The following is a 221156-nucleotide window of genomic DNA, read 5'->3' as shown; positions in this document are numbered from 1 at the left end:
TTTTGGTAGGACTAAGAGGTCCTCCGTTTAAAAAGAATTAGTTAGAAACGAGTTACAGTCATTGCCTCTGGGGAATGAGGCTTGACTGGAGGGGGACAGGGAAGCATCATATCAGATCTTCCGGACTTTGCTTTCTGCCTTCTGAATTTTGTGCTTTCTGTTTATACCAGCGGTTCTTTAAAATAGTCACATAAGTAGTTACTGATGAAGTGACTCTGTATCCGGGACTTGCAGGGTGGGGGGATGAAGTGGGACCGGCCATGTATGGAGAATTATTGGGTGGGTGATGACTACTTGGGGAGTTCCTTATACTGTTCTCTTTACAGTATGTTTGAAATGTCCCATAATGAAAATTTTAAATAATAAACATTTCAACCTGTTGAAAAGCACACTAATGTCATAAACTGGAAGATTTTGCATTATTTCACCTTTTCCTTGAAAATTTTGTTACTGTAATAAAAACAAAGAAAATTCCTTGTAATGAATCAGTTAAATTATTCCATGAGGAATTAGAGTGAGAAACCAGGGATGAGACTGGAGTCACAAGCCAGCCCCCACTGTAGATGAAATTTTGCATCCCCCCCAAATGTATATGTTGAAATCCTAACCCCTGACTTGATGGTGCTGGAGGGGGGGGGGTTGGGGAGGTGATTAGGTCATGAGGGTGGGGCCCTCATGAAGGGGGTTAGTGCCCTTGTAAAATAGGCCCCAGAGAGCTCCCCCACCCTGACCACCACGTGGGGGACACAGCGAGAAGACAGACATCTGTGAGCCAGGAGGCACCAAATCTGAAGTCACCTGGATCTTGGACTTCCAGCCTCCAGAACCATGAGAAATGAATGTCTGTCGTTTATAGCCGCCTGCTCCGTGTACTTTGTTGCAGCAGCCCCTAATGCCTGCTGAGTGGAAGAGCAGGTTAGACGATCACTTTGGGACATGAGCTACCCTCCTGCAACCTGGTCTGTGCCAAGGTAGACACTGTGTCAGTCTGAGCACATCCTCAGACACCAGGACCCCTGTGTTACTGACTGAGCAAAGCACCTTCATTTGGGAGCACTTTTCCTGTCTCCTTTAGGGAAACGTGGAAGAGGTCGGGCCACTGACCACACAAGGACAGTAAAGAGGGGTCAGACAAGCACCATGAAGGGCGTTCTCCTCTCTGAATTGAGAAAATGGCTTTTTGTTTTGTTTTGTTTTGTTTTGTTTTGTTTTTGCTGTACGCGGGCCTCTCACCGCTGCAGCCTCTCCCGCTGCGGAGCACAGGCTCCAGACGCGCAGGCCCAGCGGCCATGGCCCACGGGCCCAGCTGCCCCGCGGCACGCGGGATCCTCCCGGACCGGGGCACGAACCCGCGCCCCCCGCATCGGCAGGCGGACCCCCAACCACTGCGCCACCAGGGAAGCCCCGAGAAAATGGCTTTTATAACCACACACCTGAGCAAAATCTTCTGTTTTCTGATTATCTGACAGTGAGTGAAGGAGTGAACATATCAACAAGGGTTTCTGGCATTGGGGGAACCACTGGAAAACCTGGGCTTCGATACCACTTGGAGCAGTTTCCTACTGCTGTTGTTAAAAATTACACCACAAACTCAGGGCTTGAAACAGCATAAATTTGTTCTTTTCCAGTTCTGAAGGTCAGAAGTTCAAAATCCATGTCAATGGGCCAAGGTCAAAGTACCAGCAGGGGAGGTTCCTTCTGGAGGCTGAGAATCCCTTTTCTCACCTTTTTCAGCTTCCAGGGGCCGCCTGTGTCCCTGGGGGCTCACAGCCCCTTCCTCACCTTCAATGTGCCTCACTCCAGCCTCACAAGCTCAGATGGCTTATTTGAAAACAGTGGGTTTGACTCTAATATTGGCTTTCCTTTGGAAGACCATGTCCTTCAGGATTTGATACGTTTGAGAAAGAAGGAAATCCACATCCTGGGACTCCTCGTCCTTCTCTTTTCCCTCTCTTCTCCAGAAGCTTCAGCATCCCTTTGCTTCTCCCTGAAGCAGTGATCTTCAACCAGGGGAATGAGAGTTTCTGGAATGAGATCTGTCAGATTTATTTAGGAGAGAAATATGTAAAAATGCAGATCAGGCTGTGACATTATAAATCACAAATGGACACAAGCCTAGGCCAATGGGGGCCACTCCCTACAGTGCACGATTGCCTGGGTGCATTTACTGTTTGCTGGTTATTTTTAATCTAACATGACTGATACCAATGTATTGTGGATGACAGAGAATTGAGCAGGGATGAGCTCCTTCCATCCAGGTGGGTGGTCAAGGCTGAGTTTGCCTATCCACACTCAGGTGCTTCTGTGGCCCACACACAGTTGCGTGGTTTGGAATGCCAAGGCATCCTTTGAATTCAATGAGTCTGAATTCAGTGCTTTGGGAAAATTTTACTCCCTCAAAAGGACTCCACATGTCTCCAGGCAGGACCTGTACTTTTTGTGTGTCAAATAAAAGACACGCACAGAACAGTGATTCTGGTTATCATGGTACCAAAATATGGGAGGGTGGGGGGCAAATTGTTATGATCCAACACCACTCTCCAACCATGGCAATGTTCTTGGGTCAAGCATCCTTTCAAATAGCGTATTTCTGGGTCAAAAAAAAGAAGTTCCATTCAACAGCTGGAAAATTACTGAAAACTTGGACATTGGCACATGGCAAACAAAAAAAAAGAGAGAGAGAATGAAAAACTGTTTGAAGTAAGAGGACAAAACAAATTTTGACCAGCTTCCTTGTTTAACAGCATGAGCCACCTCAGAATTTATGAGGTCCCCAAAACTAGGTTTGCATAATGAACAATCAGATCATCTGTAAAGCAGCAAACACGTGGAAATCATGTTCAGAGCAAAACCACATCTGCATAACAAATGCTGGAATATTGCTCTAAACAAAGGCTGGTCCCTGGCACTTGATGAAAACCCAAGAATGCAGAACAGTGTGGGTGCTTAAAGCAAATGGGGTCAATGGCAAGATTGTGAACAACCCCAAGTAAGCAAGTCTTCCTTTTTAAATGCTTCTACCCCTAAATATGTTGTGCACATGTTACATTCTTAGCCCAGGGAACTTGGCCATCCATATGACAAACCCATGGACCACTGTGAGAAGCGTGAAGCCAAGGCTGTACGGTTGATACATCTTTTTTTTTTTTGCGGTACGCGGGCCTCTCACTGTTGTGGCCTCTCCCGTTGCGGAGCACAGGCTCTGGACGTGCAGGCCCAGCGGCCATGGCTCACGGGCCCAGTCGCTCCGCTGCATGCGGGATCCTCCCGGACCGGGGCACGAACCCATGTCCTCTGCATCGGCAGGCGGACTCTCAACCCCTGCGCCACCAGGGAAGCCCCTGATACATCTTTAAAATGGCACATCGTGTCAGGTCTCTTTACTCTTAAATCTCTCCATGTAAGTGGCATATAATCAGATAGTCCTTTTTTTTTTAACATCTGAACATCTGATACAATTCATGACAATATTAAACTGACTACATTTGTAAATCACTGATTCAGGCTCATTATTTTTCTTTTACTAAATTTATTTTATTCACCGAGTGGGTTGTGGGCCCTCGCCACTGACCCTGAGTGGCTGGGCCACCTAGACCGAATTTGCCTAGAGCGTGGGCTGTCGGGTTCCTGCTTCCCCACCACGGTGCTCCAGTCTCCTCAGAGCTTCTTGCATTTTTGAGAAGAAACAGCTCCTGGATCAGATGTCTTCAGGGTGAGTAACCTTGTGAAAATGCACCTGTGCCTAAATTGTCTAATAACCTTGTCAGGCTTGTGGTTAGAGTCCCACCCTGGAGAGATAATATAATAGGTCACAGCCGCTGAGGTACTCAGAGGATCTGGTTAGAGTCCCGAATCCTGAGTCAGGGCCCTGGGGTTTTGGGTTTCTGTGTTTGTCTATGTTTGCCTATTTGTCTGGCTGTTTTATTGCTAGGATTGGCCAATAGGGGTTGGCTCTTGAATGACTTTAGCAAAACTTTATTAAACCTGATATTAATGAGTCCCCTGACTCAGGAGATAAAAGACATTGCTCCTGTCTAGAAACCTTGCCTTATGGAGGTGTCGGGTTTTCACCTGTGCCTAATATGATTGTCTGGTGGTATTGATACAGGTGTGTATTATTAATGGAACCAGACCTGATTACCTTGTTGGGGTGAGAAGGTAAAGGAGAAATGGGAGCTAGGAGAAATCGTCTTATTTCTGAATGGGTGGTCAGCATGGATTAAAAAGCACAGCTGTGTGTCTTTAGTGACTTAATGAAAGGCAGAGATGAAAGAGAAACAAAACAGGTGGGGCAATGTTATTAGATATTTAAGGAAGGTTGAGATTGTAAAGGCAGTAACAAGCCAAACAAGGATTTTATATAATTACTTTCAGTTTAAATAAAAAATCCAGTAGTCAAACTTGGCCTACATTTAGCCAAGTGTAAAACAAACAAAAAAATCTTCCAAGCACAAAAAAAACTTGTTAAGAAAAATTTTAGAGGGGTTGTTGAAAATAGCTTCTAAATGGTAAAGAGGTCTAGAGGGTGGCCTGAGAAGGCTGAAGTATTTTGAAGTTGGAGACAATGTTTCTAATGCAGGTAATGTCTAAGAATCATGTGTGTATGGAACTCTATCAGCAAATTCTGTGCTTTGCTCTGTTTGTACCTGTTCTTTCTGGTAACAATACGGTTCTTTTTGCTATGTGCTTTTATTCTATAAATTTTAACATACTATGTTCTTGTTCTGTATGACTTCCTACTGTAGATGGTATACAGGCATTATGAAAAAGAAAATTATTTTCTTTTGTAATATTGCCTGGCCCCAATATCAGCTGGAGTCAGGGGGGAAAAATGGCCCAATAATGTGTCTTTGAATTATAATGCTATTTTACAATTATACTTGTTTTGCAGAAGAGAGGAGAAGTCAGGTGAAATCAGCTTTATCCCCATTTCTTGCAAGGGAAGAGCCTTTATACAACTGGACACATTTTGGGTTTTCCTCACTGAAAAATTTTTTTTTAATTTTATTAAAGTATAGTTGATTTACAATGTTGTTAATTTCTGCTGTACAGCAAAATGACAGGTATATATATATATTCTTTTTCATGTTCTTTTCCATTATGGTTTATCACAGGACACTGAATATAGTTCCATGTGCTGTACAGTAGGACCTTGTTTCTTATCTTCACTGACAATTTTAACACTCTTTTGTATGAGTCAAACTCATACAAAATTGAGGGAGTTAAAATTGAACTGCTTAAGTGTGTATATATATACGTATGTTAAAAAGGAAAGTTTGCTGGGAGGAACAAACATTGGCAATGGTACTAAGGGCCAAGGGCTCTATGGAGACCTTGGGCTGAGTGTATTCTACCTGGAAATTGCCCAGATGTCTAGATTGTCTGTGATCTCTGCTGGGGAGGTAAAATATTTTGGTCATCTACCAGGAAGATTATACCCATACATGCTCAGAAAGGAAGTGAGGGCTTGAGTATTTCACCCTGTGTCTTCCTGAGTTCCTCTCTCAAGTTCAACTTTGGGTCTAAGAGAGCCCCTCACTTTCTTCAGGGTGATACCGTCACCTCTCCCACCCTCCTTACCGTCCAAGGTGGTGAGTGACCTGGAGCCTGGACTCCCCAAGGCTCCTCTGCAACAGGCAAGCCTGCACTCAGCGCACGGGGGAACTATTAGGAGGCTGTGACCGCATCGGCTGCAGTCCTGGAGCTGCCGGACAGACGGACCTCTAGGCCACAGCTCTGGACACTCTCCTCTAAGGTAAAGCTTTCCACTGTCCCCTCGGTGAGCCTCTCGTCCGAGCTGCTCATCGTTGGGACGACCGTTCCCCAGTCTCTTGTCCCGGGAATTCTCACAGCCAAGCTGTGGATAGACACCACCACATTTGCCTGCTTCTTTCCAGAAACCAAAGTAGGAGACGGAATTGGTTCCTAAATCCTAAGGTTCTTGTTTTCCCTCTGCTTTTGTGGGGAGTGAGGGAAGGCCATTTTCCAGAGATTTGCAATCCACAGACTGTTTGAAACTGGGGTGTCGAGGAAGCCTTGACCTAGGGGCTGCTTGCTTGCTCTCTCTCTCTCTAAATGGCCATCCTCAGAGGGGCTCACTCAGCCCTCAGAACCAGCGCTGGGGGTAGAGGGGTGGAGGGGCAGGCCCGGGTGTGCCCAGGTGCTCCCCACAAGGAGCAAAGCGTGCTCTGAGCCGCAGATGGGCAAACCTGGTGCTTCCCTCCGTCTCCCATGAACACAAGCGTTTCCCAGGTGCAGCCAATGCTGCAGCATCACGCAGACCTGGAGTTTCTGATGAGACTCTGGTCAACGTCGGGCCCAATCCACAGAGGCCGGGCAGAGGCAGCAGGTGTTCGTTAAAGGCGGTTGTTCCATGCTCTTCTGTTGTTTTGCTGCCCAGAAGTAAATTGTCTCGAGCACCACAATGGAGGAGCCCGGTGGACCTTCAGAGGATGGACTCCCCGGTGGAGACCAGGGGGCTATCCTACCATCGATGGTCAACTCCCCTCGGATCAAGGGTAGCAGGTACAAGTCCTGGGCTTCTGACATTTGACCTCAACTGGTTTTTCTAGGTTATTTTGTACATTTTTCATCAGCGGTGGAGGGAAGACCCTCAGAAAGAACCTGTCTTGCCTGAGCCAGAGCCTAATGACCTCGACTTACTACATCTGGCTCCTCCTCCCGCGCCTCCTGCGGCCCCCGCCCCACCGTGAGAAGGGAGATCCCCGCCCGCGGTGTCCAGGTTTCCACCAAAAGTCCTCCGGGGGTCTCAGGTCCTGTCCCAGCCCTGCACCTTCCTTACCAGACAGTCAAGGGGATCGGTCTCCCCTCCCTGAACCCACGAGGGTATTCAATTCGCCCCAGGGGTCCTCTGCTTCAGGCAGGGCCATATCCGTGGAGACAAGTTCCTGCAGGTCCAGAGGATCAAGGTCAACCAGGGGGTTTGTATGTGTGCACCCTCCCCCCTTCCTACCTCTGATCTATATGATTGGGGAAGACGTATTTAAAGCACAGCTTTCTGTATATGCCTCAATGCCCTAGTTCCTTCTGGGAGTAGAATCTCCTTCTGGGAGATCCCTTCTGGGATCTGCTAACAAAATTAAATGATTTCCTCACCAGAAAAAATAGACATTAAAGTATTCTCAGATCAGGCTTCCGCCCTTCAAGCTGCACTATTACACCGGGGAAACAAGCCTCACCCAGGAGCCCCTGAAGAAATTCTACAAAAGGTAAGAGCAGATGTTTGGGCTGGTAGGAGGCCGGGAAGAGCCTGGATGTCTAACCCAACAGTAGTAAAACTCCATCCAGGTGCCCAGGCTCCAAATTTAAAGCAACACCCTTTAAAGAGGGACGCAAAAGAAGGAATAAAGCCTCTGATAAGCACCTTTCTTAAATGCCAATTAATCGGACCTTGTCAATCCCATGTAACACTCCCATCCTGCCGGTACAAGAACCTGGGACCAGAGATGACTGGTTTATACAGGTTTTAAGGGCCGTTAATCAAATGTGTAGAGGATACACATGTGGTGGTAGCAAATCCTTATACCCTGCTTACAACTTTATCTGGAGACGTTCATCTGGACTTTTGCTGGACTTAACAGATGCCTTTTACTACAGACCCCTAAGTCCCGAGTTCCTGTAACTATTTGCCTTTGAATGGGACGATCCAGAGACTAATATAAAAGAACAAAATTGTTGAATGGGACTCCCACAAGGATGGAAGCAGGCCTCCACCATCTTCAGGGAAGCCTTAGCCCAGGACTTAAGGGATCTCCAATTATATGAGGGAGTCTTATTCTAATATGTGGATGATATACTCATTGCTAGTAAAACTAAGGCAGCTTCAGACCAAAATACAATCCTTACTTTAAACTTTCTGGCAGACCAGAGATGGAAAGTCTCCAAGGGACAAGCACAAATGTCTCCACCAACTGTAAAATATCTAGGATTTGAGTTATCAAGAGGACAAAGAGACTTATTGCCAGACTGAAGGGAAGCATGGGCTAGGGTGGCTGTACCCACCACCAGAAGGCAACCAGGAGGATGCTGGGAATGGCTGGGTTTTGTCATACTTGGATTCCTAACTTTGGACTCATGGCCAAATCCCTATATGAAGCTCTTAAAGGAAATGACAGTGAGTCATTAAGCTGGGCTGAGGAAAGCTCTAAGGCATTCCCTACCATACAAATAATTGAAGTCTGTTCTAACAGAGCTGACCTGACTGATCAGATTAGAAAATTCAGATGTGGAAATGGTTACAGACGGAGCAGCTTCATGGACGGGGCTCTGCAATAGTAGCTCATCAGGAAGGCCTAGGAGCAGAACCCCCTCCAGGTACATCTGCCCAGAAGGCTGAGCTCAGAGCCCTCCACAGAGCCCTGCATCTTGGAGCAAAGAAAAAGGTTTTTATACTGATTCTAAGTTTGCATTCTCTGTCTTGTATGCACATGGGGCCAGATGGAAAGAGAAGTCTACTAACATCAGGAAGAAAAGAAACTAAACACACAGCGGAGATACTGGCCTTACTAGACCCTGTTACAATGCGGGAAGAATAACCACAGGACGTTGCCTGGGCCACCAAAAGACTGATCAGCCAAATTATTTCCTTTACTATGTAACTATCAGGCCGCAAAACAGGTGGCCGGAACCAAAAACCCAGATCCTCAGGCCCTAGCACTCATCTCAGGTGTGGACCTCTCCCTGTTTAAGGCTTAGCATTCAGAAATGGATCTAGAGAGAGCAGACGCAGGGGGATTTCATGCTGACTCTAACTTCCTGAGATTTAGATGGTGATCAGTACCGAACAACCACAGAGGCTGGATTTATAGTGAAGAGGGACTAGTGCTTATGCCCAAGCACTTCAGGGAAAGAATTACTAGGGGTCTACATCAAGGAACCCATCATGGGAGGGATGCAACATCTCATGAGCTGTGCAAGTTTATTATTGCTCCACAAATGCAAAGGACCATCCAAAAGGTAACACAAAATTGCCTGATCTGCACCAGAAACAATCCTAAAACTGGGCCACCCCCGATGATAAAAGAGGTGCAGAGAGACAGAACCAGGAGACGATTGGTAAATAGACTTCACTGTTATGCCAGGAGCTGGGGGACATTGTAGATATTTGCTGGTGTTTGTGATACCTTCACAGGATGGGGTGAAGCTTCTCCACGCAGGACAGAGAAGCCTTCCTAGGGAACAAAGGCCTTACTCAAAGAATTGACCCCTTGTATGGGTTGCCTCTTTCAATTCAAAGTGACAGCAGAGGAGCTTTCAAAGCCAAGGTGACTTAAGGCGTGTCTAGGGCCCTCGGAAATCAGTGGAAGCTCATGCTTCCTGGATACCTCAGTTTACGGGAAAGACTGCAGCAATGAATCATACCTTGAAAAAGACAGTCACCAAAGTGGACCAAGAAACCAACATAACTTGGGATACAGGCTGACCAGGTGCTCTGCTGAGGGTCAGATTAGCCCCTTAAAAGCAAGCTCCGATTGAGCCCTTGTTTGATGTTCTATGGGAAACCCTTCCTGAAGACCAAGTATCATTGCAGTCTTGAAAATGCTCAAATGGTGACAGAATTAGATTTGATAAAATGTGTAGTCTCTCAGTGGTACCTAAAACTTAAAAGATTTTCCTCAAACTTGGAAAAATCAATGCCAGAGGATCAACGGGGCACACTCTCGAGGACAGGCTGAACCTCTGTTTCATTTTTGTAATTACACAAGTGAAACACGAATTCATGTTCGTTGTTAAAAAAAAAAAGCAACAATATGGAAACACATGGAGTGAAAAGTGAAAGCCCTTCACACGCTCTTACGCCCTCCCACTCCCTTCCTCACATCCCGAGTCTCTCAGAGTATTTGTACATTTGACAGACAGGACCCCCAGTACCCCCTCCACTCCTAGGAAAACTGGTCCTGCCTTCCCCCTCCTCACTCACCAAGATCACAAAACCCAAAAGAATTTGATTCTGGAGCACTTCCTAGAGTGGAGAAGGAGGTGCGATTTTACAAAGGAAAGGGGTCCGGTAGACCCTCAGGAAGAGAAGGGGGACCTCAGCCCTGCTGAGCTGTGGAGGGGCAGTCCAGAGAAGGCGGGCAATGGGGGTGCGGTTGTAGTGGAGGGGCCGGAAGATGGAAACTTTGGGGCAGGTGAGGAGCATCTGAGGGGTGTCCCCTTAGACAAAGTTGGGGGCACCTACGGCCCTCCCAGGGAACGGCCCCCTCATTGGGATCAGCCTTTTCAAATTCAGGGGAATTTGTGCCTAACTTCCTCCTGTGATCGTGTCCATCCTACACCCCCATGGGTGGTGGGCTGGGGAGATCCCCAGGGGCCCCCCTCACTGGGCCTGCAGGCGGCTCCATGGCAGCCCCAGGGCAGCCCTGGGGGCTCAGGGAGGACCTCACAGAGCGGAGGGCAGACTGGGGCCTGGGCTCCCCTGGACGGAGGGAGGGAGGAAGCCACCCTCCACGAAGTCCTCTATGGATTTGGTTAAAAACCAAAGTGCATCTGAGTAAATTTGAAAGATCTGTTGGCTTTATTCAATGATTCCTGAATCTAGCAGATACAAAGGAGTTCCGAGGAGCTGTAAAAAATGAGAGACTTTTCAAGGCAGAAGGGAGCAGGACAAGGAAGTTATTCATGGTGGGAAAGTGGGTTGATTACTTTCCCTTAGGGGACAGATGACAGGGGTCTACACCTACCTACCTAAGCCATTCCTGATTTTTTAAAAATAAATTTATTTTTATTTTTATTTTTTATTTTATATTGGAGTATAGTTGATTTACAATGTTGTGTTAGTTTCAGGTGTACAGCAAAGTGAATCAGTTATACATATACATATATCCACTCTTTTTCAGATTCTTTTCCCATATAGGTCATTTTTTCTTTTAACATCTTAATTGGAGCACAGTTGCCCTACAATGGTGTGTTAGTCTCTGCTCCACAACAAAGTGAATCAGCCATACATATACATATGCTCCCATATCTCTTCCCTCTTGCGTCTCCCTCCCACCCTCCCTATCCCACCCCTCTAGGTGGTCACAAAGCAGCGAGCTCATCTCCCTGTGCTATGTGGCTGCTTCCCACTAGCTATCTATTTATTTATTTATTTTTGGCTGTGTTGGGTCTTTGTTGCTGCGCGCAGGCTTTCTCTAGTTGCAGCGAGCGGTGGCTACTGTTCGTTGCAATGCACTGGCTTCTCGTTGTGGTGGCTTCTGGTTGCGGAGCACGGGCTCTAGGTGTGCGGGCTTCAGTAGTTGTGGCTCACGGGCTCTAGAGCGCAGGCTAAGTAGTTGTGACGCACGGGCTTAGTTGCTCCATGGCATGTGGGATCTTCCCGGACCAGGGCTCGAACCCTTGTCCACCGCATTGGCAGGCGGATTCTTAACCACTGCGCCACCAGGGAAGTCCCCCGATTGATTTTTTTTTTTTTTTTTTTGCGGTACGCGGGCCTCTCACTGTTGTGGCCTCTCCCGTTGTGGAGCACAGGCTCCGGACGCACAGGCTCAGCGGCCATGGCTCAGGGAACTAGCCGCTCTGCGGCATGTGGGATCTTCCCGGACCGGGGCACGAACCCGGGTCCCCTGCATTGGCGGGCGGACTCCCAACCACTGCGCCACCAGGGAAGCCCCCCTGATTTTTTTTATATCATCATTTTTATTCACTTTTTCTTTTTGAAAATAAGAGTAAACATGCAATGTATAGTGTCTATTTATATATTAAGATTCCATTCCTGGGAGAGTCAATCCTTTAATTAAGTGTGTCTTGGTTTGGTGACATGGGGCTTAGCATAAGTGACTCCATTTGGGGCCTGTTGTTTTTATCAGCTGACATGTGTGTGTGTGTGTGTGTGAGAGAGATTCCATTTATTTTTTTTAAACCATGCATATACACACACATCTTTTTTAAAAAACAAATGGACTCATATTGAATTTACTTCTCTGTGGCTTGCTTTTTGCACTGAATACATTACAGTGTTCCATGTCAGCATATGTAGAGCCATCTCACTCTTTTTAACAAACATACTTTATTTTTTTTATAAATTAATTTAATTTATTTATTTATGGCTGAGTTGGGTCTTCATTGCTGCGTGTGGGCTTTCTCTAGTTGCAGTGAGTGGAGGTTACTCTTCGTTGCATTGCGTGGGCTTCTCATTGTGGTGGATTCTCTTGTTGCGGAGCATGGGCTCTAGGCACACGGGCTTCAGTAGTTGTGGCACGTAAGCTCAGTAGTTGTGGCTCATGGGTTCTAGAGCGCAGTCTCCATAGTCGTGGCTCACGGGCTTAGTTGCTCCACAGCATGTGGGATCTTCCCGGACCAGGGATCAAACCCATGTCCACTGCATTGGCAGGCGGATTCTCAACCACTGCGCCAACAAACATACTTTTAAAATTAGAAGGTGGCTGTCTGTGCTCTTTCTGTTGCTGCTGCTGCTGATTTAGATGATGGTGATGATCTAAATGGTGATGATTTAGAATTAGGAGGCAGGTGATGAAAATGATCTGCAGAGAGACTGGTAGGGCCTCCTACCTGGACTGGATGTGTGGTGACCTGTCCAGAAGGAGCATTGCTATTAACTAGGCTGTGTCCTGGGGGTGGACGGGGTCCCCTAATATCACTTGGCCTCAGCTTCTACATCTCTGCAAAGGAGGTGGGGAAAGTTGTGGAAAATCCCCAAATTCATCCTTTTGAAACTACTTCCATTTTGTTTTAGGTTTCCACAGCACAAACCTGTCAAACCTTCGACGACGTTTTAATGATGTTAAATGGCCTTCCCTTCCCTTTTATTCCTTATTCTCTTTTCTGAAAGAATCAAAGCCAGACTTAAAATGTTTAGAATGTCAGTTTTACCCAGTTCAACGCTTTTACAAGTGTTGCCAAGAAAGAAATTCCCAGATGCAAACATGTCAAAATGATCTTTGTGAAAGGGGGAACAAAAGCATATTTCAAATGTTGGTGATCAGCAATATTCTTGAAATATAATTATAGCCTTTGAAATCACGTGTCTTAAAATTAATTGTCCCAAGATCACGGTTGGCCTTTTCTATCACAGAACTTTCAAACAACCTCAAATGTAATGCTAACTGGTGGTTTGTTTTTCATAAGAACGGCACAGAATCTCCTTCCTAATTAGCTGGTGTAAGTTACTAAAATGGACAACACGACGAATGTGGGTGGGGTCAGGCAGGGCCGGAGCGGATGTGCATCTGAGGTCCCGCCTCTGGCTTGGAGCTTCTCCAGGGCAGCTCTGCCCGCTCCCCCCATCCGCCCATCCCCCCACCCCCGCACCTCAGCTTTCATTGCTCTAACAACTGCTGAGACACCAGGGGAGACCCACGAGCAGGAAATGCAGACTCGAGGTCTGAATCTTCCTCAAGTTAGTGCAGAGGGGATTTCTCCAAGTGTAGTTCTCTTGACAAAAAATACCGACGTCATTTTTAAATTGTAAAATTGTATTTCCAGATTCTCACCCACGTGGGGGTAACAAAGGACCCACGTGACTGGCTCAGCCCATGGAGTCTGAGATGGAGGAACTGACTGGGGGAAGAGGGAGACCTGAAAATTCTAGAGCACCTCCCACTCCTGGCTGAGTCCTGGATGACGTCACAGCAGCGACTTAAACCAGATTCATTGCCGCAGGGCAGTGCTTCCCAACTGAGGGTTGCAGGGGTTCAGTCTGTTAGAAGATAGTTGCGGTGAGCGGGGGCTACTCTTCATTGCGGTGCTTGAGCTTCTCATTGCGGTGGCTTCTCTTGTTGCGGAGCACAGGCTCTAGGCGCGCGGGCTTCAGTAGTTGTGGTGCGCAGGCTCAGTAGTTGTGGCTCGCGGGCTCTAGAGCACAGGCTCAGTAGTTGTGGCGCACAGGCTTAGTTGCTCCATGGCATGTGGGATCTTCCCGGACCAAGGCTTGAATCCGTGTCACCTGCATTGGCAGGCAGATTCTTAATCACTGCGCCACCAGGGAAGTCCCGATATTTGACCTTCTGATTTACTTAGTATGATAATCTCTAGGTCCATTCATGTAGCTGCAAATGGCATTATTTCATTCTTTTTTATGGCTGAGTAGTATTCCACTGTATATATATACCACATCTTCTTTATCCATTCATCTGTTGATGGACATTTAGGTTGTTTCCATGTCTTGGCTATTGTAAATAGTGCTGCTGTGAAATAGGGGTGCATGTATCTTTTTGAATTATAGTTTTGTCTAGATGTATGCCCAGGAGTGGGATTGGTAGATCATATGGCAACTCTATTTTTAGTTTTTTAAGGAACCTCCATACTGTTTTCCATAGTGGCTGCACCAATTTACATTCCCACCAATGGTGTAGGAGGGTTCCCTTTTCTCCACATCCTCTCCAGCATTTATTGTTTTTAGGTTTTTTGATGATGGCGTGAGGTGATACCTCATTGTGGTTTTGATTTGCATTGCTCTAATGATTAGTGATGTTGAGCATCTTTTCATGTGTTTGTTGGCAACCTGTATATCTTCTTTGGAGAAATGTCTGTTTAGGTCTTCTGCCCATTTTTGGTTTGGGTTGCTTGTTTCTTTAATATTGAGGCTCAGTAGTTGTGGCACATGGGCTTAGTTGCTCTGCAGCATGTGGGATCTTCCTGGAGCAGGGCTCAAACCTGTGTACCCTGCACTGGCAGGTGGATTCTTAACCACTGTGCCACCAGGAAAGTCCCTCTATTTTCTTTTTTTTTAAACTCATTGATTTCTATTCTGATCTTTACTATTTCCTTACTTCTACTTAATTTAGGTTTGATTCACTCCTCTTCTGCTACCTTCTTGAGCAAGCTTTGTGGGAATGTAAGTTGGAAGCTTAGATTATTGTCTTCCTTCTAGTGTAAGTTTTTAAAATACTAATTTTCTTCTAAGCACGGCTTTAGCTGTCTCCCTTAAATCTGACATTTTTCTTTTCATTCAGTTTTAGATATTTTCTAATTTTCCCTGTGATTTTTTCTTTGGCCCATCGGTTATTTAAAAATGTGTTGGGCTTCCCTGGTGGCGCAGTGGTTGGGAGTCCGCCTGCCGATGCGGGGGACGCAGGTTCGTGCCCCGGTCCGGGAGGATCCCGCGTGCCGCGGAGCGGCTGGGCCCGTGAGCCATGGCCGCTGAGCCTGTGCGTCCGGAGCCTGCGCTCCGCAGGGGGAGAGGCCACAACAGTGAGAGGCCCGCATAACGCAAAAAAAAAAAAAAAAAAAAAAAGTGTTAATTTCCAAATATTTGGGGATTTCTCAGATTTCTTTCTGTCATTGATGTCTAATTTAATTCCATTGTAGAAGGAGACATTTTGTATGTTCTCAATCCTTTTAAAATTTTTAGACACTTGTTTTGTCGCCTACCACATGATCTATTCTGGACAATGTTTCATTTGTGCTTGAAAAGAATGTGTATTCTGATGTTGTTGGATGGTTTTCTATAGTTGTCAAATATTTCAAGTTGGTTGCTAGTGTAATTCAGGTTTCCTATACCCTTGTTGACTTTGTCTTGTTCTATCAATTGCTAAGAGGAATTTTAAATCTCCAACTGCAACTGAATTGTCATTTTCTCCTTCTATTCTCATGATTTGTTTTACGTGTGTTAGAAATTCTTTCTTTTAAAAGGCTATATAATATTGCATTGTATGTATATAGCACGTTTTATTTACCCAATCATCCATCAATGGATACTTGGGTTGCTTCCACCGTTAGGCTATTGCAAATAATGCTGCTATAAACGTGGATGTACAAATATCTCTTTGAGTCTCTGATTTCAGTTGAGTATATACTCAGAAGGGGAATTGCTGGAGCAAATGGTAATTCTGTGTTTAATATTTTGAGGAACCACCATGCTGTCTTCCATAGCAGATGCACTATTATAATATTCCCTTCAGCTGTCAAAGCCATGGTGTTTGACCTCCCACCACAAATCGAGTCCACCCCCTCCAGCAGCAAAGCTACTAGTTTTCTTGGCTAGCCTCACCTACACTAGTTAAAACTACACTAGTAAAACTATAGTTCTGGGGCAACAGGGCAGGAAAGAAGCAGCCTCAGGCAAGAAGTTCACAGACATCTACAGTTCCTACTAGAATTTTTAGCAGTTTTCAAGAATAGATGTTTCTCAAATTGTGTTTGATTTCCAATGCCGTGAAACAATCGGTTGTGTTTGACAATTTTGTCCAATTTTATTTATACTTGCTTTGTGTGCAGAGGAATTGTTGACTGTGTCATATAACCAGAGCTGAAAGTCTTTTTCACAGTTTCTCTTTAAGTAGGAACCTATATTAGTCAGCACCTTTCAACATTTAGTAAAAGAAATCCAACTGAGTTACTTATGACTTTTAGAATTTTGAGACACAGAAAACCCCCCAGTACAAACTTGTTTAAACAATACAGGAAATTTATGGCTCACAATTCTAAACAGTCTATAGGATCGTCTACAGGACAGGTCAGAAAGGTGAGGTTTGACAGTGCAGCTCTAATGATGCAACAAACGTAAGGTTCTTCTTCTTAGTGCACATTTGACAGTACTAACTTCATCTTCAGCCTCTTTTGGTGCCTTTCTCCTAAACCCTGTCCCTTCAGGCTTTCTTCCTGTAGGAGCAAAACAGTTGCCACCTTTCCAGACCTCATAAATTTACACCATACCAGAAAAGCAAGGATGCTGCAGTTTACTAGAAGCCCCAACCCAAGTCTCAGTGGGTCTCACTGGTTCTGATTGGGTTACAGGACCATCCCGGAAAGGCTCAGCCACCAGAGGAAAGGATTATGCTGCATGGCTTAAATGGGAGGAATGAATCTCAGGAGACAACCAACAAATTTGTGTTAGGCAACACAAATTAGTCCTAAATAATAAATAATTGCATTGGTTCACCCAGCTAGGTTCACATCCTCAAAGCACTTTAAAAGAGCTATACAAACCATGGCCTCTGAGGCTGAAGCCAGTCTTCATGCTGCCAACTCCCGGATTCTCTCCCCCTCCTTTCCCCAACCCCACACTCCCGTTTTGGCCTCATTCATTGCTGCTGCAGAAAGCCCTCTTTACGTTGTGAATAACATGGCCATCAGCAGTTACCACAGTAAGACGCTATCTTCTCTCCCTTTTCTGTGTCCATGTAGCAATTTCCAGCAAGGGCTCAATAGTGCCCGACATGGGTCAGTGCCCATCCCTTGGCCCAATCATTGTTGCCAGAGGCAGAGTATTGTACCTGGCAAGGTAACATGCCCATCCCAGTGGTGAGAGGACACCGTTCTGTTTGTTGCCAGAGGGGCAATAAGAAAGCTTTTCAAAAAGTCAAAAAACAATGGCTACCACACACAGACCATCTTGGTATCTAATTGTGGGCTCTTCTTGAATGTTAGGCGGAGGGGGCTGAACTTGACTAAGAAATGCAGGGTACAAGGGAGAGACCTATTGTCAGACTGGACGCAGGCTGCTTTGGGAGGAACAGGGCAGGATGGAGTAGAGGTCAGTCTAAACATGAAGTTGTAAAGAGAGTATCGCACGCAGGAATGGAAGTGATTGGGAAGGCCCATCCATCCCCAATCTTATCATCCTCCTAATAAAACTGCCAAACTTTATAAGACAAGAACACGTAAAAAGATCCCTGATTTCCAGCCATGAATTAGCAGGAAAATTCTTGAAGCCTTTGCGAAGGGTTTCCGGAGGAAATGCGGTCATTTCCATCTTACTCTAGATCCAGTTCTGTCTGCAAGCTAACCGTGCAGAGGGCGGCTCTGATTCAGGACCTCCTCGGTACATGGTGGGGGCCCCGCTGCGCCGCAAGGACCGAGGGAGGTCCTCGTCGACACCCATTTTAGGAATGCTGAGGCCAGTCCTGATACGGAGTTCTAGACAAATTTCTCCTCGGAAGCCCACGGCACTTCCTGCATCCGAACCCCCAGCAAAAGTCCCCACCCCAAGCCAGACTCCCCTCCCAGCCCGGGCCGGGGAGAGCCCCACCCAGCGGCGGCTGGGCCGGCCTCCGGGCCGGTTTAACTGGTTAGGGCTGAAGCCCGCGGTGCAGAAGGTCTGCGCCTCCGTAGCTGGGGAACAGGCTGCCCGGAGCGTGGGCAAGACAGCGTCTGCCCTTCTCCGGACCTCGGCCGGCTCTGCCCGCAACCGTCCTCACGGAGTTCGCGCGGGTAAGCGCGCGTCCTCCCGCCCCCGACCACCAGGAACTGCGCAGGCGCTGGCGGAGCTCTGGCGCGGCGCGTTCTCCCGCGCGCTCCCGGGTCTCCCCAGTTGGCCCCTCGGCCGGGCAGGCGCCATGCTTCCTGGGTGTTGTAGTGCGGCTCCCGGCGGAGGGCCGCCTGCGGACTGGGCGCTGGGTTTCCGAGGACTACCCATCCCAGCGTGCCCCGCGCGGGGGCACAGGGCGTCGGCCCTGGACGTCCCCGGCCGTCAGCGCCGAGAGGAGGACCCGGGAAGCAGGGTGCAGCGGGAGGAGGGAGTGCGCGTGCGCTCTGATCCGGCTCGCCCGGTTCTGTCCCAATCATTGTAAACAGGCGGAGGCTGGGGCGGGGTGGGAATGGGGCGCCCGAGGCCGGCCGGGGGCGCAGCGCAGGAGGCGGTGGCGGCGGCAGGCGGTCGCACGGCGGCGGCGCAGGTCAGTGGCGGGCGGCGGGGAGGGCGGGGGTCGTGGCGGGGCCCCGCTGTCCGAAGCCGTCCGCGCGCCTTCCCGTGGCGTCTGTCAGGCGGCTACGGGGCCGGGCTCTCGCGGGGCGGCTGGGCGGGGGCGTGGCTGGCGGGGGCGGCTGGTTCTGGTGGCTTGTCCGCGGCTCCGGCCCGCCCTGCCGGTTTCTCCCGCTCGCTGACCGGGGCTCTTGGGTCTGGGCGGTGAGGGTGGGGAGCCGGGCCCTCCTCGGGGCCCGGGCCTCGGACGGGGGAGAGGGACTCGGTCTTTTACATAATCGCGGCCGGGATGCTGACGGGTCTCCGGTGCGCGCCCGGTGAGGAGGGAGGGCTCGTGGAAGAGGTGGGGCTCCTGGGTGCTGCGAGGGCACCGGCAGAGCCGAGTTGGGAATTCTTTTCACAACTCCTTGTCAAGCGGGCTGGCGCCCAAAGGCTCTTATGGAGGTCAGCTGGGTGCGTGTGTGTGTTTGTTTATCGTTGTGGGAGTGAAACAGGTTTCGCCAGATATCCCACATCTCAGCCTTACTTGAAGTCCTTATGCTGCTTCAGGTTTGGGGATTCATGACTCCAGAGCCTCCGTCTTGAGCAAGCAGAGCATCTTTCCTCTAAGGCCTGATCGAATGCTTGAAAATAATTAAAATGTTAACTCGAGGGGTTTTGAACGTGCAGGTGCAAGTACCGTCGTTTGGACGCTGAGTTAACACACCGACGAGCCTCATTAGGAGAGCTTTCACTAAACGATCTGTTGGGTGGAGCGGGCTTGTCCCCGCGCTGCAGCACTTTGGGTGGCAGGCAGTCCATCATGCTGGGCGGTAGTTCACAGAATATTCAAGTAGCGATGATAAGGAAACAGGCCCACCTGTGGTTTGCTGGCCACGGAGGCAGCGCTTCTAAATGAATAAGTGGGCCTGGGAATGAGAAAGGGAACTTCACTTTCTGCCTTCCGAATTATCTTGGTGACTTGATAATTCCTTTCTGAGTATCTTCCTGAGAATGAGTAATTGCTGTAAACTGTATTGGCAAGTAGTGGAGGTAGGAAGGAAGTTAGGAGAAGGGTTTCCACTTTTCAAAGTGACCCGTAGATGTAAGCGAGGTGGGCTCGTTTAACAGTGACCGTTGGGAAATAATTCTTTAAACAGAGTATCTTGAAGCTATGCGACATAATTTACTGCCTCTTTAAAATAGTTTTCTCATTTTAGATCTTCCAGGGACCATTTCTCCCCTACTTTAGAAAAAACAGAAGTGGTATCAGAAAGTGCATATTAACTTTAATTTGTACAGGTGTTTGCTTGGCAAGGAGAGGTTGGGCCCAGAATGTAACCCAAAAGTATGTTCTTTCTTTTTTGAACGAAAATCTCTGATAGGAACTTAGGTTAGTAAATGTAGAGGGAATAAGGGAAAATGCAGGTCATTTAGTGTAATTTCTGTGCAGCAGGTACTGTGGAGACTTACAGATGGATGAGGCAGTGCCCCTGCCTTCAGGGTGGTAGGACTTTCTCACTTGAACTTCCACAAGGACAATATGTTTTTAAGGTTGCTCTGAGCGGAGGAAGGACGGGGAGTGCAGTGGGTGTACAAAGGAGGCAGTGGTCTGTGTCTTGAAGGAAGAGGAGGAGAGATTGAGCAAGGGACAGTGGTCAGGAAAAGCATATGGGAGAGGATGAGAGCAGTGAGTATACAGGCTTAGAAAGGATGGGCATTTAGGCGGGAGGAGCAGTGTGAGAAAAGTGCGGGAGTCCGAACAGAGTGAGTTGTAGGATCTGCAGGTATGGCTGACGAGGGCCGAGGGTGGTGGCAAGACGTGAAACTGGGGACGTAGGCAGAGACCAAATTAGGAGTAGTCTTGTAGACAGGTGATGTAAGTCAGCCTAACCTCGAAGCAGACAAGAGTCACTGAGTCAGGATGAAGAAGAGGTCTAAGCCTCTCAACTCACTGTAACTCCTTGCTGTGTGTCAAGCATTGTATTAGGTGCCTTATACTTTATGTCCTTGAACCCGAAGAAGGTTTAGGCATGACTGAGGCAGAAATCTTAGGAAAGGAAAGGAAGGCCAAGGGAAAGTTGGACAGGAGGAGCGAGAGCATCGCAAGAACGGGAAGTGGTTCTCTGCAGCTGTAGCATTGGGCTTACAGGGTAAGTAGCATACGATGAGGGTGCACAGATCAGTCCTCAAGTACTTCGTGCCGTTCTGAGGATTCTCGAGGGCTTTTCCTATAGATAATAAGAGAGCTTATGGATTTTAACCAGGAAAGAGTCATGATAAGGTTTTCATTTTAGAAAGATCATTCTGGTATTGTAGAGTATAGATTTCAGAAGGGATGGAGGGACAACAATTAGGATGCAGGAAGACTGGTGAGGAGTTTTTGTAATAATTGAGGTGACAGGTAAGGGCCGAAACTAAGGTAGGATCAGTGGAGATGCAGAGGAATAAGTTAACAGCACAAATATTTAGGAGGCAGAATTAATAGGGTTCAGTGACACTTGGATTTGGGGAGTGAGAGAGAAATAGTAGGATAAGATGACTTGGATTTTAACTTAGGTGATTGAATAGACAACAAACGGTAAAGTATGCTGAGACAGGGAATTCAGGAAGAGGAGCAAATCTGGGGAGGAACAGTATTTTAGCTTTTGGACACACTGGGTAGGAGTTACCTGTAAAACATCCAGGTGGAAGTGCTTGTGTGTGGGTTTGGAGCACAAGAGAAAGGTCTTGATAGGAGGGTCATCAGGCTATGTTATAGGTGGTTCCTGAAGCCTTTGATTTAGGTAACCCGGCATAGGAAGAGTTTACTGATGGAGCATGGTCCTGGAAATAGGCCATGGAGAGCAATAGCATTTGAAGCCAGAGAGAAGAACTGGAAAGGGAAATTCCTATGTGTTGAGAAATGCTGAGAAATCATGAGGAGATGTTGTAGAAGCCCAAATGGGATCATTTCAAAAGGAAGCTATACTTCACAACTGCCTCTCCAGAAAAAATAAGAATAAAGGAAGCTATATTTCAAATGCTTTGAGAACTCGAGTGAAACATGGATTTTTAGGAGTCTGTTGAATTTGCCAACTAAATGAGAGCAGTTTCTTAGCATCCTACTTAATGCTACCATTTGGGGAGGGAGCTAAGTTTGAGTTGAGTTAATGGGAGGTCAGGGAGTGGAGAAGACAAATGTAGGTTATTTCAAGAATAAACAAATCTTAGCTGTGAAGGGAAGAATAGAAAGAAGTGTTAGCAGAGGGTAATAAAGGGTTAAGAAGGGAGTTTTAACTTGGCAGAGACTTGAACCTGCTCTTCTTATGACAGCTTTATTGAGATATTCATATAACATAAAATTGATCCTTTTAAAGTGCACAACAATTCAGTGGTTTTTCGTGTATTCAGAGTTGTGCAACCACCTCTACGAGCAGTTTTAGAACCTTTTCATTACCCCTCTTCTTCATTGTCAGCCATTCACCATTCCCCCTGCTTCCACTCACTAGCAACCACTAATCTACTTTCTGTTTCTGTGGTTTTGCCTATTCTGGATATTTCATGTACATGGAATCATATATGTAACCATTTGTGACCGTCTTTCTTTACTCAGCATCATGTTTTCAAGGTCCGTCTATATTGTAGCAGGTGTCAGTACTCCATTCCTTTTTATTGCTGAGTAATATTCCACTGTCTGGTCATACCACATTTTGTTTATCTATTCATCAATTGATGAACATTTAAGTTGTTATTTACTTTGTGGCTATTATGAATAGTCCTAGTGTGAATGTGCAAGTTTTCGTGTAGAAATATGTTTTCATTGTTCCTGGGTATATACCTAGGAGTAGAATTGCCGGATCACGTGGTGACTTTTATGTTGAACAGTATGAGGAACTGCCAAACTGTTTCCCAAAGCAGCTGCACCATTTCACTGTCCAGTGTAAGGACTCTGATTTCTCCATATCCTCACCAACACTTGTTATTTTCTCGTTTTTAAAATTTTAGCTATACTGGTAGGTGTGAATTGGTATCTCATTGTGGGTTTGATCTGAGTTTCCCTGGTGGCTGATGATGTTGAATATCTTTTCATGTGCTCATTGGCCATTTGTATATCTTCTTTGGAGAAATAGTTATTCAAGTCCTTTGCCTGTTTTAACATTGGGTTGTTCATCTTCTTGTTGTTGAGTTGTAAATGTTCCTTTACATATTCTGGATGCTGGACCCTTATCAGTATATATGATATGCAAATATTTTCTTCCATTCTCTGGATAGTTTTACTTTCTTGTTAATGCCCAAGGCAAAGGTTTTCAATTTTGATGAAGTACAATTTATTTTTTCTTTTGTTACTCATGATTTTGGTATCATATCTAAGAATCCATTGCCAAATCCAAGGGCTTGAAGATTTACACTGTGCTTTCTTCTAGGAGTTTTATTCTTATATTTAGTTCTTAGTTCTAAAACCTTAGTTTAGGTTTTAGTTCTTATATTTAGATGTTGATTCATCTTGAGTGAATTTTTGTATATGGTCTGAGATTGGATCCATATTTTGTGGGAGGAAATCTAATTATCCCGTTCCCTTCTGTTGAAGTGACCATTCTTTCCTCATTGAATAGTCTTGACACCCTTGTTGAAAATCAATGGACCGAGGATGTTTGGGTTTATTTCTAGACTCTTCAAATTGACTGTAGGTCTATATGTTTATCCTAATGCCAGGTTGCTTTGGTTATGCTAGTTTTGTAGTACCTTTTGAAATCAGGAAGTGTGAGTCTTCTAACTTTGTTCTCCTTCATTATTTTTTTGTGGCTATTCAGGGCCTGTTGCAATTCCATATTAAACTGAGGATCAGATTTCCATTTCTGCAAAAAAGGCTGTTGAAGTTTTGCTGTGAAGCTATAGATCACTGAGTTACAGCAATACATTGTTGTCTTAATGATACTGAATCTTTCAGTCCATTAAAAAGGGGTTTATTTAGGTCTACTTTAATTTCTCTCAGCAGTGTTTTGTAGTTAGCAGTGTATGCGTCTTTCACCTCCTTGGTTACATTTATTCCTGTTTTATTCTTTTGGCAGCTAATGTCCAGTCATTAGCTGACCAGTAAGCTAACAGAACAGAGGCTTCAGCTAATGATTGGACAGAGATTTCCTTAAACATTTAGTACCAAAAACATCTCCCAATATTTTCAGAGGGGTGCTGTGCATCTCTTGGGGGTGTACCTTCAGGTACTCAACCACTTTACAACTCTGTCTTAGCTTTCATTTCCTGTTTGTACAGAGGTCAAGGTTATCCAGAGGTGAGGGTGGAGGGCTTTCTCTGGTAGGATAAACTCAGTGAGATCCACCGGAGACACATCTTAATCAACTAGTTTAAGGACAAAGACAAGGAGAGAACCTTTAAAGTAGCAAGAGAGAAGTGGCTCATCACATACAGGGGATTCTCAATATCATTATTCAGCTGACCTCTCATGAGAAACGGTAGAAGCCAGAAGGCAGTGGGATGACATAGTCAAAGTATTGAAAGAAAAAAACTGCTAACCAAGAATTCTTCGTCTGGCAAAACTTCTGAGCATGTACATAGCCCTGCGCGCACACGTTTCTCCTAGATTTCCAGGAATTTGTTGAAGCTGTTCAAGGTCATTGTTCCCCAAAACACCTCTCAAGGTTTTGGTCGAAGTGTTTGCCCCAGCTGTTACCTGATGCTTCAGGTGGTAGCAGCTAAAACCTCTGCCAGCCCCCTAGTGGCCTTACCCTGGAGGGGTTCTGAGTTAGCAGCATTTAGGTGAGATAAAGCAAGCCTTTTCAGCAGGTAGGTCTTCCAGGGAGCCTGGAATAATAATTTCAGTTTGTTTGCAAATGAGGTTTGTTCTGCTGAACCTGTGCTGGGAATGTGGGCTGTTATTTTCAAGGGTGCCACTGATCTGGGAAGCCCAGGATAGGACTAGAAAAAGTTAAATACCACAACGTTCTATGTTCTTAAGCAAGATTCAGCTGTTTTTCTTGAATAAGTGCTCCCTGGATTGCTGCAAGCTTTTGCTTAGTTTCCAGTGTTGTGAAAAAGTTGATTCTGACCGAGTTTTGCTGCGTTTATGGAGGGGTGAACTTTTGGAGTTCCTTAAGCTGTCGTTTTACATCACTCCATCTGTTTATTTAGTACTCCATTTATTTTTAGGCTGCCTCTGTCACTATAGTTCAAGTGAATTTTTTGTAGACAGCATATTGTTGGGTTAGTATTTTCTCTTTCTCTGTTCTTTGCTTTTTTTCTAAGGAATTTGAGGTGCCTGTAGAGATGTAACATAATAAACATAAACAGTGCTTTGCTTACTTTTGTGTATTTGGGGGCTAAAGTTTTTTTTAATTTTTATTTATTTATTTATTTATTTTTGGCTGTGTTGGGTCTTCGTTTCTGTGCTAGGGCTTTCTTTAGTTGCGGCGAGCGGGGGCCACTCTTCATCGCGGTGCCCGGGCCTCTCACTGTCGCAGCCTCTCTTGTTGCGGAGCACAGGCTCAGTAGTTGTGGCTCACGGGCCCAGCTGCTCTGCGGCATGTGGGATCCTCCCAGACCAGGGCTCGAACCCGTGTCCCCTGCATTGGCAGGCAGACTCTCAACCACTGCGCCACCAGGGAAGGGGGGCTAAGGTTTTAACAGTGAATTGCTAGGTCAGAATATTAATTTTTGGTAGGTGTTGCTAAATTGTCCTTCTAAATGTAACAGTTTACACTTTAACCAGTAGCGTGTGAACGTGTCTCTTTCTTCACACCCTCCCATTTTTGGGTATCAGACTTGTCCATCTTTAGAAAATTGGTGGGTGAAAAAGAACATCTTTTAAATTCCCTGTTTTTTCATTTAAAAAGTATTTGTGTGCTTCATGTTCAAATCCTCAACCATTTTTCTTTTTTAAAAATTAATTTTGAAAAGTATTTGTCATGTCTAGTGCCAGTATTTTTTCCCTAAGTTTTTTCTTGGCTTCTTACATTTGTTTATGGTGTTTTTTTTAAATGTGCTTATGATTTTGTGAAGGTCTTTTAAAATGGGAGTCAAGGAAGGAAAAAGCAGTAAAACTCTTCCTTTTTCACACTTTTATGGGGGGGAGGATATAGTTTATAAAATCTCAAGTTTTGTCTAAATATTTTTGTAGTGTTTTGTATAGTTAATAGCAGAGTTAAATATTGATTAATAATTATTATTGCTACTTACTGAGTACCAGGAATACCATTTTGTTTAGTCTTGGCAGTGCCGTGCCAGGTAGATGTCAGTATTTACAGATAGGGAAGCCCAGCCTATGAAGGGTGATGGTACTTAGTCAAGCCTTCGACTGTGCTGTATTACTTCCTGTTTACCGTATTCTTTCTCCATCAGGGTATCTCCCAGTTTCTTTACTGAGGAATGGGGGCCTGGGTGAGATGGAAATAATATGATTGTGTTTTCCTCAGCCATTAAAGATACCACTGAAGAGACCACACCTTAATATTTTCTTGTATATTCTTCCAGAGATGTTTTATACACATACAGGCAAAGAATGTGTAAACATGTATAATTCTGTTCTAAACAGTCATGATGTAAATTGTGGAATAAGGCATTTATTTGTTGAGTGCTTACTGTGTACCAAGCACTAGGCCTGTTTCTTTACATTTGATCAGTTTGAATGAAGCCCTTCAAACTGATCACCTTGAAACGTTGTACAGATATTTAAATATGAAGCTTTTGCCTAAAAGGTAACTAAAAACAAAAATGCTAGTACTCATTTGGAATTGCTTCAGAGCTGGTACCTTGATGTAATGAAGCATGACCCTTCATTCTCAATTGAAGGTTAAATTAATTCAAAAGCACTACAAATTGAAAGCCAGATATTGTGACAGGTTGAGAATAAAAGTGCATGCCATTGCCATTGTTTAAAAATGAGGTGTGTTTTTCAGTTATAAAAACAGTGTTTTTATGTGATTGGGACTTTCTCCTTAATCTTTTTATGAATAAGCTCTTTCGCCAACCTGCCAGTGATAGGTGCCTTTAGATAAATATATTTGGATAAGTAACTACTATTGAGAAAAAGGAGGGAGGGGGAGATGAGGGAAGAAAGCTCCCCTCTCCCCCACTGGGAAGAAAGCTTTTTAAAGGAAAACTCATAAATTGAAGCTGTAATTTTAAGATGTTAGTAATTTTCAGTTGTTCCTTCCAAAGTAGAAATAGCGAATCAAGAACTTTGACTTTCTAGGGAGTTCCCTGGTGGCCTAGTGGTTAGGATTCCAGGCTCTCACTGCCATGGCCCGGGTTCAGTCCCTGGTGGGGGAACTGAGATCTCGCAAGCCGCATGGCACGGCCAAAAAAAAAAAAGAACTTTGACTTTCTGCAGAAAATTATGGGAGAAGAAAGTGTGAATATAAAAATGAGGAAAAAGCTCACTGGAGTCCATTTTGTTATCCCCCTAGAATGGTAACAAGCAATTAAAAAGCAGCAGATACCATGCTACATTTTTCAACTAAGTTTAGCATTTTAAGAAAACGAGCATATTATGACATCAGATTTTGCTTCCTCAGGTTACTTTTTTTTTTTTAAATTCAGACTTTATTTTTTTAGAGCAGTTTTGGGTTCACAGCAAAATTGAGAGGAAGGTACAGAGATTTCCCATACGCCCCCAGCCCCACACATGCACAGCCTCTCCCATTATCAGCATCCCCCACCAGATGGGACGTTTGTTACAAGTGAGGACCTGACATTGACATGCATTGCCACCCGAAGGCCATAGTTTACATTACAGTTCACTCTTGATGTTGTACACTCTGTGGGTTTGGACAAATTTATAACAACATGTATCCATCACTATGGTATCATACAGTATTTTCACTGCCCTAAAAATCTTCTGTGCTCTGCCTGTTCATCCTTCTCTCCCCCTCCTCCCCCAACCCTTAGCAACCATTGATGTTTTTGTTTTCTCCATAGTTTTGCTTTTTCCAGAATGTCATGCAATTGGAATCATCCGTTATGGAGCCTTTTCAGACTGGCTTCTTTCACTTAGTGATAGGCATTTAAATTTCCTCCATGTCTTTTCATGGCTCGAGAGCTCATTTCTTTTTACTGCGGAATAATATTCCATTGTTTGGATTCTAGCACAGTTTTATTTATCCATTTACCTACCAAAGGACATCTCGGTTGCTTCCAAGTTTTGGCAATTATGAATAAACGTACTTCTATAAATGTTAGCTGCTGTCAACATCCATGTGCAGGTTTTTGTAAGGACATAAGTTCTCAACTCCTTGGGCAAATACCAAAATCACCAAGGACATGATTGCTGAATTGTGTGGAAGGAGTATATTTAGTTTTGTAGGAAACTGCCAAACTGTCTTCCAAAGTGACTGCACCGTTCTGCCTTCCCACCAGCACTGATAAGAGTTCCTGTTGTGCCACATCCTCGCCAGCACTTGGTGTTGTCAGTGTTTTGAATTTTGGCCATTATAATAGATGTATAGTGGTGTCTTATTTCTTTCTTAAGGTCATTTTTAAAAAAATTTGAGGTATAATTGACATGTAACATTATATTAGTTTCAGGTGTGCAACATAATTATCTGATATTTGTATATATTGTGAAATGATCACCACAATAAGCCTAGTTAACATCTGTCACCACAGTTACAAAAAATTTTTTTTAAAAATAAATTTTTAAAAATCTAGATTTATTTCAGTCACGTTCATTTTTGTTTTAATTTGTAATTCCCCAATGATACATGATATGGAGCATCTTTTCATATGCTTATTTGTCATTTGTATATCTTTTTTTGGTGAAGTGTCTTCAATTGGCTTGTTTTCTTATTGTTGAGTTTTAAGAGTTCTTTGTGCATTTTGGATAATAGTCCTATATCAGGTATATCTTTTACAAATATTTTCTCCCAGTCTGTGGCTTGTCTTCTCATTTTTGGTCTTAAGTCTCTTAATTTTTAAGTTCATCCCCCCACTCTTCCTCCTTCCCCTCTCTTTTTCTTTGGTATTAACTAAAGAAACTAAATTGCATATCCCCAGATTTTGAGGCTTAATCAGATTAAGTTTTCATTAGTTTATTTTTGCGAGGCTGGTGTGATTTTCTCTCTTTTTTGTCTGTGTTATTAGCAGTCATTGATCGTTGCCAGTATCTATTTTTAAATTGCTTATTAAGTGGTGACAGTCTTTTATTTCTTTATTAGATGGAAGATTTTGATAAAAAGAAACTTCACTGAACAACACTTTGTATAGCAGATTCAGGATAAATGCTTCCCCACCCCTTCTATTTACCAGTTATTCCAAATAATTACATGGTTCTCTAGCATCCTCCAAAGTGACCAATGAATTTTATTTTATTTATTAAAAAAAATTTTTTTTTGTGGTACGTGGGCCTCTCACTGTTGTGGCCTCTCCCGTTGCGGACGGAGCACAGGCTCCAGACGCGCAGGCTCAGCGTCCATGGCTCACGGGCCCAGCCGCTCTGCGGCATGTGGGATCTTCCTGGACCGGGGCATGAACCCATGTCCCCTGCATCGGCAGTAGGACTCTCAACCACTGTGCCACCAGGGAAGCCCAAATTTTGTTTTTGAGTATCATTATGAACTCGTGGATTTAAACATACTTGATACTTTAGTTCATGGCAGTTATTAATTTTATTGGCGCTCATATAGTGTCCTATCTTTGGCCAGTGGGAGCTTCTTCTAGTTGACTTCTGAGTCCTTTTGTCTTGATTCCAAGCATCTTTCATAACGTCTTTCTTTTGTGACACGATATTTCAGCCTCATCTTATACATATCTTGCTCTTAGACCTGGTGTCAGCCTAATGGAAATGCTTAATAGTATGCTCAATGATGTTGTTAGGCCCACACAACTAAATTCGTACTTATGGCTTGGCAATTTAGTAACCATTTGAAAAATAGTACACATAAGCTGAAAGAGAAAATAAATTATTTCACTCTTAAATAACTAAAATTAGTGGTCTGTGTGTGCCTATTGGACACCACACAGCTTATAATACTTTGCAATCATATTGAACAGCACCACCCTTACTTCTTGTCCCATGTTGATTTTTTAAAAATAAATAAATAAATTTATTTATTTATTTTTGGCCGCATTGGGTCTTCGTTGCTGCGCGTGGGCCTTCTCTAGTTGTGGCGAGCGGGGGCTACTCTTCGTTGTGGTGCGTGGGCTTCTCATTGTGGTGGCTTCTCGTTGCAGAGCACAGGCTCTAGGCGTGTGGGCTTCAGTAATTGTGGCACACGGGCTCAGTAATTGTGGCACACGGGCTCAGTAGTTGTGGCTCGTGGGCTCTAGAGTGCAGGCTCAGTAGTTGTGATGCACGGGCTTAGTTGCTTCGCGGCATGTGGGATCTTCCCAGACCAGGGCTCGAACCCGTGGATTCTTAACCGCTGCGCCACCAGGGAAGTCCCCCATTTTTCTTTTTTTTCTTTAAATCATAGCTACCCCAGAAAACCCAGCTTCACAGAGGTATGCTGTTGAAAGGAATGTGCACAGTCTCATGTTGAAACTGAACTTCTTTTAGTTGGTAGTTTGTACAGCGTCTGGCAGATGTTGAATACCGCTCTGTTTCCCTTAAGCTCCCCGTGGCTGGGATGAGTTTGCTTACAGTGCTCTGGGTGCCTCTGCGCACTGTCTGGGAACCATGGACTAGATACTTTTACCCAGTTTCTGTTGTAACCAATGGTGTGCATTTCAAAAATTATTAAATAACGTTTGTTGGTCTCCCCCGGCCCCAAGTTAACTTCTAATTTACCATTTACTTGAGAATAGATTTTGTGATTATGAAATGTGGCAGGAAAGACACCACTCTCCCCCCCAGCCAAAGGATATATCATTACTTTAAAAATGTGCTGTTTTACTGATAAATACCAAATGATATTTATTTTTTTAATAAGAAAACTTTTTTTTTGTCCTCTGAATTAGAGTGACTGCTGATGGTAGCACCTTTGATTTTGTGTAAAGGCAATGTGGACTTTTCTCCCCATACTTAATACACATACATACTCTTTGATTTGGACAGCTGTATGTAGAGCTGGATTGTGTCCTCTGCAGCCTTTCATCCCAGGCAGAAGGTGGGATTATTTCTGGCTGCTAGATCCTGTATGTTTTGGCTGCTCATTTTCCAGCACCTGGCATTCTGATCCTCAGAGTTTGAACGTTCACTTAAATAATGGGCATAATCTGTGCCCTTTAGATTTCTGTTTCATCTGGACATTGATTTTTACATTTTGCATTATATCAGTATCCTAAAATAACTTGTGAATTTTTCTGTTTTCTTATCAGTCATGTAAAAGTTATTGTCAGCCTTAAAAAGACATTCATACGTTCGTATTCATTATGATGAACTTCGGAATTTCACATCTTTTAAACTGATTTTACACACATATCTTATCTCAGGCATATTGTTTTAATCAGTGACACTGAGAATGTTGAGTGGAAAACATTAAATCACGATGTCATTCAGTGAATTTCTGTGAGTGGCATGTGAGATGCTAATTGAAAGTTTATTTGTTTGGATAAGCCCCTGGGGGTAGGGGAGAAACTAAAATAAAGATTAAGTTTGATGATCTATAAGGAGAGTACGGAAAAGAAACAGTAACCCAAGAGTAAAATCTCTACTGAAGTATAGACCTAAGCAAATGCTGGAAGATTTGAAAGGACTAATTATGTAACAGCCTAATGGGCTGACAGTTGGTCTGTGGGAGTGTGCATGAGAAATTACTCAGTCCTGTAACTGTGTATACTGGTCTGCATCACGGGGCACACACCATAAACCTTGCACATATTTGCATGGTGAGGATTTCACTGTGGATGATAGGAAACCCTCTAAACCTTATCTGCCTCGTCTGAAGGATTATTTGTCTCACCTCAGTTTATAGACTTAACATTTGTTTTCTTGGATAGTAATATTCATGTTTTAAGAAAAATCCCTTGATGGGGATTTCTCTTTATATACCTGTTCCCTACAGCATATAAAACTTCCTCTAAATGAGAAGAGTAGCTTACTGGGCCTCAGCGGCTTGTAAAACAGTGTGGTTTACGCGTAACACCTGCCGTCTTTCTGGCAGTCTGGGATTTCGGTACCTGCCCGGCGGAGAACACCGATGTGACCGGGCTCCACAGGGACCTCGGGCTGTGAGTGAGGAGCTGCCCAGCACATGGTGCTTCACACATGTCCCTGTGACTCCACTGCCCGGGGACCTCCAGGAGCATGTGCCTGGTTCCTTGTGCCTTTTCCTTTGTTTTTTTGCTTTGTGTCCTTTCTCTGTAATGAATCGCAGCCGTGAGCATGACTGTTTGCTGACTTATGTGAGTCCATCTAGCGAATCGCCGACCTTGCGGGTGGTCTTGGGGACCCCAGCCCAGTTTAAAGACTTGCACTGTTCCCCGCCTCGCTCCTGCACCCCTCTCGGTCTTAGTTTTTTCCTTTCAGCTATTTTTTTTTTTTGGTGTTTATTTCCTTTATCTAAATAATATCCTTAAGCTGCTGTTTTTGAAGATAGCAGTTTTGGACGTCTTGTGTTAACCTATGTGTTAGGGTAGATGAGGATTTGGGTGTCTCAGACCTTCGCCGGGCCCCCTGCCCCCAGCCCTCCGGCATCATCCTGCCCTGCATGGTGTTTGATTCTGTCAGCACCCATCGTTTTCATGGTGATGATCACACAAATACTGTGTGACCCTGAGCCAGGCAGTGGACTACAATTTCGTTTCCTCATCTACCTTTCCCTTTTTCTTAGAGTTAATGGTTATCTCTTATTTTTATTTGCTTTTTACTCTGTTCTCATGACAGATATATTCCAAAAGCTCCAGCGGTTCTTTACCAGGTCTTACTCTTCTTTTCCGCAGTCAGATGTCTGTGACTCCCTTTGTCCTTGGAGCCCTTCTTCCCCTGGGTCACAGGGACTGTGTCACTACCTGGTCACAGGCCTGCTTTTCATGGGGTTCCTTGCCGCCCATCAGGGTCTCATTTCAGGGCATCAGGATTCTTGAACAAGTGTACGGGGGGAGTACAGTCCTTGCCACTGTGTGTCTGGAACATCTTTATTCTACCTGTGCACTTGAATGGTCCTTGGAACTAGCTGTCTTGTCAGAGGTTTGAAGATATTCCTTTATTGTCTTTAAGTTTCCAGTGTTCCCGTTGACAAGTTGATCGTGATCCTTTGTATGTAAGTTGCTTGCCCTCTTCCCTGCCTGGCAGGAGTCTTTCAGGATGATCCTTCTGTCCTCTGTACCCCGAAACCTCATGATGTGCTTTGGCGTGGGTCTCTTCATGTATGGTGTGGGGTGGTCCCTTGTGATCTGGACACTCTTGTCCTTTAATTCTGAGAAAATTTGAAGAATAAGAATGTACTGGGCGTGCAAATACTGCTTATAAAGTTGGACATTCCCAGATGGTAGGTTAATGCTGGTTAGTGTTCAGTATGTGAGGTACTAATGAATCAGTGTTTGGACTCCCTTGTAGAGATTTGGGTTAGAGACTTAGAGACTTAATTTACAGATTATTTTTAAAAACCGTAAAAATGAGGAAAAGCTGCTTCCAGTGACTTACAGCCTGGTATTTAATAAAGAAAGTTTATAAATACTGGATTTGCTTAACGTGTGAACTAGTTAAGCAAGCTATGGGTTTTCTGGACGAGGCCTTTTTCTGTGTTGAATTATCAAGTTTAATAAATCATTGGAGTTATTCTCAAAAGCTCATTTCAGGAGACTTTAATTTAGCAGTCTGTCTTTCCTACTTATATTGTTTTGTCCCTTTGCATGGGTGAATGATTATTATTATGTGTGCTGATTAAGAGTGGTACATAAGCAGAAAAGACTATTTTAAGAACAATGCATATCCTAGTTCTTTGGAGGAGTGGATGTTTTTAAGCGATTATTAAGTTTGAGTCTAGTTTTATGAAACCTTTTTTTTTTTGGCTTTACCTCAGTTATAACTGTCATAACTGTTCTCTTTATGTGAAAAATTGCATTTCAATGTTATAATTTTGGGGGGTTCTAAAGTAAAATTCTAGATGTATGGTTTTTGCTATATACTTTTAATAGTTTTTGTTAGATATTGCAGAAGTAACTTTTTATACCTTCAGTTTTCTCTGGAGAGAGATTTCGCACAGGTACCAGCCACAGGCTTTCAGTTGGGAAAGACTGAAAGTAGACATTCCTGTTGTAGTGATTTTGGGTGTGGGGGGAGGTGGGATGCTGAAGGTAAAGGTGGGAGTAGCAACGTTTGAGGAGAGTTCATATTTTTTAATGGCTCATGATCATCTCTATATAGCTTCCATGGCTTCCCCCCCCGCCATCTGAGGGATTTTATTGATTTTATTAATTTATTTTCAGTGATATGCACAGTTTAATGTTTTTTTGTGACGGCTTGGGTGGATCTAGAGGGCATTATGCTAAGTGAAATAAGTCAGACAGAGAAAGACAGATACCATATGATCTCACTTGTATGTGGAATCTAAAAAACAAGACAAGCAAAACAAAATGAAAATAGACTCATAGATACAGAGAACAAATAGGTGGTTGCCAGAAGGGAGGGAGGTGGAGGGTTGAAATAGGTGAAAGGGATTAAGAGGTACAAACCCTGTTATTAAAAAAAAAAAAAAAAAAAAAGCTCCAGGGATGTAACATGCAGCATAAGGAATATGGTCAATAGTATTGAAATGACTTTAGGCCTATCAAGAGACAGAACGTAGCCATCAAACCAGAAAGTTCTCTCGTGCTCCTTTGTGCTCAGTCCCTGCCTCTCCCCCACATCCCCACAACCACACGCCTCGATTCTTTGGACAGAGGTGAGTTTGCCCGTTCCAGAACTTCCTATAAATAGTCTCACCTTATGTAATCTAGTGTGTCTGGTGTGCTGTCTTTTGAAGTTCATATGTTCTGTTGTATGTATGAGTGGTTTGTTCGTTTTAAAAAACGCTAATATCCCATTGTGTGAACATATTACAGTTTGTTTATCCAGTGTTACTGGAAATGCAGGTGTTTCTAGTTTTTATCTGGTATGAATAAAGTTACTCGGATCATGTCTGTGCATGAACATATGTTTCCATTTCTCTTGGGTAAATGCTTAGGAGTGGAATTGCTGGGTCATATGGTAAAGGTTCAACTGTAAAAGATGCTGCCAAATATTGATGCTTTTCCAAAGTGGTTAAATGGTACATTCCCACCAGCAATATATTTAACTTTCCAGTGCCCCACATCCTCACCAATGTTAGGAATTGTAGTTCTGTTTGAATCTTAGCCCTTCTAGATGGTGTCTGTTGATAGCTCATTGTGGTTTTAATTTCCATTTCTTTGATGTTCAGTGATGTGGAGCTTTTTTGTGGGCTTATTGACCAGTCATATATTTTCCTTTGTAAATTGTTTGCTCAACTCTTTTGCCCATTTTTGTTTTGGATTGTCTGTTTATTGTTGAATTGTAGAAGTTCTTTATATATTCTGGGTGTAAGTCTTTTGTGAGGCGCATACACACAGACACACACACATAGACACAGTAAATTGTTCTCCACGTCTTTACCTTGACTGTTCATTTTCTTCATAGTGTCTTTTGTTGAGCAGAAGTGTTTGCTTCTGTTAAAAAGTCTACTTTGTCAATTTTTAATTTTATAGTTAATGCTTTCTGGTCCTGTCTGGGATATTCTTCTCCCAAGTTCTCAAAAATATGTTTTATTTTAGAAGTTTTACAGTTTTTAGCAGTTAAGTCTCGTGTCTGTGATTTATCATGAATTACACTTTGTGGGTGATGTGATGGAGGAGCTGACCACCTCTCTTCCCACATGGTTATCCATGCCACTTGTTGAAGACTTGCCTTTCCCCCTGAATTCCTGTGGAACCTTTGTTGACAACCAGTTGACTGTGTACATGTGAGTCCCTGTGAATTTTCTGTTTTGTTCTTCTAACCTGTCTGTCTGTCCTTGCTCCAGTACCATTGCTGTCCTGATTACTTTTCTGTGGTGTTTGGCTGGAGTAGACCACTGTTATCTGAAAGTTTTCTGTCTGGCAGAGCTGTCCCTTTCTGGTGGTTCGGCTGGAGAGGGCAGGCTTCTGTTGTTGTTTTTATCTGAGCCCGCCCGTCTGTCTGGCTTCTTTTGCTGTAAGTCTGCGGTGTAGAGACAAAAAGAAAACTCAGGGACCAGTGTTGGTCCTCGGATCCTGAGGTCCCTAGCCTGTCTGCCTTCTTGCTCTACCTGTCAGTCTGTTGTCTTCTCTTAGCTGTGTTCACCAGGAGGAATAGGGATATGTATTCTTTCTTAAATGTTTACAAGTTTACATCATTTCCCCTTTTGCCCTAGGAGTAGGAATTTCTAATTTTTTAATTTGTTTTATCTTATTTCCTTTGGCTATTTATGCTGAAATTTACTGTGGACCATTCGAGGCCTCCCTCTCCTGCCCTCTTATTCAGCGAGGTTCAGGCTTGCTGTGGCTCTCCAGTGCTCAGAACTGTCCCAGCGCCAGCGTGTTCTTTCCTCTGAAACCGCCCTCTACTGGGGCCTCACTCCTTCCTGTGTGCCGATAGCCGCTCCCCTTCCTTTCCTCCCAACTGTGGCTGAGTCAGGTCAACAGCTGTTTCTCTGGAGTAGTTTTTGCAAGATAATCTGTTCAGTGCGTCTTGAACAAAACTCTCTTCTTTGTCAGTTCAGTGTGGAGACTGAACTGTAAGTCACCAGCTGCTGCAGCAGCACAGAGCGGGGAATGGTCCGAACCCGCCCGGCATTCTGTTGCTCGCGGTCCTGCCCTCATTCCTCTTAGCCCCAGTGTTGTCACTTCCTGGCCTTGGACTTGGTGATGACCCACGCATGGTGCCTGAGCCCCTCAGCTTGGCTCCAGTTGGCTCTCAGTTCAGAGCCACCTTGTCTTTCAGTGTCTTTTCTGTTGCTTTTTCGTGAAACTGCTCCCATCAGACTTGTCTTCTTGCCATTCTCGTAACAAGCCCCACGTTTCTGCTTGTGTCTGTAATGCCCTGCTCCTCCTGGCATAAGTGTGCCCTCTTGTGTGTGTGTGTAGAGGGCAGGTTACTGGAAAGAATGTGTGTTTCGAGTCAAGCAGATCCCAGTTTTATCTCTTGCTGTGTGGCATAGGGTAAGTTACTTCACTTCTCTGAGCCTTAGTTCTGCAGTTTGTAAACATGGAAAAACACTTTTCTCGCAGGACATATAAGGTTAGTTAATGTATATGAAAGTTCCTGAAGCCACAGGAACTCAAATAAAATGTGGGTTTCCTTTCTTTGTTTCTGTAATTAAAAGTTGAGGCTAAGGTGGCTTCCCTGGTGGCGCAGTGGTTGAGAGTCCACCTGCCGATGCAGGGGACATGGGTTCGTGCCCCGGTCCAGGAAGATCCCACATGCCGCGGAGCGGCTGGGCCCGTGAGCCATGGCCACTGAGCCTGCGCGTCCGGAGCCTGTGCTCCGCAACGGGAGAGGCCGCAACAGTGAGAGGCCCGCGTACCGCAAAAAAAAAAAAAAAAAAGTTGAGGCTAAGGGCTGGTTCATTTCTTCTCATCTTTGTGTCGTTAGCCGACACAGCCTGTTGAGAACATAGAAGAGACTAATTAGATTGTTAAGTAAACAAACATATGACTACTTCCTGTGCAGCCTGTGCTGTGTGTGAAATGCTAGGACTCGCGAATTACTGGGCAAGACGGCCCTGTGCGCACAGGTCATTAAAGCCCAGCAAGGCCTGTGCAGCGCTGGAGGTGTGCTCCGCGGATTCTGCGTGCACAGGAAGGGGGCATGGCTTAGACTGGGCAGGGTGGGCATGAGGGGGGATTCCTGGAGAAAGCGTGGCTGGTACTTGATCCTTTTTTTTTTTTTTTTTTTGCGGTACGCGGGCCTCTCACTGCTGTGGCCTCTCCCGTTGTGGAGCACAGGCTCCGCGGCCATGGCTCACGGGCCCAGCCGCTCCGCGGCACGTGGGATCCTCCCGGACCGGGGCACGAACCCGCGCCCCCTGCATCGGCAGGCGGACTCTCAACCACTGCGCCACCAGGAAAGCCCCTTGATCTTTTTTTTAAAACAGTTTTTTTTAGGTATAATTTACATACCATAAGATTCACCCACTTAAAATGTCAATTTACGGTTTGTAACCATCACCACAGTCAAATCTAGACCGTTTTCATCACTCCAGAAAGATTCCTTTTGCCCATCTGCAGTCTTAATGTTAAAAGACGAGTATGAATTGGCCCTGCAAAGATCCTGGAAGGAGGGCTGGGTTCCAGGGCGTGAGGAAGACAGCATGCAGGGAGGTGTACGACACGGGTCCATGGGGACAGGATGCCCGTCAGTGGTCTGTCTGTGTCGAGCTATGCTCCTTCCCCGCACCTGTGCTTTGGCTTCCCGGGTCTTTGGACCTCAGTTTCCTCACCTGTGATGTGTAACTGATAGGCTGGTGGGATCTTGGCTCTCTTTAAACTCTCAAACCTGGGATGGTCAAAACCATCTCTTCAATTAAGGGAAAAATAGAATGTACTTGTGAAAAATAGTAGCGAAAGTCAGGGCCCATGAAGAAAACCTAAAAAATTACAGTGATGCTTACAGCTCCTTTGATGGAATTTCTCCTGTTTAATGTTTTTCCTGATTAGACAAGCAGTAATGTATACTGGGTAGAAAACTTATGAAATGCAGAAAAGTAAAAAGATCACTTATAATCTTATAATTCACAGATAATTATTTTTAAAGTTCCCTTGTTCTTACAGTTTTTTGCATGTTTATTTAAAAATTGAGGGCTTCCCTGGTGGCGCAGTGGTTGAGAGTCCGCCTGCCGATGCAGGGGACACGGGTTCGTGCCCCCGTCCGGGAAGATCCCATATGCCATGGAGTGGCTGGGCCCGTGAGCCATGGCCGCTAAGCCTGTGCGTCCGGAGCCTGTGCTCTGCAGCAGGAGAGGCCACAACAGTGAGAGGCCCGCGTACCGCAAAAAAAAAAAAAAATTGATATTGTGCTATAAATAAAATTGCCTTCCCCACACTATTAAATATTGTCAAAAACACAGTTTTTTTTTTTTTTTTTTTTTTTTTTTTTTTTTTTTTGCGGTACACGGGCCTCTCACTGTTGTGGCCTCTCCCGCTGCAGAGCACAGGCTCCGGACGCACAGGCTCAGCGGCCATGGCCCACGAGCCCAGCCGCTCCATGGCACGTGGGATCCTCCCGGACCGGGGCACGAACCCGGGTCCCCTGCATCGGCAGGCGGACTCTCAACCACTGCGCCACCAGGGAAGCCCAAAAAAACACAGTTTTTATGAGACTAAAAAAAGTGGCCTGTTCGTTTAAAAAAAAAAACCAGTAATAGTAATACAAGTAATAGATGGGCATGGTAAGGCTCAAAATATGTAGAAAGGATAAAATAAAAAATAAATCTTTCTCTCCCTTCCCTTTCACAACTTCCAAGAGTTAACAGTTGTTAACTATTTCAGAAATTGCATGTGTGTGAGTTTATATTCCATTATTTGGATCAATCATAATTTAACTGATCTTCCATTGATAGCCGTTTAGATTATGTTGTTTTTGCTGTCACAGTGCTAAAATGCGTATTTTCATGTACACATCTTTGAATTCTTGTAAAAGTATATCTGAAGGATAAGTTCCTAAAAAGAGGAATTCTTGGATCAAAGAGAGCACATTTAAAATTTTGATAGGGACTTCCCTGGTGGCTCAGTGGTTAAGAATCCGCCTGCCAATTCAGGGGACACGGGTTCGAGCCCTGGTCCGGGAAGATCCCACATGCTGCAGAGCAACTAAGCCTGTGCGCCCCAACGCTCTAGAGCCCACGAGCCACAATGACTGAGCCCACGCACCTAGAGCCCATGCTCTGCAACAAGAAGCCTCCGCAATGAGAAACCTACACACCACAACGAAGAGTAGCCCCCACTCGCCACAACTAGAGAAAGCCTGCACACAGCAACAAAGACCCAACACAGCCAAAAATAAATTAATTAATTAAAAAATAAAATTTTGATAGATATTGCCAAATTGCTTTTCAAAAAAGACTGTGCTAGTTTGTGCTTCAGCTGTCAGTGGATATTCTCCCAAATGTTTGATCACATCCTTACCAACACTTGGTATTAATCACCTTTTTTGTTCTTTGCCAGTCTGATGTTAGAAAAATGGTAACTTATTGTTTTGTTTTTAAAACTGTTATTGTACTTGAACATTACTTTCATGTGGATATTAGTCATTTTTCTATGAACTGCTTTACATTCTTTGTGTAGGTGTCTTGATTTGTTGAGATTTTCATTGATTTGTGAGAACTCTTTGCTTTTTAGAGAAATTAGCTCATAATTTACACATTTTTTTCACATCTGTTTGTCTTTTGACTTTGTTTATGGTCAGAAATAGCAGTCTTATCACTTGTGTTTGTGGATTTTTAAAATTGCAAAATCACCTTAAAAGTGAGTGCAAAGAGAAACAAGTGATTCTAATAGTTTTTCAAATTAATATCATGAAGACATTAAAGAGGAATAAGAACTAATCCAAGTAACTTTTAAACACAGCACTGTGTACCATCTGTCTAATGAAGAAAGAAATGCAAACAAATCTTGGACTTTTCTTATATTTGTCCTTTGGATTTTTTTATTATTTCTTTTTTAAAATTCTTTATTGAAGTATAGTTGATTTACAATTTTGTGTTAATTTCTGCTGTAGAGCCAAGTGACTCAGTTATACATATATATACACATTCTTTTTCATATGCTTTTCCATTATGGTTTATCACAGGATATTGAATACAGTTCCCTGTGCTATACAGTAGGACCTTGTTGTTTATCCGCATTTGTCCTTTGTAGTGTCCATTCTAGCGAAACTATTGTGTGTGTATTTTAGGACTGAGCAAATGAGGGTTCCATTGTTTCTTTCAACATAATTCCAGTCCAAGATAAAATAGCTGTTATCAACATGAATTGTCCAGTGCAGTACGGAACTATGGCTAATGATCTGTATATATCACTTTAATTGTTTTGTAAATTTTGATACTGAGCTATTCATGTGTAGTTATATTAACAGTCTTCTTAATTTATTATTCATGGTTGTTTGGCCATAACTTAAAAAAAATTAGGATTTTATGTTGGATAGCAATCCAAAATGAAGCCCATTACAATGGTGGGTTCTTTTTGAGAGGAAACTCTGTGTCCTACTTTAAGAACCCACTTTCATTTGGTTCATTTTTTTCACACTTGAAGATCCAGTGCTTTCAACCAACTCTTTGAGAAGCGAAATGTGTGGTGCACAAATGTAACTTGAGATGACAAAATGAACAATTATTTTTAAAGGAGGGTTGTGAAGAAAAATATTTTTGATTTGTAAATGCAAGATTAGTTGCTGTGTTGTGTGTGTGTCTGGCGCCCTTGTGTCTTGGTGGTCGTTGGGTGACTGATGTGCTCTCTCCCTCTGCAGGGGTGATGGGCAGGTAACAGACGCCCTCCTCACTGTCGTCAGGGAGGCAGCATGACCGAGTGCTTCCTGCCCCCCACCAGCAGCCCTGGTGAGCACCGCAGGGTGGAGCATGGCAGTGGGCTCACCCGCACCCCCAGCTCTGAGGAGATCAGCCCCACTAAGTTTCCTGGATTGTACCGCACGGGTGAGCCCTCGCCTCCCCATGACAGCCTCCACGAGCCTCCCGATATAGTGTCTGATGATGAGAAGGACCATGGGAAGAAAAAAGGAAAATTTAAGAAAAAGGAAAAAAGGAGTAAGTGCCATTTTCTCTGTGCTGTAGCTAAAGTTTAGATAAATTTCTACTCTAATCATGTGTACCTGCTATCTTGTAGAAATATATCCAAAGACTCTTGTTTTATATTTTCTTTATTTTTCTGCATCTCAGTTTTTGTATTTTAGGGTGTTATTCTCACAAATAAAAATACTGAATTTCCAGAAATGGTGAAGTTTTCTGGTGGAGGTTTCTTAAATTTTAAATAAAAGTAAATATTGAAAATTTGTCCTTATACAGTCTTACTCTCTTGGCGAGGTTGTGTAGGCCAGTTGGGGTACATGGTGAAAAAAGTATGTATTCGTTTTCTTAAGCAAATGCCACCATGCATTCCGTTTATGATTCCTGTTCTGTAAGGATGAATCGTTTAGACATAGCTTTTTAGCATGTTAAAAGCAAATCAGGTGAGTTATTTTAAGTAAGTGTGATTTTAGTTTCGCCGTATTTTTAAGTTAATTTGTATTTGAAGCATAACATTTGGATAGAATGCACAAATTGTGTACAACTTGATGAATCACAAACGGATACACCTGTGCTAATTACTTATTGTACAAGGCTTTGGAAATAGAGCCTTATCAGCATCCTAGAAATTGCCTGTTGCCCCTTCAGAGGGAATGCCCAGCACATCTGGACACTGCCTGATTTTGGACTTTTGTACATGGAAGTAGGTTTCCTTTTGTGGGTAGTTTCTTTTGCCCAGTGTTATGTTTGTTAGATTCATCCGTGTTATTCCATATGGCAGTAATTTGTTCATTTTTATTGCTGGATTTTGCACTAATATACTAGAATTTATTTTTCCATTCTACTGTTATTGGTCATTTGGGTTGTCTTCAGTGTGTGTTATGAATCGTGCTTCTGTGAACGTCATTGTTCAAGTTTATGCATTTCTGTTGTGTATGTGCCTGGGAGTGGAATTGCTCACAGGCCGTGCTCATTTCAGTATCTGTAGATCCTGCAAAACAATTTCCAGAGTGGCTGTACCAGTTGACACTCCCACCAGTGGTGTCTGAGAACTCCAGTTGCTTTCTGTCATGGTATTATGCCCTTAAGACTTTTGCCATTTTGGTTGGTGTGGGGTTTGTGGTATCGGTACTTTAATTAGAGGGAAATGTATGCAATACCTTTCATTTTTGTTATAAAATAGCTTGTGAGGTAGTTGGCTAAAGAAAAGGAGAGTTTTAGATGTTAAAAAAAAAAAAAAAAGGACAGTGAAACCAAACAAGGATAACTCTAATATTGATACTAAGCAGTTATCAGTGTGAAACCAGGGCTTCTGACGCAGGGAAGTGGCCACCATCCCAAGATTAGGGAGTTTCCTGGTTCTGTTCTCCCCATATGAGGCTTCAGTCCCAGCTGCCATCTGCAGAAAGAACTTAACAGCTGGACACAGGAGAGCAAAGTGTGATGGGGATGACGGGAGCGTCTGAACAGTAGTGCATTTCGTGTCATGACTGGAGATTGCTTCACATTATAGGAACCAAATACGAAGAAACCTAAGCTAAGTAGAGTGTAAGTTAGAGGGCCTTATTCAGCTGATGAAAGAATGCTGTGCATTATATAGGGATTCTCTCCATTAGCCCTCTGTGTAGATAATACATAAATTAAGATAATAAATGATTATTTATAATAATTTGGTTTGCAGAAATTCCAATTGCATGTGTGTATAAAATAAAACCAGTTGCAAGGGTAACTGGCTCTCTGCTCGTCGCCCTCTTGTGGTCAGGAGACGTCACGGCAACGCCTCATTTTAGCTGGGAAGCTGTTGAACGAATTGCTGAGAGTACCAAGAGGGCTTGGCCATGGCATGAAAAGCTAGGTAGCTAGGGCCAGGTGGCACTTCTTTGTCCTGTTTTCAGACATTGAAAATGGACAGTTTGACATTCAGCAGACATCTGACTCATGCTCCCTGCATTTCTTTGGCAGCTGAAGGCTATGCCGCCTTTCAGGAAGATAGCTCTGGAGATGAAGCCGAAAGTCCTTCCAAAATGAAGAGGTCCAAGGGGATCCATGTTTTCAAGAAGCCCAGCTTCTCTAAAAAGAAAGAGAAGGATTTTAAAATAAAAGAGAAACCCAAAGAGGAAAAACACAAAGAAGAAAAACACAAAGAGGAAAAACATAAAGAGAAAAAGTCAAAAGACTTGACAGCAGCTGACGTGGTTAAACAGTGGAAGGAAAAGAAGAAAAAGAAGAAGCCAATTCAGGAGCCAGAGCTGCCTCAGATAGATGTCCCGAATCTCAGACCCATCTTTGGGATTCCTCTGGCTGATGCAGTGGAGAGGACCATGATGTACGATGGTGTTCGGCTGCCGGCCGTCTTCCGGGAGTGTGTGGATTATGTGGAGAAGCATGGCATGAAGTGTGAAGGCATCTACAGAGTGTCAGGTATGGGGCTTGTGCCACATGTACTGGTTTATAAAGATTAGCTTCACTTCCACTTTTCAAAGGAAGGGAACAATACTCACTTGTGAGGAAAATTGTGACACAGGTCCTAAACCTCATCCATTTCCTTGATCCTTCCAGTTGAACAAAGACCCCCATGCTCTGTGTGTGTGTGGGGGGGGCGGGGGTGCCCCTCACCTGGGTGCCTCCGTGAGGCTGGGCATTGGAGGGTGGTCAGCAGGGAGGAAGGACATCTGGGTTTAGGATGCTTCTTGGCCACAAGACACAGTTACTGACAGTCGTTTAAGTATTTCCTGAGTTCAGCTGAGGGATGCACTATGTTCTTGCTAAATGTTTAGGTCCCAGATGTGGATACCTCTGTGTCCAGGTGCGGCTCTTAGGTGCATTAGTGAAGTTGAGGTTCCATTTCTCTATGTTCCGTGTGTATGAAAACTTACATTTCATACTGGCAGGAAAGTAATTCATATTGGGTGTCTAAAATCAAGGAAAATGCATGCTGTCTAAAGTAGAAGACTCTGTTTCCTACAGAGCAGGGTGGCTTCGTGTTGGTGTGGGATGCAAGTCCTGACCTGTGTGGCATCCGTGCTGTTGTCATCATGTTCCCGTGGTTCAGTGTCTTGGTCCTGGACCTTGAGGCTATAACATTCACTGTTGCTCATGCATATTTCATGATGAGTTAAATCATACACATTTAGAATAAAGAGACTAGATTTAGTTTTTCCATTTAATTGGTTCATGCACATTTCTAGAAGGTGGATTTGATATTTAAGCTTTGTTAAGAAAGGGCCAACATGTTTGATCATTGGGGAGACCTTTACATAATCCCACAGATAACATGTTATCATTTAAGAGTGTTTTGGCTAAAATGCTACTATTTTATAGAAAATAAGATAAATGAATTAGGCACTGAATTTGAATTTATAAGTCCTTAGTTACATAAAAATAAACATATTTAAATGAATTTGAAACTTGCCTTTTAAGAAAAATTTATGATGGATTTTTAAAGATCTACACAGTACTAACATAGCTGCTTCTCTCACGTGATTTTGATAGGTGTGAAGAAATTTTGTTTTACGTGAAAGTTTCTCTGAAGAGTTCCTACAGCTTTGTTCAAAGGATTCTTTTGTCTTTGACCTTTTTTTTTTTTTTTTTTTTTTTGGCGGTATGTGGGCCTCTCACTGTTGTGGCCTCTCCTGTTGTGGAGCACAGGCTCCGGACGCGCAGGCTCAGCAGCCATGGCTCATGGGCCCAGCCGCTCTGCAGCATGTGGGATCTTCCTGGACCGGGGCACGAACGCGTGTCCCCTGCATCGGCAGGCGGACTCTCAACCACTGCGCCACCAGGGAAGCCCAATCTTTGACCTATTTTTGATGTTTGCATTCTTTTGGAGTCAGAGGTGTGGGACTCCTTCTCTGAATTCACGTGTCACAGTGTTCAAACTGAGCTGCTCCCCTGGTTGTTGGCTCCTTAGAGGCCAAGCTGCTGCTTTGATCAATTTTGTATTTATTTTTGAAGCTCTGGCAAAATGCTGCATTCAGCACTCTGGACTACAGAGTTTATGGCTGTGACTTTTCTTTTTGAATGCTAACAGTATTGTTTTCTGGTGGAGAACTCTGATTCTCACTTATCCATATATAAGTTCCAGTTTTAAAGCTAATCTGTGATTTTGCGTATGCTCTTTCTGTACCTGGAAATTTGTGCACTTTTCACTTGTGCAATTTTCTGGGCAGGCACTGTTGGGGGAAATTTACAAATCTATAAAATGTATGTGAGAGAGAGAGGAGGTCTTCGTCAAGAATTTCAATTAAAATTACCACACACCATGTTTTACTCATAAAAGTAAAAAAAAAAAAGGAATTATTTTCTAACTTTTCCACCTCAAAATAAAGATTACACAAAAATAAGATTCATATTATTATCTCCTATTTGGAGTTGTTGACTTCATTTTGTCAGTGCTAGATTAAGTTACTGATTTATTGTGATGGCATTAAAAGGTTTTCACATAAGGAATGTCAGAGCCCAGATGTAAGCACTATTGATTGTAAAATGCTGCTCAGACTAGGTGACACTCGAGTGTTTGTGTTCACCATTACAATCTGTCTGCCTTAGTTTGTGGCTTGTTTCCAATAATTGGCCTCAAGTTTTTTTTAAATTGAAGTATAGTTGATGTACAAAATTACGTAAGTTTCAGGGATACAGCATAGTGATTCAGTATTTTTAAAGGTTATACTCCATTTATAGTTGTAAAATATTGGCTATATTCCCTGTGCTGTACAATATATTCTTGTAGCTTATTTATTTTATACATGGTAGTTTGTACCTCTTAATCCCCTACCCCTCACTTGCCCCTCACCCCTCCCCTTTCCCCTCTGGTAATCACTAGTTTGTCCTCTGTATCTGTGAGTCTGTTTCTTTTTTGTTATATTCAAAATATAGTTTGTTTTATTTGTTTAGATTCTACACATGAAGTATTTTGTCTTTCTCTGACTTATTTCACATAGCGTAACACCCTCTAGGTCCATCCATGCTGTTGCAAATGGCAGGATTTCATTCTTTTTTATAGCTGAATAGTATTCTGTTGTGTTGGCCTAAAGTTTTAAGTATTGAAAACAACAGAAAGCTACCTTGTGTTCTCATGAGCCATCAGCGTCACTGAATTATGTCACTTAAATGCACATTGGACTAAAAATCTAAAATACTTAGTGTCTGAAAAACATTTGTGTGTGTTTCTGTCCAGTAAGAAAAGCAAAACAATTCAATTTTAGTAACCCAAAATTTCACTTTTCTTTTATTCTAACCCTGTTTCAGATTAAGAAAACATGTAAAGAACTTAAACTTAGAAATTAGATGGGTATTATGTAATGAATAATTATCAAAGAGTTTGTTTAGATAGTGAACTCACCTTTTGCATTTATGATACAATTTTCACTTACAAAAGAGTAGTCACCCACAACTTTTTGTAACGTGCTTGTATGTACTGAGTTGTATTTTATGTTGTCAGTCTTGTGACTAGTTAGGAAAAGCAGTTGGCCGCTCATGTAGAACAAGGCATATGCTTGGATTGTAGTTTAATTTTTGCCTGAATTTTTACCTACCTATCTTTAAATAAAAAACAGTTTTTTTCCCTGAATCGATTGGCATATTTGCTTGATGTTTCTGTGGTTACTCTGACTTTTGTTTTGAGTATTGAGTTTGTCCATTATCATTTAGCTTTTGGTTAAATTCATCCTCTAAGTGTAGTCTTTTATCTGCTTTAATGGAGGAATTGTATGAACCGTGTGCAGATTAACGCTTCATGTGGTCAGGATGGCCCTTCTCTGATCTCCCCCAGGGGTAGGCACACTGGGGAAAAAAGCTGTGTGTTTGATTTTTTTTTTTTTTCTCTTTTGAATTCGAATATTCTAAGGAATTAAATCCAAGGTGGATGAGCTGAAAGCAGCCTATGACGGAGAGGAGTCTCCAAACTTGGAAGAGTATGAGCCTAACACTGTAGCCAGTTTGCTGAAGCAATACCTGCGGGACCTGCCCGAGAACCTGCTGACCAAGGAGCTGCTGCCCCGCTTTGAAGAGGCTTGTGGGCGGAGCTCGGAGGGCGAGAAGGTGCAGGAGTTCCAGCACCTGCTGGAGGAGCTGCCCGAGTGTAACCGTCTGCTGGTCTCCTGGCTGATCGTGCACATGGACCACGTTATCGCCAAGGAGCTGGAAACAAAAATGAACATCCAGAACATTTCTATAGTGCTCAGCCCGACTGTCCAGGTACACGGCCAGCCCTGGGGATGCAGGGAGGGTTTCCTGTTGCTGAGTCACATACCAAGCAGTGAACCAGGAACGGTGGGTAAGGGGTTAGCCTGAATGTTGGCCTTTTTCTTTCACAGTGTGGACAGTGTTGGCATGTAAGGTAATGAGCATGTTGGCCTTTTAGCTGTGGCTGTGAAATTTGAATATTGTCCAGCCTTTGGTGTGGTTTGTGAGCAGTTCCTGATGACAGTGACCTGTCCTTAGTGGAAGAGGAACCCGAGGTTCCTGCAGTTACAGTTCATCTGCAGTGTTTCAAGGATTTCAGTTACTTCATCAAATAGCATTACTGCTTAGTCATATCACACACACATACAGACTCAGGCTCAAGGGGGCCTAACGTTATTCATTTGGTCAGGGGTTTGACCTGAGGACTTCATGAAGAGGTGTAGATACAGTATTTTACAGAATCTTAATCTGAGGAGGCATTTCAGAGAGGTGGGTGGTGTGTTATTGGTGTCTCTTTACAACATATATTCCTGGCCTTCGTTTTCTGCTGCTCACTTGGTGCTTGCGTAGAGCATGTGTTTTCCTTTAATTGGAGTTACTGATATTTCACTCAGGCCAAAAACAAAGGGCAAAACATGAGATGGGGTTATAGTTTTTATTTTAAGCCTTTTTGGCCAATATACCAGGTTATTATCGGTCACTGTTATAACACACCGTTACATATAAGAGTGTACTTTCTTTCACTGAAGATTCCTTCATTGCTTGTTGATTATATTTTGGAAGCAAAATGTTTCTCAAATTTCATATTAGTCAAGTTTTCAGAATTTGGTAAATATTACATTGTTACTTAATATAACAGTAGTAGGGGTGTAGGTATCACAGAAGATTCAGGTGTGTTATCAGAATAAGTGTTAGGTAGGAAATAATTTCTTTTATTAGCTTTTTAGCCAGCCTAACTTCCTGGTCTCTTAGCATTGGAGCATCTATTTAAACACGGGCTCTGGAGTCTGCCCAGAAGCATTCGTCTCTGGAGCCCCCGCTACCACACTCAGCCCAGCTCTGCAGCTGCAGGCTCCTTTGTTCCTTAGTAGATCCAGTTGCATGTGTTAAAATATATCACAGTAACTTGAAAATAAAGAACATAAGATTAAAAAAATCAGTTAATGTTATGGTGCTAAAACAGAACAGATTGATGATCATTGGCCTCTGCATCCATTTCTTGGCTTTTTCCCCGCAGTTCCTCATAGTGCTGAGTCCATACTTTCTCATTCTCTTCTTTAAATTGGCCACTAATTAGCAAAACGTGTCTAGTCCCTACTGAGGATGCACTTAGGCAACAGACACAAATGAAATGAAATGATAATTTTAATATTTTTCTTGCAAATCTTTTCTTTTTTTTTTTTTTTTTAGATTAGCAATCGTGTCCTATATGTGTTTTTCACACACGTGCAAGAGCTTTTCGGAAATGTGACACTGAAGCAAGTGACGAAACCTCTGCGATGGTCTAACATGGCCACGATGCCCACACTGCCTGAGACCCAGGAGAGCATCAAGGAGGAGATAAGAAGACAGGTGCGTGCAGCCCCCCTCCCGGCCCCCAGAGCCAGCCCTCGCTCTGACCCTGTGGGAGACTGCAGTGCTGAGGACGATGGCCTCCTGTTCCTTGAACACTTCCTGTGTGTCTGGAGCTGTGTCAGGCACACTCTTCATGGCACACTGAAGCCAGAACTTCCCATCTGGCACTGTGTCCTGCCAGTTGGCGGCAGAACATCGTAGTGGACAGAGCACAGGTTTGGGAGTCAGAAGACCTGGCTTAAACTCTTGCTCCGCTCCTAATTAGGCACGTTGCTTCACCTCCTGAAGCCTCGGGGGTTGCATGTAAAACTGAGTCCTCTCTAGGTTTGATTGAAGATAACCTTAAATTAAATAATGTGTTAAAGACGTTCACCATGGTGCCAGGTATGTTGTAAGCAGTCCAAAAATGTTAGCTTATCTGGACAAGGCTGCTTTATTGGCCTTATTGTACAGATAAGAATAATGAAATTTGGAGAAGTTAAATAACTTATGCTGTGTCACCTGATGACTAAGCTGAAGAGCCAGGATTTGACCCCAAATCCTTTGTTTTCCCACTGTGCTACTGAAACAGTGCCATTTGGTTGTGTGTGTTTGGCAAGCTCAATAAGAAATTCAAGGCTAAGACGTTTACTTACATTTGATAATTATTACATCTTTTGTTTGCATACAAGTTATCAAATCCCTGCTTGCCTTTCTTCCCTTTTGTCTGCTCTGAGCTCCCGTTTCTTAGTAGTTGATGTGTTGGAGGAAGGGATGTGAATGGACTACTGGGAAACATTGTAAATTGATGGATTAGAGCCCAATGCTCAGGCAGAAAAAATAAAGATGATTTTTCAGTCATAGCCTTGAAAAAACAATTCGTGCATTATGTCATTTTTTTAATGATAATTGAAAAGTAGTTGATTCTGCATTTTTAGAAATTGCATGTGGTTTTATTTTAAGATGACAAGACATGGAATCCTTTACAGTGTGTGGTGTGTTACTTTCTAGGAGTTTCTTTTGAACTGTTTACATCGAGATCTTCAGGGTGGGATAAAGGATTTATCTAAAGAGGAAAGATTATGGGAAGTACAAAGAATTTTGACAGCCCTCAAAAGAAAACTGAGAGAAGCTAAAAGACAAGTGAGTAAATTTATTATTTTGGCACATCATGTTTATAATGAAATGTAAAAAGAGTGCACTGGAATCTTTTATATAGCATTTTAAGTTATTTTTTTAAAGTACGACCCAATTTATATTGGGTTGGCTGAAAAGTTCGGGTTTTTGTTTGGAAAAAAAAAAGCTGAACGACCTTTTTTTTTTTTTTTTTTTTTTGCTGTACGTGGGCCTCTCACTGTTGTGGCCCCTCCCGTTGCGGAGCACAGGCTCCGGACGTGCAGGCTCAGCGGCCATGGCTCACGGGCCGAGGCGCTCCGCGGCATGTGGGATCTTCCCGGACCGGGGCACGAACCCGTGTCCCCTGCATCGGCAGGCAGACTCTCAACCACTGTGCCACCAGGGAAGCCCTGAACGACCTTTTTGGCCAACCCAGTGTAAATACCTTTTGAGGGAAAGTTCCCTTATGGGAGATTTGTTCACATGTTCCTACTTCTGGATTATTGATCCTTCAGCTTGGTATCAGGGAAATGCTTCATTTAATTTAGAAAGTTGAGTTTTTTAATTAAACAGACTGTTTGGCTAAAAGATGTTTTGTCATTTCCTGCTTGGTTGTACCTGTGAACAGGTTTCCAGGCGTGAGAAGCAGTCAGATGGTGATATGTTTCAAAGACTGCAGGGGAGTTTGAGGGCTTTGAGTCAGCTCTTTAGAAACACATGGAGGTACCGAAGATCAGGAGGGGCTTTCTTTACCTGGTAACAGGCAGGGTGGCGTGTGTCTCATGATGAGCTTGGGGTTCGTGAGCCAGACTGTTGGTCTCTCTCTAGTTTAGTGTGTGTTGCTTGGCGCTGGGACTCTGAGTTTCCCAGCCACGCCAAGGCTGAGGTCCTAAATCTCTGGACCCTCTTACAACCCATGGGCAGATTCAATGCCAGGGTCCAAAGAGCACTTCCAAGGAACATGAGTTAGCATTTGTCGGAGTGGGACAGCATGGTCCATGGTGGGTCGCAGTTGTGGTTTTGCTAAAAGACAAGACAACCCATGTTGCTTCGAGGGCAGCAGTTTGCACTTATGTGGGGATAGCTTTGTCAGGAAGGAAGCTGTGATGGAGTTTCTACACCTGCACTCTAGGACTAGCAGACGCCCTCTGCGTATTTTTCTTCCTTTTTCCCCACTTGCCAGATTATCTATCTTTTGCTTCCAGTGCCTGTTTTTAATTAATTAATTATTCCCTTCATGATTCGGCCTGGAATCAGGTTTTAGTGACAGACCAACCAGTCCTCCTCTGGTCACTGTCCACCATGTGGCATTGCCCATCAGCCTTTAATGAAGGGTCTCTGACCCAGGACAGGCTCACGTGGGCTCGGCTTCCTTTCTCTTGTTCCTGCATCTCTCTTGGATAAAGGAATTGTGACATAGCAAACCAGAGCCAATATAGAAAGGGATGGATTACCTCTACTTTGCCAGTTTCTTGATGCTATCTTTTTTTTTTTTTTTTTTGCGGTACGCGGGCCTCTCAGTGTTGTGGCCTCTCCTGTTGCGGAGCACGGGCTCCGGACGCGCAGGCTCAGCGGCCATGGCTCACGGGCCCAGCCGCTCGCCGGCATGTGGGATCTTCCCGGACTGGGCCACGAACCCACGTCCCCTGCATCGGCAGGCGGACTCTCAACCACTGCGCCACCAGGGAAGCCCGATGCTATCTTTTCATGTCTGCTTGTTAATTCACAAAGTGCTCCAAAGGTTCCATCAAGTTGATTTAAACTTTGAGGAATAAATGACTTTTAAGGATAGAAGAATATAACTCATTATATTAACAGACTAAAAATAAGAAACCACAAGATCGTGTCAGTAGATGCAGAGAAAGCATTTGGCAGAATTTGACACTTAACTTGTGACAGAAACTCGCAGTCACTGCCTTTCAGCCCGATAAAGGGCACTTACAGAAAAAATCTCTGATTTACGTTGTACTTAATGGTGAAAGTCTGAATGCTTTCCTCTAAGATTGGGTATACAAGCAAGGATTTCTGCTTTTACCACTTCTATTCAACATTGTACTGGAGGTCGTTCTAGCCAGTGCACTAAAACAAGAAAAAAAGGCATACAGATTGGAGAGAAATCAGTCTTTATACGTAGATGATGTTATTGTCTCTATATAAAATCCTAAGGAATCTGTACAAAATCGAATAAGTGACTTTAGCGACACTGTAGCATACAGGATCAGATGTACAAGTCTACTGTATTTCTGTATATTCGCAATGAACTATTGGATAGTGAACCTAAAAAAAAGACATAAATTAAAAATATATTTATATCTCAATATTGTTAAGATGTTAGGTTTTTCCAAATTGATCTGTGGATTCAATTCCATTCAAAATCTAAACAGGTGATTTTGGTAGAAATTAACAAGCTCTTCTAAAATCTGTGTGGAAATACAAATGACCTAGAATAGCCTAAACAGTTTTGAAAAAGGACAACATTGGAGGGCTCACACTACCTGATACTAAGACTTACTGTAAAGCTATAGTAATCAAGACAGTCGATATTGGATAAGGATAGATATATAGAAAAGAAAGTCCAGAAATAGACCAACACATGTGTGGGCAGTTAATTTTCAACAAAGATGCGAAGACAATTGACTAGGGAAGGATTTTCTTTTCAACAAATGGTGCTGGAACAATTGGATATTTATATGCAAAAAAAAAAAAAAAAAAAGAACCTGACTTTTTCCCTCTTTCCACACAACATATACAAAAATTAGCTCCAAATGAATCATACACTAAGACCTAAAAAAACTTCCAGAAGTAAACAGAGGAGAAGATCTTACTGACTTTGGCTGAGGCAGTGATTTTTTTTTAAATTTTATTGCAGTATGGTTGATTTACAGTGTTGTGTTAATTTCTGCTGTACAGCAAAGTACCTCAGTTATATGTATATATATTCTTTATATATATATATATATTTTTTATATATATTCTTTTTCATATTCTTTTCCATATGGTTTTTCACAGGATATTGAATATAGTTCCCTGTGCTATACAGTAGGACCCTGTTGTTTATCCATCCTATATATATACTAGTTTGCATCGGCTAATCCCAAACTCCTAATCCATCATCCCTCTCCTACCCCTCTCCCCCTTGACAACCACATGTCTGTGAGTCTGTTTCAGTTTCGTAGATAAGTTTATTTGAGTCATGTTTTAGATTCCACATATAAGTGATACATATGGTATTTGTCTTTCTCTTTCTGACTTACTTCACTTAGTATGATAATCTCTAGGTCTATCCACGTAGCTGCAAATGGCTTTTTTTTATGGCTGAGTAATATTCCTTTATATATATACCACATCATCTTTATCCATCTGTCAGTGGACATTTAGGTAGTTTCCATGTCTTGGCTATTGTGAATAGTGCTGCTGTGAACATAGGGGTGTATGTATCTTTTCAAATTATAGTTCTGTCTGGATATATGCCCAGGAATGGGATTGCTGGATCATATGGCAACTCTATTTTTCAGTGTTTAGAGGAACCTGCACCAATTTACATTCCCACCAACAGTGTAGGAGGGTTCCCTTCTCTCCACACCTTCTCCAACATTTATTATTTGTAGGCTTTTTAATGATGGCCATTCTGACCAGTGTGAGGTGGTACCTCATTGTAGTTTTAATTTGCATTTCTCTAATAATTAGCGATGATGATTTCATCTTTTCATGTGCCTGTTGGCCATCTGTATTTCTTCCTTGGAGAAATGTCTATTTAGGTCTTCTGCCCTTTTTTTTTTTTTTTTTTTTTTTTTTGGTGGTACGCGGGCCTCTCACTGTTGTGGCCTCTCCCGTTGCGGAGCACAGGCTCCGGACGCGCAGGGTCAGCGGCCATGGCTCACGGGCCCAGCCACTCAGCGGCATGTGGGATCTTCCCGGACCGGGGCACAAACCCGTGTCCCCTGCATCGGCAGGCGGACTCTCAACCACTGCACCACCAGGGAAGCCCTTCTGCCCATTTTTGATTGGGTTTTTTGTTTTTTTTGTTACTGAGTTGTATGAGCTGTTTGAATGATTTCTTAAATAGGACACAAGGTCCTTGAACTATGAAAGAAAAATTTGGTAAATTACATTTCATCAAAACATGCTCTTCAAAAGATATTAAGAAGATGAATATGCAAGCCAGAGACTTTGACAAAATAGTTGCAAAAAACACACACTTGATAAAGGACTTGAACTAGTATGTATAAAAAACTCTTAAACCAATTTTTTTTAAACTTTATTTTTTTAGAACGGTTTTAGGTTCATAGCAGAATTGAGGGAAAGGTACAGAGAGTTCCCATATACCCCTTCCCCCCTCATGCTTAGCCTCCCTCATTATCAGCATCTCCTGCCAGAGTGGTACATTTGTTACAATAACAATTCAATTTTAAAAAGGCAAAAATTTGAACAGGCACTTTACTGAAGATTATATATGGATGGTAAATGAGCACATGTGAAAATGCTGAACATCATTAGTCATTAAGGAAATACAACTTAAAATCACGAGATACTACTACACACCAACCAGAATGACTAAAATTAAAAATACCAAGTGCTGACAAGAATGTGGAGCAGGTGGAACTCTCCTGTATTGCTCTTGGTTCAATCATTTTGGAAAACAGTTGGCATTTTCTTTTAAAGTTAAGCATGAGGTTACCATCTGACCCAGCAATCCCACTCCTAGGTATTTACCTAACAGAAGAAGGCACAGACCCACACAAAGCAAATGCACAGTGTTCATAACAGGTCTTGTTAAAATTGCTCAAAACTAGAAAGGACCGAAATGTCCATCAGCTGGTGGGTGAATGGATGAACAAATTGGAGTACATTCACATCATGGCATATTACTCGGTAAACTACTGATACAAACGACAAAATAGATGAATCAAAATTAGCAATGTGCCAGATAAAAAAGACTACTTACTGATTAATTCAGTTTATATGAAACATAAGAAAAGACAAAACCAGAGCAGTGGAAAGCAGGTTAGTGGTTGCCAGGGGCAGCAGATGGTGCAAGAGCCCAAGGGCACTTCGTGGTGATGGAGATGTTCAGTGTCGTGATTGTGATGGTGGTTACTTGACTGTATGTATACAGTTGTCAAAACCACTTGAACTGTATGCTTAAAATCAACCCCCTCCAAAAAAAAAAGTATTACAGAAGGTAATTTATGTGGGAGGGTTCCAGAAATGCTGAGCACATTAAAATTGAACATTTTTCTTCCAGTGCAGCCACAGACTGAGATCCACACATTATTTCCAAAGCCCAGTTAGCAGATGCCCATATGTCCAGATGGTTCAGCTGGCTGTGTCACTCTTATTTTTTCAGTTCTAGGAGGTGAGAAGGAAACTTCTGGACTGGTGATGGTGTGAATTTGTTGAATGTGTTAACAGTAGGCTGACCAGTGCTTTTCATTTCTCTCACTTGACAGGAGTGTGAAACCAAGATTGCACAAGAGATAGCCAGTCTTTCAAAGGAGGATGTTTCCAAAGAAGAAATGAATGAAAATGAAGAAGTCATAAATATTCTTCTTGCCCAGGTAAGCTAAACTCTTTTTCTCTATTTTGTAAGATTCTTTTTTAAAAAATAAAAATTGTATATATTTAAGGTGTACAACATGATTTGATACACCTCTACATAGTGAAATGATTACTGCAATCAAGCTAATTAACATTATCCTCTCACACAGTTACCTTTCTTTTGTGATGAGAGCACCTGAAGTCTACTCTCGTAGTATATTTCCAGTATTCAGTACAGTATCATTAACTCTCATCATCATCATTAGATCTCTAGACTTAGTCATTCAACATTAAGTGCAACTTGGTATTTTTTGACCAATACCTCCCTATTTTCCCCACCCTCCAGCCCTTGGTAACCACTGTTCGACACTCTGCTTCTGTGAACTCAACTTTTTCTTAGATTCCACAAATGAGTGAGATCATACAGTATTTGTCTTTTTCTGTCTGGCCTAGTTCACTTAGCCTAATGTCCTCCAGGTTGATCTATGCTGTATTAAATGGCAGGATTGCCTTATGTCTGATTAATATTCATGGTGTGTGTATTTATATGTATGTGTTTACATTTTATTTTTTAAATATTTATTTGTGTTTTTGGCTGTGTCGGGTCTTAGTTTTGGCACGTGGGATCTTTCATTGCGGCGCTTGGGCTGTTCGCTTCGTTGCAGTGCGTGCACGGGCTTCTCTCTAGTTATGGCGCATGGGCTTAGTTGCCCTGTGGCATGTGGGATCTTAGTTCCCCAACCAGGGATCAAACCGGCATCCCCAACATTGCGAGACGGATTCTTAACCACTGGACCACCAGGGAAGTCCCTATATGTTTTTTATATATATATATATGTGTGTGTGTGTGTGTGTGTGTGTGTGTGTGTGTGTGTGTGTGTGTGTGTGTGTGTGTGTGTGTGTGTGTGTGTGTGTGTGTGTGTGTGTGTGTGTGTGTGTGTGTGTGTGTGTGTGTGTGTGTGTGTGTGTGTGTGTGTGTGTGTACATGTGTATTATAAATATATATATATCACATCCTTATTCATTGATCCATTGACCATTTGGTGGTTTTCATATTTTGACTATTGTGAATAATGCTGCAGTGAACATGGGGGTGCAGATATTTCTTCATTATCCTGTTTTCATTTACTTTGGGTATATATCCAGAAGTGGGATTGCTAGATCATGTGATAGTTCTATTTTGTATTTTTTGAGGAACCTCCATACTGTTTTCCATAGTGGCTGCATCAGTTTACCTTCCTACTAAAACAGAACAAGGGTTTCCTTGCTCCACATCCTCGCCAGCATTTGTTATCTTTTGTTTTTTGATAAAAGCCATTCTGACAGGTGGAAGGTGTTATCTCATTGTGGTTTTGATTTGCTTTTCCCTGATGATCAGTGACACTGGGCATCTTTTCATATATCTGGCCATTTGTATGTCTTCTTTTGAGAAATGTTTATTTAGGTCCTTTGCCCATTTTTTAATTGGGTTGTTTGTTTTCTTACTGTTGAGTTGTTTGAGTTCTTTATATGTACGTTAACTCCTTATCAGATGTAGGGTTTGCAAATATTTTCTCTCATTCCATAGGTTGTCTCTTCACTCCTTTGTTTCCTTTGCTATGTGGAAGCTTTCTAGTTTGATGCAGTCCCATTTGTCTATTGTATATTTGTGCTTTTGGGGTCATATCTAAAAAATTATTGCTCAGACTCAATGCCAAGAAACTTTCTCCCTGTTTTCTTCTAATAGTTTTATGGTTTCAGGTCTTATATTTAAGTTTTTACTCCATTTTGAGGTGATTACTGTGTATGGAGTGAGATAAGGTAAGGGTTCATTTTCACTCTTTTGCATGTGGAAAACCGGTTTCTCAACACCATTTATTAAAGAGCCTGTCCTTTCTCCATTGTGTAGGAGCATCCTTGTCAAAGATCAGTTGACCACAACTGTGTGGATTTATTTCTGGACTCGGTTCTGCCCCATTGGTGTATATGTCTGTTTTTTATGCCAGTACCACACTGTTTTGATTGTAGGATGATGCCTCTAACTTTGTTCATCTCGTTTAAGATTGCTTTGGCTAAAAAAAAGGGGGAGAGAGAGATTGCTTTGGCTATTTATTACAGTCTTTTGTGGTTCTGTGTGAATTATAGGATTGTTTTTTCTATTTCTGTGAGAAACTCCATTGGAATTTTGATAGAGATTCCAATGAATCTGTAGCTCACTTTGGTAGCATGGAAATTTTAACATTATTTCCTCCAATCCATGAACATGGGATATCTAAATTTATTGCCTTTTTTTAATGCTATTGTAAATGGAATTGTTTTCTTAATTTCTTTTTCAGATGGTTGTTAGCATATAGAAAAGCAACTGATTTTTGTATGTTGATTTTGTATTCTGCAACTTTATTAAATTTATTAGTTCTGACACTTATTTGGTGGAATCTTTAGGGTTTTCTGTGTATAAGATCATGTCATCTGCAAACAGTCAATTTTAATTCTTTACAGTTTAGATACCTTTTATGTCTTGTTTAATTACTCTGGCTAGGACTTCAGTACTATATTGAACAGAATGGGCATCTTGTCTTTTTTCTGATCTTAGAAGAAATGCTTTCAGCCTTTCACTGGGGTATAATGTTATTTGTGGGCCTGTCATATGAGCATATCATGTCACTGTGTATGTTCCTTCTATACTCACTTTGTTGAGAGTTTTTATTATGAAAGGATGTTGAATCTTGTCAAATGCTTTTTTGAATCTTCTGTGATAATACAATTTTTATCCCTCATTTTGTTAATGTGGTGTATCACATTATTGGTTTGTGTTATGTTGAACCATCCTTGTATCCCAGAGATAAATCCCACCTGACCATGGTGTATGATCTTTTTAATGTATTGTTGAATTTGGTTTGTTAGCATGTTTTTTGAGGACTTTTGCATGTGTGTGCATCAGGGATAGTGGCCTCATTCTTTTCTTGTGGTGTCTGTAATCTGGCTGTGGCACGAGGGTGATGTTGGCCTCGTAAAATGTGTTTGGGAGTGTTCCTGCCTCTTCAATTTTCCAGAAGAGCTTGAGAAGGATTGGTGTTAATTCTTAAATGTTCGTTAGAATTCACCCATGAAGCTATCTGGTTCTGCTCTTTTCTTGGTTGTGAGGTTTTTGACTACTGGGTCAATCTTTTTACTCGTTATTGGTCTGTTCAGATTTTCTATTTCTTCATGATTCAGTCTTGGTGGGTTTTAATGCCTCTAAGAACTTACCCAGGAAGAAATGGCAAACAGAGGGAATCAAAACAACAACAAAAACTTACCCATTTTTTCTAGGTTATCTAGTTTGTTGGCATCATAGTAGTATCTTATTCTTTGTATTTCTGTGGTATCAGTTGTAATGTTTCCTCTTTCATTTATAATTTTATTTAAGTCCCCTCTAAATCTAGGTAAAGGTTTGTCAATTTTGTTTATCTTCTAAAAAACCAATTCTTCATTTCATTGACCTTTGGTATTGCTTTTCTCGTCTCCATTTATTTTTGCTCTGATTTTAGTATTTTCTTCTTTTTGCTAATTTTAGGTTTAGTTTGTTCTTTCTCTAGTTCCTTGAGGTATATACACTGTTTGAAATCTTTTTTCTTAGTGTAGGCATTTGGCACTATAAACTTCCCTCTCCAAACTGCTCTTTCTGCGTCCCTTAAGTTTTGGTATGTTGTGCTTCCATTTGCATTTGCCTCAAGATAATATTTGATTTCTTCTTTGACCCATTGGTTGTTCAGGAGTGTGTTGCCAGACTGCTGATGGTCATTTTATATTATAATTTGAGAAGCTCAACTACAGAGGTATGAATCTTTTAACCAAACTTATAAGAAGATTTAGAGGTTTTAGAGGGGTTTACTTGTTGTATTTGGCCCTACCTTTATGTGGTGTTTGCGTAAATGTTCAGCTGGAGGAAGAAACCAGCTTTTGTACTGGGTGATTGCTTCTTACTGGAAACTGTTCTAGATGTTTTATTTCATCTCATTTCACTCACACACAGGTCTTGAGTTATAGGTATTTCTCCTAATTTACAAATTAGTGTAGTTGTTCCATATTAATGAGATTGGACTTCAGTATTTTAAAATTTGTTCTTCCTGATGTCACAAAGTTTGAGATCCTTGAAATGTAACAGATTTTAGCTGATAGTTGTTGCTAATAACACCTTTTAGATATTTTATTCCTTGCAGGTGAAAGTTTAATTGCTGGAGATGAATTGTTTGATTATTCATTAATCGATTTGGCAAACAGCTCTTGAGTATCTACTGTATTCCAGGCGTTTGGAAACACCTGGGGAATATGTATATCACATCTCCGAGAGAGACTCTTTATGCACATGGGAGGCTTTGGGTAGCTGACTTTGGAACTTGACCCTAGCATCTTTCACGTTTGATCACAGGTTCTTATCCTCTCACTACCTGTTAGTTTGGAAAAAAATGCTGTAGACCTTTGCTGCCTCCAGCTCATTTCTGTAGCTTTCCATCTCTGTTACCTCCTAAGTTTTGTCTGCTTTGGTTCTTTTCAGTAGGTTGAAAGGGCTAGCTAGATCTTGGGCAGATAGGGATTTATCCCCTTAGGTGAGCTAATCAGTTTTAGAAATGCATATTCTGTTAAAGGAGAATATTTACTGTTTTTTAAATATTCTCTCTGGGGACATGGGTTGTGGAGGATGGTGGCTTGTGGTGAGGAAAAAAGATTTCTTCTGTGAACATCTTTCCATCACTACATCTACTTTCAGGTGATGCTGATACCAGCTGCTCATCTCCTGGGTCCTTCTTTCCTAGTGACACTGTCAAAGCCCACCATGGCCCTAAAATAGATTCTCTCGGTGGGTAGGTGTTCAGAAAGGACTGGGAAGCAAAAACACACGGAGTCACTTGAACTTTGCTTTGTGCCCAGTGTGCTGGCGGCATGCAGAGCCTTTGCAAAAGAAGGATTCCTAAGTGGCGTTTTATGTCTGGAGAAAAATCTAGTCATTGCTCCCAAACAACTTAGTCTACCTTTTCTCAAAGAAGCCTTTTCTTGACATTAGGGAAATGGGGTATTTTTTGGGTGTGCAGTACAACAAGCTTTCCCATAACTTGTGTGTTTGTTAGTGTATGGGGCGAAACAATTCAGGGTGACAGGATACCCCAAAAGAGTGAAATTTCCTAGACTCAGACTCTTCAAGGTGTTCACCAGTGGTCATTATTTAGGAGAATGAGATCCTGACTGAACAGGAGGAGCTCCTGGCCATGGAGCAGTTCCTGCGCCGACAGATCGCCTCAGAGAAAGAAGAGATGGAACGCCTCCGAGCGGAGATCGCCGAGATCCAGAGGTGAGGGAGAGCCGTGGGCTGGTTTCCAGGGATGCCGACTGCCGCATGAGCACAGGTGGCCAGCGCTCAGCCTTCCGTGCGGAGGCGTCAGAGTGACCCTTCAGTTTCTTCTTTATTAAGTCTTAAGGACGGTGCGGTATCGAGTGCAGCCACGGAAAGCTGGTCAGTCTAGAGGCAGACGACGGGCCTGTCTCTGCTGGCCGGTAACGCACTTCCCACCCTGTCCCCGCCCCTGCGCAGCCGCCAGCAGCACGGCCGCAGCGAGACCGAGGAGTACTCATCGGAGAGTGAGAGTGAGAGCGAGGACGAGGACGAGCTGCAGCTCATCCTGCAGGACCTGCAGCGGCAGAACGAGGAGCTGGAGGTGGGCGCAGGGGACCCGAGGCTGCACTGAGGTTGCGGCAAGCGCGGGGCTCCCGGCAGATGTGTTCTGCTTGTCCTCAGTGACCGACGGGCAGGCCGAGGAGGGGGGACTTCGGGGCGTGTCCCCCCCGGGAGCGCGCAGGGCGTACACGGCGCGGGGAGCCGGCAGCACGCTGACCAGAGTCTCCCTTCTCGCCCTCCCCTCCTCACAGAGGAGCCCGAGGGCCGTGGGCGGCTTCCCCTCCCTCAGGCAGGTGCCGGGACAGACCAGCAATTCCACACCGGATCCCAGCTCGGGAGTCCTCTCCCCAGAGCCGCGGGCCGAGGCCAGGGGGCTGTGGGAGATGGGCCAGCTGGCAGCACCTTGTCCTGCTCAGCATTTTACAGAGCATACGAACATGCTGAGTAGGAAAACGGTCCTCCAGAACTTCAGCGCTTGGGCTGTAGGTCAGGCTGCTGCAATGAAGGGAACAGCCCCCAGTCTGAACAAGGGCGGCTGCCCCCCGGGTCGGCACAGGGCCGCTCGGAGTGGGCAGGAAAGGAAGGGATGGGCCCCGGGAAGGGCGCCGAGCAAGCGGGGCTGAGCAGCCGCCCCTGCAGGAGGAGGGAGGTCTGCGGGGTGGGGGCGTCACCTGGACTTCGCTGACTGAGGGCGGGTAGCTCCGGTGTGGCGCCAGGTTGCTGTGGTCAGCGGGAGTTGTCGTCCTGCAGCCTTCTTGCTGACATGAGCACTGTTGTCCCTGTCCCTCAAGATCAAGAACAACCACCTGAACCAGGCAATTCATGAGGAGCGTGAGGCCATCATCGAGCTGCGGGTGCAGCTCCGCCTGCTCCAGCTGCAGCGCGCCCGGCCTGAGCCCCAGGCCGAGCCCGAGCCCGTCGCCAGGGAGCTGCCCCCGGGTGGCAAGGAACAGCCCCGGCCTTCACCCGGCAGGGACAGGAAGGAAACGTCCATCTGAGCGCCACCTGCCTGCCCGGAGCAGCGGCCTGGAGCCCCATCAGCACTGCCTCCACTGTCCCCACTGTAAAGACGCCTCCTCCACGTGGGCGGTGCTCAGCGCAGGTGACAGGAGGACAGAGCAGCACGCGGTGCGGGCTTGTTGGGCACAGATGAGTTTCCAGCTAGTGTCAGCTTCTTTGAAGATTAATTTCCTTTGTTAACTTAAAATAACTTTTAACCCTTGAGTGGCTTCTTTTTAAACCAAAAATCGTCTTTCTTTCCTTTTTATTACGGCAGAATCAGGATTTTTCTCTCGTTCAAGGGGGAACCAAACAAGGCAGCCCCACTCCTGCCCGTGCCGTGTCCCCTTCCAGGGTCTCTGCTGCCCGCCATTCTCGCCTGTGCCTTCATGCCTCCGCGGTGCAGATTCTGTCCTGGGAGCCGCCTCACATTTCCCGACTGGCCTGAGTGGCTCTCACGGGGGTGACCTTCCCTGCCCCACACCCCGGGCCCAAGTCACTACAGCGGCCTGTGCAGCCACAGACACAGCTGCCCCGGAGCCTGCCTGCCGGCCAGGGTCACCACAGCCGCCCGGCTCCTGCCGCCTGGGGTCAGCAGATGCTTGTCGCTGGGTCGTGGGAGTGGCTGCCCAGACCTGGGTCATCCACACAGAGGATTTGTTTCTCCAACCTGCCACTAGAACGTAACGTTGTGGGTTGCTTGCTTGGGCTAGAATGTAAGCATCTCTTTGCCTGAATAAGCCATATGGATGGGTAGCTATGCTCTTACACATGATTTCAGATGTCAGTGTCCACAGGGGCTGGGTGAACTGCTGCTGGGTGCCCAGTTGACCAGGCTGAGCGATAGATGGCTTTCCTCTGGGGTCAGCCGCAGTCCTGACCCCACCACGTCTCTGGTAACCCGAGGTGTCTAGGAGGCCGGCTCGTAGGCACGTGGTCCAGTCCCGCTGTGTCCGAGTCAGTGGCTTCACGAGGTTGTCGGCTCTCACGGCTGTGAAGACAAACCCCACACACTCAAGGTGATGGAAACACCCCCTGCCCCCGAGGGCTCTGTCCTCTCCTGGTTAGTATTTATTTTCAGCACCTGTTTAATGCGGTTTTTTATTCTCTACCTATTGCACTGTTGTGACTTGTTGGCCATTATTTGATTTTTGTACGAAAAAAGCTTTGTTATAGAAATCAGCATACTATTTTTTTAAATCCGGAGAGAAGATATTACGGTGACTGAAAATACGGTCAGGTGTCAAATATAAGTGTATAAAAAGCCTTCTTGCCGTCCTGTCGGTCATGTTACATTCATTTTATATTTGCTGGCAATATTGAAGGGATTCTTTTATGTTTAAACTCTAATTTCTATCACAGTGTCATGAATTTTTAAAATTAGTATTTCATCACAGTTGTCTCAGTGTTAACTAATTTTTGCCAGGACCATTATTGATCAAGCAAATAAATTCAACAGCCATTTGAGGAAAAAAAAATTCCATTTTTCATACCTGTTCTTTCTTTGAAATAACTCAGTGGCCTGTAGCTGGCAAGGAGTTGGTTTGATATTCATTCAAGGTCCAGTAGCGCACAGAACCTTGTGTGTCAACTCACATTGCATCCCTCACCTCGGCAGAGTCAACGCCCACTTGCTGGTCAGCAGGCTTTGCTGCCATCCTCCTCCTCTTCCACACTGGCTTGTGCTGAGCTGGCCTGGATCTGCAGCTGCTTCTGTGAGCAATGCCCTGGTTCCGGTGGGAGGTGAGCTCTGTCCTTCCAGCCGATGCACAGCTCAGCTGGCCTGATTTGGCAGAAAGGTTGGTCATGGCCAGGTCACTTTCCTGTAGGGGATGGCAGAGGTCAGGCAGATCACTGTCCTGGTGCTGATCACGCGACTCCCGGTTGACAGTTTCAGGTTCCAGTTCTGGGGAAGCAAAAACTATGATTTAGTCTCAGTTTGGTGACATGGGGGCTTCGTTTAGGGCAGGGGTCCCCAACCCCGGGCCATAGACCTAGGAACTGGGACGCACAGCAGGAGATGAGCAGCAGGCAAGCAAAGCTTCATCTGTATTTACAGCCACTCCCCATCACTCTCGCATTACCGCCTGAGCTGCACCTCCTGTCAGATCAGCGGTGGCATTAGATTCTCAAAGGAGTGTGAACCCTACTGTGAACTGCACGTGTGAGGGATCTAGGGTGCGGCTCCTTATGAGAATCTAATGCCTGATGATCTGAGGTGGAGCTGAGGCAGTGATGCTAGTGCTGGGGAGCGGCTGCAAATACAGATTATCATTAGCAGAGAGGTTTGACTGCACAGAGAGCATAATAAATCAATTGCTTGCAGACTCATATCAAAACCCTATCAGTGAGTGGCAAGTGAAAACAAGCTCAGGGCTCCCACTGATTCTGCATTATGGTGAGTTGTATGATTATTTCATTATATTTTACAATGTAATAATAGAAATGTAATGCTTTAAAATCATCCCAAAACTGCTGCCCCACACCCCCATGGAAAAATTGTCTTCCATGAAACCGGTCCCTGGTGCCACAAACATTGGGGGCCGTTGGTTTAGGGGACTCCATTTTGGGCCCACTATTTTGTCTTTTAACAATTCTCCCCTTTTAATCAGACTCTCAGCCTGAGAATTGTGATCAAGATTTCAGGCATTGGCCCTACTCCCAGCTACTGCTCTGGAGCTCTCACAGCTTTTGCTTTGTCCATGTGGGTTCACATTCTTTAAGCTGGTTGTTCTTTTTGTTCCTTTTCTGACGTTCCAGTCTTAGGGAGATCATTTGCTCGGTGGTTAGTGGCTGCAAACATGTATTGAACACTTTTGAGAGAATCCAGTGCACCAGGGTGGCTACTATGATTATTCCAAGCAGTATCATCCCATGTCTGGGGTCCCCAAGACCCTAAGCAATCAAAGTCAAGTAAGTCAAAGAAAGAGCCTATTGAAGGAATCATTTTCTTCAGCCATGTGGCTTGTTCAGTGATCTTATGGAGCTGAATTTCCACTTCCCCAGAAGTGTCAATCCAGGTGCAGCAGGTGGTGTTGGCCACAGCACAGATAACCTCATTGCTCAGCTAAAAGGTAACCACGAGCTATCCTATTATCAAGAACAACTTTGGCCAGAGAGTCTGGGGATATTTTGCTGGGCAGCTCTTGCTTTAGCAGCAGATTCTGCAGTATCCTTGAGAGTTAAGGAGAGGTCCCTGATCATAGCCTCACTTGCACTTTCTCCTAGCCAGGAGAGTGGAGATTTGCTGAGGGAAGTGAATTTTGAATCATGAATGCCTTCTGGTAATTTTGGCTTGAGTCTGTGGCTCAGGAGTGGAAAGGTGACAGCCAGGGAGGCCAGTAAAATTTCAGGATCCGCGGGCTGCACAGGTGGTTTTGTTCTGGTTACCCTTGTCTCGTGTCCCTTCTTTGGCCTGGATGCAATATTCCCTGGGTTTGGGGTTGCTAACCAGAGATGGGGAAGTGGACCCAGGGTCCTGATATGATAGAGAGAAGGCTGAGTTTGTTCCAGAGAAACTGTCACTTTGGGAATCAGGGCGAAGTTTGTGATGGACAGAACTACCTGATCATCAGCCTCTTGGCAAGTCCAGCAGTTACTTGGAGGTCCGATCACCCAGCTTGGCGATGGCCTGAGACAATGGCATTCTCTTTCCAGGCCAGAGCAAGGCAAAAGGTGAACAGAAGAATCAGAAAGGCCTTCATGGGGTAGGAGTTAGGAAAAGGATGGTCAGGGAGGGAAGGAGGAATGGAAAGAAATGTGGAAAGAAAGGTTCTCAAACCTCTTGATCTGACATCTTGGGAGGAAGCATCCTACCTTGATGTCAGCTGCTCCTCTTCCTGGTCGGTTTGATTTGAGGTCTCCAGCGTTTGCACGGGGCCAGATGTCAGGTGGAGTCTTTTTCAGCTGTGAAATACCCGAGGTTCAACACCCTGTAATTTGGCAGCGGTGTCAGTGGTCAAGAGTCCTCAATAGGGTCCTTTCTGTGAGTCTCACTTCTGCAAAAGCATCTGAGTAAAACAGTAACTGTCTGTAAATGACAAAAGACTTAAAAATGTAATCTAACATCTATGTTTCACAAGGTGAGAGGCAAATCCTTTGAGATTTTCCAGGAGCCCTCTGGGAAACCTCCAAGTTTACTATGAGGTCAAAAAGACTCTTATTTAGTAATCTGATTTTAAGAGAATGTCAAAGGATCAAACATTTGATTAAACAGGATCACAAATCATTATGATATAATAATGCACCAAAGTGACAGTACCAGATATTAAATGCAAATAGAGAAGGTAAACAAAAGTTAGTGCTCCTTATGTTGAGAAGACTGGGTTTTGTTAAGTAAGAAAAGACCTGATAAAGACAACATGAAGCAGAGTCAGTTATTTTGGTAACGTACAAAATTTTTGCTGTCCAGGCAGATTAATTAAAAGGTAAAACAAACAAACAAAAACTAGTTCTTTAAAGAGCAGACCAATAATCGAAGAGAACTTTGTCTTTTTAACAGAGAGAAAAATCAAATTCTAATTTTGCACCTGTGTATTTTGATGATAAAACTTATTTTTTAAAAAACATAGCCAAATCCTGCAGCCTGTGGGAAAAAAACCACACTCACAGAAAGATAGACAAGATGAAAAGGCAGAGGGCTATGTACCAGATGAAGGAACAAGATAAAACCGCAGAAAAACAACTAAATGAAGTGGAGATAGGCTACCTTCCAGAAAAAGAATTCAGAATAATGATAGTGAAGATGATCCAGGACCTCGGAAAAAGAATAGAGGCAAAGATCGAGAAGATGCAAGAAATATTTAACAAAGATCTAGAAGAATTAAAGAACAAACAGAGATGAACACCACAATAACTGAAATGAAAACTACACTAGAAGGAATCAATAGCAGAATAACTGAGGCAGAAGAATGGGTAAGTGACCTGGAAGACAGAATGGTGGAATTCACTGCTGTGGAACAGAATAAAGAAAAAGGAATGAAAAGAAATGAAGACAGCCTAAGAGACCTCTGGGACAACATTAAATGCAACAACATTCGCATTCTAGGGGTCCCAGAAGGAGAAGAGAGAGAGAAAGGACCAGAGAAAATATTTGAAGAGATTATAGTCAAAAACTACCTAACATGGGAAAGGAAATAGCCACCCAAGCCCAGGAAGCGCAGTGAGCCCCATACAGGATAAACGCAAGGAGAAACACACCAAGACACATAGTAATCAAATTGGCAAAAATTAAAAATTATTGAAAGCAGCAAGGGAAAAATGAAAAATAACATACAAGGGAACTCCTATAAGGTTAACAGCTGATTTCTCAGCAGAAACTCTACAAGCCAGAAGGGAGTGGCATGATATACTTAAAGTGATGAAAGGGAAGAACCTACAACCAAACCAAGATTACTCTACCCAGCAAGGATCTCATTCAGATTCAATGGAGAAATCAAAAGCTTTCCATACAAGCAAAAGCTAAGAGAATTCAGCACCACCAAACCAGCTCTACAACAAATGCTAAAGGAACTTCTCTAAGTGGGAAACACAAGAGTAGAAAAGGACCTACAAAAACAACCCCCAAACAATTAAGAAAATGGTCATAGGAACATATGTATCAATAATTACCTTAAACGTGAATGGATTGAATGCTCCAACCAAAAGGCACAGGCTTGCTGAATGGATACAAACACAAGACCCATATATATGCTGTCTACAAGAGACCCACTTCAGACCTAGGGACACATAAGAATGAAAGTGAGGGGATGGAAAAAGATATTCCATGCAAATGGAAATCAAAAGAAAGCTGGAGTAGCAATACTCAGATAAAATAGACTTTAAAATAAAGAATGGTATAAGAGACAAGGAAGGACACTACATAATGATCAGGAGATCAATCCAAGAAGATATAACAATTATATATGTACCCAACATAGGAGCACCTCAATACATAAGGCAACTGCTAACAGCTGTAAAAGAGGAGATCGATAGTAACACAATAGGGACTTTTAACACCTCACTTAACACCAATGCACAGATCATCCAAAATGAAAATAAATAAGGAAACAGAAGCTTTAAATGACACAACAGACCAGATAGATTTAATTGATATTTATAGGACACTCCATCCAAAAACAGCAGATTACACTTTCTTCTCAAGTGTGCATGGAACATTCTCCAGGATAGATCACATCTTGGGTCACAAATCAAGCCTCAGTAAATTTAAGAAAATTGAAATCATATCAAGCATCTTTTCTGACCACAACATTATGAGAATAGAAATGAATTATGGGAAAAAAACATAAAAAACACAAACACATGGAGGCCAAACAATACTTTACTAAATAACCAAGAGATCACTGAAGAAACCAAAGAGGAAATCAAAAAATACCTAGAGACAAATGACAATGAAAACACGACGATCCAAAACCTATGGGATGCAGCAAAGTTAGCAGAGACCAGAGCAGAAATAAATGAAACAATGCAGAAACAATGAAGCAGAAATAAAGAAGACCAGAGCAGAAATAAATGAAATAGAAACAAAGAAAACAACAGCAAAGATCAATAAAACTAAAAGCTGGTTCTTTAAGAAGATAAACAAAATTGATAAACCATTAGCCAGACTCATCAAGAAAAAGAGGAAGAGGACTCAAATCAATAAAATTACAAATGAAAAAGAAGTTACAACAGACACCGCAGAAATACAAAGCATCCTAAGAGACTACTACAAGCAACGCTATGCCAGTAAAATGGACAACCTGGAAGAAATGGACAAATTCTTAGAAAGGTATAACCTTTCCAGACTGAACCAGGAAGAAATAGAAAATATGAACAGACCAATCACAAGTAATGAAATTGAAACTGTGATTAAAAATCTTACAACAAACAAAAGCCTAGGACAAGATGGCTTCACAGGTGAATTCTATCAAACATTTAGAGAAGAGCTAACACCCATCCTTCTCAAACTCTTTCAAAAAATTGCAGAGGAAGGAACACTCCCAAACTCATTCTATGAGGCCACCATCACCCTGATACCAAAACCAGACAAAGATACTACAAAAAAAGAAAATTACAGAATATCACTGATGAATATAGATGCAAAAATCCTCAACAAAATACTAGCAAACAGAATCCAACAACACATTAAAAGGATCATACACCGTGATCAAGTGGGATTTATCCCAGGAATGCAAGGATTCTTCAATATACACAAATCAATCAATGTGATACACCATATTAACAAATTGAAGAATAAAAACCATATGATCATCTCAATAGATGCATAAAAAGCTTTTGACAAAATTCAACACCCATTTATGATAAAAACTCTCCAGAAAGTGGGCATAGAGGGAACATACCTCAACACAATAAAGGCCATATATGACAAACCCACAGCAAACATCATTTTCAATGGTGAAAAACTGAAAGCATTTCCTCTTAAGATCAGGAACAAGACAAGCATGTCCACTCTCACCACTATTATTTCAACATAGTTTTGGAAGTCCTAGCCACGGCAATCAGAGAAGAAAAAGAAATAAAAGGAATACAAATTGGAAAAGAAGAAGTAAAACTGTCACTGTTTGCAGATGACATGATACTATACATAGAAAATCCTAAAAATGCCACCAGAAAACTACTAGAGCTAATCAATGAATTTGGTAAAGTAGCAGGATACAAAATTAATGCACAGAAATATCTTGCATTCCTATACACTAATGATGAAAAATCTGAAAGACAAATTAAGGAAACACTCCCATTTACCATTGCAACAAAAAGAATAAAATACCTAGGAAAAAACCTACCTAGGGAGACAAAAGAACTGTATGCAGAAAACTATAAGACACTGATGAAAGAAATTAAAGATGATACCAACAGATGGAGAGATAAACCATGTTCTTGGATTGGAAGAATCAATATTGTGAAAATATACTACCCAAAGCAATCTACAGATTCAATGCAATCCCTATCAAATTACCAATGGCATTCTTTACAGAACTAGAAAAAAACATCTTAGACTTTGTATGGAGACACAAAAGACCCCGAATAGCCAAAGCAGTCTTGAAGGAAAGAAACAGAGCTGGAGGAATCAGACTCCCTGACATCAGACTATACTACAAAGCTACAGTAATCAAGACAATATGGTACTGGCACAGAAACAGAAACATAGATCAATGGAATAAGATAGAAAGCCCAGAGATAAACCCACGCACCTATGGTCAACTAATCTATGACAAAGGAGGCAAAAGATATAAAATGGAGAAATGACAGTCTCTTCAGTAAGTGGTGCTGGGAAAACTGGACAGCTACCTGTAAAAGAATGAAATTAGAACACTCCCTAACACCATACACAAAAACTCAAAATGGATTAGAGACCTAAATGTAAGACCAGACACTATAAAACTCTTAGAGGAAAACAGGAAGAACACTCTTTGACATAAATCACAGCAAGATCCTTTTTGGCCCACCTCCTAGAGTAATGGAAATAAAACCAAAAATAAACAAATGGGACCTAATGAAACTTAAAACCTTTTGCACAGCAAAGGAAACCATAAAAGATAACCCTCAGAATGGGCGAAAATATTTGCAAGTGAATCAACGGACAAAGGATTAATCTCCAAAATATATAAACAGCTCATGCAGCTCAATATTAAAGAAACAGACAACCCAATCCAAAAATGGGCAGAAGACCTAAACAGACATTTCTCCAAAGAAGACATACAGATGGCCAAGAGGCACATGAAAAACTGCTCAACATCACTAATTATTAGAGAAATGCAAATCAAAACTACAATGAGGTATCACCTCACACTAGTTAGAATGGGCATCATCAGAAAATCTACAAACAACAAGTGCTGGAGAGGGTGTGGAGAAAAGGGAACCCTCTTGCACTGTTGGTGGGAATGTAAATTGATACAGCCACTATGGAGAACAGTATGGAGGTTCCTTAAAAAACTAAAACTAGAATTACCATATGATGCAGCAATCCCACTACTGGGCATATACCCAGAAAAAAACATAATTCAAAAAGACACATGCACCCCAATGTTCACTGCAGCACTATTTACAACAGCCAGGTTATGGAAGCAACCTAAATGCCCATTGACAGACAAATGGATAAAGAAGTTGTGGTATGTATATACAATGGAATATTACTCATCCATAAAAAGGTACGAAATTGAGTCATTTGTTGAGACGTGGATGGATCTAAAGACTGTCATACAGAGTGAAGTCAGTCAGAAAGAGAGAAACAAATATCGTATATTAACGCATGTATGTGGAACCTAGAAAAATGGTACAGATGAGCCGGTTTGCAGGGCAGAAATAGAGACACAGATGTAGAGAACAAATGTACGGACACCAAGGGGGGAAAACCACGGTGGGGTGGGGATGGTGGTGTGCTGAATTGGGCGATTGGGATTGACATGTATACACTGATGTGTATAAAATGGATGACTAATTAGAACCTGCAGTATAAAAAAACAAAACAACTAATGCTAAACTTTCTTTGGGTTATTTGTATAGAAATATGTTAATATAAATGTTTCAGACATTACATGAAGTTTCTAAAAATCTTTTATGTTCTGGTATAATGTTGTAAGTCTTAACTCTAGTTATTACTTTAAAATGTATATCTCAGAAATAACTAAATGTTCTTGTCAATTGCATTATGAACTTTCATCAAATCTTTAACCATGGCCATTTTTTAAGTCTTTTGTCATTTACAGACAGTTCTGGGTGTACTCTGATGCTTTTGCAAAAATGTTTCTATAAAAGGGTTTCATCTTCAAGGAATTCATCGAAAAGACTCTGAAAAATACAGGTTTCTGGTAACTGACTATACTGCTGAACTGAATGAATACGCATTTTCAGAACTCTAATGGAAAACTGATGAATTCATAAAAGTGCTAACAAAAGATTAAGATAAAAAAAATTACATGGGACTGAGTGAACTGATGAGGATGATTATAATTTTTGTGGCTTTTTGTTTGAATAAAAAAAAATCAAAAAAAGCCCCCAGAAAACAAAAAGACATTAAGAAAAAATACAAAAAAAACACATAGCCAGCTTGATGACATCTAAAATTCCTTTCCCAAGATGCCTTTTCCACGAACATTCTACAGCTTTCTGCTCTCCATTCAGGCTTTGTCCTAGGATTTTTACCTTTCTCATTCTGAAGCCATCATTTTACTTGCCTTACTATTTTTCATACAGTTTCTTTTCACCCATATTATTTGAGTAGTTTTAATGACTTATAGTGATTAGAATTCTTAACCCTTAGAATCCTTAATTCCTAGTGAACACTAAGAAGTAAGTAGTTGTGGACTGTTACATTATCATTCTGTTGATTGGCAAGTTTATAAATACATTTTCTAATTTCTAGAAGCACATATCCTCATTAAATTTCCCAACGTGGCACAAAACTTGTTTGCTAATAGACCCAAATATCTTTAGTTCCTCTATAAAAAGGAAGCCAAAAGTAGATCAACATTTGTTCAGTAATTAATATTTCAGTATTTTATCTTATTTGGAAATGACCTAGATATTCAATGAATATCCATCATTTATACTGAGAAGTTAACTTTAAGGTTTCAAGTTACAAAAAAGATTTTGGAAACTATTTTTAAGTGGATATACCATAAAGTGTAATTATTGAAAAGTTTATAAATTTTTATGTTACATCTATTTAATTCACTTGTTCTTAACATTAATGTTTAGTCATGAAAATTTCATGAGACATTAAACAGCTAATCATCTTAAGTTATCTTTCTTGCTGACAAATTCTGTAACAGAGATAACATAAGCTTATTTGATTTTTTTATAAACCTAGGTAGAGTAAAAGTATTAATATTATAGTTTATGCTGATAACTCTAAAGACATGCCTGTTTTAATTAAACCAACAAACTTAAACTAGCCTTTATTTACTGAAGATTATCCTACATCAGGTGAACCTGAAAAACATTTGGGTTAGTTTCCATATTTCTGGGACTATACATGATTTACATAACACTTGTTTGTCTTTAAGCCAATTAAATAGAACTCTTTACAAATTAACTTTGGTAATACCATTTGGAGGTAGAAAAAACTGACACATATACACACAGACATAAACATACAGATAGACACAGGCAGATGTCTTGTAGTGTTTGTTTTTAAATTTTAGCCTTGATTAAAGACATAAAAGACATGACACCGTAAAACTCCTGGAAGAGAATATAGGCAAACATTCTCCGACTTAAATTGTACCAATGTTTTCTTAAGTCATTCTCCCAAGGGAATAGAAATAAAAACAAAAATTAACAAATGGGACCTAATCAAACTTACAAGCTTTTGCACAGCAAAGGAAACCATAAACAAAATGAAAAGACAACCTACAGAATGGGAGAAAATATTTGCAAATGATGCAACCAACAAAGGCTTAATTTCCTAAATATACAAACAGCTCATATAATTCAGCAACAAGAAAAAACAACCCTATCCAAAAGTGGGCAAAAGACCTAAATAGACATTTCTCCAAAGAGATAAAGATGGCCAATAGGAACATGAAAAGATATTCAACTTTGCTAATTATCAGAGAAATGCAAATCAAAACTACAATGAGGTACCACCTTACACCAGTAAAATAGCCATCATTAAAAAAACGTCTACAAATAACAAATGCTGGAGAAGGTGTGGAGAAAAGGGAACCCTCCTGCACTGTTGGTGGGAATGTAAATTGGTGCAGCCACTATGGAAAACAGTATGCAGGTTCCTCAGAAAACTAAAAATAGAATTGCCATTTGCCATATGATCCAGCAATCCCACTCCTGGCATATATTTGGACAAAACTGTAATTCAGAAAGATACATGCACCCCTATGTTCACAGCAGCACTGTTCACAATAGCCAAAACATGGAAACAACCTAAGTGTCCACTGACAGATGAATGGATAAAGAAGATGTGGTATGTATATGTATATACATGTGTGTATACACACACACACACATACACACACACACACACACAAATGGAATATTACTCAGTCATAAAAAGGAATGACACAATGCCATTTGCAGCAACATGGATGCAACTAGAGATTATACTAAGCGAAGTAAGTCAGAAAGAGAAAGACAAATATCTTGTGATATCACTTACATGTGGAATCTAAAATATGACACAAATGAACCTATCTATGAAACAGAATCACAGACATAGAGAACAGACTAGCTGTTGCCAAGGGGGAGGGGGTTGGGAGAGGGATGGAGTGGGAGGTAGGATGGATAAAGAACCAGGTCCTACTGTACAGCACAGGGAACTATATTGAATATCCTGTGATAAACCATAATGGAAAAGAATATTTAAAAAAAGAACACATATATGTGTAACTGAATCACTTGGCTGTACAGCAGTATTTAACATAAAATTGTAAATCAGCTATATTTCAATTAAATAAAATTTTAGCCACAAGACAGGTATAATAATGCAAAACTCACTAGTTTATAAAAGAACAGTTGGATCCAAATTGCGTTTCTGGCAGATGGAATAAGTTACTGGCTCAGATGGCTTCAACTTTTCACTAATATCTGGTGACAGTTTTAAAGGTTTTTCATAGCCCCCGTTTTCAGTAGCCTCTCTCCTTTTTCCCTGATGAGAATTGCATAGAGAAGGCCGGGGAGAGTACTTATACCAAAAAAGGCACAGAGGAAGAATGTTCCACCAAGAAGGACTTTTGCTCCCTAAATCCTACAAGCCTTTTGAGATGAACAGGGGAGGTTCGAGGATTGATAAAAAGCACAGATGAGCTTTGGATTGTTTCTAGAGCCGCATTACTGTTCTTGTAAAGACTCGGTTCGTAAGACAAGTACAGTTGTTCTTAAGTCTTCAAGGAATTGGGTGGGAACCTGAATGGTACCAAGGGGCTGCCCACCTAGCCAACTACATTTGCTTCTTCATATCAGGGAGAAGGTCAACTAAGATGGAAATCAAAAGATTCCTAAGTTCTAGATTTAGAGCTGTGTGTCTTTGCAGAAGGACTTACTAAAACATTCCAAAGGCTTCAGAATGTTTTTCTTTCCCTCTGGGTATATAGTTTCATTCCAGCTTTGGACAGAAGGCCTAAAAGAAGTTCCTGTCAGGCTCCGAATATCAGCTTCCAATTTGGCCAACTTCTGACCATAGAGCTACTTTAAAAAAAAAAAAAAAATCCTTTCAAATATCTTGTCAGGTTTCAGCCAGGACAAACTCTGAATATTATCGGCAGTAGTGAACAACCCCATGAATGCAAGTGGCATCCCCAATGAGGGTGCAAAAGATACCCAAGATGCAGAGCCACCCGTAAAGAAAGCAAGCTTTAGACAATCCCGAGAGCTGGCGACAGTCTGTAGGACCCTGGCCGCAAACAGGGTGCAGCCCATACTTCTGCCTGGCCATATTTTGGGGGCCTCCAACCTGACGGTAACTAAGCCAAGTTCTCAGGACACAACAAGAAGGCAATAGCTGTCCCTGGGAGAGAAAGGATCAGCAACCACTGGGTACCTGAAAGCACAGTCACGTGTCATCATCAATACTTAACTCTAACAAGTATTTTTTGCCTGCTAGTCTGAATTTGGAAAGTGAGTGACAACATGACATTTTTACCTTTCTCTCAACCAGGCACAGCAGTGGAGACCTGGCAGAGCTGACTTTGGTAGAATTCTCACCCTTCACCGGCTTCTCCAGTTTTCCCAGGATCCCGTCTGCAGGCGCTGGGGTGAGCTGGGTGTCCCAGGGGGTGTCTTCCCAGTCACCAGACACTGCAGAGGAGGAGAGAGAAATTTCCCTCACCCTTTACAGTGAGTGCCTGGCTGAGGCCCCTTTTTCTCTAGGACACCTCAGAAATGGATAAACTTACTTAGATTAAAAGTTCTCCTCTGTAGCCACTGTAATTCAAGATTATCTTTGGTAAGGCTAACCTGCTTGTTCAGTCTTAAACTTTTATTCACCCGAGGCCTCATGGACCCAGCACAGCTGAAGTCAGACCCAGTTCAACTGCAGACACAATCTGGTTTACAAGTCAGATCCAGTTGAACCCAGACTCAGTCCAGTTTCTAAATTCCACCTAGTCTGACTCCAGCCAATTTCCAAACCCAGTCCAGAAAAAGAAATGTTCAAAGAAGGTCTGAAAGCTCATGACGCAAAAGCTGTAGAACTAGGATTTGAGAAGGGCCTCATGACCTCCAGAGGCGCCCTGAGAAGGCAGCAAGCCCCAAGGGCCCAGCGGGTGCCTACACCTGGTTGCTCCTTGCTCCTGGGGCTATCAGGGTTCTCCTTCAGATCCCACTTCTGACACGAGAACTGTTAAAAGATAAACTGAGGCATATTAAAAAATGTAACAGTTTATTTGAGCAAAAATTGAATCAGGCAGCATCCAATCTGGCAGATAAAAGGAGTTCCAAGAAGCTGTACAAAGAAAGGCAAAAGGGAGCAGGAACAAGGAAGTTATCTTAGGCAAAAAAGTGGGTTAGTTATTGCAAAGTTACAGAACTCAGGCATTGTGGGTTCAGTTCCAGACCATCGCAATAAAGCGAATATCGCAATAAAACAAGTAACACAAATTTTTTGGTTTCCTAGTGCTTATAAAAGTTATGTTTCCATTATACTGTAGTCCATTAAGTGTGTGATAGCGTTTTGTGTACAACAATATACATACCTTAATTAAAAAATAATTGCTGTTTGGAAAATGGCACCACTGATAGACTTGCTTGACTCAAGGTTGCCACAAACCTTCAATTTGTTTATTAAAAAAAAAAAAAAAAAGCAGTCTCTGCAAAGCACAATAAAATGAGGTGTGCCTGTATTTGCCTTTAGGAGATGTCAGGGGTCTATCAGTCAGATGACCCAACTAGTGCAGAGCAGGCGATTTCCAACTGACTGGTTTAAGATTCCATTTCTAGGAGAGCTGAGATGGTAATTAATTAAGTAGTCTAGGTGTGGTAACGTGGGGCTCCATTTGGGGCCAGAGTCTAGACTGAGGCTTAAAGCCCCTGGGGGTGGCTGCCTGCACCATCACCGCACAGCCCCGAGACTGAGAGGGAATGCAGCGGTGCCTGCAGGACCCCTGGGCCCAAACTTCCGATGGGGTCAAAACAGATGAATTTGGGGGGCGGGGGGAGAAACAGGCATGATGCTCATCTGAACCGAGGGTCCCAGGTCCATCTAAAGGCAAGAAGCTGCTGCACATCCCAGTTACAACTGGAGAAAGGAAGAGCTGCTCTTGGGGTTGGGGGGAGGGGTGTCTGTAGCCTTCTGAAGGAGGTCCCACCCCAAATTCTTGTGTTTCTCACATGGGGATAAAAAAATATATCATTTACTGCTAATAAGGTTGTCTCAATGCCATCTGATGTTGGCCTTCAAACTGGGCGCAGTAGTACAGAAGGAATGGTGAGTTCTCTGGATGAAGCGTTAGCTTCGCCATCAGGTGGGGCTGCCCACGGCACACGCTACCTCAGGGCCACCGTCCTGGGGACAGAGTCTCCTGAGGAGAGGTGTTGCTCCCGGGCTTCAGTCTGCTGACTTAGGTTGGCCTTACTGGGAAGTTACCATGTAAAAGTAGACACCCTGTTACAGCTGAATTTCAGATCAACAGTGACTAATATTTGAGTATAAGGTTGTCTAATACTTAATTGGGTGTCCTGTTTTTGTTTTTTTTTCCTGAGCCCTTTTGCCTAAAGCAGTAACCTCAATAACATACTCTTTTCCTGGCTTTTCTCTCCTTTTCTGTATGTTTATTTTCAGTCTGGCCACCCTACCTTAGCATCTCAACTAACAACCGGGCTGATGACACGTAGTACAAAAGGTCAAAGTGGCCCCAAGTGCTGTACAGGTCAGAGCTATTGTTCCTTGAGAGAGATGGGAGGTGACCCAATGTAGTAAACGTAGGACAAAGTGCACGACCCACAGACAGTACACGTAGGCGACGTGGGGTGGACCTGGGGGAGGATGGATTAGACCTGACCACGTTTGGCTCTTGGCCTTGACTGTCAAATCGTGGGGACACTCGCTAAGCAAATGCACACAGGCTGCTGCTGGTACCTGTGGGCTGAACTTGCGCACCAAGGGAAGCAGCTCTATGAGATGTCGAGCCAAACGGAGCAGGGGGGCCGCCACCTGATCCTGCCACCCTGTGCCTGCCAGGCCTCTCGGCCGCGGGGCCCCTGCAGGAGAGCAGCCCTAGGAACCCTGGGCTCTGGGCTCGCCTGCCACTCAGCACCGTGCTGCCAGCACAGCTGCTGTGGTCGTGACCTCCTGTCTCCGTGTGGGCACGGACTCTGAACGCATCAAAGCACTGACTTGCAACTGAGAAAATAGAGTACAAATACTGAATGCCAGACAACAACCTTTTTGATTCTGTGCTGTTGGAATTAATGTATCAAATTTATGGAGAGTGTTAATCTGGAAAAGGTAAGATCCCACACCCACAGGGTCTTCCAGGGCCTTGTCATCAACAATGTCCCCCTGCTCCTGTTAGGAGCACAGGCCTCAGGCCCCACCCCGGACCTGCTGGGTCATTACGTGCATTTTAACGGGATCCAGGGTGACTGAACGTACAGCAACATTGCAGCGGCCCTGTCCTAAATCACCAGCACTTTACTAGAGAGACTTAAAAACCAAAACACACCAAAACCCCAGAAAAATCTCAGAATAGAGGACCATCCAAGACAGGTGCACACAAACACATACACACTCCACTGTTCCTGTTCTTGTTCTGCCTGAGGCCCTGGGAACGTCCTCCGGGCCCGGCCCCGCCTGCAGTGAGACGGTCCCAGTGTCCCTGTGAGAGGTCCCCCGCCTCATCCTGCTCTTCCTCCCCTGGGTGTCTTCCTGGGGAACAGTCCCTACAACGTCCTTTGCTGCAGCATCTTTTTTTTTTTTTAAATTTTATTTATTTATTTATTTATTTATGGCTGTGTTGGGTCGTCATTTCTATGCGAGGGCTTTCTCTAGTTGTGGCAAGTGGGGGGCCACTCTTCATTGCAGTGCGCGGGGCCTCTCACTATCACGGCCTCTCTTGTTGCAGAGCACAGGCTCCAGACGCGCAGGCTCAGTAATTGTGGCTCACGGGCCTAGTTGCTCCGCGGCATGTGGGATCTTCCCAGACCAGGGCTCGAACCCGTGTCCCCTGCATCGGCAGGCAGATTCTCAACCGCTGCGCCACCAGGGAAGCCCTGCTGCAGCATCTTTGACAGTGGAGGCCCGCCTGCTCTTGGCTGGGACACCTCTCTGAGTCAGCGTGGCGACATCCACGGGGCTGCAGGCCACCCAGCTCAGAGGCCTCCAGGAGCTGCTCACAGCTTCCTCATGGAACATCTAACGACACTGCCCAGTAGATGTTCGCATCCAATTAATAACCACCATCAGCTCATGAACACTACACACAGCTGATTAGGGTACAGACTAAAAACTCTGCATCAAATCTTGCCAAATTTAAATCAGCCAAATATACCCTCCGTAAAACTTGTCAGACATCAAACTGTAACAGTGCTATAAAACGTCCTGGGGACTAAAATCTGATCACTTGTTAAGTTTCTAGGAAAAGAATTTTTAAGGAAAATAACTTCTGTTAGATGAGACTAAAACTAGTCCATTAGTTCCCTATGAAAATGGTCCAGGAATTAACTTGGGTCAGTGGGGTTCATAGCAGAAAAGGAGTTCAACAAAAATGAATCACAGTTGGTATTTTGTGTTTACAAATAGTCAAGATGTTCTCAAGGTCAAACCTCCACCAGGGCAAAACACTCATATTCAAGGGGTCACAAAACACCCAGTTTGGGAGTTTCTGGTGGAGGATTTGAGAGTCCAGCTTCTGGTGGGGAGGAGACACATGAGCCCAGGGCTGTGCCCCAGGCAGGTCACCCGGGAGCAGCCCTCCGCGGGGCCCCGTTGTCCCTCTCCACGCACCCTGCTCTTGATGCGTTTATAAAGGCTAACGCGGGAAACCTCGAGGTCCTGCTTACTCACGTCTATTCCCAGGCTCACCTTCTGTAACTGGTTTCAGTCAGAGGATCGTCACCTTCCAAGAGGCATGGGCTCGGCTCTGAGCTGCTGGGAGCCTCCACCTTTTCCTCCCTGTCGCTCACTGCTTCCAACTCCTGGAATCCTGCACAGAAAACGTTACCGCACAAGGAAAGCAGCACGGGTGTCCGGGGCCCGGGGCGCAGCGCTTTTCCTGTCGGGGGTCAATTTAACACCGGCTGCTCCCGCCTCCTGGGAGCATCCCCGACACACCGGGCCCACCCTCTGGGCCCTGGCACCCACCCCTGGGACATAGTGCTACCAGGAGGAGGCCCACCTGGCGCCGGGCAGGGGTGCAAGGGTCCCCCACGGGCTGAGTTGCCAGGCTGGCTCTGTGACAGCTCCGAGGGCCTCAGCCCTTGCCAATTCGGGGTTCTAGAGGGTTCTAGACAAACTGCACGGGTCTGGCATCAGAAGTATCTCCAGGGCTTAAGGACAAAGCTCATAGGCAAAAAGGTGACCCCCAAGCCCCTAAGAGTCAAAGAGGAGGGCTGGTGGCCTCGCGGTGGCAGATTCAGGGAGGGACACTCACGTACTCGCAAGAGCTCACAGGCGCTTCCTCCTGGGCAGGGATGCAGGGACCGGGGACCAGGCCCGGCCAGAGGAGGCAGGCGAGGAAGGGGCTGCAGGAGGCGGTGGAAGAGAAGCACCGGCCACGGCCAAGGACATCGGCTGAGCAGGAAGCTCCAATTCCGGGGAAAAAAATGTTTCCTCTTCACCCTGGTCACTCAAAAGTCCCACATCATCACAGAATTTCTCGTGAGATTAGCTACCCAATATCAATTACCTATGAGGACATATCATTATTCATTTTTCTACTGTGAAATTAAAAGATTTGGTTACTAACTGGTTTGCAGGCTGTTTTTGCCTCTGGGGGGATCTGGAAGAACCGTGGAGTCGTCAGTGTCCCGCTGCCTCCAGGGGCCGGTTTCCTTCCATCCTCTGGGCTCGGTGGCCATGACTCCATCCACACCTGCCGGAGGACCCGGGGCCACGCGGGGGGGCTGCACTGTCGCCACTAAAGTAAGAGCTGAAATCAGGAGCTGACGGTCCAGCCTCGTCTTCTTTGAGCGCCGTCAGTGATGGTTCAAACCGGGGCGGCCTCAGCCACTAAACAATGCTGGTGTCCTTCCCTGTCCACTGCTGTGGAGGGAACCTGGAATCACGGCTCTTCGGGATCCGAGGGTGTGAGGACGCGGCTCGGTGACATGGGCCTGCGCGAGGCCACACAGGAAGAGCTGGCCTAAATTCAAGTTCTTTACCCCAAAATGGACTATTATCATTACCACTGTTTTAAAAGACTGCAGTTATTAGTGTAGAATTCTTATTAATTTACAGAACTAAAGTTTGGGGGAGGGGCAAAGTATATTATTATAGCTTAATAGCAGAGAACGTGCACCTCAAAAATTAGGCTAAATGACATCAAAAGAGATTTCATTCTCCTTCAACCTCTGCTCTGAGGCTGATTGACAGACGTCTTCCCCAGCCGCCACCCACCTACCACCTTCCACTCCACGGCCCCACCCTTATTACCTGTGCCCCACCTTACCTGTGTTTACTGATTCATTTGTCTCAGTGGAATCTGGTCACACATTATTCCCAGTGCACAAATATCCAGGTTATAAAGCAAGAGTAAAAGACCAAAGGCTCATCTGTAATGACATATACAGGAAGCACCCTGTGTATCCCCAAATCTACCTGCCAAGGTTTAAGGCCCTACTCGGCTTAACTACAAACTTGGGGAGTCCCCACTAGCTGAGGAGACAAAACCAAAAATCACAGAAGCACCGCGGCCGCTCAGAGGCCAAGGGTCTTCCAACCTGGGCTCAAAAAAGCAACGAGCATCTCTCCACAGCCCTTCATAAAAGCACGTTCACGCAGCATCTCACCTGATGCAGACATGCGTGGGCAGGCAGGCTCCACCACCGCCCCTTGCACAGGCAGACCTGGGCTCTGAGGCCTCTCCTGGGAGTGAAGACCCCTGGGTGAGCCCCAGGTGCACGCTTGCCCTCGGTGGGGGGCTGCCCAGGAGGCCCCGCTGCCAGCCAAGAGCAGAACTGGCCCGGGGGTGTGCGTAGATTTCAAAGAAATTACTGAACTAGTTAAAAGACATATTTTAATCTAGTTTTCCCATTTTATACTAAAATCATTAATACAGGTCACAAATTGCAATTATTCGCAGATATCTAGAAAACAGTCAAAAGTGTATCTATCTCTCTGTATAGATCTTAGTAATAAATTTTATTTGAACAAGAGAACTTGTGCACAAGAGTTGAACAGCATGATTACAGACTGCGGCCCTCCCCAGGGGAGGCACAGGTATGTACAGTATGTGAGACAAAGTTGCACCTCAGAGCTGATCATGATCAAGTCAAAAACACCTGACATACAGTTTACGTGCTAATAAATTTCCTTCGGGTCATGACCAGCATGAAAAAAAATCAGGACATAGATACTCAGCAAAGGCTCTGTAAATGTGCACAGCAATATGCTGCATTTAAGAGTTAAAATCAGACTCTACTTAGTGTTAGCATCAAGCCCTTAGGAGAAATCCAAAAAATATCTCCTTTCCCGTTCACACACGTCAAAAACTATTCACACTTGGGGCTGGACTGGGCAGCTGGCCTCAGACCCCACCAGGGCCTTGCCCGTGTGGACACAGCGAGGGTTAATACTGGAGGTCTCTTCCCCATCCCGGCTCGCGGCCGCCTTCTGGCTGCACTTCCACCTCTCAGTCATTAAATTAAACCAGCAGAAAGCAACGCAGGCCTCTGGGAGTCCCATCCCTTCCACAAGAAGAATGCTAGGCCAATTCAAGTTTCGTTCAGTCAGGAAGACAGAAGGATTTAAGGCTTCGGTGACGATTATAATCCTCTGAGAAATTATTTTCCCTTCAAGTCAAGATAATAGTGTTTACTGTACTATCCCTTGACTCTGAAAATCCCTGGTATCGGTGTAGGCAACTTGCACCTGCAATCAAGTCTGCAAGGGAGGAAGGTCCCCCACAGCTGTCCCAGGCCATGTGTGGTCACGAGCCAAACCTCGGCTCCCCGGAAGTGGGGAGACCCCGGTCCACGCCGTCTAGTAGGTGGAGGAGGCCGTGCTCATGGCATCTTCAGAGATCTTGGTGTTGGCTGGGTGGATGCTTGCGAAGTACTTGACGTCACTGTCACGGTCCATCTGAAGAGCCATAATGGTCTGCTCCACGGCCTCCTGGTGACAGCTGGCAGAGGTTAGGAAATACTCTGGAAACGGGAAGAGCAAATCACAAATGAAATTAGCTTTGTTGGATTATAAACAGTAATCCAAATTGACTTGTGTTTTATGAAAAAAATCCCCAAATGTAGGAGAATTAGGAGATTTATCTTTTTTTTTTTTTTTTTTGGCTGTGTTGGGTCTTTGTTGCTGTTGGCTTTCTCTAGTTGCAGTGAGCGGGGGCTACTCTTCATTGCGGTGCGCGGGCTTCTCACTGCGGTGGCTTCTCTTGCTGCAGAGCACGGGCTCTAGGTGCGTGGGCTTCAGTAATTGTGGCACGTGGGCTCAGTAGTTGTGGCTCGTGGGGTCTAGAGCACAGGCTCAGTAGCTGTGGTGTGCGGGCTTAGTTGCTCTGCAGCATGTGGGATCTTCCCGGCCCAGGGCTTGAACCCGTGTCCCCTGCACTGGCAGGCGGATTCTTAACCACTGTGCCACCAGGGAAGCCCCTATCTTGTTTTAATAACAGACTAAATCTCATGATATTTAATGGCAGCAATGTTAGTAAATATGTTAAAACTTGTACTTGTTACAGCTATTAATTAGCTCAGTAAAAGGAAAAACATTTCCAAATACAAACCACACACACAAAACCAGAGTCCTCTCTGTCTGTTCAACATGATAAATTCCAAAGGAGAAAAAAGAAGCAACGTTAATTTGCCCCTATTCTTTGAAGTCTATTACCAACTTCTTTCTGTGCTTTGTTCATGAATTCACGCATTCAAATGATATTTATTAGGCATTTCTGGGGGATTACAATAAGTAAAACAACCTGAATCTTAAGGTGCTCATAATTTGCAGCAAAGCAAACACTAAGGGGCACGTCTTCCGCCTAATGAATGAAACGCAGGAGGAAACTCAAACACGCCTCCCGCCCCAATGGCAGCGACAGATGTTCACGTGGGGCGAACCAAAGGCAGTATTCGTCACACAGTCCTCACTGAATTTCCAACTTTTCAAACTACTAAGTTTTAAATTATAAAGAAAAATTCACCTAGAACAGAACAGTGAAAATCCAACACCGCTCTCCTCGCCCCTTAATCGGCTTTGTGTCCTTTCTCGACAGGAACCACCACTAAGTCGCAGTACATTCTCGGACCAGACTATTCCTACGACCCCAACCCTTCCGCTCGGGCGCCCACCTGTCCCGTGTCCCCACCACCTACCCTTCTCCTCGTGGGTCGCCCGCCTACCTTTTTCTAGCAGAGTTTGTCGCAGGGTCTTCGCGAGGAGCACGCGGACATTCGGAACCCTATCGTTTGCCAAGGTGAGCAGGTGTGGCATCAGATGCACAGCGAACTGGTCCATGGGCAGGCATTCATCTTCAATGACGGTCTGGGGACAGAAAGACCTGCTTCAATCTGCCGGCTCAGTCGAACAGGCTGTAAGTAATACCAGCTCGCAAAACCTTTTAGAAACAACTTAAGTGCCTCAGGTTTCAGTTACAGCTTTTTAAAACAATATTCCAGGCACTCAGGAGCTCAAAACAAAGTGATACAGTTAAGTCCCCACAGAGACGCACAGCTGTGACCTGCCCCACGGAGGCCTGGCATCACAGTCATGTTCACAGCCACAGACTCGCAAACTCCGTGGACCAGGACGACGGCCAGGGCAGCACTGCTTTCGGGAGCTCGGGGGACGGAGCGGGGAAGGGTGAGCCAGATGGCGAAGCTCTGCTCTCAAGGATGAGAGCGAGGGTGTGGAGGGGGGCAAGGGGCCCAAGGAGACAGGCAGCCGGTGCGGCCGCACTCACCTGGCAGACAAAGACGAAGGCCTGCCGCCCGGACCACCGGGGACAGCGGCCGAAGCTCTCCACCAGCTCACGGATGAGGTCCACCCCAAAAGTGGGCGGCGCGGCCCGGTGCAGCTTCCGCACCATCTCGCCAACCTAGGGGGGCACGCACTGGTGAGCCACACCTCTGCCCGGTGTTCTCACCAAACATGTGCTGGGCTAGGGCTGTAAGAACTTGAACACGTACCAACTTGTAGGAAATCCAACGAACAGAAGAAACTTTATCTGCGCACAGATTCAGGGCAATGGGGCGTAGATAGTCATAAATGTCTCTGGGGCTGTATAACTCTAGAAGTAAAATCAGCTGTCTACAAAGTGAATTATAAAAATAAAAATACAATTACGATTCAACAATAAACACGACAAATGAAAATAGGTTGCTCGTGTGAAGCATGAGTCACCAGGGTCGTGTCTGTGAGAGGAACACATGCAGAGACCAGCGATTGGCCTGGACGCTGCGTGTCTGGATCTACATCTAAACAACACCCACGTTCAGGACACAAACACTGCGGAACTGTATCCACGGCGACGGACACAGAGCAAAGCGCGTCCCGGCTGGCTCCATGGGGCCACGGGACACGGTCCCGCAGTGACTGCTGAGGACCTGCTGGGAAACTCCTGTCCACACAGCAGCCGTCTAGTGAGAAGGTGCCAGAAGCCTCAGGCAGCCTGCTGTGTACCAGTCAGGCTCCGGGAAGCTTCTCAGGGAGGCTCTGGTACCAGGGGTGGGGGACACGGGGAGGCCCCTCCTGCGCCTACTCCCACCAAGTCACCGAGAACCGGGGACCAGGGCGTCCCCCAGCAGCCTGAGTGGAGGACGCAGCGACACCCTCCCAGGAGGACCGCAGACATGCTGAGACTCCCACCTCCCGGGCTGTGTGTCTGCGGCGAGTTACGTGTGCCATCGGCAGGAGGCGGACAACACAGACAAACAGCAATGAGCCGCCCCGCCCGAGGGCACACGGATCCCCAGGGAGGCGCCCCGCAGACCCCCCTCCCAGCCTGGGGCGCACGGGGAGGCCTCGCTCTCAAGGAGCAAAAGCCTTCTGCGGCCGGTGGAGGGGCAGCAAAGCCTGTCCGCGCCCCTGCCCGGGCAAGGCCAGGCTGCAGCCGGAGACAGGGGACGGGAAAAGCCCGTTCCCGGCGTGGGGCCGCAGAGCCTCGGAGCCAAGCGCAAGTCTCGTCCTGCTGGGGAGGCGTGGGAAGCACTGCCCTGACCGAGCACGAGCACAGGGCAGAGACACGAGCCCCGGGGCGGGTGGGGGCTCTGGGGAGCCCAGCACACAGACATCCCCAAGACCGAGGCAGAACCAAGGGGCAGAGAGCCTCCCCTCGCCCAGCACCCGGCGCCCTCCACCACGTGGCAACCGGGGCACAGGGAAGGAGAGGTACGTGCGCGGGGGTTGGGGAGAGAAGAGTGACAGAGGAGTAAAGGGATGCCGGAACGCAGGGGTGGAGGGGCGGAGGGATACAGGCACGGAGGGATACAGGCGCGGAGGGATACAGGGGCGGAGGGGCAAGGGGATGAAGGGAAGAAGGGATGAAGGGATACAGGGATACAGGGATACAGGGGCAGAGGGTTCGCAGAGCACGGGACGAGGAGGCCCCCAGCCCCAGCTTCCACCATCAGCAAAAGGCAGCAGCAGCCCACGGCTGGACGAAATGAAGTGCAGAGGGCACAGAAGGTCATACGGAGACACCACCAACCAACCCAGCACCTGCTGCCTGGACGGCTCAGCCGTCCACAACAGCTGCAGAGGAGGCCAGGCAAGACAGAACTCAGGGCAGTTATCCTGTCATGCACTGAAAGAAACTGAGCCCCAAACTCCATACCCAGCAAAGATATCTTTTGAAAATGCAGGTGAGGTCCAGAATCCAGAATATTTAATAAAGAACTCTTACAATTCAGCAACCCAATTTAAGACAAGCAGCCCGATTAAAAAATATGCAATGGACTTGAATAGACATTTCTCCAGAGAATATATACAGATGGCCAACAGCACACGAAATGGTGCTAAACATCACTAAACATTAAAGAAATGCACATCAAGACCAAAGTGAGATGCTACTTTACACCCACCGTACTACTGGCTACAATTAGAAAGAAAAAAAAAAAAAGGAAAACAGCAAGTGCCAGGGAGGATGTGGGGAAATGGGAACCCTCATCCACTGCTGGTGGGAATGTAAAACGCTGCAGCCGTTGTGGACACAGTCATGCAGTTCCTCAACAAGTTAAACACAGAATTACTGGATGACCCAGCAAATCCACGTCAAAAAACTTGTATCAGTACATCAATGTTCACAGCAGCACCACTCACATCAGCCAGAAGGCAGAAACAACCCAGATGAATGGGTTAAAAGGTGGTATGTTCACATCAGAGTATTATTCACTCATCACAAGTAACGAAGTTCTGACACAGCTGCCACATGGATGGACCCCGACAACACTGCGCTGAGTGAGGGAGCCGTGCACAGAGGCTGGGGGTTATGCGGCGCATCTGGAGCAAACGCTCAGAAACGCAAACACGCACGGAGACAGCGGACTGATGGCTGCAGGGCCGCTGCTTATGGGCATGGGGTGTCCTTCTGGGAGGACGCAATGTTCTACAACTATACGGGGGGACACTGCACCAGCAGCAAAAGTGGTTATGTGTATTTTACCACAATTAAAAAAAAGTGAAGGTGACATGGTCTTATAAAAAAAAGCTGAGAAAATTCACTGCCAGCAAGACCTGTGTTACAGGCAGTGTTAAAGGAACAGGATACCAGGCAGAAACTTGGACCCACACAAAGTGATGAAGAAATCCAGGAAAGGTAAAGACGAAGCAACACACACACCCCGAAACACAGTCTGATGAAGTATGAGAACTTACTCAGCCAGTTCAGCTCGAAAGCGCCAATTTCTACTATTGTCTGTCACCAAAAACTCCTGAAGTTGATAAAGATATTCTCTTCTTTTGTCAATATGAAGAAGCTGAAGAAACAAATAAAAATATTCACTAGGACATTGGCAGAGACATTATTTCCTTTACCAGACTGCTTAAAAAAAATGACTCTAAATCACATGGTTAGTTCTTCTGAAGGAGAATAGATGTAGTAGGTACATTTGTTTTAAAAATTGGTATTAAGTCCATTTTCCCTGATAATCCCATTTATCTTCAAGAGTCATTTTCCCCTTTTGAAATATTTGCTTCTTGAGCTAGTAAGTGGCCTCTACTGTCCCTTGTCCCCGGGCAAAGCTTTACTAGAACACTCCTGTGACATCCTTGTTGTCACAGATCCTTTGAAGACAGGGATTATGCTCCTACTCATAGTGTGAGCCCAGTGGACAGCACTATGATGGCATACAGTAGGTGCTCAATAAATATTTGAGTGAAAAAAATAAATTTATCCCAATAACCATTCTATAAATATTTATACAAGGGGGAAAACCCTAAAAGTTGATATAAACAGAAGCAAGTAAATTTAACTTACATCAAACAGATAAGAGTCACAATGAAAAAGTCTAAGTTTAAACTCAGTATTCTGACCATATATCTTCATGGAACATGTTCTAATGACAGAAAGTGCTGAAGGAAATCTTGACCATTACTTGGTTAATTTGATGTTGGAACAGTTCTAAAACACAGAATTGAGCAAATGACTAAATAATTTAACGTTTTCAAAAACTGTTTTTACCACAATAGAAAAGAAAAAAAATGTGAAGGAGAGGAAATGGTACTGGATTGGAAGATGCAATATGAACTAAATAATTTTTTTAAACACCCAAACCAAAAAACCCCCTCCTAGCTCCTGTCCCCTGAAAAAGCCTAAAAGAAATGACGTCCGGGAGCAATGAGCACATCTAATGCCTGGATCTTGGCTTCTAAATCCCAACTCTCCACCAGCAAAGACCAGGGCTCCTCGGGGAGATCCTGACTCCCGGCTGGAGAGAAAGGAGAAGGTAGGCCTGAAAGTAAGATGTGCCTGGAAGTGAGGGGGCCGATCAAAAGGACAGAGGAGGTGGCTGTAAGGGGCTCTTATTTGCCAGATTTGATGGTCAAAACAAATGACAGGAGGAGCTTCAAGATGGCGAAAGAGTAAGATGCGGAGATCACCTTCCTCCCCACAAATACATCAGAAATACATCTACATGTGGAACAACTCCTACAGAACACCTACTGCACGCTGGCAGAAGACCTCAGACCTCCCAAAAGGCAAGAAACTCCCCACGTACCTGGGTAGGGCAAAAGAAAAAAAGAAAAAACAAAGACAAAGAATAGGGACGGGACCTGCACCAGTGGGAGGGAGCTGTGAAGGAGGAAAGGTTTCCACATACTAGGAAGCCCCTTCGCAGGCGGAGACTGGGGGTGGCAGGGGGAAGGTTCAGAACCACGGAGGAGAGCGCAGCAACAAGGGTGCGGAGGGCAAAGCGGAGAGATTTCCGCACAGAGGATCAGTGCCGGCCAGCACTCACCTGCCCGAGAGGCTTGTCTGCTCACCCACCGGGACGAGTGGGGGCTGGGAGCTGAGGCTCGGGCTTTGGAGGTCAGATCCCAGGGAGAGGACTGGGGTTGGCTGTGTGAACACAGCCTGAAGGGGGCTAGTCCGCCACAGCTAGCTGGGAGGGAGTCCGGGAAAAAGTCTGGAGCTGCCGAAGAGACAAGAGACTTTTTCTCGCCTCTTTGTTTCCTGGTGTGCGAGGAGAGGGCATTAAGAGCGCCACTTAAAGGAGCTCCAGAGACGGGCGTGAGCCGCGGCTGTCAGCGCGGACCCCAGAGACGGGCATGAGGCGCTAAGGCTGCTGCTGCCGCCACCAAGAAGCCTGTGTGCAAGCACAGGTCACTATCCACACCTCCCCTCCTGGGAGCCTGTGCAGCCCGCCGCTGCCAGGGTCCCAGGACCCAAGGACAACTTCCCCAGGAGAACGCACGGTGCCCCTCAGGCTGGTGCAATGTCACGCTGGCTTCTGTCGCCACCACAGGCTCGCCCTGCATTCCATACCCCTCCCTCCCCCTGGACTGAGTGAGCCAGAACCCCCAAATCAGCTGCTCATTTAACCCCGTCCTGTCTGAGCGAAGAACAGATGCCCTCAGGCAACCTACACACAGAGGCAGGTCCAAATCCAAAGCTGAACCCTGGGAGCTGTGCGAACAATGAGAAAGGGAAATCTCTCCCAGCAGCCTCAGGAGCAGTGGATTAAATCTCCGCAATCAACTTGATGTACCCTGCATCTGTGGAATACCTGAATAGACAACGAATCATCCCAAATTGAGGAGGTGGACTTTGGGAGCAACGATATATATATATATATTTTTCCCTTTTTCTCTTTTTGTGAGTGTGTATGTATATGCTTCTATGTGTAATTTTGTCTGTATAGCTTTGCTTTTACCATTTGTCCTAGGGTTCTGTCTGTCCGTTTTTTTTTATTACTTAAAAAAATTTTTTTTCTTATTTTTTATAACTTTATTTTATTTTATTTTATTTTATCTTCTTCTTTCTTTCTTTCTTTTCCCCCTTTTATTCTGAGCCGTGTGAAGGACAGGTTCTTAGTGCTCCAGCCAGGCGTCAGGGCTGTGCCTCTGAGGTGGGAGAGCCAAGTTCAGGACACTGGTCCACAAGAGAACTCCCAGCTCCACGTAATATCAAATGGTGAAAATCTCCCAGAGATCTCCATCTCAATGCCAAGACCCAGCTCCACTCAATGACCAGCAAGCTACGGTGCTGGACACCCTATGCCAAACAACTAGCAAGACAGGAACACAACCCCATCCATTAGCACAGAGGCTGCCTAAAATCATAACAAGGCCACAGATACCCCAAAACACACCACCAGATGTGGACCTCCTGCCCACCAGAAAGACAAGATCCAGCCTCATCCATCAGAACACAGGCACTAGTCCCCCTCCACCAGGAAGCCTACACAACCCACTGACCCAACCTTAGCCACTGCAGACAGACACCAAAAACAACAGAAACTACGAACCTGCAGCCTGCAAAAAGGAGACCCCAAGCACAGTAAGTTAAGCAAAATGAGAAGACACAGAAACACACAGCAGATGAAGGAACAAGATAAAAACCCACCAGACCTAACAAATGAAGAGGAAATAGGCAGTCTACCTGAAAAAGAATTCAGAATAATGATAGTAAAGATGATCCAAAATCTTGGAAATAGAATGGAGAAAATACAAGAAACATTTAACAAGGACCTAGAAGAACTAAAGAGCAAACAAACAGAGATGAACAACACAGTAAATGAAATTAAAAATACTGTCGAAGGGATCAATAGCAGAATAACTGAGGCAGAAGAACAGATAAGTGACCTGGAAGATAAAATAGTGGAAATAGCTATTGCAGAGCAGAATAAAGAAAAAAGAATGAAAAGAATTGAGGACAGCATCAGAGACCTCTGGGACAACATTAAACGCATCAACATTCGAATTTTAGGGGTCCCAGAAGAAGAAGAGAAAAAGAAAGAGACTGAGAAAATATTTGAGAAGATTATAGTTGAAAACTTCCCTAATATAGGAAAGGAAATAGTTAATCAAGTCCAGGAAGCACAGAGAGTCCCATACAGGATAAATCCAAGGAGAAACACGCCAAGACACATATTAATCAAACTATCAAAAATTAAATACAAAGAACAAATATTAAAAGCAGCAAGGGAAAAACAACAAGTAACACATAAGGGAATCCCCATAAGGTTAACAGCTGATCTTTCAGCAGAAACTCTGCAAGCCAGAAGGGAGTGGCAAGACATATTTAAAGAGATGAAAGAGAGAAAAACCTACAACCAAGATTACTCTACCCAGCAAGGATCTCATTCAGATTTGACGGAGAAATTATAAGCTTTACAGACAAGCAAAAGCTAAGAGAATTCAGCACCACCAAACCAGCTCTACAACAAATGCTAAAGGAACTTCTCTAGGCAGGAAACACAAGTGAAGGAAAAGACCTACAATAATAAACCCAAAACAATTAAGAAAATGGTAATAGGAACATACATATAGATAACTACCTTAAATGTAAATGGATTAAATGCTCCAACCAAAAGACACAAGCTCACTGAATGGATACAAAAACAAGACCCATATATATGCTGTCTACAAGAGACCCACTTCAGACCCAGGGACACATGCAGACTGAAAGTGAGGGGATGGAAAAAGATATTCCATGCAAATGGAAATCAAAAGAAAGCTGGAGTAGCAATCCTCATATCAAGCAAAATAGACTTTAAAACAAAGACTATTACAAGAGACAAAGAAGGACACTACATAATGATCAAGGGATCAATCCAAGAAGAAGATACAACAATTGTAAATATTTATGCACCCAACATCGGAGCACCTAATACATAAGGCAAATATTAACAGCCATAAAAGGGGAAATTGACAGTAACACAATCATAGTAGGGGACTTTAACACCCCACTTTCACCAATGGACAGATCATCCAAAATGAAAACACATAAGGAAACAGAAGCTTTAAATGATACATTAAACAAGATGGACTTAATTGATATTTATAAGACATTCCATCCAAAAACAACAGAATACACATTCTTCTCAAGTGCTCATGGAACATTCTCCAGGATAGATCGTATCTTGGGTCACAAATCAAGCCTTGGTAAACTTAAGAAAACTGAAATCGTATCAAGTATCTTTTCCAACCACAATGCTATGAGACTAGATATCAATTACAGGAAAAAATCGGTAAGAAATACAAACACATGGAGGCTAAACAACACACTACTTAATAACCAAGAGATCACTGAAGAAATCTAAAAGGAAATCAAAAAATACCTAGAAACAAATGACAATGAAAACACAACTACCCAAAACCTATGGGATGCAGCAAAAGCAGTTCTAAGAGGGAAGTTTATAGCTATACAAGCCTACCTTAAGAAACAAGAAACATCTCAAATAAACAACCTAACCTTACACCTAAAGCAGTTAGAAAAAGAAGAACAAAAAACCCCCAAAGTTAGCAGAAGGAAAGAAATCATAAAGATCAGATCAGAAATAAATGAAAAAGAAATGAAGGAAAGGATGGCAAAGATCAATAAAAGTAAAAGCTGGTTCTTTGAGAAGATAAACAAAATTGATAAACCATTAGCCAGACTCATCAAGAAAAAAAGGGAGAAGACTCAAATCAATAGAATTAGAAATGAAAAAGGAGAAGTAACAACTGACACTGCAGAAATACAAAAGATCATGAGAGATTACTACAAGCAACTCTATGCCAATAAAATGGACAACCATGAAGAAATGGACAAATTCTTAGAAATGCACAACCTTCCGAGACTGAACCAGGAAGGAATAGAAAATATGAACAGACCAATCACAAGCACTGAAATTGAAACTGTGATTAAAAATCTTCCAATAAACAAAAGCCCAGGACCAGATGGCTTCACAGGTGAATTTTATTAAACATTTAGAGAAGAGCTAACACCTATCCTTCTCAAACTCTTCCACAATATAGCAGATGGAGGAACACTCCCAAACTCATTCTATGAGGCCACCATCACCCTGATACCAAAACCAGACAAAGATGTCACAAAGAAAGAAAACTACAGGCCAATATCACTGATCAACATAGACGCAAAAATCCTCAACAAAATACTAGCAAACAGAATCCAACAGCACATTAAAAGGATCATACACTATGATCAAGTGGGGTTTATCCCAGGAATGCAAGGATTCTTCAATATACGCAAATCAATCAACGTGATACACCATATTAACAAATTGAAGGAGAAAAACCATATGATCATCTCAATAGATGCAGAGAAAGCTTTCGACAAAATTCAACACCCATTTATGATAAAAACCCTCCAGAAAGTAGGCATAGAGGGAACTTTCCTCAACATAATAAAGGCCATATATGACCAACCCACAGCCAACATCATTTTCAATGGTGAAAAACTGAAACCATTTCCACTAAGATCAGGAACAAGACAAGGTTGCCCACTCTCACCACTATCATTCAACATAGTTGTGGAAGTTTTAGCCACAGCAACCAGAGAAGAAAAAGAAATAAAAGGAATACAAATCAGAAAAGAGGAAGTAAAGCTGTCACTGTTTGCAGATGACATAATACTATACATAGAGAATCCTAAAGATGCTACCAGAAAACTACTAGAGCTAATCAAAGAATTTGGTAAAGTAGTAGGATACAAAATTAATGCACAGAAGTGTCTTGCATTCCTATACACTAATGATGAAAATCTGAAAGTGTAACTAAGAAAACACTCCCAGTTACCACTGCAACCAAAAGAATAAAATATCTAGGAATAAACCTACCTAAGGAGACAGAAGACCTGTATGAAGAAAACTATAAGACACTGATGAAAGAAATTTAAAATGATACAAATAGATGGAGAGATATACCATGTTCTTGGACTGGAAGAATCAACATTGTGAAAATGACTCCACTACCCAAAGCAATCTACAGATTCAATGCAATCCCTATCAAACTACCACTGGCATTTTTCACAGAACTAGAACAAAAAATTTCACAATTTGTATGGAAACACAAAAGACCCCGAATAGCCAAAGCAATCTTGAGAAAGAAAAACAGAGCTCGAGGAATCAGGCTCCCTGACTTCAGACTATACTACAAAGCTACAGTAATCAAGACAGTATGGTACTGGCACAAAAACAGAAATATAGATCAATGGAACAGGATAGAAAGCCCAGAGATAAACCCACGCACATATGGTCACCTTGTCTTTGATAAAGGAGGCAAGAATATACAGTGGAGAAAAAGACAGCCTCTTCAATAAGTGCTGCTGGGAAAACTGAACAGCTACACATAAAAGAATGAAATTAGAACACTCCCTAACACCATACACAAAAATAAACTCAAAATGGATTAAAGACCTAAATGTAAGGCCAGACACCATCAAACTCTTAGAGGAAAACATAGGCAGAACACTCTATGACATAAATCACAGCAAGATCCTTTTTGACCCACCTCCTAGAGAAATGGAAATAAAAACAAAAATAAACAAATGGGACCTAATGAAACTTAAAAGCTTTTGCACAGCAAAGGAAAACATAAACAAGGCAAAAAGACAACCCTCAGAATGGGAGAAAATATTTGCAAATGAAGCAACTGACAAAGGAATAATCTCCAAAACATACAAGCAACTCATGCAGCTCAATATCAAAAAAACAAACAACCCAATCCAAAAATGGGCAGAAGACCTAAATAGACATTTTTCCAAAGAAGATATACAGATTGCCAACAAACACATGAAAGAATGCTCAACATCATTAATCATTAGAGAAATGCAAATCAAAAGTACAATGAGATATCATCTCACACCGGTCAGAATGGCCACTATCAAAAAATCTACAAACAATAAATGCTGGAGAGGGTGGGGAGAAAAGGGAATCCTCTTGCACTGTTGGTGGGAATGTAAAGTGATACAGCCACTATAGAGAACAGTATGGAGGTTCCTTCAAAAACTAAAAATAGAACTACCATACGACCCAGCAATCCCACTACTGGGCATACACCCTGAGAAAACCATAATTCAAGAAGAGTCATGTACCAAAATGTTCTTTGCAGCTCTTTTTACAATAGCCAGGACCTGGAAGCAACCTAAGTGTCCATCAACAGATGAATGGATAAAGAAGATGTGGCACATATATACAATGGACTATTACTCAGCCATAAAAAGGAACGAAACTGAATTATTTGTAATGAGGTGGATGGACCTAGAGACTGTCATACAGAGTGAAGTAAGTCAGAAAGAGAAAGACAAATACTGTATGCTGACACATGTATATGGAATCTAAAAAAAAAAAAAAAGAAAGAAAAAATAATGATCAGAAGAACCCAGGGGCAAGATGGGAATAAAGATGCAGACCTCCTAGAGAATGGACTTGAGGATACAGGGAGGGGGCAGGGTAAGCTGTGACAAAGTGAGAGAGTGGCATGGACGTATATACACTATCAAACGTAAAACAGATAGTTAGTGGGAAGCAGCCACATAGCACAGGGAGATCAGCTCCGTGCTTTGTGACCACCTAGAGGGGTGGGATAGGGAGGGTGGGAGGGAGGGAGATGCAAGAGGGAAGAGATATGGGGACATATGTATATGTATAAACTGATTCACTCTGTTATAAAGCAGAAATTAACACACCATTGTAAAGCAATTATACTCCAATAAAGATGTTAAAAAACAAAGAAACAAAAAAACCCGACAGAAATCGATTATATTACACGGAATAAAAAAGTAATTCTAGAGTCCACAGATACTAAAAAAAACTTCCAAAAAGGCAGAGGAAGAGAAGGGAAAGGTTATCTTTACAGGAGATACTAACTAGTAAACACAGAAGGAATTACAAAGAACAGAAAATTAGTATTTTACAACTCACACAGTAACAAGTGATTCAGGCAAGAACCAGGTACAGATGCAGAAATGCAAAAGCACTGTGTGAAGGACTCAGGGAGAGAGCTGTTCAGAGTTCGAAAGAATCGCCCACTGAGGAGTCAATAACCTCGATGGAAAAGTAAGCTGACCCACGGCCAAGGGACCGGACTCAGCATCACCAGGGACCCAAGAGCCAACATCGTGTTACCCCTGACGCAACCCATTCAGAAAAACACCCAGGGACCTAGGTAGAGAGGTAATACTCCTGGCAGACAACACCTGTTTAACCTGAATCTAACTGTGTGACAGCGCTCAGGCAATTTCAAATTGGGGGGCATTCTCCAAAACCACTGGCTTGGCCCCTTCAAAAAGGTCCATGACATTACAGGTGAAAAGTCAGGGAAACTGTCCTAGATTTAAGAGGACTACAGAGACGTGATATTTAAATTCTGTGTGCAATTCCCCACTGGATTCTGAGTTGAGGGGACATTATTGGGACAATTAGAGCAATTTCAATTATGATACTTCTGCACCTCAAACTTTACGACTACAATAGTTCTCCCGGATAAAACAATTTGTAAAGTCAGCGCTGCTCCTGTCAGAGACCAGAGATCCACATCAGAGGTGTGAGGACACACCACAGAAGGCTTAATGTCCATGTAATTTCCTACATGTTAGTTCAGTAATTATGAGAAAAAAGGTACAAATGTTTTTAACCATGATCTAATGTCATTTAAAAATGAAATTTAGCATAATTTTTAAATTAAACACTGAAGTGACACTAGCAAAATTGATCAGAAGGGGACTATTTTTTAACCACATGGTACCATCAAACTCATGGCTACATTTGTTACATAGAACATACAGAAACCTATCTTGATGGCAGCATAAAGTCCAAACTTTAACTCTACAGTAGAATTTTAGTGTGTTTTTATACAAAAGAACTTAAAAATTACCTTCAGAAAATCATGCAAGTGTTTAAGGACACCTATCCTGACTTCATCGAGGTCTTTTAAAAACCCATTAAAAATTGGAACCAGATCTGCAGCTGTCAACTGATCTCCAAGGATGACTGCAAGTTCATGGATGGAGAAGGCTAAGGTCCTTCGAACTTTCCACTGCAGAAATAAAGACAACTGCGTGAGTAAGCTGATCACAAAGTCTTGGTACTTTAACTTTTGCACAATGCATGAAGGTTAATTTATTATATCTGAATGTTATTAATCTCAAGTTAAATCAGAATAAAATAGTAATAATAGATACCAAGTTTTAAATGCCTACTTTCTATCAAAAACTGGCAGAAAAATGCAAAATCCCTGCACAGTATATATTACCTCCCTTTCACTTAGGAAGGAAAAAAATGCTTGGAGATCACTGGTGGTGAAGCCAGTGTAGCTCTTGGAGCACTGGATGCCCAAGTTCCTGGCGTCCCACACAGATCGAAGGCTGGCTGGTGTGCCTCTCCCTGCACTGTGCCCCTCCCGACTCTGCACAGACTACCCTGGATTAAAAACAACCACAAAACTCGTTTTAAAGAACTGGCAATTAAAGAGACACAAGATTGGGCTTCCCTGGTGGCACAGTGGTTGAGAGTCCGCCTGCCAATGCAGGGGACACAGGCTCGTGCCCCGGTCCGGGAAGATCCCACATGCCGCGGAGCGGCTGGGCCTGTGAGCCATGGCCGCTGAGCCTGCGCGTCCGGAGCCTGTGCTCCGCAACGGGAGAGGCCACAGCAGTGAAAGGCCCGCATACTGCAAAAAAAAAAAAAAAAAAAAGAGACAAGATTGGGAAAATCTCTTGCAGGCAGCCCTGGAAAAGAACACCGGAACAGAAATGCGCTCCATTTACAGGAAACTTTATATGTCAAAAACATCTTTTTCTTCATGTGGCCTTAATTTTAAAAATTTTACTTTGTTATTTAGTTTAAAGCTTTACCTGCTGAGAAGCTGTTTAGAACAAAGGCTTTATCCCCGCCCCCAAACACAAGAACCTGTTCTTGAGATAAAATGCTGTACCCATGTTCAATGTATCAAATGGAAGAAGGCAGGATGTTCGGATAAGCCCTGCCCATCCAGAGCCGCCCCCATCACCAGCAGCTCCGAGAGTCCACAGAATAAAGGTGGAAAGCCGCTCATAGAGAGGGTGAAACACTCACTGGTCATTGGCCATGTGTCCCACGCCCAGTTCCACCCCTGAGGGCTGAGCAGGGATCAGCTTCTCCAGAGGTCGGAGGAGGGACTTAAACTATGTTCCCAAAGGGATTCTCGACTTCCAACTTGCCGAGTCAACTGAGACACCGAGGGATAACCATTCACAACTCAGTATAAATTAGTCTCAGTAGATGCCTTCGAATAACTGAGAGATGAAGGTCGCTGAAGGAAAAGGGACTTGGGTGTATGGAAGCCAGACCCAAGGACGGGGGGATGAAGTCGGCAAAGCCTGGGAAAATAGCCACAAAAAGCCACAAATGACCAAGGGTCAATGTTTCCCATTTCTTGTTTCTCAAACGGGTGGTGGTGGTGAGCACACGTGTGCACAAACGGGCACGCACATACCCATCAACTTTTTCCCACCCACACTGCGCTGCCTGCCGGGCCCAGACCTTGGCAGCGCTAACACGACTGCAGTTCTGCTAAGGTTGAAAAATATCAGGGAGGAAGCATGTATAACACTGTTTCTGGGGTAAAATGAAACCCTATATTCTCAAGAACTCATCTGCATGTAAACTTTAGACAACAGCACCTTTGCGTTAGGAACCTCAGCAGGTCAAACGGGAAGTTAATTCTAGCACTTCAGACAAAAAAGAGGAGAGGCTGCTCAGGTGGAGGGAGGAGCCTGGACCCACGGGGGAGTGCTCTGGTGTCACGGGCAAGCTCTCTGCACGTGAGGCAACGTGCACAGGGCCCCCGCACCTGCATGTCGGAGGCCAGCGTCTCGTAGGTCTCGCGCAGGCAGTGCCAGTTCTGCCGGCCGAGCGTCAGTGCCACGCCCGGCAGGCTGTATGCGCAGTGCTTGGCGATCTCCGTGTCCACTGTCTGCGCCCGGGAGGGGTCGGTCATGGAGAGATACTGATCCAGCAGGGCCTGGGGCACAACGTCCTAACCAAGAGAGAGTGCAGACTTTGTAAATTAGGCATACTTGCACCTCATATAGTAGTGAAAAACCAATCTCCAAGTTTCAGGTTTCCAATAACTGAAAAGAGATAAGAAAACACGCTAAGGGAGATACATGTATAAATGAATAAAAGCAGCTTCAAGAAGGAAAACAACAAACAAGATCTTAAAACAGAAAACAGCTTGGAGGATGATGAGAGCTGCTTACTAAATTTAAGAGATACATTAAAAATAAGATCAGCACCTTTCAGTGTTGGCAGAGATTACAGAGTCTGGGGTAACCTACTGAATGAGGCTAACCTAGTGGATGAGGCTAACCTAGCAGGTGAGGCTAAGCAGGCCCTCTTCTGCACTGTCACCAACAAGGATCTTAAAACGACAACAACAACCGCCTTTGGATGGAAATTTAGCCGTTATCCATAGAAACTTAAAGTGTACATACCTCTAACCACTTGTATAAATGCGAGGACAAGAAGAACATATCTACGATCTTGCTTATGTATGTGAAATATAGCTTTGGAAGGAGCTACAAAATAAAGATAAAACTGGCTGCTTTGGGGGAAAAGCAAAGTGGGTGCTGGAGGAGAAAAGCTGAGAAGGAAGCTGAATTCTGAACTTTGTAAACGTATTATCTATTTTTAAAAAATAAATTAAAATGGAAATTCATTAAAGGAATGAGACAATCTGTATGCACTGGCTTGAAAAAGCATGTTTTAAAACACTATGAATACCAACTCCATTTTTAATAAATAGAACAAACAAAAACAAAGGACTCACCCCCCTTTGACCTAGGCAATCTACTTATAATAATGCACAGACAGTCCCAGGAGCAAAGCACAGACATGATCACGATGAATGTGGCTTTACTTGTAATATCACAGCACACCTACATCTGGACGCCCGTCCCAGCCCTGCTCACGCGGGGCCGCGTGGGTGCTGTGCTGGGGCGGGGAAGGGGGAGAGTCTGTGCTCCTGTGCAAAGAGCTCCAAGACACGACTCTTTAAAAAAGAAAAGAAAAAAGAAAGACAGGCATCACCACATTCCAACGACCCCACATGTAAAGCCTCCGATTCGAGTCACCCTGCCAGCCGACAGCACATACTCCCACGTTCTCCTCTCTGAAGTCAAGCTCTACCTTACAATCCTTGGCAACTCAGGCATGAAGACCCAGGCGTGACGGCCTGGCTCTATCTGTCTTTGAAAGACAAAGGTGCACGCCGACGCGCTGGCGCGTCCGCCTAGGTGCGCTGAGGAAATACAAGAGGACCCATGGTCGTGGTCACCCTGGAGGGGAAGGGGTCACGGGTGTGAGAAGAGGAAGATTTCTGCTTGTATTTTACTCGACCGCTTGAATTTTCTTATCAGAAGTATGATATATCAGCCCTCATTTTCAAAACATTATCAGAAGGGCCAAATTTGGTGAGAAACGGGTTTAAAAGTGGGCTTAACAACACCCACACAAAGTAAAGAGTTTTGGGTCACCTACCTGCACTTTAGCTCTCCTTTCCTCATCGGGGCTAAAACCACCACTGGTGCCCGAGTCTGAATCATCATGAATGTAGCGAAGGGTGGACTCCATATTCTGTCGGGAGAGAACGGCCACTTAAAGAACTGTCCTGTCTGCAAGTTCCCTTCATTTAAACTATCTTACTAAGTTACTCACCTTTCAAGGCCACCAAAAGATAAGAATATGTACAAATTCTTCATGCTCTTAAACATTTATAAACAGACCTAAGACCTCATAAGAATTCCCCTGCCTTAAATCAAGCTTTCAGAATAGGTTGCTAAATGTATGAAAATAAATTCCAGAACAAATGTAATTAAAAAGTAAATTTAGAAGTAATTTTGAAAAGGTCCCAATATCTAAAATTAGCTATCAATAAAACAGTATTTAGAGGGGGCTTCAGGCAACTGTTGTATGGTATGTCATACAGTTTTTCTTCTACTATTTCTATTCCTGGCTATTTCTAATTTCACAAATATATTGGGCTGGCCCAAAAGTTCATTCGGGGTTGTCATGCGATGTTACAGGAAAACCCGAACCAACTTTCTGGCTGACCCAATACTTTTTTAACAGCTCCTGCCAACCCCAAAATGAAAACAAAACACCTTCTAAAACTCAGATAAAGTACTGAAATCTCCGATGATACTAAGTGGTCAGGGTTGCATTCTGAAGCCCTGGTTTTATGCAAGATTTCTAACTATACCGGGTGTCATCTAACAGAAAACAAGCCAGGAATCCACTGGGGCCCTGGGACCCCCGTGCCCCCATGCGTATGAGGCCCCCCTCCCTGAGCTCAGCGTCCAGGCCGCTCTGACCTGAGACCACCTGCCTCTGGCCACCAGCATGTGTTCCTTCTCCCGCCGACACACACAAGGGATGAGAACTACTGACACCACGTGGTGCTGGCTTGGTTGGGGGTTGGGGGGCTTGGGAAGGATGGTGCAGGACACAGGCAGGCGGGCTGGTCACAGTACCCACCCGCACACTCCAGGGTCCAGATAATCCCGCAACACGGCCTCAAGTCCCGATCTTCCGCTCAGAATACTGTGCTGCTCGCTGCAGTGAAATGGTCCCATCAGAAACAAAGCACCCCTCCAAAAAGAAAAGGGAAGAGTTAATTACTCTTGATAAAGGGCTTTGTCTCCAGTAAGATTATTTCACTGCAGTGAGCCACACCCACACTGAAGCTGCGGAGTGGTCATGTAGACAGTCTCGGGGCTGACTATTAACTCCAAGCTCTGGACATGACACTCATGTCACAGAGACAGGACGTGGTGACGATGACTTTTACTTTATGCAGAAGGGAGACGGAGAAAACCAGCGACAGACAGGACGTGGTAACTGGGTCGTGACGAGCACCATGGCCGCCCCACGAACGGTGCCGGGGCCACCCGGCTCACTGTGCACACCCTGTGGAGCCCTCACCTCGACGGCCTCGCTCGTCAAAGGCCCGGTGGTGCCGTGGTCAAGTCTGCAGCCAGGGAGCTCATCCTGCGGGGCCCTCCGGGCGGCCTCGCTGGCCTCGTCGCAGGCGTCCAGGCTGGAGGCGCGCAGGGCGGCGGCCAGCACGTCCACCTGTGCTGTGGGCGGAACGACAGGGCTGTGAGCGCGGGGCCGCGGGTGCCCGGGCTCTCCCTGCGCAGGGTTATGGGATCAATGAGACGCAGTGCTTTTGGGACACTGCCATCGAAAAGCTGGAAAAAACCTCTACTGTGGTCAATCATTAGTTCTCTGAGGGAAAAAGTAGAAAACTAATATGCTTTCATGAGATTAAACATGTTTACCCGCTACTGTACATTACTCTGCGTTAGTATGAAAAGAGAGGTGCTATCTAGTCAATTTCAGGGTCAGTGAACTATGTTTTGGGGACACATGAGCGGGACTGGCGAGGCTTACTTACTAAGCTATCTTAGCAGGAGAGCAGTCACACAGACCCTGCCAACATAAAACAATGGGAATTACAAAGATTTCTGTGGCAGTTACATTTAAACATCTCATATCTCATTCCTGTTTATTCTACTTTTCTCTAATTCTTTTTGAAAGTGAAATTAGTGACTTGTCCCAAACACAGGGATCCCAAACAAGCACTGTCTCACTCGCAGGAAACCAAAATGACAGATAACCAAGCAGCAGCCCTGAAGTCTGGCAAATGGCACTGTCTACGTTTTGAGTTACATCTTCTTTATAAAAGTCATTCAAAGTGAAGATAAAGCATTCTTCCTTCCCCCCAAAATAAATGAAGAATTTAGCAAAAAGAAATTGTTTAGCATTACTTCAAGTAACAATCCACCTGGATGCTCAAAATATAGGAATTTATAAAGTTTACCTGCAAATTTATTTAGTACAAAGATTAGAAAGTGTGCTCCCACTCTACTTAAAGATTATTAAAAAGCAATCAGTATTTTATTAAGATAACCTATTACTATGCTATAGCATTTATAAAATTCTAGTTAAGTATACAAGGTACCCAGCAAGACAGACACAAGAAACATACAGGATGATGACCTAACTGAATAGATTAAACTGAAGGTGTCTAATCATGAAAGTTACTCACAGAAAGCATCCTCATTCTTTTGGGAATTCCAGCTGCAATTTGTACTAATCCTTTACTCACTTCAGCTCCCCTTTTAGAATCCTCCAAATTTCCACAATGAAATCACAATAGAACTAAAGGAGGCCGATGGCCCGGAACATGCTTTCTGCCCCCGTAGATGCAGGCGGGGGGTGTGAGGGTGGGCTCCCTCATGCATCACGACCTGTTCCTGGGAAGCCTTTCACAGAACACGTCTCACACAGGCCACCAACCTGAGTAAACGACAGCCTCCTCCTTGTCTATGTTACTCTGTACCTTTAGGTTTGTATGTTCACAAAAGTTTCAGTGCGTCACACTGAGGTTACCTCCTTCAAAAGACTGGTACAAAGGTCACGAGGACGACCTCATGTCCACTCACGGAGAGCCCGTGGCCCCGGAGAACCCAGGCTTGCCTGAGACTCAGCGGATGGCTCACCACGACCAGCGGAAGGAAACTGAAGCACAGGCCTTCACCACGTCTGCGTTTTCCTCACGATGCGGGCGGAAACCCCAGGATCAGAGCCCACGCGGTCCCTGGTGACTCGCGCTCAGAATCGGGGACAGCCTGGAACCTGGAATTTCCTGCCCCCGCCTGAAGCGCTGGTCTGGCTGAGCTCACCCTTTCCATCTCTCTTGCACACCGTCCTGGAGGTTAGTCACAAGTTCCTAACAATTTCTTGCTTACAATCAACGAACAATATGATTTTTCAGACCACAACTGTCCAGTGGACCCAGTTATTCCACTGGCCCTAACGAAACTGGAGAGAGCTCTGCACTTGCTGGCCTGGCCAGCTTCCCCTCTGCAGTCTGTGAACTGGCCACGGCCAATCAAACCGGCACCGGTCACTATTCAGCCGTGGCTCAATCCTGAATCAGCCTGGTGATGCCACACACCAGGGAGTTTGGAAAAGGGGCTCTCTTACACCTTCTTCCCATCTTACTACCTCCCTTTCTGTCCTTCCACGTAGGGTCTACTTCTGTTCCACAGCTGAGAAAGGGCCTTCTTTTTCTGACAGGAACATCTCATTCCAGTTCCTGGAAACACTTAAGTTTTTTGATTAGAGACCCACAAAGAAAAAAAAATTAATCTATCAATGCTTCAAAGAAGGTAAGAGTTAAATTGCTAAGACTGTGAAGCAAAGGCTGCCTTAGAGGAAAAAAATCCCAACTCTTGCTCTTGTGTCCCATGACATTCCCACCAAACAGCATGGAAAAGAACAAGGGACCCAGTGGCTCGTGAAAGCAGAAACTCGACTCTGAGGGTCCACCTCACCCTGACGTTCCCCTGCCCCCAGTCAAGAATACACACATGCAACATAACTAGTTGAGTCCCTGGCCAGAACTTAGTTTCCAATTTGGGGTTAATTCTGCCTTTCAAAAAGGTAGACATTCTCTGACAGACTGTCCACAACCGCAGACTAGAAAAGAAAAAGCACCCACAGTTAAGGTACACCCTTCAAAAACCCAAAACACCTTCTAATAGTATGAAAAGTCAGAAATAGTTACTACAATTAACACGGGTTTAATATGCCCTCATATGCTCGGGAATTCTGCAGCCGAAGCCCTCCCGCCCCCAACCCTGCCCACCAATGTTTTGCTGCAGAACATCTGACACAGGCAGTTTACACACTAAGTGTCTCACCCTCTGTGCTCTCTGAGGCTGGGATTTCTGTCTGGTCTGCTGCTGGTATATATTCACTGCCTGGAAGAGTAGCTGGCACATAATAGGTGCTCGGTAAGTGATGCTGGATGAATCAGTCAATCGATGAATATGTTACCAAAGTATCAACATTGTGGACAGAAAGAACAACATGACAAATTTAAATTGTAACAGGTGTAAGAGCTGAATTAGAAAGAGAACTGATCAAATCATAATATAGTATTACTACTAAAATCTCAATTGCAGCCTGTAAAGTTTAAGTCAAACAGTGTTAGTCACCTTCTGAAACACAAAGTCATATCCTGAAGCTCGTATGTGTCCATGTAGGGCTTTTAAAAAAGCAAACTACGCATATTACTTTTAGCTTATTTGTTTTAAAAAAAAGCATTTAAAGTAGCTTATTCAATATTTCCATCAATATTTAGTAGGTGTCTACTACGTGTCAAAGAACTGACTAGCAGGTGTGTACAGGGAGAGCTCCCAGAACAGGCCAAAGGCCAGTTAGGAATCTTTCTTCCATAAAGGTAAGGAGCATACAAAAAAAACAAAACTTGAGGGGCTTCCCTGGTGGCGCAGTGGTTGAGAGTCCACCTGCCGATGCAGGGGACACGGGTTCGTGCCCCGGTCCGGGAGGATCCCACATGCCGTGGAGCGGCTGGGTCCGTGAGCCATGGCTGCTGGGCCTGCACATCCGGAGCCTGTGCTCCGCAGCGGGAGAGGCCACAACAGTGAGAGGCCCACGTACAGCAAAAAACAAAAACAAAACAAAAAAACAAAAAAACAAAACTTAAGAGTTACTGAAGTTTGATCAACTGAATCAAACTTCAGTTGACAAATGATAAAATTTATTTCAACAAAAAGCAGAAACCTGTAAAGACAACATTTATCAAGGGCTGACCACCCCAAGATGTGCACATCTGAGGTGTAATTCTGTCTCCATCCTCCTCATCTGGGGTGGAAGGGAGAGGGCAAAGGCAAGAGATTCTGATGAAGATTCTAATTTGTCAAACAAAACCAAACCTCAGTATCTGCTACATCACCAGGTTGTCATAAAATGCAGAATTCTGGGCTCAAGGGGGTAGAAATCAAGGGCAGGAGCCACAATGAGGAACTAGCGAGAGCAGTAAAGCTGTGAGGTTTTCAGAGAAACTAATCCACCGCGAGGGATAGAAAATAGGACATTCTACGGAAAACACTCATAAGGAGGAGGAATGAACTACTGGTCCACGAATGGCGAGGATAAACTGCACACACAGACTCAAGAGAGGCTCACGGCGCCCGATACTATTCACAGCATTCTGGAAAAGGTGACTGTCTGCCAGTCAAATTAAAATAACTTTCAACCATCAAGGATACGAATTTGGCTTTAATCAAACAAATCATTTAGTTTTTCTCCAAGCATAAAATTACCACAGGAAATCTTTAAAATCATGATACGTTAAAGCCAAATAAAGATAACTGCTAATATCACCTCCACGGATGAAATTTCCAAGTTTAAACACAACAAGGTTTTGCGTGTTTTAGAAGGACACTGAAGGTTTCGCTTTGTCTGCTTTAAAAATAGGTATTTTGCTAACATTGAGCAAACTGACAGTTTAGAAATTTTAGCTTCTAGAATGAACAAGGAAAAAAAAATCCACAAAGTGATAAAGGATCTGAAGCCTTGCAGTTTGGGGATTTTTCAAAATTGTTTTTTGTTTTACAGTAACATTTCAGATTTCACTGGTTAGCGTGCTCAGTAGGAGCTCTGATGTCACTGGCATCAGGTTCCTGCCCCCAGACCGTAAACCACCCCCTGGCCCCGGCAGGCAGAGTGGGGTGGCCTGGGACCTCATTCCCACACTCCTATTCCACTGAGCGAGAGCAACTTGTTATTTTTACACACAACAACCTTCAAGGCTGCCGTTCGCAATGGCAGAATCTAGGTGACACAAGTGTAACCCAATGGAACAAGGTCCCAACTGAGAAACAAAGACACAAGCAAGACCCTCGCAAACGCCCACAGCTCTTAAAACACCACGTTCCATAGGAAGATACGTATCTTTGTCCACTGCTAACAGACTACAGTCTTTCCGTAAAACACAGCACTGCATCTGCTGTTTATAAAAGGTTTATGAGATCCAGAGCAGAAGAGTTAAGGCAGGACTCAAGGGTTAAAATTGTAAAAACAGTGAGTGAGTGTGAACAAGTCAGAGAGCGATTTTTGAACCAACACATCTGTACATGCTACACTTAGGAACACAGTGACGGGCTCATCTGAAATTTATTTCCTAAAATTCAGACTAATCACATTTATCCAGACAAGAATACATGATGACAATGGTCAAAATAGATTTTTAAAAGGCAATTTTTCTGGGGAAAAAGTCAGGAAATAACATTTTTTATCAGAATAAAGAACTGACCCCCATACCTTTCACGTCGGGATCGTCAATGTGTGGCTCCAGGTTTTCTATCATCTCTTCCAGTTCCTTTCTGGTGGCCATGGTGATGTTTGCAGAAGCCGGGGCGGTGGCTTCAGGCATTCCCTCCAGCCCCTCCGGGCTGAGTTTGTTCCCAGAGCCCTGCTCCAGCTCCACATCTAGATCTATTTCGGGAAGAGGAGTCCTCCAGAAGTGGAAGGAGTTGTACAACTCCTGATCTAGGGGAGCTGAGTCCTGTGCACTGGCGCCCACCTCCAACCGACAGGCAGACCTGCAGGTGCCGGGCTTTTTATCATCCTCATGACTAGCTGCCTCCTGATTAGGCTCTGAGGACAAAGGACAAGGTAATGAGCTGTCCCCTGGAGGCTTCCTAGGGCTTTCAGCACCGATGTCCGGGTCTGGCGCACCTTCCAGTTTGACACTGGAATTACAAACAGTGGGGTCTGTAGGAACATCCTCTGGCCTGATCTGTGCATCCTCTGGGACTTCTTCATCTCTGGTCCTTTTATTGTTTTATTTGGGAAAAAGAAAGTGAAAGTATAAAAATAATTACTGAAAGAAAAACAATGAAAGATACTACATGAAGCATTTAGACAAGTATTAAAAATTACAAAGTATCCATACAAATTCAGTAGTTTATTTATATTACTGATAATGCTTCCTTTTCCATCAGTTGTTCTGTGCTCAATGATGTAAACATCTGTTAAGTCTAGATATTAAAGTATTACGTAATAGTTGGAGGAGATAACATTTAAGAACCCCGGGATTCTATAATACCATGCTAATTTCAATAATAAAAAAAACTAAAAAGAAATAGTAGGAAGATAAATTCTCACAATGCATTTTAAGCTAAATACACCATAAAAATTAACTGATATTTAGGATATGGTATTGCCACTGTGCTCCAATGACCTATCGAAAAGCTGAGAATTAAAACCTCCTTGCTTACACAGAAAAGAAAAAAAAAAACCCTCTACACAGCATTAGAAAAGATCCTTATTTACTATCCCGCAAACTACATTAAAGTCCCCTTCAGTGTAAAGAAAGTTATTTTTATTCCTTCCACACTTTCAGGTCTACTCCCCGAAGTTTCCCCCCCTGCAGCAGTGACTTAATTGACAGAGAGGTGGTACAAGCCCCGGGGCCACAGCCCACGGTCACCGCCATCCACCACCTACTCAGAGGCTCTACGGCCCCTCAGAGTTTATCTGACTCAATTACCCTTAACAAACACCTGCTGAGTACCTACTAGGAGCCAGGGAGCGACACTGGTGGTGAGGGTTCCTATGTGAATGAGAGGCAGCTGCTGCTCCTGAGATTAGCATCAGAGGTAAACACTTCCCTCAGAGTGGTAAGGAGGGAGCAAGCACGCAGAGCCCGGAGGCAGAGGCGCCAGCTTTCCAGGGAGTGACAGGAGCCGTGGGTGGAGCAACCAACACATGCGGCTAAGGGAAAACCCGCACTCAGGCAGCATATGCAAAGGCAGGGGTGACAGGAGAGGTGCCACACCTTCAGGAAACGGCGATGAGTTTACGATGGCTCAGAGAGGGAACCGATGGAAAAGTGAAAAGTCGGCGGAGCCACCGAGCCCCACACTAAACACCTCCGGAACGTACCCTAGGTACAGGAGACAAGGCAGGGGTGAAGAGAGTTACATTTTGAGATGCGTTCTTTCAGAAAGGCCACCCGGAAGCAGGACAGGAAGCGGGCTGGAGGTGCGCCCGGCAGCAGGGACTGCAGCAGAGCAGGTGAAGAGAGGCAGGGATGCCCTTCTGAATAGGGTGGTGTGTCGGGGCTACAGAAGACGGAAACACACTCAAATGACGCCGACGCCAACGCCAACACGACTGCTCACTTCCCGCTCGCGGGGCATGAGAAGCAAAGGGAGGAACCTGTGAAGATTTCCAGATTTCTGGCCCGAGCGACTGAACAGGTGCTGGTGGCACCGACTGCAAGTGAAAAACACCAGGGCAGTTTGAGGAGGGGGTTTCAGTCTGGGTGGGCTGAGTCGGGATCTACATGGAATTCCACGTGGTGACGTCCCCGGGAAACTGGTCAGAGCCCAGACAGAATGGAGGGCACCTCAGAAGGACTGGCCTGCATATGTGTCATGACAGTCGTGCAGAGTGACAGAGAGCACGGCATTTCTCCTGTACAAGAGGATGCTTCAGACGAGCATTCTTCAGGCTCAGAGAAAAAGGTCAGAAGAGATGAAGAACTGAAAACACAGGAGACTGATGGAATCCCTGATAAAGCAATGTCTTTCTGAGAAGGAAGGCTAGGGGCTCGAGAACACAGGTGGAGAGATTAAATGGGTGAGAGACAGCTCTTCTAAGAAACATGAAAGGGAAGTGAGGATGGATATGTAGGTAAATTTGTCAGGTGAGGGTGGGGTGCTCCCTTGAAACATGGGCCCTTAAATATACACAATGAAAGACATTAAACAGGAGGCTCACCCGGCCTGTGCCCTGGAAGGTGACGTTACCACCGATGTGATATCCCAGTTACAGAGCCACCATATGTGCTCTCAGGAGATCACCAACTTCCCTGATTGCACTTTATCTCATAGTAATGTTCACACTGTTTTCAGAAATGAATTTTTTAAAAAACACGTGATTATTTTAAAAAATATTTTTTTAGACACAGATAAAAATATTTAATACTTCATCTGAAAACATACCACACAGTGATAGCATTTAAAATTCTGGTGTTTCTCCACCATGCTTATAATCATAAAATACATAACATGCACACATAAACTGCGAGAACTCGAGTCTCACCCAGCACTGGTGCTGCAGATTCCACGTTTACTCCTTATTCATAAAATGAGGGACTGGTCTCGATGTCTGTAGCATCCTTTCCCTCTCCAAAACAGTCCCGAAGCAAGTGCTCTTATGCAAAATAAGTGTCTTCTATATGTGTATGACTTACATGATATTTTCCAATCATGCCTTTATTAAAGATATTTTTTCTTTTGTTTTAAAACACGAGTGGGATAATGGGTAAAATTTGAATAAAATCTCTAGATGACAGTATTGTATCTGTGTTAATTTCTTAATTTTGGTAATTAGAGTTTGGTTATGTATTAGTATCTGTGTTTTGAGGAGTGAAATATTTAAGAAAGGTAAAAAGAATATCATGTCTAAAACTTATCTCAAAGAATTCAGAAAAAAATAATAATAAAGCAAGTATGGTTAAATGTTAACATTTGGAGAATCTGGAAGAAGTGTTTATGGGATTCTTTGGCTATTTTTACAGTTTTTCTGATATCATGCAAACTGAATTTTTAAAATTATAGTAGGGACTTCCCTGGTGGCGCAGTGGTTAAGAATCTGCCTGCCAGTTCAGGGGACACGGGTTCAAGCCCTGGTCCGGGAAGATGCCATATGCCGTGGAGCAATTAAGCCCGTGCGCCACAACTGCTGAGCCTGCACTCTCGAGCCCGCGAGCCACAACTACTGAAGCCCACGTGCCTAGAGCCCGCACTCCGCATCAAAAGAAGCCACCGCAATGGGAAGCCCACGCACCATAACGAAGAGTAGCCCCTGCTCGTTGCAACTAGAGAAAGCCCACGCGCAGCAATGAAGACCCAACGCAGCCAAAAATAAATAAATAAATAAATATTTTAAAATTAAAAAAATAATAATAAAAATTATAGTAACAGGACATTGTTTGGTGGTGGTGGGGAGCAAATGGCTGAAACTTAAGACTCCACTTGTTATCTGATGAATTTAAGAAACTTCCACTTAAAATTCGCAAAAAGAACCCAATTAAAAGGCCATTTAGTATGGAAAACTATTCCAAGGGCCTGAAGTTCCTGGATCACTATCTCATCTTAGCATTAAAATTAAATTTTAATATTCTCAGCAGGAAAAACAAAGAGAGTCACTGGCCAAGTCATTCTATTTGCCTTATGAAAAATTACTAGTTTGTCCCAAGTTCCAACTCCTTGTACGGTTTTAAAGAGACAAAAACATTTTCCCTCATATGAAATTCTGGGAAGTATTAAATTCTGTACAAATAAACCGTCTGCTTCAAAACAAACCGTCAAAAATATAAATTCTCTAAATACGTTTTTTCCTGGAGCTGGGTAACAGTCAGTGCACAATCAAGCTGCTAAATGCCAGAATTCTGACATTCCTAACGGTCAGTCTGGAAAACGCTATCATACAAGCAAACGCTATACTGAGGAGAACGGAGGAGACTGAGGGCTCACATGAGGAGTGGAGTAGCCCGGCTCCTCGCAGGTGTAGGGAACAAGTGCGGCAGGGCGTCAGCCAGAAACGCATCTCCAAGAGAACCTATGCCTCCTCGGTGCCTAAGCTGAGAGTTAGTATCTTCAGAGACCTAGTGACTCAAGACTGTGGCCTAGGAAAGTGCCCTGGGAACATCTGGTCCCAGAACACTGCATCCTGAGATGAGAGCAGACACAGCCTCCATGTGCTGTGACTTCATAATGGAGTCTCAACATCAGTGAAATACTTCCAGATTTGTACCAGTAACAATTTTACTTACACATAGTTAGCTTTAAGCTAAACTGACAAAAACTAGCAAGAGCAGTGCAGTTACTTAAGGCTTTTGAGATAAAATCTATTATTTTCTAACAATAACTCATTCGACATTTATCATGTGCCGAGCGTGTGCCAGGCCTGGTGAAGGTGTCAGAATACACAAAGATAAAAACCAGGCTGCTACGCGGGGGGACCTGCAGTCCCCTGGATGTGTGCAAAATACACAACCAAGAGATACGACTAAAATTAGTGCTCATGTGCCAGTGCTATGAACAGCCAGGATGCAAAAGCTCTGAATTTCCTCCAAGATTCTTGGAGGTAGTTTGTCCAGACATTCTCTCTGTTAAATGAGGTGTGGATGAAACAGGATGGTGTCCCAGACAGAAAGAGGGAGAACCCAAAGAAGGCAGTGTATTCGGAGAGCAGTGTAATAGCTGGTTTAACTAAACCAGAAAAGAGGCTGCTCATTTCACGTAACTTAAAAGTGAAAATCTGAATGCTTAACTCTGCTTCTGGAAGCACAGCTTTTTTTTTTTTTTTTTGCGGTACGCAGGCCTCTCACTGTTGTGGCCTCTCCCGTTGCGGAGCACAGGCTCCGGATGCGCAGGCTCAGCGGCCATGGCTCACGGGCCCAGCCGCTCTGCGGCATGTGGGATCCTCCCGGACCAGGGCACGAACCCGTGCCCCCTGCATCGGCAGGCGGACTCTCAACCACTGCGCCACCAGGGAAGCCCATGGAAGCACAGCTTTTATTAACACCTTCAAAGAAGTATGAACACCCTGATCCAGGGTGAGTGAGAGATAAACCTGGTATTTTATAAAGCCAGAGGTTTATAATCAATAAATGCTTCAAAGAGTATTAAGTGATATTAAATGTTTCCAGGATCAGATGAAACACTACAAAAGAAATAAATGGTAGCGGAAATATATTGCCAAAAACTTTGTGAGATGTTCGTTTGAGAAATCTGAATTCTAGGAAACTGAGAGGACCTCGAGAATGGGAACCAAGTCCTGGTTCATCTGTCTACCGTCGCTGGTTCATAGTAGGTGCTCAATTAATTTTTGCATAATCAACCAATTAGTCAACCTTAAATAACAAAACTAGATTTAAGACAGCTCAAAACAAAAGCCAGTGCAGTATTTAAGAGAGGGCAAATTAGTTAATGGCTCTGAGATTAATAATACCTAGGACTACACAACAGCTTTTACAGTATTCAACAGAACTCCTTTCTCAGCCAGGAACTGTCTCCTCCCTCCCTTACATCATTAACACAATTCAATGAAGTCTAATAATATACTGAAAATCCAATGCTACAAATAGTGTTGACTTGACACTAAGACAGACCTCACTACAATGGAAGAGGAGTTAAGGTTTGTAGCTAAAAGATAACTAACCGCCTTTAAATAGCTCTTCCAATAATGTCCTATACCAGCAGTTAGCAAAACTACCGGCCATGGTAGCCACACCAACTGTCTTTGTCAATAAAGTTTTACTGGAACACAGCTGAGCCCATGCATCATGGACCGTCTACGGCTGCTCCCACAAAGCAGGAGTTCTGACGGAGATCGAATATATTTACTGCGTGGTCTTTTACAGGAAGTTTGCTGACCCCGTCCTAATAATTCTCTGTAAATTTGTATTTTCACTTCCTAGACTCTCTCCAGATACAAAAATAAATAAAAGCTATGCGACAGTCTTCATACAATTAGTACCATTAGTGAAAGGGTGGCTGACTTTAAAACTGAAGAGCAGGTAACACCCCTCCCCCTCCACTTCATCACTCTGTCACATTCCCTACAGCAGCTATTTTCAAAAGAACTGACCTGGGCTTCCCTGGTGGCGCAGTGGTTGAGAGTCTGCCTACAAATGCAGGGGACACGGGTTCGTGCCCCGGTCCGGGAAGATCCCACATGCCGCGGAGCGGCTGGGCCCGTGAGCCATGGCCGCTGAGCCTGCGCGTCCGGAGCCTGTGCTCCGCAACGGGAGAGGCCACAACAGTGAGAGGCCTGTGTACCGCAAAAAAAAAAAAAAAAAAAAAAAAAAAAAGAACTGACAGACTTTTCTTGCCAGGAAGACAGGTTTAGAGTGATTTTTCTTCCTTTACAAAAAACAGTACCTCAGGTTTGTTTGGCTATTCAGCAGGACAATAGGAGAACGGGCAAAAAGGTAAAACAAGGCAGCACAGAAGAAAGAAGTGCCAAATCAAAACACCAAGAAAGCAAATATCACAGTATCAAGACCCACAGAAGAAAATGTCCATTAGCATCATGACAAGGGAGGACAAAGCACTCTGGTAACTCAGGCATTACAGGCAGGGCTGTTTCAGAAACAGGCACTTAACTGAGCTCAAGTGCACACCTGTCAAAGTCTGTGCATTATTTCCCATGCACTAACTTAGGTCTGAACCGTTTTCCCCCCTAAGGATATACTAAAATAAATTTTAAAAACTAAAACTCAATTAAATTTTTAATGCAAAAAAAATTAAAAATAAAAATCAGAGATGTCCTCTTTAAGCTTTATTGGAAAATCTGGTTGCCTTATTAAATGCTCTTAAAAGTTGATATTCTAGTTAGTAAGTGCACTAATTTGGTGCTAATCATTAAAATACTTTCTCCCTCAATTGAGAGATTACAATCATTATTCCGTAGACAGAGAATCCAAGATCCACAATAAAATTAACTGACTAAAAAGGAAAATAATAGTAAGAAACTGACTACATAGTAACACATATTCCTAAATTAGGTTTTACTCCTTATAAAACCAAACCCTTTAAATTGTATAACCATTACTTTGTATATTCTAAATGTTAACAGATGGTTTACTAGGTAAATTATTTATTAAATAAACTTACACAAAAATTAGTATCAAATCTATCACTACAGCTTTCTATATGCCCAGCACCAAGCTAACTGTGTTACGTGTACCTTCATCTTCTCATTTAAATATGTAATTAACCAAAGAGATGTTTAACAAATGTATTTAAAATAAAACTTTATTAAAATATTTACCAATTTTTGTAATCAAGAGAAATAGTAAACTCTCCAAAAAGAACATTATAAAAATAGTGAAAATGAAAAAAATGCTCACAAGCAGTAAAACTGGAAAGCAAAGTTTTAAAAAATCATACCTATTTTTGTCTTCTACTGATGTATCTTCTGAGCTTTTGTTTTCTTCTTTAAAATACTGGCCTGAGCTAGATGGATTAGCAAAAGTAGATATGAAAGGTCCCAGAGACTGAAAAGCTGCTTGCCGAACCTAAGAAGAATAAAAGGACAGAATAAAACACCAATCCTTCTTCAGCGAGGATTTACAGTTCCCCATCAATTATTTTCTCCTTTTTACTTAAAATTTTTTTATCTTGGCTTGAATATTTAAACCATGAGAATGTGAATATGAGACCCTATAAAACATTTGCATGGAACAGAAATTTCATCCAGTTTAAAAAAAAAAAAGTTAATATAGTAGTCTACTGTCTGCTCCTAAAAGTATTAGCAATAACATACCTTAAATGATAAATTATGTCTTAAATTATGAAATCAAAATCACATCTTCTGTAAAATGCATCCTTTTACAAAAATGATAATTAAACAAAACCTTACCCAACGTGAAGGATCACTGATCAAATTAATAAATAGTGCTGATAACTTAGTCCGTCGAATTTCTTGACATGTTGCACAAGAAACCGCCATGAAGCACTCAGCACAGGCCTTGCGGACTCCCCACACGTTATCGGAACAAAGCTGGAAAAACCTGGGCAGCTGTGCGAAGAGGATGGTGTTTCGTTAGGCAGACACACAGCAGGCTTCAGGGGTTACTTTTATTTCATTTTCTGCTTTCACAGCATTTAAAACATTAGATCTTCTTAATGAAATTTAGAAGACCCATTTAATATTAACACTTAGCAGTTTTAAATAAATCACACCTAATTCATTCCACTACTGACTATGGAAAATCAAAAATGCTCCCAACATGTACAGCTTAAATATTATCCAAGAGCTTGTACTTAAAGTTAATTATTCTGCATAACGGATGGTTTCAGAAACTCTTCAAGTACATTAACTTGTACATTAAGCATTTTTTATCCCAGGAACTAACCATTTAAAAATCACCTGCTGTAAATTTAATTTGTCACTAAAATACTTGAGGGTTGCAATAAAATTAAAGATTCATTTGAATAAATAAGAATTGATTTTATAGAAATGGGAGTTAAAAAGGGATCAATGGTTCTTAACACATCTGCATTTTTAACAAACCAGCCTTAATAAAACACAATTCAAGTGCCCAGATTACAGAAATTTAAACTCTTAAAGTCATATTATCTTTCTGGTTTACATCCATGGAATTGTATTAGGTTGGTCCAAAAGTTGATTCAGGTTTTTCTGTAATATTACAGAAAACCCGAACGAACTTTTGGGCCAAGCCAATATTAATACACTTTGGGGGTAACTACGTATTTCAAACTTCACGTGCTACTTTGTAATGCACTGCTTTCTCCTTAGTTGGTTTTTTTTTTTTTTTTGCCGCACTGCTCAGCATGCAGAACTTCCCTGACCAAGGATCAAACCTGCGCCCCTGGCACTGGAAGCATGGAGTCTTAACCAGCGGACCACCGGGCAAGTCCAGTCTCCTTAGTTAATTTCTGCAATACTTACCAACATTTCCTCAGTAGCTTGCTGGCCAACTACGCTGCAAATATCTCCAAAATTGGCAGCACAGACCTGACAACAAAAGCATCACTGACATTTCAAAATATTACAGTGTTCTTTAAAAATAATCTTTTAAATTTCACAGATCAATATGGTAACCACTAGAACCACGTATTCTTAAACAACAACAACAAAAATACCTTTCGAACATGAAACATTCTGCAATCACAGCACATCTCACAAAACCTAGGGAGGATAAGACGCTCTGTGATGTCCTTCCCAACCATGGGAGCCATTTTGCACATTATCTAAAATAAATAAGAACAAACCACACTGAATATATCTTCAAACTAAGACTCTTCCAGTTTGCTAATTTATTAAAAGTATATAATTTAAGGAAGTATAAAATGATATGACATCATTATACTGCATACATCACAAAAAATTCATCTTATTTATCCAAGTTGAAGACAGAAAAACAGATGTTAACTACTACCATTAAAATCAACCGATAATTATTAAAGGTACAATAAACCCTGAGAAAATCCTAAAAATTGCATTTTTACCTAAAGTTTCAATCTTATTCATCATTTTGCCTAATAAATTTAAAATTTAAAAAAAACCCTACATTTTCCCGATAAGAGAATAAATGGTGAGTTTTCAGAAGATTATCCACAAGAAGGATCTGGATTTAGTGTATCTGCATTGCTAAGAAAGGACTATACAGAGGCAGTCCTCATCTTGCAAAGTACCGTTTTCTCTGAAACTCACACATGTGGGGACCACGTCCTTACTCTGCAAAGCCTGGGTTCCAAGGGAGACAAGGACACAAATCTGATATGCGTCACACATGATTCAGATAACAGTTTTGGGCAAAGTGGGGATGAACCTTTTGAAAACCAGCCCAACGCATTTAAATATCTGCCCCCATGCAGTTAGAATATAAAGAAATCTGACTGTCGTCGTTTATCTGTTACATCTACTCCTGGCTCATGCAAATATGACAAGAAGCAAAGGCATCTGGTTGGAAAGAAAAGAAAACTCTATTCATAAATGCATGACTGTCTACAGACCAAATCCCAAGGAATCTACAAAGAAGCCATTGGAACAAATAAGTGAGTTTAGGAAGTTTGCAGGACATATGACAGAATAAAAAAAACAAATGTACTTCTATAAATTAGCAACGAACAACTGAAAATGTTTAAAAACAGTATCATTCACAACAGTTTTTAAAAAACATGAAATCTAACAAAACACACACATGCTGTGTCTTCTGAAAACAACCAAACATTGATGAAATGAAGAAAAGACCTACATAAACGGAGATCTGCCCACACACTGTTAGGCTGGCACCATCCCTATCAGAGCCCTGGCCTCCTCAGAGTGGCAGGTGACACTGACATCCCCCAATCCCCAAAGCAGTGTTGTTTCTTGACTCCAGACTGTTTCTAGGCATCTCCAAGCCCAAGTTAACGATCCAGAGATACACAGTATCACTGATCTAGCATAATTAAATTTCTTAGAATGAATTATTCCCAAAACAAACAACTGGGAAGGGAGGGAATGCCAAACATAGCAAAGTTAACACAAACCAATTGTGAGAGAATCACAGGTTTCACACTAGCGCTGGATATAGCCTTTTATTATAATTATAATGTTTTACTATTCTTAAAACCCGTCAAAAATTATAATAAAGCAAGTTAAACTCTGCTCAATATAAACCAACATTTATGCCAAAACTGATTTCCTTTTTATTGAGAAGCTTGTGAAATTAAAAAAAAAAAAAAATCAAGTTTTGGAACTTGACAGAGGTAGTGCTTTGTACATTATGAATGTACTAAATGCTACTTAATTGTAAACTTTAAAATGGTTAATTTTATATTATGTGAAGTTCACTTCAATAAAAATGGTATTACTGAAAAATATCTAAATTTATTAACTGATACCTGAGTATTTAAAAATAAAATAATGGAATTTCCAACGGAAAGGAACTAGAGAGAAAATCTAATTCATCCTATGAATGATCCAGAAGCACTATAAAATTATTTTTAGTGTAACTTTTTTCATATCAACAAAAATGCAATTATATTAGGTTTAAATAGCAAACTCTCACTATCCAAATAGATTTGAATAAATTTTCAGATGGATTTATCACTTTTCTATTTTATTATAAGAATTCTTACTTTCTGAACTGAGGAACCATAGATGTGAATTATAACAGATATTACTATATGAAATTCATACCCTATTTATGATGGCTCTCAAATAATCAAAATATTTGCTAACCATGTCCAAAACACCAGAGAACTCACTATAATACTTGACTTTATTATGTGCATAATGACTTAATCTGTGTATTTTTCTAATAATCATAATTTATATCATATATTCCTTCCTGCAAAGACCATACTGTCAAGTACGGTAGGCAAGCAGCATCCCTCTTTTTCCTACTGTGCTTACACGGTGCCTAGAAAAGTGCTCGACAGCAATTCAAGGAGCTCAAATGTTTCTTCATTCAATACAGGATTTTTAAAATTCAACTGGTTATTTTTGCCATCTTATTTTTCCATTTTGATAATGAATTTACAGTTAATTTATTATTTTCTTGCTGTGTATCTTGCTTTCTCAGAGCCCAGTTATAGAGCCATTGAATTCCCAAGTGCTTCTGCACAGCATGGGGCCCCCAGAAAAGACACCTTTTCCCTTGGAAGCCTATGTCCCTTTCTAGCCCAGCATTACATTTCAAATGTAATGATTTGTGGCTACTCTGAGACCCAGTATGTGTCAAACCTACAACATGTAATACAGTGTCATATTTAACAAGCGCCTCCTATCAGTCAAGCCAGTGACTAATTCTTGCTGAGCGCTACTTACAGCCACAGCTTCTGTCTTCACGTCGTCATTGCTGTCGGGGGCGGTCAGCTCTACAAGGACGGGGCACACTTTGGTCTCTACATCAAACCGCTCAATTAACTCCTGCTCCAGCAGGGCCAGCAAGGCCGCCTGACTCGTTTTCCTGACCTAGGAAAAAACAGACACGTAAACCAAGTACACACACAGTGTAACAAAACTTAACACCTGAATTTCACAAATCTGAGGACTCCTCACCCAACTAGAAGGGGTTCACAACTGGCAAAACCTTGCCAATAAAAACCTGTGGTTATTCTGCAAAGACAGAACTTGGTAGGTTGTGCTGTAACAGATGAAGTGGAACAGAAAAGCCATTCCTGGAAAAGAGGTCTCCAAGCGCCAACCCTTTTGAGGGCCGCCTGGGAGGGCAGCAGGTGAGCAGCAGCCACTAGGCGCTGTCTGTTGCTGTGACCTCCCAGACTCTTCACAGCCTCATTTTGAAAAACAAAACAACAAAGTCAAAGAGGAAGGAACATCCCAATGAGACCACCCAGTAGGCTGCCAGGAGTGCCCCAGACTACACCCATTTCTGTAAGAACGTGGGCAGGGCCCTCCTACCTGGTTATTCTGATCTGCGAGATATCTAACCACAATGGGTAGCAAGTACTTGGAAAAAGCGTACGGGATCGCAGGCCGGTTTTCCTGACAAAACAAGGCGATGTGAGGCACCTGCTCCATCAGCTCTGCTCTCACAGTTGGTTCTATGGAAATAACAGAAAGGTGAGCTGAAGCATCCTCCCCAGAACCAGATCCTTGCCGGGCGGGGGAGTCCTCAGGAAAGCTCAGGACTCTTCCCCTCGCATCACATCATGAGTGCTTAGAAAATGCTCTGCAGCCTGCGATCCTTTTCACAGCCATGGCGAGGTCGACCCCATCCCAGCCTCTGTCCTCAGAGCCTGCAATACTTCCTGTGAGGACTGGATCTGTTCACCTGAACTCACATCGACTATAACACAGCATCATCTTCAAACTCTGCTAGTTCAGAACCTCCAGGACAAGCTGTAAGGACTGGGTCCTAATCTAATTGCAGCCAGCCAGTGGAGGGTTTACAGTTAGACTTAACTAAGATGATAAAGGGTCAGTGAATGCTAAAGGAAACCAACAGATTTTAAAAAACTAAAAAATCTGAAAAGACCCAAGTGTACTTTAAATGTGACAGATATGGCATTTCAAAAAGATCAACTGTTCCACAGGTAATGGTAGGAAAGTCAGCAGGTTATGTGAGAAAAAAAGATAAGATTCCTATACTGCTCTCTATACATAAATTCTAGGTGAATCAAAGTTCCAAATGTTGGGCTTCCCTGGTGGCGCAGTGGTTGAGAGTTCACCTGCCGATGCAGGGGACATGGGTTCGTGTCCCGGTCCGGGAAGATCCCACATGCCGCGGAATGGCTGGGCCCGTAAGCCGTGTCCACTGAGCCTGCGCGTCTGAAGCCTGTGCTCCGCAATGGGAAAGGCCACAACAGTGAGAGGCCCGCGTACCGCAAAAAAAAAAAAAAAGATCCAAATGTTGTTTTCTTTTTTAAAGATCAAAAGCACTAAAAGACAGGACTTCCCTGGTGGCGCAGTGGTTAAGAATCCGCCTGCTAATGCAGGGGACACGGGTTCGAGCCCTGGTCTGGGAAGATCCCGCGTGTCGCAGAGCAACTAAGCCCGTGTGCCACAACTACTGAGCCTGCTTGCCACAACTACTGAAGCCCACGTGCCTAGAGCCCGTGCTCCACAACAAGGGAAGCCACCACAATGAGAAGTCCGAGCATCGCAACGAAGAGTAGCCCCTGCTCGCCACAACTAGAGAAAGTCTGTGCGCAGCAATGAAGACCTAACTCAGCCAAAAATAAAAAAAATTTTTTTTAAATGGCAAAGGATATGATTACTTAGTTCATTTAAAAAAAATGCTCATCTTAAAAAAAAAAAAAGCACTAAAAGACAACATTTAAAAAAATGTTTAGGGGGCTTCCCTGGTGGTGCAGTGGTTGAGAGTCCGCCTGCCGATGCAGGGGACACGGGTTCACGCCCCGGTCCGGGAAGATCCCACATGCCGCGGAGCGGCTGGGCCAGTGAGCCATGGCTGCTGGGCCTGCGCGTCCAGAGCCTGTGCTCCGCAACAGGAGAGGCCACAACAGTGAGAGGCCCGCGTACTGAAAAAAAAAAAAAAAAAAAAAAAAAAAAAAAAATGTTTAGGGAATTCCCTGACAGTCTACTGGTTAGGGCTCCATGCTTCCACTGCAGGGGGGCATGGGTTCGATCCCTGGTTGGGGAACTAAGATCCTGCAAGCTGTAGGGTGTGGCCAAAAAAAAAGTTGAATCTTGAGGTGGGAAGCCCTTTCACGGCAAACAAAACCCCAAAATTAATTAAGACCAGCTACTTTCACTTTATAAAGGCTTCATTATAGACAACAGATGTAGCTAACAGGAGTTCTGTATTTTGAACCATGTACAAAAGATATACTCAAACAAAAGTAAACTTAAAAATGAAAAAAAAAAGGAGTTTGGGGTGGAGGAGAGGTAATATTAAAAATATTAAAGACTGCAACTTTCCCATATCTGATGGAGAGACAAGAATCCTCAAATTCATGGAAGCTCCCATCACAGTGGCTCTGACACTCCTCCGGCCCTTCCATTCCTCCCAAACTACTCCTAACAGTCAGAGGAATCTCCCAACCAGCCTTCCGTCACCCATCTTTTCCTCAAGTCAACCCACACTGCTGTGTTTCTGTTCTAAGTCACAAACAAAGGAAACTCTCTGGCTTGGCACAGTATAAATCTTTACAATCTGGCCCTCAACCACCTTATTTAAGTCTCATTCTTCTAAACTGTAGGCCCAGTAAACTCACTGGTGGCCAAACGGGCCACTGTCCTGAGCTCCCCAAACCTCTACACCTGTCCTTTCCTCTCCCGAGCCCCCTCCTCCCCTCCCTCCCCATCAAACCCAACTCAAATGCCACCAACTGTCCAAAGCGGGCCCCAACCCTCCTGGTATAATTTACTGTTAGTATGTCGGTTGCATTCGTTAAACTGTTAACTTGATGACAGGGAGTCTTACTCATCTCAGTAAGGCTCCAGCATTTAATCTAGAACCTGGCATAGAGTATGCACTGTTTTCACGTTTACTGAATGAATTCAAAGTGTAAAGGTCAAGAGAGATATTTATCAGGAACTCAACAACTTGAGATATATTTTAAAGCACATATAGAATATAATATATGTAAAGAACAGCACTGTAGTTGGTAAACAGGTGAAAGAAAATAAACACAAATTCCACCTTAAAGAATATCTACACCTCTACTATGAAAGGAATGAACACAATGGAATGCAATAGTGCCAAAATTTTAAGTTAAATTGTTTATCTCTGCTAAATCTAAAAATAAATTATAAGTAAAAATCATAATTGATGAGACCCTCCTAAAACCATTCTGGAATAAGCATATACATGAGCAATTATGTACACAGAACATCATAAAGAGATAGAATATTAGGAAGCTTACTAATGTTTTTTTCTATAAGAAAAAAAAATATTTAAGGCTTACATAAATAGTAAACATATTCCCATGAGTTGCTTACCAAAAGATGAGCTCATCTGAAAATTAAAGGATGAGAATTGTTGCCATGTCAAAAGTTTGATAAATTGAAAAATAATACATTTTAATAAAGAGGTCATGGATTTAAGAAAAATTTTTTTATTTGATTTTTGAATCGTTTCTAAAATCAAATATAAAAATATGCTCAAAACAATATTGGGTTAAAATGGTAAATTTTATGTATGTTTTACCACCATAAAAAATATTTTTTAAAAACGTAATAAACCGTATTCAAAGCCTCAAAACAAGTTTACCTCTTTCTTAAGCAGACTCTCCTCCTCTTTTCACTTTAGAGACAAACAGCCTTAGTTTTACAAGGGGTGATAAACATTTTTTATAAGTAAGAATGCATTTTATATTTGCCAAAAAATTTACAGCCCACTCCATCCTTTTAATTTATTCAAAATTATTTTTCAAAAGAATTTATTAATCCTAAAATAGTATTAATGTACATGATGCAAAACAATGTTCTTAGTTTTTTCTTACGAGAAATTTTCAAAGTTAAACTAAATGGGCCTACTATAAAATGTTTGGATCTTAGTAACAGGTTTTTATTTTCTTGTTACTGATGGGTTTGATAATTTACTTAGGAGATATTTCAAAGAAATCTCACATTACACTAAGTTTTTCATTAGTTTTTAGAAACATAATTTAGTAAAAGAAACCTTTCTCTGCATAAATATATACCTGAATCATCAGCTAATCTGCTAATTCTTTCCAAAACAGCAATACAATCTCTCTCATCATCGCAGACTTCCCTCAGTGTGTCCAGCAGACTCCGGGCCACCATTTGTCTACACAGAAAAAGAAAATTATATGATGTTCAGTGGCATTAATAGTTAGTATTCAGAACTTTAAAAGGCAGAATCCATATAGTTTAAAAGAACATTTTTCTTAATACATTTTATAACATATTAAGTCCCTAATTTCCTAAGTGACAAATGCCAGTATGGATTTTATTTTAACAAGATGAGATTGAGTATTTACCAAAATATGTTTCACCTTTACCTGATCTGACAAATTTCTAAGGTCACTGAAAATTTGTTTCAACTAGCTACCTTCAATTATCATAAATATGGGAAAGTACAATCATTCTTCATTATGTAAAACGTTATCTTTACACATTTTACTCAATGAGTTTTATACATCTATACTCAATTTTATTAGCAAAGACTTTGAGATTTCCCCGAGAAGTCTGATACAGGTGGTCTGGGGGCCCTAGGTGGACAAACAGTGCATCAGGGAGAGTTTGAGCTCTGGTCACTGCCGTGTCCCTCGCCCCTTGGCCACCAGTCACCTGGCCCACAGCAGGCACACACCACCACCTGCTGGAGGAGGAACTGACGCCTCAGCAGCCACTTAATGACCATTAAAATTATGCCTAATAGCAAAAAAGCAGTTTGTTTGTTTGTTTGTTTTGTTTTTGCCAAAAAGCCAAGGAGTGCTGCCTGCTCACAGGATGGAGGAGTAAACGACTGTAAAGGTGGCCACGGCTGTGACCAGCAGTGAAGCTGGGTGACTCAGGCCACGCGGTAATGACATCTACTTTCAACTGGATACGCCTGTTTACTGAAATCCCTGCAATAAAAGCCACACTTGTGCTTCCACCTTAATGGAAAGCATACGCACATACCTGTTAAATACGTTCTCACTCGCAGCATACTTGTCCAGTCTCCCCAGGGGCGTCAACATGTCATCTTGTGAGACAAAGTCCAGGGCTGAAGGTACAACAATCACATCAGACTCTGAGCTGCAGTCATCCACACCAACTATCAGAGACATCAGAAATACTCCTTGTAACACTGTCGCACTAAAAGGTACCCCTGCCTCTCCGAAGCAGCACAAGGAAAACTGCTCTGTATTGCTTGTGGAGTGGCACAAAAAGGCACAAGAGAATCTCAGAATCGGTTCAGAAGCCACGAATGACTGACGGAGGCTTCTTCTCCTTTTCTACAGATACGTTCTAACTGCCCCTAGAAGCACAGGGGTGAGGAGAAACTCAGTCTGGGGTGATCAAGGAACAGAGTGATCAGAAAAGAGTGATCACACAGACCTGAGAATTTACACATTCAACCAGAACACCAACAACTTGTAAATAAATGAACTGTCAAACACTGACAGTTAATTCTGCAAGGCAGTCAGAGAACAACTCACGTTATATAAAGAACAAAGACAAGACAGCAGCCATCTCATCAGAAAGAATGCCATGAGAAGCCAGAGGCAGAGGAGCAACATCTTTAAAGGACTGAAAGAAAAAAAAAAGTCAACCTACACCTCTATACCCAGTAAACAGAAATTGTTCAAATACCTTTGAAATTCATGTCTTTCAAACACAAAGGTGAAATAAAGACTTTTTCTGACATACAAAAGCTGACAACCATCACCAGCAGCAGACCTACACTACAAGAAATACTAAGAAAATTATACCAGATGGAAATCTGGATCTTTACAAAGGAATGAAGACTAGCAGAAATGGTGAACAGGTGGGCAAACACAAAAGCCTCTTCTTATAGAAAAACATCTCTTTAAAAGATAATTAACTGTTTAAGGCAAAAGTATGTACTGTAAAATAAATAAAAAATGTATTGTGGGGTTTATAACATGTGTAGAAGTAAAATATATGATTACAATAGCACAAAGGCAGAATACCAGGGGGGAATATTGTCCTAAAGTTCTTTTTTTTTTTTTTTTTTTTTTTTTTTTTTTTTTTTTTTTCTTTTTGTGGTATGCGGGCCTCTCACTGTTGTGGCCTCTCCCGTTGCGGAGCACAGGCTCCGGATGCGCAGGCCCAGCGGCCATGGCTCACGGGCCCAGCCGCTCCGCGGCATATGGGATCCTCCCAGACCGGGGCACGAACCCGTATCCCCTGCATCGGCAGGCGGACTCTCAACCACTGCGCCACCAGGGAGGCCCTAAAGTTCTTTTATACATATTACGTGAAAGTAGACAGTAATAAGTCAAAGGCGCATACTAATTATAAACTCTACAGCAACTATTAAACACCAAAAAAACCCCACCCAAAACATATAGCTAGTAAGCCAATAAAGGCCATAAAATGGAATCATAAAAAATACTGAACCCAAAAGAAGGCAGAAAAAGAGAATAAAAGGAAAAAGGAAAAGATGGGACAAACAGATGGGAAATAGCAAGATGAGAGAGGAAAACCAAACCATATCAATAATCACATTAAGTGCAAATGCTCTAAGTAGCCCCACTTAAAGGCAGAGATTGTCAAACTGGATTAAAAATAACACCTAACATGAAAATAATTCCTTACATAGTACAGAAAAGTTTTAACAGGTTATTCTGATCTACAATTCATAGCAAAGTACCTTATATATTATGAATCAGAGTCATAAAAACCACCCAGACACTCTCATTTGACCTATTTCCTCCTCTAAGACTGTTGAGCTGGCATGACCTCAAAGGCACCTTTATGCAAGCTCTAGAGTTCTGTGACTATGACCAAACTGTTCCATCAGTCACATGCTTGTTCATCTTGAAGACAAACATTAATAGTACTGATTCAGGTCCATAAAAAGTCAGGGGCTTTTGGGAAGAGTCCTAGAGCAGTGACAGTCTAACACTGCTGTGTTTAGGACAAGCTTGGAGCACTTACCCTAAAATTCAGACCCCAGATCTCATATTCAGATCCTGATTGTGCAGGTCTGGAGTGAGGCCCAGGAGCAATCATTTATAATAAATACCCCCAACTAGCTCAAATGCAGATTGCTGAACAACTGTATTCAAGAAACATATGCTGAGAGGGTAACAAATCATATTTTGCTTCCACTTACGTTACCACTCTACCCATTATGGTTGACAATTATTTCTGTACAAAAGGGAGTATTCCACTCCAGCAGAGGCACTGGGGACAAAGGTGCATTTCTATTTCCCAGAACTGCAGCCTCCTGCCAATAACTGTGGAACTGTTTTGTCCTGAATCTTCCTCTCCAAATTCAGGATTTCCTCATCAACTCTTGATTGGACTGGGACCTTCCTGGTGGCGCAGTGGCTAAGAATCCACCAGCAATGCAGGGGACACAGGTTTGAGCCCTGGTCCGGGAAGATCCCACATGCCGCGGAGCAGCTAAGCCTGCGTGCCACAACTACTGAGCCTGCGAGCCACAACTACTGAAGCCCACATGCCTAGAGCCCGTGTTCCACAACAAGAGAAGCCACCTCAATGAGCAGCCCTTGCACCGCAACAGAGAGTAGACCCCGCTCGCCACAACTAGAGAAAGCCCGCGTGCAGCAGTGAAGACCCAACGCAGCCAAAAATAAATTAATTAATTTAAAAAAAGTCTTGATTGGACTAAATGGCTCTGCATTTCATATCTATGGAGGCTGCAAGGATGTGATTACCATGGCTACAGACTGCATACCTAAGTCTTACCCAGCCACCCTACAAATGCCTGCCACAGGTTACAAGGAGAAACAAAAAAATAATCCATCAAAACTATCACCACTAAGAAAGAAAAATCCTACAGCATAAATGATGGTACAGTCAATAACATCCTCAGATAAAAAAGACAAAACAGAGGGAGTAAACACAGCTATACTGCTACAAGAATCATATAGTTTATGCAAAGTAGTACATTAACTTTAAATAGATTATGGTAAATTAAAGATGTAAATTACAACCCTTAGGAGTACTCTCTAAAACATGCAAGAAAGGATGGCTAGAAAGCCAACCGAGAGTTAAAATGGAATGCTAAAAAATACTGAGTTAACCCCAAAGAAAGTCACAAAAGGAGCAACAGAAAAAAAAAAGACAAATAGAAATAAGCAACCAGATCAATAATTACATTACTTATAAATGGACTAAACATTTAAGTCAAAAGGTAGAGAATCCCAAACTAATAACAAGGCAACAACTACAGTTGTTACTCAACTATAGTCTGTCTACCAGAAACACATTTTTAAAGTCAAAATTTCAACCCATGCGTTGGAAGAAAAGGATTACAAAAAGGAGAGAGATAAAACATGAAACAGTAAGCATAAGAAAGCCAGAGTGGCTATTTTATTACCAGACAAAATAGACGAAGACAAGGAGCATTACAGAAGATGAAGAGAGACCTTTCATCACCCGACCTGTGCCCCAGTGCCCCTCCTTTCTGGGTCACTAAGTTGATTCTGGATTCTTGGACGTTACAGCAGCAAGAGCCCCTTACAGTGTTCACAGCCTTAAAAATCCAATTTCCTACACTGAAGAAGTGAAGAAATCATGTCAGCTTTTAGTGTTATTTGAAATTTCAAAATGACTTAAAAGCAATGAAAACAATGATCACTTGAAATGTTTTTTCAAATTATATCTATGCTCCCCAAATTCCAGTGCTCCCTCTTCCCCTGTAAATTTACTGTCTTCCGTAGCTGAAGGGGGACCAGGATGGAAAGGAAAAAGGAAGATGACCTAAAAGGTCAACATGAGACAGAATCCCTACACTTACGTAGGAAACCCTCATTTTTCAAAACTTAATATTCAGTTATAAAAGCTTCCCTGAAGAAGCTAAATGACAAAAGTGTCAATGAACTCTTGTGTTTTTTAGTGAATTCTAACAGAATTCCTAACTGGAATAGAAACCTGGGATACGAACTGAAGTCTTATACTGAAGGGTTAGCCCATCTGGCCTCAAATCAGACTCAATAGATCCTTCCAGTTCCAAATCAGGACAAGAATCAAATGTGTTACAATGCAAATTAAAGAGAACATCCAGAAAAACAGGACAAGAGAAAGAAATGATAAAACAAGGACATTTATCTTTGTTACTTGTAAAACTGAATCCCCCCCTTCGCATGAAGGTAAGAGACCATGCAGCACGAGAGAGAGAGTCACCCCTGCATTTCAGGAAGGGCTCCATCCACTTTCCACTCCCCACACCAGCACCAGCACCAGCTCCAGCTCCAGCAGAAACCCAGAGCTATAGAAACCAACATCCCATTCTATTAAATTTAAGGAAAACAGTGTCTAAAATGTAAAAATTTAGAAGTTGGACCCATTTGAAATTTTAAAGATGATTATCACTACACAATTACATCGACAGTGACGTGAAAAGGGCAGAGGCTTTTTAAAGTTAAGACAGATCTGGGTCCAAATCTCATGTTCTGCTCCTTGTGAACTATGCATGTGGACTTAATGCAAGTAATTAATTAATTTGGCTCCATTTCCTCACATGTAAAATACTTATTTGTTGTCAAGACTTTAAGACACACAGACAAAGATAACATCTATAACGCACCTAATACGGTGTCAGGCTAGTACGTCCATGTTCCCTCGAACCCGCAATTCATTTGTTTCTGATACAGAGAATCTCATCGTGGTTTCCCTGTGTTTTAAAATGTTTTCATTCATTTCATTCAACAAGTAGGACGGCACATCTACTGTTTACTTTAAGTGCCAGGCACTCAACAGGGAACACAGATATAAAAACTAGACAGAAATTGTATGCATGTATCTATGTACACACATGTGTATATATGTGTGTGCACAGACACAGACAAAAATATGCTACCAAGAAAGATGCACGGTGTAAGAGTACATACACACAACGTGTGCTGTCCACTGTTACACTTCTAGGTCTGCCCTGGTGAGCAAGAGAAGGCTTCAAAGCCCAGCCAATTCTGGGAAGATACACTGAGGTTTGCCAAGCAGGACAGAGGGCGGAACAGGGCGTCCTAAGCCAAGAAGCCCAAAGACAGGGAGTCGAGGAAAACCAAGTCATGTCTAGAAAATGAGTAGTTGTTCAGGACACGTGGGGCACAGGGTTCACACAGAGGTGAGGCAGGAGGAGGAGGGGACAGTGACCAACCAAAATCAACTTAGCCTTCTAGTTTTTAACAGAGTAACATTATTACATTTTGCAAACTCCTCCTACCTGGCTGGAGAAATCGCACTGCCGCCCCGTAACTGGGACTGGCGCTTGAGATTTTCTAAGCAACAACGGAGTTAAGTTCAACCATTATCTCCTTTGAGTGAAAATTCCGGGCAGCGGAGATACTTATTCAACTATGTTATAATAAAATGTGATTTAAATGATCAATTACTAATTAAAACCATCTTTTTTCTTTTTTAATTAAGAAAGAAGCAAAGATCGTGGTGTCTCTCCCAAGCCGAGCCGCCTGCAGGTCAGCGCATGGCATTCCGAGAGCACCACCGCCAGCCTCGCTTCGCTCCCCTAACCATCGTGGAAGCCCTCGGCGCCCCCAGGAGCAGAACTTCTCACGGGAGGGAGCCAATTCTAGCTCTGCCTGCATCAGCACCATGAGCCGCTGTCCTACTCCCCATCAACAAGGCTCAGATATGCTCCACACTCATGCTAATTTCATGCTCACTCAACAAGACTTCTGAGCCTGCTCTTCTTAAAGCTTACACTTCTCTCAGACGTCCCAAACCTCTATTCCAAGTCCCCAGAACTACCTTCAAAAAATCACCTTCCATTCCATACATGCATTTGATGCCAAGTCAGGAAAAAGAACGTGCCAGCAACCATGAGCACAGGAGCACAGGAAGAGCGGCGTGAGGGGTCACCTGTCCACATACCTGCCTGAGGGCAGCGGGAGGCGGCGCACAGGTGCTCAGCTGCTCTCACGCGCGCCTCAGAACAGCACCTCACCGCCCTGTCTAAACAGAGATTCTCCCACCACGGCCATAAACACCAACCCCCTCACCGAGGACTCAACCACAGAAACGACGTTCCGACACGGAGGGAAAGGAAAGGCTGGCTGCTGGCCCTGCACACGTGGCCGGGACCACACTTTAGGGGCAACACAAGGTAAGTAAGGGCCATTCTGACCACCTGGGCTTTTCCCGAAACACTGAATCCAGAACTTAAGCCTGCTAGTCTCTAAAATGACTTTTCATCAGACTTCTTAAAGCTGTAGCTCACCTCTTCATCAAGACAAAAGCAATCTGTCCTATTTCTTTCACTCTTGTGACTCTTCTCAAAGATTGGCAATAATCTGCCAAAACTAGGGACGAGGCTGACTCCCCTACCCAACACCTCATCTTAAATTCTCTTTTCTTGGATTCTCTTGGAATATTTTCTACCTTTCTAGACTATTCTTGCTTCTCTCTAACCCTTTTGTGTAGGTAGTTTCTTTCCCCCCACTTTGTCCTCCTATACACATTGTACACACACACACACACACCCCTCCTCCCCTCAATAAGCCACAGCTTCCACTACCATTCACAGTGCAGAGGACCCCAAAGTTCTCCTGCTCTGACCCCCACGGCCAGGTTTGCAGGTACTTCAGAGTCTGCACCTCCATGTCACGTGTGTTCTGAAAACCAAACTGTCCAAACCAACCTGATAAAAAATCAGCTCTTCCTCATGACTTTCTGATTACCACCATTTTCCCCAGTAACCTGCAGTTCTCAAACTTGAGGCCTTCAGTTACTCTGTAAGGCACTTTTCTTGCTGCCACACCTGATCAGTCGCTAAGAACTAGAAATTCTACTTCTATGAAGTACTCTGTATTCCCACACCTCTCAGTTTCCAATACCCTAATTCAGAGGCTCTGACATCGTCTGCTTAGAGCAAACTGGGGTATTTGAACCCCATAAGGTACATGAAGCTTTCCTGAGGAATAAATCAAGCAGATAACTCCAAGGGCTATACCAGACCCCAACCTGCAGGAGTACTCCCTCACAAAAATGTGCCTGGGCTGTGGATCGAAGGCTTTCCCTTCACAACCTCCCACCTCCTGTGACCTCAAGGCTGCAGTGTTGCACTGCCCCCATGCAGAAAAGCCTCCACTGCAAAGCAAAGGGACCCTCTGCAACACTGATGAAGTGTTAAGAGTTCAACTCTCTAAAGGCTGTAATATATACTTTTACAAGTCAGGTATTCATTCTTCAACCCTTTGCTTTCAAAAAAATCGAAAGACCGATAGCTCATTAAAAATAATTTTCAAATTTTTGACAGGTTGGAGGAAGTTCAAGGAAATTAGTGGCATCGCTAGTAAAACCCTTTCCATCCACTTATCTATGTCAACAAAATTTCTCTGGGCTTATAGCTCTTAAAATAAAAAGTAGAAATTGATGCTAAATATTGTCTTATTCTAGCAATAAATTATATTCACCCATGAATACATGTTACTTTTTAAAAGCTCCATCCATTTTATTAAAGACACCTATTTAATAAAATTTTGTTTACCAAGTGTTTATCATAATTTGCAATACATTCTGGTTGATCAACTGAGTATTAATAAAGAAAACAAAGTTTTAAAGTTTTTTTATGGCCACAGGAAATTAAAAATTTCAATTTCTCCTTATATCTTTGGTGCAAAGAAACGTGATAGGGTGATCAATAAAACTTGCAAGCATAAAAATATATTAAGGTAAAATTTTGTGCAGGAAATAGAAAGATCAAGAAGAAAAAAGAACAATGTAAAATTCCCAATTTTAAGTTTATTCTTGAATTTTTGAAAAATGGATGATAGTGTGAAGTGCTACATTTAGATTCCATTTTTAAAAGTGATTATGACAGTTTCATTTTGAAAATACCTTTAAACTTGAAAATGTCTGAGAGAAAATTTCCGAGATTATTTTAGAAGGTATCCAGTCATTAAGTTGGAAGACCACTGCTCTCGACTCTCACAACGGTCAGTCCACTTACTCCAGTCTCCTCATCCTCACCCGGTTTGCAAATCAGAACCCCTTCCGCCTTCCGAAAGCCCTTCCTCCCTCCCCTCCCCCACCCGTCTGGATGAAGGTACCACCGCTCTCCCACCGTAATCCAAGGGCCCCCCTGATCTGCCCCCACAAACCCCGTACACAGCCTAGGCTGTGGGCCGTTTTCTGCAGGTGCCTCACACTTTTCCATCTGCTCCATGTCTGCCCTCTTTACCCTCATCTCAGCTTAAACTCACCTTCTTATAAATACCACCCAGGAAGTTATTTCCTACTCTTTCTGATGACGAGCTCTTCCTCCTGTGAACTCCCCACAGTCTTGGGGGCCTGCGCTTTACTCCACCAGCAATCGCAGTGTTTTATTTTTTCTTCTTTATTTTTCCTTTTGTTCCCCCCATCCCCGCAACCGAAACACAGGTAAAGTCCCAGAAGACAAAGCCTGTCTTGCTAATCTTTTTATTACCTAAACAAACAAACAAAACCAAAAAATGGGGTCTAATGCTTCTCCAGAAGAATGCCTATTCATTAACATTTGTTAGTGAGAAGGTAGTCCACAGAGACACCTGCGGAGACAAGGGTCTTTTAATAGCACTTTATCCTCCCCTAAGACACTCACAAGACCATTAGCATGTTAGCACCTTTGAGAAGTACTACATCCAAGAGAACTGATTAATTTGCACAACTTAACTTTCACCAAGCTTGATGAAAACATCCTTCTATTCCCCACACAGCCTCTAGGAATATCCACTAAAACAGAAAAAAGCTGATGGTCTGTCCTCCTTCAATCTTTCCCTTGATAATGCTAAGGCCACAAATAAACTTGCCGAATTTTTGTTTGTTTCCCAAGTCCTTTACATCTTAAAAAATGAAAGATAACGAGACACACCATACAGATTTAATCATTTATAAGAGTTACCTTAACATTTGGGGCTTTAAATATTTTAACAAATAAACCAACAAACAGGAAAGGCAAGCTCTTCTGAAAAGCAGAAAGCCAGCAAAGAAATGTAACTGATTCAGGTAAGAATCATCTACACACACTAATACTAACGGGTGAATGTTTGTCTGGGAATGGGATATCCCCCAGCGTCAAGTCACTTCTCTTATCAAATTTTGATACAGGAAAAAAAAAAAAGAGAATCTTTAAGTGGAGAAATCTGGTAGACATCACACCTTAACCAAGCTGTTAAAATCAAATTACCACCACCAATGATGGAGAACTGACATCAGGTGCCTTTTGAGATGAAGCACTGAGAAAATCATGGAATTACTTACATAGCATCTCTGCACACACACAAAGAGGGAGGGAGGGAGAAAGGAGCATAACCTGAATTAAATCACGAGGAAACAGATAAAACCAAGTTGACTCTTCAAAACTACCAACATCATGAAAGATAAAGGCTGAGAAATTGTTCCAAACTAAAGAGACATGACAACTAAATGCAATGGCAGGAGCCTGGATTGGCAAGATAGCTGCTATAAAGGACATTATTGGACAATCGCTGAAATCTGAGAATGAACTACATATTACATAGCTGATTTGCATCAATGCTACACTTTCTGAATTTGAGTGCCGATTATGAGAGCCTGGCCTCGCTCTTAGGAGATACAGGCTAATGGTCAGGTCTACAACTTCTTAAAAAGGTGCAACAAAGAAATTAAGATTAAGAATAACCTATACATTACACTGTGTGTCTGTAATTATAATCGTATAGAGAAACAAAGAGCAAACTGCCAAAATGTTAACAATGTTGAATGGAGGTGATGTTTGGGGAATTAACTATAACACCTGTGCAACCTTTGTGTAAGTCGTAAAGTTCTCAAAGTAACAAGTTTAATTTGAAAACAAATCATTTCATTATTTTACCGCAAATTACAATACGTTTATGGCCTTATTCAGCTTGGCCAGAAAATCACGCACGATTCATCTCAGCAACTATATACTGAAGGCCTACTGTGTGCTGGGCTGTCTGCTATGGGTAAAGAATAAAAATGTTCCAGATATATATCCTCAAGCAACAGGTATGTCAAGTTTCAATGTGTGACAATATGCTTATCAGAAATCCTTTCTTCAAAAATAAATATTAAAAGTTCACTAAATTCTTAGAAGTGATTTTTACTAGTAAATAAGTATAAATTTGTCCTAGAGCATATTTAATTTCACAACTGAATTTAAGCAGTAATAATGTGCTAAAGTTTACTCTATGAATATTTCAAAAAACATTTCCCTAAAGTATATATGCACATAAAAGAGGAAGGGGCGTGTTTATCTACTTTCAACTTAGGTACCAAGATCACATTTTCTATACAGCATCTACTGGTCAGAGATGCAGAATATCAGAGCATTTACAGGTGTGGACTCCCATACATTACAGATGTGGTGTTTGTTTCTCCAGTGTGCAAACATTTTCCTTGCAGTCCTATTAACCCAATTGCTTTGGTTAGTAATCCTTTTTTCTGTACGTAATCCAAACATAAAACTTGAGCTAATCCAGGTCCAAATAATCACCAGTCCCCATAAATGAGGTACTGAATTTATCTAAAGTCTTGAGGTTTTATTTCTACCAAAAACTAACTTGATAGACTTAAATGTGAAAATAATTTCTATCAAATCTGACTTTGAATACAACTTCAAAGCAGTATATAAATTTAAATACAAATTCAGCAATAAGATTTTGGACTGACCACTTCAGTAATTAGGTAGTGCCAGGATCAGACATATCAGATCACGCCGGTGTTCTTGCCCACTTTTGCTCCAATGACTGGCTCCCTTATACACGAGTGTTTTAAAACACAAAGAAAAAGGGTATATTGTGCTTCCAACATTCCCATGGCAGGCACTACCTGGACAAAAGTGATTTACCCACCAAATAACTGGAACATACTATGACCTTCACATCGCCCAGAACCTCTAGGAGGTTAGATAACCTAAATAAGGGACAAATTAAGGGAGGTCAAAACTGAAAGGCAGGAAGAGTACAGTAATAAAGAGTAATAAAGTAATAAAGACCATGTCAGCCAGGTCCAGATGTAACCCAACACATGCAAGGTTGGTGACTGAGCAAATTACTTAACTGTTCAGGTAAGCCTCATCAGGTGCCACTTCTGTAAATTTGTGGGGCTACACACCTCACCGGGGAATAGTGTCAGCAAGATGATAGCACAACACCCAACACACAGTATGACAACACGTGGTAATTTTTTTTTTTTTTTTTTTTTGCGGTACGCAGGCCTCTCACTGCTGTGGCCTCTCCCGTTGTGGAGCACAGGCTCCGGATGCGCAGGCTCAGCGGCCACGGCTCACGGGCCCAGCCGCTCCACGGTATGTGGGACCCTCCCGGACCGGGGCACGAACCCGCATCCACTGCATCGGCAGGCGGACTCTCAACCACTGCGCCACCGGGGAAGCCCAACACGTGGTAATTTTAAAAATGAACAAAATCCAGAAATTTCTCCCACTTCCCTTCTGCAGCAAGTTAAAGAACTATGTGAGAGGATATCTGAGGAAAGAACTTCAAAACCTACACGGTCTGAATAGTATTTTACCCTCTGCCACCAAGCCATCTGTGTGTGCAAGACCTTGGGTCCAAACTTCTTCATGCTTAAAATGAGAAGGATGAATATATAGTCTGTCCTCTAGCTCTTGATTTCTGTAATTCTGGAATCACTGGCTCACGACAGGCATAGATAGCACAATTCAAATTTTTAAGTTTATGTGATTCTCTGGATGATACAGCAAACCAATTTAAAATATAAAATTCAACTTTTGTTTACCAATATTCTTTTGTTACCATTAAGGCTGACCCGAAATGGTGAAACGTGCTTATTAGCATGATAAAAAACAAGCAAGATGTTGCTTCTTTTAATCCGGTGATCAATATTAAGATGAAAGTGAATTTAGTGATTATACAGGTGGGCTTCGTTACAGTAGAACCAGCAAGGAAAATGTCTCAAGAATTTAATCATTTAAACTTTCATAAACTACCATACCTCACCATAATCTCAGATGTTCTTCTGTTCGCGGATTGCAACATCACATTGCAGGTATATGCCCTGTGAGATATTCAGAGTTAAAATAAATGACACTGGGATGTCTTTAAAGTACTCTAGCTGCCTCCTCCCAACCCCCACCCACAAAAGTTCAGATGTTAGAGGAGAGTAAGTAAAAGATGGGTATATGATGGCTCATTTGCTTTTGTGTATTTCTGAAATTTCCCATTTAAAAAGTGAACAATATTTACCTTAAAAAATCAATGTAGTGCATAATATTAAAAGACTAAAAAAGAAAAAATCATGAATGCAGAAAAGCATTTGATAAAATCCAACATTCATTCCTAATTTCAAAAAAGGTTTCAGGGGCTTCCCTGGTTGCGCAGTGGTTGAGACTCCGCCTGCCGACGCAGGGGACACGGGTTCGTGCCCCGGTCCGGGAAGATCCCACATGCCGCGGAGCAGCTGGGCCCGTGACCCTTGGCCGCTGAGCCTGCGCATCCGGAGCCTGCGCTCTGCAACGGGAGAGGCCACAACAGTGAGAGGCCCGCGTACCGGAATGAATGAATGAATGAATAAATAAATAAATAAATAAATAAATAAAGGTCTCAGGAAACTCAGGGGACTTTTCTCAACCTGATAAAGGGCATCTGTGAAAAAATAATAAATTGAACAGCAAAATTCAAACTTCCACGCTTCAAAATACACTGTTAGGACAATGAAAAGAAAGTCAAGGAATGGAAAATAATATTTGCAAATTCCATATATGAGAAAGGACCTGAATCCGGAATATACAAAGAACTCTCAGAACATAGTAAGAAAACAACCCAATAAAAAAAGATTTGCACACTTCACCAAAAAAGATAAACAGATGCTAAATGAGCACATAAAAAGATGAGCATTATCAGACTTTAAGGAAATGCAAATTCAAACTGCAAAGAAAAACACACTTAAGAGACTAAAGTGCCCGGCAAGGATGTGGGGCACCTTAGACTCCCACACACGCTGGTCGGGGCGGGAAGCCGTACAGCCACTTTGGAAAACAGGCTGGCAGGTTATCTACCCGAGAGAAGGGAATGTTACATCCACACAGAGACTTGCACCTGAGAGAGCTGTAACAGCCAAGAAATGAAAACCTAGAAACATCTTAAAGACAGAACACCTGAGAGAAGTGAAGTAAACTTGCTCAAGATGATACAGTGAATAAATGGCCAGAGCCTGAACCTGGCTCTAAGTTTATGAAGCCCAGCACTCTTCCCCCTTTACTAAACTATACCGGGACATATTCCAGAAGCACAGCACGATCAATGCTCGAATACTAACCAACTGATACCAATTAGGCCAGAAAAGGAGTCTGCTCCTAGGTCTGTGGAGAAAGGGAGCCAAGAAGACTGACTTGTAAGGAGAGAGTTGGGGACGGGCGTGGGGAGGTAGCCCTCGGGAGACCTGCAAGCTGGGAGACTGCGCAAAAGTCCCCTCCTACAAGTCCTAGGGAGCACTGGCCTCCTCACCACCTTCACCAAAGTTGCAGAGGTGTGTCACCCGCTCTTCTTCCCAAAACATTAAATCATGTTTATTTTCAGATCCAAGTTAAAAGCAAAACAACACCCCAATTCAAGTGCAGAAACTGCCCACCCTCTCATGTAGCTGATGGCAAAAATTCCTTGTCATCAAGACAGAAAAATGCAAAATTCCAAAACATGAGGCAAACACAGGAGTGAAGTAACAGTAGTTTAATAAACAAAATCTTCGTTTTGATGAGACGAGGAAATGAGGCCAAAGGACCCGAAATAATAAACCAGTGATCAACACGTGGCAGACTAAGAACTCCACCCAGCAAGGGCTTGTTCTCTCTCACAGGTAGAAGAACAAATAAAAACCTATGCATTTAGGTGTCGGGTCCCCCACGCCCCGGTCCTGCAGCTACAAGCCCAAGCGGCTGACATGCACGGTTACAGAGAACAAAGAGTACTCTCCCATTGTTTCTTTTTTTAGAAATTCTGTATGGGGAATTATGACCCAAGGCATCATTAACTGATTCTATATGCATGTGGGTACCACTAAAACCATTTTTAAGCACCTTTTCTAAGACACCAACCATATTATCTCTAAACAAAGACTTCTCCTGTCCAGTCTTGCTGGCAGCAATCAAAACATGCTACAAGTCTCATGACTTACTCTCCCAAATCCCTATTTAACAACACTTCTAAATATTATGATTTTCAAGGGCACCTTCCTCAGGTTTTCGACTGACTCCCTGGCCACCACAGCACACAGCCCCAACCTTTCACGCCTCGCTTCCCCAGGTGGCGAGACTCTAAGAAGCTTATCAAACCCAGTTTTCAGAAACAGTCGAGGGCCCAAAGACTCTGGATGGAGTTTAGTCCAGGTAGTTACACCCAATTAGTTCTGGATCCATCATTAATTCACTGTTTCAAACCTGAAAAACAGTATCACGTAAAAGGACTCCAAAACTTTATAACAGGAAAAATTCTGTGCTGTGTCATATTCCAGAACACAGCTCCAAAAGCCCTTCCACAGCATGCTAGTCACAGCTGAGAGAGGTTAACATAAAGACTTACACCTGAGCCTCATTTGAATCCCCTCCCTCTAGGTTAAATTAAACCTCAGGTAGCATGCTAGATTCATCTTCAAGGGTATTTATTCTAAGCACAGGTTCAAACAAATCGCCTACGCAAGCTGGGGCTGCTCGATGGTGTAAACTGGGCAATCTAAGAAAAAACAGTGTTTAAAATACAATATTTAGAATCAGGAGGCCTGGCTTAAAATTCTGGTTGGTACTTAAGAATTTTGTCCACTGAGAGAATGATTTAGCCCCTCTGCGTATCAGCTGACTTATTTATTAGTATCGGCACACCAGAGCCTACACGCCCCACGGCTACTGGGAAGAACCACCCGCATACAAAAGCTACTGCAAACCACTAAGTGTTACGTCATCTTTTTTTTAAAAATAATCTTCTTCAACATATTACTCTGACAGAAATTTAAATTTTAATCAAACTCCTTCTGTGAAATTATTTTTACAAACGTTAACTCACCAAATCCTACTCTATCTTAAGTCCCATCTCACCTATCCTAGAAGTCTAGCAACTTCAATGTACATCAAAATTGCATCTGTGAAGAACTGACAGCTGAAATTTAAAACTCTTTCTCTGAAAGTCTATCCATAATTCTGCACTGACTCCCATCATTCCAGGCACAGGAAGGGTTCACCCAACTCGGAAGTTGCTCTGCTTTCACTCTGAAATTCAAAGTGTGTTTCACCCGACAGTATTGGAAGTACCACTTTTAACCAAAAACAAACTTAGTTTTTCAATGCATTACTCTCCTAAACTTAATTTTAATAGTACCTTACGATGATATTTACTTATCTTTATGACCTTTTGAGATGTACATACAAGGCGCCATTTTTCACACATTAGGATTCTGTTTCTTTTTCTCCAAGGGTTACCAGTCAAGTCCATCTCTGACCAACCCTTTTCCAGTTCTACCCACTTTTCTACTGATTCTACACAGAGACTTGGGGGCTTAAAACGAAACAAATCAAATGAACGACCTGAGAGCCTCATCTCAGGGTCTGGCAATGCCCCCCCTTTCAAGATCTGGACCCCACCTAGGGCCTCCCCCCCGGCGCCCCAGCTTCTCATCACTTGTAGAATAGTATTTACTCTCTCTTCCGTCTTAGTCTAGGTTCTGCGTTTAGAAAGGCGACCAAGAATATAGAGCTGGAGCAAAGAACAGTGTCTTCCCCTCTCAAAGGCCGACTCAGCCCTGGCCTGGCTGAAGGGGCAGGTCTGGAGGCGGCCTCCACCAGCGCTGCCCGAGACAGAAGACCGGGCTCAGGAGACACAGCCCAGTTGTGCGGGCAGCCCAAGCCCCTCTCTAACGTCTCTGGTCCTCTCCCTTCTCCAGGATGTGCCGAGCCTCTCCATTCCCTGCCCGTCCATCTCGCCCTGGACCAAGGTCCCACCGCTAGGTTCCCCTCACCCTTCCTCCCTTCAAAACAGATGCCGAGTGGTCCTTCAGCTGGCCATATGTTCCAAGATCCCTTGTTCCTGAATATTCTGGGTAAAAGTTATCACCTGTAGAAACTATAGCAACTAAGAAAACAAGCAATTATTCTAACAATGACTTCAACCAAATTATAAATATGCAAATAAACTGTGCCTTCAAAGGTCGAACATTTTATCCTAAATTAAAACACACTGTAAATCAACTATACTTCAATTTAAAAAAAACCACACTGGGAATGAACTGGACCTTAAAAAAAAGTTAATTGCAAGCATTAGCAGCAACTGTAAATATGTAAATTCCGTGGTGTAATGGTCGACATCAGTGTTCCCTTCCTTGCACTTTCCTTCCAGCTTCCCGCACTCTTTACTCATAATAACAACACAAAATACTCACTATTTCCCAGCTACTATTCTAAGTGCTTTACATGCATTAATTTATGTAAGGCTCTAAACAACTCTATAAGGCAGGTAATATTAATTACAGCTGTTTACAAATGACAACACTTAGACACAGAAAAGTTCAACTGAGCTGCAGGAGTCCATCCAAAGTGACAACGCCAAGAACGGAACAAAGCAGTTCAGCTCCCAAGTCTTGTCTATTAACAAGTGTGCTAGGATGTTTCTGACACCTTCATTGTCACACTTACATTAAAACTGCCTGTAAACCACTAGAGGGCATGGATTGTGACCATCCTTCACACTGCCCTATCCTCAGTACCAAGAAGAAGTCTGGAGGGTCCTGAGAAATCACTGCTGAGTTCTGCACAGGTAGGCTGCCCCTTCTAGACTGTGCCCCTTAAGGGCGAAGGGCAAAAGTACAGCTCATCCTTTAAGCTTTAAGTGTGCACGGCGCCTAAGTGACAATAAATGAATGACGGTCCCCGACACCTGCTGAAGAAAAGCGTCTTCTATCTGCAAAGCCTTGAACCTAAATACAAGCCTGAGAGGCCCCCGTCTGGAGACAGTCACCTCTCCAAACCTCTCCCATCCTAACTGCAGAAAATCGAGAGCTGCCTTAACTAACATTTCAAACTTACTCGTAGGCAGCCCAGAGTCCTACGGTACAACGTTAAGGAAATGTAAACGCTGTCCTTCACTACGTGAGCACTGCTGCCTTGAGATAGTTATACTGAAAAAACATAAACCCAGACTTCGCAAAAGATAAGTTTACATATGGTTAATTCACCTTCGAAATACTTCTTTTTAGAGACTCCTAAAGAGTAAATTCCCCTCACTTCACTCAAAACACCCAGTAATTTAAAAAGTAAGCTTAATGTGGGCACGAGAAACCACATTAGACATGCTATAAGGATTAACTCCAAGGCATTTACAAGAGCAATTTCAAAGCGCAGCCACCTCGGAATTCCCGACTTGGATGATATTAGGGTCAGTGAGTCTCAGCACCGGGCGGGCTCTCCCCTAAGCCCCCCCACACGTCCCGCCCGGGTCACCACTTCAACTCGAAGACAATTTCCAAATTATCTTCCGACCTCGGAAGAGCGCATAAGAGAGGGACACTTCCTTTCTGACACTCCTCCGGGAACAATGTCAAACTTTCTGCTTTTCTTGAAGCAAAAGACCAAGCCCTGAAAACTTCACTGTCGCCGAGAAAGCCGAGATGTGAAGATGCAGGAAGGCCCAGCTGAGTCGCCAACATTTGCGCCGAAGAAAGACGGTCGGTGAAGCCGGCCCATCCCGCCCAGGCCGCCCCTTCCGCCTCCGCGGCCACGGACCCCGGACCCCGGGACGCCGCGGCGCTGGGGCGGCCTCGGGCAGGCTCCGTGCGGCGGGCGGCGCCCCGACCCGCCCGCGGCCCCCGTCCCCGCCGAGGCGCCGGGAATCAACGGGGGCGCTCCCGCTTCCGCCGCCGGGGCTCCGCCCGAACGGCCGCCGGCCGCCCCCGAGCCCGCGCCGAGGCCTTGGGCGCCCGCCGCCCTTCCTCCCGCCCGGCCCGGGCCCGGCCGCTCACTCACATCCGTCCGCGTCCTCCGGCAGGTCCTCCTGCAGCAGCGACAGGTCTGCGCCGAGGGAGACAAGAAAGGCCGTGAGCCCGCCGCCCGCCTCCCGCCGCCCCGCGCCCCCGCCTGCCGCCCGCCGCCCGCCGCGGGGCCCGTACCCGCCATCTTGCGGCGCCCCCTCCTCCGCCGTCGCCCGGGGACCCGGGGCTCCAGGGGCGGTGCGCGCGGCGGCCAGTGGACGCGCGCGGGGGGCGGCGCCGCGGGGACGCGCAGGGCGGGCCGAGGGCGGCGGGCCGGGGGTGGCTCCGGACGCCGGGCGGACCCGGCCCGCCCCGCCCGCCTGCGCGCCGCTCCGCCTCCCGCCTCTCTCGCTCCGCCCGCCGGCGCGCTCTCGGCTCAGCCCGGCCCGGTGGTTCGCGGAGTGTGATGGCGCGGCTGCTGCCGTCGCCGGAGCCCCGCGCCGTGTGCCGGGCGGGGCCTCCCACGCGCTTTGTTGGGTCACCGGCGTCGCCCGCCGGGCCGCGCGCACCGGGGGCCGCGGGGCCACCTCCGGGCGGGAAGCACCGCCTCCGCGCCGGCCGCCGGGCGCCGCGAACAAAGCCGCGTGGACGGCCGGGCTTCCCCGCTGGTCCCCCGCGTCCCGGACCCGGGCTCAGGTCCGCTCCGCCGCCCGCGCGGTAGGCGTGCGACCCGGTTGTAGGAGGACGGGCGACCCTCGCCCCCGGGATTGTCGGGATTAATGAAGAACGGCCGGAACCGAGCACCGTGTACTGGGCATCCCGCAGGTGCTGGGGGAACGGCGCCTAGCATTAGCTTTTTGTCTTTAATAATTTTGGTAGCCCTTGAGGTGCTCAGCTGAAATGTGTAGCACAGACTCTATTATTCCACACGTGTTAAGTGATGAACGCAAGCTCCCAGTGCAGAGTGGGGGCCCAACCCAGGATTTCTGACCCACTTCCCACTGTCCTGTGTCCAGGAGTGCAGCCCACCTTCCCGTCTCCCCAAAGCCTCCAAGATGGTGATGCCCTCAAGGGAGACAACACAGGGACTTGTGTAAGTGATGCCACGTTGGGCTCTGGGGGAGGAGACAAAATTCTGAATAGTCTGCACGGTGGTCTTAATCAAGGACAATATATTACATCAGAGCCTCTGAAATCCATAATTCTGGGTAATAAAATGGGTCACACGTAGCTATTCCAAAAACTTCCCTCTCAGATGTTACAGGATGGAACGCATATTGCATAGTATGTATTAGGTTTCTGAGAGTAATAAAAATTGGAATAGCATCTCTAACTCTAGGTGTGTGTCTAATTTTCTCAAACATAGAATAATTAAAACTAAAAGCCAAACGGGCACAATCCAGTTTCACACCCTTATGTGAATTCAGCTGATACTAACTCTCAAAATGACAAGGAGTTATAAATTCACAAACTATCAATTGACTCAATCCGTGAGAATTTTGCCTTGCTGACACCTACCATTTTAGCAATTCTGGGTAGGAGGACAGAGCATTTGGCTCTTTACACTAACTGGTGATCTCCCTACAGCAACACAAAATCGACAGAGTGCCAACTAGGCTTCAGCCCCTGGACACACAAAGGTGAAGAGAATGATCTGGACCATCTACCCAGTAAAGTCAGACTTAACAATTCTCAGTGATGGTGATAAAACAGAGGTTATGCACCAAATGCTAGCCTGGGATACAGATCAACTAACTCTGCCTTGGGTAGTGAGGCTGCACAGTGAGTTTTATCTCACGTTCTCTGGGAAGGCAGCCAAGGAGGAGGGGCTGGATAGTTTTGTCCATATTGTTCAGGAGCTGTGCATTTGGTTATCGTCTTACCTGCATCCCATGTTACAGCAGGTCCCTTGAGGCAGCTCGGTTTTTAGACATTTCAGTGAGGATGTTCTTATTCATGGTTTGGCACAAGCATGTTTTTTACATTTGATGTTTTCTCCCACTCTCTAGTCCTTTCTCAAACATACAATAAATTTTTTTTTACACCAGTATTCACTCTATAAAAGGCACTGTTTCCTCCTCATAGAAGATGGTATTTAAAGAACAGCCATTATTATTCTATGCCCTTACCCCAACTGTACTTACAGTGTCACGCCTGTGGATGCTGGAAACTGTGTGTCTAGTGGTCAGAGCACAACCCAGAGTCTGCTCTGCCCCTGAAATCTGCAAAATAGAGGGAATGTCACAAGTCACTGTTTTAAAAAGTATTATCCAACTATGGCTATTAAGGCCTGGATTTTTCAGAATAAGTCCTCTTCCAAATGATAGTGAAAACTTTCATGAGTAGCCAAGGAGCCTTGGACATTGATAAATTTGACTCTTGAAACACAAACATAATAAGTATCATGGGGAAAAAAATGCTAATAAACAAAAAACCCACCTGACATTGCTTGCTGCTGTGTCATTTATTAATTTTTGTATTGGTAATTGAACTGTTTACTTTTTCTTCAGGATGATCCTAAAGCTGAAAGTATATAAAAGGCAGATCTTTTAGTTATTGTTTTGAATAATAAAAAATGAATGAATCTGTAAATGGAGACATACAATAAAAATGTTTTTTAAAGAAATTTTTAACCTTTATTTTCATTCATCTCTGGGTTTTTTTTTTTTTAAGCCAGGTTGATGTCCCCCACAAACTGCCACTCCCCAGTAAAAAGAATAGTTTCCTTTTTTTAAAAAATTTTTATTAATTGCCAATCTCTTACCCAAAGCCTCCTATACATGTTTTGGTAAATTGAATAAAGGTAAATATTTGAAATTTTTATCTTTCCTTTCTGTGCTTCTTTTAAGCCCCCTTTAAAACTCCATGTCAAGATGACATTCCAAATTGTGAAATCTTAACTTTTCCTAGAGCTTTCATAGTTTGGCTTTCTTTTTCAAAGACATTGGATCTCTTTATTCACATTGGCTAAAGATACATTTTCTCACACCACCTTAGGAAAATAAAGACTAGAGGGAGAAAATAGCTACAGAACTGAACCCTGTCCAGAGTTCTCTCTACTCAGGCTCTCCTTTCTCCATTTACAGGAGTTGAAGGCTGCCCATAGATGCAACAGAACTTCAACTCTGTCCATGGTCAGCCAGACCACCAGTTTCTTAGCATAGGCTTGTTCTGAGCAAAACAGTGCAACCTAGAACCACCACTGTAAACAGAGTATAAAGGAAAGTAAACCCTCTGTTTCTTATCCACCATGTTAAGGACTCCAGTGCTTTTCACAGCGCTCCAGATTAGTAGAACCAAAAGGATTCTGCATTGAGGAATCTTGCGGTTATTCCAGCTGAGGTACAGCACCCATCCAATTTGTTCCACGCATTTTAATTTTATTAGGAAAACTAAGATGTGAAAATAGTGAGCATTACTGAATTAAAATGGCAGCGTTGGTTTCCTTTATGCCTTTCTCTCCAAATGCACAAAGTATCAGTGGCAACCATGTTCAAAGCAAGGTGGAAGAGCCTGCCCCGATGTCTGGCAGAGTACGTGCTTGAGGAAACATTTATTATTCTGAATCTGAATGGATGAGTCAAGTTGAACCAGGAAAAAACCATAAGTAAACCACATAGTCAAACCCAGATAAGCTCAGTGATTAAACTATGCCTTGATTCTAAAGTCTTTTCATACTACCTCTGCCCTCTGGTTCTATGATTCAGAACAAAAGTTTCCACTCCAATTTCACTTCTGTGTAACTAACTCCTTGTAACAAAATTCCTTCTGTTCCTGGTCCTTGATTCCTTCATTTGGTTTAAAATATACATATATATATATATATTTATTTATTTATAAAATATACACATATATGGGTACCATGACACAACACAATTCATACAAAAGGTAACTACTCCATTTTTTAACTTTTTATTTTGAAATAATTAGATTCACAGGAAATTGCAAAGAATGTACTGGGAGGTCCCGTGTACCCTTCAGCTGGCTTCCCCCAATAGTAATATTGTACATTTTGCAATATTTTTGAGATGTATGTACTAGGCATTGTTAGGTGCTTTCGTTTACTTTCAGATTTAACGCAAACAGCTCTGTGAAGTAGGTATTGATATTTACGTTTTTCAAATAAAGGAAACCAAAGCTCAAAGAGGTTAAAATTTTGACAAAAGTCAGATGGCAAATGGGGGAGTTGGAATTCAAACGCTGGAATCCTGATTCTGAATGATGCTAATAGGATTTGTATATCATTATGTTCATGACTTTTCCATCAAAATTGCCTCTCAGCCAATTTCTCTGGAGTCAGGAAAGCCTCTGTCCTTTCACATGTATGGTCTTGGTATCATTTTTTTTTTTTTTTACTTCCATTAACACATCAGGCCCGTCTTTCTTTTATTATTTAATTTTTATTTTCTTTATTTTTTTTGGCTGCATCGGGTCTTAGTTGCAGTACACGGGCTCTTAGTTGCGGCATGCAGGATCTTTCTTTGCAGTGTGGGCTCTTCGTTGTGTGCAGGCTTCTCTCTAGTTGCGGCGTGCAGGTTTTCTCTTTAGTTGTGGCACGTGGGCTCCAGGGCGTGTGGGCTCTGCAGTTTGTGGCACGTGGGCTCTCTCACTGAGCCCATTAGCAGTCACCCACCACTACCACCCCCATACACCACTAGCCCCTGGCAACCACTAATCTGTTTCCTGTCTGTACCGATTTGCCTGTTCTGGACCTTCTATATAAACTGATACAGCGTGTGGACTGGCTTCTTTCACTTAGCATCATGGTTTCAAATTTCACCTATATTGTAGCATGGATCAGTATGTCATCCCTTTTTATTGATAAATAATACTTCATTGTATAGACATACACCATGTTATTTATCCACTTATCAGTTGATGGATATTTGGGTTGTTTCTACTTTTCAGTTATTATGAATAATGCAACTATAAACATTCACATGCAAGTTTTTATGCAAATGTATGCTTTCAATTCTCTTGGGTATATACCTAGAGTGGAATTGCTGGATCATATGGTAACTTTAATATTTTGAGGAACTGCCAACTATTGTCCAAAGCAGCCACACCATTTCATATTCCCAACAGTAATGCATGAGAGACCCAGTTTTTCCATATCCCCTACATCAAATGTGGCTCTTCCAAAGTAAAGCTGTCTTTATTCACAAATGATGTGATTGTATATGTTGAAAATACAAGAATCTGCAAATAAACTTAAAATTAAGAAGTAAATTTAGCAAAGTCACTGCACACAAGGTCAATTCTATAATTATAAGTCAGCACCCAATAGTTATACACAAAAATTTAAAATTTGATGCCGTTTGCAATAGCATTTTAAAAAGCCAAATCCTGGGCTTCCCTGGTGGCGCAGTGGTTGAGGATCTGCCTGCCAATGCAGGGGACACGGGTTCGAGCCCTGGTCTGGGAAGATCCCACATGCCGCAGAGCAACTAGGCCCGTGAGCCACAACTACTGAGCCTGCGCGTCTGGAGCCTGTGCTCCGCAACAAGAGAGGCCGCGATAATGAGAGGCCCGTGCACCACGATGAAGAGTGGCCCCCGCTTGCCGCAACTAGAGAAAGCCCTCGCACAGAAACGAAGACCCAACACAGGCAAAAATAAATTAAAAAAAAAAAAAAAGTCAAATTCTAAATGGGGGGAGGGATAAAATTAGGAGTTTGGGATTAACACAGACACACTATTATAAATAAAATAGATAATCAACAAGGACCTACTGTGTAGCACAGGGAACTATATTCAAAATCTTATAATAATCTAAAATGGAAAAGAATCTGAAAAAGAATATATGTATAACTGAATCACTTTTCTGTACACCTGAAACTAATACAACATTGTAAATCAACAATACTTCAATTTTACAAAAGTCAAATTCTACAAACAAATCTAGTGAAAGATATGCAGGACCATTATATAGAAAACTAGAGAAATTATTGAGATAAATTAATCTATTAAATTCTTAAAATATATATATAAGGCTACAGCAAGGACACAGATAGAAAATTCAATTTTGTAAAGATGTGAATTGTCTTCCAAATTGGTTCATAGATTCAATTCATTCCCAATCAAAATCTGAGCAATTTCTTGTTGTGTGGATAGTGACAATCTGATTCTAAATGTCTATGTGGAAATGCAAAGGGCCAAGGCAAAAATGCAAAGGGCCAAGGCAAAAAATAAAAAAATAAAAATACAAAGGGCCATTCTAAAAAAAAAAATTAGAAATGCTATTACTAATTTTGAAGAACAACAATATGGGAAGAACTTCCTCTATTGGATATCCAGACTTACATCAAAACTACAATACTTAAGAGAGTGTGGTATTGGAGTGAACGTAAACAAACAGACTGATAAAACAAAATGAAGAGTCCAGAAGCAGACCCACACACATGTGGATGCCTGATTTATGATAACAGTGGCAACATAGAGTAGCAAGAGACAGACAAAAGCAGTGCAGCAGACCTGGGAGCTGGGTCAACTGGGGTGTCAGATGAGGAAAAAAAATGAAACTCGATGCTTACCTCACTCCATATACAAAAATCAATTCCAGAGGAGACACAAATATGATATGTAAAGCAATAAAGCTTCAAAAGAGAGGAAAGGTGGCGGGGAGGGATAAATTAGGAGGTTGGGATTAACATATACACGTATATATAAAATAGATAATTAACAAGGACAAACTGTATAGCACAGGGAACTCTACTCAATATTCTGTAATAACCTAAATGGGAAAAGAATCTGAAAAAGAATAGATATGTGTATATGTATAACTGAATCACTTTGCTGTACACCTGAAACTAACACAACATTGTAAATCAACTATACTCCAATTTTAAAAAAAAAGCTTCAAAAGATAACACAGGAGAATATCTTCCTGGCCTTGGGATAGGGAATGATTTCAAACACAATAACACTGACCATGCAGGAAAAAGATAAACTGGACCATATTAGAAGTTCTGTTACCCAAAGACACTATTAAGAGAGCACAAGCTATCAAGTGGCAGATCACTGCAACACACATAACTGAAAAGAGTGTATCTTCAGAATAGTCAAAAAACTACAGGTCATTAAGAAAAGGACAGACAATCTAATAGGAACCCAGGCAATACATGCAAACAGGCAGCTCGTAAAAGAGTATATCCACATGGCAAGTAAACACATGAAAAGGTGCTCAATCTCACTTCTCATCAGGGAAATGTAAGTTAAAACAATGATGAGATACCATAAAACACCCATCAGAATAAAAAATAACTTAAAAGGTAATATCAAATACTGTTGAGGATGTGGAGTCTTATTTTCCTATTGACGCTGTAACAAATTACTAAAAATTTAGTGGCTTCAGGCAACTCAAATTTATTATCTCAGAGTTCAGTGGGTCAGAAGCCTGACACAGTTTCACTGGGCTTATTGAAGTGTCAGAACTGCACTACTTTCTGGAGGGTCTGGAGGAGAATCCATTTCTTTGCCTTTTTGGTTCTAGAGACCCTCATGGTCCTGGGCTCTTGGCCTCCTTTCATTTTCAAGGCCGGCAAAATTGCATCTCTGGGTCCACCCTTCCACAGTCACATTTGCCTCTGACCCGCTTCCTTTCTGTTCCACATTTAAGAACCTGTGATGACACGGGCCCACCTGTGTCATCCAGCATAATCTCTCTCCATCAAGATCCGTAACTTAATCACAGCTGCAAAGTCCTTTTGCCACATAAGGTAACATATTCACAGGTTCCAGGAATAAGGACATGGACATGATTTTGGGCAGGGAGAGGGGTGTGGGCATTATTCTTCCTTCCACATACAGCAACACGACTTTTATACAATGCTCTTGGGAATGGAAATTGGTACAACCACTTTAGAAAATATTTGGCAATATTTACTAAAGTCAAACACATGCAGAACCTATGATCCATCAATTCCATTCCAAGGGACATGTACGTACCAGCGCTATTTGTAACAAGCCCACAAACTAGAAAAAATCCAAGTGTCCATCATTAGAATGGGTAAATAAAACTGTGCTATATTCGTGTTATGGAATGCCACATAGCAACAGAGATGAATGAACCACGGCCACACGCTATAAAATGAATGCCTCTCACAGACGTACTGCTAAATGAAAGAAGCCAGATGCTGCAGAATACATTCTGTGCGATCCCACCTATTCAAAATTTTTAAATGGGCAAAACTAACCTTTGGTGTTAGACGTCAGTTTAAAGGCTGCCTTTGGGGGCACGGCTAATGACTGGAAGAGGGCCTGAGCAGCACTTGAGAGGGTATTGGGAATATTCCATTTCTTAGCCTGAGTGGAGGCTGCCTATGAGTGAACACTCTGATAATTTTTCATGCTATGTCTTATGATTTGGGTCATTTTTTTCTGTATGCATGTTTTACTTTGACTTTTAAAAGCTTACTAAGCACGCAAATAATGTGAGTGCACTGAACACTACAGAACTGTACACTTTAAAATGGTTAAAATGGTAAATTTAATACTGTATGTCTTCCCCACACACACAATTTTTAAAAATGTATTTAAAAAAAAGAATTTGCCTCTTCCTGAAAAATTTGGGTGACAAAATCTAACCCAGCACCAGCACCAGCACCTAAGAACTTTAAACACTCTGAATTTTTCTCCATATCATCTTTAGGGAGAAATAAATGAAAAGGAGTAGGAGGAGAAGGAGCGGGAGGGACAGGAAGGGAGGAAGAGGGGAAGGAAGAGGGAGGAGGAAGAGGGGGAGGAGATGGGGGAGGAAGAGGGGGAGGAGATGGGGAGGGGTGGGGAGGAGAGGGGGAGGGGTGGGAGGAGATGGGGGGGGGGAGATGGGGGAGGGGCGGGGAGGGAGATGGGGGAGGGGCGGGGAGGAGATGGGGGAGGGCGGGGAGGGATGGGGGAGGGGCGGGGAGGAGAAGGGGGAGGGCGGGAGGAGGAAAAGCAGGAAGGAGAGAGGAGGAAAAGGGGAGGAGCGAGGGACGGGAAACCAGAAGAGGAAAAGGAAGTGTTTACCTGACTTAATTTGATTATTTAGTACTACTTTTGTTTTTGAAGCAGGGCTCCCCAGGCAGGTTAGAGGCACTGCGCGCACCCTTGGTTTCTTCCCTCCCCTCCGGGTCCTCAGCCGCCCGCTTCGGATGCTCAGGCCCTCCCTGCCCCCCAAGCCCCTCGGGTTAGAGTCCCCGAGCCAGAAACTGGAGAGAGAAGGAAGTGCTCCCGCCTCCATCCAAAGGCAGGGGCTCCGCGTCCTGGGTCCGTGGATGAGGCGCGGTCGCCACACCCCCTTCCGATGTGACTTCCAGGTCTGCTAAGTGTAAATTGTAAAATACAAGTGCGTTTCCCGCGGTCTGTTGTGAGGGTCGAAGGAGTGAATACCTGTAAAGCGTCTTCACTTTACAATGCAGACCGCGGCTGCACGTGGTGAGATGCACAGAGAACCCTCAGGTCACCGTCCGCGCGCCGCGCACCTGCGCATCCACGTCGCCGCTGTACGGGGCAGCGTGGGTACCTCCAGGTGAGCTCTGATGGCTCCCTATCTTTAGCTGTCACTGCGCCTCAGCAAAGGGAAAGGACGCCCACCCCCAACTTAACGCTTCTCCGGATGGACTGGGCGCCCCGTGCTCACGCAGCTTTCACGTCCATCCTTCTGCCGGTTTAGAAATAAATAACGCGTATTTTAGGGAAGTAATGGCATTTGACTCCAGCCTTCGTGCTTTTAACTTCTGCGGAATTTCAACCAGGCAGTGGGGGTGGGGGAGCCCCCGCCGCTCCTACGTCATTTCCGGCATCCCCGAGACTGCGCAGCTCAGTGACCACGTGTGCGCCCAGGCCCCCAGCGCATCCAATCAATGTGACAATGTCAATAATAGGAATAACCGTGATTTGTTATTATCTGAAGATGCCCTTTCAAATATAATTAAGCAGTCTAAATATAACTTGGAGGAAAATCTCCTTATGTGCTTCCTGTTTTGAAATTCTGTCAATTAAAGAGCTACATAAATTTATAATTGCCAGAGTGAATGCTGCAATATAAATGAATAGTGTGAAAGCTATTATTTTATAAAGAGTGTTTTAGATAGTTAATTTGAGAAAGAACATTATGTACTTTTGGAGCCAATAAATTTATATAAAAGTTTAATTACTAACATAAGGTAATAGTGATTATATCATGATTTCCTAGCTTTTCAGAGTTTTGTTGTACTCATGATCCTATCATTAAACAAAATAATCTGTAAGAACTGCTTTTGATTTTTAAGTTTTTAAAAACCCCCCTTTAAGTCAAGAATCTTTTCCCCCAAAATCCTATTTGAAAGCTCTACACATCTCATGAGAGTGACATTAAAATCATAATGTTAACTCTGCCATCTCAGTTTTACAAGGAGAAAAAATCCAAAACAACATACAATAAACCCATAATGAACTATCTTTAATCCAAATAGATACACTAAAGGGTATAAACAGTAGGGAAAAAATATTAGAGAACTAGGTATTTTTTTCCTTTTAATAAACTTAAAAATAGATGCCACAAGAATACTTCCAAGAAAACAATTTCTTATAGATTTGAGGCCACAGAAACTACAAATTAAAATAAAAAGCTTATCAAATTCTTTGTTATGGTCTGCCAGCCATTTTTTTGGTAGTTGAAGTTAAGGTATTTTTGAGATTTTCCTGGGTAGTCAGTTCCTTCAAGCAAATAAGTTACGGAAAACCATTTTCCCGAATTACATTCTGTTATGCACAAAGATTAGTGTTGTCATTCAATGTGCTGGTGACAACTGAGTCTCATAAATGTGTAGCAGAGTGACTACAAAAGTAGTATAGATGACAACATTGACAAATTTTATTTCTATAATATAATGTCAAACTTTAAAATATTAGCTACTAAAATATTGAAGGGTAAAATTATCCTAATTCAAGTTTTTTATAACATGCCATTTATTTTTGTACTTCAGAAGCTTAATGTGTGATGGTGATATTGAGCTTCTGCCTCAGCTTTGAGTGAAGTTGGAGTTCTCCCAGCTTTGGTTGAGTGCTGTTTTTAAGATTTGGTCATTTGGCCTTTGGTCATGATATGTATTCAGGGCACTGTTCAAATGTACATAATGAATAAACATGGTGTGTATATGCATATTGACGTGCATGTCACATGATTATCTACAGTTTCTATTTTTCAACACCTCCCAAATCAATGTGGGTTGATAAGACATTAGCCTGTGATTATAAGATGAAAATATTTGGTATATATATTAAAAAGCTACAAGAAGTGAGTTTCCTTGAATGACAGTAAAACTTATTTTATATATTTAGTGGGCAACAGACTTCAATAGACATAGAAGACATACGCACATGAAAAGATGTTCAATATCACTAACTATTAGGGGAATGCAAATCAAAACCACAATGAGATACCACTTCTCACTCACTAGGATGACTATTATTAGAAAGGAAGGAAGGAAGGAAGTAGCAAGCATTGGCAAGGATATAGAGAAGCTGGGACACTCACCAGCATTGCTGGTGAGAATGTATGATGGTGCAGCTGCTGTGGAAAACAACATGGCAGTTTCTCAAAAAAATTGAGCACAGAATCACCATATAATCCAGCAATTCCACTTCTGAGCATATACCCCAAAGAACTGAAAGCACATACTCACAGATATTTGCACACCCATATTCATAGTGGCACTATGCACAAGAGCCAAAAGATAGAAGCAACCCGGGTGTCCGGGGATGGAGGAGTAGATAAAGTGTGGTCTGTATGTAGAGTGGACTATTATTCAGCCTTAAAAAGGAAGGAAATTATGACACATGCCACAACATGGGTAGACCCTGAAGACATTCTGCTAAGTGAAATAAGCCAGTCACAAAGAAGAAATACTGTATGATTCCACATATATGAGGTGCCTAGAACAGTCAAATTCATAGATAGGGTTTCAGTTTGGGGAAGATGAAAAAGTTCTGGAGATGGATGGTGCTGGTGGTTGCCCAACAATATGAAGGTACTTAATGCCACTGAACCATATACTTAAGTGATAAATCTTATGCATATTTTATCAATAAAAAATTTTATGTATTAAAAATGTATATGCAGTATATACATTTATTTGACTACCCTGGGCAGAGTGAGAATCGGGGGATCCTGAAGAGGTAACGGGGAAAGAACACAGATGCAGGAGCTCTGGCTTTGAGATAAAGCATTTTCCTAGCACACCAGAAGGATAGGATGCAGTGGAAAGAGATGTTTCTCTAAAGATCTCAATGCCCCCGCTGGCCCAGCACCAGCCAGTGGACCAGGGCCCAGGGCTGGCATCCAAGCTGAGACAGATACACTACTTTAGGTGATCATAGACCGGGAGGACTTGGGGCGGGGGTGCACACTGGGGTCTTCAAAGGGGTCCCAAGGTTAAAAACTGGGCCACATGCAAATACCAAGGCCAAATGGGCCTTGACTGGATCAAGGGGAGAGGAACTGGATGGGAAATGGTAGATGAAGTGGTGAGAAGCCCGACCACCTCTGCTTAGTGGTAGACAGAGCTGCTGTGAGTGGATCCACCTGGGAGAGCACATAGGCCCCTAACTGAGGTTAGCGGCTTAGCCAGTGATGATGCCTTTAGGGCGCGGTGTGCTGGGCGGGAGGCTCTATGGACCCCAGCACAGGAAGCAGAGCCTGGGAAGGGCCCAGCCTCCCACACTCTGCTCGAGGCTTCTCTGCCTCCTGGCCTCCCTGCCTCCATCTGCCCAGCTTGAACTTGGAGTTTTCCTCCCTGAATTACCACTAGACAGAGGACCCTTTGGTTGGTGTCCACAGCTTTCAAGTCACCTCTCAAGGATACTGTATCTCGGGTCTGTGCAGGCCTCTGGACTCAGGCCCTGAAACCCCACAAACCAATCCAGACCAGCCTGCCCAGGACCCCACGCCTCCTTTGAGGGCAGAGTTTAGCATCACTCTTTTTTGTCAAATAGCATCAGTGCTCACTGGAGATGTGGAAGGATAAATAAACCTTTACCTTTATCTCAATTTATTCTGAGAAGTTCTGGCTGGGCAAAAAAAATACCTGGTCAGAGGTCCTAGGTGAAGCGTGCTCCCCAGGCAGCCCCAGCGGCAGCGCTGGGGGGACTCCTCCTCTGTGGATGCAGTCACCTAGTAGCGGGTATGTCATCCTCCGGTGTGAGAAGTATGGGGGTGGGGGAGATGGTGGAGGCGGGAGGGGGGCTCAGCGGTCGCCTCCACTTTCTGCAGGTGGCAGGTTTATGAGCAAAATGCATCAAAGATGCAGTGACTTAAACAACTACGGCCCATTGGTTGCACCCAGGATCTTGCCTCTAGCTCCCCACCCCCTGTGACCAAGCCCCAGGTCAGCTCACCACGGCCTCTGGAGACCAGCGACCTGCCAACCCGGTCACCTTGGCCTGCAGCTTCCTCCTGAGATTCTGCTGAAACTCAACACAGCTGTACATCAAAAAGCAGCAAGGCAAGCCCTGTGGTTGCTCCCACTTTATGGACAAGGAGACTGAAGCTGAGGGACCACATGTACCTAGTCTTGGAGGCCAGAATTGGCGACACCTGAGGAGAGCACTGCCTGGTTGCGTAGGGGGACCGTGGCATCTTCCTACCTCTCCCAACAAACAAGACCCTGAAAATACCAACCTTCCAGGTTCCCCCCAGATTGCAAGCTCAGATGTCCACTGAGAGATGTAACTGCATCAAAAAAGTTCTGCAGGGACTTCACTGATGGTGCAGTGGTTAAGAATCCGCCTGCCAATGCAGGGGACACGGGTTTGAGCCCTGGTCCAGGAGGATCCCACATGCCACGGAGCAACTAAGCCTGTGCGCCACAACTACTGAGCCTGCGCTCTAGAGCCCATGAGCCACAACTACTGAGCCTGTGTGCCACACCTACTGAGGCCGCACACCACAACTACTGAAGCCTGTGCACCTAGAGCCTGTGCTCCGCAACAAGAGAAGCCACCGCAATGAGAAGCCAGCGCACCACAACGAACAGTAGCCCCCGCTCACTGCAACTAGAGAAAGCCCGTGCACAGCAATGAAGACCCAACACAGCCAAAAATAAATAAATAATAAATAAATTTATTAAAAGAAAAAGAATCCGCCTGACATTGCAAGGGACACAAGTTTCGATCCCTGGTCCAGGGAGATCCCACATGCCGTGGAGCAACTGAGCCTGTGGGCCACAACTACTGAGCCCATGCACCACAACTACTGAAGCCCGCGTGCCTAGAGCCCGTGCTCCACAACAAGAGAAGCCACTGCAATGAGAAGCCTGTGCACCGCAACTAAGAGTAGCCCCCGCTCGCCACAACTAGGGAAAGCCTGCGTGCAGCAACAAAGACCCAATGCAGCCAAAAATAAATAAATAAATAAAAGAAAAGAAAACGTTCTGCAGTTTTTTGGGGTCACGGTCACCTGACATTTCTGTCAGGGGAGGGGGTGGGACTGAGGACTCCAGGCCAGACTCAGATGAGCAAGCAGGACAAGAAAATAAGGCCCTCAAGGCCACTGTGAAAGACACGGAGCACCACGTGTCAATTTTATCAGATGTCCAGTGTGGTGAGAGGACACCAGAAACGACATGGACCCGGTGTCCAATCATACATCCCCACTCACTCTGTCACCCGTGAGCTTCACTTAGCTCAGCTGTAAAATGGGAACAGGACTGTCACTAGGGTGGCTGGGACGATTAGATGACCTGATTTAGGGAAAGAGTTACCTGCACCTGACACACAGGAAGTGTGTAATAAATGTTAGTTTCCATATTCATTTGCTTCTGTTCTCACCGTCTGCCTGGTAATGGTGTCACAGTCTGCCCAGGACACAGGGAGTTGCAGCCTGGTAAGACAGCTGTTGGTCACCATTTCACCTCCTCATTAGCTACTATAGGTCACTACCTACAAAGGACATTTAATTAATAGGATTGCCTGGGACTTCCCTGGAGGTCCAATGGTTAACACTTCACCTTCCAATGCAGGGGGTGCAGGTTTGATCCCTGGTCAGGGAGCTAAGATCCCACATGCCTTGCGCCAAAAAACCAAAACATAAAACAGGAGCAATACTGTAACAAATTCAATAAAGACTTTAAAAATGGCCCACATCAAAAAAAAAAAATCTTAAAAAAAAAAAGGATTGCCAGAGTCCAGAACTGCTGAGTGCCTGATAAAATCATCCTTTCTTTTTTCATTTTACAGTCTATGAAGCCCCTGTGTAAGTTATTACAGACCCTCTGTTGTTAATTGAAACAGCCTTGTGAGATCCAAGGGCAGGTGTTAGCTCCCATTCACCAATGAGGATGGGCCCGACCCTTTGACCCCATAGAGACCTCGCTTAGGAGGTGTGGGTGTCAGCGGTAGAGTCAGGGCTGAAACCTGGTCCTGGGTTTCAGAAACTCAACCCTTCTATCTCAGAAGTTTTAAAGTAGGTGCAAACATTTGAGAGTAGGTCTGTAGGCAACATGGAAGAAAAAAGGAACCTCAATTTTGAATTTTTAATAACTGTCATCATTTCTAACTTAGTTTCAATCTTTGCTTAGTGTACATGGACCCATTTTTTAGTGTGATTGTTTTTCACTTTATTTTACATAAACATTTCCACATGAGCTGATTTAAAGATTTAGTGGAATTCGCTGAGGGCCTAGTTCTTTGTCTGATTATAGGTTCACCTCTAGGGAATCCCAGTTTAGCAGGACGAACAGATTCCTTATAAACATATTTTGGTTAATCCATGACCACTGACCCCTGGTCACAGTCTATTGTGAAAAGTCTATTGAAACTGTACAACTGGAGTTTGTTTGCAGGTCTGGCCATGCAGTGAAAGAGCTCCTGGGCTGTGTTTCCATGTCCGGCCCCATGTCTGCTGGCCATGCTGCCACGTCTGTCTCAGACCTGAGGACCAGCACAAGGACGTGTGAGCGATTTCTGTAGCGTATTTATTCAAATTGTTTTGTTGACTAAAGATGATTATTTAAGGACATAAGGTATTTCAACAAGTATCATATTGAGTAGATTATGTAATTGACATGCTTAAGTTTACCAGGAATTCGCTCTCAGGTTAGGGAGCCTAGCTGCCTGCCGAATACCTTGCATGGTTCTTACATCAGTGGTCCTCACACTGTAGCTTCTAAGAATCCCCGGGAGGGCTTTTCAAAGCAGATTGCTGGGCACCACCCCAGAGTCTCTGATTCAGTGGGTCTGGGGTGGGGCCCGAGAATGTGCATTTCTGACATCTGCCAATGCTGCTGGCCACACTTTGAGGACCAATGACACACAGAAAGCTTGTGATGAAAGCATGGACTCATCTCGCAAACCTGCACTGAAAGCAATTGCTTCTTTGCAAATTTGCAGACTTCTTCTTCTGAACACATACTACTTTCAATGAAAAAGTTTAAAAAATAGAAGGGGTGGCAACTTGAGATTTTCAAAATTTCATGTCATAAGAATGTATGATTGTTTCCATACGAGATTCCTTTGCATTGAAAGAAAAGGGAGCAAGAAACCAAGAGACCCGTGTCCTAAATCCCTTCAGACCCAGCTCAGCAGCCCCTGGATGAGAAAAGCCTGGGAGAGGCTGCAGGATTGGATTAGGGCCAAGCAACCAAGCTCTTCATCCCTAACTAGCAGCAGTGTTTACAGCTTTACGTTAAGAATACAAAGTATAAACAACAAGGACCTACTGTATAGCACAGGGAACTATATTCAATATCCTATGATGAACCGTAATGGAAAAGAATATGAAAAAGAATATATATGTGTATAACTGAATCACTTCGCTGTACAGTAGAAACTAACACAACATTGTAAATCAACCACACTTCAATAAAATATTAAAAAAAGAATGCAAAGTAGATGAAAAAGACAACAATTGAAAGACACTGCATTACACTTCTAAAAAGCATCTGTACCTTTGGGAATGTCGAAATGACATCTAGGATACGGCCTCTCTGATCTTCCTTGCGGGGGAGAAATCTCTGTTTTCACAAAATTAAAGAACAACAATATTGCTCTTTTTGGTAAGGTTCACCTGAGAGACACACAGTATCTGAACCGAATCCATTAATCATGGGGCGTGCTCTCAAGTCAAGGGAGGAGAACATTCCCTGGAAGGTCCCCAAGGTTGCTGGTCTTGCCTTGGATTAAAACCTTTCTTTGGAGTCCTACAAATCAAGGAAGGGGGCTGAGCTATCTGCTGTTTAAATACCACAAGCAACCTACTCTGGCCACATATAATCAACTCAGAACACACAAAATGTGGGGTTGAAGGAACAGCGGGGGCCCTAACCCTCTCTGACACCTGTCAGCTGTGTGACTTTAATTCACTTATTTGTTAATTGAGAAAACATGTAATTATTATGGGCTCGTATCTGCCAGGAACATAGTTTACAAAAGGGACTTAAAATTTTTCTTTTGTAAAATAAGGATCACTCTCACCTGCCTCCCTGCTGTTGGGGACCACGTGCTGGGAACCTCCAGGGTCTCTGGACCCAAGGGTCTTCTCTCTCTCTGTCCCCTGATTACGAGCCACCCCACAACTGTGACCTCCCTGTGACGCTCTGAACTTTAGGTGTTTGGGGAGCCCGATGATACAATGTAGTGAAAGTGCCTGGGAACTGCTTCCTCAGGTTCCAGACACCAAACTCACGAAGCTCCTTTAAAGAACTTCCTGTGTGAAACACCCCCGTAGCACGCTAGGCAGGGTATCCTGTCACCTGTGGTGGATCCGTGCATGATTACAAATAAAGCCCTCCCTGCAGTCCCCACAAAGCCTCTAACCAACTACCTTACACTTAGTGGGAGCTCAACTGTTTACTGACTGAAACCCAGCACCCTCAGATCTAATGCTTTTAAGCAGTTGTTGTCCAAAGGAATTTGCAACTGTTTTTTAAGAAGGTACTTATTAATTTTCACTCCCGGGGCCTATCCTCCCCAATATTTGAAACAAACAAAATGCCTCTTGAATTAAGCATGGAATGCACATTTTCCATCTCATGCTGACTCCATCTTTAGAAGTGAAATGACAATTTATTTCCACAGAAAAGAAAATATTGGTGGAGGTACAATTAAGGAGAAAGATGTGAAAGGTGAAGTCCTTAAATTCCAGGCATCATATCTTTTTAGTAAATTCTTTTGTAAATAGCGGTCAACTCAGCTAATTGGAGAACAGTTATCATAAAGCCAGACCACAGGTGTAATCCCTACCTGGGGTTCCAGTACACGGATCTGCAGCCACAGACGCTCCTGTGCCTCGGGCAGCTGTCAGAGCCTGCAGCTGTGCAGACCTCTGTGAATGTCTGGAAAAAGTCTGTCTTTGGCTGGCAGACTAATAGCACTTACTTTGTATTCTCATAAGTGGAGCCTCGTTCCTTTATTATAATACAAAGAGATTATGACACCAGTGGTCTTCAGTCAGTAGGTGACCCAGCAAGAGGCAGCGAGCCCTTCTGACGTGAATCTGCGTAAGCACCAGACCTGCCCCAGTCACCCAGCGTCTTCCTTAACGTATTTCCTCGTTTCTCAACTTCCCCAACAAAAAAGTCACTGACAGAGCTAAGTGGATAATTAGTGGGGGTAAAATTTTTCTGCCGAGAAATCAGGGTGAGAGTAGAGTGAGAAGATGTTTAACCTGAATATAATCACGTTTTAACATCTAACTTCCAGATGATCGAAATACAGGGGATAGAGGAGCAAGTTACACAGCCTCTGGAGAAAACAGAATTCTAGAAAGTGGGAGATTAACTGGGTCAGCAATTCACATCAACGAGTGAATGTCAAGATTAAAAGCAGAGAGTACTGTTCTAGATTAAAGGAAAAAAAATGTTTAAACAACCAAATGTAAGCGTAACCTCAGTTGAAGTTTGGTTTGAGTAAACCAGCTGTCAAAGACAATTTGATGCAATTGTGAAAATCTGAGCATAGGCTGAGTATTAGTTGGTCAGAGGGGAATTACTGCTAATTAGGTTTCAAGTGATACTGCTGCTACAGTTAAGTAAGAAAAACTCTTTATTTTTTAAGAATTACATTCTAGGTATTTGAAGATGAAATAACATGTCTACAAAAAAACTTTCCAGCAAAAGAAAAGAAAAAGATAAAGGAAACGTATTGAATGTTAATTGTTAAATCTAGGTAATGGGTAGATAACACTATATTCTTCTCTGTACTCTTCTGATGTTTAAAATTTTTTCAAAATAAAAGGTTAAAAATATACTAGATTTCATATTATGTTTAGTTTCCTGGCTTTCTCATGTGTTAGCTGTATGAGCCTGCACAAGTTATTTAAATTCTCTGAGCCCCTGATTCCTCATTTGTAAATTGGTGATAATGACAAATTCAAAGTTGCATGAAGGTTTAATCATATGTATGTGAACATGCTTCATAAATGGGCAAAGCTCACAAGTTTTGCTCCTTCTTTTTGTACACTCGGCTTTTTAAAAGTCTTGAAATAAACTCTGGATTGCAAAGAGGTTCAGCAGCTCTCAAAGTGATGCAGGTGTTTGTATTAATTAGCGTTCTCCAGAGAGAGAGAACTAGTAGGATGTAGCTATATATTATCCATCAGTCAATCGATCTATCTATCCATCCATCTATCTATATCTATCCATCCATTTATCTATCTATCTATCTATCTATCTATCTATACCAAGAGAGACCAAGAGAGAAACAGAGAGAGACAGAGAAAGAGATATATTTTATGGAACTGGCTGCTATGGAGGCCAGCAGGTCCAGATCTGCTGAGCTGGCAGGCTGGAGGCCCAGGGAGGAGATGGTGCTGCAGTTGGAAGGCAGGCACTGGCAGGATCTCCTCCTCTCCGTAGGACCTCAGTCTTTGTTCTGAAAAGGTCTTCAACTGATTGGATGAGACCCAGCCACAATTTGGAGGGTCATCTACCCAACTCCATCTATTGATTTAAATGTTAATCTCATCTTAAAAATACCTTCACAGCAACATCTACAATAATGTTTGACCAAATATCTGGGTACTGTGGCCTAAACAGGTTGACACATAAAATTAACCATTACCGTGTTTAATAAATAATTGACTAATGAGATAGCTAGTGTTTTGCTCTGTACAATTCTGTGCAGTTGCCCAAAATTGGTCTGCTGTTGGTGCCATTCTGAGTCACTCGATGTCATAGCTTTCCAACTGGCAAGAAATATTTAGGGGTTAAAAAAATACACCTAAATTTAATTGGCGCCTTTCCTACAACTTCTTATCCAAAATTTACCCTCAAACAGAATATAGTAAATTCCTTGTTTTCCATGATGTGAATGACCTATGAGAACAAGGGTCCTTCTGTCCCTGCACTGTTGTAACCGTGGTAACTGTAGCCTTGGTAACAAGGGCGGCAGAGGAAGGGCTTGCAGCAGAGAGTAATGAACGAATCCATGATGAGGGGACGGAGCAGGTATCACAAGTGCAGTTAGTAAAGCGTGATCAGGATATCACATGGATATATTCTATGATAAAATGTGGCTGCAGTCCACATGCATAGAAGAAATTCCATTTCAGTTTAATCTGAAACATTTTACTTCTTGCCCAGACATTTGGAGACCAGGGTTATTGAAGTAGCAATTGTTAAGTAAAATATGAAGATCATGTCCAAATATCATCTTCATGGAATGTTTCATATGGATGGAATGACATACCAAACATTGACATAATTTGTCTCTAAGTGAGACTTCTCAGGGGAGCCAGCCCCAGGGCTTTCTAGTGGGCAACTGTACAGGGTGCGGGACTGCCTTTCCCAAAATATCTCCCTGTCATCTCAGGGAATAAAATTCCTGAAGGGACACAATTTGGGGTATATTCCTTAAATCTTGAGAGGATTTTAACTCTCTAGCATTCTCAATCCAAACGCAAATACATCACAATGATAATATGTGAAACCTGTCGTTTTAATACTTCAGCGGGGATCAACTCAATCTATCAATTGACTCACCAGTTAGTAGATGTCTCACTTTTTTTTTTTAATGAAGACTTTTCCCAGTTTTGACAATTCAGAAATATCCATAATCAATTCTGCCCTTGTAACTGTAGAGGAATCCAATTCTGTGAAAGCCAGAGAGTTTGTGTTTCGTGTTTCTCTCTTTTTCCCCCTTATACATTCAGTTAGATGTACATTAGAAATTGTCTGTTTCCACGGAGGGGTAGGGCAGTGTCCAGGGCTCCCGCTCAGGGAGGGGTCAGGGCTGTGGAATGCCGTTGGATGACTTTCCGCTGACGTGTCCTTGGTAGTTGCTAGGGTATCGCCCATATGTTTTTACATTTATATAAAAATGACCTAAGGGATGAAGAATTAGCATCAGCACTTCAGGGATTTGGAATCTTTTTCAGAAACCTATTAGATTTCTCTTTCTTCAGTCCTTCCAAAGTCAAAAACCATGCACTGTACAGAAAATAGGACCAAGAAACATTTATATAAATTCACAGTTGTACTGTAGGATCCTCATAGAATGTTATCATATGAGGAGATATTACACTGGGAAATGTAATTTTAAAAATAAATAAGCCCCAAACCTGTAGGAAAGTTTAATGTTTCCCAATTGTATGTTAAGGTCTATTATGAATATATCCACCTCATAATACCCATCATATAAGTTATAATCTCAAGCTGATACACAACAACTTGCATTTTGACGAGAAAAACTCCTGTTTGGTTCCCTTTCCTGAACAAAATTTTACCGTATTAAACTAGTTGTAAAATCACTCAAGATACAAATGGTTTAACAGTGATAAAGTCATATTCTCTGAGAAAAGAGTTTTCATGCCCTAATTCTATTTTTTTGGTCACAGAGACATTGGGAATTGATAGAAAGAGTGCCTTATCTTTGCTACAACCAGAAGCAGTACAATATCACATTCTCTGGGGCAGCTCCTGAGTGCACAGCTCCTAGAATTATGATGAAAATTAAATGGAACAATGTATTTAAGTTCTCAGCCAAATGCCTGGCATATTTCACTCTCCAAGTCTTAGTTTCTCTTGCTTATCCTAAGGGATTTGAAATTTGTATTTAGAATATTTGAAAACTAAAGTGATTATATAGATGGGGATTTTTATGAATCAGGCAAAATTCTGCTATTACAGGTCAAGATGTTTCCTGTGTTTGTATTTTACATTAAATCAAATCTATTAAAACGTTTTTAATGAAGGGACTGACATCCTTTCCCTTCTTCTAAGAAGGCCAACCTCTTCCAAGAAAGTACAACCTTGTCGTGTTAAGACCACGTACATAGTGCTGCCCTTTTGTCAAGATAAAGGACACATTGTATGCTACAAGTTCAAAGGTGCATCTATAAAACAAATGTGCCTATAGTTAGTATGACAAACATCATTTGCTAGGCAGAAATACAACCATTTTGTCCTCTAAGCTGATACCCAGTTGTTTTGGGAAATGATGCATTTTAGATGTTTAATAAATCATTCACAGAATCAGGTATCCATTGTAATTCAACAAGTCAACAGGCTTTTCTTTAAAAATTTAAGACAATTTTAAAGTAGAACAGACCTCCCTATTATATACTGATACTTACACAAAGCCACAGGTATTGGAGGAAATCTCTTGCCCTTTGCAGTTTTCTTCTCACACGTCCTTTTATACTAAATGTTTGGTGTGGCTCCTGTTCTGATGGATGTATAATCTCTTAAAAACCTATTCTGTGTTTCCTAACAATTCATTTCACAAAATACTGGCCGACATGGTGTTGCCTCTTGTTACAAAGACACCGAGCTATCAGCTGCTCCCCTGCCTTCACAAACAACCGTTGTTCCCCACTGACCAGCCCCCAATCCCTGCTTCCAGAATTCAGGCCCAACAATGTCAGAACTGTACTTGCTAGTAGTCATCCAGGTAATTTCAAGATGCCCATCTTTTAGAATGTGCAAAAAATGGAAGGTCTCAATATAAGATTCTCTCAAATAACAGATAAAAAAGTTAGGCAAGATATCACCGTCTCCATTTCTGTAAAATAAAACCCAGGCACAATCACACATGATAGACTGGCACCAACGCCAAGCCATTCATATCAAACAGAGAGAATATTGACTCTAATCCCTTTAGAATGGGTGCTACTATTCAGAGTTCACAGTTGTCTTTCCTGATTTGTCCTCTATTAGATTTTTCCTTTGACCTTATGAATCTTCGTCTGGTTTAAAGCCTGCTTGTTAATGGTTCTCTGCATAATTGTATCTGTTTTTTTGCTGAAGGCTGCAAAAGTCCACTGGGTTTGGGCACCAAGGACAAGTGAGTTGCTGGGTATCTCTTGTGCCTTGTTTACTCTTTCCGGCTAGGAGAACATAAATGCTTGGCACCACGTGTGCTCGGGGGAAATCCAGGCAGTACCGAAGGCCATGGGGCCGCCATGTGTTGCTGTCCCGTGAAATGTCAAAGTGTAGGGCAAATAATAGGAATGAGCCACACGGTTGCCCCCCCCCCACCCCGCACATCTTATCAGAAAGTCCAATGTAAGTTGACTCAGCATCAGCAGTGAGCAGAAAGTGGGCTGCAGAAGCTGAGGGGGCTGCTGGAAATGAGGGGGACGTCACTGTAGCCGTTCGGTTCCCTCCTGGCTCCTACAAATGGTGACTTGCATGAATGCAAAGGAGGAAGTGAAGCTGGGGCTGTCCACCACTTCTCGATACCCTGGAGCCAAAGATCCTTCCAGGCTAGACTCAATAAAGAAACACACAAGGCTGAATGTCGTAGGAGGTACAATCCCATTTTGGACTATGGACACGGAGGGGCAGGAATATCATTTACTGAGTGTCTGCTGTAACTCAGACCCAATGCCCATGTGGTACTCATAATAATACTGTGAGGAAATACCACCTTCAAGGACAGAAAATTGATGAGAAAGTTGAACCATAGAGAGATTAAGTAGCTTGCCAAATTTTGCAGAGTTAGCAAGAGTCAGAAGTGAGTCTCACCCAAATCTGATTATGGAGCCTTCAGCAGCTTTAATCACGAGGAGCATGACTGCAGTAATGGAAAAGGCATAGACTTGAAACACACAGAGTTTAGGTGGAGCTCCAATTCCCTTACCCATCACCTCTCCTGCATCCCCATCTCCTTTTTCCCTCTCTAGCATTTACAGTGCTGAAACATGATCTTGAGCTGTCTGCTCACTTCATCTGGGCCCGACTTTACCTGTCTATGAACAGGTGACAAGACAGCAGCACTGACCCAAGTGTAGGCCTGTCGGGACGGGGCCCACACACAGCCGTGCTTCGCTATGGACGAGCTGTGTGCTTTCGCTTTCTCTGTGCACTGACTCAGTGTTTGCTGTTCTGATTTGACTTTACAGAGACACTCACATGGGTCGCACTAATTGTTGTTCCGGCAATACTGCTTAATACAGTGTGAACTGGGTAGTTGTGTATCTAGCTTTTATCTTGTTCTTAACAATGTATGGAATGTCTCTCTTCTTCAACAAGTGCCATTTCGTTTCAGACCACTTTAAAGCAAGAGAATGTTCTGGCAATGGCTTATAGACAAAGTGAGTTAGCCCCGTGGTCGTGAGCCCTGTGGTGCCTTATCTTGGCTTTATAACTATCCCTGAACACACCTGTCCTGGTTCAAACTGTAGTAGGAGGGGCCTCAGGCCAGAACTCCCTGTGTTGTCTGTTTGTTAACAAGGCATGGCAAGGAGATTAATTCCGCCAACCAGTCCTGTGCTGATAAAAACTCAGGGGACCTACTCCCTCCAAGAAGTACAAATGGTACAAAAGTACCAATTCCCTATAAGAAAAGTTTCCGATCTAAGGTAAGGACGTTGACCAACATAAGTGCTGTTTTGTTTTTTAATTTTTTTGTTATTGGATTTTATTTAATTTTTTCACTTTTGATTTTGTTTTGAAAGTTAAAGAAGTTACTCTTTTAATACTATTCAGCCATAACAAAGAACAAAATAACGTCATTTGTAGCAACATGGATGCAACTAGGGGTTATCATACTAAGTGAAGTTAGTTAGAAACAGAAAGACAAATATCATATGATATCACTTATATGTTGAATCTAAAATATGATACAAATGAATTTATCTATGAAACAGAAACAGACTCACAAACATAGAGAACAGACTTGTGGTTGCCGGGGTGGGGGGGTTGGAGGGATGGCCTGGCAGTTTGGGATGAGCAGACGCAAACTATTATATATACAATGGATAAACAACAAGGTCCTACTGTATAGCACAGGGAACTGTATTCAGAGTCCTATGATAAACCATAATGGAAAAGAATATAAAAAAAAGAATGTGTATATATGTATAACTGAATCACTTTGTTGTACAGCAGAAATCAACACATGGTAAGTCAACTATATTTCAATTAAAAAATTCACTAGAACCACTTACAGAAAAAAAGAAAAAAATAAATAAAAGAAGTTACTCTTTTATTCTCAGTAGTTCAAGGGGTCCCAGGGCAACCTTGCTCCTGGTAGTGAGGATGTTTAATAGACTGGGGACTGCTGGTTATGCCAGTCACTCTTAAACCTCTGGCAGCTCATTTTTCCTCACAGCGATGGGATGACCACTACATTAAGACCTATTATTTTTTGTTTGTTTGTTTGTTTGTTTTCGGTACGCGGGCCTCTCACTGTTGTGGCCTCTCCCGTTGCGGAGCACAGGCTCCGGACGCGCAGGCTCAGCGGCCATGGCTCACGGGCCCAGCCGCTCCGCGGCATGTGGGATCTTCCCGGACCGGGGCACGAACCCGTGTCCCCTGCATCGGCAGGCGGACTCTCAACCACTGTGCCACCAGGGAAGCCCAATACCTATTATTTTTAATAGTCGTGTGATCTCACACGCTCTAGGTACCTCTGCCTGAAGCATAATCATTCAGCCAAACAATATTCACTAAACCCTTACTCTGCACAAGCCCCAGTGTTTATCACCATGGAGGATGCAAGAAACAGGGTCGTGATTCCTTCTTAATGACACTTAACTTCTTTTGGGGGGAGGGATTGAACAAAACAGGAGGTGTCATAGGGCATATGTCATATAATTAACTCCTAGGGGGAAAAATGTAAACTTGTGATTTAGAAGTTCAGAAGAGAGATGGACCCATGACAAATTTCATTCACTGGATCACAAATTCATTCAGTCACTCAACCAGTGAGGACTTATGGACTCGTGCTTAGTGCTGAGGGAATTTCAAGACGAATAAGGAAAGGTCCTTCCCACTGGACTTGCAGTAAAGTAGACAAGCTAAGTCATGTACACAAATAACTATAATTCAAACAAGGAGGTAATAAGTGCCGCAAGAGACATAGAGATAAATGTGCTGGAATTTCTGATCACAAAGGGACAACAGCTTGGAGCCAATCCAAGAAGGCTCATAAAGCAGGTATTCAGATGGAGCCCTGCAGCAGGGGCAGGGCCTGCACATGTGGAGATGGTTAAAATCACTCCCGCCAATGGCACCCGGACAATGTCTTCTTAAGTTGGACATTGGCATTTAGAACATATTTTGCATGGAAACAATACTCTTATCTGGTCTTTGGTCTCCCCAGCCTGTCCACAAAAGCTCATTTAACCCACAATGTATGTGAGGAATATAAATATATTCTTTCAACTACACATAGATATTACATCAGGGTTCCTGTGGGAAAATTCCAGCTGTGCAAATATTTGAAGCCAGGCACACATTTCCTGCTCTCCCACTGTGGGATCAGGGCCCACCCCCAGCTTCCCCCCCAAGACCCCTCAGGCCTCCAGCCAACACATGAGAACAGTGAAGGCTTCTGTGATGGGGGAGTTTTGCAAAGGAGGCTCCAGGTTGTGGGGTCTGGCCCCCTCTTCTGTGGGCAAGGAAGGTGGGCGTGGGGTCGATCAGAGCACAAGTGTAGGAGCCGGACAGACTGGGGCTGGTCTTCCAGAGGGTTCCAGAGTTGATCCTCAAACACCTTTTTGATCCTGAGGTTGCTCATTTGTAAAAAGGGGGAAATTGTCATCGTCATGTGTAATAGTGTCAACTTCGGAGTAAGGTTTCAATGAAACGTCTAAAATACCTACCCTGGGGGACTTCCCTGGCGGTCCAGTGGTTAGGACTCAGCGCTTCCACTGCTGTGGCCCTGGGTTCAATCCCTGGTCGGGGAACTAAGATCTCTCAAGCCACATGGCACGGCCAAAAAAAGGGGGGTGGATTTTAATAAATAAATAAATAAATAAATAAATAAATAAATAAATAAAATGCCCAGCCCTAGCTCACCACAAGTGTTTAACAACGCAGAGGGATGAGTCATCTGGAAATTGTGATGCTGCCTATTTCAAATAGCTTTGCAAAAACCCACTTTCCTGCCTGTACCTCGAGTTCACTTGTCTCTACGCCAGGAATGAAGAAGGAACTGCAAGAGAGGCTCCCAGTGTTGGCCAGAATCTAGAACATTCTGGAGACGATGGCCACACATATGCATGAGTCCTTTGTAAATGGTAAGATCCAGGGCACATGGGAGTCGGTGTTGATATGAGTCTGGCTGTCAGAGATCATTCCCAGATTTCCCAGCCGCTGGCCAATTGCAGTGCTTCCAAAGGGAAGGGAAATCAGACAGCCGGAGGGACCAGAGAAGCAGGTTGGGTAAGGGAGCTGAAACAGGGGCGCATGGGTATTTTTATTTAAAACTGGTCAGGTAGAGTCCTCACCTTTTACAGACAAATACTGAAATATTTAGAGATGAAGTGATAGGATGTCTGGGACTTGCTTCCCCGGGGGCCAAATAGTTGAGGGTGCAGATAAAATTGGCCATCTCTCTTCTTTGGTATAGGCCTGAAATGTTTCATAGTAAAAAGATTAAAGATGACCAGATAAATAAAATCACTTATTCTATAATGGGGCAAATGTTCACATGTGTCCTGTGCTGTGCCCCCCACACCCTGCCAGCAAGGCTGACCTAACTAGCAGCCCCGATGCGTCTCCCCTGGTCCTGCCTCTGTACCCCGGGACAGGCTCCTCCCCACCGGGGAGTGTGTAAGCGGCATTGTGGAGGAGGTTGGCGGTCCCTGTTGGGTGCCCCGTCCCTGCTGTCTTTATCTTCCTCCTCCCTTTGGCCCTGCCCTGAGCTCAGGACTCCTGTGTGCTCTGCTTCCTGGTCCCCGACACCAGTTTGGTCAGCTGCCTCGCTGATGCCTCCAGCACCCAGATGTTTCCACCCTTCTGACTTCTCTTTTGAATCTGGAACCTGGTGCTTGAGCTCAACCCAGTCTCGTTCCTGGTGCTTCTCTCCCCCATTTTCTCTCAGTTTGGGCACCTCACCCTGTCTCTGTGATCGACTGGTGCTCACAGCTCAGACTGACAACAAAAGGTGGAACAATTACATTTTTTCAATCCAAAAAAATAATGTGCATTCCATTTCCCAGTAGGTTTTTTTTTTTTTTTTTTTTGCAGTACGCGGGGCTCTCACTGTTGTGGCCTTTCCTGTTGCGGAGCATAGGCTCCAGACGTGCAGGCTCAGTGGCCATGGCTCACGGGCCCAACCGCTCCGTGGCATGTGGGATCCTCCCGGACCGGGGCATGAACCCGTGTCCCCTGCATTGGTAGGCGGACTCTCAACCACTGCGCCACCAGGGAAGCCCCCCAGTAGTTTTATTATGGAATTTTTAATTTACTATTTCTTTTGCTTTAAATTGATCAATTTCAGCCATCTTAATGAAATCATTCTAGTAAACCTCCGAAGCATTAGAGTACATACCATCTACTCATTTCCTATTGCTGGTCGAACTAATTGCCACAAAATGAGTGGCTTAAAAAACATACATTTAATGGAGCTGGAGGAATCAGACTTCAGACTATACTACAAAGCTAGAGTAATCAAGACAATATGTTACTGGCACCAAAACAGAAATATAGATCAATGAAACAGGATAGAAAGCCCAGAGATCAACCCACACACCTATGGTCAACTAATCTATGACAAAGGAGGCAAGGACGCAAAATGGAGAAAAGACAGTCTCTTCAATAAGTGGTGCTGGGAGAACTGGACAGCTACATGTAAAAGAATGAAATTGGAACACTCCCTAACACCAGACACAAAAATAAACTCAAAATGGATTAAAGACCTAAATGTAAGACTGGACACTATAAAACCCTTAGAGGAAAACTTAGGAAGAACACTCTATGACATAAATAACAGCAAAATCTTTTTTGACCCACCTCCTAGAGTAATGGAAATAAAAACAAAAATAAACAAATGGGACCTAATGAAACTTAAAAGCCTCTGCACAGCAAAGGAAACTATAAACATGATGAAAAGACAACCCTCAGAATGGGGGAAAATATTTTCAAACGAATCAATGGACAAAGGATTAATCTCCAAAATATATAAACAGCTCATGCAGCTCAATATTAAAAAAAAAAAAAACCCAATCAAAAAATGGGCAGAAGACCTAAATAGACATTTCTCCAAAGAAGACATACAGATGGCCAACAGGCACATGAAAAGCTGCTCAACATCACTAATTATTAGAGAAATGCAAATCAAAACTACAGTGAGGTATCACCTCACACCAGTTAGAATGGGCATCATCAGAAAATCTACAAACAACAAATGCTGGAGAGGATATGGAGAAAAGGGAACCCTCTTGCACTGTTGGTGGGAATGTAAATTGATACAGCCACTATGGAGAACAGTACGGAGGTTCCTTAAAAAACTAAAAATAGAATTACCATATGACCCAGCAATCCCACTACTGGGTATATACCCAGAGAAAACCATAATTCAAAAAGACACATGCACCCCAAAGTTCATTGTAGCACTATTTACAATAGCCAGGTCATGGAAGTAACCTAAATGCCCATCGACAGATGGATGGATAAAGAAGATGTGGTATATCTATACAATGGAGTATTACTCAGCCATAAAAAGGAACAAAATTGGGTCATTTGTAGAGATGTGGATGGACCTAGAGACTGTCATACAGAGTGAAGTAAGTCAGAAAGAGAAAAACAAATATCGTATATTAACGCATATATGTGGAATCTAGAAATATGGTACAGATGAACCAGTCAGTTTGCAACGCAGAAAGAGCGACACAGATGTAGAGAACAAGTTAAGGACACCAAGGTGGGGGGAAGTGTGTGTGGGGGGTGGTGGTGATGGGATGAACTGGGAGATTGGAATTGACATTTATACACTAATATGTATAAAATAGATAACTAATAAGAACCTGCTCTATAAAAATAAATAAATAAAATTAAATTAAAAAACAAAAACAACATACATTTAATCTCTTACAGCTCTGGAGGTCAGAAGCCTGAAGTGGGTCTTACTGAGTTAGAATCGAGGTGTTGGCAAGACCGTGTTAGTCTGGTGGCTCTGGGGGGATTGGTTTTCTTACCTTTCCCAGCTTTTAGGGCCTCCTGCATCCCTTGGCTCATGGCCCCTTCCCCCAAGGTCAAAGCCAGCAGTGTAGAACCTTCAAGGATCTCTCTGACTCTGACCCTTTCTGCCTTCCTCTTCCACTCCAAACGACTCTTGGGATTACATTGGGCCCACCTGCAAAATCCAGAATAAACTCTTTAAGGCCAGCTGATTAGCCATCATAGTTCCATCTGTAACCTTCATCCACCCCTTGCCTTGTGACCCGACACAGACACAGGTTCCAGGGATTAGGATGTGGATATCTTTGGGGGGGCAATATCCTGCCCACCACATACCATATTAGAGATTGAATGTTACTTTAAGGAGATTCAGGACAAAAGTTATCCCAAGAGCGAAGTGGTTGGTTTAATAAAACCGTAGAGATGACCAAGATACTGTTCAATTAAATTTGTTTAAACAAACCGGTGATTGAACCTCTCACATCCCACACTATCGGTCCCCACCTTGGCCTTTCTGGGTTTCCAGGAAGCGCACTTGGTGATTTCGAGTAAACTCCTCACCTTTATGATGCTGTTTCTTGGGTAACAGTAAAAAACCCACACTCATCATTTATTGCTGTTGGCCCAGCTCCACCCTGGACTTGCTCTCCGCACAGCCCCAGGGCCCCAGCTGAGCTACATGAGGGCCGGCGCTGTGCTGGGTGCAGGAGACCCTCAGGCAGAGAAGGGAATCCTGAAGCTCGAAGGGAACTAGCTTCTATTTTTTCCAGGTTATATTATAGATGAAGAAAATGAGGCCTCAGGACGCTAGGTGACTTTACAAAGACATACAGGAAGTGGTGTCAGGGATCAGAACAAGAAGCAGATCTTTGAGGGGCTAAACAGAACCCACCTCATTTTCTTCCCAAATCACCGCTGGTAACATCTATAAATCTTTTTTTTTTTTTTTTTTTTTGCGGTACGCGGGCCTCTCACTGCTGTGGCCTCTCCCATTGCGGAGCACAGGCTCCAGACGCGCAGGCTCAGCGGCCATGGCTCACGGGCTCAGCCACTCTGCAGCATGTGGGATCTTCCCGGACCAGGGCACGAACCCGTGTCCCCTGCATCGGTGGGGCGGACTCTCAACCACTGTGCCACCAGGGAAGCCCTATAATTCTTTTAGAGGAATACTTGTTTTAGACTCACAGACACAAAGAACAGACTTGTGGTTGCCAAGGAGGAGGGGGGTGGAGGAGGGATGGATCGTGAGTTTGGGATTAGCAAATGCAAACTATTATATAGAGAACGGATAACAACAAGGTCCTACTGTATAGCACAGGGGACTGTACTCAACATCCTGATAAAACATAATGGAAAAGTACATGAAAAAGAATGTATGTATATGTATACGTATAAATGAATCATTGCTGTACAGGAGAAATTAACACAACATTGTAAATCAACTATACTTCAATTTAAAAAAAAGAATATTTGTTTTTAACAAGAAGGTCAATGTCACTTACGTGTTAGGAGACTAGAGCCCCATGATAGTAGAAGAATGAAAGTCCTTTGTTCCAAAAGTATAAGCGAGATAAGGTGTGGAAAAACAGTGAAGAAAAGGAGCACGGTGAAGACAATGGTTAAGCCCGAATTCAGAATAAGCTCCTTTCACATGCTCAGACCAAGCCTAGGGAGGTGGTACCTCCTCCCACGAGTTGTCCCAGATGTGCAAGTGGGGGCAAAAGGGGTGCAGCCCTCTCCCTAGATCTTGGTCCAAGGTGGGGGACACATGATACCAGCTGTGCCCCAGCTCTGGTGGTCCCAGCCCGTCGGCCCAAGGAAGCAGTGATGTGCAGACTGTCCAAGTCCTGCCCACGCCCTTGCTCACACTGTCAATACTCATTCATTCATTCATTCCTTCTCAGTAGCGAGTACCTGCTCTGAGAGCCAGTGCAGCAGGTACTGGAGAGAATGAAACGGAGCCTGCCGTCCAGATGAGTTGTTCACAGAATTAAACTTTCATACCACCGAGCTCTGTCATACAAGCCACAGAGGTAAACACAGCCTCAGAAAACACAGCCATTGGAAGCGTTTGAGTGCCCAGAAGGTCCTCCTGGGGGCAAGCCCAGAAAGGGGCAGCACTCGGCCAGGAGCCTGAGAGAGGCCAGGCGTACAGCCCTGGTCACAGGCAGGAACCTGGGTCAGGTTTTCAGAGCAAAGCGAGCGTCCGTGATGCTGCTCAGGGCTAGCTCCTCATCCTTTGGAAACCACTGTCATCACTCAATGGACCACTTACAGTCTGTTCAAGTCTGTCTTTCTAGTGAGAGATTCTATTAATTCTCAGGTGAGCAATCAATAAATATATGTTGATTGCTGTATCGGGCCCTGGGTGAAATGTGCTGGGTGCTTCCTTATTTAGCAATTCCATTTGTAAATTAACCCAGATCTTAACAAAAGGGGAAAAAAAAGATACACTTACTTTGTGACGTTTTTGAAGGGACAATTGATATTACAACTCTTCTCTTTAAATCATGTATTTAATTGTGAGGCATTCTCCCCATCAGGTGCTCCCAGTTTGATTCAACAGTCTTTTGTCAGTTGGTTCCCTATGATCAGACATCTGAGTACCTAAAGAGAAATGTTTCCTGCATAAAGGCTACGGAGATGATTTCTATGTTTTAAGTGTGTAAAGGTGATGTCTAGTTGAACAGTGAATCATTTAATGTGTTAAATAATGCAAAATGCAATCTGACAAATGGTGTCAGATTAAAAAAGATATAGGCTATTTAATTCAGTTTTACATCATTTAATTTTGATATTCTAATTCATTGCCATATAAAATGAGCTTTCATGAGAGGGGCTGATTTATTACCATTACTTTTCTCCCTATTTCCTTTTCTGCTTTCCTTTTTAATAGTACTCCTGAAATAGGGCTACAGAGTTATTTTTAAAAACAGCTCTTGATGTGTGTCAGATCAACAGCAAAATCATTTAGAATTTAAAATAAAGTACATTTGAGGGTCCTTATAAATCTCACCATGGAGACCAGAGAGTGAACAGTTACCATGGAGATGTGTGTGAGTCCACTGTGCCCGGAGTTATGATCACACAAAGTCAAATATTAGCATAAATTGGAAATCGTATGTAAAGCATTTTCAGTTCCTCACTGAAAGCCTGGTGACAAATGAGATTAATATGAAACAGACTTCAGTGCTCTAGAAGTGTCCTCATCCCTTGCACAGGAAGAAAAAAATCTATGGCTCCCGGACTTCACCCAAATTCCTGATTCAGTTTGGAGAGGTGGCTGAGCAGTCATATTTTAAACAAGCTTCTCAGGAGACTTTGAGAACCAGCCCAGCGTGAGACTCTCACAAACCGGAGTTTCTGGGCAGTTAGTCATCAGGAACGGTTTGGTCTTGGTTAAATAAGAGTTTTTGCTGATCTTTCAGGGGTTTACTTTGACATTAAAAATTAATTGCAACTAATTAAAATTCATAAAAACCTAGTTCTTTCTTAAGTATTGACATTCAATTCACATACCTTGCTCTATTTGCTAATTTGACACATCTTAGCCATCATTTTGAGGGGTTTTTACCATTTAAATTCCCTTTGTATAATTGTAATATACTTGATTTTTTAAAAGATACCTAAAACTTTAATGCAACAAAACTGTCCCAAGTTCTTAAATAGCTAATTAAAATTTAAAAATTAAACTTATAATCTCTTCAGTATTCTAATACTGTAAAAGCACAGTGAGATTTCAGCTAAACAGTCACAAATCAAAGTTATGTATTTCAAATTTGAATCACTATGCTAACTTCTCTGCCTCTCATAACCCAATTATTAAAAACTTTGCAAGTATATAAAATGCGAATCCTCAAACTCCATAACACAAAAATACATTTATTAAACTCTACGGGTTTGATCTTAAACATTTCTAGACTTAATTCTAAATCTTCTCAGGGAGAAAATTTCCTCCTTGCTTATCCACGAGAGGTTTTGGAAGGGTCGCTGATGGATGGGCTGTGCTGAGCACACGCTTTCATCACTTCGTACGTGCTGGGATTTAGGGTTTTCACCTGGAGCTTGTAGACGGCAGTCGTGACAATCACCATTGCTGCAGATGGTGATGTGGTCTGGGTCCACCGCTTACCAGCAGGGCTGTATGTCTCAGCTGTTTGACCTAGGCATCAGAGGGTAGTATGGGGGGTTGTAACATTGTCCTCCATCTGAATCCATGCCTGGGGACTCAGGTAGGAGGAAGCATGAAAACAGGAGGAAGGGGACTGGACACTAGGGGTCTCACCTGGTCAATGGATCTTCTAGGAGAAGATGATCATAAAGGATTTCCCTATAGGGAGAATAGGCAGCTGATTCCCAAACAACCGGGGTCTGAGAAGTAGGTCCCCACTTGGACTTGGTGAAAGAAGGTCATAGTCTATGTGTCCACCTGGTAGTGATCTGCACTAGTTAGTACAAAGACTAAACCGCTGTAACAAAGAGCCCCCAGTAGGCTGGCTCATCAAAAACAGAGGTTTATTTCACTCTCACTTAACAGCCCTGTGGGAAATGGGCCACAGACAGAAGAGGAGGCTGTGCTCCTCAGGACCATTCTGTGACCCAGGTACCTACAAACTGTTGCTTCATTGTCCCCCAAGGCTTCTTAATCTGGGGTTCTCGGACCACCAAAGAGTCCATGGATAGAGTTCAGAGGCTCCATAAATTTGGATGGGAAAAAAAATCACATCTCTATTTTATATTTAGCATTTCCTTCAATTATGAATGTAGGCAACAAGCCTTGGTACTATTAGCAGCACTTATGAACTTATCACCAATATGAATAATAGATATCTTATATCAATTTCAATTGTCTTAAAATATCATTTATATTCACCCTTACCTTGAAGTTATGGCAATTATTAAAACTGCTGCTACTTATTATTAGATACCTCACTAAAGAAGCATATATATTACTATATCACAGGTTAGTTTTTAAAACACTGATAACATTTTATGGATATTTCAATATAAGTTCTTTATAACTTTAAGAATTTTATTTTCTATTTACTTGTGTATTCTACTTTTTCACTGAGTTACAACATATACACAGTAAGTGACTAAAATACTCAAAAGTGTTAAATTATACATTTTAATGGTATCAAAATATAGAACTTCATCACCCTAGAACGTTTCCCTGTGATTTTTCCCTGTTCTTTCGTGGTGCCGCTCTTGGGAAAGTAACCATTATTCAGACTACTGTTACCATTAATTGGTATTAAACGTTCTTGACATTTAAATGAAATCACATAGTGTGTGCACTTCTTTTTAAAAGACAATTTTTTAAGAGTGGTTTTAGGTTTACAACAAAATTGAGAGAGAGGTACAGAGATTTCCATAGACCCCCTATCCCCACATGCAAAGCCTCCCCCATTATCAACATCACTCTCCAGAACTGTACCTTTTTTTTTTTTTTACTAAGAATGAACCTACATGGACACATCACAATCACCCGAGGTCCATAATTTGCCTTAGTGTTCACTCTTGGTCTTGTACATTCTATGAATTTGGACAAATATATAAGGATGTATGTCTACCATTATAATATCATTCACTGCCCTAAAAATTCTTTCTGCTCTGCCGATTCATTCCCCGCTCCCCTCAGCCCCTTGAATATTTTTTTATTGAGATATAACTGACACATTATATTAGCTTCAGGTGTAAAACATAATGATTTGATATTTGTGTAAATTGTGAAATGACCACCACAATAAGTATAATTATTGTGTACACACTTTTGTGCTGGCTTCTTTTACTCAACATAATGTCTGTGAGGTTCATCCACACTTTTGTGTGTTTCGGCAGTCCACTCCTTATACTGCTGTATAGTAATTCATTTTATGAATAGAAACAATTGGTTTGTCTATTCTCCTGTTGGTGGACATATGAGTTCTTTCCTATATTTGACTATTATACATAAAGCTACGATGAACATTCTTATGCATACCTTTGCAAACGTATGTACTCATTTCTCTTGGGTATAAACCTACGGGTGGGATTTCTGGGTCAGAGGGTAATCATATGTGTAGTTGTAGATTCTGCCAAACTATTTTTCAAACTGGTTGAATGAGATTACTCTTACTAGGAAGCAATGTATAAGCATTCCAGTTGCTCCACATTCTCACAAATATTAGGGATTATCAGTCTTTTAAACTTCAGCCACTCTAGGGGGTGTTTTGTGGTGTATTTTATTTCATGCACTTAAAATATATTTTTCTGAGAAGGAATCCATAGACTCTCAGAGAGGTTCATGGCACAAAAGATTTCAAATGCCTGGTGAAACCTGGATGCTCTGGTTTTCTAACTCCAGGGGAGGACAAGAAGCAGAAGTTCAGGACAAGCAACTTCCTTTCGACAATGAGGAGGAAGTTGCTCATCGCTTGTCACTTAGTCACTTGGCCATGCCCAATCTCACGGGTATCTGGGAAATGTAGTCTCTGGCGGGGCAGCCACGTGCTGGGTCTAAACTCTACTACTATGGGAGAAGAAATGATTAATTACTGGCAGTCTCCTCCAGGATGCTGTGGATAGTCCTGGTGTTTTTTCAGTGGGGTGGACTTCCACAGCTGCTAAATGGACCTCCCCCCGGGGCAGGGAACTGATGAATCATCTAGCTGCCCTGTTCAGCCTTTCTGGGACGTATTGGGGTTTGGGGCATTGGTTTCATGCCCTCATGCTGAGCCTGCCCCTCAGGCAAACAGGTAGCACGATGAGGTCCATGAGGTCCTCCAACAATGGATGTATAAGACATGCTATTTTAGATGCATCAGTGAGTAACTGCATGACCCAAGGGTGAGTAGGGCAGCTTTCTCTGGAGAGAACACTGGAGGTATTGGTGTGAGGGTGGCCTGAGTCATGCCTTCATCAAGTACCTGCAAAACATGTTGAAACTTTTCCAGGAAGTTGTCATAGCATCTCAACCAAGGTCTCCTGGGTCATCTCTGAGTGTGGCTTTTACCCACTTCTCAGACCGGGTACAGTGGCCATGTAAAGACGGCTGTGGGACTGGGGGTCACCTGTCCCGTATCTTCACCCCACACACACCAGCAGCTACAGAAAACAAAGGTGGGTGCAAGTGCGAACATGTCCATCAGTGGAAATGCACATATGGCACCAAATTAGGTGGCTGGCTTACTCCTACCAAGGCCAAAGTGATGGGAGAGGCTTTGCCACGTAATCTGAGGTCAGAGTGGAACCAATAGTCTTTCTTCACAGTGAACTCACACATGCCAGCATGGGTTGGGATGGAGATTTGAGTCCATATGAAAACCAAAGAGGGCACTGAGAAAGAGATTAAATGCTGCAGTGTAAGATATGTATAATTAAATATATATATATATGTATATGTATATACACATATACATATACATTTGGAAACTACCAAAGAAAAGCAAAAAGTCAAACTCCATCTGGGAAGTGGAGAATCACCCCAAATCCCTTCCTTCCCACCCCATCTAATCTCGGGCTCCTGTGTTTGTTATTTTCCCCTACTTGGCAGCAGATACAGACAGAGATAATAGCAGCTTTGATTTCCAACTCAAGGAGGGGCTGGGAAAATTTCTAAGCTGCCAGAAGAGGTTTGGGATCTGCTCACATCTGGTGTGGGGTGTATGGTGCCACCAGGAAATGGAGGAGGTGGGAACTTTGGGAGAAGAAAAGGAATTACAAAGATGAACAGCACTGAGGGAGAAAAACGTGGTGCTGAGGGGAAGAAAGTGTGTTTACCTGATGAACTTCTATTAGGGGAACTTTGGGCGGTGAGGCTGGGCTTTCCAGCAGGACACAGAGGGATGCATTAATGAGAAGAGAAAGCCCGAGGGGCGGCTTTATCACCATCTTCCCAGTGCCTGCAAACTCTGCACCGCGGGGTCTGAACGCGGTGACCCTGAGTTGCTGGAGTCATATGTGATGTGTATGAATGCACTGGACCTCCACCCTCCTGGTGCCTCTAGCCTGGGACCGCTAGCGACACGGCCGGTGGGTGACTCAGGTGTGCGCGGTTCATCAAGGGGGCTTTGTGGAAAGCCACGCTCTCCAAATGTTATGGCTCCTCACTGGGTTACAGGGGGTGTTTAGATGGCACGTCAGCTTTGAGGCTGTGAATTCCATTCAGTTCTGTCCAGAAATTCTAGTTTGGGAAAAGTTATAAATAGTGTTCTCATGAACACTTATGAGGAAAAAACACACAAGTGGAAACACCCATGGGCGAAGGCTCTGCAGACAGATCTGAATAAAAACTTCTCGGTTGGCACACAACACACCGGAATCTTTTGAACAAAGCCTCAGGCCTGCCTGGCAGAACGTGAATGCCGACTGGGTATTGAACAGTATTATCCTTACTTGGCAACACACACACAAAGTGTGCTTCCTGGACAATACAATTCTGACCTTAATACTCTTTTTTCTTTTCTCATTTACAATATTTGGCTTAATGAAGAAGCGTAATGGTGAATGTTTCCTTGGCAATTTGGCAATAAACATGGACATCTGTATTGAATATAAAGTCCCATTTGGTATTTGGGGGCAGAATGACCAGTTCATTAATGCGTGGGTAAAGTTTCTTGGAAAGCAAAGGAGGCTGTGTTGAGATCCAGCCCTTTTCTTAAACATGGTCATGTACTGGGCTGTGTGTGCTGAAGCGGGGCAGAAGGGGAGGTTGGCCAAAACACTTCATGGACGAGGCTTGAACCCTTGAAAAGCCCAGGCACAGGGAGGAAATTGTTGATAGCATCGGAAATCCTTCCCAAAGGGTGTTTCATCAGCAGGCTCCTTACAGCTGCAGAATACAGCCTCCATTTAAAACATAACGGAGGGGAGTTGGGGTTTTTTGATCATGAGCCACCTGTTCTGCTTGCTCAGCCCTGCAATAAACCTTTCTCTCCTCTCTCCCTCTCTCTCTCTCTCTCTCTCTCTCTCTCTCTCTCTCTCTCTATATATATATATATATATATATATACACACACATGTAAAACAGAGGTTTCGCAAGTGAAAGGAGGAAGGGAAGCTTAGTCAACAAATGGCATCGACTCATTTGCTTCAAATCCTTCACTAAAAGTAATTCATTAAAATTAGAAGTTAAGAATAAAACAACAGCCATAGGGAGACTGGAAGAAAATATAAATGAATGTTAATCAATCTCTGGTGTGTGTATGTGAGGATTCTTTTAAGTTTGGAAGAAATCACAGAGAAAACTGATAAATGTGAATGTATGACAACTTGAAATTTAGTATCTGCAAATAACAAAAAAAAGGCAAAAAAGAGAAGAAAAAGACTGGGAAATAATATCACAGGTCAATGAGAAACAAGTGATTAATCGTTGCCTTAGATCAGGTTCCCTGGCAACAGACCCAGATGAAGCATTGTTATTCAAGATGTTTATTGGCTCTAAGCATTTATTGAGGGATGAATGGATCAAGAAAATATGACATTTATCATTTGTGACAACACGGGTGGACTCTGAGGGCACTGTGTGAAGTGGAATAAGCCAGACAGAGAAAGACAGATATTGTATGACCTCACTTACATGTGGAATCTAAAGAAAGAAAAAGTCAAACTTATACAGAGGAGAAGTGGTTGCCAGGGGCTGGGGAGTGGGGGGAATAGGGAGGGGTGAGTAAAGGTACCAACTTTCAGCTCTAAGGTGCTAAGATCTGAGGATCTAATGTATGATCGGGGACTACAGTGGACAACACTATATTGTAAATACGTGAGGTGATGGGTGTGCTAATTAATTGGATGTGGAATCCTTCACAACGTATGTGTATATCACAACATCACGTTGTACACTTTAGATATCTTACAATTTCATCTGTCAATTATACCTGAATAAAGCTGAAAATAAAAAAGGAGTTTATTGGGGGAGGGTTCTAGAAAGATCACCCGTCAGGGAGTGAAGCCCCATGTTTGGACTCTCCTGGACTCTGCCCCAAATATCTCTGCCTTTGGCTGATTTTCATCTGTTCATTTTCTCTGTAATAAACCAGAACCATCAGTATTACAAAAACTGAGGGGGGTTTGGGGAACCCCCAAACTTGCAGCTGGTGTCAGGAGGAAAGGCAGTCTCCTGGGGGAACGGTTCTAACTGGACAGGGGCTGACCTCCTGCACTCAGGCTCGGGGAGTCCGTGTCCCTGTGCCTCTAAGGAGGAAGCTCTGCGGAGGTGCTCGGAGCTGGCTTGACTCTCCTCTTTCGGGTTAGTTCTCCCTTTGATTCGGCGATAACTAGTATCTTTCCAATAAATTATCTGCTTTTTCTTAAGCTTTCCCAAATTGGGTTCTGTTACTTGTCACCCAATTTGTAACAGCTGTAGAAGAAGTAGTAAGTGCTATGAAAGCATAAGGTGGGGGAAAGACGCCCACAGGAATTCCTCTAAAAGATAAATAAAGGTCGACTTCATGAGGAGGGGGCAGGAAAGAGAGAACAGGGAGTAAGACGGCCCCAGATTTGTTAGGACACTGGTTTGTTATTTCTAAAGTTGGGACATCAAGGGAAAGGCTCAAGCATTTTTCCTGCCTCCCTGACTCAGAGTAAACAACAATTGATGGCAGAAGTTCTTTATAGAAGGATCAGAGTTAATGATTGCAGGGGGAAAAACAGAATTAGAAAATCATCACACTTCTCCTCTAATGAAGCAACGGATGAAGGCAAAGAAGAATGGCCTCTAAAGCTGGTAGGTGCACAGTTGATGGGGAACATTCTGCCGGACGGTCAGGCTGGCCACACCTGAACCACTGATCAATCTCAATCCAGATGTGACTAAAAGCAAGACAACCAGAACTGAAGGCTCTCCTTCATGAGATGCAGTAGGAAATGGGCAGCCCCACCTTTGATGTATTTTTGCTCCCAACCAAATTGAACCTGAATATCAACAAACTTCTGGATCTAAGTGCCAGTTTACAGGAAATATGGGCATATATTAAATGACCAATGAGGATTCAATCAACCAAAATCAGATTCTGAGAAATTCTATAAGAAAATTGTCCCAACGTCTTCAACAAATAAATGGCATGAATAAAAAGGAGAAGAAAGGTAAATCGTTAAAAACTAAAGAGCCTTGAGACTCATGAATCAAATGCACTATCTGGACCTAGTTTGAATCCTGATTTGAACAAACTGATTGTAAAAAGACATTTGTACGACAGTTGGGGAAATTTAAATACTGACTCTGTATTTGATAATATTAAAGCATCTTTTTTTTTTTAAAGAGAACATAATATATTGTGGTTATGTTAGAGGAGAAGAAGAACAAGAAGAGGAAGGGGAAGGGGAAGGAGAAGGAGAAGGAGAAGCAGAAGAAGAAGAATTTTCATCTCTTAAGAGTACATCCAGGGCTTCCCTGGTGGCGCAGTGGTTGAGAATCTGCCTGCTAATGCAGGGGACACGGGTTCGAGCCCTGGTCTGGGAGGATCCCACATGCCACGGAGCAACTAGGCCCGTGAGCCACGACTACTGAGCCTGCGCGTCTGGAGCCTGTGCTCCGCAACAAGAGGCCGCGATAGTCAGAGGCCCGCGCACCGCGATGAAGAGTGGCCCCCGCTTGCCACAACTAGAGAAAGCCCTCACACAGAAATGAAGACGCAACACAGCAAAAATAAATTAATTAATTAATAAAAACTCCTACCCCCAACATCTTCTTTAAAAAAAAAAAAAAAAAGAGTACATCCAAACCCTCAGAATGGGAGAAAATATTTGCAAATGAAGCAACTGACAAAGGATTAATCTCCAAAATTTATAAGCAGCTCATGCAGCTCAATAACAAAAAAACAAACAACCTAATCCCAAAATGGGCAGAAGACCTAAATAGACATTTCTCCAAAGAAGATATACAGATTGCCAACAAACACATGAAAGAATGCTCAACATCATTAATCATTAGAGAAATGCAAATCAAAACTACAATGAGATATCATCTCACACCAGTCAGAATGGCCATCATCAAAAAATCTAGAAACAATAAATGCTGGAGAGGGTGTGGAGAAAAGGGAACACTCCTGCACTGCTGGTGGGAATGTGAATTGGTTCAGCCACTATGGAGAACAGTATGGAGGTTCCTTAAAAAACTACAAATAGAACTACCATATGACTCAGCAATCCCACTACCGGGCATATACCCTGAGAAAACCATAATTCAAAAAGAGTCATGTACCAAATGTTCATTGCAGCTCTATTTACAACAGCCAGGAGATGGAAACAACCTAAGTGTCCATCATCGGATGAATGGATAAAGAAGATGTGGCACATATATACAATGGAATATTACTCAGCCATAAAAAGAAATGAAATTGAGTTATTTGTAGTGAGGTGGATGGACCTAGAGTCTGTCATACAGAGTGAAGTAAGTCAGAAAGAGAAAGACAAATACCGTATGCTAACACATATATATGGAATATAAGAAAAAAAATGTCATGAAGAACCTAGGGGTAAGACGGAAATAAAGACACAGAACCTACTAGAGAATGGACTTGAGGATATGGGGAGGGGGAAGGGTAAGCTGTGACAAAGTGAGAGAGTGGCATGGACATATATACACTACCAAATGTAAAATAGATAGCTAGTGGGAAGCAGCTGCGTAGCACAGGGAGATCAGCTCGGTGCTTTGTGACCACCTGGATGGGTGGGATAGGGAGGGTGGGAGGGAGGGAGACGCAAGAGGGAGGAGACATGGGAACATATGTATATGTACAACTAATTTACTCTGTTATAAAGCAGAAACTAACACACCATTGTAAAGCAATTATACTCCAATAAAGATGTAAAAAAAAGAAAAAAAAAGAGCACATCCAAGGTATTTCTGGTGAAATGTTATGTTTTCCAGAGTGACTATAAAATAGTTGAGTTGGGGGAGATGGATGGGAGGGGTATAGATACAACAAGATTGTTCAGGGACTTCTCTGTGGTCCAGTAGTTAAGACTCCACGCTTCCACTTCAGGGGGCATGGGTTCGATCCCTGGTTGGGGAACTAAGATCCTGCAAGCTGCACAGTGTGGCCAAAAGAAAAAAAATAGTTCAAATATTTATAATTGCTAAAGCTGATGACAGGAAGTCATTTTATTCTGGATGTAAAATCAACTTTTGTGGATGTCTGAATATTTTCACGATAAAAATGACATTGGGAAAACTGGGTAACATACCTCACATCCTACACTCGGATAAATAAGCCTCAATTATGAAAACCAAAACAAAAACCACTGAAAGAAATCATGGAAGAATTGTTTTCATGATCTCAAAATCTGGGAGGGTTTCTAAGCATGATCGCCTTTCTATTAGTGTTCTCCTGTGACTGTGTTCCTTTTGTCCATATTTTATTAGTGCTTTGGTTCTATCACAAATGACATTTGATGGTAGTTTACTTTTCTGGGTTGTTTTGTCAGGTTTTCATATTAGTGTCAGGATACCTTCATAAAACAAATTGTGACATTTTCCATCTTTTCCAAAGTTCAGATTAACGTAATTTTTTTGGAGATAGTTTTCCAAAAACATGTTTATTTTTTCCCCAGAGGTATCCAATGAGATGTTGAGTGTTTTCCCCCTCTTTTAGTATCAGGATGAACTAATGAGTTTTTAAATATTCAGTGTTTCAATCTTCCTTTCCAGTTGGTTCTTGTGTCCTGAGACATTAACCTCGAAGTCTCTGATGGCTTCCTTGCTTTCTGAAATAAGATATTTGAGGCTCATCTTGTACTTCTCCTGCCCTGGACCTGTAAACAGCCATTTCGCCAAGAAACCCTGGTTCCTTTTAGTGGGAACTGGTCTTCAGAGACCACACAGTGGATGCCAGGTGTACTCATGCTACTGTTATTGCTTCCGGCCTTTTCAGTTTGGAGCTAGGAAAAGCATATTAATTTTTTTTTTCGGAAAAGAAAAATACATCATGAGTTCATACTTTAAAAAATGTATATATATTTATTTATTTGGCTGTGCCAGGTCTTAGTTGGGGCATGCGGGATCTAGTTCACCGACCAGGGATCGAACACGGGCCCCCCTGCGTTGGGAGTGCGGAGTCTTAACCGCTGGACCACCAGGGAAGTCCCGAGTTCATACTTATTTTTCCATTTAAATTAAATATCTCATGGACTTAACTTCTTGATTTTATATTTGTATCTTCTACTTACATTGAACAGCTTGGATTCTAATTAAATTAACATAATTACTTCATATAGATATATACATTTATAATGTGTTTGTGTGTGGGGTATGAGTACAGTGGTTGCTTAATAATATGTCAGCTTGGCTAAGCAGAACTACATTCTTCAGAATTCCCTTCCCGGGAGATTTCTGCTTAGGGTTGGCATAAGAGAAATTCGTGAGAGATTCTGAAGTAGCTGTGCTTCCTCTGAAAGCTGGTGTAGGCTGTGCCCTGCTGGAGTTCAAGCACATTTTGTGGGTCTGCTGCTCACCTGTTGGTGTGGGTAGCATCTGGGTGCAGAGTCCTCAGATACTGTGGGATCTTGTCCTTCAGCTTCTCCAAATTCTGGGCCGGGTGTGAGAAGAGAGTGGGGAGAAGTCCCTGCTGTCGCCCATTTCACATGAGCCTTTCCTTCCCGGCCACAGTGCTGTGACTTCAGGCTTAATGAAGGTGCAGAATAAAGAGCAAATGAGACTTATTAGCCAGCTCCACAGCTGTGCAAGGTCAAAGCTTTGTACATGAGTCCTTTATTCTGTGGCATTTCTAGGGGTTTGGCTTCTTCTATTAGTTCCTGACTGGTACACATGTATAAACACATCATACATATGTATGTATACATGACTATATGCATATCTATGCATACATGCATATGTGTATTTATGCATATATGCATGTATGTATATATGTACTACTATCTATATGAACTAATTTCAAGACAATACTAACATTATCGCTATCAATATCAATATAATTTAAGATTTCTATGTGATTGTTTTTATACCCAATATTATGTATTGGATAAAACATCTCTCTTCCAACATTTGAAATACCACTTGTTTCTTATACTAAATTTTCATGTTTCTTTGAATCTAGTCTGGACTTCATGATATTCTAGCCCACTGAGGTCTCTATTCAAGTGTCAGTTCTACACAATTTTAATCACTGTAGCTTTCTAATATTTTTTAGTATCGACAAGTCCCCCTCCTCTTATATTATTATTTTTTTATATTTCAGATTTTTCCTGGCAATTTTTTTATCTTTCCTACAAAATTTAGAATCAACTACTTAACTTTTAAATAATCCTGTTAATTTTTTTTTTTTTTTTTGCGGTACACAGGCCTCTCATTGCTGCAGCCCCTCCCGCTGCGGAGCACAGGCTCTGGACGCGCAGGCCCAGCGGCCATGGCTCACAGGCCCAGCCGCTCCGCAGCATGTGGGATCCTCCTGGACCGGGGCACGAACCCGTGCCCCCTGCATCGGCAGGTGGACTCCCAACCACTGCACCACCAGGGAAGCCCCTGTTAATATTTTTATTGGTTACATCTGTTTTGATCACTTATGTTTTCTTAGGAAATTATTCCACACACATTAACATTTTTTTCACACAAATCTTACATATTAACTGTGGTTATACTCCCTCATTCTTTCCAAATGAAATGGTGTTGAATCACCTTTTCTTTTTTTGTTTGCATCTGTCCACAAATTGTCTGTTTCTTTCAAAGCTTTGGATTTGTCTATCAAGTGTATTATTTTATGTTTTAATTTATTCATTTTTGCTTTTGACTTTATGATTTCTTTCCTTTGCGCTCCTTAGAGAAAAAGAAATTAAAGAAAAAGTGATTGTGTATGAGAAATATCTGTTTCAATGAAAAGGAAAAGTGCTTCTTTCATTCCTTCACTGAATAATTTTTAATGCCTGCTAAGTTCTGAGTTAGCTACTAGACAAGAGGAAAATAAAAATATCCTTTTTGTAGGGAAATAGAAATCACCCCAGCATATAAATACTATCAGATTCACAGGAATGCTTTTCTGGAAATTCTAACCCTGAACTGGCAGGCCCTGCCTTTTCTCTGGCTCTGTTTATAGTCACCTGGATGGCTTCCCCAGCTACGGCCTCTCTATCTTTAATGGAGTAACAGAGTTCTTAGAATTGCAGTTAATAATATACATGTCTTGGCCTGAGAAGCCTGGGTCATCGCTTTCTCACTGGCGTCTTCAGACTGGCACTGCCTCTGAAACCATGCCCTTGTGTATTAAGAGGCCTGAGGGTCAACAGGTCACTGGTTTTCTAGGGATCAAGAAAAGGTAAGTGGATACTAACAATAGGAACGTGGCAACCAAATGGCACTCTCTTGCTTCATGTAACTACTTTTTTTTAGCGTAAACTTCCTCAATTTAACCATCTCTCTTATGTGTAGTAAATGGATGTCAACCAGAAATGAAATTCCCTACTCGAGAAGTTCAGAAGGCAGTAAAAGATGTTCCTTTCATCTCTGAGTTTCTATAGCACAGGAGGTTCCTCTTCACTGCTCCACACAAGCATAGTGGACCTACAAGGGCCTGTTAGTTTAGAGTCACTGCCGTCTAGTGTTAAAGGTTAGAAACTACCCAGAGGCTGGTCCAAGCTCTTTGCAAGCACAGAGCCAGTGGGCCGTCCAAGGACATGGGGAGCTCGGGGAAGGAGGGGTTCCAGTCCCAGATCTCCCGGCCTTTGTTCTTTCCATTAATATCTCATTTTCTCATCTGAAAAACCAGGACAATCATAGCACTGGTAGATACTATTATGTGAGTATTAAGGGTGATAACATATATAAAGTGCTTAATGCAGTAACTGGTGTGTCACAGTAAGTGTAGGCTTAGATTTTTAAAACTCTTAACAGATACCTGCACAGCCTGAATCTTCCACACTTGAACGGTCATGGTGTCCCTGTGTTCCTAGAATTAGATGGTACAGAAAAGAGAGCAGTCTTGGATTACAGAATTTTAGGTACTTTTAACTTATGAAGTGGATGGGCGGCTACAGCATTTCTACCTAAGCAATGTCTACAGATAGCAGACCGGCTGAAGCAGAGCAGTATCTCACAGTCAACCCACAGTTTTTACTTAGATATCATACCTACTGGCATATCATGAAAATGGCATAGGTTTAATTCCATTTCTACAATATTTCATAATAATTATAATTCAATGTAATATTGAGAAAAAGGTCAACTTCCCATGCCCAAAACCCCATGTGGTGGGTTAACCGCTGGGGAGATGCTGTGAAGATGACAGTGCACTGGGAGCCCTCCCTGGACCACTCTCTGCTTCCTCCACTCAACACCATCTCCATGACTTCTCCTAAAACAACTCAAAGCAGCAAACGTATTTTAAACCAAAGTGTTAACTAAATTACTTCCTGGTCCATTATATTTACTTCTCACAACATCAGGTCAGCGAGAGAATTTCAATAACAAGGTGATGGGGTTTTTACGTTGGGGACCTACTGGTGACCTTTCAATATGCATCTGGCAGAGAGCACCTGAAAGCCATCAACTGGACCAGAGATCAGCGGAATTTTCTTCTTCAAAGATCATAGATGAGGCCCAGGTCTATTGAAAATATGTGGGGACATGGATTCCAGCTGGAAAAGGGAATGTTGGATGCTAGAAGAGGATACAGGTCCTATCCTGACATGATGAGAAGTGAAGACTGGCCTGGGGGACTTGAAGTAGCTTTTGACTCCCAACTTCAGCCCTTCCAACTGGTCACCCAGTGTGGCTCAGCCTGATGCTGTTTCAATATCCTCTTTGTCCACATAAATGAAGCTCCAAAGAGTTTGCAATGGGTTTATAGCATGAGTGGACAGGGCCTGTGCCTTCGTGTTTACATCGGATGAATAACCAATCTTGGTAGCTTGTATGTGGGGCGGAAGGGAGGGGGAAGGCGCAGACGTGCCACGGAATAGGACAACCTCTCCTGTGTCCCTCAGCAATTCTACGCCCACAATACTTCTGTCCTCTCCGTGCTGCTTCACTTCTGACACTCTGGTCACCAAACGTGTGGGGTGTTCTCACGCCAAGTGCTTCCCTGACACCAGCTGGTGTCCTGCAATTTACCCAGTTCTGACGCTTATCTATGTGGAGAGACATTCGGATCCCGTAGGCCAAGGGCTCAGTCTCACAAGACTGCCTCCACGTCAGTACACCTGTGCTTCTGACCAACTGGCTGCATATCAGAGGTTCCCATGTCCCCCTCCTCGGGTTTGATCATTGGCTAGAATGGCTCACAAAACTCAGGGAAATACTTTACTTCCTATTGCCAATGTATCACAAAGTATGTCCCAAAGGATGAAAATGAACGTCCAGATGGAAGAGATGCACAGAGAGATCTCCGGAAGGGCAAAGAGCCCCCATGCCCTCTGCAGGCTCACCACCATCAAGCTCCTTCCTGTGTTCACCAGCCCAGAGCTCTGAGGAACCCCATCCTTTGGGGTTTTTATGAAGATTTCATTGCTAGGCCTGCTTGATTAATTCATTGGCCTTTGGTGATTAAATCAACCTCGGCCCCTCTCAGCTCCCCAGATGTGGAGGGTGGGGTATAGATAAAAGTTTCAACCCTCTAATCACAGGGTTGGTTCCCCAGGGAACAAGCCCCATTCTGGGGTTGGTTATCTAGAAGCTTTCCAAAAATCATCTCACTAATAAACTCAAATGTGGTTGAAAGGGGCTTGTGATGAATAATGAAAGACACCTGTATGCCTCTTATCACTAATGAAATTCAAGGGTTTTAGGAGGTCTGTGCCAGGAACAGGGATGAAGACCAAGTATATATTTCTTATTATAAATCAGAATACCACAACCAGAATTTTTTTACCCAGTCACCCGCTGATGAACTTTGGGTTGTTTCCAGTTTGGGGCAATGTTATGAATATATGTTTTTATTGCTCTCAGTTAACACCTGAGTGGAATGTTTGTATCATATGACAGGTGAATGTTTAAGTTTTTAAGAGACTGCAAAACTCTTTTACAAAGGAGTTGTACCATTTTACATTCCCACCATCAGGATATGAGAGTTCCTTTGCTCCACATCTTAATCATAGTCATTTGAATAGGTAGGTAGTGGTATCTTATTGGGGTTTTAATTTGCATTTTCCTAATGTGTAATGATGTTGAATATCTTTTCTTGTGCTTATTTGCTATTCATATCTTCTTTGATGAATGTTTATTCCGATCTTTCACCTATGCTAAAATTGTTTTATTATTGTTTTAAAAGTTCTTTATAGCAGTTATATACAAGTCATTTATCAGATTCATGATTGCAAATATTCTCTCCCAGTCTGTGGCTTGTCTTTTCATTTGCTTAACATTGTCTTTTGAAGAGTGGCAGTTTTTTTTTTTTTTTTTGCAGTACGCGGGCGTCTCACTGTTGTGGCCTCTCCTGTTGCGGAGCACAGGCTCTGGACGCGCAGGCCCAGCAGCCATGGATCACGGGCCCAGCCGCTCCGCAGCATGTGGGATCCTCCCGGACTGGGGCACGAACCCGTTGTCCCCTGCATCAGCAGGCGGACTCTCAACCACTGCGCCACCAGGGAAGCCCAAGAGTGGAAGTTTTTACTTTTGCAAAAATCTAATTTATCTATTTTTTCTTTAGTAGGTCATGACTTAGATGTTGTATTAAATAAAACCTTTAACTCAAGGTCACAAAACTTTTCTTCCATTTGTTCCTAGAAGTTTAATAATTTTAGGTTTTACATTTAGGTCTATGACCCATTTTGAGTAAATTTTTTTTTTTGTGTGTGTTACGTGGGCCTCTCACTGTTGTGGCCTCTCCCGTTGTGGAGCACAGGCTCCGGATGTGCAGGCTCAGTGGCCATGGCTCATGGGCCCAGCTGCTCCGCGGCATGTGGGATCTTCCCAGACCGGGGCACGAACCCATGTCCCTTGCATCGGCAGGCGGACTCTCAACCACTGCGCCACCAGGGAAGCCCTTGAGTAAATTTTTGTATGGGGTATGAAGTAGGAAACAAAGTTCTTTTTTAAAAAATGTGGCTATCCAATTGTTTCAGTACATTGGTTGAAAAGATTATTTTCTTCTCTGAATTGCCTCTGTATCTTTGTCAAAAATCAGTTGTGCTTATACATATGTGGGTCTATTTCTGGACACTATTTAGTTCTACTGAACTGTCTATTTTTATGCCAATACTTTGCTGTTTTGGTTTCCATAGCTATAAAAGAAGTCTTCAAATCGAGTAACGTTAGGCCTCCAACTTTCTTTTTCTTTTTCAAAGTTGTTTTGGCTACATATATTCTTTGTATTTCCATGTGAATTTTAGAATCAGCTTGTCATTTTCTACCACAAAAAGTGCTAGGATTTTGACTGGGATTATATTGAATCTACAAATCAATTTGGGGAGGATTGGCATCTTAACAATATTGACTCTTCCAGCTAATGAACAAAATCTCTCTCTCCATTTATTTTGGTCTTATTTAATTTCTCTCAGCAACGTTTTGTAGTTTACAGATCTTGCACGTCTTTTGTCAGATTTATACTTAAGAATTTCATAATTTTTGATGTTATTGTAAATGGTATTTTTGATTTTCAATTTCTGATTGTTGCTAGTACATAGAAATACAACTGTTTTTTAAAAAAATAAATTCATTTATTTATTTACTTAATTTTTGGCTCCGTTGGGTCTTCCGTTGCTGTGCGCGGGCTTTCTCTAGTTGCGGCGAGTGGGGGCTACTCTGTTGCGGTGCGTGGCTTCTCATTGCAGTGGCTTCTCTTGTTGCAGAGCATGGGCTCTAGGCGCGCAGGCTTCAGTAGTTGCGGCTCGCGGGCTCTAGAGCGCAGGCTCAGTAGTTGTGGCGCACGAGCTTAGTTGCTCTGCGGCATGTGGGGTCTTCCTGGCCCAGGGCTCAAACCCGTGTCCCTTGCAGTGGCAAGCAGATTCTTAACCACTTCGCCACCAGGGAAGTCCCTACAACTGGTTTTTAAGTATTGATCTTGCATCTTGCAACCTTGCTAAACTTATTAGTTTTAGCAGATTCCTTCTAATTTTCTACATAGATGATCAAGTTATCTATAAAGAGTTTTACTTGTTCCCTTCCAATCCACCTATGTTTATTTTTATATTTTCCCTTTATCACACTGGCTTGACTCTCAATATACTTATTGACCAGAAGTTGTAAAAGCATAAATTCTTGTTTTGTTCCTAATCTTAGGGGGAAAGACTTCAGTTTTTCACCATTAAGTATGATGTTAGCTGTAGCTTTTGATAGACGACCTTTATTAGGCTGAGGACATTTCCTTATATTCTTAGTTAACCAAGAGTTTTTAATCAGGAATGGGTGTGATGTATAACTTCCTGAAGGTGGACTGTGATGAGTTAGGGTTGATTGTGTTTTTCAAGTTTTCTCTATCCTTACTGATCTTCTGTTCACTTGTTCTACCAATTATTGAGAGGAGGTTGTTGGAATCTCTGACTATAACTGTGGACTTGTCTATTTCTCCTTGTAATTCTATCAGTTTTTATTTTATCTATCTTTCAACTCTGTTATTATGTGCCTCAACATTTAGTATTACTCTGTCCTCTTTGTGAATTGATCCCTTTATCATTATAAAATAAACTTTTTCTCTGGTAATATTCTTTGCTCTGAAATCTACTTTGCCTGATATTAATATAGCCGCTCCATATTTCTTTTGATTAGCATAGCATAACTTTTTCCATTATTTTACTTTTATTTATTATTTTTTTTAATTAATTTATTTGTTTGTTTGTTTTTGGCTGTGTTGGGTCTTCGTTGCTGCATGTGGGCTTTCTCCAGCTGCGGCGAGTGGGAGCCACTATTCATTGTGGTGTGTGGGCCTCTCATTGTGGTCGCTTCTCTTGTTGAGCACAGGCTCTAGGCCTGCGGGCTTCAGTAGTTGTGACTTGCGGGCTCAGTAGCTGTGGCTTGCAGGCTCTAGAGTGCAGGCTCAGTAGCTGTGGCACACGAGCTTAGCTGCTCCACGGCATGTGGGATCCTCCCGGACCAGGGATTGAACCTGTGTCCCCTGAATTGTCAGGTGTCAGGTGGATTCTTAACCACTATGCCACCAGAGAAGTCCCCATTATTTTACTTTTAACTCTTTGTGTTTTTATATTTAAAGTGTGTTTGTTACAGCCTGCATGTAGTTGAACCTTTTTTTTTTAAATCTAATCTGAAATCTGATTTTGAATTATGGTGTTTAGACCATTTTTATTTAATGTGAGTACTGAAAGGATTTGGTTAAATTTATCATCTTACTATCTGACTATCTTATTATTGACTCATTTTTTCTTTGTTCCTTTTTCTGTCTCTTCTGCCTTCTTTTGGATTGAGTATTTCTTTTTTTTTTTTTAAGTGTTTTTAATGATATTAAAAAACTATATTAAATTCTGCTTTATAACTGTCTTACAATTAATTTAATCTTTCCCTCCTTTTTGATATTTAGGTTGTTTCTTTACCATTTTTTTAAAAATATTATTATTTTTTATTAGTTTCTGCTTTATAACAAAGTGAATCAGTCATACATATACATCTGTTCCCACATCCCTTCCCTCATGCATCTCCCTCCCTCCCACCCTCCCCATCCCACCCCTCCAGGCGGTCACAAAGCACCGAGCTGATCTCCCTGTGCTTTGCGGCTGCTTCCCACTATCTATCTACCTTACGTTTGGTAGTGTATATATGTCCATGCCTCTCTTTCGCTTTGTCACAGCTTACCCTTCCACCTCCCCATATCCACATGGATTGAGTATTTCTGATGATTCCATTTTATCTCCTTTGTTGGGTTATTACCTATAATTCTTGTTGTATTATTTAAGTAATTGTTTAGGGTTTGTAGTATTCATTTTTAACTTATCACAATATACCTTCAAGTGATACTATACCACTGCATATATAGTATTATAATAGTATACTTCTATTTCTCCCCTCTGAATCCTTGTGCCACTGTTGTCATACATTTTGCTTTTATCTATGTATGATTCGTGCACTACATTGTTCTAATTTTTGTTTAAATAGCCAATTATCTTTAAAATATATTTAAAGAAAAAATACATATTTACTCATGTAATAAACCATATCTGGTGCACTCTATTCCTTTGTGTGGATCCAAATTTCTACCTGGTGTCGTTTTTTTTTTTTAACCTCAAAAAACTTTTAGGTCATGGAAAATTTCAGAGTACACAAAAGTAGAGAGAATGGTACAGTGAACCCCCATGTATCCATTACCAACATTTTGTGCCATTTTTGTTTTCTAGCAGGTGCATGTGTTATATATTAAAACAAATAAGTAAAATTATGAAAATAGCCATGCTAAGGAACTATGGAGACAAAAATCTTTGGGTTGGGGGCCCAGGAATCTGCATTTTAACAAACTTCTTGCCTAGCAGGTATCCTTTTCCTTCTGTTTGAAGGACTTCCTTTATCATTTTTGGTGCTGCAAATGTGCTAATGATGATGTCTTTCAGCTTTTGTCTGTCTAAAGATGTCTTCATTTCACCTTCATTTTTAAAAGGTATTATCAATGAGTATAGAATTCTAAGTTGATAACTCTTTCTTTCAGTGTATTACACATTACTCAACTTTCTTCTTGCTCACATTGCTTACCACAAGTAATCTGATGCTGTTTTTATCTTTGTTGCTCTGCCTGGAATATATCTTTTTTTTCTTCTGGCTGTTTTTACCTTTTGCTCTTTTTTTCTGGTTTGACAAATTTGATTACGATGTGCACTGGTATAGAAACCATTGTCTAATCCAAGGTCACAAAGATTTACTCCTATATTTTCTTCTAACAGTTTTATAATTTTAGCTCTTACATATAAGAATATGATAAACTTTGATACATTATACATTTATGATATATTTGATATATTTTTGTGTATGGTACAAAGAAGGAGTCCAATTCCATTCTTTTCTTATGGGTATACAGTTTTCTCAGGACAGTTTGTGGAAAAGACTACTTTTTCCCATTGAGTTTTCTTAGCACCTTTGTTGAAAATCAGTTGACCATAAATATGAAAGTTTATTTCCTGTCTTTGAATTCTAATCCATTGATGTAGAAGTCTATGTGCACACTGTCTTAATTCCTGTAGCACAGAAGAAAGTTTTAAAATTGGGAAGTGAGGTTGCTCCAAAATTGTTTTTTTTTTTTTTGCAGTACACGGGCCTCTCACTGTTGTGGCCTCTCCCGTTGCGAAGCACAGGCTCCGGACGTGCAGGCTCAGCAGCCATGGCTCACGGGCCCAGCCACTCCGCGGCACGTGGGATCTTCCCGGACCGGGGCACGAACCTGTGTCCCCTGCATCGGCAGGCGGACTCTCAACCACTGCGCCACCAGGGAAGCCCCCAAATTGTTCTTTTTTATCGAAGATTATTTTGGCTATTCTGGGGTCCTTTGAATTTCCGTATGAGTCTATGGCCAGACCACCCTGAATGCACCTGATCTCATATGAATTTCCATATGAATTTTAGAGTCCACCATGTTAATTTCTGCAACGAAGCCAGCTGGGATTTTGATAGAGATTGCATTGAACCCATAGATCAATTAAAAAACTAATTTCTCTTTATTTATATTCTCTATTTGATGAGAGAGTGTCATCACACTTTACCTCTTTAAGCATGGTTGCCTTTAGTGGGTTTTTTTTAGACTTTTTATTTATTTATTTATTGGCTGCATTGGGTCTTCATTGCTGTGTGTGGGCTTTCTTTAGTTGTGGTGAGTGGGGGCTACTCTTCGTTGCAGTGTGCGGGCTTCTCATTGCAGTGGCTTCTCTGTGGCAGAGCACGGGCTCTAGGTGTGCAGGCTTCAGTAGTTGTGGCACGCGGGCTCAGTAGTTGTGGCTTGTGGGCTCTAGAGCGCAGGCTCAGGAGTTGTGGTGCATAGGCTTAGTTGCTCTGTGGCATGTGGGGTCTTCCTGGACTAGGGCTTGAACCCATGTCCCCTGCATTGGCAGGCAGATTCTTAACCACTGCACCACCAGGGAAGTCCCCCTTTAAAGATATATTTATAATAATTTCCATAAAGTTTTTATCTATTAGGTCTGACATCTGGGCTTTCTCATAGGTAGTTTCTGTTGTCTGCTTTATCCCTGTGTACAATCCATACGTCACTGTTTCTTTGAATGTATTGTAATTTTTTATTGAAAAAATAGACTTTGTAGATATTGTGACAATTGTGACAACGCTGGATACTGAATGCTCCCGTTGCCTCTCCACCCCCAGGCTTACTTTATTGCTGTTTGCTTATTTATTTGTTTAGTGGCTTGGTGGTATTATTTTAGTGAAGTCTGTTTCTCCTAATGTGAAGCTTCGACATCAGTGTTCACAGGGTGCAGCTTTGGGCGTGTGCCCAGTAGTTTTAGCAAAACTCCCTTGACTGACTCTTTCCTTAATCTTTCATTAAGCTGCTGCCTCTGTTGGACTCATAACCAGCTCTGAGGCTCTACTGATTGGCAATTGATGGCTCTGTTGTTTTCCACGGTAGCCTGTAGGTTAATTGCTCCACTGCTCATCAAACTAAATTCAGGCCCCTTTGCAGGGGTAGCTTTTGAGGTTTGTTCTGACTCTAGGAGGGTTCTTCTTATATCATTCTTCACCCCTTCTCTGGCAAACTAGCTGGCCTATAGTTTAGCTTATTGCTCTCAGCTACCAGCCTTCTCTTAACCGCGTATCACCAAAATCGTCATTATTCTCAGGAGCATTCTTAAGCTTGAACTTCCCCACACTGTGTTCCAAATAAAGTCAGTTCCTTTGGGGAGAGTTTCAGAGTTCTCTGTCCTTATGGCCTGACTGCTTGCCCCACAAGGGTGCTGGACAGGGGTGGTAGCCTCTGCTCTTCTCAACTTTCCTCTTGGCACCAAACCTCTGTCCTATGAGCAAACAAAGACAAGGGCAACAGGGGCCCTGTGTTCTCTGCCTGCTGTGCACGTGCATCAGTAGAGTCTCCATCCTAGGAGTGGGGATGGGGTGGAGGAAGGGAGCCTCTGACCTCCTGGATGCACTTACCAGGAGCTTTGCCTTTGTAACATGGCACTGGGGGTAGGAGATGAGAAATGCTGGCAAGCTTCCCTCCCCGAGAGATGCCATAGACCTTCACCTGGAGCTTCTGGGCCACAACTGTTCAGAGTGGAGCATCCATCAGGCTGAGCTGATGGGGAGGGAGGGAACAGTTCTGACTCAGGTGCCATAAGCTCTCACTGTTCTTACTAAGACTGAGTGGATTTTCTTGAATAAGTGTTTCTTAATTTGCTGCATGCCCTTAAGACCTATTTCAGAAACTTTAAATGGTCATTGAAAAGAACAATTTTCACTAGTCATGGTTGTTTCAGCAGTGGATCCATGGTGTCCTCAGGTTACCTTCCTGGGAGTCATCCCACTCTGTTCACTTTTTATGATGCTTTTCCTCTGGGTTTCACTTCTGATAGTTTCTATTGCTATGTCTTCAAATTCAGTAATATTTTCTTATGCAATATCTAATCTGCCTTTAATCCCACTCAGTGCAGTTTTTGCTTCAGACATTGCAATTTTCATCCGTAGAAGTTTCATTTGGGTCTTTTTGATATCTTCCTTGTCTCTACTTAATTTTTTGAACATATATAATACAGTTGAAATAACTATTTTAATGTCCTTGTCTTCTAATTTTAACATCTGGGTCAGATCTGGGTCAGTTTTAATTGGTTTTTCTCTGCCTTTTTAGCTTTTATTTTCCTGGCTCTTTACTTAACAGGTAATTCTTTACTGGTTGTCAGACTTTGGGTGTGGCTATTTTGTATTCCCATACTTTTGAGCTTTGTTCTGCAACACAGTTAAGTTACTCTGAAACAATCTAATCCTTTCAGATCTTGCTTTTTGGATTAATTTGGCAGGACCAGACTAGTGTTTAGTCTAATTTTTCCCCCTTTCTGAGGACCCTACCCAATGTTCCATGAATGAGGAGGGTTTCAGCCTGGCTGATGGGAACAGGCACTATTCCTAGCCCTGAGTGAGCACCAAACACTGTTCCCTGTAATCCTTTCAGGTGGTTCTTTACCTGGTCTCTGATGATTTCCTCACATGGACATGCTGGTTGGTGGGTGTCTGCTGACTATTCGAGGGAGACTCCCTGCAGATCCCAGGGTTCTCTCTTTTCGAAGCGCTCCCTTGTCTGGTGCTCAGCCCTATGAGCTCCAGTCACCCTATTTTCCGCAGACTCTCATCTCTGTCCCCACAATCCAGGGAACCCACCAGGCTTTGCCTGTGTTCCCTGCTCTGCACCACAGTCTGGAAACTCTCAGTTTCCACAGGGTGGGGCAATCATAGGGCTCACCTCATTTCTGTCTCATCTCTTAGGGCTCACTGTCCTTTGTTATTTATAGCCAGTGTCTTGAAATATTTTTTGAAATCCAGTTTCTTTTTTGGGGGGTGGGGTGTTTCAGGCAGGAGCATATATCTGGTCCCTGTTATTTAATCTTGGCGAGAAGCAGAAATCTAGAACCCCCTTGTTAATTTCTGTATTCCTCTCTGAATCCAGTAAGTGAAACCATATTAAATTTACATGCTAATAAGAAAATAAAAAAGCATATATAGTAAGGTTCTTTTATGTATAAACAAGGAAAGCATCTGGACACACACGTTATTTAAAGACATTAAAAATCAAATGCAAATAGCTGCTCCAGATAAATTCTGATCTCTCCCAGTAGGCTGCCCTTTGTAAGAAGATCTCCAAAGCCAAAGGCAGAAAAAGGTAATAGTGATCACTTAGAACATTCAAGAAAAACTTGCATAACTGTCCCAAATGTCCTCTTAATTTGTGGTGTGGTATCTCTCTCTCTCTCTCTTCTTCTTTTCCTTTCCTGCCTCTACAATTGCAGTATCTGAAACTGGCTTTAGAGCAAAAAGGAAGACTACTTGCAGTGTTTACGTTAGTAGCTGAAAAGTTGGTTTCACTTAAAAAGAAACTCTTTAAGTAAAATAATAAAATGAAAAATAACATATTCAGTATTTCAAAATGTTCCTGTTTCAAAACCCAAACAAAAACCTTAGAATACTCAGCTTGCATAGTTCTGTTTTTACCAGATGATGGAAAACATTGAAACCAAACCAATCCCTCAAAAATGTGTTCCTAACCACAACTCCATGTAGGCAGACAAACAGAATTTATGTCAGTTCCTGGAAAAGAGAGGCCCAGGAGCCACATTTAACTGTTTCACCTCCTTTGTTCCTGTTCCTGGTCACCTCGTCTTCAGAGGGAGTGACGGCCAGTGTCAGACATGTCCCTTCTCTTCCCGCCTCCGTGCTGATGGTGCTTCTGGGTTCTGGAGGGTCTGCCCTGGGTTTCCTGGATGCCTTTCTCTGGCTCCCGGTTCCTCCCCAACTCTGTCCAGAAAGCCCAGGTCTCCTTAGGTTCTTTCCACAGTGACCTGATTCAGGCTGAGGCAGAGGCTGAGCAGGCCACTGTACTTTGGGCTCATCTCAGTGTCCTCAGCTCTTGGTGCCCTGTTCTGTGTGTGGCGATCACCGTAACAGGAAAATTTCAGGGGTCGACAGAAGCAAGAAGGAAGGTCCAGCTGACTTTGTTCTTCTAAGCCCAGTTCCTTCTGAGTCCCTCGTGTTCCCCCTGTCGACCTTATGAGATATCCCCCAAGCTGTTCAATCAACCTCTCCCCTTAACTACCAGTGTTTTCTGGCCTAAGCTGGCTCCAAGTTGGTTCCTATTAGGTGATACAAAACTGCTTAGATCTGCTTCATTTCAAGGTGATCTTGGATTATTAAAAAAAAATCCATGCAAATTGTTAGAGAGATGTTAATGATGTAGTAATTTTTACATTTTGAAAGTTATATGTCAGAGAAGTTCTGTCCAATAGAAATATAATGTGAACCACATATGCAATTTTTAATTCTCTAGTAGCTACATGTGAAAAAGAGAAAGCAGGTTAAATTTATTTTAATAATATATTAAATATTATTATACATACTATCTCTCATTTCAATATGTAATCAAAAAATTAATGAGATATTTTGAATTCTTTTTTTCATACTAAGTCTTCAAAATCTTACATATTTCACACTTACAGTACATCTCAATTTGGACCAGCTGCATCTTACACACTCAACAGCCACACGTGGTTAGTGGCTACAGGCAGCATGGTTTTGGTGGCTTTAACTTATAGGAATGACTTTAACAGTGTGAATCTAAAATGCCATAGGAACCAGACATTATTTAAGGGGAAGTGGGGCCCCATGGTACCTTCATGCGTTACCATACTGCAAAGGAAGGCACCTCTACTGCTCCATAATGTGGACCCTCTAATGATCGGGGACTTACCCAACACTAAGAAGATGACTGAGGAGAGCAAGAAGGGTACTCATTATTGGTTCAAAAAATATCAGTTGTATGTGTATTATCTAGGACTATGCTAGGAGCTGAAGTTACAAAAATAGAAACACTTTCCACATTCGTGGACATTACTGTCTCTGGAGGGAGAGAAATATTTATCAGAATCACACAAATAAATGTGCCAAGTGTTATGGAGGAAAGGAGCCAGAATGATGAGAGCAGAACCTGGGACTTGCTCTAGTCTGGAGTCTGGGAAATCTTCCTCAGGGTGAGGAGGTTTGAGCTTAGATCTGAAAAGATGTGTGAATGCTTAGGGGCAAAAGGGGCAGGGGGGTACATCCCAGGAGAAGGAGCATGTGTAAAGGTGGCAGGAAGCATGGCACATTTGGGGACCTGGGACTGCAGTGTGGAGGGAGAGAGGGTGCAGCAAGGGCCGGGTCACGCCTACTGTGTTAGACCTGTCACATGTGCCAGTCTTTATCCCAAGAGCAAAGGGAAACCATTTTTGGGGTTTAAGCTAGGGACGTGATGTAATCAGGTTTAGTTTTGAAAAATTGTTCTGATAAACATTGAACAGGGTGAGAGGTGTCTGTGGGGAGACCTGTCAGGATGCTAGTGCAGGAATCTCAGGGGGAGACCACTGGGGTCCACATCATGTGGCAACAGCAGAGATGGAGAGAAGAGGGCGACTCTGAGAAATGTCAAGAACGTAAAGGAGAGAGATCTTTGTTGAGGGGGCCAGGGCGTGGTTCCAATCCTTGCACTAGGATGAGCATAAAGAAGACTAGATTTGGGGAGGAAGGTCTTGTACAGTTTTAGGGGCCCAAAAGACAAGCAAGGTGGGATGGTTGGGTAGGTAGTTAGATATGAGTCTGGAGCTCGGAGGAAAGGTCAGAACTGAAGAAGATTTTGAAATCACCCGCATCCACACCATCCTCCAGCCACCCTGGCCTCTGGGTTCCCCGGAGAGTTGTGCTTGAGTGCCTTTGCCTATGTGGTTCCATCTGCCCCCAATCCTCCTCCCTCTCCCCTTGGCCTAGGGACTCCCTACTTTTCCTTTAGATTCCAAATCACTTGTCATTCCCTTATGGTTACCCTTCCTCACCCCCAAGCCTGTAATAAAACCTCACAGCCCCACATACCTCACCTTCGTGGTACCTGAAGCAATCACCAATCACAGTTTTACATTTATTTGCATCCTCATTTGACTAACAACTGTCTCTGTCACTAGAATGTAAGAACAGGACCAAGTCCTTTTTTTTTTATTAGATGGGCTTTATTTTTTAGAGAAGTTTTAGGTTCATAGAAAAATTGAACAGAAAGTACAGAAAGTTCCCATCTGCCCCCTCCCCCTACCAAAGACACAATCTTCTCCACCATCAACACCCTGCACCTGAGTGGTACATTTGTTAGAGTCGATGAATCAACACTGAAACATCATTATCACCCAAAGAACATAGTTTACATTAGAGTTCACTCTTGGTGTTATATGTTGTTTGGGTTTTGACAAATGTATAATGACATTTATCCAGCATTACAGTATAGTACAGAATAGTTTAATTGCCCTAAAAATCTGCTGTGCTCTGCCTATTAATTCCTCCTTTATCCTAACCCCTGGAAACCACTGATTTTTTAAAATGTCTCCATACTTTTGCTTTTTCTAGAACATCATATAGTTGGAATCATACATTATGTAGCCTTTTCGGATTGGCTTCTTTCACTTACTCATATGCATGTAAGATTCCTCCATATCTTTTCATGGTTGGATAGCACTTTTTTTTGGCTACACCATCTGGCATGTGGGATCTTAGTTCTCCGACCAGGGATTGAACCCATGCCCCCTGCGCTGGAAGTGCAGAGTCTTAACCACTGGACCTCCAGGGAAGTCCTGATAGCATTTCTTTTTAGTGCTGAATAATATTCCACTGTCTGGATGGACCACAGTTTATTTATTTGCCTACTGAAGGACATCTTGGTGGCTTCCAAGTTTTGGCAATTATGAATAAAGCTGCTATGAACAGCCGTGTACAGATTTTTGTGTGGATATAAGTTTTCAACTCTTTTGGGTAAATACTAAGGAGTGCGATTACTGGATCATATGGTAAGAGTATGTTTAGTTTTGTAAGAAACCACCAAGCTGTCTTCCAAAGTGCACCATTTTGCATGCCCACCAGCAATAAATGAGGGTTTCTTTTGCTCCACATCCTCACCAGTATTTGTTGTTGATAGTGTTTTGGATTTTAGCTGTTCTAAAAGGTGAGTAGTGGTATCTTATTTTAATTTGCAACTGCCCAAGAATGTATGATGTTGACAATGTTTTCATGTGTCTATTTGCCATCTGTATATCTTCTTTGGTGAGGCGTCTATTCAGATGTTTTACTCCTTTTTAAACTGGGTTGTTCATTTTTTTTACTGTTGAGTGTTAAGGATTCTTTGTATATTCCATGTCTGTTTCTGTTCACCATCGTGTACCAGTGCCTAGGGTTATAGTAGGAGCTGAGGAAATGTCTACTAAGTGAATAAAGATGTGAAAGCAAAATGGCAGATAATTCGGGCCTCCCTGGTGGCGCAGCGGTTGAGAGTCCGCCTGCCGATGCAGGGGACACGGGTTCGTGCCCCGGTCTGGGAAGATCCCACATGCCGCGGAGCGGCTGGGCCCGTGAGCCATGGCCGCTAAGCCTGCGCGTCCGGAGCCTATGCTCCGCAACGGGAGAGGCCGCGGCAGGGAGAGGCCTGTGTACCGCAAAAAAAAAAAAAAAAAAAGGCAGATAATGCAAGCTGTGACTAAAGATTAGTTATTGAAATAAACAGTATAAGAGTGAGATGAGAAGAGAATATTAGGACCAAGATTTTGAGGATTTCCCTTATTTAAATGCTGGATAGAAGAGAATATAGAAATGGCCACAGAACATAAAGCGATTCAACCTCATTAGTCATCGGAGACATGCAGATTATAACCACAATGAAATACTACTACACACCCACCAGAATGGTTAAAATTCTTGAAAAGGATGGAATTACCAAGTATGAGCATCTGGAATGCTCATACTCTAAGGGAACCGTGAATCCATACAACCAACTTGGAAAACTGTTTGGTGGCATCAATCAAAGCTGAATGTATTTATATTTTATCATCTAGAAGTTCCCTGATTAGGTATCGATCCAACAGACTGATACATAGAACTTCATGATTCTATATATAAAACATTCAAAAGAAGGGAAAATGAATTTATTGCATTAAAAGCCAGGATAGTCACTACCTTTAGAGAGAGGTAGTAACTTGGAGGAGGATCAAGGTGGGGATGAGTCTAAGGTTCTGGTATTTCCTGATGTGGGTGTTGGTTATGTGAGTGTGTTCAATCCGTGATGATTCATCAGGCTGTTCACTTTACGATTTGTGAGCTTGTCTTCACACGTTTATACATTAATTAAAAATTTATTTAAAGAGAAAAAGAGGTCTGTTTGGAGTCCTCCAAAAGGAAGTCATAAAACTCTTTTTCCATCCCCCTCAGTGCCTGAAAGACTGTGAGTCTATGGGCCATTTTAAGAGCAAAGGAACCTGTCTATAAAAACCTCTCACCCATTTTCAATCTTGATGCTCTACCTTAGAACCTAATACTCAGGAAGAGACTTACCTGATGGTCATGGGATGGTAAAAATATTTTGGAAATGGTCTAGGATAGTTAATGGGTCATGAGAGAAAACACTTGGGCCTCCAAGCTGCGTTCTGCTATTGGTTCTTACCAACGTAAACTTTTTTATTAGCCAAGACTATTATAACATATAAATGAAATGATTTATCTGCCTGGATGCTTGCTCTGGTTTTTGTCAATCCATTGTTGATGAATATTAGAGTCATGAGGAGCTCTCAGCTGACCTTTAGGTGACTGCTTAGAAATGGTGTGACAGCTTCCACCACTGAAACAGGGCTGAGCATGCAAAGCTATAGACAGAGCTGGGTGGATTCTCGGAAGCCCTCTCTTCCACTCCCTGGAGAGAGGCTGCTAGGTGATTGTCAGTGCCTTGAATTGTGGGGTCGGGGTAAAACAACCCAACTCTATACTAGGAAGGAGGGACCTAGTAGAACAAAAGAACGCCAGGACTCTAGTCAGAAGGAATAGTACCCTCGTCCTGCTACTTGCTGTGTGACTGTGGGTAATTGCTAATGGTCCTCTCTGCACCCCAGGGTCCTCACCTACCACACAGGGATGATTCACTGGTTCACTGGGTGGGATGATGGCCTCACAGATGTGAAAACATTTAGCATATGGTAGGTGCTCAATACATTCTCCTGTTCCTCTCGTAACTGAGAAGTGAGGAAAAACACACATGTTATATAGACATAGAGAACAGACTTGTGGTTGCTAAGGGGGATGGGGGTGGGGGAGGGATAGATTGGGAGTTTGGGATTAGCAGATATAAACTATTATATATAGGATGGATAAACAACAAGGACCTATGTATAGCACAGGGAATTGTATGCAATATCCTGTGATAAACCATAATGGAAAAGAATATAAAAAAAAGAATGTCTACACGTGTATAACTGAGTCATTTTGCTGTACAGCAGAGACTGGCACAGTATTGTAAATCAACTATATTTCAATTAAAAAAAAACACGTGTTATAATCTATATTTTTTCAGTAAACATAAACTTTTTGTTAGTAGAGCTGTTGAATATATAACGTATCCAATGGCATAATCTAGTGAAAAGTGATTCAGCCTCAGAGGACCTTGGTTCAAATCCTGCCTGCTATTTGCTAATTATCCGACCTTAAGAAAGTTACCTAAGTATCTGAAATTTAGTTTTTTTCATCACAAAACAGTAAAATGTTACTAGTTTCCCCACAGGCTCTGGTGAGGGTTAAGAATGATGTACAGACTAGCCATGGGTCTTTGTTTGTAGGTGAAACCCCATCTCACCTCGCCTAAGCCACAAGAGGAGGTGTATTGGCTCTTGTTGCCAAATTCAGGCAAGGGCAGAGGTGATCTGGTCTGGGGGTAGCTGCTACCTTGGACCCATGCTGGCACTTCTATTCTTCTAAGACACTTAGCAAGAAAGAGGCCCAACCTGGGTTCTCCAGGCTTAAAATCAACATTATAAATGCTGTCTCCTTTAAGAGTTTCCCAGTCACCTGACCATGCCCCCCCCCAAGGTAAAGTTTGTGACCCTCTGCCATTTCCCTTTCTTCCACTGTGGGTGTTGGCAGGGTCATCACAGCTCTTTCTCACCTCTCTGAAATGGGGGAATTTGAAGCAATCTTGAGCTTTCTTGCACTGACTTGGATACATCAATTCTTTCTCTCCTAAGGGTGAGTTCTTTTCCAACAGATACATGGCTAGGAGACTAAGAGAAGGGGTACCTTTGAGGTGGGGTCTTGGTGTTGGAGATTGGCCTTCAACTCCAGTGCACTTAGTCATGCTCTCTCCCTTATGCAGATAAATCCAAATCAACTTATTCATTTTTCTTTATGCATATGAGAAATATATCATATACTTGTATTTTATATACTTTATATTATTTACAAATGTATACTGAATAGTTTCTCTACAGGCTCATTAAACTCCCTGAAACTCTTATTAATCCTTATTAACTGTTATTATTCCTGGAAGTATAGCACAGTATTTAAAAGAACACACTTTGGTCTAGGAAAAAATGTGACTTTCAATCCTGGTTCCATCACTGACCTCTGGTATTTTAGGTTGACCTCCCTCTTAGGCTTGGTTTCCCTAGGGAATTATCTCATATACAGTCTGATCTCCAACAGTCCTATGAGATATTAATAACCATAATTTATGTAGTCATCTGATGCATATGTCCTTGTTTATTATTTTTATTATTTATTTGTATGTTCATTCTGGCCAGGACCTTAATAATCCAGAGAAATGAATGCCTCAAATTCCTATAAGAAATCGACATTATGTATAAAGAACAAAGCAAAATGTGTTACTCAGCTCAGACTGTCATAACAAAATACCACAGATGGGGGTGCTTAAACAAGAGAAATTAATTTCCTCAAGTTCTGGAGGCTAGAAGTCAGATCAGGGTTCAGCCAATTCAATTTCTGGTGAGGGCTCTCTTCCTGGCTTGCAGACAGCCACCTTCTTGCCACATCCTCATGCAGCCTTTCCTCAGTAGGTGTAGAGAGAGTAAGCAAAGCAAGCTGGTGTCTTTTCTTGTAAGGACACTAATCCTATCAGATCAGGGCCCCACCCGTATGACTTGATTAATCGTAATTACCTCCAGAAAAGCCCCATTTCCAAATACAGTTACATTGGGGTTAGGGCTTCAACATACGAATTTTTTGGGAGGCGGGACACAATTTAGTCCATAGCACAAAACAAAACAAAATTAACCTAAACTTGAATATAGCTAGAAACAAATAAATCTAACTGTGCATTAAATAATTACATAAACACATAGAAAAAAATAATTAATTCAATTAGCTTTTGAACCAAGTACTCTGACTATATAGCCTTAGTAAATAGGAGGAAAAAAAGAACTGCAGAGAAATCATGAATTTCTTTAGTAGTTTTGTTGTTGGAAGGGTATTGGTTTAGTGATATTGGGACTATTTTATGTATATTGAAGGATAGATATGTTATGTGTTGTTGGAAACCAGGGGAAAGGGAAATACAAATAAGTCATGAGAAAGAAGAGCTGTAGCTGTATTAGCATCAACTCATGTTTGTTTGTTTAATCTAATCCATTGAAAGGACCTTTCCAATATCACTTAAACACCCAGCACCAAAATCTTGGTGTCTAAATACTATTCTCTATTAAAAGGAATCAGGGCTCCTTAGAGAAACAGCTGACAGCAAGTCTGGGACAGGAAGTAAAAGTGAATCTGAAACCTTTACTGGGTCAGATTACTTATTAAATACAAAGAGAAAAGATGCCTTACAATGGAGAAAACTGGACACCACCTGTGCTGAGTTAGCATCACTGGTAATGGGATAAATTTACATCTGTGCCCCCTGCTTGGTTGCAATGGGAAGGATACAATATCACCTTTGTAGTTTTCTTGCCAAAATGTTTAACCTAAATCTAATTAGGAGGAAACAATTATCCATATCCAGATTGTGGAAGATATTCTACAGGACAAATAGGTCTTCAAAATGTCAAAAATCTTGAAAGATTGGAGGAGACAGGAAACTGTGGATTGTATCATAGAAATCAATTAATATAAAATTATTTATGATTATTAATATGATTAATTTTATACTAATTGTTCAGTCATGTTAAATATCTCAGGAATGATAATATTATTGTAATTTTATATAAGAATGTTTTGTTCTTGGGAGATACAGGCTGAAGTACTTAAGAGTGAAGTGTGATGATTAATTTCAAATGATTCAGCCAAAAAAAGATGTTTTATGTACATAGTTATTTATTTAAATATATATATATTTATATTTAAACATATAAACTTCAGTACTTCCAGACTGAAGTTTGTTTATAAATATATAATTTACTTACAATATATATATATTTCAGTATGTCCAGACTTGGATTTCATGGGCCAAAATAAATTTAAAAATAAAAATATACACACACATACAGAACAAAATAAAACAAAGGGCTTCCCTGGTGGCGCAGTGGTTGAGAGTCCGCCTGCCGATGCAGGGGACACGGGTTCGTGCCCCGGTCTGGGAAGATCCCACATGCCGCAGAGCAGCTGGGCCCATGAGCCATGGCCACTGAGCCTGTGTGTCCGGAGCCTGTGCTCTGCAACGGGAGGGGCCACAGCAGTGAGGGGCCCGTGTACCACAAAAAAAAAATAAAAATAAAAACAAACGAACAAATAAATAAATAAAATAAAACCAAAAAATGGGGGAACTGATGTAAAGTTGCTAGCTCTGTATTTTGTCCAATAAAGACTGACATAAACAATTGAAAAAGTCATCTATTATTCCATCTGTTATCATACTATGTCATTAAAAATGTCATTTTAATGAAATAGCGACCTCAAAGAAAAAGCAGTCTGTTATCTCAGGGTGAAAGTTTTTTAAACCAGCTGCCTTTGTCCGTGTGAACACACACGTTGTTCCTGTATGCCACGGAAAAGCGAAGCTGGTTGGGCCGGCGTGGTCCCCGGGCAGGCGGTGGGACCATGGGGCCCAAACACCTCCTGGCTGGGAATCGCATGGCTGACGTCCCCATTGGGCAGCTGTTTCCAGCCTCTGGGAGAGAGAAGAGCAAGCGAAGTCCATCCTCCAGGACCTACTCCCCTGGCCAGCTCTGACAGTAAATGTCTCCTTTTTGAGCTGAAACGGACTGCTCTGTGGCACTCTTTGTTACTTTGCCATCTGAAGCACCTCGGAATTTAGCCAGTTCCATTTTTCCCCTTGGATGAGGTTAAGATATGAATCCAGAAAGAAGTAACCTGGGAACCGATCTTTCGCCCTCTTTTATGAATATACCTGTGATAGCTGAAGGCTGTCATGTTTTCCTTAATCATCTCTAGCTCTAACACACCAGTCTTTCAAATATCCTTAAGCTGTGGGCTGGTTACTTGATTTTTTTTCACTTTTAAGCTTCCTTCATGTAGCACTAAAAAGGTATTCTCTCCATCTGTAATTTCTCAAAGTCTAGACTTTAAGAGCACTCAAGAGGTGTTTCTACAGCTCTAGTTAGTGGGTGTCTGTGTTGTGCGTGTATGCTTGTGCACACGTGCGTTAATAAAATCACAAGGCTGGGATGCAGGTTTGCTTTCCTTGAAAATGTTTTGCATCATGCATGTTGGAGACCTCATCCACTCAGCAGTGGGGTTTCCCTATTTCCGATCTTTCCCTCTTTCTCGTTCTTAGCTGAGCTCTCTAATCTCTGAGCTGTGGCTCTGAGATATTTACAACAGGCTCTGACATTTGGGAGAGGGGAGCAACTTTGAAGGTGAATATGGCCCGACTATGGCTCCTGAACTATGCAGAAGTCAGGCTCTCCTAGGCAGTTCCAGAGTGATGATCCCAAACACCCCTCTGGCTGAGCTTCTCCTGACCCCACTATCTTTATAGGCCAGCGGTTCCCAGACAGAGCCATAAAATGAGAACATCTTATATCTGATAATAGACTTGTAAACAACAAGGAAAACAAATGAAAACTTAAAAATCCAAACATCCCCAGTATTACTACTACCATTCATAAAACAAAGGATATTTTGATACCCATGAAGTAGGAAAGTCATAATCTCAGGATAACTTGGGAGCTGTGCTTTCGGCTGTGAGTACGACAGAGGGTACAAGAAAGTGCCACAGCTGCCCTTGGGAGCTTGTGCCCAGACTCTCAGCCAGAGACAACCTTCAGGGTTTCCCTGTCCAACCTCCTTCTCAGGGTTTAAATGAAATATATCACTCAGGTGACGTCCACTAACGGAGACACGGCTACGACACAGTGTAAAAAGTGAGAAATCCTCTCAAGGATGTAGGATGATGTCCATCGGGAGGGTAAGAGGAGAGGGAAAGCAGGGCTCAGGGTGCAGCATACGAATGAGACTTTGAGGAGTGACGTGATTGAGACCAAACATTCTCAAATTTCAGTGTACATCAGCATCACCCACAGGGCTTGTCGAAAGACAGAATCTGGACTCTGATTTAGTGGTCTGGGGAGGGGCCCGAGAACTTGCGTTTAGGACAGTTTCCCAGGGGATGCTGCTGCTGCTTGTCTGCGGACCAGGGTTTCGAGATGCAGAGACTGGGGCTTAGGCAAAGGTACAGAAGTGAGAAAGTAGAGTGGGTTGGTGCAGGTAAGACGGGCAGGCAGGATTCTGCAGAAGAGTGAACGCCACATGAAGGAGCTTGGACTTTTTATCAGGGTAGGCAATGGGGAACCATACAAGATTTTTGAGCCAAAGAGTAGAATTTAAAACAGGATCACATAAACAGGAATGAAGTGCTGACACAGGCTACAACATGGACAGACCTTGAAAACATTATGCTCAGTGAAAGAAACCAGTCACCAAAGACCACATATCCTATGATTCCATTTATGTGAAATACCCAGGTCAGCAAATCCATGGAGACAGAAAGCATATTAGTGGGTACTAGGGGCTGGGGAGATGAGGAGATGGGGAATGACTGCTTAATGGGATCGAGGTTTCTTTTTAAAAATTTAAAATTTTATTTATTTAATTAATTAGTTTATTTTTGGCTGCGTTGGGTCTTCATTGCTGCGCGAGGGCTTTTCTCTAGTTGCGGCGAGCAGGGGCCACTCCTCGCTGCGGTGCGCGGGCCTCTCATTACGGCGGCCTCTCCCGTTGCAGAGCACAGGCTCCAGGCGTGTGGGCTTCAGTAGTTGTGGCACGCAGGCTCAGTAGTTGTGGCTCACGGGCTCTAGAGCACAGGCTCAGTAGTTGTGGCACACGGGCTTAGTTGCTCCGCGGCATGTGGGATCTTCCCGGACCAGGGCTCGAACCCATGTCCCCTGCACTGGCAGGCAGATTCTTAACCACTGCGCCACCAGAGAAGCCCTCCTTTTTGAAAAAAAATTTTATATTTTATGTTTTTAAACATCTTTATTGGAGTATATGAGGTTTCCTTTTGAAGTGATGAAATTGTTCTGAAACTAGATCCTGGTGAGAGTCACAACATAGTGAATGCATTAAATGTCACCAATGGTAAATTTTATGTTATGTGCATTTTTACCATGATTAAAAAAAAACACCCAAGGCTTCCCTGGTGGCACAGTGGTTGAGAGTCCGCCTGCTGATGCAGGGGACATGGGTTTGTGCCCCAGTCCGGCAAGATCCCACATGTTGCGGAGCGGCTGGGCCTGTGAGCCATGGCCACTGAGCCTGCGCGTCCGGAGCCTGTGCTCCGCAACAGGAGAGGCCACAACAGTGAGAAGCCTGCGTACCGCAAAAAAAAACCCCAAAAAACAAAAAAAACACCCAGCATCATATTTCTTACAAAATTAGGTTATATCACAATAAAATATTGATAATTCCAACAGATAAAAGATGCAAATTTGTATATTTAGAGTGGTTATAACTATTTCAGGATACAACTTTATACAGAGAAAAAAGATCAGAAATAACTATGTGAGTATGTGTGTGTGTTTTGGATGATGAAAATAATGTGATTTCCCTCTTGTTAGAGTTTCTAGAAATTTTCAATAAATATCCAGATATCACTTATATAATTAAAACATTTTAAAGGAGGAGAAAAAGGAGAGTACCGGCTGTAGTATAATTTCACCAAAAATAACTGAGAGGGGTTGGTTTGAGCCTGAGCTTTGGGACAGATCTGGGTCTCAGACATGAGAGACTCGAGAGGGCAAGGGCGGTGAGGAAATGAGGTGTCCCGAGCGGAAGTGGTGACTGTCCACCTCCCACCCGAGAGCACCACTCCACGGTTTCCTCCAGAGACCTCCTCCACGGTATCCAGCCTTCCCTCTTGTACTTCTCTTTGGGTTTTTCCTTCATTGAGCTGTCAGCATGTCTCAGGATTTCATTCGTTCATCCATTCATTTTCTCAGCCAGCATTTATTGAGCATCTACTGTGTGCCGCTGTACTTCATCCATGGAGCCAAGGTGCAAGCACACAGCTGTGTTATTCCGGCCTTATATTGTTGCTTTCATTTTTTAAACACAGCTGTTTTCTATTCCTGGTCTGGGCTGCAGCCCTTTCTCTCAATTCCCTTGGATGGTGAGGAGGTAATGCCTTTTTTGTTTCACTTCTCTGGATGGTGCACTTGAGTCAGGCTGGACACTGCATCTGGACAGGTTCTGGACAGCCTGGTGGTGTCGTCTGTGGAGTCTACCCAAGTGGTGCCTTCTCCTCCTGGGGTCCACACCCCATACGGAGCCTGGCTGTTTTACTCTGAATGACTCATCTCTGCTTCTGCACCAGCCCTTTCTCTCCAGTTCTGACACTCCCTGGTCACTGGCTTCAACCTCCTAGGCCACGTCTTTTCTGCTTTGGACCTGGATCTTTTATCTCCAATTTCTATTTTTCAATCATTATTGCCCTCTCCTCACAACACTGATGTGGCCCAAACCGACATGTATATTCATGAATTCTCACACTCTGGCCACAGCCTTAGAGGTTGGGGAAACAGTCGATTTCTTCAAAGGGTCAAGGCCAGAGGTGAGTTCAGACTGTGGCCTCCTGATGCCAGGGCCTCCTTGCCGACCTTCTGCATCTCTAGCTCCTGGCCTCGTGTCTGGTGCATAGCGGGTGCCTGGTTAATATTTGGGGAAACAGAGTCAGGACCAGTATGTATGCCACTGGGTGGCAGATTCAGGGCAAAGAAAAAATCAGTTAAGTATTGTATTAGTTAGGATTCTTTAAAGAAATTGCATCAATAGGATGTATAAATATAGCGAGATGTACTGTAAGGAATCTGTAGGGTCAGCCAGCAGGCTGGAGACTGGGAGTGGAGTAACAGTTCAAGTCTGAAGGCTGTCTGCGGCAGAATTTCTTCTTCCTCCAGGAGATCAGTCTTTCTCTATTAAGTTCTTCAACTGACTGGATGAGTTCTACCCACACTATGGAGGGCTATCTGCCTTACTCAAAGCCTACTAATTTTTTTTTTTTTTTTTTTTCTTTTTGCGGTATGTGGGCCTCTCACTGTCGTGGCCTCTCCCGTTGCGGAGCACAGGCTCCGGACGCGCAGGCCCAGCGGCCATGGCCCACGGGCCCAGCCACTCCGCGGCATATGGGATCCTCCCAGACCGGGGCACGAACCCGCATCCCCTGCATCGGCAGGCGGACTCTCAACCACTGCGCCACCAGGGAGGCCCAAGCCTACTAATTTAAATGTTAATCTTATCTAAAAATACCTTCACAGAAACATCAAGAATAATTTTTAAAAATTTATTTTTTATTAAGGTAACATTGGTTTATAACATATGTTTCATGTGTACAACATTATATTTCTACTTCTGTATACAACTATAGCATGCTCATCACTACAATAATGTTTGACCAAACATCTGGGTACCATGGCCTCACCAAGTTGAGACACAAAATTAACCATCCCGAATATTATTGCTGAGTTTATTGTCTGCTCTTTAGGTAAGAGCTCCATGGCAGTAAGAATAATCTGGTAAGTGGAAAATGTTGTGTTTCATAGACATGATATCATTTTTACTCTTTGGGAGTGACTCCCCAGCCCTGCAGAGAATTCCAAGATGTTCCAGGTGCTGACCTAGTCCCCTCTGAGCTTCTAGTCAACAGGCAGAAGTGGGACCTGTACCAATGGCAGTGAGCGTGTGAACATGCCAGCCGGCACTGACTCTCTGGTCTTTGCAGTTAACTCTTGATTCTCTAAGTTCAGCCCTCATATTTTACTTCCCACTCTCCTCATCATTCTTATCCACATATCCCTGCCAACACCTCAAACTAAAACCAAGTACAGTTCAATGCATGGTGTGGTAGTTAAAGGGCTCACTGAAAAACCCGTCTGGGCTGGAATCGCGGCCATGGCCACGCGGGCAGACCCTCAGAGAGACCATTTGCCTCGGTCACAAGGACAACAGCACCTTTTTCTAGGCAGGAGGAAGTGACACAATTGTTATGAGATGCTAGGCACGGTGGTACCCAGCCGGCAGTCGACCTCAGTAAGTGTTTACTCTCATGGTTAGGAGTCATTCTCCCATCCAGACTTTCAGGTTCAAAAGGGGAGAATGTCACCAGTGACCCTGACTTAACCTTCCAGGTCCTTTTCCTCCCCTCCTTATCCTCTATATGTAAATGTTGTATTTTTAGCAAAGAGCAGAGAACTTTCAGACTCTTTATCCTTCTCCCCCACCAGAACCTAAAAATACGCTTGATGAGAGTATAAATTTGCTCATGGAAAGTAAAAGAGAAATACTGCACCAGAGAAAAGACGTATGAAGGCACCCATGTGACAGAATGGCTGTGAAGACATATAAAGATATATAAACATATGTAAAGACACACACACACATAAAGAAAGAATGTGTGACTCAAAAGGTCAAACCAGTGCAGCCCAGCCAGCTTGAATGGGCACTGCTCTTTCTGTCCCACTCACAGAAGCATGGGGGTCTAGGTTTTACGACTTTGCTAGTTTGATAAGTGGAAAACTGTTTCTTAATGCTTTAATCTGTATTTTTACTCACTTGTGAAATTGAATACTTTCTTCATATATTCATTTCCAACTTGTGGATTGCCTGATTGGGCCTCCTTATTTTTTTTTTAAAGACTTTTTTTTTTTAAGAGCAGTTTTTGGTTCATAGCAAAGTTGAGAGGAAGGTACAGAGATTTCCCATATACGCCCTACACTGACACATGCATAATTTCTCCCATTATAGAAATCCCTCACCAGAGTGTACAATTTTTACAATTGATAACCTACATTGACACATGATAAGCATTCAAAATACATAGTTTACATTAGGGTTCACTCTTTGTGTTGTATATTCTTCAGGTTTGGACAAATGTATGACATGTATCCATCATTATAGTTCCATACAGAGTATTTTCAATGCCCTAAAAATCCTCTGTGCTCTGCCTGTCCATCCCTTCCCCCTGACTCCCAGTGATCCTTTTACTGTCTCCATAGCTTTGCTTTTTCCAGAATGTCATAATCATACAGCATGTAGCCTTTTCAGATTGGCTTCTTTCACTTAGTAATATGCACTGAAGTTTCATCCATGTCTTTCATGGTTTAACTGCTCATTTCTGTTTAGTATTGAATAATATTCCATTGTCTGGATGGACCACAGTTTATCCATTTGCCTACTGAAGGACATCTTGTTTGCTTCCACATTTTGGCAATTATGAATAAAGTTGCTATAAACAGCTGTGTACAGATTTTTGGTGTGGATATAAGTTTTCAACTCCTTTGGGTAAATACCAAGAAGCGTGATTTTAGATTGGATGCTAAGAGTATGCTTAGCTTTATAAGAAACTGTCAAACTGTCTTCCAAAGTGGCTGCACCATTTCGCATTCAGCAATGCAATGAGCGTTTTTGTTGTTCCACATCCTTGTCAGCATTTGGTGTTGTCACTGTCCCAGATTTTGCTATTCTTATAGGTAGGTAGTAGTAGTACCATATAATTGAGCAATCACACTCCTTAGTACGGGTTATAACAAACTGGTGTGGCTTAACTGTTTAACATGCAGACCCAATTTTTGGGTCATGTTATACTCACAGAAACTTATTTACTACAAACGTCTCTCTACATCTACATCATATACACATGTCATGTAATACCTAAGTGACATATACCATTGCACACCATTAAATATACCCGAGTAAAGACACCAGTCTGCTTAATCATTCCCAAATGTTAAGAGATTTCAGTTGTTTTGCCCCTTTAATGCCACAATTAATGCAGCTGTACTCCTCCATCTCAGCAGAGATGACTTTTTATTTCTCAAATGTATCTCTTTCTTTGTGTGCATGTTTGTTTGTGCACACACAGGCAGGCTTTCTATTTGCTCACTTTTCTGTGTGTGTTTCCATGTTATTGTCCAAAAGAGGATTTGCTGGATCAAAAAACATGATCAGGTCTTCCCTCGTGGCGCAGTGGTTGAGAGTCCGCCTGCCGATGCAGGGGACAAGGGTTCGTGCCCCGGTCCGGGAAGATCCCACATGCCACGGAGCGCCTGGGCCCGTGAGCCATGGCCACTGAGCCTGTGCGTCCGGAGCCTGTGCTCCGCAACGGGAGAGGCCACAACAGTGAGAGGCCCGTGTACCGCAAAAAACAAAAACAAAAACAAACAAAAAAAACATGATCAGTTTTATGGCTGTTATTGGCTAGATTTTAAAGAAAGAATGGGGTGGTTTTCTCAGTCCCTTGGTGGACTTTCACTAAACACTTGCTGGTGAACTTTCACTCAACACTTGCTGGTGAATTACTTGTTTCTTTTAGAAGAAATCCCCGCACAGAACCTTCTGAGATGAGGTCCAGGGTGAGTATTCCAGGTCAACCATCCCGTTATGTGGATGCCCCAGTCCTGGGGTCCTGTCATGAAGACGACTGTGGTCTCCCGGACCCATCAAACAGGAGTCTCGTTTGAATCACATGAGAGGACAAAGACCGTGCTGGGACAAGTCCTAGGTAAAAAGATCCATTTCTAATCACCTTTTTTTTTTTTTTTTTTTGCGGTACGCGGGCCTCTCACTGCTGTGGCCTCTCCCGTTGCGGAGCACAGGCTCCGGACGCGCACGCTCAGCGGCCATGACTCACGGGCCCAGCCGCTCCGCGGCATGTGGGATCTTCCCAGATCGGGGCACGAACCCGTGTCTCCTGCATCGGCAGGCGGACTCCCAATCACTGCGCCACCAGGGAAGCCCGTCACCTTTTTTTTTCCTGCTTTTTTAAAAGAAAATTCTAGTCATTTTCACACCCTGGTGATACAGAGACGATCCTTGCTTCATCTATGGGCACCACTCATACAGACAGATAATTCCATTTGTGTATCAGTTTAGACCCTGACCTGTTGTAAAAGGGGTTTAGACCCTGACCTGTTGTAAAAAGACCTGTAAAACAGGGGTTTACCTGTTGTAAAGTGGCTAATTATGTTGGTCAGCAGGAAAGTCCATTAACAATTCCTGGGAAATAAAAATAGAACCTGGGTGATAAAGTCTAACCTTGTTTCCTCAGCGCTCAGTCTAGTCGGCTGGCTCCCAGGGCACCGCGTGCAGGGGCCTTGTGCCTGGCCCTTCAGACCAGGGTTCCTGGTGCAAAACGGCAGCGCGACAGCTCAGCTCAGGGGGCCATACAAAAGGTCCGTCCCTGCGCACTCAGTTCAGTTCAAGATGGCGGGCGGGCCGCCTGCAGAGACGCAGCACCTGGCACTGCGATGGGGGGACGGGGCGTGAGCAGCAGCTGCGCCTGCGCTGCTGGAGAGAACCCCGCCCCCTCCCCGCTAAAGCAGCCCCAATAGGCTCTGGAGCATGCGCTCCGGTCTACCCGTTCTTTGATCAAAGAATAAGGCTTTCCTTTGCTTCTGAACTGAACTCGGCCTCATTCTATTGGAACGACGCTGGGCAGGACGCTTGTTGGGGACGGGAGGGCAGATGAGTTGCTGAGGTGCTAGGAGAGCTGTGAGCAGAGCATGGGCAAGCTCAGGAGGAGACCTCACGGGTGAGTGGAATCTGAGCAGGTTTCTGGAGGCTGATGGATTCCACCAGAGGGGCAGAGAAGGGGCTGGTTTGGGCCACGTTTTTGCAAGATGTGCTGAACATTTCGATTGCGTCTGTTAGGTGCCGTTGAGGACTTCAAGGCAGCAGAAAAGCAGAAATCCAAGTTAGTACAATGACCTTTTGCTTTACAAAAGTTTCATAAGAAAACCTTGCGCGTTCCATTTTTTAAAAATTTGATAAATCCTCAGTTATGTACCATTGGATTTTTATCCCTGCTTAAGTTATATCAGAACCTCTTCATATTTGCAGAGAATTCCAGAGGAGTCAGGCCAGGCCTGGCATACAGTAATCCTAGAGTATAATGACAGCATTCCTAGGGAACATTATACCTCTAACAAGCTGAGAGCCACCCAGGACCTGACACTCCCCAAACACATCTTGGAGCAGCCACCGTCCCTCCTTCCCGGGAGAGCATGGTGCACAACTTTGGGGTGATCACGGGGACCAGGGTTTTCATGAGGCCAGTTTTTAAGTCCCCAGAGGTGACCTGGCTGATGAGGGGGTGGTGCGGTTGACAGACCAGGGTTGGCATTTTGTGAAGCGCTCGGCCTGGTCAGAATGAGACACAAGTGAGGAGGTTTTAAGGGGGTAGGTGTGGGCAGAATAAACAGAGGGGTGATTCTCAGGGGAGAAGGCCTGGATCAGCGACTGTCTGGGGAGAACCCAGAAACCACACAAGCATGGCAGACACCTAGGCTAGTGCAGAAGCGAGAAGAATGGGAAGAATCATGAGAAGAGCAGGGGAACCGATGAGAAATTCTGCCAGCCCACTTGTATGGGGATGGTTCTGCCTCAGTGACCTATTGCAGTTTTAATGGAAAAGCCTCCCACCCTGGTTTGGCCAACTTTGGGGAAGTGAGAACTGGTTTGGCTGACTTTGGGGAAGTGAGAAGAAGGGCCAAAGGGAAGCACTCTGACGTGGAGATTTAAGTTGTTCTTTCTGCTGGGACTCGAGGTGGCCTTGCCAGAGCTGCTTCACCACAACAGCTCTGCAGCTATGTGGCAGCTGTTCTCTGCTCGGCGAATCTGAGGACAGTGAGGCCCTGTGACCAGGGTTGGGTGACTCTGGGCAGGCTTCTTTTCATTCTGTCCTTGCTTTTCATCCATGGCTACTTTTTGAACAGTTTAGTCCAGGTCTGTGTGAGTAAATAATCCTCCACAGCCTGCCCAAGCCAGTGGAAGCCTCCACTGCCCTGGGGAATTCATGGCCAACTGTCAGGGGTTTTTTCTCGGGGGGAGGGCTGTTTTGACTCCAGTCTCTCTCTCTCTCTGGAGGTCTTGATTCGAAAGTCCCTATTGCATGCGCTACTTGGGTG

General features: G+C 43.1%; 2 protein-coding genes and 1 long non-coding RNA gene across 11 annotated transcripts; 1 reads left to right on the top strand and 2 right to left on the bottom strand.

Moving 5' to 3' along the window:
• The first annotated feature begins 18021 nt into the window (after window positions 1-18021).
• RALBP1 (ralA binding protein 1) lies at window positions 18022-63512 on the top strand. 2 transcript variants are annotated; one of them, XM_081252228.1, is made up of 10 exons: window positions 18022-18132; window positions 40950-41244; window positions 43186-43644; window positions 47069-47418; window positions 48817-48978; window positions 49972-50103; window positions 55527-55634; window positions 60801-60922; window positions 61163-61286; window positions 62038-63512. In XM_081252228.1, the coding sequence occupies exons 2-10, from the start codon at window positions 41001-41003 to the stop codon at window positions 62242-62244; spliced, it is 1908 nt and encodes a 635-aa protein (XP_081108354.1). In that variant the 5' UTR covers window positions 18022-18132; window positions 40950-41000; the 3' UTR covers window positions 62245-63512. The 2 variants fall into 2 exon arrangements, with proteins under 2 accessions (XP_081108354.1, XP_081108353.1); XM_081252227.1 differs by lacking the exon at window positions 18022-18132 and adding an exon at window positions 18483-18596.
• Window positions 63108-81702, bottom strand: LOC308626782. The gene is made up of 5 exons (XR_014017299.1): window positions 80220-81702; window positions 75843-75997; window positions 66062-66255; window positions 63856-64151; window positions 63108-63236 (listed from the first exon to the last, which is right to left on the bottom strand). It is a non-coding gene; the product is annotated as an uncharacterized lncRNA (long non-coding RNA).
• A 652-nt stretch (window positions 81703-82354) lies between these two features.
• Window positions 82355-152873, bottom strand: PPP4R1 (protein phosphatase 4 regulatory subunit 1). Of its 8 annotated transcripts, none has more exons than XM_081252221.1 (22): window positions 152616-152873; window positions 145592-145675; window positions 145297-145374; window positions 143208-143252; window positions 125213-125348; window positions 124267-124373; window positions 120557-120699; window positions 119963-120109; window positions 117289-117396; window positions 117095-117160; window positions 116042-116200; window positions 115570-115697; window positions 107921-108432; window positions 102704-102858; window positions 101261-101356; window positions 99573-99758; window positions 97617-97778; window positions 88173-88273; window positions 85487-85607; window positions 85261-85395; window positions 84701-84842; window positions 82355-83500 (listed from the first exon to the last, which is right to left on the bottom strand). In XM_081252221.1, the coding sequence occupies exons 5-22, from the start codon at window positions 125269-125271 to the stop codon at window positions 83337-83339; spliced, it is 2691 nt and encodes an 896-aa protein (XP_081108347.1). In that variant the 5' UTR covers window positions 125272-125348; window positions 143208-143252; window positions 145297-145374; window positions 145592-145675; window positions 152616-152873; the 3' UTR covers window positions 82355-83336. The 8 variants fall into 8 exon arrangements, with proteins under 8 accessions (XP_081108347.1, XP_081108348.1, XP_081108351.1 ...); XM_081252222.1 differs by lacking the exon at window positions 152616-152873 and adding an exon at window positions 137201-137263; XM_081252225.1 differs by lacking the exon at window positions 152616-152873 and adding an exon at window positions 137201-137263 and having other exon boundaries at window positions 125213-125297.
• Window positions 152874-221156: the final 68283 nt, after the last annotated feature.

The sequence above is a fragment of the Mesoplodon bidens genome, assembly GCF_964165515.1.
Source record: "Mesoplodon bidens genome assembly, chromosome: 13".
NCBI classification, from domain to species: domain Eukaryota; kingdom Metazoa; phylum Chordata; class Mammalia; order Artiodactyla; family Ziphiidae; genus Mesoplodon; species Mesoplodon bidens.
This window is presented reverse-complemented; position numbering and strand designations above follow the sequence as displayed.

Excerpts from the sequence above, each read along its gene's own strand:
- RALBP1 (XM_081252228.1), top strand. The coding sequence starts at position 41,001 with ATGACCGAGTGCTTCCTGCCCCCCACCAGCAGCCCTGGTGAGCACCGC. Across the intron at positions 41,245-43,185 it reads TAAGAAAAAGGAAAAAAGGA|CTGAAGGCTATGCCGCCTTT; the intron begins GTAAGTGCCATT and ends TTTCTTTGGCAG. Across the intron at positions 55,635-60,800 it reads TAAATATTCTTCTTGCCCAG|GAGAATGAGATCCTGACTGA; the intron begins GTAAGCTAAACT and ends GTCATTATTTAG.
- PPP4R1 (XM_081252219.1), bottom strand. Across the intron at positions 120,110-120,556 it reads TCGCAGATCAGAATAACCAG|GTCAGGAAAACGAGTCAGGC; the intron begins GTAGGAGGGCCC and ends GTTTTTTCCTAG. Across the intron at positions 117,397-119,962 it reads TGAAGACAGAAGCTGTGGCT|ATAATGTGCAAAATGGCTCC; the intron begins GTAAGTAGCGCT and ends TATTTATTTTAG.